This window comes from Sminthopsis crassicaudata, chromosome X (assembly GCF_048593235.1).
Source record: "Sminthopsis crassicaudata isolate SCR6 chromosome X, ASM4859323v1, whole genome shotgun sequence".
Classification (NCBI taxonomy): Eukaryota; Metazoa; Chordata; class Mammalia; order Dasyuromorphia; family Dasyuridae; genus Sminthopsis; species Sminthopsis crassicaudata.
The window spans coordinates 46,563,604-46,851,961 of record NC_133623.1 but is presented as its reverse complement, the minus strand read 5'-3'; the positions used below and the strand labels follow the sequence as shown (position 1 = coordinate 46,851,961).

Below are 288,358 nucleotides of genomic sequence, written 5' to 3'. Positions count from 1 at the left end.
CTTGACAGTGGTGACCATATTTTATGGGACAGCCATCTATATGTATGTGAAACCCCAATCTAAAGAGTCTCAGGACCAGGACAAAGTTATCTCAATATTTTATGGAGCAGTTACCCCTATGTTGAATCCTCTCATCTATACTTTAAGGAATAAGGATGTGAAAGGTGCCCTCAGGAAATTAATTGGAGGGAAAGAAAAATCCTGAGAACTCTCTAAATTTCCCTAATAAAGTCATAATGAGAAATGGAATGGTCACTTAATTGAGGCATGAGATCATTCATTTATTCAACAAGTAGTTGTTAAGCTGGTATAATAGATTATAGTATATATATATATATATATATATATATATATATATATATATATATATATATATATATATATATATATATATATATATAATGTGTACTATATATATATATGTACATATACATATACATATACATAATACATATACATATACATATACATATATGAATACTAATTCAGACCCCTACTAGGTGTAGAATTCCAGGAAGTCACTCTCATAGCCTCATATGGTCGGATTAGATTCAGTGACCACTAAGTTCTTTCCAACCTTTAATCCAAGATCCTATGATCCAATTTGTACCAAACTCTGGGATGGCTGCAGACAAAATGACAAAAAAATGAAACTACCCCTGCTTTAAAAGAATTTATGTTCCACTGGTGAAGGAGAATTTATATAGAGAAAAGTAAATGTAAAATATATGTACAAAGACACTTCAGGAGACATTGAGAGCTGTAGGGATCAGGAAAGGCCTCATGTGGGATGTGGCACTTGAGCTAAGCTTTGAAGGCGAGTGCTATAGGCATAAGGGACAGCCTGTGCAAAGGCATGGAGATGAAACATTTAAGGAATGGCAAGTATTCCTCGCTGTTGGTGGAACTGTGAACTGATACAACTGTTCTGGAGAGCAATCAGGAATTATCTCCCAAGATCTGTAAACTGACTCAGCAATACCATTAGGAGTAGGTCTGTTTTCCAAGGTGATCATGGGAAAAGAAAATCTATCTGTTCTATAATATTTATAGCAGCTCTCTCGGTGGTAGCAAGGAAGTAGAAATTGCAGGGATGCTTATCAATTAGGAAATGGCTACACAAGTTGTGGTATATGATTTTGATGGTGTACTATTGTCCTATAAGAAATAATGAGGGGAGGTACTTTCAGAAAATCCTGGGAAGTTTTATATGAACTGATGCAAAGTGAGCAGAACTAGGAGCTACCTTGATCACCACAATTCTAAAAGACTCATGATGCAAAACGTTATCCATCTCCAGAGGGAGAACAGATGGACATTTAAGTTCAGACTGAAGCATTAATTTCCATTTCTTTTTCTTCCCTACCCCCACCCCAGCCCCACAACATAATGAATTTGGAAGTATACTTTACATGACATCACAGGTTTTGCATTTCTGACTCTTTCTCCCCACCACCACCACTTCCGCCATCTCCAATTAGGCATCAAATGCTAGATTATACTCCTCACATTATCTATTTTGCTTCCACTATTACCGCTTTAATTTACCCTACAACCTATCGTCATCCTCATCATAGACACTTTTGTACTTTATATAATGTTATCTCATTTGAACTTTGGGTAACAGGTTCTTATAGGAACTGACATCTCCATATTACAGAGGAGTCAAGTGATTTAGGGCCTAGGATTACCCAGCTAGCAAGTGATGAAGATAGGATGCAAATCCAGGTCAACACAACTATCTCCTTCCTTTCCAGTTCCGTGGGAATAGCCTCCTAACTAGTCTCCCAATCACTGATCTCTTTTCTCACTAAGTCAGACAAAATTATAGATAAAGAGACTGAATCCCAGAGAGAGAGATGGCTTGACCAGGGTATGGGGTGATATAGCAGAGATGGAATTTTAAAAATAAGATTATTTTTAAAACCTTCTTTTGTTTTTGTTTTTAATAGTATTTTCCCCAAATACACATAAACATAGTTTTCAACATATATTTTTGTAAAACTGTGTTCTAAATTTTTCTCCCTCCCTGCTTCCCTTACCTCACTTCTCCCCAAGACAGCAAGCAATCTGAAAAAATTAGGTTTAATATGTGCAATTCTTTTAAACCTATTTCCATATTTGACAAACTTATTGATACTTTTTGTTTTTATATTATTTTCATTTCTGTGTATTTTCTTCCTACCTTGACTATCCAGAAAGTCATGGTTTGCAATAAAAACATCTCTTAAATGCAAAAAAAAAAAAAGCAGTTTGACAAAATTAATCAGCATGTCAGCTAAGTCTGACAATGTGTATAATAATAATAATAATAATAATAATAATAATAATAACTAATAATTACATAGCACCTACTAGGTGCCAGACTCTATGCTAAGTAACTCACAAATAATATCTTATTTTATCCTCACAACAACCTTGTAAGTTAGGTGCTAATATTATCCCCATTTTACAGATGAGAAAACTCAGGCAGAGTTTTTAAAAGTGATTTGCTCAAGGTCACGTGAGTAGTAAATATCCAAGACTAGATTGACCAGTTTTCAGGCTGCTGGGTAATTCAGTGGCTAGAGCTCTGGGCTTGGAGTCAGGAAGACCTATTCAAATCCAGCCTCAGATACTTCATAGCTGTTTGACCCTGGGCAAGACACTTAACCTCTGCCTGACAAAATGGATCAGCTAGGGAAGGAAATAGCAATCATTGCCAAAAAAAAACCCCAAATGGGGTCACAGAGAGTTGGACAAACTGAACAACAAAATTCTGATGTTAAGTCTAGTCCATTCTCTCATTTTACACATGAAGAAACTGAGGCACAGAGAAATGCTGTGGTAAAGCTCCTTTTGATGCCCCTTGCCAAAGGTTCAGACATTTGTATATCTATAAGACTCCCACAGTTTTCCAACATTTTCCTGGCTCTTTTCTGGGATTGCTCAGTTTGTTTTCCCCCCTGGGCAAATAGCTAAAAACCTCCCATGTGCTTCCCTTTAAATGCTTTGTAATTGAGAGCTGAGGATAAAGGATTTTATCAGAAATAATCCAAGCATGATCTGAGAAATCTTGTGACAGTAGCTTACAACATAACCCGCGAGTTTTCTAGGCCTAAATGAAAGAGAGTAGTGTATGTACATGCCATGAGAGACTATCCCTTGGATCTGGAGAATGCTAATTTATCACTTCAGCTCCTTGGAATCAATTTGCATTTAGAACAGAAGAAAATTAACAAAAGGAATAATGTCAGAATCAATTAAAATGGAAGAAGGGAGTATGTTATTCAAATGGGAAGTCATTTGTGTTTATGTGTCTTCGGGGGGAGAGCTTGTACTGTATGACAGAATAATCATGGCCATTAATTCATCAGCAAACATTTATTAAACACTGTCTACAATGCTAGACGGAGGGTAAAGGCAAAGTTCAGATTGGGTACCCTCTCAATTCTTCTGTAGGAAGGACAGTGTCCAATAGGAGATAAAACATCCACACAGATAGTTAAGAATGCCCAGCACTCCATGATAATAATCTTAGAGGACAAAAGAAAGGGTCAGAGGGGCAAAGAATGAGTACGGAGTGGGTAAGCACCAGAAGACATCCTAGAATACTTCATTTACTATAGATAGTGAATAGTGGAAGGAACCCTACTGCATAAGATGTCCAGGTCAGGAAGGACCTTAGACACCATCTAGTCTAGCCCTCTCATTGTATAAAGGAGGAAACTGAGATTTATTTTATCCTCACAACAACCTGGAAGTTGGGGGCTAGTCTTATCCCCATCTTAGAGATGAGGAAACTGAGGTAAATAGAGATTTTTTTAATAATTTAAGGTGTAAATTGGCTAAAGCCATGCAATTTGAGCAAATCAGTCAATAAATGAGCATTTATTAAATACCTACTATGTGCCAGGTACTGTGTTAAGCCCTGGGTATATAAGCATAAAAAATGAAATAATATCTGCTTAAAATGAGTTCACCGTCTAGTGGAGGAATCAAAGAGTACATATAAATATCTATGTAGCATAAATATATGAAGGATAAATGCAAATTAATACAAAGTAGTTAAATGTGAACTAGGTTGGGGATAATGAAAGATTTCATGCAGAACATGGTGCCTGAGTTACATCTTTATGGAAGAGAGAGGACCTGAGATGAAGGTAAGAAGAGAAGGTATCCTGGGCATAGGGCACCACCAATGGAAAGGCATGAAGATGGGAGATAAATGTTCCTGTGGGAAGAACAGAGAGTAGGCCAATTTGACTTAATTAAGAAGTACAAGGAGGATAGTAATATCCAATGAAGCTAAAAAGCTAAGTTGGGACCAGGACAGGGTGTGCCAGTAAATGTTTAACAATCAATTCTCTGGGCAGGGAAATTTTGTGCACAGGATTGATGATTGACAGGGGTGTGAAACTGTGTTCCCTTTTGCTCTATAAAATTAACACTCCATAGAGTCTGAAAGAGAGAGAGCACATCTCCCCAGACAAGTTAAACATAGTTGTTCAATTGGAAATCTTGGTCAAAAGCACTCCATTGATCTTTTGGGGTGCCACTTCTTCAGGAAATTCCAGATTCTCAAAAAAGATCTTGGTCTGATAAGCAGCTCAAACTGCCCCCAACCCTCCCGCCAAGATCTCCTCATAAAGTAGGTTTCTGCTCACTCATTCTTTGCAAAATGTCCAAAGTAGCATGCTTTGCCTCTTTGGCATAGCTGCCAGGATTCCTGCCCACTGAGAAAACATTCTCTTCTCAGTGCCAGCCTCCATTTCCCTAATCGGACTCTGCCACTAGGAAGTCAGTCTCCTAGCAAAGCTGACTTCTCATCCAACAATAAGCTTCCATTTTTGCTGTTTAATATTTCAGATTCATGAATTCTTTCATGAAGGACCTGCACCTCTGATCAAAAGGGGATTTCCACAACTCTCTGACTGCCACTAGAACCCTATCTGCATACATTTTTAAAATTTAATCTGCATTTCAGTGATTCAAGTCCATTCCAATATACTTGGGATGCCATCCATATCCAGAGAGAGAGAACTATGGAGACTTTGTTTTCTGTTTTCTCCCTTTTGGTCTGGTTTTTTTTCTTGCACACATGACACATGTGGAAATATGCTTAAAAGGATTACACATACTTAGCCTATATTAGAGTGCTCGCTGTCTTGAAGAGGGAGGTAAGGGAGGGAGGGAGAAAAATTTGGAGCACAAAGACTTACAGAAATGAATGTTGGAAACTGTCTTTGCATGTGTTTGAAAAAATAAAATACTATTAAAAAGAGAAAATAATTAATCTACATCAATATTTCCTCAACAAAACAATAAATCAAGCCCTGATTTATAGCATTTGTCAATTTCTAGGTTGTAAATGCTCAAGCTAAAAATTTAACAATAGGCTTTTCCAAGCTGGTGAGAGCTGGCTCCAGCACACCCTGAGGCCAAATTGTATAGGGCTTTAAAAGCTAAAGGAAAAAAAAAATGTATATCATAAAGTTGAATGCCTGGCAGCTGAGAATAGAGAGCTTTTCATCTTACTCCTGAGAAGGAATTGATTTTTTTTTTTAGAATTTTTTTTCCACAGTATATATGCATGAGTAATTTTTTATAATATTATCCCTTGTATTCATTTTTCCAAATTATCCCCCCCTCCCTCCATTCCCTCCCCCAGATAACAGGCAATCCCATACATTTTACATGTGTTACAATAAAACCTAGATACAATATATGTTTGTAAATACCATGTTCTTGTTGCACATTAAGTATTAGATTCCGAAGGTATAAGTAACCTGGGTAGATAGACAGTAGTGCTAACAATTTACATTCACTTCCCAGTGTTCCTTGAGAAGGAATTGATTTAAAGGGAAGAGCAAAGTCCCAGATATTGGCGGCAATCCCTTAGCTGGAGGGACCCTATGAGCTTCAAAGGGTATGAAGACTGTACTTTTTCCTCAGCATCCTAGTAGTGTCTCCAGAAAGTCTGATGTTAGTATCTGCATCAGAAGCCAAGGACAGAGTGGTCACAATAAGGAAATGCAGAGCCTAGCAGAAAAATTATACCCTACCTAAGGGAGACATCTTGAGATCTCCAGAAAAACAATTTCGAAGAGTTGTGAATTACCCCTTTGCCACATATGCTCTCTAAGCATAACCCTATTTTCCTCTGAATTTTGTATATAGTGAAGGAAGAGTATGTCATAGACTTTGGGGAAGAATATTTATACCAACTATACTACCTTAGTAAATAGCCCTTTCTGAAAGCTAATTAAGTCTAGTTGACTCAATAATACCAATTAAAAAGTTGTAGAGGGAAGCACATCAGTGGCAGCTTATGAGCTATAGTATCAGAAAACTACCTTCAACCCCTTGAGGCTATTAATTCTAGAGCCCTAGATAGATCTACTAGGTCTACTCTAGAGCTGCAATCCATCAGTATGAGTGGGAGTTAGGATAATAGCTCCAAAGTACACATCGGAACACAGGTCAAGTGAAGTCCATAACCATTGATACATATCAGGCATTGTATTAAATGCAGAAAGAATAATAGTCCTTACCTTCAAGGAGCTTATATTCTAATGAAAGAAGATAGCACATCAAAGGAAGATGAATTGGAGGCAGGGAAAGGATAGGAAGAAAGTATATGGCAGAATGGTAAAGATGGTCCAGAGACTTGTGAATGGAGCCTTGAGAGAAATGGAAACATGGCTGGGGAAGATGTAAAGACACACTCAGAAGTACTACATCTGGAGCCTCCAAGAAAAATAAGAATTTGTTTCAGGCCATGGAAGAGCTCAAAAGAAATTTTGAAAATGGAGAGAGAAAGGAGAAATTGGGAAGAGAATGGAGAGTGGTTACAAAAGGAAATATAAAAAGCTAATGAGGAGAAAGAATGCCTTAAAAAGCAAAATTGGCCAAATGGAAAAGAAGGCACAAAAGCCTACTGAGGAAAAGAATTCCTTGAAAATTAGGACTGAGTAAATAGAAGTTAATGACTTTACAAGAAATCAAGAAACAATAAAACAAAACTAAAAGAATGAAAAAAATTTTTTTTAAAAATTGGAAATATCTCATTGGAAAAACAATTGACCTGGAAAATAGATTCAGGGGAATTAATTTTTAAATTGTTGGTCTTCCTGAAAATCATGATTAAAAACACCCTATATACATATCATTCTTCAAAAATTTGTCAAGGAAAACTGTAGGATTACAACCAATAATTACCTACTTGGCAAAGATTCAGGGGAGAAGGTAGATTTTCATTGAAATACAGGATTTTCAAGCATTCATGATGAAAAGACCAGAACTGAATAGAAAATTTGATTTTCAAATACAGAACTCAGGACAAGTATAAAGAAGTAATCAGGAATGGGATATCATAAGGGACTTAACAAGGTTTATCTGTTTATATTTCTGCATGAGAGAATGGTATCTGTAACTCATAAGAAATATCTCTTTATGGCAATTAGAAGGAATATATATATATATACACAGAGGGCACAGAGTTGAATATGAAGGGATAATATCTAAAAATAAAATTAATAGGTGAGGGAGGAATGTACTGGGAGAATGGGAAAGGGAGAGGTGGAATGGCAAAAATTATCAGCCATAAAAGAGGCAAGAAAAAGGTTTTACAGTAGTGGTTGGGGGGTGTGAGTGAATCTTACTCTCATCAGAATTGACTCAAAGAGGAAATAACATACACACTTAATATGGATATAGAAATCTATCTTACCCTGCAAGAAAGTAAGAGGAGAAAGGGATATGGGAAGGAGGGAAGGTGAGGTGATAGAAGAGAGGGCATATGGGGGAAGGGGTATTTGTTCAGAAGCAAAACTCATTTGAAAAGTTAACAGTAATAATTGGGGAAAGAATTTTGAAGCAATTTTCTCTGATGAAGGCCTCATTTCTCAAATATACAGGGAACTGAGTTAAATTTATATAAAAAATAAGAGCCAATCTCCAAATGATAACTGATTAAAAAGTATGAACTATGCCCAAAAGGGCTATGAAATCATGCCTATTCTTCGACCCAACAATATCACTACTAGGCATGAATTCCAAAAGAGATTGTAAAAAAAATTTTAAAGGGAAAAAAACCTATATGTACAAAAATATTAATAACAGCTCTCTTCTCAGGGCAAAGAATTAGAAATTGAGAGGCTGCCCATCAATTGGGGAATGGCTAAATAATTTGTGGTATGTGATCATGATGAAATATTATTGTTCTATGGGAAATGATGAGTAGGATGCTGTCAGAAAAACCTAGAAAGTCTTCCATGAGCTCAAGCAAAATGAAATACACTGGATACAGAGTAATAGCAATGTTGTGAATGACTTTGGTAAAAATAAAAAACTTCCTTTTGAAGAGGATCAGGGTAAAAGGGAAAAGAGAATAGAATAAACAGGGAGGGAGAAATATAATTAGCAATGGTGATTGGGGGAAAAATTTTGAAGGAAGTAATAGCAATGTTGTGGGATGATCAGCTGTGAATGACTTTGCTATTTTCATTAACACAGTGATCCAAAACTACCCTGAAGGACTCAGAAAATGAGTTTTTCCAACTGCAGGCCCAGTACTCTATCCACTTCAGTGCCACCTAGCTGCTCTCTGTGTCTTCTTATAAAAGTTTCAGGCAGTCAGCTTTAGGAGCGATTGCTATATTTATGACTGGAGTTGATAGGGAGAGGGAGGACTTCTTGCCCCTTAAATCCTGTTAACTTAAAAATAGGCACTTAATAAATGCTGGTTGACCCTAAGGATAAATATGCCTCCTTATATTCAGTGGCAGGAATGTAAAGGAAAAGAGGCTAAGCCAAGAAGAGATGGGTTACTCCTTGGATGAAGGTCTTCCCTTCAAAGAATCACAGAGTGTCCAATCAAAAAGGGATCTTTTGCTCCCACCTCCTTATCCCCAAAGATAATAGCACACCACATATATGCAAACACAGGAATACATCCATGATGTGAGCACCAAGCATAGTGTCCAAAATGAGGGCAGAGAACAGCTGTATCTAGGGGAGGGATGAGGAGCAAGAAGGGAAGTGGTTGTGATTTGACCTGAACCAGGATAGAATATGAGAATTTGGTTTGCAATGAAAAATAGACTGATGATGGAGGACTGGAACTTAAGGGAGAGACTAGAACTGAATACATAGGTCTGGGAGTCATATACACAGAGATGATAGTTGAACCCTTGGGACCTATTGAGGTCCCCAAGTGAGAAGGTATGGGAAGAAGAGAAGAGAGGCCGGGGGCTCAAGTGAATATACCCACTGTTAGGACAAGAGTAACGAGTCAGCAAAATTGCACCAATTAGGTATGGCCGGGCAGCAAGTGAGAGAAGCAAGAGAGAACAGTTACAAGAACTCAGGGAAGTGGCTGCTTTGTTCCAATTTCAATGGTTGAAATCCCATACAAGATAGGCCAAAGACAAACAGCCTATGCATTTTCCTTTGAAATGGCAAACATCAAAGATGTGTAAATCATGTGTGACCAAGAACTCAACCTTCTGTCCCAAGTATGGGTCACTTTGCTTTTTCTTCCACTTCCCTTCACAACACACTATGATCTAAGTCCCTCAAATTATTATTTGATCACTTATCCTTTGACCTACCTCTATGACCCCATGCTCTCAACCCACAAATACACGCAGAGACCAGTAGCAAAAACTAGGGATACCACCTATACTTGAGTATAACTAACACTTAGGCAAGCTCAAGATCTATCTCTTATTGTTTCACATTTCTGAGCCTCAGTTTGCTCATCTGTAAAATGGGAATAATAAGCTATCTCACTGACTCATCATGAGAAAAAACTTTATAAACCATAAGTTACTATAGAAACTCTAAGTATAACTAACTGACTAAATAAATAACTATAAGGTAACTATAAGGTAACTATAAAATTATTTTTTTTCTGAGAGTGTTATATAGTGGAAAATATTCTGGGCAGGGCATCAGTAACTGCTGTGACACTTATTAGCTATGTGAGCCTAATCAGGTTATTGAGACCCTTTGAGCCACGGGTTAGAATTTTAGAGCTGGAAGGGACCAAAGTGGTCACTTAAACATAGAATACTGGGATCGCATAGCTAAAAGGGCCCTGGAGGTCATCTGGTCCAATCCATATCCAACCCTGATTTCCTTGTGCAGCATCTCCAATAAATGACCATTAAGTCTTCAGTTCTTCAATAAAGGGCAGCCTATTTCACTCTGGATTAGGTAGGAAGTTTTTCCCTAAACTCAAGCTTGAATTGACCTCTTCTACCCATTTCTCCTAGTTCTGTTCTTTGAGCTCAAATAAAGCAAGATAATCCCTTTTCTACAAGACAATCTTCATGGAGATGGTTACTATTCCTCTCCTAAGAAATCTTCTCTCCAGATTAAACATACACCATTCCTTCAACCTACCTTCATATGGCCTGATCTCAAGGCCCATCAACCATTTTGTCTCTACTTATCTTCTTCTTATCTTCTACTTATCAAAGTCCTTCCTTATATAACAGGACACACAAAGAGTTATCCTGCCTGCTTCCAACTATGTGTGTAGGCTCCATGCTTACGTGCTTGGGGGCAGGAAAAGACAGTGACTTAATGGATCTTTAAAGAAGAATGTCCCTTTCTCTCCATCAGCTGAATATCCTCTGGCCTCTCACTGGAAGAGTGAGGCTGGAGTTGGTGCCTTATCCCAATTCCAGAAGCATGTCTATTACTTCCATGTGGCACCTAAAACAGTGGCACTTAACGAAAGCAAGCCTGAGTTTGGGCTTCTGACTTCCTCTTCATTTCTGTGTTCCTTCTCTGAACATAGGTGACCAAATGTCAATCTGGAGAGCAGGTATACTTGCACTTGGAGGAAATTTCATGAGTTTGAGTGGACTGGAGATCTCAAGTACATGGGCTGGAGCTGACTGGTGACAGTTTTTGCATCAGGGATGAGACCATAGATGGAGAGAGAGAGCCTTGATTATCAAAGGACATGAAATTGGATGGAATTGTTTGGACAGTGCAGAACCAAGGTGAGATGTTAAAATGTGTATTTAGTAGTACTGTAAATTGCATCATGTATTGATTTTTCAAGTAACATTCTCCAAAGAGAGAGTAACAATATTTATGTTTTGTTTACATGCTTGTGGGCTTTGTATATGGTCAGCCTTCCTTTTGTGTGTGGAAAAGAAATCGCGATCCCCTATTTGACTCATATTGTAGATTGGGTATTTTTCTATTCCCTGATATGGTGAGACCTTATAACTAAACCAGCCTTAAGATTTAAGTAAATCTTCCCTAGAAGAGGAGAGAAAAGAGTGGGGAGGAGATATAACAAGGCAAAGAGTTGAAGAAAAGAAATCCAACCCTTCATTTAGGTAGCTTTTTTTCCAGGCTCCCCCGACTCAGTATGGACCATAATTATATGTCTAGAGTATATGGACTCTTTGGTTGAGAGATTGAGGGGGGGGTGAGAAAGAAGAAAGAGAGAGAGAAAGAAGGAAGGAAAGGAAAGGAAAGGAAAGAAGGAAAGGAAGGAAGAAGGAAAGAAGAAAGAAAGGAGGAGAGAAAGAAAGGAAGGAAGGAAGAAAGAAAGGAAGGAAGAGAGAGAGAAAGGAAGGAAGGAAGGAAGGGAGAAAGAGAGAGAGAAATAAATAGAGAACAGCCTCAACCTCCTGGGCCCAGACAGCAATTCTAACTGTTCAGCTTAAATGACCAAAATTGAACACAGTACTTCAGATCTGATCTGCTTTATGTCACAAAAGAGATTGCGGTGTGATAGAGGTATAAGAAACATATACATATAACCTGTAAAATGATGTTGTACTTTATAGTTATGTGTGGATTCTTAACCCTCTACTAGACTATAAACTCCTGGAGGTCAGAGAAAATAGCTCATCTAAAGTTTGCATCCCTCCCAATATCAAAATGGTATTCTGTACACAGTAGGGACTTAATAAAGATTTGTTGGTTGAATGAATGGATAAAAATATCACACTATGGACATCCAATAGATGTCTGTTATATTGCACTATAAAGCATTGCTTCAACAGTGTCTCATACACACACACACACACACACACACACACACACACACACACACACACACACACACTAAGATCTATAAGCATCTCATCCCTTAATGTAGGCTGTTGCTCCCCTAAGTACAAGAGCCTATTTACCAAGTAGAGCTGGTTCCATTCCACTCCCTCCATTTGGGAGTGGGTGCCCCAACAAAGTCACATCGATTCTCTTTCTATCTGCCTTTCTACCTTCCATCCTTGGCAGTTGGATCCTTATGCAAAATACCCAGAATCTGCTTGTTGAAAGGGAATTAGAACAATAAGATGAATAATGGACCTTTCATGTTGGGGACAGTCTTTAACATAAGGGTTATTTATAGGTACTTCAAAAACAAACAATATCTCTGACAGATACAACTATAAAGATAACTTTGTTCAAGCTTAGCAATATCCCATCAGGTATGGATATTGAATGATGTGTTGAATGGAAAAATATATTCTCACCAAGTATGTTCATGAGCATCATGGAAAGTTACTTTCCCTCTCTGAGCCTTTATCTCCTCATCTGTAAAATTAGTGGTTGAATTACATGGCTTCTCAGGTCCTTTCCAGCTCTAGATCTTGGATGGCCCAATGGTTCAGTTCTCCAATTGTTCCTATTCATAGATGAAATCATGCTGACTGGGTCAAATTACAGGACACTATAAAGTCAGTGCTCTAGTCTCCAGCTTCTTAAAATGTGGATTTTGATCTCATGGGGGTCTTATAACTGAATGTGGGGGTCACAGAATTGTGATTTATTATCACTAAATTATTTGTATGCCTATTTTATACACCTATATACCCAGGGTCATGTAAAAATTTGTTGGGTGAAAATGAGTGGGAAAAGTTTAAGAAGCCCTGACCAATTATTTAAAATCAGAAGAAACTGAGGCCCAAGGATCTCAGAATGAGTTGTCCAAGGTCACACAGTAGTAAACCCCAGAGATAGGACTTGAAGCTATGTCCTCTGTCTCCAGAGGCACCACTTTTTCCGCTGTGGTGGAAAATGTCTCCAATTGCCTCAATGAAATCCTAGGCAATGCTAAAGGGATGGGCCTAACTATTTGCAATTGGAGAGTCCAGCATGACCGGGAAAGCTGATGGAAATGGAAGCTGTCCTGATCTTCATTATAAGAATTGGCTCTGGAAGGCTAAAACTCAAAATGAGTTGAGGCTCCCAGAAAACCCTAAGGCAAAAAACCCCAAGAGGGTTTTATCTCTATCTTTCTTTGCTCCTTTATTTTTTTAAGTTAGGCTTCCTACAAGAAATGTAAGAAAAGGACGACTTCAGAACTTGGGTAATTGTTCATCCTGACAAACAACCTGTGAAGTCCATCACTCACTACAACAGCTTCCTAGTTGTTCTCCTTGCCTTCAGTCTCTTCATTTTTCATCTGCTAAAATGGCATTCCAAAAGCCAGAACACGGCCCTCCTCAAGAAGCTCTAATGGCTCCCTATTAAGATAAAGGACACACTCCTCTATCTGGGTTTTAAGCTTTCTCAACAGGACTCCAGAGAATCTTTCCAAACTTATTACACATCACTCCCACCCTCAATCCTTATGCATCATACAAACAAGATATTTGTAAAGCACTTGGCTCAGTGTCTTAATGAATTCTTGCTCCCTCTCTCCACTACAAGAAAAAAAATGAACTGCTCTTCACTCCCTGCCTCATCAACTTTGTATATAGGCCCTCTCCCTAACCTGGAATGTTCTCTCTCTACCACATTCTACCTCTTGGAAGCCCTCCTACTCCTCCAGGCTCAGCCCATGGACCGCCTCCTTCAAAAGGCCTTTTGTGAGCCTCTTAGTTATGAGTGCTCCCCTTGTTCCTGAAACGACTTCAAATATAACCTGAATTTATTTATTTATCTGTGAACATGTTATGCCTCCCTTCCCACCCCCTAAGAAGAATTGCATAAAGTAGGCATTGAATAAATAAGAGTTGGTTGATCTTGGGCAACAGAGAAAGTCTTACTATCCCCATTTTATAGATTAGGCAATTGAACTACCAACAATGATATGCTAAGGTCACATAAGCAAACCTGGAACCCAGAACTTCTGGCTTAATGTTGAGTGCTGTTTTAAGCTATTTCATTGCTGTTTTCTAATTAGGGGTGCTCCAGAAATAGAATTTCCCAAAGTAGATTTAAGGGAACTTTAACCTCTCCTACTTTCAGCTGAGTAAACAAATGAATAATTCTCTTATTTATCTCTTTCATGAATCCATATCTTCCAAAGGGAATAAAAAATAACCCAACCGGCCAACATCTTGGGCGAGAACGAGACTGAGCAAGAAATCTGGTCTGGACTCAGGAAATAAGGGAGAGGGCCTCTTAATGGAACAGCCAGGAATCTCTCTGGTTTCATACTAAGACAATATTATTTTAAATATTTCATCTCAAGGCAGAGAGAAGGAATAACAACTTTTATCTTAGTTACATGGGGTATTTGCAAAAAGGACAAAGAAGCATGAAAAGGCAGGGCATTTGGGGATTCCTAAAGCTAGCTTCCCAAAATGTGACTGAGGTGAGCAGTGTGTAAAGCATTTTAAAATGAACTTTTTAAGACAATTTCAGTTCAGAGACCCTAGACAATGCAAGCATATGCCATATGGTAGGATCCTTTTCTTATGAATTATTCTTGCTCACTAGAAGATAAACTTAATTATTTGAACACTGCTGAATGAGTATAAATGCTATCAGTACCCTCTAAATTTTGACAACCTGGAACATAGCCCTAATCATTCTGCCCTAGTTACAGCTTCCCAAGGAGGACTGAAAAATTCAAAATCAATGCAATCCAAGATAAATTAGCCAGAGCATAAACCCAACGTTCAATCCTTGAGGGCAGGGTCTGCCTTTTGACTTTATTTGTATCCCCAGAGCTTGGCAGACCTGGTACATCAGAGGCTCTTCATTTTTATCAATTGAGGCCAGATCAGAGGTGACACGGCAATCAGGGTGCTGGATTGGGAGTCGGAAAGACTTGAGTTCATAGACACTTACTAGCTATGTCATTCTGGGCAGATCATTTAATTATGCTTGCTTCAATCACCTTATCTATAAAGATGAGATTGTGGAGAGATGTCTCTAAGATCCTTTCCTCCTCTCAATTTAATCTTCTATAATCTTATGATTGGGAGAGTTTCTTCAGGTAGAAAATGAAGGATCAGAGTAGATGATTGCTCAGGTCCTTTTAGGACCAAATCCCTTTATCCCATTTCCTGTGGTTTCATCCCACCCCATCCCGGGTCTGAGGTAGAGAAGGGATCATGCTTTCCCCATTAGGGGGCGTCTGTCACTGCTTAATTCCTGGGGCAGAATGAAAGGAGGAGTGGGGCCTGGAAATACTTCAGAAGCAGCTCCTCCCAGCATCCTGAAAAACACTTGCCACAAATGATTCACAGGCCTGTCTCGTTTTTTCCCTTTTTGCTGGAAAGAAGTAGGCACCGTGTGGCTTGAATCAAATTTAAACTAAAGAGACCTGCCCATGCCAAATTCCAGTCTGCGGGTAGCTCCTAAGCACAGGAGCATGTGAGGCTGAGCTGGCTTTCCTGGCCATGCCCAGGGAGAGAGAGCAGCGGGCACAGGGAGCACAGCCTTTTCCCCACCTCCAGGTAAAAAGTCTCTGGCCAAAGCCGAGATCCATCATCCCGGGCCCCCAGACCCATATTTGGAATGGATGGAGGTGATCAAACAGGTTCCCTGATCACACCACCACCACCACACACACATGTGACCATAGTTTCCCTATCCCAGGTTGCTTCCCTCTCCAAACTCTTTTTCTTGGTGACTCTTGGTGCCACAACTTACAAACTTGTACTGGTTTCCTACCTAATAAAGTGTAGACTCCTGACTTGGGCATTCAGAGTCTGGATGCCCCACCGTCTGGCTCCAGCTCACTTTTCCAGCCTTATCTCAAAGCTACTCCCCTTCATGGACTGTATGTTCCAGCCAAATTGGGCCCAGTTCCCCCCCCCGCCATTCTTGTTCTGCCCCACTCTCTAGGCCTTTGCTCACCCTGTCCCCCGTTCCTGAAATGGACACTACCCTATCTCTTTTAATTAAAGCATCAAGGTCCAGCTCAGAAGGTAGTTCTCCTTCTTGTACCCCCTCCCTTCTCCTCCAGCTGAAAATTCTCTTCTCTCTCCTGGGATAGCTCAGAGCAGTTGGCTTGGCCCTATCCTTTGTCCTAAAGTATCTGCTCTCTTACATAACTTTTTTCTAAACTTGACCTTCCCCTTCTCAAACTGTAAGCCCCTTAAGAGCCTTGGATCTCTTGTTGTTTCCCCAAGACCAAAAACAGGGGCCTCCACTCGGGCATAAGTGATAAATTTTAGCGTTGTTGAATTCACAGGTACAGTTAAGCCCAACTCAGGCACAGGCTCCACAGGCCGGTTTTCTGATTGCCGCCGCCTCCAGCCGTCAGCAATGTCTCTCTCCCAAGATGATCCTGTATCGACTTGGTATGAATTGATCTGTGTACATGGTACATTCTCCACCCCCCCTCCACTGTCAACTTCTTAAGGGCAGACACCCTTTGGATTCTGGGCTTTGCATCCCTAGCATCCAGCACTTAATAGACATTTAATAAGGAGAGCATCACTTGCTCCACTATATTCAGGTGGCCCCATCCATCTTCCTACCATTTGCTCTGATGCTGCTCACATAGCCTCCTCCCATCTCTTCTCCCCAGCAGACATTCTAGCTCTGTAACCTCATCAGATCAATACCATCATTGCTTCTGGAAAGGGCATGTCAATCAAGGCCACTATGACTTCATTTATCATGTCTGTGACTTTCCAGACTAAAACCTCCTCCTCTCACACACTCTGTATTTATCCTGTATATACCTAGTTATTTACACGCCGTTCCCCTATTAAAATATAAACTCCTTAAGGAGTTTACACACTCGCTTGTTGGCCAATTGACCAGAATAGAAGCTTCTTGAGGGCAGGAACCATTGCACTTTTTGGCACTTTTTGGCACACAATAGACATTTAATAAATGCTTTCCCCCCATTCATTTGATAAATGCTTGTGGAATTGAATGAAAAAGAATCTGAGGGCTGATTTGTCTCTGGAAATGAACGTAAGGTTTGAATTGTCTCCAAGTCATCACTCAATCTCATGGCCCCTTTGATGAGCAAGAGAACCTGTATCTTGGGTATCACAGATGAGCTGAAGAAAAGGGGTCCCTTTGGGAAACAAGAGTCAGAAAAGAAGTGGATGTAGCAAGCAAATGCTACATTCTTTATCTGTTCTTCTCATGAACATGAAGATAAAATTCTGAGGGTCTAAGCAAACCAAAATTATCTACTTCTCCACAGATCCGTCTTAGAGGTTATGGGTAAGAAGGACACTTTTTGGTGAGTTACACTGTTCTAGGACAAGATCCAATCTGAGAGAAATCCGATCACCAGAACATAAGAGTTTGACCTGACAGGAACCTTACAGGCCAATAAGCCCAACACATCATTTTATAGATGAAAAAATCTAAGGTTCAGGCAAGACTTCCTCAGAGTCGTAAAGGTAAAAGTGTCAGGGCTGGAATACAAAGCCAGACCCTCTCCCTTTGAATTGAGCATCTTTCAGAGAGGTAAACTGAGGCTTCCAAAGTTTGAGTGTCTTGTCCAATAATATACAAATTGTAGCTGACAGAACCATCCTTAAACCCAAGCCATCTGACTCCAAATTCAATCATTTCTACTGTTCCTTGGCAATCTGAGTTAGCAATGACTTCTTTTTGTGTGTGAAGTTTTGGGGTTAAGTGACTCACCCAAGATCACACAGTTAGTGAACATTATGTTTGAAACTGGTCCTCCTGACTCCAGGGCCCTTGTTTTATTCACTGTGCCATCTAGCACTTAGAAGTCATTGCTTCTAAGGTCTCTTCCAGCATTGCAGGAGTCTGGACATTGTTCAGAGAACCCTGGGTCAGGAACACTGGGAGGCTGCTGTGGGCAGTAAGAAGAGACTCCATCATTGTGAAAGGCACAAGAGCTGGGAGAAGAAGTTGAAATGGTGAGCTAAGGCAAGAGACAGAGATGAAGGAAGGGAGCTTTCCTATTCTCCCGGCTTCCACAGAATTCAGGGACAGGAGAAAAAACTACCAGAACTATTCAGATGGCTTCTTAGAGGCTGGCTTTGAACCTGAAACCACGATTTGATATGTAGGGTTATAGTTGCAAGAAAAGATAGCATCCTCTAGTGGAATGGGGGGGATGGAGGGGAACATGAAGGAAGGAGTGTGGGAGCTGGTGGGCCAGGCTCGGGCTGAAACAAGCCTTGCTGCTGTTCGGAGGACTTAAAGGAGGCTTTTACAAAGGCAGGTCTGGTAGGAATGGGTCTTTATTAGGCATGTTTTTTCACTTCCACAAAAGTTTGTGGTGACACATCCTAGTGCGACCTGGGGCAAGCCAGAATGCCACCAAAGTCAGGAATAGTCATCCTGAGGGACATAGTTCTAGCAATGGAAGGAAACTCAAAGTTCATCTGATCACTTCCTATATCAGCCTGTTTCCAGACATTTGAAATGAAGGGGTTGGACCCTCTCTGAAGTACTTTCCAGATCTGAAATCCCATATATTCCATTTAAAAAATTATAGAATAAAATTAAGTTCCATTTCTCCCTGGCTGGATGTAATATCCCTCAAAATTAATTATTACATCTCCTGGCACCCAAGGAAAGAAAATTAGTTTTTGAACACCATTCCTTAAATCTCCTTTTCAGAACTCTGATAATTTCCCACTACTAAAATCCTTCAACTCATATGACAGCAATCTTTGATAATTCCATCACGGCTGAGCTGCAGGAAATAGCCTAGAACTGGAAGACAAATTCAGAGGGTATGTCATCAAACCCCAGCTTAAGCAGGAATCTTTGCTGTCACATCACAAGTATAAGCAACAACATGCCTTTTTTTTTAACATGATCTGGAGGTCACAGTGGACATCAAGCTTAGCAAGCATCAGCTACCTTATTGTGATCTTATACTGTTCAGGACCAGTGAGCTAATAGTTCTTTCTTAGTAGCTAATAGCCCTACAGTTCTCTGCCCTGTCTGCAGGGTTGTTATTTGCTTCTGGGTATCACATTTTCGTAAGGAGGAGGCTAAGCTTTCAGGGATACAGAGGACAATAACCAGAGTGGTGAAAATCTCAAGCTTATGCTCCATGAGAATTGCTTGGAAGAACTGGGAAGCTTTATCCTAGAGAATAAAAGGCTTATGGGAGACATACTAGCTGTCTTCAAATATCTGAAGAGCTGGCATTTAAAAGATGGATTTGATTTGTTCTGCTTGGTCCCAAGGGAAAAGAAATAGAAGAGATAGAGAAAAGCTACAAAAACATAGATTTAGACTTGAAATTAAAAAAGAAATACCTTCCTAACAAGTAGAGCTGTGCCAAAGGGGAAAAGAACAAGCATTTATTAAGCATCTACTCTGTTCTGGGCAGTGTGTTAAGCCTTTACAAATATTATCTCATTTGGTCATAGCAACAACCCTTTGAGGTCGGTGCTGATATTATATTTTAGTTGAGGACACTGAGACAATCGGGGGTTAAGTGACTTGCCCAGGATAACACAATTAGTTGTCTCAGATCAGATTTGAATTCTGATCTTCAAGACTCCAGGCAATCACTTGTGTTACTTGTGACAACTGTTGTTATTGTTATTGTTATGTCCGATTCTTTGTGATCCCATTTGGGGGTTTCATAGCAATAATACAGGAATGGTTTGCCATTTCCTTCTCCACCTCATTTTATAGATGAGGAAGCTGAGCGACAGTGGGGTCCTTGGCCATGACCACTTGCTCTGGGTTAAGCAGACTGGTCTCTGATATCCCTTCCAATGCTGAGATTACACGATTTCATGATCTATAAAGTAGCCTGAACATAAAAACTCTAGTGAAAGACTGAAAAAAATGAACTGAACATGAGATTATAATGATCAATCTTGACCTCAGAGAAGTGACCTGAGAGTACAATCCTCTCCCTTTCAGAGAGGTAGGGGACTACAAATGGGCAACACTGAATATAATGGCAGATTTTTGTTTTTGATAAGCAGATTTTGTTTAACTGGGGTGGGCTTCTCTCCAATTTCCCCCCTTTTTTAGCCTTTTCTAGAAGAGATGACTCTCTAGAAGGCATTGGGGATGAGAGAGAAGGATTCTTTGGGAAAAGAAAAACCAAAGGAGCTAAATAAAAATTCATTTACAAAAAGAATAAAAACCAGGAGCTGACTCCCTACCTCCTGCTTAGAACAGCTCAATTCTACCACTCAAAAAGCCCATTTTTGAAGCTTGAGAGATGCAGAGAAAGAAAGAAAAACTCTTTAACAGTTACTTGGGAAGGTTTTAGCTAATCCGAACTTTCAGTGGGTGGGGTCCCCCTAAAAGGTCACATGGCTTTAAATCACCCACAAGGAACTGAGCAGCTTTGAACAAATCTCTCCCTGCCAAGTGGGAACTGGGAAAGTTAGTTTTCTAAACAAAAAGCTAATGTCCTCCACTCCTCCCTCCATGTACACACACACACACTCACTCTCACTCTCACTTGCACCTACCCTACTACCACCCCACCCTTAGAAGGGGAGGAGGAAGGGATAGGGGAAAATGTAGCATTTAAAATAAATCAACAAGCATTTATTAAGCACCCACCATCTGCTTAGCATTGGGCATACAAAGACAAAGGGGAAACAGTCCTTCTCTCATTCTTTTGGAGGGAAGAAAAAGTGTATACAAATAGGAGGAAAGCCTGTGATTTTCTCACTAACAGGGACTCCCAGGAGAGGAAGCTCCCTCTACCATGGAAGTCAGGATTCATTTGGATGATCCACTAGATACCTTTCTCTTATCTCAAATCTACTTTTCCTACAGCTATCAGATTGATATTCTAAGAAGCATGAGTTCCAGTCTTTGCATAAGCTTCTTCCATGGCTGGAGTATGGGCCTTTCTCACCTATGCCCCATGGAATCACTAGCTTCCTTCATTTCTCAGATCCAGTGCTGTGACCTCTCCATCTCTTATTATTTGTATTCTGCCCCAGCTACCAAATTACTTTGCTTATACTATCATCCTTTATGTCTAAATCATGTCTTGGTATATAGGATGTGAGATGCAGGTCTATGCCTAGTTTCTACCATAGCTTCTCTGTAACTTTTAGTTATAGGATCCTGGAGCACTGAGAGGTTAAGTGAGTAGCCCAGAGTGACCTGTCCATGAGGTGTAGAATTTGAACTCAGGTCTTTCTTAGTCTGAGGTTGGCTTTTTAGTCACAACACCATACCGCTTTTCACTATTTGTCCTTCATTGTTCAGTCATTTTTTTAAATCATTTTTGATTCTCTGTGATCTTATTTAGGGTTTTCTTGGCAAAGATAGTGAAGTGGTTTTGCCATTTACTTCTCCAGCTTATTTTATAGATAAGGCAAGCAGAGTGAAAAGAATTTGGCAATCTAAATCAGTCTATTTATTCAGTGCCATACTAATCAAACTGCCAAAAAATTATTTTGTAGAGCCAGAAAAAATAATAACAAAATTCATCTGGAGAAAGAAAAGGTCAAGAATATCAAGGACAAAGGAAGGTTGCTTAGCAGTACAAGACCTAAAACTGTATTCTAAAAGCAGCAATCAACAAAACCATTTGGTACTGGGTAAGAAATAAAATGGTGCATCAGTGGAATAGGTTAGGTACACAAGACACAATAATCAATGACTATAGTAATCTACTGTTCGATAAACCCAAAGACTCAAGCTTCTGTGATAAGAATAGAACTTTCTTGGGGATACTTTTATAACCTAGCCTCCTCCTACTTTTTCAGACCTATTTCACCTTACTCTTACCCTACCATTCAGTAACACTAATTGTTTCACAAACAAGACACTGTCTCTCAGCTCCTGACCTTCTCTCAGGCTATCTTCCATGCCTGGTATACTCTCCTTTCTTCCCAATGATTATTGACCTCCCAACTAAAATCCCACCTCCTCCTGGAAGCTTTTCCCAGCTCCTTTTAATTCTAGTATCTTCCTTCTGTTAATTTCCCCCTATTTATCCTGTCTATAGCTTGTTTTGTATATATTTGTTTGCTTGTTGTCCACCCCCTCTCCTCCACAGTAGATTGGGAGCTCTTGAGGGCAGGGACTGTCTTTTATCTCTTTTTGTATCCTCAGTGCTTAGCACAGTGCCTGATCCATAATAAGTGTTTAATAAATGTTTATGAACTGAGTTACATAGTAGTAATCATCTGGGCAGCTAGGTGGTCCAGTTTATAGAATGCTGAGCCTGGAGTCAGAAAGATTCATCTCTTTGAGTTCAAATCTGGCCTCAGACACTTGCTAGCTGTGTGATCCCAGCCAAGTCCCTTACCCCTGTTTGCTTCAGTTTCCTCATCTGTAAAATGAGCTGGAGAAGGAAACGGCAAGCCACGCTATTATCTTTGCCAATAAAACCCTAACTGGGGTAACAAAGAATAGGATCCAACAATTATCATCCTAACTTTGCCTCTAACTCAGAGGCACTTTGGATCTCTCTTCCCTTGCCTAGCAAACATGAATGGGAGACTAGGATCAAATGCAGTGATATATGTGAAAGAGCTCTGAAAACACTAAAATTCTATCTAAAACTGAGGTTCCAGATCTAGAAATGGGAAAAAAGGGCCTTTAAGTGGTGAGACCTAGTGAGCCTGGCTCTGCCACTAACTCACCACAAGTCCTTGGGCAAATTATAGGATTGGAGATTTGGAGCTGGGAGGGATCTCTAACATCTTCAAGTCCAGTCATCTCAGTGAGACCCAGGGAGGTTATGTGCCAAAGGTCCCACAGCTAGTAAGTCAGAGGCAAGATCTGAATCCAGGTCCCTTAACTCCAGAGTAAGTGTTCCAATTCCCACCCCTAAAACCCTAGACTTTGCCAAGTGAGCTTTACCTCATCTTCACTGAAGCAGTCTACCATGCTACTTTCCAGCCATCTCTAAACCATCTCCACTCCTTTACTCCAGCATCCCTACTTTTCCAATTTGTAGCTCCTTAGTATGACTTGTCTTCCCCTATTAGAATGCCCTTGAGGGCAGGAACTGGCACTTTTCTATTTGTACCCCCAACCCTTAGCATATTGCTTGGCACATAATCAGTGCTTAAAATGCTTGTTCTTTCATTCCGTCATTTGTTCTAAACAGACACAGGCAGCTAAAGCAGGGGCTGTGGAGTGCTTAAAGCTTGGTCAGACATGGAAAGTTGCAAAGTTGTACACTGGGTCATGGGCCATCACCGCTTACCCTGACTTTCATCTTGCCACTTACCTTCCATGACTCAGAAAGAAAGAGCAAGGCTGATGGCTTTGTGCAACTTGCCCCACTTAAAATCCAATTCCCATCTGAGTCAAGACCAGGGGTTCTCAAACTACGGCCCGGCCCAGATGCAGCCCGCTGAAGATGTTTATGCAGCGCACCAGGTTATGGCAAACGGGCTGAGGGGCAGAGGGGTGTGAGTTTTTGTTTTTACTCTAGTCTGGCCCTCTGACGGTCTGAGGGACAGTGAACTGGCCCCCTATTTAAAAAGTTTGAGGACCACTGGTCAAGACATTACCCATGATGTCACTGACCCTCTTTGAAAACAAACGACATCCACCATAATGTATCACTTTTCTTTTGAATGTCATTTTCCCCATTTATAAATAATAATAATTCTTATTTATATAATACTTTGTAGGAGCAGCATGGTATAGTGGATAGTATTGGGCTTGGAGTCAGAAAGAATTGAATTCAAATCCATTTTCTTACTTTTTTAATAATTGTTTTAATTTTAAACTTAAATACAAAAGGATAAAGTAAAAAAAAATTGCCATGTACTCAGCAGACAATGAGAGGATTCAGTATAAAACAATAAATTTCCATTACAAGAAAATCTATATAATATATACTACACACTGTTTTCAAAGCTGCCTAGCTTCTCTTTGCTTCCTTGTTGTTTTCTTTTGTTCTCTGCTGTACACTTTTTACTTTATTTTTTCCCATCCTACTCCTCAACCTAAAGAAAGCTACAATTAATTATGGATATGTAGATGTAGATATCTATATATGAATATATATGTAGATAGCTATAAACACACACACACATATAATAATACTATACTTATTTTCTCCCATCATCTGTTTCTCTGAAGGTAAATAGAATTTTTCTTCATTAAGTGTAAGTCTTTCCATGTTTTTCTATAGCAACCAGCTCATCATTTCCTATACCACAACAATATTCCAACCCAATCACATCCTATGTGATAGACTACCTATGAAAGTTTTTTCCCCTACTTTTATACATTCCTCCTATTCTTGGCTTTATAAGTTTTATTTATACAAGGAAATTTAAATTTAAAATATGAAATAATATTTTTCTACTTCAACAATGCTCTCATCTTTTAATATAGTTTAAGGTCTGATGCTGCTGTATCTACTTTTTATATCTTTTTTCTTGTGTTTCTTTGAAGTTCCTGACCTTTTGTTCTTCCAAATGAGCTTTGTTAATCTTTCTAACTCAGTAAAATAATTTTTAGCAATTTAATTGGAATGGCAAGGAATAAATAGATTAGTTAGGCAAAATTGTCATCTTAAAAATTATATTGGCTGTACCTACGCATGAACAAGAAATATTACTTCATTTAGATCTGAGTTTTTTTGGTATAAAAATTGCTTGATATTTGTGTTTGTATAATTCCTGTATCTGTTTTGGCAGGTGTGTACACTCAGGCATTTTATACTGCTTAGGTATTTTAAATGGTCTAAAATAATATTGAATAATATTGCTGAAACATGGTATAGTTTCTCTATTTTTCACTTTTGATTAAATATATTTTAACTCTAACATCATTATTACTATTGATGCTTTTTTAATGTACTAAATTTTACTCCTGACCTTTATTTTATCTTTGTGTGTATATTTTATTTTTATAATGTTTCCTTAAATCAATATATTGTTGAATTCAAATTTCAAAATTCAAATGCTATCCATTTCCATTTTATAGGTAAATTTCTGCTATTCATATTCTAAACTACAATTACTTGTGTATTTTCCTCCTTCCTATTTTCCTCACAATTACCTTATTTACCCTATCCCTCCTCACTCCTTTGCTGCTTTATTTCTATCCACTACCTTGCCCTCTGATTCCTTAACCTACCTACCTCTTTAAGACTCCCTCCTACTCGATCCCTCCTATCCTTTTGCCCTTTTATTTCTTTCTGAATTTAGAAGACAAGACCTTTATAATACACACACACACACACACACACACACACACACACACACACACCTCTGTAACCCATTCCTGATGAGAATAAAGTCCATCACTATTCTTCCTCCCCATTACCAGCTCTATCTATATCAATTTCTCCTTACACAGTTCTATTTTTTCAGAATCATTCCATCATACTCGGCTCAGTCTATGCCTTTTTTTCAAACTACCCAAATAATGATGACAATTATAACAGTACTCTAATATTTTCACATAGATGAAGTAAACGGCTTGATCTTATTAAATCCCTTATAATTGATCTTTAATATTCACTTTATTTCTCCTGGCTCTTATATGTTAAATTTTCCCTTAAGTTCTGGGGTTTTGTCACAAAAACCTGAAAGTCCTTGAGTTCATTAAATATCCTTTTTTCCATCAAGATTTATATTTAATTTTGCTGGGTAGGTTAACTCTTGGTCATAATCCCAACTCTTTTGCCCTACAGAATATAGTATTCTAAGACTTAAAATCTTTCATGTAGTAGATGCTAGGTCTTATGTAATCCTTATTATAGCCATGATATTTAAATTGTTTTTTTTTCTTATTGCTTACAATATTTTCTCCTTAATCTGGAAGCTTTGAAAGTTGGCTTTGATATTCCTGTAAATTTTCTTCCTGGGATCTTTTTCAGGTAGTGATTAGTAGATTTTTTTCTATTTCTACTTTGCCTTATTGTTCTAGAACTTCAGGGAAATTTTCCTTGATAATTTCTTGTAATATTGTATCTAGATTTTTTAAATTGTAATTTTCAGATAGTCTGACTCACTATCCTGAATAAAATAAGTATTAATTATCTTCAATTTTCTTTCAATGTTTTTGGATGAGATATTTCATTTTCTCTTCTATTTTTTTCATTCTTCCAATTTTGTTTTACAATTTCTTGGTGTCTTAGAGCATCATTAGCTTCCCCTTACCTAATTCTAGTTCTCAAAGAATTATTTTCTTCCTTAAGTTTTTGATTCTCTGTTTCCAGTTGGATGACTTTCTTTTCATAATTTTCTTGATTTTCTTGGATTGCTCTTTTTTTCTAATTTTTCCTCAATCTCTCTTATTTGAATTTTAAAGTCCTTTTTAAGTTCTTGCAAGAATTCTTTTTTTGTGTGCTTGGGACCATTTGACATTTATTTTTTCATTAAAAAAGGAGCATCTCTTTTAACTTTTAATCTTAATTATCTTCCTCTGAGTATGAGTCCAATCTTCTCTTGTCCCCATAGTAGCTATCTATGGTTGGGTTTTTTCCCTTTGCTTATTAATTTTTTGTTTTATTTTGTTTTAGCAGTTATTAATATAATTAAGTTGTAATCCTGATATATGGGGAATGATGCTCCAAGCCTCAGGTCCTTCTTACTATTATTTTCTGAGAGTTATCTCATGATCCAGTCTTGTACTCTCTTCTCCACTACTAAGCTAGGACCCCCAGTCACACTGCCTGCAAATGATTTTGCTCCCTATGACCCCTCTGGGAGGAGGCTTCAAACTACAGCTGCTATCCTCTCTTCCCTGGAACTGAAACCAGGGACTCTGCTCTCCTTCAAGTGCCCACAGACAACAGTGTCCCCTTGCTACTATATTCACCAAGTATGTGCTAGCTTCTTCTCTCTTCAGCCACAGCCCAAGACACATCTGGTTAGCACATCCTTCAGAGCATCCCTCAACAGTGGAAAGTTCTTCAATCTTCTCCTACTTAGTGGTCAGAACCCCACACTGTCTGCCAGATAAAAGTTTCTAAGGCTAACACTGCCTCTCAACCCAGCTCCCCCCTTGGCTTGTTTGTTGATTCTGCAGAATTGGCCTGGAGTTGTTTGCTCTTCACTCAGGCCTAACCTCTGCCCTAGAGGTCACGTTTTTCCTGGGGTCTTCTCAAATTGTTTTAGGAGGACAGCTACTTTACCCTGAATTTATTTTTTGCTGCTCTAAGGCAAGGTCTTTTTATTGTAGAGGAAATTTGGAGAGCTGAAAGTTTTCTGACCTACTTTGCCATCTTCCCAGAATTCTCTTCAGTCTCTTACTCTCACTAGTTTGTGAGACTTTGGGCAAGTGTCACTTAACTTCCCTAGGCCTCAGTTTCCTCCTCTAAAAAATAACTGGGTTGGACTAGATGGTTTCCAGCTAGAGCTAGGATCCTATGACTTGGAGGATAGAAGTGTTGTCTGTGATTTTTCTCAATTATTTTGCTTTCAACTCTTCCTGAGATATCTTATAAATGATCCTGTAATGCTTTAAGATTGTGTTATATCCAGCATGGTTTTGCTCAGCACGTATTTGATCTTGTCCAGCCACTCATCCTGACTTTGTCTTCTTAAGTGCCATTTCTACTTTTTCATGTAGCAATACATCAGGAACTGAGATATTCGTGTTCAAATGTGCTGGTTTCACAGTGAATGATAAAAATAAATTGAAATAGAAATGCTGACAAATCTTTCCCATTTGATTTTTATTTGCTGCCCCCTTGCCAATTTCATATATGAATGCTCTTGGGGGGATGTGACTCAGCTGAATCTCAGACCAACCTTTCTGCATGTTTACCACTATTACTTTTTATTCTTTTGTTATAATCTGATATCTTCCTCAGCAACTTGTTTTTTGCTTTTTTTTTTTAAATAAATGTGTTTGTATTCTAATCTGGTATTGCTGTATCTCACACCTTGGCAAGGAGAGCAAGTATTTACTTCCCAAGGCCCTAAACTTTTCTGGAAATGATGATAATCAAGATCAATATCTTTGCCTTTTTCCATTTCCCATTTTTCAGTATTGACAGCTCATTTGAATAGGTCAGGGTAAAGATGCCACAATTGTTCATAGTATCTTCTCATCTTTATTCCTTCTTCTAACTTGATTTTGATTTTAACCTTTGCTTAAACTAGTTGATGGCCTGACTACAAATAGACAGCTGAGGTGACATTCATATAAATAGCCAATTGTTTTTTCTGTCTGTTAAGATAAAGTGAGTTTCATTCTTTATGATGATGTTCCTGGACCAGCACCATCTAACTCTCTTCTGAAAGAATCATGAAATAGAGATAAAGGGCTTTGGAATCATCTTTAAACCTTTGACTTCTTTCATATCTTAAAAGAATCATATTTTCCAACATCTTTTTTGCCAAATTCCACTTGCCTGCTATTGCATTTGAGGCACACAAGGTCACATAGCTAATAGGTATCGGAGGTGACATTTGAACTTAGATCTCAACTCACTCTAATTTCATTAATAATTCTACTATACTACAGCTATCAGTCTCCTAGTTCTAGAGTTGCATGGGATATCAGAAGCTAGCTAGCTGAAACTTTTCATTTTATAGAAGAGGAAACTGAGGCCTCAGGAAATAAAGTGACTTGCCCAGAGTCACACATTGGATTCTAGATGTAGATCTGGAAGAGCCCTCAGAGGCTCTGTACTACAATCCATTTTACAAATGAGGCAACTGAAACCCAAGAAGGTTCAAAGACTTGACCATATAGATAGAAAGTGACATATACAAAATTTGAATCCAGAAAACAATGAAGGCTTAGATGAGGTGCTATCTAAAAGCTCTTTCCAACTCTAATGTCCTAAGACTGTATTACCTGGGAAATAATGATGACAATGATAGACTAGGATTTATTAAGCACCTTCTATATGCTAAGCATTTGCAGTTACCTCATTTGATCACCACAACACTTGGAGGTAGGTATTATTATTATTATTATCCCTATTTAACAGATCAGAAAACTGAGGCAAACCATGACTTGTGCAAGGTCACACAGCTAGTGTGCATCTGAAACTGGATTTGAACTCAGGTATTCCTGACTCAAAGCATAGAACTTTATCCTCTAGAAACAATGTCTCTAGCTCTTTTGAGGTTCTGTAGCATGCAGAGACAAAATTATATTGGATCCAGCCTTTGCCCCATGGTGTACAGAAACACAAGTCCAGGGGTACATGCCGCAATACGATGATCCATATTGCTTTTTGCTTCTTTTAAATAAGTGATTTTTTTTGAAGGGGAGTGTAGGGCTGCTGCCAAATAATCTCTGGATTCTCTTAAGGGAAAGGAGATCCCCCTCATTTGATTTATTGCCATCCTTGCTTAGATACTCCGATGGATCTGTGATCTCACCATCTGAGTATTCACACCACTAGGATGCACTGATTCCTCCATTAGATCCCATTTCATGCAGTTCTTGTCTGTTTCTCTCTGCCAATCTTCCATAGAATATGGAGTTTGGGTTCCAGAAGACTTCATGGGTTTCTTTTCATTTTGCAAGGTTCCCAACATTCATATGTTATCGCATTCTTACTCACATATGGCCTTGGTGATGAAAGAAGCCCCACAAGGAAGTAGAAAGAACACCACAGGCTGAAATTCCAGCTCTGTCACTTGCTACCTCTGTAATAGTATGAAATCTTTTGTCCTTTCTGAGTCTCGGTTTCTTCACCTAGTTTAAATCTATGTTTTTGAACCACTTTGTAGCTTCACGTCATCATCTGTAACATGCACAGAATGAGCCTCTCCAGTGGTCTACAAGGGCAATTCTTCTAAGATTATGGTATTTATGGAGTGGTTCATTGGAAAAAAATACTACACTTGAAGTCAAAGGATCAGAGTTTGAATTCACATTCTGCAACTTATTGCCTGTATCACCTTAGCCAAATCATTTAACTCCTCTGAGTCTTTGTTTCCTCCTTGGTAAAATGAGGGAGTTAGAGTGGATGGCCTCTGAGGTCCCATCCAGCTCTTTCGGTATAATCTTGGCATTCTTGGGCCTCAGTTTCTTTCCTGAGGAAAATGACAGGGGTTGGACTTGTTGGTCCCTGCCAGCTCTAGCTTTAGATCCTATGTCTCAATTCAGTACAGCAAGAGTTTATTAAATGTCTACAGAAACAAAACTGAAAATGGTTCCTAGCCTTGAGAAGCTTATTATCTACTGAATAATTAGAGCTGGCATTTAGACAGCACTTGATGTTTGAAGGACTTTGCATACATTGTTTCACGTTCTCCTCCCAATAACTATGTGGAGTAGTATTATCCTCATTTTATAGATCATAGGATCGCAAAAGTAGAACTAGAAGGGACTTCATAACTAGAGGCCCTCTAGTTCAACCTCCTCATTTTCTTTTCTTTTTTAATAGCTTTTTATTTACCAGATATATGCATGGGTAATTTTTCAGCATTGACAATTACAAAACCTTTTTTCCAACTTTTCTCCTCCTCCCCACCCTCCTCCTCCAAATGGTAAATTGACCAATACATGTTAAATATGTTAAAGTATAAGTTAAATACAATATATGTATACATGTTCAGTTATTTTGCTGTACAAAAAGAATCGGACAACCTCCTCATTTTCTAGAGGGGGAAACTGAGGTTCAGCGAAGGAAAGTGATTTGCCCAAAGTCACACAGTGAGTAACTATCTGAGGTGAGATTTAAACCCCCATTGTCTGACTCTGGAGTTGTACTTTTCTCACTGTATCACATTGAGGCTTAGAAGGGTCAAGTGGCCTGCCCAAGATCAAACAATCAGTGTCAGAGGTTAGATTCAAATCTAATTCTTTCTGATTTTCCAGGTCTTTTAATGTATGGAGCAGATATGGTTGCTCACTCTGCCTGGATGAACAGGAAGTCACCAACTAAAAAAAAAAATGATAAGATCTTACTATCAGCACTACTGCTATGCCCTCCAGATGCCCTGACATTGACAACAAACCCGCCATGGACCCTAACCTCCCTGGGGATCTAGCCATCTTTTCCATATCCAAACTCTTGGGATTTCCAGGCCTTTCATCCCCTGACCTGTCCTATATCTGTTTGTCCCCATGCCTCCTCCCAATTAGAATGTGAGCTCCTTGATTTCAGAGACTATCTCACTTTTCTACTTGTATCCTCAACATCCAGCACTGTGCTTGGCACTTCATCAATGCTTTTGCATTCATTCATTACCTCTACCATCCATTCATTCTTCCCTTCTTTCGGCTTCATTGTGCTGTCTTTTGGGGTTCCCCAAATTGCAGCCACAATGGCATCCCTGGGAAAACATTCGTGTTAAAAAGATGGGCTTCTGCAGCAAGGAGCAGAATGAGATCATTGGAAATATTGCCTGATTTCCCAAAAGCAATCCAGCCTGGCCTCCTGTTACTCAATTCGGGGTCCAGTTCTTTGTCTACAGTGGCTGTCCAAGATATATGCACTGATGGAATAGCCTGATGAGTTGTCCTTCTACCTGCATGTCAGAATCTGGATAGCATCCCTTTTTTATCCACTTCATTTTTCCAACATGCTCGCTTAGACTGATTTACTGCCGCAGAGCTACAAATATCCACTCTGTTATTCCAAAAATTCATCAGGTGACCTGGACGGCTCATATGAGCCTTCAATTGAAAACAAATGTACATACGATTCCATAATAAAATAACAGCTCACAGCGCTCTGGAGTAGGGGGATCTTAATCTTTTTTGTCATCAACCACTTTGGCAGCCTGATGAAGTCTATGTTCTCCTTCCCAGAATTATGCTTTTTTAAATACATGAAAGAAAATACATAAGATTACATAGGAAACCCATTTTATAATATATATTATATTATATGTATTAATAATTAACTTATATACTATATGTAATTTAAAGAGAGACAGAGGGAGAAATAGAGACACAGAGAGAGATAGAGGCAGAGGCAGAGACAGAGAAACAGACAGAGAGAGAGAGAGACAGAGGCAATTAGGTGGTACAGTGGTAGAGTACCCAGTCTGAAATCAGGGATGCAAACTTGAGTTTGAATCTTACCTCAAACCAAGTCACTTAATTCTTTGCCTCAGTTTCCTCATCTGTAAAAAGAGCTAAAGAAAAAATGGCAAGCCATTCTAGTATCTCTGCTAAGAAAACCTCAAATGGAATCATGCACATTTGAAATGTGTCATACACATTTGAAAGTCAGACACAATCGAAAAACAACTCCACAACAAGTGATACATCTGTGTGTGTGTGTATGTGTGTGCCCACGCATGTAGGTGTATTTATAATAAGTTGACAAATTGCTTGCTTCACAGAAACCCTGTGAGGTTGTGAGCACAAGTCTTATTTCACTCATTCTGTAGAAAGATAAACTGAGGCTCAGAAAAGTGACATTCTTAGTCATATAGCACACTGTCTTTTGTACTATGCCAGGCATCCAGAAAGTATGTGTGTGTGTATGTGTGTGTGTGTGTGTGTGCATGTTGGCGTGATATGCATGTGTGTGGTTTTCTGTAGGTAGAATACAACTCTAGTCTCCCCTTGTTGCTACACTTCACTCAGTAACTGAGAATGAGAGGTGCAGGTGGGATTTCCTTAAAGGAAGGACCAGGGTTAGAACCCCTCAACTCGGTAGTTTTGTGTGATCCTGGGTAACGTGATCTACAAAATTTGGTGGTTTCCAGTTATTTGTAAATTTCCTCATAGGACTGTTGTGAAGATCTAAAAGACTTTACCAAACCTAAAGCACTGAATACAAGCCAATAACTATCGCTGATCATGTCGTCCAAATAAGGCCAGACACCCCCCAGTTCTCCCATTAGGTGGTCTCAGAGATGGTTGTTGCCATTTGCCTGCAGACTTTTTTTAAACTGTTAGGCTCTTGAGTCATCCCAAAAAGTAGAAGTCTTTTTCCTTTCTTTACTTTAAAATTATTGTTATATTCTCTTTTTGTATCACTTTCATTTCCAAATATATTCCTCCTCCCTACCCTGCCCTGAGAGTCAATTCCCTTGGAACAAAGAATAAAAAAGAAAGAAAAATATACACATATCATGGTAGTCCTCAAGCATATTGTTTCAAATCAAGTCAAAAGGCATTTATTAAATGCCTACTATATGCCAAGCTAAGTGCTAGGACAACAAAGAAAGATAATAAATAGCTCTTACTCTCATAGTCTAATGGAGGGAGACAACATATCACATTTATTGATCATCTCCAAATTTTCCCTGTATAGAGGGTGTCCCAAAAGTCTTGGTTCAGTTTTAAGCTTTGATGGCTTTTAAGCCTTAAATGTTGATAGCTTAAAACCACAGTAAGACTTTCGAGACACCCAGTATATCTTGCTTGCACATGCCCAACAGAGGGAAAGCAGTAGCATTGAAAGGGATCAGGAAAGGCCTTTTCCTGAAGGTGGGATCTCCCTTCCTTGAAGTAATCCATGCCCCAACATGACATCAAATATTTTCTGAAAAGGCCAAATTATATACAATTTTTTTTTCTTCATGGGGCAACATGGAGCACCACTTGATATCTTTAGTTTGCAATGTTTCCACATGACAATTTCAGGCAGGAGAATTCAGTTTGACCATTTTTAGTCGCCAGGGCAAGCAGTGGAAAATGTGCCAGGAAGGAAGGAAGGAAGGAAGGAAGGAAGGAAGGAAGGAAGGAAGGAAGGAAGGAAGGAAGGAAGGAAGGAAGGAAGGAAGGAAGGAAGGAAGGGAGGGAGGGAGGGAGGGAGGGAGGGAGGGAGGGAGGGAGGGAGGGAGGGAGGAAGGAAGGAAGGAAGGAAGGAAGGAAGGAAGGAGAGAGAGGAAGGGAGGAAGGCAGGATGAGGAAGGAAAGAAGGAAGGAAGAAAGAAGGAAGGAAGGAAGGGAAGGAGGGAGGAAGAATGGAAAAAAAGGAAAGAGAAAAAGAAAAGAAAGAATCAGGTGGGAGCAATAGAGAGACCATGGGAGACCACAAAATCTTTACTAAAGGAGAAAGAAGGATAGTACCAGTCTGAGGGTCAGCTCAGCCAAGATGCAAACCAGCAGGGAGAGAACATAGACTTATTTTAGCTAACGATTCTTGCTCAGTAGTGCTAAACACAACTAATTCTAGGCTGCTGAAGACGTATTTAATGCTGTCATGTACCCTAAGGTTCAGGGTCCTGAAAGCAGTTCTCAAGTCATACTACTTAAGTATCTTAAATCTCCATTGTGAGTACTTGAATTCCCTTTCCCATTAAAGAAACTGAGGTTTATTCAGGATGAATAAGTTGCCCAAAGTCACACAGTTAGTCGAAAAGAGAACTGGATCCTGAAATCAGATCTTCTGCCTTCCACTTTGGTATTTCCATTGGTAAAACTTACACAGTTCATCACTACAGTTTCGAACAAATAATGGCCCACCCTCCCTCACCCCAAGTATAACTTTTTGTCAGTTATACCAACCAATAAAGCAGAGGATGACTTCAGGGTTTCTAAGGGATGATAGGGTTTCCAAACCAAATGTGGAACCTTAACGCTTCCATTTACACTGAGCCTTTCTTATTTCTCTTGTTAATGTTGAGATTCCTTTGAATAATCTGAGATGTGTGAAATAAGGTTAGTCACAGGATTTCCTGCCCCCGGAGCTCACAAACAAACTTTCCTCACTTCCTCTAATTCGGCTTGACTGATCTCGTTGCTTTTCAAGGCTCCACCCTGCTACCACTAGGCAAGAGGGCCACAGAAAGAGTGTGTGTGTGTGTGTGTGTGTGTGTGTGTGTGCCCGCACAGACATTGAATTGAATTGAACTGAAAGGATCAACTTTCTTCCCACTGAAAGACTCAAACAGGCAGTGTGGTGTAATAGAAAGAGCACTGGATTTAGAACCAGAGGATCTGGGTTCAGGTCCAGACTCAGACATTATTTCCTTTGCTCTTATGGGCCTCAGTTCCCTCATCTATAAAATGAGGGAGTTGGTATAGATGGGCTTTAAGGTCCTTTCCAACTTCCGTTTGGGGAGTCTAGAATTCCTCCAACCCCTGCTTTCTCCTCCCTATATTCCATGGTATTTATGTCCATCAGGGAAAATAATAAATGGAGGAAAGTCTTAGCTCAGTGACCTCTCACCTGCCACCCCTCTACACAAGCCTCCTCTGTCATGTTCCCTTCCTCTAACATATTTATTACACAGTGCACTGCTCTGAGCTCCTCACTGTGGTGAGTCCCCACCTGATTCTATCCTCCTTGGCACCCCACATACTGAGTCTGGACTTAGAATCCATGTGTTTAGAATTACCATGTGCTGACTGTGTGCTATTACTAGGTACTTCAGCTCTCAGTTTACTCATTTGTAAAATGGGAATACTGGCAGAATCTACTTCCCATTAGGAGAGAAAGGCTTTAGGGACTATAATGCGCTGGAGAAATGTAAATTATCATCAGTCTGCACCTTCATCACTACATAGCTCCTAACAGGCGTTCTTGCCCCCAGTCCCAGCCTACCACAAACACACAAACTTCACCGCCTTGCCAGACTCATCTTATTTCACACTAATCTTATTTCAAACTAACCTTATTTCACACATCTTCCAGTCATGTCACTGCCAAGAAACAGAAATTCTTTTGTCTCATACCCCTACTTTCTAGCATGTTACTCTTTACTCCTCTCTACATCCTCTCCCCTCTAAGCTGTTTTCTGTCCCCAGTCACTTGCATTTTCCCATCTCCATGCCTTTGCTCATCTTAACTTAAGAACCATCATCCCATCTCTCTCTCTCCTCTTTCTCCTCCTCCTCCTCTTTTTTCCCTCCCTCCTCCTCTTTCCCTCCCTCCTCCTTCTTATTCTTTTTCATATTCTTCTTGTCTTCCTCTCTTTCCCTCTCCTCCTCCTCTCTTTCTCTCCTTTTTCTGTCTCTTGGTCTCCCTCTTTTTCTCTTTCTCTCCTCCTTTTTTCCCTCCCTCTCTCCCTCTTCCTTCTTACATTCCTCTACTTTCCCCTCTCCTTCCCTTCTTCTCTTTCTCCACATTCTCCTCCCCTTCAACCATATCTCACACACAACCAGAATCAAGGACAAAAAAGCAAATCTTGAGAACATTTCTCCAATTATTAATTCCATGCAGTTCTAGAAAGCAAGCCACCTGAAGAGATAACGGGCTCGTAGCATTGCCTGATCTTCAGTCTTAACATTTAAACACTGGGAATTAGACTCATTAAGTCACATTCCACTCTCCCACCATCCTCCGAGGGGCTTGCAGACGCCAGTTTCTGTCAAATGTCACTCAATCAACGAGTCCCAGATAGCCAGCCTTAGTTGTTGTTTACATTCATTATCCCCCCATTAGCAGCAGCACCACAGTGTGAGTTCCTGTCTCTGGTTCATTCAGATGGTCTTCATCCTTGGGTTCAGTATGGGTCTTCTGCCCTTTATCTCTTGACATGAGCCATAATTCTTCTTCATTATTGTCTTTTCCCTCTTTCCTCCTCCGTTCTCCAGCGCAGCCTAATTCCCAAGTAACTCATCATACAGCTTTAGAATGTAATCTCGAGAGACAGCAACATTTTGCAGTGGCCAGGATGCAGCCTCCAAAGGCCTGGCTCTTGTGTTGGATTCTGGACAGTGTTGCTGTCTCCCTTCAGTCATGAAAAATAATAATGATATTTCTATAGTGTTTTAAAGCTTGCAAAACTACTTGCCACTCATTATCTTATTTGAGGCTGACAAAAACCATATGAGGATCATCAAGTTAGATCCAGAGTGGACCCAAGAGATCTTTTTAAGCCACCAAAATCTCTACACACACACACACACACACACACACACACACACACACAAGCACACATGTACACATGCACATGCCTTTTACAGATGAAGAAACCAAGGAAGCTTTTTCTCCCAAGGTCACATAGAGAGTAAACAGCAGAGCTGAAATTTGGACTCAGGTCCTTTGATATCAGACCCAGCCCCCTTTCCGTGCTATCTCAGATGTTGTTATTGGCATTTCACAAGTGCAGAAATGGTTTCAGAGAGATTAAATAATCTACCCACAATCACTAGTGGATACTCAAGGTAGGATTTATACCCAGGTCTATCTGATGCCAAGTGCAGCACTGTGTATAGCCTCATCTCCTGTTGAGTAAATAGGGAGAGAACAGAATGGCCAAACTTCCCATAAGCCACCTTCAATAATATCAGACTTTGTGTCTTTGGATCCATAGCACAATCCTCGTATACCCCAGCCCTCATCCAGTTTATCCCAGAAGCCCCCATAATAATCCCACACCTGAAATACCCAGAGAATGTAGTTTCAAATCCTACCTCTGTTCCTTCCCACATATTCCCTTGAGCAGATCCCTTCCCTTGCCTGGGTCTCTGTTTCTTCCTCTGTAAAATGAGGAAGCTGGACCAGGGGGCCTCTGAGGCCTCTATCAGTTTGAGATCTAGGACCCTAAACCCCCTACCCCTTGTGTCTGTTCAACATCTTTTAAGTCTCACTCCATTACTACCTTCTCAAAGAAGCTTTTCTTGTTTCTGTATTTGGTAAGACCTCACATGAAGCCTTCATTTCCCTTCAGTTGCTTACTTATCTTGAACTTTGCATAAGATAGTTGTTCTTCAACAGGTCAGATCTACGGACAAGACTTCAGTCATAGTTTGGCAGCAGAAAGGGACTTCTGAGGCTGTCTAATCCATTTTAACAGAGGAAGAAACCCAGATCCTGGGAAGGGAAGGGACTTGCCCAAGATCACATAGTGGAGCCATGCTCTAGAGCTGGAAGGGACCTCAGGAGCCCTCTAGTCTAAGCCCTTCATTTACAGAAGAGGAAACTGAGGTCCAGGGAAGTAAAAGTCCCTTTCTGAAGACTATTATGGACAATAGCAGAGGAGATTTTTGAAACCAAGTGCTCTGACTGCCGAATCAGTGCTCTAGCCACTGGATAAAGTTTTATTTACACTCCAGATGTTCCCCAGTGCCTAGGAACACGTTCTTCATACAGCAGAAACTCATTGGAGATTTGCTGAATTCAATCCAAAATCATTCTTCCATGTCCATTCTCAATCTTGGGTCAAGAGAGCATCTTTGGTTGCCTCTTCTGGACTTCAGAGAAGTCACGTTCCAACATGATTGGGTATCACTGCAAGTGGAGCACTGGATATCAACAAGGCAATACTTCACTTTTGGGCTCTCAAAGCATCAGAGGCTCCCCATTGCCTCTAAGCTCCAATCTGACTCCAAGTAGTTTCCAGGTGAATTTCAATCGACTGTCCCTTCACATATTTTCTTTTCCAGGCAAACCAGCATATTTTCTCTAACCCCTGAACAACATTCTACCTCCCATCTCAGTTCCATCCCTAGAATGCACTACCTCTTCATGTTGGCCCCTTGAAACTCCTATTTCCCTCATGGTGCAGTTCAAATGATATCTCCTACCAGAGGCTTTTCCTAATCCCCCCATTAGAGCCGACTTCCACAAATCCCATTGTTGCTATTTAAAATATATTATGTTGTTATTTTCCTGAGTTTGTGGCATCCCTTGCTCTCCCTCCTCACCCCTTAAGGGTGATGATTATATAACTTTTATCTTTGTTATCTCGAGTGCCTAGCGCAGTGCTTGGCACATAGTAGGTGCTCAGTTGAATTGAGATAGGCAACAACAATAATAACTGATCTGTTTTATAGTCCGTTGAAAATTCACAAAGTGGTGGATAGAGCATCAGCCCTGAAGTCAGGAGCACCTGAGTTCAAATCTGGCTTCAGACACAACACTTCCTCGCTGTGTGACCCTGAGCAAGTCATTTAGCCCCAATTGCCTCAGCACAAAGAAAATTCACAAAGTGCTTTCCCTTAACAATCTTGTTTGATAGATTCATTTCCCCCATTTAACAGAGAAGAAAACTGAGGTCCCATCTAAGTGCCTTACTTAGAGTAAGGATGAAGCAGTATTTATTTATTTTTTAATTTATTAGTTTTTGACATTTACTTTTCTAAAATTTTGATTTCCACTTTTTTCTCCCTCTCTCCTTCCCTTCCTCGCAATCATATTGAACATATTTCCATATTAGTCATGTTGTGAAAGAAGAATCAGAGCAAAAAGAGAAAAAATACCAGAAAGGGGGGAAAAAAGTGAAAATCACATGCTTTGATCTGCATTCAGACTCCATAGTTTTGTATTTTGTTTTTCTGGATGTAGACAGCATTTTCCATCATGAATTTTTTGAAATTGGAAGAATCAGTATTTAAACCAGTCTTCTGTCTCCCGATCTATCAAGTTTTCCATCTCTGGCCTTTCCTGCCCTAGGAATTCTGGTGTCTCTCTGTTTTCTTCTGATCACCTTTGACACAGGCCCTGCTATGTCATTAAACCATTCTATAGAATCTCATCCTTTCTGGCTTTTTCTGGTCTCAGGCTGTTATGCAGGTTTACTCCTTGCCCTTTGGATTCACCCATCTGGGCTGCTCCCCTCTTAGAGGATCATGGGATTTAGAGCTGGAAGGGCCCTTATTCCAAGGCAACTTTGTCTCATTCCTTTGTTTCACAGATGAGAACAGTTCTCCAGAAGGAAAAAAGAACTTAGCCAGGACCATTTAGCTAATACATTAGAGCTGGGAGACAGATTCCGATTTTTCTGCCTAGACAGGATACCCATGAAACATGAGGACTATCCATTGGTCATCCTTCTCTCTTGTCATTTGACTGACTCACCTCCTTTTCCAACCATAAATCTCTTTGATGATGTGTCCTACACTACTTCTGGTAGACAGTTCTTCATCCCCCGTGGCTTGTGTAAACTCACTCTTAATTTTCACTATACTCTAAAAATACTTAACTTCTAAACTTTGTCTGTGAAACCCTAAAGACAGACACTGAGGATATCCCTGAGCTCTCCAACTATAGCTCCCCAATTTCCTCCAAAAAAAAAAATGCAATCCCAAAGAATGCCGCATCTCAGCCAGAACAGAACCCAGTTTACCTTTCAATAGGAAGAAGGCAGACATTTCATTCCCAGAGTCCTCTCCTTGAATCAGCCTCCCAAGGGATGGCATTTCTCCCCTGAATAATGCAAAGCAGCTTCACCTTTAAGAAGATGTAGCTTTAGTACATCTGTTTTATGAGCATTCTGACAACTGCCAGATGGCATAGCCTCCACTGCTACTAGATCTTCATAAGTAATCATCTTTTTTTTTTTCTAAAGCACCAATCAACAAATACTGTAATGAACAGAGCACTGGAGACTAACATTTGAATCCCTGTTCTGCTATTAACTCACTGGGTGACCTTGGACAGTTCACATTCCATTTCTGAGGTGGATTTCCTCACTTGGAAAATAAGGGGGTTGAGCTAGACAATCTCTAAGGGCCTCCCTAGCTAGATCATTCTTGGATTCTATGTGAGTAATAGAAAGAACAAGGAAAGTAAAAGCTTTGGGTTTTTCTCCTACTTCTGTGGATAAGTGACCTGAAGCAAGGTACTTCCCACCCTCAGGCCTCAGTTTCCCCCTCTATAAAATAAGAGGGGTCAAAAAGGTGAGCTCTGAGTATCCTTTCAGCACTGACATTCTAAGATAAAGTCGCCTTCCTAATTCCACATTCCCATCTTCTAGTATTAAAAAGGCAGTTATATGGAGGAGTTTTTGGCCCCCAAGGAGAGAACCAAGACCAATGTGGCCAGAGTAGGGTGTAAGAGGTTGCAAAGAGACAAATTTAACTTCCTAATAATCAGAGAGACCTCATGGGAGAATTGGTGGCTTCCAAAGGTAGCAGAACCACCCACACTTCAAACACTTAGTTGAGATGACTAAGTTGACAAATATTTTTGGTGAGGGTTCTTTTTCATGTATTGGTTGGACCAGTTAGCTGCTGAGGTCCCTTCTAACCCCAAATCTGTGATTCTGTGATTTTTTTTCCTTTGGAATTAAATCCCACCTATACTAGCAGAAGCAAAAAGAACTAAATGGTTCTATGCTCTCCCTGTCTTTTCTTAGCAAGCTGTTAAAAGCATATGTCTAGAGCAGGAAGGGACCCCAGAGGTCAACCAGCTAAACATCCTTGTGTTTATAGATGAGGAAACAGACTCAGAAAAGTCAAGTGATCTCCCCAAGATAATAGAGGAAAACTGGCAAAGCCTGAATTTGAACTCAGGTCCTCAGCTTCAAATCTACCACTCTTTCTACACCACATCACACTTCCACTAATAATACTTGTAAAGTGGTGGCCCCCATCCAAAGGAGGACCATCCCCAGAGCAGGCCCTGCTTATTGTATATTCATACAGCAGACCACCTGTATGAAGCTAGGGAGCCTGCTTCCAAAGGAGTGTGATGTCATGTAACAGAAAGGCCCTGCTTTCTGATCCGGAAGATGTACAGCACAGAATATTCTATAGCTTGTTCCTATCTGCTAACTATGTGAGGAAGAGACAGACTTGAATGGCTGCAAAGGCAGAACTTGGGATATTTAAAACAAAATTGGATCTTCATCTTTCTTGCTTTGTTGAGGGGACAAGGACTGCTGTAAGCCTTCAGTGGGGAGACTTGGACTCCCCAATGGAGAGCTCTTGAGTACGTGGCTCTGCTGTCGCTCTTTCCTCTGTTGTGTATCTTATTGCTGCTTTTAGGTAAAGGCATATTAGAGACTGCTATGACCCTGTGAACTTCAAAAAGTTGGAATGGTGGCCTATCAGAGGTCTGGAAGGCTAGAGTGCATGGCAGATTTTGAGTCTAGTCCAGATGGTTAGGAGCAAAGTCTCAAGTGACTTGTTTGATTCGATATATCAAAAGCCAAGAGGTAGAATGATTTATCCATTAGCTGTGCTGATTTTGGGAGGGAATTTGGTGGAGCAAATGGCTCTATAGAAACTGCTTTGAGTTTGAGCCCATTCTCCCTGGAAACTGCAGTGCTAAAGGAGATCGTGGCCCCAGGTACTAGAGGAGAAATATTTATACTTTTGTTCTTGCTATATCTTCTCAGTAAATATCCCTTTGCAAAAGTTAATAGATGTTAATTGCTTAAATAAGACTAGGATTATTATGGGGCAATACGTTAACATAAAGAATATACTAGAGTTGGGGGCTTTAACTAGTAGCATTAGAGAAAGAGACCTCCAAATCTGAGGAGAACAAATTATACAATAACAATAACACTAAAGACAAATCACTTTGAAAAACAAGAGTTCTTAACAATGCAATGAAGAAGCAGGATTCCAGAGGACCCATAATGAAACATTCTATCTACTTTCTAATAGAAGAGGGAAGGATTTTGGGGTATATTTTTTAGTATGTATTATTTTTTGTACATGGCCAGTACTGGAATTTGTTTTCTTTGACTACACATGCCCTTGTTTTCCCTTGAGTTTTCCTTTTCTTTTTTTTTTCAAGAGAAGGAAGAAGGTAGGAGGGAGAAAAGATGAATTTTTTACCCATCAAATTAATTTTTTTAATGGAATAAGAGCTTTAATGTGGAAAAAAAGAGTTTTGAAGAAGAAAGAGTAAATCTGATCTATCTATGTCAGGAAGTTAGAGAACAGAAAAATGTCACAGGAAGAAAGAAGGGAAGGAGGACCACTATACATATGAGATTAAAAATTAAATGTGAAACTCTTCTTGATGAAGAGGAAGCAGCTGCATATCCTCCAAGGAAAGATAAAGTACACACAGGTGCTGTCAGGTGAGAGATCATCCAGTAAGGATCAGGAAGAAGAGTAATGATGATTGGTGGCTTCCTGCTCAGGGATACTGAGGCAGCTGTTTGTTGACCTGAAAATAACAAAAGAGAGGTCTGCTATTTTCCTGGAAGTATCCAAGAACTCCTAACTGGAAACCTCTTAAGACTTGTAAAAACGAATAACTACTCCCCCCCCCACACACACACACACACGGTGATTAACGAGAATAGAGATGATGTTGCCAGAAGGCTCCTGGACAGCATTTCCAAAGATTACAAAATTTGGTTTTTCCAAAGGCAAAAGTCTGCAAACTATGTAAACTGGAGTTTCTGGGAAAAAATCTAAAATGGGCTATTAAAGAAATACTTAGTAAGCACCTGGAAAAAAGTGGTGATCATCAGAAAGGGACAACATGACTTCATGCTTCATGAAGGATAGGTTATACCAGTGTAAGTGGGGTGGACAACATGGTCAACTCTAATAAGGACCATGATTCTCTAAGCCCTGATATCTTCATCACATAAGAACATCTCTTTGTGTTACAGAGGTGGAAAATAGATGGAAAAAATTCCTAGATACCTCTATCCAATAAATAACAATAATAATTAATAATAGATAGCATTTATATAACACTTTAACACAGCTCTACTAAAACACAGAGTGCTTGCAGTCTGCATTGGGTGCTAAGGATGTCAATGATCAGGTAACAGAACCTATAAGGATTGAAATAAGTAAATAAATAATAATAAGAATAGCTTCCATTTATAGATTGCCCTACGGTTCATAAAATGCTTTACATACTATACATCATTTGTACATAGTCCTGTGTACCTCATAACAGTCCTGTGAGGTAGATGCTATTATTCTCATTTTTACAGATAAGGGAACGGAAGATGAGAGAGATTGTGACTTTCTCAGAGTTACACAGGTACTAAGTGTTGAGGCCATGTTTCAAGGGACCTCAGCGGCCATCCAGCTGAAAGTCTTCATTTTAAAGCGTCTGTGCCCAGGAATGGGAAGAGATGTATTCTGGGTAACATGTAGGATCCTATATACATACCTGGAAGAGATCTCAAAGTCCAGTTAGTACTCCTACTTTATAATTGAGAAAGTCTAGTACTCTATCCCAGGAAATGTATTGAGATTGGTTGAAATAATTAAATATACCACTAAACCAACTTATATCAGAGACAGAGTTTCTAGCAAGAATACTCTAGCAACTGTTTTGGAAATTGAGCTTTGGGAAATCTTTGGGGTGACAAATTCCATGAAGTAAATACGAAGATATATGCAAAGTTAAATCCAAGAGATAGCAAGCATAAATAAATCGGAGAATCAGGAAAGTCTCTGGGTAAGAGGAGATAACTGAGCTGGGATTTTAAAAAAAAAGTATAGGAATTCTAGGAGGATAAGATGAGGAGGGAGTCCATTCCTGACTTAGGGGACAATCTGTGCAAAAGTATAGAGGAAGAAGGTGGGATGCTGGTTAGGCCAGTTTGGCTGAAATGGGGAATTATGAAAGAGAACAATAAGGAATAATATTGAAGAAGTATATGAGAACTATATTGTGTATGACTTAAAATGTAACATTCAGATCTATCTTCTATGAATTTCTTGGTTTCTCAACTTCTACTCATCCTACATTAGTTACTTCTCTTGCTAATACACACACACACACACACACACACACACACATATATATATATACATACATACATATGTATTGTGAGATATATACATATATACTTTATATAGAGTTTTCTCTCTTTCCATTCCATTTTTCTTTAAAGCTTTTTTGATTACATTTGCAAGACTTCAAGAAAATACATTCTTGCCAACCTTTGCTAGGTAAACTCCATCCTTGGCCAGGAACCTGTCATTCCTATATTTTAAGCTGCAGTCCATAAATCCAAAGCTCATTCTCAGATATTATCTTCTAAACCAGATGTTCATTTTCCAAATCTGCTTTTCTCCTCTGAATCCCCTTGCCTTTGATGGGCAACAGTGATGAAAATACCACCTGTGCCCCTAAGGTATTCAGGTTCTTGCCCAAGACTTCATAATCTTTAGCAAAACTTTCTAGGTTCCTTCCAATAGTATCATTTATGCCCAGACTGAATTATGAAAAGTGGATACTTGTGAATTCACATTTTTGTGAATCTAGAGTGATTTTCTGTTGTCTAAAATAAATGGCCAAGGAAGACAGCAGATCTATTTTTGTTAAGAGATCAACAAACAACTGCCTCAGTACCTCCCAGCAACAATTTTCTATTCACTTCTTTCTTTCTTTTTTAAACAAAAAGACATCTGAGAGAAAGGATAAAGGAATACATACACACATGTACCTCAAGAGGTGAAGGGCAAAACATTACTAATTACCAATTCAGAATTCGATTTTGGTATTATTTAATATGGAAGTATTAATTAACAGTTTGGATAAAATAGATCATGGGTTTGTTATGTTTGCCTTACAGAGGCTAAGGATATTTTTATTGTTTGGAATCTGCCTACTTAGCAGGTGCAAATCAATCTGAAATCACTGCGCCATAATCATTACTCTATTAAAGAGTAAATAGAGAGCCTTCACCTGTGTGACTGAAAAGAAGCAAACATATCAGATACAAGAGGTCTCCATACGCCAATGCATGCGCATTCACAAGCTAATACCTGAGACTCCAGTTTCCTGATTTCTAGCATAGCATGCGGATGAGCGATTCATGCAGTCCATGGTTGAGTTCTAGGTAAATCCCCTTGCTTACCTGTTCTGGCCACCCTAGCTCATCTGGGTAACCTGATCTTGTTACTTACCCTCTCTGAGCCTTGGTTCCATCATTGGACCTCATTACTTCAATGGTAAAGATGGCAACTTCTCCATTCCTTTTGATCCCCTGAGTTTTTTAATCTATGTTTTCCTTCAACATCCTCCATAGAAAATCAATGTGTTGGAAGACTTCCTTAAGTTTTTTTTTCATTTTGTAGATAAAAGAATAGCACCTGAGTTCACAATTGTTCTCACTATATGATTGGACCCTCTTTTTTTCCATCTTTGATCTTGATGATGTCTCTTATACCAGGCTTCTTAAACTTTTTCCACTCAGACTCCTTTTCCAGAGAAATGTTTACATGACCCTGGGTATATAAGTATATAAAATAGGTGTATATATCAACATTTACTGATAGTAAGTCATGATTTTGTAAGTCCTACATTCAGCTATGAGACCCTATATATGGTTATGAACTACACTTTAAATATCTGGGTTTTAAGTATCTCCATCTTATACCATTTCTCTTGGTGATAGTAAAATTCAATATCCTGTTCAATCCCATAGTGAGGCTTTCTACTTCTGTCTCTGTCTTTGGAAGCATTTCTGTATCCCTCCTTCAGGACAGAGCCTTATAACATATACGTAGTAAAATGGAGGATTTAACAATCAGTAAATCGGTCAGCAAGCATTTCATAAGTGCCTTCTGCACTGTAGGCACTGCTGGAATTACAAAGAAAGTCAAAAAGCACTCCCTGCTCTCAAAGAGCTCACGATCTAATGGGAGAGATAACGTGCTAATAACTATGTATAAACTTGATATAGACAGGATAGATTGTAGCTAATCTCAAGGGGAAGGCAGCAGTGGAGAATCTAGAAAAGGCTTCCTAAAGAAATGAAATTAGAGCTGTCTTGAGGGAAACCAAGGGAAATCAAGAAGTGGATCATTCACCTGCAAGGGACAGTCAATGAAAAAGCATGGAGTTGGGAGGAGTGGCTTGTGTGAGGAACACCTAGAAGGCCAGAATCACTGGATCACAGTCTATGGTCAGGAATAAGGAGGAAGACCAGAAACGAAGAAAAGGCTTTAAATGCCAAATAGAGGATTTTACATTTGATCCTGGATGTAATTATAGGTAGCCACGTAAGTCGGTAGAGTAGTGAGATGACATGGTCAAATCTGCATTTCAGGGAAATTATTTTGGTAACAGTAAAGGATAGCCTAGAGTAGAGAGAGACTTTAGGAAAAGTGACCAATCAGCTGGCTATGGCAATAATTACCAGGATTGTGTGTATGTGAGGAAAGAGAAGGGAATATATACAATGGATATTGAGAAGGTAAAGATGGCAAAACTTGATGGCAGATTGAATATGTAGGTGAGAGGAATGAAGAATAAACTGAGCTTTCATCTGGGACACTGAAAAGATGGTAGTACCCTCAACAGTAACAGAAAAGTTCAGAAAATGGAAGCATTTGGAAGGAAAGATGAGTTGTGTTTTGTGTGTTGTTTGAGATGTCTACAGAACATCCAGTTTACAATGCCCAAGAGGCATGAAAGCCTGGGACTCGGGGAGAGGCTAAGGCTGAATATGTAGAGCTGGTAATCATTGGCATAGAGAACTAACTCATAGAGTTCTAACATAACAGGGGGATGTGATGGATACAAATAACTACAATGAATAATTTATTGACAAAAGTTTAATGAGCATCTGCATGGTGCAAGTGTGCCGGTGCCTCTGGGTTAGACACGGGGGGGATTCAAAGACAAACGTGAATCCCTCCCTGCCCACAAACAGCTTACGTTCTAGCATGATCCATGACAAATGCTGAAGAGAAGGGTCCTGAAATGCTATGAGAGTCCTGAGGTAGGAAATTACTAACAGGATTGGGAAGAGGTAACAGGCAGAACAAGCTTCCTACTAGAGCTAGCACTGAAATGGGGTCTTAAAAGATAGGTAGAAACATCACAGTCAGGAGCCCAGGGTGAAAAACTTAAAAGAAAAAAGGATGGCTCATCTTTCTGTAGGGTTTTAGAGTTTTTAAAGCACATTCCTCCCCACGAGCCGCTGGAATAGATAGCTAACATATTAGTGTCCCTAGTTTACAGATAAGAAAACTAAAGTTCATAAAGGATCAATGATTCACCCATTGTTCCCCAGCCATCAGAAGGTGGGTTTGGGCCTTGAACCCTCCTCTCCTGACTTTGAGGCTAGCATTCTTTCCACTCTTTCATGCTGCTGCTCCATAAATACCATTTTTTATTTGTTGAAACACATGTCCAGTCACTGGTCAGGAGGGTGGGTGTAACGGAAAGGAACCTGGCTGCCACTCCAACTCCTCAGCGGACAAGCATTGATTAAATGCCTGCTGGATGAGGAGCTGGGAAAGTACATAGGCAAGTTGGGATAGAGAGGTTAAAAAAAAGATCTATGGGCAGAGCTCTGCTGGAAGTTGAGGGGGCTAGATATAGCACCACAGCTGGGAGGGAGGAGAAGAGGAGAGGGCCTCTGTGTAAACAGGGCATGTGGACAGTGAGGGAGAGTTGGCATTTGGACCCATTTGAACCCTCTGGATCAGGTGATCTTGCTTTAAACTCAGTGGCCACTCACTAGCCTCACGATCTTGTCCAAGTTGCCCGTCTTCTCTCTCTGGGCCTCAGTTTTCCCTGTAGAAAAAGAGCAGGAGTTGACATGAGAATGCTGCGGGTCCTTTGCAGCTGGGTCTGCCTATGTTCTGGGGTAACTTCTACCTCCAGTGATCCTAATGGCAGCAACGTGTCTCCCCTGCTCTTTTTCCTCTGCGTGGTGTGCCCACATTACATACAGTGCTTTTACTAGCACAGAGAGCCACAGGCCCAGGGAGGATGTTGGTAAGCTTTATGGAAAATTAGCAGTGTGTCACACCATAGACAAATCTTAGCCCACAGACAACACTGAAGGAGCCTATTCCTGTGCTCACTAGGGCTTGGTGCGACAAAGAAGCCATTATTTAGGTCCACATAGGATTAGTCCAGCTTCAGTTTGAGGGCAGGAATTCTCTTCTGAGTCAATTTCCTGTTATTCCCTTGTATGAAAATGTACTTTATACAAGTATTACTGTCTTTAAAACACTCTTAGATGAAGTCACACACACGTCCACTAAAGGTGGACTGAGAGACAGGCTCTGAAGGCAGCCCAAAGCCTAATTCAAGTCCTTTCCCCCACCCCACCCCCATCAAAACTTTACCTGTGCCCCACCTGGCTGGGCTCATTGGCTTGTTTTCAATTAGGAAATGATCTGAGAAAAGCCTGCTGGAAAGATGACATACTGAGAGGTTGCAAGGGAGCCAAACTCCCTAAGGTTCCCCTCCGAAGAATCAATCAGAAACTCGCCAAAGCAACTAAGCTACCAGGAATCCCCCCTCAAAGAAAACAAGGCTTACAGTGTCTATGAGGGAGCCCAGAGAACATGGCGAGAGCCATTGCTACACCACTGCCTGTACCCCAGCCATCAGCTTCCCTTCCCCTTCAACGGAACCTTGGACTCCACCCGGAGAAGCCAGGCTCTGAAAACTTTGTCCCAAATCAGGCCTCCACATCGTGTCTCAGCCATTTCCATACCATGCTGCCTTATGTAACCTCTTCCCAAAGGTTTTCTAAAATGTAAACTCTTAGAAGGCAGGCACTATTTTGATTGGTTCTATCTGTATCTCCGGCTCTTAGCACAGTCCCCCACACCCCCACAATAGCAAATGCTTAGTAAAGCTTAGTAAATGTGCTCTCTCTCTCTCTCCCCCCCCCTGTGGGTATGTCTGTCTGTCCCTCCTGTTTGTCTCTTTTTCTCTCTCCTTGTCTCTGTCTGACCTTCTGCTTCTCTCCTCTCTCTTTCTTTGTCATATTTTTTATTTGTTTTGTCTTATTGTTTATCCCTCTCTCCTTCTTCTCTTCTTGCTACTTTTCTGTCTCTTTCCTTCTGGCTCTCTTGTCTCTCTGTGTGTCTCATCTCTGTCTCTCTCCTGTCCCTCTTATCTCTCTTCATCTGTCTCTATCCCTTCTCTCTCTTTCTCTCATCTTTCTCTGTTTCTCTCTCTTTCTCATTCTCTGTCTCTCTATTCCTCTCTCCTTTTTCTTCTCTCTACCTTTATTTCTCTCTCCTCTTTTTTCTTTCTTTCTCTTCCTCTATCTTTCTCTCATCTCTCTATCTCTCTGTATGTCTCTCCTGTCTGTTTTTCTCTCTTATTCTGTCTCTGTCTGACTCTCTTTTCTGTCTGTCCATCATTTTGCTTCTCTTCTTCCCTCCATCCCTCCTTTTCTCCTTCCTTCCTTCTCTCTGTCTCTGTCTCTCTGTGCCTTCTCTTTCCCTCCCTCCCTCCTTTTTCTCTCTTCTTCCTTTCCTTCTCTCTTTCTCCCTCCCTTCCTCCTTCTTTCTATCTGTCTCTGTCTGCCTCTGTCTCTCTCACATGTCTCTCTGTCTCTCTCTCCCCCCCCTTCTTTTTCTCTTTCCTCACTACCTTCATTTCATTGGCGTAGGTCCTGCCCCAACAGATACTGAAGCCAACCCCTCTAGAACTTGAGATGTGGTCTTTTGGACTAGTGGCTGCCAACAAAATCAGCTCCCTGTGGTCAGTCTAATGCCAAGCCTCTCCAAACTGAGCTGGGCTGGGCCTCAGGCAACAGACACACACAGTCCATCCCCAGGCCCACCCTCAAAATCTTTCCAGCTTTTGGGGCCCTGCCAGAGCTTAGGTTCTACTGGCAGAGCCTTGAAGAGCTTTGTTTTTTGAGCTCTGACAGGGGGGAAATATTATGGATTAAAAAGAAACAGAGCCCAAAATTGCATAAGCAAAGGAGCTAATCTAGTACTGGAGAAGCAAAATAGTACAATGGAATGAAGGAGGGCAAGATTTGAAGTCAGACCTGAGTTCAGATCCTAATTTTCCTATTTCCTACCTTTGTGATCTTGGGCACTTAAACCTCTGAGATTCTGTTTCTTCCCTTGGAAATGAATGACTGAATAAAGCATTTCTTGAGTGCTGATGATGTGCAAAAACACTGGGGATACAAATAGAAACATCAGTCAGTACTTACTCTCAGGGAGCTTACATTTTAATGGAGGAAATACCACCTAGAGAAATGGTTCAGCTTCAAGTCAGATGGAAAGGTCCCATGGTCCTTAAGTTAGGTTGCCGCAGCAAAATGGATGATAAGACTTCTTCAGTATCATTGACAAGTCTGAGGTTGAAACATTGGGCAGAGCCAAGGTTTTGGTGGCAAGATCTTTCCCTCCTGGACCTTTAGGAAGTGAGGGTGAATATGCAGGAGCAGTGGCCAGGCTGTATCTTCACAGACAATGCTTCTCAGGATGGTGGCTAAGGGCAGTAGGCTGGGAGCTCCACCATTCCCAAGACTCTTGGTTACCAGATCCTTGGCCATCTTTATCAGGGTCAAGGTGGTGATGGTGGTTCAACTTGCCTGGAATGGACTGCCTCTGTCTCCCCTCAAGATAACTGGCTGTATCAGCAAGGCTGTATGTGGCAATTGGAGGGGATGTTTGGTCTCTTCTCCATAGGATCCATCTCCCCACCATGAGGGGATGGGAATTGAGAGCCTCTCAGTTGCATCCATCTGTAGATCTCTGATTCTGAGTGACTTTGGACAAGCCACTTTTCCATAAGCCTCTAAAATGAGGCGGCTTAGACTCAGGAGCCTCTAATGTCTCTTCCAGCTCTAGCTCAAGGATCCTCTAATTCCTGCTGAAGTGTTAATAGCTGATTGTCCATGTTAAGTCTTATCCCCATCAAGAAGAATTTTCTAATGGAGACTCATAGAAGCACAAGATCAGAGATTTCCATTTTATAAATTTAAAAAATTGAGACCCAGAAGGAGCAAGTAACAAGTTGCGGGGCAGGAAGTGTGCTTTCCTCAAATCCACAGCTCTTTCTGACGCCACATTTGTTCGCCATGCCCCACTTTCGCCTTCATCCAGCCTTTAAAACTAGTCTTCCAGGACCCTTTCTGTACTTTCCCACTAGAGAGCTCTTAATACTAGAATTCAAAAAAGAACGAATGGCCAGTGGTAGAGTTAGGATGGCTTTGTGGAATATAAAAATATGACTTGATTTTAAGAAATGAAGCTAATATGGATACAATCTGTAAGCTTTTTATAGTTTATAATTATTGCTATAGCAGCTAGGTAGCTTACTAGATATTGTGCTGGCCTTGGAGTCAAGAAGACCTGAGTTTAAAGCCTACTTCAGACACTTAGTAGCTGTGTGACCCTAAGCAAATCACTTAAGCTCTCCCAGCCTCAGTTTCCTTATTAGTCAAATGCAATTAATAATAGCACCCACAGAACAGGATTATTGTTAAAGTCAAATGAGATAACAAGCACATGACAAACCTTAAAAAGTAGATAGAACACCTGATTTGAAGTCCGAAAGATCTCAAAGCCTGTCTTAAATGTTTAATGACTGTGTGACCCTGGGAAGTCCTTGTCTGTCAAAATGAGGAGACTGATAGCATCTATCTCACAGGACTGTTGCAAGGATCCAATGAAATGAAGTATGTGAAGAACTTTGCAAACCTTAAGTGAAGAATTGTTCAGTCATTCATTTCAAATCCTATCTATGAAAAGTTCAGGAAGTTCTGCTTTAAATAGGGTTCCACAGATAAAGTATAACAAAAGAACTTCCCCATCTTCCATAAAAAGAAAACTTACCATAGTGTCAGCTGCTGCTATATGAAGCCAAACTATCTTTTTTATTTTTAGATTTATATTTAATATTTTCCCCAGTTACATCTAAGATGATTTTTACAGTACATTTGTTTTTAAAACTTGAGTTCCAGATTCTCTTCCTTCCTTCCCATCCCACCACCACTTTAAGGAGGCATATGTAAAACATTTCCATAAAAGTTGTGAACGAAAATATAGATCCTTCCCCCCCCCCAAAAAAAAACCTCAAGAAAAATAGTTTTAAAAGTATGCTTTTGTTTATATTCAGAGACAGTCAGTTCTTTTTCTCAGTTCATCACAAGTCCTTCAAAGTAGTCTTAGATTATAGTGTTGCTGAGAATAGCAGTCATTCACAACTGATGATCCCAGTACATTGCTATTACTTTGTACACTTTACATTTCACTTTGCTTGAGTTCATGATGGACTTTCCAGGTTTTTCTGACAGCATCTTGCTCATCATTTCCCATAAAGAAATCATTTTCCATTGCAAACACATACCACAATTTATTGAGCCCTTCCTCAACTGATGGGCATCCCCTCAGTTTCCAATTCTTTGTTTAAGAGAGCTGTTAAAATTATTTTTGTACACATAGGCCCTTTTCCTTTTTTATAGGATTTGTGCCTAGTAGTGGTATTATTAGGTCAAAGGATATGCATGATTTTATAGTCTTTTGATATTTTGATTAGTTCTTATCTTTTCATATGATATATTTTGATAAATCATATCTTTTGATCAATTGGGGAATGGTTCTTTTTTTATAAATTTGATTTAGTTCCCTATACATTTGAGAAATGAGGTCTTCGTCAGAGAAACTTAAAGCCAAACTATCTGGAGAAACCCTCAAGTATTATATTTGTATGCCCTATTTCTGTATATATCATCATGACATAAGAAATGTCATGAAGAATCAAACCTGGGATCCCTCTAACCCCAGAGTTTTGCTCTTACAGAGTCACTTAGGGGCATGGGAGAGTAGACTTATTCTCTTAGGATCATAAATTTATAGCTGGAAGGGATTGCAGAGATAATTCTAGGGTTCTCCACCATCACTACCTTTTTTTACAGGACAGGGAACCTAGTAGTCACAGAGGTAAAGTAGTAAAGGACCATAGGCTCTCTTAGCTTGAGGGAACTCAGAGGCCCTCTAGTCCAGTATCTAATTTTTACAAAGGAGGAAATTGAGACCCAAAGAGGGGAAAAGACTTGTCCAAAGCCACACTATATCAGAGCACTAGATCTGGAAGGGGTTAAACTACTTGGCTAAAGTCACACAAGAAATAAATAGCAAAACAAGGGTTGAACACTCTTGAGTCCCTTTCCTCACAAATGAGGACTCTCCCCCTTGTACTACATCCACCTGAGAGTTAGGATTATCTATGCACAGTTGCACTCCGAAGATTTGGTGCCAGAAGGCCTGAATGCTAATTCCAGTTCTGCCACATACAAGCTATGTAACTTTGGCCAGATCACTGGGATTCTCTGGGTCTTAGTTTCTTCTTCTGTAAGATGGAGTTGAAAATACTTGCCTCACCTATCTTACAGGGTCATTGTGAGTCAAGTGCTTGGTGAACCCCAAAGCACTAGAGTGTTATTGTTTCTGACTTTATCTCTGTCTTTGTATCAATTCGGTTTTTGGCTTACACAAGTTCTTGGAAGGGGCCTAAGTTTACTGTTTGCCTTTTTGTTTGTCCCACCACTAAGAAACATAAGGGTCTCTAGTTCTCCCTGACTAGAGCTTAGTGGATACAAGTTAATGTTTGCTTTCAGGTCATAACCAGCATAGGGTCAACAGGCCTTAGCCCCAGAGTGCCTCTTGGGGAATATAGAGGTGCTGCTTCTTCCCTAAGATAGCTCTTTGCTTCCCAGTAATTCCATTCCCTTCCCTCCCTCACTGGCCCAATGCAGTTCAATCAGCCTCTGGCTGCCATGCCTTCTTACATAAGCCACAATGAGTTGAGGGCGAGAGTGCCCCTTCTTGTGGTGTGGCTTCACTTCCTGTTGGCCCATCCTGACTTATTGCTCTATTACCTGCTATTCTTCTGTACCCCTATTCCCTTCCCCAATATGCTTAACTGGCAGCTGAGTACCCCAGTACTCCTCAGTGAGGGTTTGTTTTGGTTTTTTGCCCAAGGTTAAAAAAAAACCACAAAATTCCTCATTTCAATTCTATTTCAGAGTATAGACTTTAATCATGAATTCTATCGGGCTTCAATTTTCCAAATGAAGAGATCCAACCTTCTTTTAATAATAATAATAACTGACATTTCTATATCACTTTAAGAATAACAGCTAGCACTTACATTGGGCCTTAAGGTTTACAAAACACTTCACATATTATTATACCTTGTTACCCTTACAACAGCCCTGTGAGGTAGGTGTTATTATCCTCCCATTCTACAGATGGGGAAGATGAAGTACACGGAGGTGAACTGAAAAAACTTCACAAATAGCTATTAAGTGTCTAATGCAGGATTCAGTCAGATCTTCTGAACTCCCAATCCTGCACTCTATCGTCTGTACCAGCTAGCTGCCTTTCCGGTTGGCAAAGTGTTTCCCAATCCTCAGTGAGGTGGGTACCACAGAGAGTCACAGGATCCTAGATCTAAAGCTGGAAGGAACCTCCAAGGTCAACGAATCCCACTCTCTTCATTTACAGCAGAGGAAACTCAGACTGAGAGTTTACCCCAAATCACACAGACAGGATTTGAAATCAGCACCTTCTTAATTCCAAGTCTACTGCTCTGTCCACTACATAATGCTACCCCATTGCACATATGAGGACACTGGACTTTTGTGAAAGTGAAGCTACTGGCCCAAGGTCACATAGTTGATAAGGAAGGATCAGAGATGGGATTGGTGTCCTAACTATACTATCAAACATATGGAATCATCTCTAATGATAGTCAGAAATCTCTAAGCTGGGGCATCAGGAAATAAGGAATTACTTAAAGAAGAGAGATTTAGGAGAACCACAAAGCAGTGACCCCTGCTGCTGCTGGCAGCAGTATTCTGGATGTAGTATTTATTACCATTCTTTTTTTTTTCTTTTTGCTGAGGCAATTGGGGTTAAGTGACTTGCCCAGGGTCACACAGTTAGGAAGTGGTAAGTGTCTGAGGTCAGATTTGAACTCAGGTCCTCCTGACTTCAGGGCTAGTGCTCTATCTACTGCACCACCTAGCTACCCCTAGTCACTACCATTCTTAAAGAACTCTGGATCTGAGCTGCAAATGATTAGCTTCAACTAAGGCTGGTGGAAAGTCAGATCTTTAGATTGTCTAGAGCTTGTTTTGCTGTGAAAATATCAGGGGGAGAAGGAGTTAATTCTGTGAGAAAATATAATAGCCATTCTTTTATCGATAAAAACACCCGCTTTTATAAACAATAAGAAACTTCGTGATGAAAGAGAGAAACATATTAAATGTCAGCACTGATCAGTTAATGCACTGACTGAGTCATTAAGGTGAATCACTTATTAGTCATCGTGTTGAGAGCTCCAAGGCCTTGAAGCATTATCTATCTTATTCAGCCCCCTCAATTTTCAAGGGGGGAGAGAAAAATGGAGACCCAGAGAGAGGAATGGGCTTGTCAAATACCACACACACACACACACACACACACACACACACACACACACACACACACATACATTTAGTAGAGAAAACACAAATCTAACCATGGTCTCCAGCCTACAAATTCAACACCTTTCCAAGCTGTTGGACTACCTTTCAAACGACTTTTTCCAATACCATGTTAAGTGATCAGTTAAAAATGTATCATCACTATTGTTGCCTTTTAAATGGAATAAAAATTCAGATAAGAGGAACATCAGGATAAAGTTGTGGTAACCATTTTTAAAAATTCATATTTAACAAATCAAACCTACCATAGGAATATGCCCATAAAGTTTGTTTATGGGCCATGATATTCAAAGACAAGCCATATCAGATTGGAATAATGAGATGCTGGGACCCACTGTTCCAAGCACTTGATAGAATATTTAGGACACCAGTCTTGTCTCTGATCCTTCCTTATCAGCTATGTGACCTTGGGCCAGTAACTTCATTTTGCAAAGGTACAGTGTACAATGCACATTGCAATGCGATGCACATGATGGAAAATTGGGGTAGGAGATCAGCAGTGAGTCCTATTCCTTTATCTATCTGTTTCAAAGTAAGACACAAGTGAGTTGTTTTCTTGAGGAGTCACAGCTAACTCTGGAGTATCTCTTGCCACCACATTCCCTCTACTGTAAGGGAGAAGGCTGCGTGGCAGAAGGTCCACGTGTTGGCCACCAGGCTAAAATTAGCAAATGCTTTCAGCTTGACATTTTAAACCCGAAAGAGTTTTGCATGTGGCATCTGCTGCCTCTTCAGATTCGGGTTGGCGGGTTTGGCCCAAGGGGGGTTGATATGTCCTTCCTTTTAGGCAAGGTGCCCACAATTCAAGTAATCGCCAGAGTTGGTGAGTGGTAGTACCTGAGGTATGGTGTGTGTGTGAGGGGTTGCTGTGTAGACCAACCAGCTAGGATATCAACTAGTAGATAACAGAGAGACTTAATATGTGAGCCAGGCAAGTAAATTTTCAATTAAAACTACATGAATATAGCAATATAGTTACCGATAGACTAATTTTAGCTTTAGTAAGTTGTCATTTACAGAACAATGCACCAGTAGCCAACACTAGACCTGGGTCCTAGCCTAGCTTTGCCACTAATTACCTTGAACAAGACAGAGGAATAGATAGACAAATAGAAAATGGACAGATGGACAGAAACAGATATATTTATTAAGTGCTTTTACCATGTGCTAGGCACTGTACTAAGCAATGGGAATACAAGAAACCAAGACAGTCTCTACCCTCAAGGATCCTACATGCTAATATTCCAATGGAAGAGGAAGAAAGCACTATAAAAGCAAGCGGGGAAAATAGGGAGGGAAGAGAAGAGAAAGAAGGCCTCCAGAAAGGAGATGTGAAAGTTGAGAGAGCAATTTGAACAGAGTGAAATAAGCCTGCCTGGGACCCCTCATAAAACCCCAGACTGGCCCAAGGATTTACCAATCCGGAGATGAGGGCCTTAGGGCTGGTGAAGTCTGGTAATTGAGTTGAACCAGGAGTGACTCTCTCTAGGACTCAGTTTCCTCATTAGTTAAGTGAATAGACTGAACTAAGTTTCCATTCTGCTCTGATTCTACTACCATATGTATGAGTTTTTCAAAGATGACTGCACAGAAAGATGTCAGAAACTATATAGCCCTAAGTACAAGTTCTTTAAATAGGAACCTAGGTGGCTCTGCCTAGAGCAGCAAGCCAGGAGTCAGGAAGCCCTAGTTCAAATCCAGCCTCAGGCACTTCTTAGCTGGGTGACCTAGGGCAAGTCATTTCACCTTGTTTGCCTTAGTTTTCTCATCTGTAAGATAAGCTGGGGAAGGAAACTGCAACCACTCCAGTATCATGATCAAGAAAAGGTGTCAAAAAGAGTCAGTCATGACTGAAAACAACTGAACCACAACAAGCTTTTCCTATAAATTTCACTTGCTACCTATCCGTGCTTAACCTAACACTTAGTCTCCTTTCTGTGCTTAAAGGAGAACTTTTACCATGTCTCGGTTGTGCTGTGTGGCGGGCACTGAAAAGCCTTTCATAGTATTTACAGCTATGAGTGATTTAAAGTAATAACTGTTTGCCTTAGATTACAGGTCCAGATTTCTTTTCACTTAGTATTTCCCATTTTTCCCCACACAAAGGGGGTGGCCTTCAGCTCTATCATCCAAACCGCATGCAAGGGACAGAACAACTCTGTAGGACGGTGAGGCAAAAGGAAACTTTTTAAAGTAACGCGAAGACTCATAACCCACTGACAAACCAAGGCTTAGATCATTGATAATGTGGGTTCCAGATCCTTGGCACAGAAAATTCTCCATCGCTGGGGATCTTCAGGCAGGGGCTGGGTGGCCATCTGTTTGGGATATTGGAGAAAAGATTTACTCTTTGAGTAGCAGTTGGACCACATGATCTCTGAAATCCTTAATTTAACTACAGTACCTCATATGCCCAGAATGAAGATTATTTGGCTTCTCTTTTGCCATTAAGTTTTCATTTTGAATCTCAGTTGGCATACACTAGGCCCATTTTGCTCTGTAAGGAGTCAGATGAGCACTTGTTGGATCACCGTAGAGGAGATTCACATTTGGAGTAGGAGTTAGACCAGAAGAACTCTATCCTTCTTTCCAACTCCAAAATTTAAAAATTTTAGGAAAGTAGCATAATTGATCAATGGAGTAAGAGCCTATCCTCTATCCTTCCCTGAGGGATCCTGTAGCAAGTGTCTCAAAGCAAGGCTAACCCAAGTTTCAAAGCAGGCATTGCTCTGCTGATCCCCATATTGAGAAGCAAATTATGTCCTCTGGAGGGGAGAGCAAGGTAGCCAGAGAAGACCTCTTCAGGTCAGAACAGTGGAGTGGTGGGCCATCTGCTTACCTGCACAGAGTTCCAGGCGGATCTATTTCTGTTTTCTTTGCTAGTCTCTCACAGAGACTAGGCTAACATGCAGGCTCCCAGAGGTCTCCAAGCATAGCACACCCTAAAGGGATTGTGTGGGCTGTCACAAGACCATCGAGGGCCATGTCCTTGACACTACCTCCTGAGCCTTTGCTTTCCCTGGAACATTCCTTTCCTCCTGGTTCTAGGGATCCTGACTCCTTCCATACTCTGTATGGAAATGAAATCCCTTATTCATGCTCACCCTTGTTTATCTTAGTTCTGTAGCCCCAAACAAACACTACTTATGAATCACCAAATGTATGCGGAGAAAAACACAACTGAATATATTCAAATGTAATGTTATGCAAGTTCACCTTAAATATTTTATTTTGCCAGAAAGTATTTTTTAATAACTCCCGATTTTAAAGCCCAGATACAGTTTCTTCGGCTGCTATTCAAATAAATGAACTTTCCACTCGATATTGCATTACTTTTTTTTTTTTTTCACATTTTAGAGTCTGGTAAAGAATAAGAATGTTATACCATTTTTTTTTCTTTTCAATTGTGTGTTTCATGAGCTAAATTTTATCCTCCAGGACATGGAGAATATCCAATTCTCTAAATGCACATAACAGAAGTCTGTAGATTTTCAGACGCAAAGGTCACATTAAATTAAAAATTTAAGAACTGGTATATTTCAGTTTCTCAGAAGAAGAATGAACCTTTATACTTCTTATTGCTATTTCGATGATGCTTTAAGGTTCATAAAGTATGAATTTCTCTACAACAGCCTAATGAAGCAAATAGAACAAACATTATTATGCCCATTTTATAGATGAATAAACTCATATTTAGAGAAGCAAAGTCCTTTCCCCAAGCCACAGCAAATGAGCACCCTCCTTACAAACATCGACCCCTCCAACCAGGTGCAAACAAAGCTTGGTACCCAGAGAGAATGGGCCAGTGGGAAAGAGACTCGAGCAAGAGACTTCCTTGGGATATAAGTTCCTATGAAAGGGAAGGGGAGAAAACTACCACATGGAGGGGGAAAGACAGAGATAGCAGAATCCACTCAAGCTGCAGTTGAGAAGACCACATATGAGGGAGCTGTGCAGGATCAGGTCAGAGTTTGGAAGAAAGTCCCTTGTGAGGGGTAGAAAGGAAGACACAAGGATTGGAGCCGGTCTTCATCTTCCTAGCCATTAGGACACAATGTTCAGATCTTTCAGATAGGTTTGGGTGCAATCAAGCTGGAGAAGAAGTGGTCCATTCCCCATCTAGTATAGCTCATACCTCCAGGACCCTCAAACCTGTGGAAGAAGAAGGGGGTAAACAAGAGGAAGAGAGGAGCACCAGATGGGAGAGGGATGCCAGTAGTAGCATCCTTCCATCCTAGGATATTAGAATATGTTTACAATGATTTGGTTGGCTCTTGGCCTATAGGAGAGGGGCATAATGGCAACAAGCCCATCGAGGGATGATGGTTTGCACCATGTAGAACAGAGAAAAAAAACTAGGATGTAGCCCACAGGGGTAGAAAGCACTCTTATTTCACACTGAACATCCTGAAATAAGCCGCAAGTGGTCATTCCACCCTAGTTACAGCAGAGGGTATCGATATAATTTTACAAACGAGGCAGAACGAGTGGCCCAGGGTCTCATGTTAACAAGTACGAGGCCAATCTTTTCAACAATTAAGTGATTCAAGGCAATTCCAATAGACTTGTGTTGGAAAGAGCCCTGGCATCCAAAGAAAGGACTATGAATACTGAATGTAGATCAAAGCATAGTGTTTTCAACTTTGTTGTTGCTCTTCTTTTACTTGTTTTTTTCTTTCTTTCTTGTGTTTTCCCCCTTTGATCTGATTTTTCTTGCTCAGTGTGACACATATGGAAATATGTTTAGAAGAATTGCACATGTTTAACTTATATTGGCTTGCTTGCTGTCTAGGGGAGACCGGACTGGAGGAAGGATGAGAAAATTTTGGAACACGAGGTTTTGCAAAGGTGAATTTTGAAAACTATCTTTGCATGTATTTGGAAAAATAAAAAGCTATTTAAAAGAGGATCAGGCAAAATTTAGGTTCATATTCCCAAATCATAAATCTTTAGTTTGTTTTTCTTCCACTCAGAATTCCTTCTGGGAAATCTCAATATACAGTTCATGTATAAATCACCATGGACTTGGGCAAAAGGATTGCCAGTGCCTGGGCAAACCATCCAAGGTAACACTGTATACTAGGTATAGGACAGCCTTTAGTTTAGCTCATAGAAAATGCAAAAAGTATATTAAGGACTCCCAACCAATTGATAAAATTCTCTTCTCTCTCCAGTGAGAACCACTTTCCCCTCAGGGTCCCAAACAGCAGTGGTATCAGACTCAAATAGAAAGGGGGTAAGGGGACGAATGAAACCCTATAAAAGGATTCCTACTGGCTAGATGTTGACTTAGAAAACCACAAATTAATGTTATCTATGTTACATTTTAAAATGTATTTTGTTAACAATACTTTCGTTTGGTTTGGGCCTGCACTTGGAAGTGTTGTAGTTTGCCTGTGTCCTGTGTATTCCATATAAATAGTACCCCAGACTCATAGTGTCACCCTATGACTTGGATTCCCCTAAGAAGGGAAACAAACTCAAGGCTGTTAAAACAAAAGCAGCAACCCTCAAAAGTCCAGTGAGTTCCACCTTCATCCCCCAAACACCTCTTGGCATGTGAGCTTTATGGAACTACTTTGGCAGCTTGAATTTTCCCTGGAAAGCAAACCACCTTGGGATTGTGAAAGAGACCACCCCTTCCCACCAGATCTTCATTGTCCTTCTAGCCCACTAGCAGAGGGCAGATCTCTTGCTTCCCCCCCCCCCATTAACATTCGGCACCTTGCCACATGTGCAATCTTCTCCCCAAAAGAAAGTTCCACTGTCTGGAACCTCCATTTTTTTCTTTATAAGGTTGTGTCCCCAAACTCTCCAGAGACTCATAATTCTCCAGGAAATCTGACTTCCTTTTTTTGGATCCTGGGGTTCAAGACCTCCCACCACTTAGGTATGTGAGTCTCCCCTTGCAGGGCTGTCTTCTCCATGGCAAGGACCAGCGATGCTCTTGGAGCTCTATGGTTCAGAGATTTGTTTATATATCTCATGGTTAGGGCAAGTGAGGGTGGGAGTGGGAGAAGTTCAAGAAAGTATTCACCCTGGCTAGGCTGCCTCTTTACAAAGACCTCAGGCACAATAAAATGTGTTACATGAGAGCACTGGGCAGTTAGGTGGCTCTGCAATGGATACAGAGCTGGGCCTGGAGCCGTGAACACTCATCTTTGGGAGTTCAAATTTGGCCTCAGGCATTTATTATGTGACCCTGGGCAGATCCCTTCATCCTGTTTGCCTCAGTTTCCTCATCTGTCAAATGAGCTGGAAAAGGCAATGGCAAACCTCTCCAGTATCTTTGCTAAGGAAATCTCAATGGGGTCATGAAGAGTTGGGTACAACTGAACAACAAAAAAAATGAAAGCATTAAAAGATATATATCTCTTTTTGAAAACTCAGGTTGTGTCTATTACCAGTTTCCAAAATTTTTGGAAAAAAAGAATTATTAGCCCACAATGACCATGGTAGTTAGGGGTGGATAACTTGGAGACCATCTAGACTAACTTCTTCATCTTATAAAGGCAACTGAATCCCAGAGAGAGACGGCCACCAGGCAAAGGTCACACAGATACTGACTTCAGATCCAGAGCTCTTTCTATTAAGCCCCACTACCTCTCAGCTCCTTCTGATTTGTCTTCAAGGCAGTTGAATGTTGACCTACACATCTGGTAAATTCAAAGGACGTATGAAATTTCATAGTATCATATGATCTAGGGCTGGAAGGGACATTAGCCACCACCTTGTCCAATCCCTTTCTTTTAGAGAGGAGGAAACTGAGGCTCTTCTGTGTGTTTGTGGGGGTGGGGGTGGGGAAAGCTTTCCCAAGATCACATCACATTGAGAATAAGTAGCAGACTCCAGGTTTCAAGCCCTACCTTCTGCCCCCATTCCTGGTGTCCTTTTCAGTGAACCAAAGGCATCTTTCAGGAAAGAATGGAGAAAGCAGAGAGAATAACACCAAATGATTGAAAAATTGGGGGAAATTGCAATAAATATGGTCATGCCCTTTAGCAGCTGACAAATGCCCCAACTTCGCCAATAATCTGGGCTTCAAATGTGAATAAGTAGCTCCTATTTTTCTTTCCACTGGAGACGACCCCATCTTGGCTTTATGAAAGCAGGCGAGCTTGTCATCTCCCACCTCATTTTCTTCTGAGTGTAGGAGGGGAAATATTATAATACAAACTGTTCTGGCTCATGATAATCTATTTTACAGTTGCATGCAAGAAAAAACGATCCCAGAAAACCTGGCAAAATCCCAGTCAAATCTCTCCACATCTGTTTCTGTCCCCTATTCCGACTCTCACTTTATGGTCCCTGTCTTGCATTCAAAAGCTGTGTGTGTGTGTGTGTGTGTGTGTGTGTGTGTGTGTGTGTGTGTGTGTGTGTGTAAAAAAACAGTTATAATAATGGGCAACCCAGTCTTGAAGTCACCAGTGGTCCAGCTTTGATTTCAAAGAAAATGAGGTACCTTTCTGACCAGAGCGAGGAGAAAGAAAGGATCTCTTCAAGAATCTGCCTTGGGCTCAAAGATAGGATCCGAAGCTATCTTGTGCATTTGGAAGCAAAAGACATGGGCTGAAATCTTGTCTCTGCCATTTATAGCCATGGGCAACTTTGGACAAGACCCATCTGTCTCTGTGCCTCATCTGTAACAGGAGGCGAGGCTGAATCTTCACATTCCCTTCTTTGAGATTTCTTATAGGAAGCTAGTGGTAAAATGGAGGGAGCCCTGGTCCTGGAGACCAAATCTAGCAGTAGACACTTTCCAGTTGTGTAATCTTGGGCAAGTGACTTTGCAAAATGGGGGTAATAATGGCACCAATCTCCCAGGGTTGTTGTAATCAAATGAAATAAACATTTGTAAAGCAGTAAGCCCAGTGCCTGGCACACAGTAGGCACTAAAGCTCATTCCCTCCGAGATAAGACAAATAACTCTTATTTTGTTTTGCTCCTTTCTGCAATGATACAATTAGGTTGACAGAACACAGGGAAGGACTAAGAAATTTCTCCTTAAACACATGCACATTTTACACACACACACACACACACACACCATTAAAACATGCTGTAATATTTTCTAGGGAAGGAAGACACAGGTGGAAGGCATGTCTTGTATAAGGTTGAGAAATGTGAAAAATGGGGCTAGAAGAAGGAAGCAATACAGACATATCCATAGACTTTGACTCCAGGCATGTGGTATGGGTTTTGTATTAAAGGGGTCCTAAAAACTTTATGCCATACATAAAATAATCCAAGTAAACCAAGGGAAGACCATACAGTGTAATAAAAGAAATTCTGAATCCAGGACCCATAAACTTAAAAAAATTTTTTTTGATAAATTCTATTTGTCAGTAGAATTGATTTCCTTTGTAATTCCATATATTTTATTTTATTTACTTTTTAAATGTGATTTTGAGGAGGGGTCCATAGGATTTGCCAGGTTTCCAAAAGGCTCTATGATGCAGAAAACCTCTTTGCACATTGGAAAGACTATTGGATGGAGGCAGGAGAGCTGGGGCTTAGCTCCTGGTTCAGATTGGTGACCCTTCTGAGTTAAGTCACTGAATCCCTCTAGACTTCAGTTTTCTTCTCCATTAAAACAATTGAGTTGATCTCTGAGGTCACTTTTAATTCTAAATTCTATAACCTGATAGGATGATGCCGACTGAGTAGAAAGAAAAATGTTATCTCAGGTTCAGATGCTAACGTTCAGGTGCTAGTTATTAAACTGGACTTTAGATACCTAAAGTGTGTGTGTGTGTGTGTGTGTGTGTGTGTGTGTATGTGTGTATGTGTGTGTGTGTGAGAGAGAGAGAGAGAGACATACAGACAAACAGATAGACAGACAGAAAGTGACAGAGAAAATAGAAAGAGACTTTTTACAGAAGCAACAGAGAAAAAAAGAGAAACAGACTTTTTGCAGAAAAGAGACAGAGAAAGAAGAGAGAGGAGAGAAACACAGAAAAATAGACAGGCAGAGAGGGTATAATAAATTAAGGGCTAGCCTGGATGCCAAGTAGACCTGAGATCAAATTCTGCCTCTGAAACTGTGGAAATAGCAGCAAATCATTTAACCTGTCAGTGCCTCTTGGACACTCTCTAAGACTGTAAATAAGTGATGAGTTGCTCTGCATCCATGGAAGGAGTTTCCATACTCGAAGTTATAATTAATAATAATAAAAATAAAAATAAAACAATTAACATTTAATATAGCACCCAGTATGTGCCAGGCACTATGCTAAGTGCTTTTCAAATATTATCTCACTTTATCCTCCCCAAAATATTGTTAAGTGGGTACTATCATTATCCCCATTTTACAGTTGAAGAAACTGAGGCAAACAGAAGTCAAGTGATCTGTCAGTTCCTATGCAGATGAAATCACTGATCAAACCAAATAAATACAAACCAAACCAGGCCAAAATAAATAAACACGAACATTAAAATACAAATTATTATCATATTTAAATATATTTGTGATCTTATAAAATCACAAGATCATAGATTTAAAGCTGGAAGGAACCTTATAGGCTATGGAGTCCAATATCTTCATTTTTCAGAGAAGGAAACTGAGGTACAGAAAAGTAATAAGATTTGTACAAGGTCATATGGGTAATAAGTATCATAGATAGGATTTGAATATAGATCTTTCTGGACTATGATGTCTCCTCTCATCAATGTAGGAGTTTTCCCCAGTGATGCAGATTGCAGCTCATTCGTGCCTGTCTATCCTTTGTAACTCCTTATGTTCTTCCATGAGTTTGTCTTAAGAGGTCCACCCAACATGCTTAAAGCCTTCCTTACTTTCTCCCAATATTTCAAGGGTACTAGGCTTAGCCCTAGTAAGACAAGGCTTAGGTCACCTGTGATTTGATTGGTATAGGGCAGTCCAAGATGAGGACACTATCAGTGTAAGTCAGTGCCTTCTCTGTTACTTCTAGTCTTAAGACTGGGACATACAGAAGCAATATAATGCTTGCTTATGGGTTGGATTGGATATATGCTCAAAAAATGAGTTGAGGTAGGGATGTGATTTTCCTTAAACTTTTGGTTTCTCTATTACTACTACTACTACTAGCTAAATTTATATGGCACCTACTATGTGCCAGGTTCTGTGCTAAATGCTTTATATATTTTATCCTCAGAACAATTCTAGGAGATAGGTGCTATTATCCCCATCTAACAGATGAGGAAATTGAGGCAAACAGCAGTGAAGTAACTTGAGCATAGTTACTTAGCTAGAAAGTATCTGAGGTCATAGTGATTCTAGACCTTCCAAACGCCAAGCCCAGTGATCTTTCCATTGAGCCACCTAACTGCTTTAATAACTCTTATTTGTTTCTGATTAACAGTATGGTCATGAGCTAATAAGGAAACCCAGGAAAGTGATATGGGATAGGATGGGATATATCATACAATATCATATATTATCATATTACACTCTATCCTATCGTATGTAATATGATATTATGATATAATAGTATGTGTGTGTGTTGTCACCTCATCCCCTGTCAGATGAGTACAACCAGAGGGAACTATGTGGCCTTTGAAAAAAATGGTGACAGAGACACAGCTAAAGGAAGTAATTTTGCTCAAGTGCTTCTCTTGGGGGTCCCGGCAATAACTTCCTTTCCCTTCCAGTGTGAGCTGATGATAGTTACTTCCCATTGAGCTGTAACTGCCTGCTTTTTTCCCATTTCTAACTGCTACAGAGAAAGTCTATAGTGTTTTGCAAACTTGCACAATCACATTTTCAAGTTTGCACAACACTATATACTTTCTTCTCTGAGATGCCGCTTAAGATTGTTTTATGTTTTATGTCTTTCCTTCTGAGTGAGAGGGTGCACAGTTATGTCCCCAAAGAGGCAGTCTTTGTAGCCACACAAATCAAGGAATATTTATTAAGCCTTTGCTATTTAGTAAGCACCTACTTACTATGTGGCAGAAGAGAGAAACAGTGTAGCGGGCCAGCCTTGGGATGAGGAAGCCCTGCCTCTGAGCCATGCTAATGGGATGAGCATTGGCCAAATCATGGGATTTACAGGAGCTGAGCTCTAGAAGTAAAAGGAACCTCATTTTCATTCCAAATCTCTTGCTTTACAGAGGAGGAAGCTGAAGCCCAGGGAAGGCAAATTAACCTTCCCAGAGTTCCACAGTTAAGAAGTAAGAGCTGGAATTCAAACCCAAGACCTCTGAGCCCAAATCCATTCTAACATGGAAGCCTTCTCAAGGATAAGTCTCTGAGCTTTCTTCCAACCCTGTTTACAATCCTGTAAACCTCCTTGGGCCTCAGTTTCCTCATGTATAAAACAGGGATGTTGGACTAGATGGCCTCTGAGCTTCCTTCCAACTCTGTCTACAATGCTATAATCCTTCTTGGGCCTCAATCTCCTCATTTATAAAGTGAGGGGATCAAACAGATGACTCTGAAATCCCTTCCAGCATTCTGAATCTCAATTTCGTTCTCTGTCACACCACCTCCCTCACAAGGTCATGATGAGAGCCTGAGAGAGACAGGAACAGCTGTTGCTATTGTTATAGAAACAGGAGCTTTTACACCTGTCACTGCTGCAAGTGAGTGAAACTGGACTGAGCCCAGTGAGCCCTCTGAACTCACCGGGAAGGCACTGAATACAGTCCAGGAGAGTGTTGAGGTAACACTTGAACAATGAGTCCGTTCATAAGCAAGGGAATGTTTGAGGCAGGAAACTACTTTCTCAGTGGCTGTGTTGGGAGCTTTGGTCCTTTCTGAAGCACCAGGAAATAAAAGATGACTTAGACCATTCCACACTGAGGAACCTCAGCTATGTGAATGAAGAAATTGTCCAAGAAGAGACCTGCGTTCATGTAGGCCCCTGAATTCAGAACCTGAGCTATATATAGACTGGTTCAGTAGGCCTGGAGATTTAGTGTTCCTTGACCTAGTGGTGTAATAGGGCTTTATCCCAGTAGCACTATCTGAAGACTTACTGGTTCAACATTTACTTGAGTATCTATTCTGTGTAAGGTTTCCAGATAAGGCCAGACACTAAGAGAAAGAAACATAGGTTCTAGGATTCTAGATCTACAACTGGGAAGGCCCTCAGAGTGCACCTAGTCCAAGTCTCCTGTTTAACAGAGGAGGAAACTGAGGCCCATAGAGAGGAAGTACTTTATGCAAGGGTACCCAGTAGACTTCGGAAGACCAACTAGAATCTAAGTTATCTGAGCCAGAGCACAGCGTGATGACTGCCTTAGGGAGCTAATGGCATAGCAAGTATACACAAGTAATTTTGGAGTGTGTGATCATTGCTATTCAGATGGAAAAAAAAAACACTTCCTTCTGGGCTTCGGTTTCAAATGAAGGGGTTGGAACAGGTAGTCGGTGAGGTCCTTGTAGTCCTCAATCTATGAGCCCGTAATAAGTCTTTTCTAACCAGTTACTTAGCATTCACCTTTGATCAAGGAGGCATTTGAGCTATGTTTCTGAAGATGAATAGGATTCCAATAAGCAAAGCAGGAAGGAAGGGCATCCAGGCAGAGGGAACAGTTTGTCAAAGGCAAGGACAGAAAAAGGGATATTCGAAGAATATCGAGCATCACTTTTGGCCAGCCCTAGGGTATGTGTAGAGGAACAGAGCGGAGGCTGGGAAAGGAGATTGGAACCAGCACCTCTGAATTCTAAACTGAGGGCTAGAGACTTATTTCCATAGATGATTCAGTCACTGAAAATTTCCAAGCAGGGGAATGACAGGACCAAGCCTGCCTATTATGAAGATTAATCTGACAATTGTGTGCAGAGTAGATTGGAGGTAAGAGAGGCTAGAGGCAAAAAACCATTTAGAAGGGTTTTTTTTAATTTTTCAATTAACAAAAATCGATCTTCTTTCCTTTCTCCCTCCCTTAGGGGGAAAAAAACCACCTTGTAGCAAACACGGTTTAATAGGCCAAGTGAAAGGTTGAATGAATGAAATTTATTTCATAAATGAAATCTAATGAAATGCTCTCATTAGAAAGCATGAACCAGAATAGGAAAATTTTAAATGGAAAAGTGAGTATTTTTAAATTTGCTTTTCTTACTCTGCTAATTTTTTTTTCCTCCCCAAGGGTGAACAACCAGGTCTGTACACCTTTTTGAATAACAGAGGGAAAATACTGTATGATGTTAGGATGATGGTTTCTATTTTGTTTTTAATCATCCTCCTACAAATTCATAGGATTACAGGCTTAGAGTTAGAAGAGACTTTAGAGGCCAGTCAGAATAACCTCTTCTTTTGACAAAGAGGTAAACTGAGCCACAGAGCATTTGAATGACTTGCTTAGAGTCACCTGGGTAGTAAGTGCCTGAGGCAGAATTTGCCTCTAGGTCCCTAGCATTTATATCACAGCTGCAGTTCTGGTCAATTCACATTTATGAAATGCCTAGCTACTTATATTTATTTGTCAGGTCCTGAGGATGCATGATGGAAAAACTCCCCATGTTTCTGCCACAGAAAGGTCAGGTCTGGACAGCCCTCTTATTCTCCCTCCCTACCATAACGGCACTGCAGTGTGCGGGCCAGACAGGGTGGGCTCCCTTTGCTTCTTCAGGTTTGGCTCCCCGATGCCTTTAGATGTTAGGTTGCTGGCTGTCCTTCATCAAGGTTTGGGGCAAAAGCTGTCTGCAGCCTTCCCACTCCCCAGATCTCTGAGTGTGCTAATGTTCTCTAACACATGAGTTATTCTACTTCTTCTTATTGGTTAGTAACAGATAGCTGAGAGCCCATTATCTTTTAAGTTTACTGTGTACTTTTCCCTAAATGCATTCCTTTCCGCTGGCCCACGCTAAAAGCTCTTCTGTCACTTTTTTCTTCCCCGCTACATTTTATTTATGAACCTGCATTGTTTCCCAAGCTACTTACATTTTATAGCTTTCAATAAATATTTATAAACCCGAGAAGACGTTAAAAATGTTTAACATTAAGACTGCTGCAAACCTAGAGAAATTGAAGCCCTGGGTTCTCTTTTGAACTACATTACGGTGATGTTTTTGCTGGACTTAAGACCACGTCTGCTAACTTGAGATTTACTGGCCATTCGGTCTGTGGGGCAGCTTGCCTTTTATTTAATTATGAAGTTCTAAAAGAGTCAGAAAGGCAGGGCATTGTGGATAGGCTATGAGAGCAGGAAGACCTGAGATCCTTGGAACATCCAAGACATGGACTTATGAGAAGTCACTTGGTCTCTCAATGGCCTGCTGATGACTGTTTAAGATTAGAAGTTATATTCTAGTTATAGAGGGATTTCTATACTGGGAAAGCCCTAGAATTTTGAAATTGTAGGAGAGGACCCAAATGTATTCAGAACTACCAGTCTGTTAATGTGTGTCTGGACTCAGCACTGTGTGAACTTCCATTAGGAATGCCAAGGAGTATACAGAACTCCTAAAGAAGAAAGGGCCCACAGAGGCCATCTAGTCCAACTCCCTCATTTCACAGAGTCCTGAAAGGGGGACGTAATTTGTCCAAGGTGACACAAGTACTCGATAGCAGGACTAGGATTTAAACCAAGATACTCTCATTCCAAGGCAGCTAAGTGGCCCTGCAACTGATAGAGTGTTGGGCCTGGAGTCAGGAACATTCATTGTTGAGTTCAAATCTGGCCTCAGACACTTAGTAGCTGTGTGATCCTGGGTCAGTCACTTCAAGGTTTTTGCCTCCAAACTTGTGCTTTTCCCCACTGTACTATATGCTACTTTCTTTACCTTTGCCTTACCATCCAGTTAGGCTGATTCTTATAAAATATAATAGATAGACTACTAGGCTTGGGCTTCAGAAATCTTGATTTAAAGTCTATCTCAGTCACTTACTTGAGAAAATAACCTAACTCTTCTAAGCCTGTTTCTTCATCTGTTATTCTGTGCGATATAAATAGAGGTCTCTGGACTTTCACACTATTAAATATTTCCCCTCTAAAATATCAAAGGATGCAACAAAAACATACTTGATGATTTTTGCCGATTAAATTCTTCTAGTTTGTTCCCAAATTTCCTTGACAACTCCTCCCCCCTTTTCTCTTTGGGTTATCTGATGTCCTCAGATCTCTTGGGTCAGTATTTATGGACTTCTGTGGCTACATAAGTTAGTAAATACTATTGTAGGTAATGGGAAGCTATTATAAATTCTGAGGAGTGTGGTCATTTAGAAAGCATGCGTTTTACGATGATTAATCTCAGATCGAAGATGAATTATAGATTGTAGAGACTACAGTCAGGGAGAACAGCTCGGTGACAATTCAGACTAATCTAAGTTTGATGTGACTAGGAGTGGCTGAAGTAAAAACCTTTGCATGGAAAGGATGGTCTGTCCAAGTGAAGTAGGTATGAAGTCTAGCATCACAAGGTCAACTGAACACAGAGTAAGGAAAATCATCTCTTTTATTGAATACATATAGAAACCAAGGGGAGTTAGATTTGCTCTCAAAGGACCTTGGTTAGAATCCTAGATCTGACTCTACCTATGTGACCTCAACTTGGGCAGGGGAAGGAGAGGTGATGGATGACTTTATGTTTGCAGATGATTGTGCATTCAGTGCAGCCTCTGAGGCTGAGATGCAACAAAGTATGGATCGATTCTCTGCTGCTTATGCTAATTTTAGCCTAGCAATTAATACCAAGAAAATAAAGGTTCTCCACCAGCCAGCCCCCCACCAACCATACACGGAACCATTGATTATAGCAAATGGAGAATTTTTGAATGCTGGGGATAAGGTCACTTACTTTGGCAGTATCATTTCCAGGGATGTCCACATAGATGATATGGTTAACGCATTCATTGTCAGAACCTGCTCGGTGTTCGGGAGGCTCCAAAGGAAAGTGTGAGAACGAAGAGTTACTCCACTGAACACCAAACTGAAGGTCTGCAGAGCCGTCTACTGACCTCATTCTTGTGAGTCTGTGAAACCTGGACAGTGGCTTTGGTTCAACGTGCCAGGAAACTGAATCGCTTCCACTTGAATTGTCTTAGGAAGATTCTGAAGATCACCTGGCAGGCTAAGGTACCAGACACTGAGGTCTTCTCTGGAGCTGAACTGCCAAGCATTTAAATTCTACTGCAAAGAGCACAACCCTAATGGGCTGGCCAAGTTCGAATGCCAAAAGTATGTTTGCCTAAAAGATTATTTGATAGAGAACTCACACAAGACAGATACTCACATGGAGGTCAGAAGAAGCAATCCAAAGACACTCTCAAGGTCTGTCTGCAGAACTCTGGAACCAATTAGGAAACATGGGAGCCCCTGGCACAGGATGGAGCTTCCACATCAAAGAAGGCATTGTGTTCTATGAGCAAAACAGAATAGCAGAGGCCCAAGTAAAATGTGAGAGATGTGCACATTTGGAGACGTTCCCATTTCAAAAGTTCATATTGACTATCTTTGTCTGATGAGGTCCGGTCCGGTCTGGTGTGGTCAGCCACAATCAGACACACTGTATCTTGATCCCAACAATGTCATGTGGGTCCTCTTTGAGAATGGACAGCAAGCAACCACCTTGGACGAGTGACCTGACATCTCTGGCCCAGAATTTCCTCCTCTGTCCAATAAGTGAGTTCGATGATTTGACTCATAAAGAAGATCTCTTTCAGCAATAATCCTGTGATGAGATGATCTGTTAGGAACTTTGGTTTCAAAAATCTGAACACCCTCTTCCTCCCGGTAATCCCTCCATATCTTAGGAGACAGCCTTTATCAATCGCTGTGGCCAAAAACATCCCTGACTACAGTCAATGTTTTGTTTGATGAGCACTTTGCTCTGCTGGGCCTTTGTACTTCAACTACAGCTCCTTTATTGGATTTGGCTTGTTAGTACCTTGTTCTGCTGGAATAGTTTTTGAGAGCACAGGGTCACCGGGGAAATAAAATTTTATCCAATTGATCTTTAAAAAAAAAAAAAAAAGTACTTGTTTTCCTTGAGTATGGAATCGATGTAGTAAGAGTGAGACCTGAAAAAAAGGAGCTGTGCTTACGTGTGTGTTGCCTATGCGTGTGTACTCCTAATAATCTCACCGATAGATGGTGAGGTCCTCTAGACATTACTGTTTGTTGGGGAAATTGTGCTGATTGCCTCAAAATTGCCCAGCATCAGAGGCCCTTTTTCAATGAGCCGTATAGTCATTCAAAAAAAGCTCAGCCTAACAGTTTGGAGAATATAAACCAAATGGATGAAAAAATGCTTCTTTTCCAGATAACATGCAGTTGGATGGCCTGAACATTAAGTCGGTCCATTAGCACATATATCCAATACCCCTTATTGGGACTGCTGACCGACAGTGACTGGAGCCCAAGAGGAAAAGAGTGGGTTGAATTGCATTTGGGAAATTGTATGGTGCTTTTAAAGACTCTAAGGGGCTATTTGGTTAAAAAACTATTTTTTAAAGACCCATTTAGCATATACTAGAACAGATTGTGGTCCAGAGGAGAGAAGTGTCATGAGGGATATTACTGAGTCAATGGGATGATCAGAAAAGGTGTGAGTGATTTGGAGGGAGGCTTCCCCGGTATAGTCAGAGGGGCACAGAGAAAAGCAAGAAAGAGTCCACACCTTTTGCAGATGGGGTGAAATCCCTGTGCTGAACCTATGTATGGGGAGGTCGTAGAATAAGTAACCTGAGATGGGCAGGGGGGGCTCATTTGTGATCAGCACCTTTTGAGAGGACACCCCCACGTGTTGGTGTATTGAAGGAGTGACTTTGGACAAGTCACTTGTTCTCTGAATGGAAAATGAAGGGAAGCTGAGCTAGCCGAGGCCCCTTTCCCATGGGACGCATTGTGATCCTAGCACCCATTCTCAGGGCATTTCCCCCTGAAGTCCGGGCAAGGGGCAAAAGAAGGTCACAGGGGGAGAGTTTCTCCATCCCCGTGGGGCTTTCCCTACTGGCCTGGAAAGTAGGGGAAGTTGAGTTTGCCGAGGCCGAGGTTCAGGTGTGCCCTCGGAGCCGGCGCCCGCTCCAGCTACTGCCCCTAGAGGTGACCCGGCAGTCCCTCGAGGCTCCTGGCCAGAGTGCCTCCGTCCCCAGCTCCATTGCCTGGGAGCGGTACGGGAGCCCGAAGAGCTGAAAGGCTTCGCGTCCGGTCCTGTGTGGGGCCCGGCCCGTTCCGTTTCCGGCCCCGTTCCCCGGAGGGCCTGGGCCAGGGGCAGGGCTCGTCGCTGGCCCGCCCTTCGCCCGCCCCTCGGGCCGGCCAGCCCCCGCTGGCGCCGCCTCCCAAGCTGCCCAAAAACGGCGAGGCGCCGGCGGACCGCATCACTGGAGTCCGCGCTGCCGCACCGCGCCGCCACACGCAGTGCCGCGCGGCCCAAGGCGAGCTCTGCCGAGGGAGGCAGCGCAGCGCAGCCGGACGGCGGCGGCGGCGGCGGCGGGCGGCAGTTCTAGCAGCTGCGGCAGCAACAGCGGCGGCGGCGGCGGCGGCGGCGGCGGCGGCGGCGGCGGCGGCTGCGCAGGGGAGCTCTCCCGCTCCCCCTGCTCGCGCGCCGTCCCCGGGGCACGCGGACTCGGCGGCTGAGGAGGCTGAGGCGCCCGCAGCCGCGCAGCGCCCCCTCACCTGCGCAGCCCCTCCCCTCTTCTCCGTCCCGGGCCACTCACCGGCGACACGCCGCGCTCATCCGCCCCCCCAGGCCGCGGTGCCGGCGCCGGCGCCGCAGCCGCCAGGGCAGGCCCGCGAGGGGAAGCCGGCCCGAGAAGAACGCGCCGCCGCAGCCGCCGCCGCCCCCGCCATGGCGCACTCGCCGGTGGCCGTTCAAGTGCCCGGGATGCAGGTGAGGAGGGCCCCAGGCCGCCAGGGGCGGCCCGATGCGGCCCAGGGGGCCCAGGGGCGGGGGGGAGGGGGCTTTCTCGGAGGCCTCCCCTCAGGGAGCTGGGCTCGGGGGTGGGAGGACTCCCCGGACGAGGGGGCGTCCGACGGCAGGGGATGGGATGCGATGGAATGGGGCCCTCGGTCCCCGAGCACCTGCGCCCGCTGGGGGGAGAAGGCAAGGTTGGGGGCTGCGGGCAGGAGGACTGCGGCAGCCCCTCGGTGGGGGGCTCGGGCCCCCATGGGCCTTTCCCCCAGGGAGTCAGGGCGGGCCGGGCCGGCCCTGGGGTGGTGGAGGAGACGCTCAACTAAATGGGCTCTTCCTGTGGGTAGAATGAGGTGGCTCTCCCCTCTCTTTTTCCTTTCATTTTGGAGCTACTGCTCCAGCTGGGAAGCCCTCATCGCTCTCTCCAACTGGAAAGCCCCAGCTCCTGCCCGATGGAGGGGAGCCCTTCTCCGCCCCCCTACCCCCCGGCCCGGCCCAGCTTCCTAAGGGACGGAACTTTGTGCCCTGGGTGGGACGGGACGCGTGTGCAGGACAAATGTGTATTTCTACCGAATCATTCATCTTGCGCCTTCCCCTCCCTTCCTCCCCTTGACAGGAAAAAAAAAAAAAAAACAACCCACAAACACCTTCGCTTTCTTATAAAAGCAAAGTTGTTAAGCCTTAGGAAGGCAGTCGAGGAAGACTTTTGGGACGTTGCATTTCTGACTACTTAGTAAATGCCATCCAAGTCTGAACTAGTTTTTCTAAATGAGCATAAACCTCTTCCCTAAACGCTCCCTTTCTCCCCCCTCCCCCCCCCCCCATTGCTTGCAAAAGTCTTCTGTGAATAGCTGAGAGGCCAAGAAGACGAAAGTCTCCATCCCTCCTCTTATAACAATAAGAAAACTTTTGAAAGTTTGGAAAAAATGTGTTGGAGTAGTAGGCACCCCCCCATTTCCAGTAGCATTCCTGACCATGAGTTTGCAGCCACCTGTAAAGTTTCCTTTAAAGTTTTATTGAGGTTTGAATGTCGTTTAGTTTAGTACTTAATCCTCCAGGAACCTGCATAAAAGAGACTTTTTAAGTCCTTCAGAAGGAAAAGTCATTTCTATTCTCTCTCACAACTATATCTATCCATCTATCTATCTATCTATAATATAAACTCAGGTTTTACCAGGGTCTCCTTATAACTAGGCCTTTTTGATAGATTCAGGGAGAGTTTAATGCCTAATCTCAAATTTTTACTTCTTATTTTTTTAGAAAATAAAAATGGGAAATAGAATAGATTAAGCTCCCCAAACTATAATAGGTAGGTAGCTTCTAAATTGCTCGGTCAGTTCTTTTGTAAAACATGATTTCTGCTTTAGTCTATGGAAACCTTGTAACAATTCCTTTTTTTATGTCTGTGATTGTTGTTACTGTTTGTAAAGTTTGGGAGTCTCAGAAGTTCAAGTAAGTGTTGAGGTACTCTGGTGAAGTGGTTTCCAAATCGCTTTAAACTTGTCTTACAAATTAGTTAGCCACTCATCTTCAGTGTTTGTCCTGTTAGCTGCTTTTCTAGTACGTAAGTGATTTATATTAATAATCCTTTTTTTCCTCAATTACAAGCTGTGCCCCTTCCTTTCTTCCCACCGAGATTGTAGTCGTAGGACTCTTGAATTGATTTTCACCCTCAAATTGGTATTAGGAACACAAAAAGAATCACTTATCTGCCTTCTTCTTTAATGAAATTTTAACTTCTCCAGTCTTTCTACTACCACTCCCAACATAGTTCTTAAGCTCTTGCTTTCCACACTCAAGTTTGTACACTGCCCTAAAAATAAATATCTGACCACATGAGCATAACATAAGTCCAGACTACTTTGAATATTCATTGTGTGATGTTGTAGATGCAATACTCACATAGCAGGAAGACCATTACTTTGTAAAAAAAAAAAAAAAAAAAAAAAAAAAAAAAAAAAAAAAAAAAAAGCCTTAGGAAGATGTAACCAAAACAGTGGGAAGAAAGTTTCAGATACAGAGTGCTAAAGAAACTTTAAAGTTAATCGTATGTTTTAGAACCTACATTAAAAAAAAAAAAGGAGCGAGATAATTTTTCTTATAATTTTCTCCTTTAAAAGTATTTTCTAAAGCAATTTAAGGAAGTTAGGACCAAGAATCTTTTTTAGAAAGTCATCAGCGTCCCAAAAGTCTTATTCCCTTGACCCCAAACTGGACATTGAAATAGAATTACCTGTTCTATCTATTAAGTCAATTCGGCATTCCTGACTTTCAGACAAAGGAATTTGTGTCACTTGTTTAAAACCGGGGGAAAAAAAGTTTGAAGAAGACACAGGAATCATTCCGATTCTGATACTTTAGGTAGCAAACCTCCTGAAACTTCTTTTTCCAGTATCATTCAAAATACAGACACAGTACTTTATTTTTGGTACAGTCCTTTTAAATTGTAATTTTTTTGTTAGCTACAAGTGGAAATATTTTTTCCTATGTTAAGAATCTCAAAGTATAGTGTTGCTTTTATTATCAAAACAATGTCTTTCTACTGCAGTATTGTTCCTATAACCTGTGTGTGCTAGTCTATACATAGAGATACTTTGTGTACCACAACTTTTCTCTTGTTCTTGAGGCAACATGACCTAGTGGTTATGGTTCCAGGAATTAAGAAGACCTTGATTTGAAGGCTGCCTTGAGATATTTGCTGTGTGACTCTGGGCAAGTCTTGGAGTTTGTTTTCTGTTCTGTTAAATGGGGGGGGGGGGCAGTAATTAGGTAATTATGGTACAAGGTTAAAGTGGGGAATGTATACAAATCTTTCAAACTCTCAAGCTCTATATAATTTGGTGCTGGTAAAAGGAGCCAAAACCATGGTCCCTGCCCTCAAGGAGCACACATTCAAATGGAAAAGGCAACAGGAAAAATATTTGAGCACATACCAAATACACACACACACACGTATGTAAATGGAAAGTCATATCAGAGGGAAGGCACTGACAACTGGTGGCACTGAGAACGGTCTCCTCCTGCTGCAGGAGGCTTGGCGCTCAGGCAGAGGTGATGGAGGAGAGCATTTCTGCCATGAGATACAGCCAGTGCATACAGGAGAAGAAGTAGGCCAGTGTAGCATGTGTGCAGGGGAGTAGTAGAAAAAGATTAGAACAGTAGGAAGGTGCCAGGTTTTGAAGAGCCTTAAATGGCACACTGAGAATTGAATAATTGATCCTGGAAGTGATAGGGAGCCACTGAAGTTTATTGAGTAGAGAGGCGGCACAGCTCCACTGGAGGAGAATCATTATAACAAGCAAACAAGAAGATAGGCAACGAGTTGGCTTCTGTGGGCCAAGTGAGGCATCAAGGATGACAGATTATTATTACCCTCATTTTACAAATGAGGAAACTGAGGCTGATAGGTCAAGTGCCCTGTCTAGGGTCATGTAGGTAGTGTTTAAGACACGATTGGCATTTGGGTTTTCCTGCCTCCAAGTCCAGTGTTCTACCCACTGAGCCACTGGCTTGCCTTTGGTGGGGAGAGCTGTTTTGAAGGATCAAGTTGGAAATTAGATTGCAGAGGGTTTAGAAGAGTAGAAGAAAAGAGAGACCCAGACAGCTTTTCTGCTGTTTATTCTCCTGCCTGTCTTACTGAGGCTCTTCCTAAGTCTCTCTGCAAAGCTCTGTCCTTGGACACTGATCTCTCTGTGTTCTTCCTGAATGATCTCATTCCCACCAGAACTTAAGTTTTTGTGCTGATGATTGTCAAATGTGTGTTATATGTGTATTCCTATATAAAATATATGTAAATCATATGTAAATATACATACCTACACACGTATATACATACAAAAATATGTATTTCTATATACTTATTTATATACATATACACATATATAACCTATACATATATTTTACATACATGTATTTCTCCATATCTATTTGTATACATATATACCCGCATATATAATATATACATATATTTCTGTTTACATACATATATACACATATTTCTATATACCTATTTATATATATTTATATATATATATGTATATATATGTTTCTATATACACACATATGTATTTCTATATGTATATAAATTTGATAACTAGTCCTTATCTCCATCTCTGTATTTGCGGCTGCCTGTTCTCTCTATAGGATGACCTCCAGTTTGGCATTTCCCAAATTAAGCTCCTAATCTTCCCAAATTACTTAATTCTGTTAGTGGCCCATTCTCTACAGCTGAAGACCTCCAAGTTAACTCTGATACATCCCTTTCCATATTGCTACCTTTGTGGGCCCCCTTCAGATGTCACCTTTTCCAGGAAGCCTTCCCTGATCCCCTCAGTTGAAAGTAATCTCTCCTTCCACTCACATTGATACTACCTTCATTAAATGTCATGGCTTCTATTCTGGAATATTTCAGTCCCATCCTAACTGTCCTCTCTGCCTCTAGTCTCTCCCTTCTCTTCATGCAGATACTCCCAGGTCTGATATTCCCTTGCTTAGAAATCTTCCGTGGGGCTCCATGCTTGTGTGTGTGTGTGTGGGGGGAATGCTGATTTCTTAGGCTGGCAGTTAAAGGCCAGTCCAGTTGGCTCCAGCTCCCTTTCCAGCCTTATTTCATACCACAGCCCCTCCAAACTAGAATACTAACTGTACCCTGATGTTTTCTTCTCTCCTATCTCTGTGCATTCCTGCAGGCAGGAGCCTCGGCCTCATCTTCCTGGAACACAGTAAGCACTTTTGATAAGTGATTTTTTGATTCATTCATTTCATTCATTCACATTTCTGTTTGTTGAAATCCTTCTAACCCCTGAAAGTTCAGCACTCCCTCCACAAAGCCTTCCCTGCATGCATTTGAAAGTGGTGGCTCTTCTCTCTAATTCTCTTGTTGTACTTTGTCCTTGTCCCATGCATCATTGTTATTTGTAAATATAAACTCCGTCTCATTCTCCCCATTGTGTTATACAGACCAGGAGTGAAGAGACTGATTTTTCATTTTTGTCTCTGTAGGCCTAGTGGGGTGCTTTGCATATAGTAGGGGCTTTAATAAGTAGATATAGATTTACTTTAGCCTGGTCTTTTTTCCCCCCTTAGCAGCTTTATTCATTTTAACGGGGATAAGTATGTAAATCTTGTTTTGAATATGGTCACTACCGTGATTGGCGGAGATTTTGACCAGTAGCGCAAGGCTAGCTGCTTCACAAGCTGAGAAGACTAGTAGGATTAAAGGGGTCATGGATATTGCCAATATGTGGAAGTGGGTAATTAAGAGAGTTATAAGGATAAAAAGGGACAACATTATACCCTCTAGGCATAAGACAGTAGACATTAGGTGGGACCGATAAATTAGGATTCCTATAAGGGCTAATAGGAAAGCTGTTTTGAAAAACAGTTCTTTGCTAGAATGTAAAGTTGTAATATGGGATTCATTTCGAGCATTAACTTTTATTCCTTACTATTCGATAGAATATCTTCAAGGATAAGACGAGAAGCCTTTGTACTCTTGGCTGTTAGAGGTGGTTCGGTTCTAAAATGGTTATTTTGGGGTGTAGAATCAAATCTTACTTAAGGATAATATTAGCTAGCATTTATATAGCATTTAGCCTATGTTAAGTCATTTGACTCTCACAACAAGCCTGGGAGATAGTTGCTATTATTATCACTATTTGACAGTTGTGGAGACTGAAGCAAACAGGAGTGAAGTGACATGTCCGGGGCACCAAGCTAAAAAAAAATGTCTGACAAAAAATTTGAACTCGGAGCCAGCCCTCTATCCACTGTGCTACCTAGTATCCTACTTCCCATTCTTATAATGCTTAAAATTTACAAAGTGCTGTGAAATTTCATTTTACTTGATTTCCACAACAACCTTGTGAGGTAGCAACTGTCTAGCACCCAGGTTCCCCAACCCTGTATTATCCTTGATTCCTTCCTCATTCTCACTCAGCTCACATACTTGGTCTGTTGTGAAGTCTTGATTGTTTCTGTCTTTATGACCTCCACACACAGTGCCCACTGTAGTTTAGGGTTTTCATGTCCTCTCACCTGGAGTAATGGTGATCCTTCCTGCCTCAAGTGTCTCCCTCTCCAGTCCTTCCTCCACTTGAAGTATCACTCTGCCCAAGCTGCTACCTCTCTGCTTAGTAAACTCCAGAGGATCTCTGTCACTTCCAGAATCAAATATTCCATTCTATTTGACACTTAGAGCCCTTTCAAACCTGGTTCTCCTTCCTACCTGTCCAGGCCCCTCCACACCAACTCAGCTTAGCTATATCTGCTAGCACAGTGTCTGGCATGAAGTAAGTGCTTAATGAATGCTAATTTCCCCATCCATCTTCTATGTCCCTGGATATCGATGTGTGGCTTCAGCCATTAGAATGTGAGCTTCTTGAGGGCAGCACCATTGTTTTGCTGCTTTGGTATCCTCAGTGCTTGCTACAGTGCATGCTACATGGTAAGCTCTTAATAAATGCTTGTTGATGTATCCTGTCTCACCCACTAGAGTCCTCAGACAGAAACTGTCTTGCTTTTTTATTTTCTATATGTTCAGCATATACCTCAATTATCTGCAGTTTCATTGGTGTTGCTCTGTATTGCAGCCTTTATTGCCAACCTTTTTTTTTTTTTTTTTTTTTGGTCTCCCTTTTGGAAGTCTGGTGAACCCTATGGACCCTTTTGCCAACTAATAGTGTTACCTATATTCATTCATAGTTGAAAGAAATGCAAAATTCCCATTGGAATGGAGGGTTTTAACCAAGGTCCATGAACTTGTCTTTAAAAATATTTTGATAAGTGTATTTCAGCAGTAGTTTCCTATATGGTCCTATGTATTTTGTTTCATGCATTTAGAAGGGTCAATTAACTAGGCTTTGCTAGATAGACCACTACAGGGTTCCACATTACAAAAATGGATATTAGGGGGATAATATTATAATATATATATATATATATATAATAAAAAAAAATGGATATTAGGGACAGCTAGATGGCATGGTTGGCCCTGAAATGAGGAGGATCTGAGTTCAAATCTAACCTTAGACATTTAATACTTTCTAACTCTTAACCCCAATTGCCTCAGGAAGAAAAAGGATATTAGTAAGCAGTAACCCAAGTTAGAGGTTAATGAACATAAAAATGTAATTTCCCCCTATCCGTGTTCATGGACCCTTCTAAAATGAATGAGAAGGTCTTCTAGAATTTGTGGTTGGAAAATCGGGCACCTTAGAGCCAACCTGGCGATGATCCTCTCAGGATTTAGCTAGCTTAGTTGTTTGACAAATACTAAATATTTCTTAGGTAGCTTGAATTTAGCTGGACTTTTCCAAAATCAGATGTTAATCCTATTTTTGTAGTTTGTTTTTCTGAGTCCTTTTCCTTTAGATCAGATTTGCAATTCCTGAATTCTTGCTTCATAGTAGGAGTGATATAAAAGTGCCCAATAAAAAGAGATGTCTTATGGATATTATCCACTTATATGTGCTCAAAAACATCTCAGAAAGATAGCCTAGAAATAAGCCAGTTGTCCATATACTGAAACTGATATCTCTGACTTCCTTTGACCTTTCTTCTTTCTCCAGTAAGGTGAGAGATTAACCCTAGATAACGCTGGAAAATAACCTAACTTTTTTGGGCTTCCATACCCAGTACTCTAAGCACTCTATAAATGCAAGTTGTTGGTTGGCTTTCTTTTCACTATTACTTCATTTCCTGTGATTTTTTTTCAGAGTTTCTTTTTGCTCACTTCCCCCTTCTACCCCTTCTACCCCTTCTTCCCTTCCCTGTTATCAAAACTTACCACTTAGAGGGTTCATTTTTTTACTTGGTTTTTAAATTAGAATGGGAGTGATAAACGACTTAACCTTTAATGAGGGGTGATCAAAGTTAAAATAGCTGTCCCTTTCAGGTTTTTGCATTTTTTAAAAGTTAGTCTTACTGGCTGGTGGATTTTTTTTTTATTTTTATATTTCAAATTGGTAGTTCTGATGGCCATGGACTTTGTTTCCCTATACCCCCAAGAAGTCACATGGTGAATCCTGCATCTTTCTGTATATTTAATTTGCCTTTCCCTTCATCTGTACCCTACTGGGGTAGAGACAGAGGTTTCTTCCCCAAGTTGCCTTTGGGCCCCAGCACATTAGTTACTTTGCCTACCTGTAGTATTCTCTCCTTTTGGTAGAGAGAGCTAAGGGGTTTGAAGAAAAGGGGGTTAAGAAACTTCAATGTATTGTAGATCAGTAAGTAGAATGATTAATGTTCATAAAGGAATCAGAATAATAGTAAATATGGTTTAGATCATGATAACAAAATTAGAATGAAGGTATGATCTGTCACTAGAAACTTGCAGTTGAAAAATGAAGAATGTACATGAGAGATGTGCATAAAGGATAATGGCTTAGTATTCTTATTTTTTAAAAACTCAGGCTATAATTATAAAATCCCATAGAAGTAAAGGAATTGTTTCAGTGTGTGTTTCTACTGATGAGGGGCACAAATTGTTGCCTCTGTTCACTCTCCTTATTACTGAGTTAGTGTGACTGGTTTTGTTTTCCCTTTCCCCTAAAGACAAGGGAAACATAGTCAAATCTAATCAATTTAAAATGCCTAGAACTAGAAAAACAGACTTCAAATCAACTGGAGTTGGATTATTCAATATGTTTATTAATGAACAATATCTAGCTGAGGCATCAGTTGCTTTGAATAACAAACAACCTCCAAGTATCAACTTAAATCAGGCTTTACTGTATTTGAAATTCATACTTTATTAGATTTGTTAGGAGATTTCTAGCCTGAGATGTAATATATTGCTCTACCATGTTTTCATGCCTGATATCAGTCTTAGGAGTGAATATTTGGCAGTTGGGAGAAAAATACTTCAAAGATATCTAGATTCATCCAGAAATATTTAAAGACATTTTAAAGTATAAATGGCTAGTGCCATTTTATTTTCTCTTAAAAAATTGGCATTGGGCTGTATCACATTACTCCAAGAGATATATTATCTTTAGCCAGGATTTTACTTAGTAACTGTTTAATAGAAATGAGTGTTGTGGGAGAAGTAGGCAATATCTAGAATCAAGTTGGTGAACAAGTTGTTAATGCAAGCAAAAGAAAAAAAGGCCAAAGGTCAATCATTTAAACCATAGATTGGCAGTTTAGTGGTGAAGTGGAGAGAACATCAGCCTGGAGTTAGGAAGACCTCTGTTTCCTCATTTGTAAAATGGGAATAATCACTACCTTCCCAGGGTTGTTGTGAAGCTTACGTGAGGTAATAATTGTGCATACACACAGTAAGTGCTATATAAGTGTTAAATATTATTATTATTCTTTATAAGGACCTAATTTTTCTATAACTCTTTACCTCATCATTTCTGCCTGCTGGAACTAGGAAGGTCTCAAGACTATGGAATCATTTCCTATTACCTGCCTTTCCTTTAAGTGGAGGCAAGAAGTACACTAATCAACAGATCATACATTCATATTTTGATTTGGGGGTAGAAAGTTTTAACTTTTTCTCCTAGTTAGGAGAGTAGCATTAAAAAGCTTTGCTGCCTTATAAAAGGAAACATTTAAAATCTATACTTATATTCCCCTGGCCTCTTGGTACTAAGTATCTTCAATGTATAGGGAAGAATGATTAGCAAACCCCATGAAATTGGACCTGTGTGTATGTATATTTTATATATATATATATATATATATATATACATATATATATATATATACATATATATATGCATGTAAAATTGTTGTTCATTAATGTACATGAAATATAAGGGATTACTTAAGACATTGGTTTCAGAATAATCATCCTAAATATCTATATGATAGATACATTTATAGTAACTAATTTTTCATGCCTTTTTAATACTTAGTATTAAATTACTGGACTTTTACTCAAATCACTTCCATATAGGGTGTTGTATATCAAAATTAATTATTTGTTGAATTTGAATTGGTTATTATATAAATTGTATTTGACAAGTCTGATTCTTTGCTCAATTTTGCCTGTGGAAGCTTTTATATTTTATAGTTGCTCTGAAGATAGTACTTCTGATAATTATAAGTTAGTTTAAAAGTTAGCAAAATGAAAAGCTGCTGTACAGCATAGTTTTGGTATATGACTTTTGAGTTACAGAAATACCTTCTCATTCTTTTGGTGTAGGCATTTCAGAATACAGATTCTAGGGTGGTGGGGAACGTAGAGGAAAATGGAGCCTTGGATTCTGCTTTTAGAGACAAAAGAAGCCTTGTACCTGAAGGATTTCTGTTCATAACTGCTTATCCCCTCCATGAAAAACTGTAACTGCAGCTGAAAGAGAACCTTTCCTCACCCTTTCTATCCCAAGCTACACAAAGGGCAAAGAAAATGACAAAGTGGGATTTTGACTAGTTATTCAGTGAATTAATATGAAGGTTTTAGTAAACGTGTTAGTTAAAAAAACAAACAAACAAACAAAAATCACCATGATTCTTGGTAATAAAATGAAACTATCTAATCCATACCTCACTTTTCTGTGACTCATCTCTGCAAAAGTTTGGGCACAATGATCTTTTGATGCTATTAAGGAAGCCTTGCTTAAGGAAGGAAGAGCTAGTTTTTTAAAGTCAGAGGATTAGCAAGTTTCTTAATTTATTGTGCTAACATGCTTTTTTTTTTTTTTGGTAAATTAAACATTGTAAAAGGTTTATAAAGAGTGTTTTTTGGTTGGAGGAAAGTTAGTGAGAGATGGGAAAAGAGGTGACATCATAGGGGTGGTGACTTCAGCTGCTTTTCTACTTAAGATGTGTTGTTTTGGCTGAGTCTGTCCTAGGCCAATAAATTGTTTCTAGACCTTTAAGACTGTTTCGTGTGGCCTTCTTTCTCTATAGTCAAAGTGGATTAGCACTCATTAGCCAGTGAAAATTTCAGAATGTTATTGAATTCTGTTAGGCCAATATGGGTAGTTAGTTAGGGAAGGAGGGCAGATAGAAGGTTGAGGAGAAGGACCCTAATTCACTCCCAAGTGTCATGAATTAATATTAATATCACTGTTATTTCCCCAATATGGGCCTTGCTTGACCTTAGAGGTTTCCCTCAGGGAATGACTAACACAGCACTTGAGCTCATTTCAAGGTCGAGTTAATATCTCATATAGTTCCTTGAAGAAATTTGCCTAATGACTTTTTAACACTATTTGGTTAATGCTGTGGAGGTGAAGGGATGGTGGTAATTTAATTACTTAAAAAAAAGAAAAAGAAAAACCTAAGCAATTCTAAATGTTAAAAATGATTTTCTGCTGTTGCCTTTTAATAAGCAATTATAACTAAATGTATTGTTTTTGGTGGACTATATATGTGTATATACGTCCACATACACACATATATTTTTATACACACATATACACTTAGTTTTAAATCGATGCATTGCATGAATTGGTTGCAAGTAACCTGTAGGGATTTTGCTCGATTCCCATCTTTTTAATCTGTGCAGCAGAACTGGAAGGTAGTACTAATTATAATATGTGTTCTTACCTGAGATTATAGTTTATGCAGTAGAAAAGAATAACATCTTTATAAAATGTGAACAAGTTAGCCTTCAGAATGATTTAACTTTTTGTTGCATCATAGACCTTTTCAAAATAATTTAATGTTTATGCCACAGTGTAATATGCTTAGTATAAAGCAAAGAAAAAAAAAGAACAAAACAGAAAACCAAGCCACCACTCCTCAACAAATACATGCATATGTAATGAGAAATATAATTCTAGTAAATTTGGGTGAACTTATAAAACATTGTCATTCCCCCCCCAAAACACTTGACAGCCACCCCCACTTCATTTCCAAGTTAATTTGAATTGCATCTGCTTTAGCTGCTTGCTCCCACATGGAGAGTAGAAATTGTTAATTTCGAGTATAATTGATTTGCTGCTGAGAGGTGGCTAAGTTAAAACATCTGGCACATAGTGTACAAAAAGAGGCCTCTTGAAAATTTGGATTTATGTCTTCTATAGTAAATAGAATGTGGTCTTTCTTGGGATGAAGGTGGGCCTTGTTGAGTTGTTTTTCCACTAGCTTGGCAATGGGGTTTCATTGGGTTTATTCTCCCATTTCCTTCTCTGGCCATCGGTACCTGGGGAAGGGAGGAGGGTCAGGGGTATACAATGTGACTATAGAACAGTTTTTCTCTATGCTCAACTGACTCATGATCAGTTCTCAGATGGATTATACTTTGGCCTCAACACAATACTTAACCAAGTGAGCCAAAACCTCTGGGCTAAAAGAAGTAAATGTTATTAATCTGTTTCACCATTCTTATTGAAGTTAAGTTTTCTGTAGTTTGCTACCACTGATAAGTAATTTTTTAACTTTTCCTTTTTTAAAAAATTTAGGATCTAGGAGATTTTTCTAGCTGTTCAAATAAGAAAGTAAAGCAGGAGGGAAGATCATAACAGCATTACATTTTTTAATCAGCATTTTAGAGTAAAGAGTATTTCTATTAGGGAAGGAAAGTGAATAGGCAGGCAGTGTTGTGTCAAATGTAATCACATTTGCCTCTTCATTGTAACAAATGAGTGTCTTCACTCCACAATTAGCATCTTGGGCACTTTGTCAGCAGTAAGAATAATAGTATTAATCAAGGCTTTAAAATTATTAGATTACAGCATATGGAATAATTAGGTTCTAGATAATTTAGGCTCCTTGGTGATTTAAGAGGGTCATAAAGATACAGGAACAACCTTCTTCCTCTCCCCCTGCAAAAAATAAATAAATAAAAAGGGGAGGGAAAAAAAAACTGCCACAATGTAGTACTTGGAGTTTGTCGACTATATCTTTCTTTGCCTGTCATCATTTAGTTAAGAAACCCTGTCCATTTTTTTGCTCCTACAAAATGTCTCACTTGCCTCACTTCTGCCATCTGCTCCTAGTTCTACAGCCTCATCATCTCACATCTGCCTTCCAATAAGTAAGTTTCCTTGGCTAGTACAGTTCATCCTGTACCTTGTCAAATTAATCTTCTTTTAAATATTGATTTCATCTTATCAGTCTCCTCAAAAGTCTTCACTGACTCCCTGTTTCCTACAGTTTCAAAACCTAATTCTTCTGTCTTATTTTCAGTGCTGAAAAGTCAAAGGAGTTGAGAGAAAGCAGTGAGGGTTTAGGATGGATTCAGAAAGGCTTCCTGGAGAAAGTGGAACTTTGATTAGCTTTCAAGGAAGAGTGATTGGAGAAGGTGATAGAGGTGAGAGCAGTTAAATTACCAGACTTGATGGGGCTAAGGAGACCTTTTCAGAGCATAACATAGATGATTCTTTGGGCATATTATTGTTAGGTAGGAAGTTTCTTCTTAGGCGTTGATTCTAGAGCTGGTAGGGACCGAAAACTGATAGGGTATGGATCAGCTCAGGTTCACGATCTCATTATCTTGTAGTGTAGCAAACTGCCCAAAGCATTTTAATTACTCTGTGAATGAATGACAGCTTAGTTTCAGTGCCAGTAATCTACAGTGGTAATGAATGCACTTTATAGTTTGCTTCTGCCCTAAGCTGAATGGGCTTCTTTGGGTTTATAGCCCTTTTCACCAGTCAGGTATGCTAACAGCCAGAAATCATTCCTTTTTTGTTTTTTAAAGTGAACATTTCATAAAATCTTTTTCCAAGTGTACAGTCTAACATTTTGGGGAAGAAATGCTTCCCCACTCCCCCGGTTTCTTTCATTATGGTCCACATCAGTGTTTTGTTCACATGTGGAACTCTCAGTACAGAAATTTCTTTCACTGATGCTGACTGATAAAGAGACTAGGCCTATGGTCTCACCACCAGTTTGTGTTTGAATCAAGTTTTGAAGTCGGGTCTTCTTTCTGATTCCTAGTCTGACTTTTCATCTACTGTGTCTTCTTGATTCTGGATTTTATTAAGACTATTTGTATATGTTATTAAAATAAAGTTTTCTCTGCAAATAGCTCAGTACCTGCACATTATTGAATATTCAAGTATAAATACTGTTAAAATTAAGTTCTGTGTTTAATTACCTTGTATAAATTATCATCTGTAGAGTACCTTTGCTTTTTCAGTATGAATTGAGGGGGAAATAGAGAGGTACTTATGAATGCTTCTATTTTATAGGCATCTTCCTTCACACAGAATTCCTGATGTTGCAGATTTTCTGAGTGACATGGAAATACTTTTCTTAGGATTATGATGGTATTTGCTTTTTTTAATAAAAAGTTTTGACTCTTAGTTAAAAGTGATTATTTATACCTGACTTAGTAGCAATCCTTATTTTTGATTGAATACCTGATTTGTCATTTGGGGTGTTTTAGTGAAGTGAGCAGGTTTTAGCTCCAAGCCTTAGGGTTGGACAAAGTGAATCTCCTGGCCAAATCTGAGTAGGGGGAGGTTGTCCTACTAAATTCTGGTGGGATTCAGAGTATTAAGAGTGAATGGAATTGAAATATATGGAAATATTGGTGTGGAGGGAAGAGGTATAGTAGCAGGTACACAGATGCAGCCTTGTAACTCCCCTGGAAAGTGGAAATAAAAGAACATTTTAGGTCTGTTGCTTAGCATGAAATATGATATTCATGGAGCATGGAGAGAAAATGAGAAAAGGACCAGAACACTCAGAGAAGAAAAAAATTTGTTATTATGGTATGGATGTAGAGTGATAGCTAAAATTCAGGGTTCTGCTTCCTAATTAATACAGTATGCTTGATCACGTTAGGCCTGGACTTCTTGTGGTTGGTTATGCATTTAAATCTCAATTGTCCCTTTGATTAATCTTACTTTTGATTTCTTTGTGACCTTAGACCTCCTGATTTTTTTAAGTTTTATAAAGATTGGGAAGTTTACAGTTGCATTTAGTTGGGTCTTCACTGAGTGTGTGTTTAGAGAGGGGAGCAAAGCTTTAAAAGATAAACTTGATATTGTGAAGTTAGAAACTGATTGAATTCTCAATATGGCAGTCTTAGTTTGTGTTTTGTCTTAAAGACTGTTATTAACATCAAGTGAATGTTCAGTAACACCAAACCTCACTGATATTTATTTTGATAAATTACTAGAGCAGTTGTATGTAAGACAGACACCCAAAGAAAAAACAGACAGCCCCCTTTTTTTGAGAAATAGGTATAGTCATCCAAATTTAAAAGCAAAAATGGATCAACATTGTCAGAATTAGTGTGCAGATTTTGAAAATTCCTTCTGTCTAATTTTCAAGGAAAAAACTAAGAAGCGCCTACATACTTTGACCCCATTTTTTTTTCAATTTTGACATTGTAAGTTAGTCTAAAAAAAATGCTTGTCCTGTGATATTCAGGTTGACAAATACAAAGGTCCCAATTATGCATTGAAAATGAATGTTATATATTTTTACCATGTTTAATATATATTGGACTACTTGGCATGTAGGGGAAGGGGGGGAGAAATTGGAACACGAGGTTTTGCAAGGGCTAATGTTGAAGAATTGTCCATGCATATGTTTTGAAAAATAAAAAAAACTTTAGTAAAGTAAACAAAGAAAAGAAAATGAATGTTAATAGAAGTTTTTACATGTTTTGTTTATGTAACTTTAGAAATGAAGTTTTTTTTAAAGGGAAATTATTCTGTTACTCTCCTCCTTCCTTTCCCTCTTCCCCTGCCCTAAAGACTAAAAGCTATCTCCCATTCCATAGCACATTGTGTTTAAATCTTGATATCTGAGGCCTGAGACAGTATAGATAAGATGTGGTAATGTGGCTGGTAATTTTTTCTGTCAGAATTCTAGTATTATTAAGTCCTTTCGCCCTGTATAATAATAAAAGATCTTGGATTCAAATCATATTTCAGATACTAACTGGCCTCTAAGATCCCTTTCAGCTTTGACTTGTGATTCCATTAAGATGATCATCATCACTAAGAGATGAGATTTGGGGTGAGGGCAGAAGGTCCTGAACATTTTATTTGCTGTGTTGCATTTTGGAGAACATGTGTTGTATTTAGGTGACTCTCCTGGTTGTATTTTGTAGCCTTAAACAGCTTCAGTGCAGTGTACCCACCCACATCCTCACTTCTTCCTCTGAGGATAGAGATTGCTTACTATATATTTGTGGTTCATGTTCTTAGTATCTAAGTAGCATCTAATGGTCATGTGACCAGTTTCATCCTCACTTTTGATTCATGCAGTAGTAGGATGGTGGCAATGGGAGGTAGCTTGGTTCAGGGCAAAGACTTCCATTCGGAGTCAGAGGAGCTGTTCACATCCAGGTGACCTTGGGAGCATTCAACATGTCTGATTCTCATCCTGCAATATGAAAGGTTAGACTACATGCCAGATAACTCCCAGCCTTTCTGTCTCTGATCTCTCTTGGTGATAGAGAGAAAGGAAGGTGGACAAAATTGAAACTTGCTTTGGTTTCCATATTTCTCAGTCTTTGCTTCCTAGCTGCTTTCTTTATGAGCCCAGTTAGCTGCCTTGACCTGACCAGCTCCTGACCGTTTGTGAGAAACCTCATCTTGGGTTTCCTCCAGAAAAGTCACAAACATAGAGCCACATAAACTAGGCAGTGCTTTGGCATCTCTCATTTATTTCAAGTCGTGGGCCTGTTTTTGAGAGGAAGGTGATTCATTTTTTTTCTCACATTAAGGATTTTAGGGAACTTAAGATCAAATAATGAATCACTTCCTTTCATTCGAGAATTCTGTCCCATGTTGACTTATCTAACTGCAAAATAAGCTCGGTTTCCTACTTTTAATTTAGGGAGTTGGTTTTAAGGGGGATTTGGCTTTTTTTAAATGCTTACTATTGCAGCCTTCTGGAAAGGAGGGGAAAATAATGGGTCCGTATTCCAAATATGAAGAGAGGTGGCTTGAGGTATCACAGTGGCTGTAGAGGCAGGCATAGAGGGATCGGAGTCCCATCTCTTAACACTTACCAGCTGAATGACTCCAGGCAAGTCACTTCACCTTTTGATTTCCTAGGCATTTTGTCTAAGACTGTAGCACTTAAGAGAAGGTCCCTGCCTGCATTCATTGGTGGAATGAGTTTCCTCATAGGGGAGGTCCCTACCCTAGGTCTGAAGAGCCCCCAAACTGGGGCAGGTTGAAAGGAACAGCCACAGAGAGCTCCCTATTCTATGCCGGTATTTAGAACTGCACAGAAATCAAAATGTGCAGAACTTTCAGTTTTATAAGTATTATAAAATAATAACTTTAATAAATGTGCTAGGCACTGGGTGTGGTTGGGGGGATAGAAGATATATCATGTAGATTAGACCTGCTTTCTGCTCCCCTGAAGCTTAACCTATAGTGGGAAGGGAGAGGCATATGATGTACACAGATAACTGGAAGAGAGGCACAAAACAAAGTGCTGTGAGCCCATTATTGAATGGAAGGGCAGTCTAGGAAGCCCTTCATGGAGGAGGTGGCATTTTCAGTGGCCTTTAAATGTTGGGTAGGAATTTGACAAGCAGAGAATGGGGGGAAGGGAAGGCATTCTAGGTATAGAGAACAGAGTGACCAAAGGCCAGAGGCAGGAGTGCACAGGCTATGTTGAGGGGACGACAAAAAAGTAATTCGGTTTGCTTTGAGCGTAGACTATTAGAGAGAGAAAATAGTAGGAGATAAGGCCCATTGGTACCAGATGGGATGCCTTGAATGGCAGGCAAAGGAATTTGAGTGTTATCTGGGATTCGGGGGGGGGGGGACAGCTACTCAATATTTCTTAAAAGAAAACTGATATGACAGGATCTCTGAAAAAGAACAAGAATGGTTTGTCCAGTAGGGTGGGAAGGGCGGGTATGGCGACAGGGGAAAGGATGGAGGCGGTAGTCCAGGTGGGCATTGCTAGGGGGCGTCAATGGCAAGAGAGGGACTGAGAACTGATGCGCTCTTTCCATTGTGGCTCACTTCCCAAGATAACTCCAAGATTTCTGACATGAGAGACTGACAGAAAAGTAATGAAGGTCTCAGGAGAAGCAGGTTTGGGAGAAGAGATGAAACGAGTTCAGTTCTGGACTTGACTGGTGAAGTTCCTACACATGCTCACCTGTGGCCAGTCAGGCTCAGCATTGCCAGAGAAGTGAAAGATTCCATGGCCTTTGTGTTTGCCTAGACTGTGTGCAGACTTGACCTGTTCTTTTGACTTGTTGGTTAGAAGCCTGCCCAAGGGGAAGGACAAAATACAGAAAATGGGCCCTAAGCATCTAGAGGGAAGGGATTTTTGTTTTCCTCACAATCCCCAACACCTAACAGTGGCTAGCATATAATAATAAAAAATAGCTAGTGTAAGACACTGGGCCAAATCAGTTTGCAAGGGTTATCCCATTTGACCTTACAACAACTCTAGGAGGTAGGTACTATTATTATTACTATTCCCATTTTACATTTGGAAAAACTGAGGCAAGCAGAGGTTGTGACTTCCCCAGAGTCAACACAGCCAATGAGGCTGAATTCCAACCAGGTCTTCCTGTTCCCAGGCGTCAATCATTTTCTCTCTTTCATCATAACTCTCTGGTAGCACCCCCTATCATTCATTGTTGAGTTGAAAAGATTTCCCGTGTAAACATCTGATCCACAAATGGCTTGTACATCTAAACAAATGATTGTATTTGACTTCTTTGCTCCTCTACCTGCTTATCCTCACACTCTAGCTGCCTACTGAATTGAAAGCAATGAAACTTGTTCCTGCTTAGAACTTTCTGAAAAATTACCTGAGAGAATATTGTCAATTATCCCTTTTTTCTTCAAATATGGAGTTCTTTGAAGTCTGAAAATCAGAATGAGAAGATTATTAAGACCAGTATATATTTTTGTCCTAGTTGAACAATTTCAATGCAAAACTATCCTGTACTTAAATAATTGCTACGATAAATGTGGAAATATGTTTAAAAGAATTGCCTGTGCTTAACCTACATTGGATTACTTACAGGCTAGGGGAAGGGAAGAGGTGGGAAGGAAGGGAGAAAAATTGGGAACACGAGTTTTTGCAAAGGTGAATAGTGAAAACTATCTTTGCGAGTATTTTGAAGGTAAAGGCCTATTATTATAAATAAGATAATTTCTAAAGAAAATATTTAATATTTGAGGAACATATTTAAAAATAGGAATGACAAAGTAATTGGGTATAAAAGCAGGCTTTGAGGGGTCTTGACCTCTGAATTCATCACTCGGAGGAGTCCAGATGTTACTTAACAGATTAGCTGAAACTGAATACTGTGAAACCGTGTGTCACAGGCAGGATTTGAACACTCACTGCCTCTAAGGCTTGGAAAGTTCTCTTTATTTTCAATAATATTGCCGAAAGTGAAACTACTGTCTCGTGTACACAGAAAATATAGTCTTAAGTTCCATGACTTTCATGTTTTGCCTCTGAGAACAGGCAAACATCCCACTGGGGGCGGCAGGTCTTTGAACCTGCTTTCTAAGTGGGTGTGGCAAAAGAAAGAGGCCCCCTTATGAGCTGATAAATGTTATTATCTAAAAGGAAGTGTGTGACTATTCAAAAAGTAACATGTAGTCTTAATGTACTTATAACTCGGTATACACACAGTTGAAGAATTCTGGTTTTACTTAGAATTTGGAAAATAGCATTTAAGAGAGAAAAATGAAGGTAAATGCAAATATTCCATAAAAGCAAGCACTCTGGGCTCTTACCCCTTCAGTGACTCCAGCCACCATCTATGGCCTTGTTTTTACAGAAAATGTCTTCTGAGTTCCAAAAGAGCTTTGCGAATAATACTTGTTCCCTAAAGTGGGCCCTGCCTATATTTCTAAACACTAACCCACTTGTGTTAGCTTAGGAGAATCATTTTCTCTCTTTCATCATAACTCTCTGGTAGCACCCCCTATCATTCATTGTTGAGTTGAAAAGATTTCGCGTGTAAACATCTGATCCACAAATGGCTTGTACATCTAAACAAATGATTGTATTTGACTTCTTTGCTCCTCTACCTGCTTATCCTCACAATCCTAATCCTCCACAACTGCTTGTCTTGGGAAGTAAAATCAAATATAATTTTTATTTGAGTGAATTAGGTTTTTTTAAAATTAATTTTATAATTATAGCATTTTTTGACAGTACATATGCATAGGTAATTATTTACAACATTATCCCTTGTACTCCTTTCTTTTCCTAATTTTTCCTCTCCTTCCCTCCACCCCCTCCCCTAGATGGCAGGCATTCCCATACGTATTAAATATGTTATAGTATATCCTAGGTACAATAAAATCAAATATAATAAAGACAAAAGTAATCAACCTTTTACATCCTCATCATTACTGTTATCATTAGAATTGTACATTAAGGTTTGCCAAGAATCTTCTCAGAAGTCCTCTTTAGAATCTCAAAAAATAAGTCTATTTCACTGTCTCTTTTTCTAAAGTTTTTGTGACATATAATTTGTTTAAAACATACCTCATTCTTTTTTTGGTCAACTTCAAAGATTAATAGCCATAATTTTTTAAAGTCTTCTATTCAAATTAATTTTGTTTTGTCAAGTTGATCAGTTCAACAGTGCTGTTTTGCACACAAGTCCCCTTGGTTCTTTCTCTAGGATCTGGGGTATAGTTGTCTAGGTCTGTATTTTGTATGCCCCACAGATTGAATTGTGGCACCTAATTACTCTTGTAGCTGCCCATTTCCTGCTATTCTGTCACTCCTTTTTCCTTCTTCTAGTTTTTTTATGTTATCCTCTCTCCCAAACCTGGCTTCAATCTTAGGTATTACCATAAACAAATAAATAAGTATTTTCTTTTTTATGAAAAATTTTTCTTTAAGTGATATTATAAGCAAATCAGAAGAACATTGGATAGTTTACTTCTCAGATCTGTGGAGAAGGAAGGAATTTGTGTCAAAAGGAGAAGTGGAACTCATAATTGAACACTAGATAAATTTGATTATATTAAGTTAAAAAGTTTATATACAAACAAAACTAATGCAGACAAGATCAGAAGGGAAGCAGTAAATTGGGAAATCATTTTTACATTTAAGGGTTCTGATAAAGGCCTCATTTCTAAAATAGAGAATTGACTCAAATTTATAGGAATTCAAGCCATTCTCCAATTGGTAAATGGTCAAAGGATATGAACAGACAGTTTTCAGATGAAGAAATTAAAACTATTTCTAATCACATGAGAAGGTGCTCTAAATCATTGTTGATCAGAGAAATGCAAATTAATACAACTCTTAGATACCACTATACACCTCTCAGATTGACTACGATGACAGGAAAAGACAGGGACAAATGTTGGAGGGGATGTGGGAAAACTGGGGCACTGATACATTGTTGGTGAAACTGAACGGATCCAGACATTCTGGAGAACAATTTGAAACTATGTTCAAAAAGTTATCAAACTGTGCATACCCTTTCACCCAGCAGTGTTTGTTTTGGGACTATATCCCTAAGAGATCTTAAAGGAAGGAAAGGGACCCACATGTGCAAAAATGTTTGTGGCAGCCCTTTCATAGTGGCAAGAAACTGGAAACTGAGTAGATGCTCCTCAGTTGGAGAATGGCCAAATAAGTTATGGTATGTGAATATTGTGGAATTGTTCCATAAGAAACAACCAGCAGGATGATTTTTATTTATTTATTTATTTTAATTTATTATTATAGCTTTTTATTTACAAAACATATGCATGGGTAATTTTTCAACAGTGACCTTTGCAAAACTTTCTGTTACAACTTTTCCCCTTCTCCCCATCCCCTCGTCTAGATGTCAGGCAATCCACTATATGTTAAATATGTTAAAGTATATGTTAAATCCAATATATGTATACATATTTATACAGTTATCTTGCTGCACAAGAAAAATTGAACCTAGAAAGAAGTAAAAAAAAAAAACCTGAGAAGGAAAACAAAAATGCAAGCAAAAAATAACAGAGAGTGGAAATGCTATGTTGTGGTCCACACTCATTTCCCAGAGTTCTCTGTCTATGTGTAGCTGATTCTCTTCTTTACTGAACAATGGAAACTGGTTTGAAACATCTCATTGTTGAAGAAAGCCACGTCCATTAGAGTCGATCATCGTATAATCTTCTTGTTTCCGTGTATGATGATCTCCTGGTTCTGTTGATTTCACTTAGCATCAGTTCATGTCAGTCTCTCCAATCCTCTCTGAAATCATGAAAATCCCACCATGATGATTTTAGAGAGGCCTGGAGATCATTGTACACGGCAGCATCAATATTATATGATGATAAATTCTAATGAATGTGACTCTTTCCAACAAGGAGATGATTGATGCCAGTTCCAATTATCTTGTGATAAAGAGAGCCATCTACACCTAGAGAGGACTGTGGGAACTGAATGACAACATAACATTCTCACTCTTTTTGTTTGTTCACTTGCATTTTGATTTGTTACTCATTTACTTTCTTTTTTTTTTAATCTGATTTTTCTTGTGCAGCAAGAGAATTGTGTAAATATGTTTCTACATGTTGGGTTTAACATGTATTTTAACATCTTTAACATATACTGGATTGCCTGCCATCTAGGGGAGGGGATGGGGGGGAGGAGAAAATCTGAAACACAAGGCTATGCAAGGGTGAATGTTGTCAAATTATCTGTGCATATGTTTTGAAAATAAAAAGTTTTATAAAAATTTTTCTTTAGCTTTTCATTTTCAAAATATATGCATAGATAATTTTCAACATTCACCCTTGCAAAAACTTTGTATTCCACATTTTTCAAGTATCTTCTTTTATAAAGATTAGATGTGATACCCTGGGTGTAAGACTAGAGAGACACATGGGGGTAAGGAACCTGTTGTTATCGTAGGGTCATAGGCAGAGAACCAGAGGTTCTTAATGTTTCTGTGTTTCTTGGGCACCTTTGACAAACTTATGTATGGATTCCTTATCAGAATTATGTTTTTAAATTCATAAAGTCTGTGTGATTACAAAGGAAACAGCTCTAGCTCTTTCTCTCTTCTCTTCTCTTGTCTTCTCTTGTCTTCTCTTTTCTCCTCTCTTTCTCTCCCCACATACACATACATATATATGCACATACATATGTAAAGATGTTATTTGCTACCCTATCCAAGTTTGTGCCCTCACCATGAAATCTACCCACAGATCCTCAGTTGGAAATGCCTGATAGAGCTATGAGGAATATTAGTATAGAATCCTCATTAGTTATGGCTGTTGATTTTTTTAAAACCTTGGTTTAATATCAAAATTATTTAGAGGAATAATTCTAATTTTTCTTTCCCAAATCCTGTCTTTCATCTTTAATGTCCAAGTTGTTTGTGTCCTAATGTTTAACTTAGAATTATAGCTCTGCTTGCCTATAGTAAGTGATGCTGCCAGGTAGTAGGCTCATTATTTTATAACCGCTTCTGGCTCTTATAAGCTATATTTGGCCTTTATTATTATTTGTCCAAAGAGAAACCAGTGAAACTCTATCCTTTGGACTTCCTGCCTGCAGTTCCTTCCTGAACAAGTGCTTCTTGAGGATTAGGGTAGTGAAAGCTACTGTCCCCACATTACATCTATAACAAATTGCTTGGAGTTTTAAGGATCAGAATAAGAGACTAAATAGGTAAGAAGGAAGAAACCCCATCTCAGGTTGGACTTGGGTTTCAGCCTTACTGTGGTCCACATTTAAACACGGACTAGCAGAAGGGTATTAATTTATCTCTGTGGTTCTTCTACTTCTGTGCCATTACTCAGGGCTTAGGGTTGCTTCATGGGACTCTAACCTCTAAGCTGTACAAAAGACATCGTTCTCCCATACCACAGATAGAGAGAGGCATGTGGGCCCAGATAAAGCCCCTATCCTCCATGAGACTTAGCTGCTCACAATCCCCTTCTCTGGCAGAAACATCTAAAGGAGAGTGACTCAGTTCAATTCCTTTTTATCTAGTCCTTCTGGCTAATCTTATTAGGTTTCACTCAAACCACAGTTCTAAATCCTTCCACTAATATTTTTTTCCATCCCAAAAGCTCAGCCTCTTTATATTAACAGGCTTTTGGGGAGAAAGGCAGCATGGTTCATATGAGAGGAAATCTTTGGGGAGATAAATAAGTATTGGGTTAAAAGAAACCAGTAAGTATAATATTTTAGTTCTGAAAAAATCCTATTGCCATGTTATAATAATGTCCAAGGGTATCTTTTAAAAATGAATTGTCATGGGATTTTTAAGTGCTATTGTCATGTTTAAGTAATGCTCTTTAAACCCAGAGAGCTAAGGGGAGGCCTCTGTGGTGAAGTGGTGGACTACAGGTACAGAGTGAGGCATATACTATCAGTTTGTTTTATTTTGCTTAACTTGGCCTTTTTGGTAACAAAGGGTAAGGTGAGGGAGGTGGATGCTGTTGAGTAATAATAGCATTTTTATTTTAAAAAAAAGAAACACTTTTTCAAAAAGAAGCAGCAGCAGCAAAGGAATATAAAAGGATAAATAGGCATTTCTAATGTAAACAGAGGTATTTTTAAAAAATCAGTACTAACCTCCAGTTTTATTGAATCTTTTAATATATAGGGTGGAGAAGGAAACATACCTTATAATCTCTAAAATTTGTATAGAATCATTGAATAAACATTTATTGAGTGCTTAAATAACACAAAATTCTTCTGAATATTTAAAAAAATCATGAAGTTACAGAATATTAAGATGTTGTGAAGATTACTGATAAAATGTCATATTAATTTGGGACAGATAAAAGAAAATGGAATATCATCTCATGCAAAAAACACTGGAGCTGGAGTCAAGACTTGGATTTGAATCCCAGTTTTGCTACTTCCTCACCAGTATGAACTGGAACAAATTATGTGACATGCAGGCTTTGGTTTCTCTATTTGTAAAGGTGAGAACTTTGCCAGGCAATCTCTATAGTTGCATCTGCCTCCATAATCTTACAAGAATTCAAAATTGAAAGGGATTGCAGTGGCCACTTAATCCAACCTGGACTCTAAAAGGAACTGTCACTAAAAGATGTCCCAGAAATGAGGGGGAGTCTGCTGTGTTCCAGGGCAGCCCTTGGTCTTGGGAAGCCTTTTCTGGTAACCAGCCCAAATTTGCCTTTTTCAACTTTATCCACTGTTACATTGATTTTACCTTCTGGGGACAGAGAGAACAAACCGAATCTCTTCCATGTGTTGGCTTTTAATATCTTTGAAGGAAATTATCCTCTCATCCCCCTTCTAGTCAGTCTTTTCTAGGCTAAGTATTCCATCTTCTTACTATATTGTTCCCCATATGACAAGGACTTGGGCACCATCCTACTTGCCCTCCTACATACAGCAGTTCTTCCAGAACTGTGGTGCTCAGAATCAAACATGATAGACTAGGGCAAAGTACCAGGAAATGTCAAATCAAGTCACCAATTATTTTGTCACCAGGTGCCAGGTGCTCTGTTAAATGTTGGGGATTCAAAGAAAGGCAGAAACATGGCCCATACTCTCAAAGAGCTTGAATTCTGAGGGGGGGTAACAATATGAAAATAATTATGTACATATGAGATACAATTATATATAGAAGGTAGTCTTTACAAGGCAAGATATAGGGGACAGGGAAAAAAATAGCCTTCTGCAGTAGGTGGTAGGTTTTGAGCTGAACCCAAAGAAACCAGGAAGTATAGGTAAGGAGAGAGAACATTCCAGACATTGGGGGGGGGGGGTTACAACCAATTCAGAGGCCCGAACTCAGCAATCTGGAACTAGGTTTGTAGGGTGATTGACTGGGAATAGGGAGTAAAATGTAAGAAAAGAAAGATAGGAAGGGGTCAGATTGTTAAGAGTTTTAAAAGTCAGAGAGAATTTGAGATTTTATCTTAGAAGTAATAGAGAGTCACTGGAGTTTTTTAGAGGGAGAAAGGAAAGGGTTGAAATGGTTGCACTTAAAAAGTCCCTTTGGCAGCTGAGTGAATTGGGGAGAGGATTGAGGCAGGGAGTCTAATTAGACCAGATGAGAGGTAATGAGGACCCATAAAAAAGAAGGGAGGATAGAAATGACATTATTTGACAATATATGTAAGGTGAATGTGAAAGAGAATGGAGAGTGACCCTGAGGTTGTGAGCATAACTAGGAGGATGATGGGGCCCTGGAAGAATGGTTAAGGTCGGGGGGGGGGGGGAAGGTGATGCTTTCTATTTTAAATATGTGGAGTTTGAGATTCCTGGAGAATACCCAACTCTCAAGATGTTGGAGATGTGGGACAGTAGCTCAGGACAGAGATTAGAGCTGGATATTAAAAGATCTTTGAATCACTTGTACAGAAATGATTCTTATGGACTGATGAGCTCACCAAGGAACATAGCTGGGAGCTCCTCAACCCTAGGTTATGTGACCTGATATAGTTACAAAGTTTTTTTTTATATTTTGCATTGAATTGTTTCCAATGTGTTTTATTTTATGCATTTGAAAACATTCTTCTGAGAAGTTCAAGGGCTTCACTAGACTTTCATAAGGGTCGATGACACAACAAAGTTTAAGAACTTGGTATAGAGGAACAAGGGAAGAGAACTGGGCCCCAGCTTCTATCTAAGAATAGAGTGGTCACACATACAAGTGAATAACAAGGAGACTTGTCACATAAACCTAGAGAAGAATATCCTGGAGAAGAGGTGATTGACAGTTGCAGAAAATACAGATAAATCAAGGTGGATGAGGATTGAGAATCTGGCCATCATTATTGACTATTGAGGAAGCAGTTTCAGTTGGATACCTCCTTTTCCCCAGAAGCTATAACTTGCCTTAATGTAGCCCAAATCACTTTGTTTCAGGTTTTTTGTTTTTGTTTTTTGTTTTGGAAGGGGGAGGGAGATAGGGTACAGTGTTGACTCAAGGAGCTTCTAGTCTTGTAAACTCCCCACCCCCCAGTTCTTCCATTGTTGACTTGCTACCTAACCACACTTTTTCACCATCTTGTATTTGTAAAGTTGATTTTTTTTCCATCTCAAAGGCAAGACTTTCTATTCAATTTCATCTTAATTTGATTCAGTCCAGTGTGCTGGCCTGTCAAGATCTTTTTGGATCCTGATTATCTTATAGGGTGTTAGCTCTCCCTTTCAGCTTTCTGTCATCTGGAAATTTGATAAGCATCTCATCTATGCCTCTATGCATGACATTGTTAAGAGATCTTAAGCCTGGGGAAATTATCTCTAATAATAATCTATTCAAAAAAGAGCTTGTCAAACTTAAATGATGGATTCATAGTGTCACATCAGATAGAATATTGGGCTGAATGGCTGATGGATGTGACATAGTATGCCAGTTTTGTTCTTGATGGTAGAATAGGGATCAATCCAAAGCTCAACTTTTGCATGGTCCAAACAAGCAATTGATGGTTTTCCTTGCAGAACAACTGTCAGAGGGACCATCATAGAAGCAATTCATGTATAACATTATTTTATAGAATTTAAACCTATTTTGTAGGTCACTACTGATTTTCTGTTAGGAAATCTATGTTAATGGCCTCTCCATCAGTGCAGAAGGCAACCTTTGCATCCTGTGAGGTTCTCGTGCATGTTTCCCCAGAGATCGTCTACTTAAGTATGATGTTCCTCAGAAGAGGCCTGTGTGTTCTCCCCATCTCAAAACTTAGACTCTATCCTTGCTTTATCTTGCCCAGATCCAGGCTTTTAGCTCATTTACAGGCCACCTCCACATCATGCAACTGAGAGCATATACATCCCTCTCCTTTTTTAGAACCCCTTTATGTATTGTTTTATGCCATCAGAGTGTAATCCCTTTGAGGGGTTGGCTTGATTCTTTTTATTTACATTCCTGTTGTTTATTATAGTGTTTGGCACTAGTAGTAAGCATGTAATAAAGCCATCACAGTATCATGGGTTTACACTCAAGGAAGTTTGTTGAAAATAGGAAAAAAAAAAAACTACTAATCTGTACAAAAGTATACACAATAGCATTAGTTGAAGAAATAAAAGTTAGAAACAAACTAACTTTGGGAACTGCTGAGTGAAATGATATGTGGATGTAATACAATGTTATTGTGTCTTCAGGAATGATAATTAAAGAATTCAGAAAAGCATTTGCATGAAGTGACACATAATGAAGAGACAGGTAAAAGGGTAAATACAAAATGATTACAGTAACGTAAATTAACATAACCCCAAATGGAGGATCAAATTTAAAGTGACATGGACTACTAGTTGCTGCTATCACAATTTAGTGTTGCTTACTTGTTTTCCTGGGAATGTGCTTCGTGGGGGCCAGTGATGTGCTAGTTGGAATAGGTCTACTGTATCAAAACACTATTTTTAAAAAGGCTTTTGTGCTGGGAAGTGTCTTTGGATCAGTAAAAGTACTGTTAAGTCGAGAGTACGTTTTCCCAAATGCAGTCTGGACCACTCTCCTATTTAATTCTGGGCCAAACTCATTCATCTTCAATGTTTGTTCCAGTGACCATATAACCTCACATCATAGTCTGGAAAACAAGCATTTTCTATCCATTTAGCTTTTCCTATGTGTTCTTTTTAAGTGGGGTACAATGAAAAGAGTTCTGGTTTGGCATTAGAAAGAGACCCTGATTTTGAATCCCAAGCTTGCTATGTACTGCTTGCGGGACCTTGAGCAGGCCACTTAGCATCTTGGGGCCTCAATTTCAGCTTTAAAATGAGTGAATTGACCGGGATGACTTCAGGTCTTTCCAGCACTAAACCTATAAGTGTATGAGTACTTGTGGCTCTTATTGAAGTCATGAATATTAATGGGGTTTGATGCACTTAGTACAGTATGAGCTATGGGAACATCTCACCATCTGCATTGTGACCTTACACAGAACATATTCCATGACAGTGACAAACGCCTGTGGATAACCTATCTTCTGTTCTCTGTTTGGCTTGGCAATAAGAATTAGAGTCATTAAACAGTTATCTGTACAATTCCAGTTATCATCCAATTTTATATGATGTTAACATAGGCATAAATCCCAAGTTTTTGGAGGAAAACCTTTGTGGTTCTATTCAAGTAGTGTTTTTTTTTTTTTTTTTTTTTTTTTTAAATCAGCAAGCTCAACAGGATCTTCTGTTCTCTACATTTTTGGTCAACTGGGTGATGGGAAAGACAAGGCACATTACAGAGAATTGCTTGCAGAAGCATGCCTGATTGTTCTTTTTATCAGGGGTAAAGATATTATGAGCATGAAAAAGTAGCCTACTATCTTTTCAGTATTGTTGAGTTAGTTATTGATGTTCTCTTGGTCACGTTTTATGGGGTTAATATTGTCTGTGGGATTTTCCCCAACATTGCCCCCTCCCCGCTCTGAGATACTTTGTAAAATGATCCTGCAGTGCTTTCAGGATTGTCACTTTCAGCATTAATTTTTTTTAGAATACAGTTGATGTGGACCAGCCATTCTTCCTGCTTTCATCTTCCTAAGTATCATTTCAGCTTTCTCATATCAGAGTCTGGAATGTTAGGGTACAAATCTGTGATTACACTTACTGATGATGAAAATAGGCCAACAGATTTGTTCCATTTTCTATTTGGTAGCCTCCTGCCAGTTGTATATATAAGGACCCTTGGGATGAATTCATTCAATTGGGTCTCCTGCCAAATTTCTTTGGATTTTTTTTCTATTGTTTTTCACTATTTTATAAAGTGACATTGCTAGTGGTGTTCTACCTTCCTTTGTATTTTATAAATTATTAAAATTCTAAATTTGTTACCCTTGTCTGTCATCTGTCTCTGCTTATCAGATAGTATTTGTTGGTAACTTGGTTTCAGGGATCTTTGAACTCGGGTTTTACATTGGTTAGAATTTTACAGGAAATGGTGCTAATCAAAGCAATACCTTTGCCTTTTTTTCATTTCCTATTTTTCAGTATTGACAGCTGGTTTGAATAGGTTAGATTGAAGCTGCTAAAATTGTTCACCGTGTCTTCTCATCTTTACATTTCTGACTTGATGATGTTTGACCTTTGCTCTAAACTAAGCAATGATCTGACTGCTTGCATACAGACAGCTGATTCTGATATGGTTTTCATATCAGTGACCAATTTCCTGTATGTTTATATAAATTCGATTTTATGTTCTTTTTAGTGTTGTTCAGCACTCACAATGTCCGGTGCCTTTCGGCACTCTTCTGGGTGAAAATATTTGGCGATAAAGGCTTTGAGGCTTCTTTTTGTTTGCAAACTTCCATTTTTACCATCTGCTTTCTAAAAGGGAATGGGTCAAAGAGAAGAAAAAACACAAAAGGCCAAGATGAAGGGAAATATTACTTCTAAGAATCATTACTAAATTGCTAGATCTTTGTCAATCAGCAGATGGGAATCAGAAAGAGGTTTGTGTACTTCTTAGATGTGTATGGCACCTTTTATAAAACTGACCATGTCATGGAGGCAATAAAGGCCCCCTAGAATGCAGAAAAGTAGAAATACCAAACACTCTTTGCTGATTAAAAAAACCAAAAATTATATTCAATAGAAGACTTGAAGAAAAAAAATTGTACACTACACTTCTAAATAAGTATTAGATCAAAGAACAGATCATGGAAACTACAACATTTCATCAAAGAAAATGCTGACAATGAGAGAACATAGCAAAACTTTTGGGATACAGCTAAAGCAGTCTTTAGGGGAAATTTTTAATCTCTAAACACTTTCATCAGCAAAAGAGAGAATAACTCAATAAATGAGACATGCAGTTAAACTAGAAAAACAACAAATCAAACTCCTTCCAGCTAATGCCAAAGTAGAAATTCTGAAACTCAAAGAAGAGATGAACAAAATTAAAGGCAAAAAAAGAATAGTATGAGTTAATTTTATTGAAAGGTTTGTTAAAATTTGAACAGATTCCACTCAATACTCCCCTCTTCTGCTCATTTAGTAAGTCTTTCAAAAGAAGGAAATAAGGTAAGTCTGGCATGACTTGTTCTCGATGAAACTATACTGATTCTTTGTTAATAACTGCTTTGCTTTCTAGATGCTTGCCAATCATCTTTTTAATGATCTGTTCCTGAATTTTCTCAGGAACTGAAGTCAAGGTCTATATTTTTAGACTCTTCTCATCACTTTAGAAAATAGCTTTAGCTTCTCTCTTCCCTCTGTATTCTCAATCAGCAGGGAAGCACAGGGATTGACAGAAATGGACATTCCCTTTTCTATTATAGTCAGGGACTCTACTGCCTGCGCTTCCCTTTCTTTAATACCCAACTCTGTCCTTGACTGTAAATAAAGTGCAGCAATTTTTCTTTCTCTCATTTCCTCTCATTGATCTTAAGGCTTTGGGGGAAATGGAAAAATTAGTATCTCCTCCTGAAAAGCTCAGAGACTTCTGCTTTGGTGGACAAGTTTCTGAGCCATGCATATTCCCATTGCCTTTCAAAATTAAAAACAGTGTAAAATATAACAAAAGTCCTTGAACTCTTGCAAAACAACTCTGTCTTATAGCAGTAGAAGCACTGCATACTATCGGTAGTATGCTAAAGGCAAATTTAGAGGTGGTTTCTGTTTGGATTACATTATAATTTATAATGATATGACCTCTTCACAAATATAAAGGTTGAATCTCAATTGCTTAGTTTCATTTCAAATTGAAGAGCAGAGCATCTTACCCTTGGGTAACAAACTTGCTAACAAACTGTTAATGCATCTGCTAATTTCTGATTGTGTTGGTACATGTGCTAGCATATGTTTAGGTGGGGTAGTTGAGAGGTCAAAAGTTAAATACATTTTGCTAGTTATATGTAAGTCAGTTGTAGCTGAGTTTAGCCTGCTACTGATCTTGCTTAGATAAGATAGAATGATTGATATTGGGGTAGAAAGCAGGACTTTTTAAAAATAGCATTACTTGTTGAAATAAAATATGATTGCTGTGCACTCTCCACTGGTATATGGAAGTAGCTTACATGTGTGGCATGTTTCCTTGTAATGGTGTCTGCTATAGTGACTGGTAGATTCTATTCTGAGACTATTACCAGGTGTTGACTTCATTACAATTTGCTTCCCTCCCCCACCTCGAATTCCTTTTTTTGGTGGATTTTATTAGCCTGACACATGTTGCACAATGTCACATCACACTTATACAGGAATTTGTGCAGCATTAAAAGTGTGTCTTTGCTGATGTGAAAGTTTTGTCTCTGTTCAGGCAAACTGCCAAAAATTAAGAGGAGCTCATCTTCCGCTGGTGGCAGCAGTCTCAGAACCAATGAAATATTCCTGTCAGTTTTAAGCTAATTATCTACCATTCTGGAAAACAAAAGTGAGTGAGGGTATACCATGTCCTTCCTGATGGCAGTTAGCTTGACCAAAGAAATGCCTGAAATGCTCATTTTAAGGGAAGAAATGCCTGAAATGCTCATTTTAATGGCCACTGTCCCATTTGCTTACTTGTTCTCATCCTTACTGCTTGCTTTTTAAACTGCTACGACAAAATACAGATTCACTAGTGATATAAAACAAACCTTTAGTTCCATTCCTCAAAAGAAAAAGGGAAATCTGAATACTTTTTCTCAAAAGAATTATTACTTGTCCAAGTTAAAGTTTTTGTGAATAAAATTTATTGATCTTGATCTCTTAAGTTTAGCTCAGCTCTCTGAATATTTGCATAGGACAAATTAAGGCAACTCTGAGGTATCCACTACAAACCTCTCAGATTGGCTTACAGGAAAAGATAATGAAGATTGTCGGAGAGGGTGTGGGCAAACTGGGACAGTAATACATTGTTGGTGAAGTTGTGAAGTGTTCCAACCATTCTGAAGAACAATATGGAACTATACCCAAAGGGCTATCAAACTGTGATAGCCTTTAAACAAGCAGTGTCTCTACTGAGGTCCCAAAGAGATCATAAAAAATGGAAAGGGACTCACATGTTCAAAAATGTTTGTGGCAGCCCTTTCTGTAGTGGCAAGGAACTGGAATCTGAGTGGATGCCCGTCAGTGGGAGAATGGCTGAATAAGTTGTGGTACACGAATGTTATGAATTATTGTTCTATAAGAAACAGCAGGATGATTTCGGAGAGGCCTGGAGAGACTTATATAACGGATGCTGAGTGAAGTAAGAGAAGCAAGAGAACATTGTACACAACAGCAAGGTTATACAGTGATCAATACTGATGGACATGGCTCTTTTTAATAATGAGGTGATTCAGGCCCGTTCCAATAGACTTGTGAGGGAGAGAGCCATCTGCATCTAGAGAGAGAGAGGGGACTGTAGGAATTGAGTGAGGGAACATTACATTTTCACTCTTTTTGTTGTTGTTTCTTTGCATTTTATTTCTCATTTTCCCCCTTTTTATTTGATTTTTCTTGTGCAGCAAGATAATTCTCGAAATATGTCTAGAAGAATTGCACATGTTTAACATAAGAAAATCTGCATAGGAAAACCATTATTACTTGGCTTAAGTAACTAACTTGGATTCATTTAGAAAACAATTTTGTTGTTTTTCTGACCTTGACACAAACCAAGAAACATTAAAACCTCCATATACAGAGAATAGAAAGACATATATGTGCTTGTGCTTTTTAATCAGCTCAGATCATTTGCTTAAAAAGTTAATTTGAATTAATATGTAGGACATGTTTGAAGGATGTGCTAAGCATTCATTAGTAACCTATGGAGAAGCCTGTGGCAATCAAGAAACATTTAATAAGCACCTGCTATGTGCCAAATAGTATGCTATGCTAGAGATGCAAAGAAAAAAAGGAAGGGGAAATGATATGTATATTTATACAAATATAGAAAATAAACACACGTTAATTTGGGGGAAGATGACAGTTGGGGCTCAGGAAACCTATGTGGAAGGTAGTATTTGAGAGCTGAGTCTTGAAGGAACAAATGGATTCTTTGAGGTGAAGATGAGAAGGGAATCTCTTCCAGGAATGGAGGTAAGATGAAGTATTATATGTGAAGAATGGTAGGAAAGCCATTTTAGTTAAACTGAGTGGACTTGTGTATGATGAGGCCGGACAGGCAAGTTGAAGCCAATTTTCTTTAGAAGTCAAACATGTTATAGTTGACCGTAGTAGGCAGACAGTGTCATTTATTGAGTAAGAGAGTGATAGTGCTTAGGAAAATCACTTTGGTAGCTGTGGAGAGGGTAGATTGTGGACAGCCTGTTGAAACCAGTTAGAAGTCTTTTGCAGTAGTCCAGGTGAGAGTTGAGACGGCCTTGACTTAAGGTGGTGGGGGCTACGAGAGTAGAGAGAATGGGGATAGATACGAGAGGTTATGGTGATAACATAGCCCCATTTGGCAGTGGCCCAGCTGTGTGGAGCGAGGAAGAATGAGAAGTTGAGGCTAACACTGCTGAGGCTTGCAAACTTGGGTGACTGAAAGGATGGTGGTGCCATCTATGGTAATGGGGAGGTTTTTTGTGTTTTGTTTTTGGCTTGCTAAATGGAAGATGTGAAGAGAGAATTGCTTTGGAAATACTAATTTTGAGCTGTCTGCGGCACATCCATTAGGAAATGTTCAGTTGTTTTTCTTATGCAGCATGATATTTGTGGAAATATGTATAGAGGAATTGCACTTGTTTAACATATCACTTTTGGACTGGGGGAGGGGGTGGGGGGATTTGTAAAAAAAAAATTAGGGTTTTGTAGGGGTGACTGTTGAAAAGTGCACATGTATATATTTTGAGAATAAAAAGCTATAATTAAAAAAAGAAATGTTCAGTTGGCAGTTAGCAATGCAGAGTGGGAGCTCCAGAATGAAACGAAGTCTACATCTTGACATCTGGGAATTATTTATTAAGAGGTGATACCTGAACCCATGAGAGCTGAGGGGCTTGCTGAGAGAAGATAGAGAAAGGAGAGAAGATCTCAAGTTGGCATGAATTAGCAAAGGAGACTGATGATTTGTCATAAATAGGAGGCGATCTAGGAGGGATTCACAGAAGACCGGTGGTCAGCAGTGTCAGAATGCTAAGAGGTCAAAAAAGTGAAATTGAGTAAAGACCCTCCAGGTTGGCAATTCAGAGAAGTTTTCCTTATTTTGGAGAGAGCAGTTTCAATTGAATGATGAGTTTAGGAACCAGATTGCAAAGGACTGAGAAGTAAGTCAGAGGAGAGGAAATGGAGGCAACTTAGTGCTTCTTCTAGTAGTTTCGATGTGAAAGAGAAGAGATGTTACCATCCAACAGCTTGAAGGGATATTTAGTGAAGGTATTTTAAGGATCCTCAGGAGACTTGCCCATGATTGTAGGCAGCAGGAAAGGCACCATTAGAGTTTTGAGATGAAGAGAATATGAAACAGGAGCTTATGGTAAATAGCTTCTTGTGTTTATTAAAAAGTCTGAGGGGAGGACCTGATATTGGGGGATAAAGCAGGTGGTCTGGGGGAGAGCCTTTGGGAAGAACAAAATATAAAGTCAATTGGGGAAGATTACAGAGATTATCTTGTTGCAGTGAAGGCCGAGTTGAGATCATAAATTTGTCATGAATCCAGTCATCTTGGTTGTATGACTTTGTCTGGTTCCTTTAAGCCCACAAGTCAGAGGAGAGGAGATGGTGTGGTGGGAGTAATTCAGGTTTCAAGAAGTAATAGGATGAAAGATTAAACGATAGAGGACGAGGGGTTAAATTGACTAATGGTAGCTTAGCAAATGAGAAGGGAGGAAAGGGAAATAGAACATTACTAGTAAAAAAAAAAAAAGTAATGAGAGGCGGAGGGGTCAAAGATACTCTGATAAGGACAAAGAAAAAGGTTTAGGAAGGAGGAAGCATCTGGAGAGAGAATGATAGGTTGTATTCAAGTAGAGGAATGTTCAAAGTTTTTCATCACAGAAGGGGAATATTTCTGGGTGATGTGGACATCTAGGGTATGATCATCACTCTGTGTAGCTGAGATATTGTCGCTAGATTGATGAAGTGGAAGTTTAGCATGCAGGGGAAGCCCTCCAAAGTGAAGGGAAGCTTGTTAGTGGTTGAAATGAAAACTTCAATGTGAATAACAAATGGAGTAGTGAGAGTTAGAGGTAGGCATGGGCAGGATGGAGTTGAGGATAGATAGAGAGAATTGGAGGGGGTAATGAAGTATCATTGGGAGGTGTTTGGAAAGTCACAGTGGAGGCAGTCTGCTTCCCATAGTGGGGAAGCAGTAGATGAGAACAGCCCTGCTGAAGATGGCTGGTGAGTCACTTAGAATGCCGATGGAATCTCGGCTGGGGGCGCTGCCCCTAGCCGGAGCAGTATGTTTAGGCCACACGCTGGCCGTGGTTAGATAGAGTTTGTCCAATGCCAAGGGCCAGGAAACCAGTCAAAGGTCAAAAAACTGGATATCCAGAAAAATAGACAAACTGAATGCAGTCAGTACTCTCTACAACTGTTTTCTATGTATTTTCCTCAATTTTTGAACCATCTTCTAAAATCCCACTTGGGTCCCCAACTGCGATATGCAGCAGATCTGGCTAATATTTGAAAGCAATCTCAAGTAGATACTACCTGTGACAGCCTACTGAGGGGGAAAGTTCAGGCTGGGGATAATGAGTATGTGATGCCTGAGGTCCAGCCTGGCTGTTGGAGAAAGCCCTAATCAGAAGGTTGGTCAAAGGGTGATTTTTTTTTTTTTTAACTGCAGCAGGTCATGAAGACTCTGCTAAATGGGAAGCACTTTGTATCTGTGGAGGATTGGATCCACGTTGACAAAATCATGGATACTTAAAAGAGTGAAGGAATTTATCTCCTCTCTTCCCTTTCTTAACTCATTTTTTTTTCTTTTTCCTTAGAATCAGAGAACTGATCCCGAAGAGTTGTTCACCAAATTGGAGCGCATTGGGAAAGGCTCCTTTGGAGAAGTTTTTAAAGGAATTGATAACCGGACCCAGCAAGTGGTTGCTATAAAAATCATAGACCTTGAGGAAGCAGAAGATGAAATAGAAGACATTCAGCAAGAAATAACTGTTTTAAGTCAATGTGACAGTTCGTATGTAACAAAATACTATGGATCCTATTTAAAGGTAATGTTTTTATGTAAGTCATAAGGTATTTTCATTATAGTTCTTTTTCTAAAAGGCTATGCTTTAAATCAAAGTTTGGCAGCTGTGGGCTCCATCAAGTACAGTTAGTGATGCCAAACAGCCTGCTCTTGGATTTAACAGCTGTATCCTGACTCCAGCTTGGGGCTCAGTTTCTGCATCTAAACTTTGGATTCACATGGGACTGAAAATGAAACTGACCCTTGGGCAAATGCAGCTCCAGGAAAGGGCTAGATCTTTATGTTTACATGGATCACTCAGGTTACAAAGATATCGTATACAAATTTGATGGAATAAGGCAGGACCCAGGAACCGCCCGAAACAGCAAAATTTTCTGGTTTTGTTGGTTCCTGGATAGTACTGACCATCAGGAAGTTTGGGTTGGTCTCTTGAAAAGAAAAGCCACAAAATCCCATGGTTTTCTGAGCTTTCTGTAACAGTCTTGCCAACACTTATGGGACTGCTTTGAAGGAATGACAGCTTTACTTTGTCATTGTTACCTCTTTGCCACCCAGGGAATTTGGTGGGGAGAGAAGTTTTGTTTCTCCTCTCCAAGATCATAAGATTCTTGGAGGAAAGGATCATTACTATTTATCTTGGTATCTCCCTGTAGCGCAAAGGAGCTAATTAATGATTTTAACATCTAGGTAGGAGAGGTTTGTTTCACTCCATTGTGCAGCGGACTGACTGACATGACTTTTATGGAGGGCTTTTGTGTTTGGGCTGAGATGAACTGCAAAAAGAGATATAGGGGTCAAAGCTTACACTCTTATGACTTTGGGAAGATGTTTTTATCATCTCTCAGTGAATGTTGAGAGTCTCCTTAAAGATGATCTGGTGGGTACTGGGAAAGCTACAGAGCAGAGGCAGCTTCAGGCCCTGCTATAATGGAGATGCCAGGTTAATAGGGTAACAAGAAGAAAGCACACAAATAATTTTGATACAATATGGAATGTGATGGATACCATAGGAACTCAAAGTTTGAAAGGGGATTTCCTCAAAATAGTACCTTATCCACCTTTAAAAACTATCCTTCTGGGCTTTTGTTTTTGTCCTAATTAGTGTAAGACTATTCAGGCACACAAAATTCCTTTAAAAGATTGGTTTGCAGGCAGAATGGACACTCTTTTGCCCTCCAGTTTATTAATTATAAAAGCAAGGTTCAAAAAGCATGAGGGGCTTGCCCCAATTCTGAGTTAGAACTTGAAGGCAAATTGTTCTTCTTCCTTCTGTACTGTGTAGAGAATTTGGGTATCCTATCACTAGTAGTCATTTTTCAAAGAAGCCATTTGAAATTCATTACTTCTTATAAAGTCCACTTTATCTCAATAATAGATTACATAACAGTAGAAGAGAATAGTGGTACAGTATAAACTTTCTTTAAAAGAATTGAATTTCAGCATTTATTTCAAAATGGAAGTCATGACTGTGTTACTAGTTTGTATGTACATCTTACCATTTTACCATAATTCACTGAAGCATTTCTTTGTATCCAAATAGATTAAATGAAGCAGTTGCTATTTTTAGAGAGCTTCATGGCTCTCTCTTATCTTAGGAGGTTTGCTTGTAGGCTGCTTTATACTTGTTTTCTGTATTCTGCATTAAATTCTGCTATTTCTAGACCTTTAGTCCCACTTGGGAACAAATAGCAGCAAACCTCTGCTATATTTCTGGATCTGACTGAAAATATTAAACAAAACCTATTTCAGACAGGGCATCCTATATTACACTGACAGATTGTCGGTGTTTGTGTTGAAAAAGCTTCTATTCCTATTGGTTTTTATTTTTGTAGTCTTCTGGAAAAGGAGCTCTTAGTTATTTCTTTTTACCTTGGATATCTGATTGATATTTTCTGAATTAAAGAAATCTGGTTTTGAAAGAGTTCCTACAAATTTTATACTCCAAGTGCTCCAAGTCCCTCTAGCAATTCAAAATGGCTTCCTCCACTATATTTTTAAAGAGCTACATTAAATAATCGTCACGTCAAAGAGCACTTCTAAAGCGTTTATTTGCTTCATCGTGCCATTACAGGAATATCCAGATGACAAGAGTGATTAATTTTAATCCTAAATCCATTTATATTGTATCATGCATATTGCTATTCACGATCATGATAACACCTCAGTTATTCCCCCAGTACCCTATGTGGATAGGTAATATGAACAGTACTTCCCCCAGTTTGTAAATGACAAAATTTACTTAAAATAAACGTCCCAGAACTTAGGTCTCCTGTCTGGAGGTCCGATATTCTTTCTCCTATGCCTTGCATACTCTTTTTATAGCAAACTTTTTGCTTTCATATTCTGTCAGTTTAAGTGATTGGCTTTCTTACCTTATCAATTTCTGTCCAATGTATATCTGCTAAGGATATCTTGGTTGTAGTTTGGGTATATATTTTTATTTTGTGTTATCTGCTCAACATTAGTCTAGAGTAGTAGGGTCAGTCAGTGTCACTTAAGACTGGGAGCTGTGTTATTAATAGATATACTACACATGGCCTGTACTGCTCTTTCTGGCAATATCCGAGGCTCTTACACATGGAATCCTGATTATTTCCCAAGTAATACATGTATTTTTTAAAGTCATCGTTAGATGAAGCTTGTTTGAATAACCAATATTTCATCATAAATAGGAAAGGAGAGTGTGTGTGTGTATATAAGTATATGTTCTTAGAAAGTTGTAGTGACTTCTTTGGACATGTAAAAAAAAATAGTAGGTATTTATTTTGACCGAGATCACTGTGTAACTCCATCTTAAAAAACGAAAGCAGAAACCACATAAACACTTTGGTATAACTACAATGTTTTTCTTAAATTTGAGTCCATTGTCAATTTTCTTGACTGACAAAGTTAGCCTTTATGAAGAGTGCTGAAGTTAGTCAACTCTTCTCATGTGATCTCATCACACTGGAGGTATCTTTCATCATCTTAAAGTATTTTTCTAGTTCAATGTAAATCTCAGTGAGGTTCACTCAGGCATTAAATGTAATTTGAGTCATGCCTCTACTTGTTGTTAAAATCGCCTCTAGCTTTCTATTTATGTTAAGGAAATATTTTTCACTCTACCTCCTAAAGAATGTCCTTTTTCAATTTCCCTTAGAAAAAGACTGAAAAAGTTCCAGAATTTTTTTTGTTTTTTTTTAGAAAGAAATAACATAGATTTGTACAGCTATGAAGTGGGGTGTGAGTAGGGATAAATTTAGGCAATTTTTTTATACTTCTTTGAGAACCTTTAAGAAGTGTTCTAAAAAGTGGAGATTTTCAAAATGTTGTTTTTAAATGCATAAAATAAAATGAAGAACAGGATTACAAAGGAAGCACAATTATCTTGAAACACAGCAAAATATAAAAAAAGAAAGTTTACAGACTCTAGATTAAGAGCTCCCGTATGTGTATGTAGATAGACGGATAGATGGATTAATTATGGTATGCTGGAAAGAGAAATGGCTTTGTAGTCATAGGACCTGAATTTGATTCTCAACTCACTTGCTTACTCCTCAGACGTTGGCCAAGTCCTTTATTATATACCCAAAGCCTCTGTATATCCCTGAGTAAGAGAGCATTTAGTTCCATTCCAGTTCTTAAAGCATTTGAATGGCCTTTGATTTTCTTATTAGACCCTGAGGATGTCGACCTATCTGAAGTACAAATACCTGATCTTAAAACTATCTTTTTTCCCTTCTCATAAGTCTTTTTATGTTAGAGAGCTGGGGATGGAGGAATTTTGCCCTTTGTCTGTATAAGGCCAAAAAATATCCATGATTATATGGAGAGCTAGACAGGTGCTGTGTGTGTGTATGAAAGAAAAGATAGAAGTTTAGAAATTAAATTAGGTATAATGAAGAACTAGCTAGCATCATCAACTTTTTCAAGTCCTTGAAAGTGTACAGAAGCTGCCTTCAGAACAATTTCAAAAGTGTCCATCTACCTCCATTATATTTTAATGAAAACAGTTGTATTAAAGTTTCAGCATTTTTAAAATACCTACTTTTATTCCAGTGAATGTTCTGTGTTGTTAGCTCACTAATATTTTAATACTTTTTGTTCTAAGAAGGCATGATATTTTTGATTTGTGAATAGAGTATTGTTTCTCAGTTTATTCTAAAAAATAAGTTCAGAGTGTTATCTGCTGTTCAGTTTCTTATGGATAGATACCTGATCCTTCTCTGTTGTTCAGGTTGGTATGAATTTTTAAAAAGAAATTGGGGCAAGAAGTGTATTTATGTTAGTAGACCTCATGGATGCAGTGTACAAATCTGCAAATGACATGTTCTTTACAGGGCACGAAGCTGTGGATTATAATGGAATATTTGGGTGGAGGATCAGCACTGGACCTTGTAAGTATAGAGCAAGTATTTTTTCGAAAGAGTGAATTAATTTGTTGTAAAAAAAAAAAAAAAAAAAAAGGACATGGAAGGTAAGGAAACGCGACGTCGGGAAGAAAAACTGCAAAGAGTAAGTATTTTGAATGAAGAAAATATTTTTATTGAAGAATATCAAAAGGGGTTTTTTTTTTGAGGAGTGTTGAGAGAGAGAGAGAGAAGAGAGAGAGAGAGAGAGAGAGAGAGAGAGAGAGAGAGAGAGAGATAGAGAGAGAGAGAGAGAGAGAGAGAGAGAGAGAGAGAGAGAGAGAGAGAAGAGAGAGAGAGAGAGAGAGAGAGAGAGAGAGAGAGAGAGAGAGAGAGAGAGAGAGAGAGAGAGAGAGAGAGAAGAGAGAGAGAGAGAGAGAGAGAGAGGAGAAGAGAGAGAAGGAGAGTGAGAGAGAGAGAGAGAGAAGAGAGAGAGAGAGAGATGAGAGAGAGAGAGAGAGAGAGAGAGAGAGAGAGAGAGAGAGAGAGAGAGAAGAGAGAGAGAGAGAGAGAGAGAGAGCTCGAGAGAGAGAGTAGATGAGAGAGAGGAGCGAGAGAGAGAGAGAGAGAGAGAGAGAGGAGAGAGAGCGCTTGAGCTTTGTCTTCGTCTTCTCTCTTCAATATGCTTCTTCTTTCTTTTCTTCACCTTCACGCTTTTTAATCTCTTTTCACAAACCCCCTTCAACTCCCTTTACTCTTAATCTACTTCTCCATTGCTATATCCTTCTCATTCTTGAGTAATCTTGAATTCTGACCCTCTCTTCCTGTGATCCCCTCGATTTCTCTCTTTCACTATATATCTTCTCCTTACCCATCACAATCATTACCCAAATTCAATCTGCACAGTTGCTTCTTCCCCACAATCTCTTTCCCCTCCATACTAACTGAATACCTTGGATACCCTCCCTCTATTCATCTCTGAATGTGAAAGATTCTTTTTTTTCCCTCATCACACACAGGAGGCCTTTGCAAGTATGCTACCTATGTAGTGCAAGGAACATTGGACTTCAGTGTACTCTGCAGACCCTGTTGAAGTTACTGAATCCTCTTATATTCTCCATCCTTCAAATACGAGTACTTTACATTCCTCTTCCTAAGCATCCAAAATGAGAGTGATATAACTATGGCTACAACTAAATACAACTTGGGGGGGGGGGACATTGGGAGAGGAGCTAAGGTTGCTATGATTGCACAGCTGAAAAGCATTCAAGGATAACACAAAGGGGAAAAAGGGGCATACAAAGAATAGAGCCTCATAGTGCTTCCTCAGCCTCCAACTCCAAAGGAGGATACTAACCAGATAGTTCCTGGGGGCACAATTCACACTACTGAAGTTTCTACTTCCTATGAGAGGTAAAGTAGTTTCAACCCTGATAAAATTCTAGAGTACAAAGAAAGGAAATGATATAGAGTGAGGAGCTGAAAGAATGAATCTGCTATGAAGAGCAAACACCCCAGGTAAAAATCTAAGCTCTAATACGCACTACTTGTGTCAACTACTGTAGTAAGTGTGTAGGCCCAAGTTTCTTTTTCTGTAAAATGCAGGTGTTCCTCCAGAGTCTAAGCAGTAAGATCTGGAGGGACCAGACATATGCTTTAAAATGAGACCAAACTCTGGGATCAAGGTGCACTCATTTCCTCATAACTTGGCTCAATGGTGGTGTATCCCAGGATTTTCCCCTTCTCTCACCATTTGTACCCTCACTAGCAGCAGAGCCCGGGGTGAAGGATAAGGTCGTTACTCATCAAAAAAAGATTCACTTGTGTTCAATGGGGAGGAAATGTCTGTCAATAACCCACAGATTGAAACAGAGGTGTGGTGTTTTTTTTTTTTTTTTTTTTGTGTGTGTGTGTGTGTGTGACTTACCCAGAGCTGAGTTTCCATGAGCACCACAGTTAACTTATGTTTTATACCTTGTTCTCAAATTGATTCTAGTCTTTCAAATTAGAGGTCTTCCAGGACCATCCTTTTTCAAACGCTGCATAGATACTGATTTCAGCTAGCTCTGTGTAAATTTCCCAAAGTGATCAATAATAAGACATTATATGAACTGGCTTCCTCCAATTCCCCTGAAGCACATGCTCAGAGGCCCCTTAATGTCCTTTCTCTCATAAGCCTGGCCTTGAATGTGGACATTTCAGTGCTATCAGTGATTACAATGGGACTTTTTCCCCTTCCCACCCGGTGAACTGCATAATAAAATAGAAACTCTTCTCCCTAGGATTTCATAGTTTTGAAAATTAAATTTTGGAAATTCTGAAGTCTATTAGTGTGAAGCATGTTCAAGTGATTCAAGTTTAACATAAAAGTGCTCTTCATTGACTATAAAGGTGGCATTCATTTCAAATGAAGTACACAAGGTGCCAGAGAACCATGAATCCCTTCATGCAGCCAGGGGCTTTTTTTTTTTAAACCACCTCTGCCCTCCCCACAGCAAACAGAGCTCCACCTCAGCCCTGTCTTGACATTCCCACCCTTTCCTGTAATAAGATTGTACACTTCACTGTTTGTACTTTTATGGGGTACCAGACTTTTAAAATAACTTCACTGAAAAAAAGATTTGCAGATCTTCCATTACAAATTCTGCTTGAAACTCAAATGATTGCTTTCCTTGTGTTAGTTAAGCCAATTGCTTAAGGGAAGTACAAGGGATGGGGAGAGAGGGAAGGACATGTTATATCTTCATGGAAGATCTGAACTCTGCATGATTTCATACAACTTTCTACTTTGTGCTGTAAGATTGTGTACCAGTCAGAATTTTTGAATTTGGGAAGACTAACAGGGCCTATGATTTTAGCCTGAAAGGGAAGTCAAGGTCATTTATCTGATCTGACCTTTTCCCTATAAAGGAAAGAAGAAACCCAGATCCTCTGTCTCCAAATCCGTTACCGTTTCCACATAGTGTTAAAACAAGTTAAATGTTAACATTTAATGTCAGTCTCAGGAGCCCATAGAACTCGCATCATTTGAGATTGTTTTGCTGTAGGATTTGAAAGCATTCTTCCCATATAATACTGTTGCAGCAGCATGTAAATAGCTAATCTTTACCCTCCCCCCACATGAAAAAGTTTCCTTCATTATTGAAGCATACTTACTTCAAACTCTTGTGGAACAGCTGGTCTGGTAAGTCCTCTCATATTTTCAAGGTTAAATTTTTTATTTTAAGACCTATTCTGGCTTACTTGTCCTATTGAAATTCCTTTTTAAAAAAAGTTTCAGGCATGTTTCTTAAACACTGTGTTTTTAACATTGTGAAACAGCTTTTGTGTCATTTCCTTCATTTCAAAGATAACTCAATGATTAATTTAAGCTTTTTTCTTCCCCAAACCTTTGTGTATTGTGTGTGTACGTGTTGTTTTTTGCCCCCTAAGCTTCGAGCTGGCCCATTTGATGAGTTCCAGATAGCTACCATGCTCAAGGAAATTTTGAAAGGTCTAGACTACCTGCATTCCGAAAAGAAAATTCACAGGGATATAAAAGGTGGGCAAAACTTCAGTACAAACTTGCTAAGAATGGATGTCTTCTGAGGAAGGTAATTCATTTTGGACTTTGACATTTTCCAGCTGCCAACGTCTTGTTGTCAGAGCAAGGAGACGTTAAGCTTGCAGACTTTGGAGTGGCTGGCCAGTTGACAGATACACAGATTAAAAGGAACACCTTTGTGGGAACCCCATTCTGGATGGCCCCTGAAGTTATTCAGCAATCTGCTTATGACTCCAAAGTAAGACATTCCCCGTTTCCATTGTGATTTTAGCTATAAGTGGATAGATGCAAATCTCGGTGACCCTGGCTCCCAGAACCACTGTGGCACTTAGTTGGTCCGGATGCTAGTATGTGAAGAAGGCAGGTTGAGGTGGTACCTTACTGAGCTGAGGCCCTAGCTCCCCTACTTGCCCTGCTTCCCAAGTTGGAATTCATCTTGCAGATATTAAATGTTCATCTGGAGGGCCTTATCACGTTACTGCTGGGGCAGCCTGCCTGCCTCAAATCCCTCCCATTCCAAGCCATCCAGCTGTCAAAGTGATCTGAAGCAGAGGCCTCATCATGTCATACTCCCTATTTTACCTCCAGGATCAAATATGAAATTCTCTGGCATTCAAAGCGCTACGTAATCTGCTCCCCCCCTTCCCACCACCACCCTTCTGGTTTTCTTAAACATTATCCCTTCCTCCTCAAGTTCCTTGAACAAGACATTCCATCTCCCTATTCTGGACATTTTCATTTTCACATTCCATTCTTAGAACATTCTCCTTATCTTTTCTTCCCAGTCCCAGCTGACTCCACCCCACCCCCACCCCCCCTTCTAGAAAACCTTTCCCAATCTCTCATTTCTAGTGCGAGAACTTATATTTTTGTTTTTATAAAACCCTTGGGTCTAGCAGAGTACCTTGAGTGTGTTAGTAGGTGGTGAGTAAAGTGTTTATGGACATGAAAGTACATCTCCTGAATAGGATTCTTACCTGGTAGCTCTCACTTCTGTGTCAGGATCAGATGTTTACCATGAGTCTCCTCCATTCCAGGGAATCAGTTAGTCTTCCTCCATGATTACTGGCTTTCCACGCCACACCCCCCACCCCCATATAAAATCACTCACCTACTTAGAGCTCCAGTGGTAGTTGAGTACTTTTCCTGACTTGGTAAGTTTTCCCAGAATTCTAAATGGGCTAAGAAAGCCATTCATCTTGTAAGTGGTAGAGAAACCAATCCAACAAATCTCTACACTTGCTAGAGGAGAATCACATTGCTGGAGTCCTTCCTAAAATGCAGTCACCAATGAGAAGAGGGCCCCAAACTATAAATGTGACTTTCTAGTTACCACCTCAGCCTGTCTGTTCTACAGAGTTTTTAAAGAAGAAAGGTATCCATGTAAGAATGTTGCCTTTTAAGCATTGGCTGTATTTTTTTTTTCTTTTCTCACTTGAGGCTGACATATGGTCCTTAGGAATAACTGCTATCGAATTAGCCAAAGGAGAGCCACCCAACTCTGACATGCATCCCATGAGAGTTCTTTTCCTGATTCCAAAAAATAATCCGCCAACTCTATTGGGAGATTTTACTAAGCCCTTTAAAGAGTTCACGGATGCGTGTTTGAACAAGGATCCATCATTTGTGAGTATCTATTGATTGCTGAAGTTCAAAATGGTAAAGGATGTATGTATGCATGTACCAAATGTCGCCTCCTCCACGAATAATGAGATACACAAGAAACCGTCCAATGTTCCCCTACTTGCCTCTCTGTCTCATGGTTCTTAGCTTGCTTCCTTTCTCTTTCAGGAGAGAGGAAGCTTGGAAAATAAGGCGTAGCTTATCATATAAATAAAATAAAATAAAATGAGTTTAGTCTGCTTGGTTAGTTTGTCATCTTAAAGGAAGGCTAATGCCAGGGGCAGCTAGGTGGTGCAGTGGATAGAGCACCAGCCTTGAATTCAGGAGGACCCAAGTTCAAATCTGGTCTCAGACACTTCCTACCTGTGTGACCCTGGGCAAGTCACTTAACCCCAGCCTCAGGGAAAAAAAAAAAAAAAAAAAAAAAAAAAGGCTAATGCCATTTTCCATATAGGGAGAAGGTAGCTTACCACGTGGACACTGTCAATTGGGATTTGAACCTAGAATCCCCTACCTCCAGAGCCAGCCAATGATCTTTCCACTGCACCATGCGTAGTGGTTGCCAGTGAGCTGGAGGATGTATTTCTTTTCCCCCTGGCATCAAAAAGTAAAAAGTAACAGTTTGCAGATACAACTTGAAATTTAAACATGTTACTTATTCATATTGATACAACGCTCACTACTTCTGTGAACAACAATTAAGCCCATAGAACTTGCAGTATCTGAACTCCTAAATCTCTTTTAAATGAGATTTTGTTTTCAATTCCTGAGCCCAGCCTAACCCTAACCCTTTGCAGGTGAGCTAGTAAAGTCATCTTTGTGTGTACAAGTTGACGTTTCAAATTGATACTAAATTAATAAGCTTCTGTTCAAACGTACCATTAGCTTCTATGCTGCAAAATTGTTAGTCATCCCCACAACATAAGCTTTCTAGCTTAACTATTCACAACATGATCAATAATTCAAAGATATACATATTCATGCATCGTTTATTTTTGACTTAGCGTCCGACAGCTAAAGAACTGCTAAAGCACAAATTCATTATTAAAAATGCCAAGAAGACATCATACCTGACAGAACTGATCGATCGGTTCAAGAGGTGGAAAGCCGAAGGCCATAGCGATGACGAATCAGATTCCGACGCCTCTGACTCGTAAGTGTTTGCTCAGTTACTAACCTGGGACTGGAGGGTCACTCTGAAAGTCTTCTGAAATCAGCAGCGACACTGACTGTTGGGCCATCTGTTTATTTACCTGAATATCTGCTTCTGGTCTCCAGGATTGATTGTGAAAAGGAAATAGTCTTAAGGCCATCTCAAAATCAGCCCCTAAAAAGTTACCTGAATGGAGCCCCATTTAAGTCTGTACTTTAATCTCAGCCATTTTTACCTCCTGTAGCAATTGCTACAGTTTGTTCCTACGGAGTTTGCATAATTGACATTGTGTCAGGATTTTATTTTTTTTTTAAACATTTTCTGTATATAGCTATATGTATCCATACATACATATATAAAAACCATCTCACCTGAGCAGGTAAGATAGATTCAGTATTTTCATAAAATTTCTAAATTAGTTTTAGAACAGTCTGTGTTTAGCTATACCAAAATAATCATTTTTCTTTGACAAGATGGGCATAAAAGCCATTGAAATTCTTTATCTAAATCTCTGATTCCTACACCCATGATGTTGTTCTCAACTTTTTTTTAAGGATTCCAAAGGTAGTACCATAGAGTATATCTAACAACTGGTCAGTTTGAATCTCACTAACTAAAACAAGTCAATGCAGGCAAGGGAACACTTAAGTTTGGTAAAAGGAGACCTCTCTGGGGGCTAACTGGTTATCTTCTCTCATTAGCATCGTTTACTGACAGTTACTGGATAAAGCATTCTTGTTGACAAAGAAAAAGCAAAAGGTCATTTTTTTTTTCCTGTCTCAGGGAATGCAGCAGCAAGGAAAATAATTCTCATCCCGAATGGACTTTCACTACTGTTCGGAAGAAACCTGATGCAAAGAAACTCCAGAACGGAACGGTACGTAGATGGTCTTTTCCTACCCCTAGGAGTCAGTCTTGCTGAGCACCTCTTTGAATAGCTTGTGGCTACAGCAGGAGCTGAGCTTAGGGAGGTGGCAATAAAACCCCTGCGCTTGGAGAAAAGGCAAGATTCCCTTTGTAACAAATCATTCTCGTCTGTTTTGTTTGATCTTTATGTTAAAGGAACAAGATCTTGCCAAAACACTGAGCTGCTTGTCTACAATAATCACACCCGTATTTGCTGAAGTAAGTACTGTTTCATTCTCTATGGTGTGCTCTTTGCAAGATTCTTTTGAACCTGACAGTATCATTGGTCTCTGCTGTTTAGTTGAAAGAGCAAGACACAAGTAATGCAAGCAGAACAAAAGCGATCGAAGAGCTTGAAAAGAGTATGGCAGTGGCGGAAACTGCCTGTCCTGGAATTACGGATAAGATGGTGAAGAAATTAATTGAGAAGTTTCAAAAGTAAGTTTCCTGGGTAAGCTCTTTCTTGTCTACAAATAACAACTTTACCTTCAAGTCACTCTTGAAAAACTCTTGTCTTCTTCCTCCAGTTTGATTCCTTGGCTCTAGCAGACTAATTGGTCACAAACACAGTCACAATTTCCTTCCCAACCAAGAAATGATTTTTAGCTAGCATTTTACAAACAGTTGTTGACCATCTCCACAACTAAAATTCTAACCAGAAGGAACACTTTAAATCCAGGAGGTATGAATCAAAATGGAGACTGCTGCCTCCCCTAGAAGTGGAGTGTGATCCTGGGTACCCTGTGTGTTATTGGCAAATAACCGTAGCTTTAACATTGATTTCTACAACCCATCAGATTAAAAAAATTTTAGCAGCTTGTAGAATCAATTAATTGGTAACACAGACTCCAATTTTTGTTTTTAATTGTTTTTTGTTTTAAATTCATAGGTTTTCCGTTAATGACTCATCCTAAGAAACTTCCCATTATTGACTTCAGTTACATCCAGCTCCATTGAAATCCACCCAGACAACTTCAAGCTTGGCAGTGCTTACTTATTAGCTCATGAGCTCCCATGTGCCTTTTGGATCTTTGCAGCATAGTGATGGTGAAGGATTTGGAAGCACCTACTCAACTATTTTGTGAGGGCGTATATGGTTTTATATTTTCAGGAGATGATTTTGTAAAGAGGTTTTAATATCATAGTATCATCTATGTTTATTCTGGTAAATGTCGAGCTCTAGTTTTGCTTTTAGGCATCATAATTATTTTTAATAGGATGCGCAAGTTAATAGTAGGATTTTGCTCTTTGGTTAACCGCACACTGCTGAAACATACAGGTCTGTCATAGCAACTATGAGTGAAACTTATCAGTCATCCCCAAGAAGTTTCCCAAACCAGCTCCTCCTCTCCTCCCCACCCCCCAGAGACAAACAATCTAACCGTCTCGGCAGGGAGACGGTTCTAGGCAGCGCTCACCTGCGTAGCACCAGGAAAGGCAAAGCATGAAAAGGTGCACTTGTCCTCGCGTACCCCATTCTGTTTCTGGACCAGGACAAACGACTCACCGATTCCCCACTCCCCCTCATTTGAGAGCAATAATGTAGTAAGGTAGTTTGCAGCTGCTCCATGTAGCCACATCAACAAACATCATCTTTCGTAGAACAGGCTTTTTCGAGTCATGTTTTAAGTCTTATCGTCCATCACAGCTAGAAACTTAAGAGCAATACCGCTTAGCCAGGGAAGGTTTTTACCATACCGTTGGAAACGCAGGCTTGTCCATCTCCCTACAATGTTCCCAAAGCTTAGGTTCAGGGGGAGCTTCCTCCCCAGCAGCGACAGCGGGTAGATGAGCAGAAGTCCCACCAGCATTATTTGTGTGTGTGTGTGTGTATGGGGGTTAATAAGGTGGCTCGTGAAATGTTTGTTTTCTCAATCTGTCCATGACCATCATTTGTTCATAATTTCAGAAAGGGTATTTTGAATATATATTTCCTGTTAGTATGCAAATAACTGAGTTAGAGGTATTCTTTCCCCCAAGTAGTCTCCAGTGGAGTAGAGTACTTTTTCCCCTCCCAAAAAATAGGTAAGGTGATACAATTGCTTTTTCTTTTTTTTGTATTTATGGTACTTACGGATCCAGTATGTATATTATGCTGAATTTCAGTACTTGTGGGATTGTTGGTGTACATTTATTTTTTATAAAGGTTCTGTGTTTCTTGTATCATTTGGATCTGCACAATCTTGTTTTTGCACAAGTCTTGTTAAGAACCTGCATATCCTATCTGCCAAATAGAAGAAGAAGGAAGGTGTGAAGGTCTGGGGAGTCAAAGTGGCCACTGGCTTCTTTTTTTTGATCCGAGACACCCGAGAGTGGGAAAGTGCAGTGTTCTTCTGTATACCAAGGATAAGTTCTTTTCAATGGTGCCTACAGTGTATAAAACAATATTTTTCATTCCTTGTTTTTGTGTTCAAGAAATGATTCTGTTAAGATTTTCACCTGCTGTGTAACTGAAACTCAATTACTTACAATTTCTATCTATAAGTCTGGAGGTCATTTTTGAAAACAAGAGTGTTCTGGATTAAAATATTTTTGTATAAGCAAACAAGTCATATAAACACAGTTATCTGAAGCTTTACAAAGTTCAACTAGTAACGTGCGTTATCAGTGTAGTTAATGAAGTCTTACTATTTAAAGTGTATGTTCCTTCACCCTGTTGGGGAGGTTACAAAAATAAATATTTTAATTCCGTAAACTTCCGTGACTTGTACTGTTCGTGTTTGTGGCGGGGAACGATTACCTGTCTCTCCTCCAGAGTCTCTGGCTGCCAAACTGCAACCAGACACTTAACAGTGGAGCACATAGTGGAGCTTCTTGGAATGGGCTTTACGTGGAGAGATCCAGATGACAGTAGAGGAGTTACAAGGTGAGAGAGAGGTGATAAACGCACAGTAAGCTTACTGAAAGGGAAACTGAGAAAGACACTTCACTGGAGGAACAAAGAGTCTCGAGCAGAAACCTCTTTTTAAGACAAGGGGAGAATCTCTCAAAAAGAGAGTCATCCTGCTGCTTCTGCTGCTAATGGGCAGCAACCCAAATCAACACCTACCTCTTGAGGAAGCCATGTTCACCAGTGTCAGATACTAACCCTAAGGTAGAATGATGGGGCCAACAACATGACAGAACTCAACCTCCATTTAAAATGATACTCTAGGCACCTTCCCTCCCCCCCCCCCAAAAAAAAAAAAAAAAAAAAAAAAAGTATTATCAAGTTGAAGCTAGGGATGGCAGAACACATGAATCTCTCCCCTACCTTTAAAATCCCTTTCTTTCTCCCCCAGCGGCAACAGAGAGAAGGAGGGGAGGGGCAGGAGCAATAGCTCCACTGGGGACCCAGGTTGCTTTGCAAGGAGGAAGAAGGTTGAAAATAATTTGCCAGAAAGAACAGTATTTGTAAGACAGAGTGTACGTGTACCACTTACGCTAAAAAATAATTGCGTGCTTTCAGCGCAGTCCTGCTCGAGTCAGTGGCAGGTGTAGCAAAAGAAGCCTCCTCTTCTGCTTCATCCAGTTGGAGACTACCTGAAGACAGACGGATTCTGGCCATGGGGGATCTCACCGTCTTGTCATACAAAGCGTAGTAGTCTGGGTGAAGCATCTCCGGTTCCGAGTCGCTGGATTCGCTACCTAAATATTGTTCGGCCGCGCTCTGACTCCTCAAGACCTCTGGGAACTCCTGCCGGGCAAACATGTAGGTGAAGAAATCGGCTTTTCGACTTAGAGCAGGGCAGGGCCCTAGAGGCTGGAACTCAGACCCAAAAGGAAAACGGATGGTTTTCATGTCAGAATGGCTATGAGACCGTTTAGGGATTTGCTCTTGAGCCCTGTACTCAAAGGCATTTTCTTCCAGAGTCCCGTCATCATCTTCCATACCCACAGTGGGGGTGTCCCCACTGCTAGTCCTGGCTAGGGCTTCTTCCACTTCCTGAAAATCACGCTGAAAGGTCTCCCTTCTGGCAACCCGGGGGCTTCTTTTGGCCGCCTTTCCTAAAGCGGCCATGGCCGGAGAGCGCCTGGGCACCTGGGGTGGCTGGTCCACATAAAAAAAGACTTGGGGAGGGGCAATGTCAACCTGCTGGCTAACACTGGGAACGTAAGGCAGATCCGTGTAGGTCAGCTGCTGCCTTGGGGGGGCCACCCCTCTCATGCTCCCAAAGGACGTGCTCATGTTTCCTTCGGCGAACTTGGAGCTGATCTGGAAGGAGTTGAGGGGACTCTTCTGCCTGTAGAAGTCATCGGGCTCAGGGTCAGCGTGAAAGTCAGGCTGGGGGTAAATGAAAGGAAATGTGGAGCTGTTCTGGGACTGGTGCACAAGTGTCGGGTGGGCTTCCGGTCTGGAGCGCTCAAACTCGGCTGCAAACGTCACCTCCACCGTGGAGTTCCTCCTCCTGCTGTCCAGCGTGGGTTCTGACGCGTGCACTCCATTCGCGTTGCGGTAACACCCGCTGCCATAGACTAGGTGCATATCTTCAACCTTGGGGGGAGGTGAGGAGGGAAGGACAGGAAAAGCTTGAGAAGTCAGCTTAAAAACTGCAAAGCTTGCAGGGGAATCGAGGGGAGGGGGGATTACAAAAAGCCTCCTGGCAACCCAGAACCATTTGTGCAGAAAAGATAAAAAGCACGTGACAAGCCAGCCCAGGAAGGGGGACCACGAGTGGCCAGCCGTGGTCTCTCGGCCTTCTGTCCCACGGGCCGGGGAGGCAGGAGCCCAGCTCTGTGCCAATTGAACTCCGTGACATGGAGTCCTCCTCATTCTCTTTCTGGCCTTAGTTCTTTCCTCTGTCTTTTGAGCAAAGGGGAAGACACCAAATTCGATTAGAGTATCTCCAAGGTCTCTTTCATCACTCAAAGTCTTCTGGGTGTGCACAAGTGCCTTTGATTTACATGAAGGGAGAGGAGTTTATGGACCACATAATGAATGAGTACAGGCTGTTGAATCTTGGGGGTGGAAGGGAAGGAGGATAATAAATGTCACTAAATTCAACTTGACACAAATCCCCGTGCATCAAGGGAACGGCAAATGTCTTTTTGGAAATTGAGTTTTGGAGCTATAAAACAAAAAATGCCTCTAGACCCTTTATTCCTGGTAGACCTTAAAAGTCTGCAAGAAAAAATCGGCCCCCCTTGAACTCAAGAGATACTCATTTTTAGAGGAGTCACCCCAACCTTGGCCACCTGGGTACCCAGATGGTCCCTTCCTAAATGCTCCTCCAGCCCAAAAGAGCCAAGTGTGCCATTAAAGGTGTCTGTGTTTGCACCAGTGAAAAGCCTTGCGAGAAGTGGGTGGAACACTAAAAGGGCCAAAATGCTCAATGGATATAAACTTTACCTGCTTGGCCACGTCCGAAAGGAGGTCCGGGGACGACCTGCACTGCCGCTCGTGGTATCGAGGTGGGTAATGTTTCCTGAAATCCCAAAACAGGACAGTCACGGGGGCTCGTGAGCATAGCAGCACCGAGAAACCTAAGTGCGGCTCCGACCCCCTCCACCTACCTCTCGAAGGGTAAGCTCTTCAGCCGGCCTTTTTTCCCATACTCCAAAAGTTGCCTTTGGGTCCTGCCACTAAGAAAACAAAGACATCAGTTTTAAGTAAAATTGCATTTAGCTTCGCTATTATCTTAGTTATACACAGTCAACATAAGCATTAGGGCCTGCACTCACTGTTACATTGAAGGAAAGATACCTACATATATGAGAAAATAGAAATCAGAGAGAAAGCTGGTTATCTGGAGGGAGGCTGGGAAACCTGCAGCACACTGGGCTTGGAGGGAGCCGAGGCCAGAGTACAGAGGCAGGAATGAAGACAGGAGCCAGAAGAGCTCCCAAGAAAACAGCAAAGCAGGAGAGCTAGAAGGACTTAAGACTAAGAAGACTAAGTTGCAGAAAGAAGACTAACTCGCACTGGCACAGTGAAATTACAGGTCAAATCCCTGGCTCTAATTAAAAGCCTGGCATCGTTAAGAAAGCATTTAATTATGCTATTGGTTGGAAGCATGTAAACCACACTTAGTAGCTGCTGCTTTCTCCAAATCCAGCTAACAATTTCTATACTTTTCCAAGTATCAGTAACTGACAATTTCATGTCCCAACCACTCTGAAAGCAATACGAGAGGACTGGCCCTAGGTGGACCAACGGAAAACTCATCCAGTACGTACGTAACCAACCCCAACTTAGTCAAACAGGATTTTTTTTTTTTTTTTAAACTTCTAGAACAAAATCTCCGGGTTTCCCCCCGCGTTACACCTTACACCATGCCTTACACCTGGCATGCCAAGGATCTCTGCCCACTGGAATCTTATTCTGGTGCCCTTTTATCTCTGCCTTTACCTTTTACTAACTAGGCTTTAACTTTACTTCCAAACTTCATAATAAACCTTTTTTTTTTTTTTTTTTTTTTTTTTATCAATCTAGGTTTTCAGGCCTGTAAATTCCTTTACAGGGGACTCTGCGCCATCACTAGATCCTTGCGCCAAACCAAAAGGGGTTCCTCCTTTCCTAACTCTTTCCAAAATAAGCTTTTAAAACACATCATTACCTATAGCGAAAACTTGAGCCTTTACTGCAGAAGAATGTTTTGGGCCTGGATTTGGGTTCTTCAGAGAGTCTAAAAAAGGCATGGTACTCAACACACATCTTCCAGAAGGCTTTGCATGCGTCCCTGTTGGCCATGGTAAACTCCAGCGTGTCCTTGTACAACACCTGCATGAGTCACAAAAGATACCGCCTCAGAATCCGGGAGCATTGCCCCTTGATTTCTTCCCCTACAAGGGGAGGAAGTCCAACTAGATAGCTCCCTTTCTAGGGAGGCAATGCGAGCAACCCCCACACTTTCCATTCCATACACACACACACACACAGATATCCCATCATAGTCATACTTCAGGGATGGCACTGAATTGAGTATTCTTCAAACCAATAAGAAATGAATATGATTCAAAGCCCAGGTAACCTCAGATGGAAGGCTGTACCTTAGTGGACATTACTGTCTAGTTTGTACCCAAAGCTTGTGACGATATCAAAATTCTGACGTACCTTCCTCTTCTCCTTGGACTATGGGTACAGAATGGAGAATGTAGTGGAAGATGAAACCATTAAGCAAAACAGACAGCACCCACAGGGCTGGGTTCCTGGGGAGGTGGGGCTCCCAGGGATGTAAAAATGACAAACTCATTTTTCAAGCTAATCAGAAATCCCCCCCCACGCCCGGGTTACATGTAGTCCTGGCTGCCTCAGAAGGTGTCTCTGAGCTTCCTACCGCACGACTTGCTGGCGTTTCCTTAGCTGAACACAATGGCACGTGGACACCTGCTTTGGAATTTGCCCACGGGAAAATAGCCACTAGAGCTTTGCTTCTGACCATGACAACTTGCCTTCACCTTCCAAGTGAAGGAAGAAGGGGTGGGGATGGACGTAGAAGCGAGGGGCCTGCCAACATTCCCAGTCAGTGCCCATTCCAAACACGCGCGCCAGGTGTTTGCAAAAGCAGCCCCAGCTCCACAAATGAACAGGAAACCAAATGACCACAGTCGGAACACACTTACCGAAATATTGGCATGGAGTTTGATAAGAAAATGCTTTCTCTTAAAACTCAGCTTCCGGATTTTAGCCCAGTTGAAAGTATTGATCTTGGTGTTCCCCTACAATGAAATACATTGAAGTCGTAGATACGTGTCAACACATTCCCCCACAGCCAGATTATTATTATCATGACAGGCTCCTCGTTGGCCTGATCTTTCCCACTCCTATCCTATTTTTCATTGATTCCCACGTATACTTATGGACATGCTCGTCTGACCTCATTAGGATCTAAGTTCTTTTAGAGTGGGGGCCATTTCATTCCTTATACTTTTCCCCCAGTACAGGAGGCTTTTAATCAATACTGAGTGACTAGCTTATCCTCCATACATCTGACAAAATAAATAACTTTCCTAAGACAGTTCTGACTTCAGTCACCTTCTCAAAAACTTTTAGGACTCACTATTGCCTTTAGGATAAGATGCTCTTGACTTTCCGGTTAACTCCCAGCAGCAGCCCTGAATCTGTTCTCTGCCCCAGGGCTTTCTCCAGCTTTCTAGAAGTCATTTCTAGATTCTCCTTAAATAGCCAGACCTAGACTTCTGGCCTCTTTCCAGGTCTTACCTTTGTCTGTTCCTTCCCACTCACTGTGAGGCAGGCCTCTTGGGTCCTAGAGGACATTACATCCCCACCGGCAAGGTTGAGGGAGGACCTTGAATCCCACAACTTCTTTGCAGCCAGTGAATGACTGGATTCATCCCTCAATCATTAACATATTAGTTCACACTAGCCCCATTCCTGCGATTCTGAACCATTGACTGGCATATTCCAATTTCCTTATCCCACAATTGCTGCTTTTTTATTTGTATCTCCTCAACTGTACACCTCCCAAATATTCCACTCAGATTTACCCTGTCACTGGGCTCTCTAGACTATCTGCAAAATTAACGAATTTGTTCTCTACCTTCTCCTGGCTCCCTTTCTGTTGATGTGACATCCCTGGCCACGCTTTCTAGGACTAGTCGGACTTCCACACCCCTGCTCTACTAGTCTTTTAAAATTGTTCTTATGAATTCTCTTGGGACAGTTAGCCATGTGAGGTTACTCATTTGACATTACTGTTTGGGTTAGGAAAGGGTCTTTTTTTTGTTTTGGTTTGGTTTTGTTTTTTGCTTCAATATCCTCTTCTGCAGACGAACCCTGCTGGCCTTCTCTATTCTCATAGTAACTTTTTGTGGTTGGGTTTTCTCTCCTTTGGCTACTCATTTCCCCCAAAAAAATTTATAGTTACTCTTGTTTTAGGGCATGGATGTAAGGTGGAACGTCCAGAAGACAACTGAGGTGCTAAAGGGCCTTGAGTCCATGACATAGGAGGTTCAACTAGAGGTTGTGTTTATCTTGGAGAAGGGAAGACTCGGGTGAACCATGGTAACCGTATTCAGATATTTAAAGTTCCATCAGGTGAAGGAGGGACAAGAGAGAGAAATTGCAGCCCTTGTTAGAAGGAGCTAAGAGGCAGGTTTAGACTAACAAAAAAATTTAAAATGGGATGGGCAGCTACATGCAAAGTGCTGAGGAAAAAATGACAAGAGTTTCTGCCAGCAAAGTGCTTATATATTACTGAGGTGAGAGAGACCCGTTGGGGGATAAGTATAGTGTAGTGGAGCAAGTAACAGAGAAACTAGAATTGGGCAAGGGGAAATTAGTGAAGTTATAAGACACCAAAAAAAATAATAAAATAAAATAGAAAGAATGAAAAAAACAGAAAGAGAACGTGAGAATACTTGCACCACCTGAAAGCTACAACCAAAGATGCTTAACAATAAAAGAAATAATTAAAGAAAATTGTCCTGAAGTGTTCAAACAAGAGGGAAAAGTAGAAATGAGAAAAAAAAAAAAAATCCACCAATCACGACTTGAAAAAGATCCTATGAGGAAAACTTACAGGACCATCATAGCCAATTCCAAAACCCACAAGTCAAGGAAGAAAGTATTACAAGTGACAAGAAAAAAAACAATTCAAATATGGCAGAGCCACAATTAGAATCACACAAGGCCTAGCAGTGGCTACATTAAAAGCCTACAGGTTTTGGAACATCATATGTGAAAGAGCAAAATATATGAAGTTGTAGCTGAAAATATCATACATCCTGAAAAAAAAAAAAAAAAATGGACATTCAATGAATTGCCAGATTTCTAGGATTTTGTCACAAAAAGACCAAACTTAATAGAAAATCTGACATAGAAGATCCAAGAGAATTACAAGGTAAACATCAAAGACCAAATGCAAGAAACTCAATAAGGACAACTTGTTTGTTTCATACACGGAAATAAATGTAAATCATATGTCTAACACTGTCATTAGTAATCGGGTAATTCAAAAACTGGATTGGGGTAAAACTGAATATAATATAATGTGATTCTTTTTTTTTTTTTTCCCTCCTGAGGCTGGGGTTAAGTCACTTGCCCAAGGTCACACAGCTAGGAAGTGTTAAGTGTCTGAGACCAGATTTGAACTCGGGTCCTCCTGAATTCAAGGATGGTGATCTATCCACTGCGCTACCTAGCTGCCCCTATAATGTGATTCTAAAAAAAAAAACAAAAAAAAAGTAAAACTCTGCAAGAAAAGGTCAAAAGAATAATTATCTTATACTAATGAGGTATAAGAGTAAAAACTGACAAAAGAATTAGATGATGATTGAGGGCTGTTACTTCTAGAATTCTCTCACAGAGAATAGATTAAAGAGGGCATTGGGTTTGTATGTATTTTGTGTGTGTGTGTGTATGTGTATGTATATAAAGAAGAGTATAAAAGTCCTCTAAATTCAGAAAAAATATAAGAAGGTAAGAGCATAGGGAGGGCAGGAGGTTATATAAGGAAGGGATTTTTTAAAGGGAAGCCCGCTCACATTATATCTAGGTTAAAGAGAGAATTATATGTTTAGAAGAAACAAAATTTTTTTGAATTTATAAAGAAATACAAGGGTGAGGGAATAAGAAGAGGGTTATAGTAGAGTGGGAATGGGATAAAGAGTGAAGGAAAAGTTGGGAAAGGATAAGGGAGGGCAGGTTAAGTAATAGGAAGACAAGGTAGTAGGCAAAAGTAAAGCAGAGCAATCAAGAGGGATAGGGAAGAAAAGATAAACACAAACTTAATAATAAAGATCTGGGGTTAAATTATTTGCTTAAAAAAAACCAAGGTTCATTGATCTGAAAGTTAAAGCTAAAATAGACTTAATCAAAAGAGAAAACTAGGGATACTACATCATGTCAGCCATATTAATCAATATTGTTTTAGACTATTTAACTAGGCAGAGGCGGAACAAAGATGATGGAGTAAAAGCGGGGACTCACTGGAGCTCTCCCCCAGACCCTTCCAAATACCTTTAAATAAGGACTCCCAATAAATTCTGGAGTATCAGAACCCACAAAAAGACAGAGAGGAACAATGCTCCAGCTGAAGACAACTTAGGTCATCAGGAAAAGTCTGTTACACTGGGGTGGGCGTGCAGCACAGTCCAGCAAAAACCACATCTGACAGCCTCGGCCCCAGCAAACCACTCAACTCAGTTAATGTGGCAGCAGTGGCAACTTCTGGAAGTTTCAGCCCACAGACAGTAAGGTCAACAGCTGGTCGGAAGGAGATTACAGGTCCCTAGAAGGATCTCTGAAAACTACTGCACAAAAACACAAAACGTAAGATAGTACACACCCCCGGTCTGGAAGCAGAACCCTATTTTAACAAATAATTAAAAGCTGAATAATAGGCTGGGGAAATAAGCAAACAACAGAAAAAATTCTGACCATAGTGGCAACGAAGAGCAAATCACACCCTCGGAAGATAACAAAGGCAAAGCTCCTACGTCCAAAGCTTCCAAGAAAAATAAGAATTGGTCTCAGGCTATGGAACAGCTCAAAAGAGATTTTGAAAATCAAGTAGTAGAGATAGAGGAAAAACTGAAAAGAGAAATTAGAGGGATGCAAAAGGAAATACAAATGGAAGCTAATGACTTTATGAGAAATCAAGACACAATAAAACAAAAAGGAAAAAAATAGAAAACAATGTGAAATATCTCATTAAAAAACAACTGGCCTGGAAAATAGATCCAGGAGAGAAAATGTTAAAATTATCGGACTATCTGAAAGTTAGGATCGAAAAAAAAAAAAAGTCTACACATCATCTTGTCATCTTTCAAGAAATTATCTAGAAAAACTGTCCTGATATTCTAGAACCAGAGGGGAAAAATAGAAATGGAAAGAATCCATTGACTACCTCCTGAAAGAGTCCAAGACTAAAAAAAACTCCAAGGAATATTTATAGTCAAATGCTGGAACTTTCCAGTCAAGGAGAAAATACTGCAAACATCCAAGAAAAAACAACTCAAATATTTTGGAGTCACAGTGAGGATAACACAAGATTTAGCAGCTTCTATATTTAAAAAAAAAAAAAAAAAAAAAAAATTTGGAGGGTTAGAATATGATATTCTGAAAAGCAAAGGAATTGGGATAACCAAGAATCACTTACACAGCAAAACAGAGCACAATCCTTCAGGGGGGAAAAGGGGGACATTCAATGAGATAGAAGACTTTTAAGCATTCGTGATGAAAAGACCAGAGCTGAACAGAACATCTGATAGTCAAATACAGGACTCAGGAAAAGCCTAAGGAGATAATCAGGAAAGGGGAACCGTGAGGGACTAAGGTGAATCTACTATGTACATTCCTACATGGGAGGATGATACTTGTAACTCATAAGAACTTTCTCATTATTAGGGCAATTAGAAGGAGTTAATATGTAGTATATAGACAGAGGGCCCAGGGGTGAGTTGAATACGAAGGGACAACATCTAAAAAAATAAAATTAAGGGGTGAGAGAGGAATGTACTTAGGAGACAGGGAAAGGGAGAGGTGAAATGGTGTAAATCATCTGCCATAAAAGAGGCAAGAAAAAGCTTTTATAAAGAAAAGAGGAAGAGGGGAGAGGGAGGGAGTGAACCTTACTCTCATCAGAATTGGCTCAAAGAGAAAATAACATACACACTCGATATGGGTATAGAAATCTCTTTTACTCTGTAAGAAAGTAGGAAGGAAAGGGGATACAAGAAGGAGGGAGGATGATAGAACAGAGGGCATATTGGGGGAGGGGTGTTTGTTCAGAAGTGAAAGGAGAGAACAAAATAAACGGGGGGTGGACAGGGGGTTAGCGATAGTAATAGTGAAAAGAATTTTGAAGCACGTTTCTCTGATAAAGGTCTCATTTCCCAAATGTCCACAGAACAGAGTCAAATTTATTTAAAACTAAACAAAACTAAACAAACCATTTCCCAGGCGATGAGTGATCAAAAGCTATGAACCAGTTGAGCTCTAGGAAAAAAATATACTAACACACTACTGATTGGAGAAACACAAACTGAGCCAATTCTGAGGAACTTACTACCTCCTACCCATTAGCTTGGCCAACGAGCCAGACAAATATAAGAGGGAATGTGGGGAAAACGAAACATTAATGCACTGTTGAATTGTGAACTGATTCGACCATTCTGTAGAGCTATGGAACTACGCTCACAGGGTTACAAAATCATGCAAACCCTTTGACCTAACAATATTACTGCTAGGCATGTATCCCAAAAAATATTTTTAAAAAATGAAAAGGATCTATATGAATAAAAATCTTTATAGCAGCTCTTTTCTCAGGCAAGGAATTGGAAAGTGGGGGGATGCCCATCAAATGGGGGGGTGGCTGAATAAACTGTGGGATGTGATTATGATGGAATATTACTGTTCTGTGAGAAATGACGAGCAGGATGATTTCAGAAAAACCCGGGAAGTCCTCCATGAGCTCACGTAAAGTGAAATGGACTATGTGCAGAATAAAAGCAATGTTGTGGGATGATCAGCCGTGGATGACTTTGCTATTCTCAGCAATACAAAGATCCAAGACTACCCTGAAGGACTTATGATAAATGTATCCATCCCCAGAGAAAGCCGACTGTGTCCGAGTACAGACTGAAGTGTACTTTTTAAAAACTTTATTATTTTTGAGGGGTTTTTTTTTTGGGGGGGGGGGCGGGGGAGAATCTGTTTTCTTTAGCAATATGGCTTTCACAAAAATGTTTTGCATAATTTCACATGTGCATTCTCAATGGGGCAGCTGGGGAAAAAGGAAGGGAGAGAATCTGAAGCTCCATGTTTTAAAAACAAATGCAAAAAAAGTGTTTTACATGTAACTAGGATAAATAAAATTCTAAATCATAAAATAACTAGACAGTATAAAGATGGAATATCGCTGTGCTGTAAGAAATGGTGAGCTGAAAGAAATGGAAAGACTTGGATTTATGAAGGAGGACGTTATCTACCTTCAGAGAAACACAAACGAACATGGTACAGTCTTAACTATGTGTGTATGAATATATATGTGTACTTTTAGATTATCTATGCACGTGTGTGTATATATGTACCTATGTGTATGCATATAAATATATCTTCACTTAATTGTAACCTTCTTGAGGAAAATGGGGAGGAAAGAAAGGGGGAAAAAGGTAAAAAGTGCACAGCAGAGAACAAAAGAAAACCTAACAAGAAAGCAAAGCCAAGAAGGACAGCTCTGAACACAATGTGGAGTATTTATCATATAGGATTTCTTAAAGTGGAAATTTACTGCCTTATATTTTGGATCTGCTCCTATGTTGTTTGTACACAGCTATGTTTTTTCCTTCCTTTTTCTATTTGGTATTCAAGTTTTAAAGAAAGAAAAGGGATAAAGTTAAAAAGATGTATGATTCAATGTAAAAAAAAAAAAAAAGAAAGAAAAGGGGAAAAATAGAGTGCCTAGAATTGACACTGGGTTCAAATCCCAGTGCTGCTACAAACAAGCTGGGAATCTGTTCTAGGTCATCTGTAAGGGAAGGGGACTGGATTAGCAGATCATCTCGAATATCTGTTCTAGCTACGAAACCCTGTGATCTTCTAAAACCAGTGTCAAAAGTTTCCAGCTCTAGAACCTATGTGGGAATTGGGTATGAGGGAGAGATACCAGTTTCCTCAGAGCAGAAGGAAACACCCTTACCCGCAATACCAGCACTCCCATGTGGGCAACAGCCAAATGAATCTGAGTTCCTTCACCATCACTGGCAGGGTGAGGTCTGATGCCATACATTTCAAGCTTCCTGGCTATGTCCAGGAGTTGGATGTCCGATTCTGCGGGGCTCTTACCGCTGTAAGGAAAAGAGACGGATGAACCTTCCAACTCTGCTAGAGGGACTGCTCCCCCATTCCTTCGCTCCCCCACAGCTGGCCCTCAATTACAAGAGAGAGGCCAAGTCCTGCTTCTGCCATTTATCAAAGAATCCTGATCAAGTTATGACAAGGTCATAACATAAGGAGGTCCTAAATTAGGATTTTTTTCCCTGATGTGGATTATCTTGCTCTCTCTGGTCCTCAGTTTTCAATTTTATAAATTGGGCTTAACAATACCTGCCCTATCAACCTCATGGAACTGTGAGGGAGGTGCTTAATCCTGCCTTACACACTTAGATTTAAGACTGAATGTCACTTGGCTCTAGGATTAAGTTTTTTTCTTCTGTAAAATGAGGGCGTTAGACCCAATGAAATCTTAAATCATTGCCCCTCCCTGAACTGCAGCTCATCATCTCTAAAATGGAGATCAGAAGGTCACAGATTTAGGGTTACGAGTGGCTTTATAAAGTCAGTAGGGTGAAACTCAAACAAACAGGGAACACTAAACCATACATGAGAGGCTACCCAATGACTTACTTTTTTCCACTTAATAGAATCTTTCCCTCCCTCAATTGCAGTTAAAGATGGTTTTCAACATTTATTTTTCTAAGACTGTGGTCCAAATTTTTTTCTTCTTTCCTCCTATGCCACCCCCCCCCACCCCTAGGCAGCAAGCAATCCGATATAGCTTATAGATGTACAATCATTTTAAACATATTTCAGTATTTTTCATGTTGTGAAAAAAAAATCAAAATGAGGGAAAAACAAGAAAGTGAAAATATTATGCTTTGATCTTCATCCAGAACTTAGTTTTCAAATGTCATATTATATGTTTTCTTGTATTTTTTTTTTTTGTTAAATATTTCCCAATTGTATTTGAATCTGATTTGAGCCACCCTTGGGAGTGCCGTGGGCCAGAGTAGGCTTTGTGTATGACGCTTCTTACTCTAGTCTAACCTCTCAACTGGGGTCCACAGAGATGAAGCAGCTTGCCCCATGTCACAGGGCAACCGAGCAAGCTGGGCTATAACAATGATTTTCTCACTGCCTACCTTACAGGCTTGCAGGCCAGTAAAGTAATATCTGTAAAGCGCTTTGGAACTGCTAAAGTGTAACAGCCACTTCTACTGAGCTTTTATCGGGCCCTGAGCTGTTCCTTTGCAGTTTATTTTCCAAGACTGTTTTGGACTGAACCATTAGTTCGGGGGCTGCTGAAGCAGGCACTAATTAACGTACTTACATGTGTCTTTGATGAAAGTGCAGGATCTTGCTGTCTAAGCCAGCCTGGTTAGGTAAGTAGCGGTTTTGTTCCAGATGCTTCCTGTCTGTTTCTTCATGAAAGTCACCCAGCTCCGCTGGTGGGGGCAAGAGACAGGGAGAAAAAGTAAGAGAGAGAGAGAGAGAGAAAGCCACGTCCCGGTTGATGACTTAGGCCATTTCCTCTCCTAAGAAGAGCCCCCTGGGAGGCTGCCTTAGAGTCAATCTCCTGCTAACCAAGGGCAAAGGCAGTGACTGGCATCCCAGACAGCCTAGACATCCTTGCTGTGGATCAATTCTGACACCAAGGGAGTCTGGGCTCTGAAAGCCCAAGTCCTATTAACACAAACCAGACTTTGAAATGTCAGTGGTTCAGTCAAACCTTGTTATTTGAGGATTATTGGCTCTGTCAGATGTTTCATGCTTTTTCTCTGCCTCCTCCCACCTCAGTTCTCCTCTTGACCTCCACCCCTTTCCTATAAGATGACAGGTCAGCCAAAAAAGCACAGGCCATCCTAGCCTTCGTCCACAGCTAGGAAAGGGATCTCTGGCCTCCGCCCTGGTCAGATCACACCTGAAGGACTGTGTTTACTTCTGGACCCACATTTTTCTTATGGGGGAAAGGACAGATTAAAAAAAAAAATTTAAATGTATTTTATATTTAGCTTTTTTCACATAATATCATTCTATTTTTCCCCCTCTCTATCACCACCACTATCACTCACCCCATGAAAAATAAAAAATACATATATTAACAACTCTTGTAATCTCATTCTGCTTCCCGAGTCCATCATCTCTCTGTCAAGACCATGTTTCATCATGGGTCTATTGAAATCATGCTTGGTCACTGCATCAGAATTCTTAAATCTGTCAAAATGGTTTGTCTTTATAATGCTATTAACCGTATAAATTATTCTCCTGGTTCTGCTCACTTCACACTTCATCCATTTATGTGTTTACCCAGGTTTCTCTAAAACCAACTCCCTTTATCATTTTTTTCTAGCACAATAGTATTCTCTCACATGCACATATAATGTGTTCAGCATTCCCCATTTGATAAGCATAACCTCAGTTTCCAATTCTTTGCCACAACAAAAAAAGAGCTGCTATAAATATTTTTTCTATGTATCAATGGATAAATACAGTTTTCTTAAGTACCTACTATGTGCCTGGCTCTTTGATTTCTTTGGAGCACAGGCCCAGGAGCAGGTATCCAAGTCAAAGGGCTTGCAGGACTTAGGAAATCTGTGCATAATTCCGAATTGTCCTCCAGAGTGAATGGACCATTCTCAGCTCCACAATCCCTCCAGCTTCTTTAAGTTTCCTTTTTTGTCATTTTTGGCAATCTGATAGGTAGAGCCTCAGTCACTTTAATCCGTTTTTCTCTAATTATTTGTCATGTGGAATCTTTTTTTTACATATAGCTAATTGATATTCTGGGCTTCTTCCTTTGAATACCACCTGGTCATATCCTTGGACTATATATCGATTGGGGAATGTGGGCCCCACATCTTTGAAAGGACACTGATGTGAAGTACCCAGAAAACCCGGGACACTGAACATCTTCTAGATTTTGTCACATGAGGCTTCACTGAAGGAACTGGACATGAGTTAACCTGGAGAAAAGAAGACTTGGAGAACAAGATGGGGGTCTCTAAATATTTGAAGTGCTGTAACATGGAAGAGGAATTACACTTGTCCTGCTTAGCCCCTGAAGCCAGATCTATGAGCATTGGGTACGAATTAACAGATAAATGAACTTAAGAGGGGTAAAAAGAAGAGATGCTTGTTAACAGTCAGTCAACAACCAATTGTTAAGAATATTTGGAGACTGAGGACTTTGTTTTGAAGTCATTTCTATGTCTTAATCTCTTTGGGCTTCAGTTTCCTTCTATGTAAAAGATCCCTCAAGCTCTATGTCTATGATCCCAAAGTCTCAAAGAACCCCTCTATATCCTCCCCAGACTAATCATATCCCCAGTTTCTAATTCCTTGAACTGTATGATTGTCATGTGGCAAGAACTTGAAACCATCACTCTCCTGTAAGCTTTCCTTTGGATGCTCTCCACTTTATCGATGTCCTCCCTAAACAATGTCCTACACAGAACTGGGCACGACGTTCCAGATGTGGCCCAATTGGAGCAAAGAGCAGGGGGACCCACCGTCTGCCTCATTAAGAAGGTGAGACTTCGAAGAGTACCTCAAGGGCCAATTCCAATGTGAACAAAAGTTCCTTCCACAACATCCCTGAGAAATGGGCATCCAGCCTCTGCACCTGAAGGCTTCTAGAGAGGGAGACTTTTCCTGGTCATTAAGGCCAAATGGATCTCTCTATGTAACTAGACACTATATATCTCTTAAGTGGGCTAAGAATCGATGACATTTTTGATTGCCATGTCATCTCCTTCCTCATCCACCAATCCTCAGATTGCTAAGATACCCCCCAGCCCTACCCCTGCCAACAGATCCCTGGACAAATAATCACATGTCCCTAAGCTCCTGTGGAGGGGTAAAGGCAGGTGCCCCCCATAACAGCACAGATTCTATATATATAGCAAGCAACCTTTGTCCATGTGATATTCTTATCTGATCCTCTGTTCAGACCAACAAAGCAGCCGAGTATGAATTATCCTTCTGAGAGAGAAAACAGAACAAAGGCTTCTATACTAATGGGAGGGCAGAGAAGTATAGATTTAGAGCTGGGACACAGAGGTCATTTGAGCTAATCCTTTATATTACAGCTAAAGAAACAGAGGCCCCATGCAGACAAGTGATTTGCCAGGATTTGAACTCAAGCCCTCTAACTAGGGGTGTGTGGGTGTGTGTGTGTGTATGTATTTTTCCACTGCATCACAACTTTTGTTTCTGGAAGTCTAAGATTTTAAGTTCTTCCTTCCCATTTCTGAGTCTTAGTTTCCCCATCTGGGAAAAGAGGGTGGTGGGGAGTCCCACTGAATTGAACAAATATTTATTAAGTGCCTACCACGTAAGAGGAGGTGAAGACACAAAGATCCAAACTGGCACAGTCCCTGCCTTCAGGTAGCTTAGAATCTAAATGGGAGGGGTGGGGGTGGAGGTGGGGGGTGGTGTCTAACATGAACACAGTAATGGGTAATAAGTATAATACAGTCAGAGATATACTGGTAAATGTTTAAGCACTTTAAAAAAAAAGTTTGCAAAACACTTTCCATCTGTTATCTCAGTTGCTCTTCTCAACAACTTAGAGACAAGGAAGCAAAAGCTGAGAAGACAGTGATGTGTTCAGAGTGACACAGCTAAAGAGGCAGGATTCAAACTCAGACCTTCCTGACTCTAAGATTGACTCTGTTTACTCAGAGAGGGGACACATCAGTACCTGAGAAGTTACTGAGAAGTAACACGGTCTATATATAAGGTTGGCACTGGCACCGAGAAAATCACCCGTTGCTCTACAACATCCCAGCTCCAGGACTTCGGCTACGTCATTAAAAGTCTTGGTACCTTGGAAAACTCCATCAGATTCTAAGTTACAGAGAGGTTGGTGATGGTTTCCCCACTGGGAGTTTCTGAGGAACACTGATGAAAAAACAGGGTGGGGTCAAATAGCACCCACTTTCCCAGAGTCACCATACAGCTTAAGGAAGCTAGACAACATTAGATAGCAATTATACAACTACATAGCCAACTAGGATGACGAGGATTTGCTTTTCTCTCAAGAAATGAGATTTTTGAGCATTTCTTGCAAACTGCTATAAGGAACCGAGTTGAATTTTGAGAAGAAAAATTGGAAAATGATTGAATGCTTCATCACGCCAGCCTCTAGAGGGGACGAGTGTGTGCTAAGGTGCCATCCCTGTCAGGTCGGGATTATCTGGGCTAACACAGCTAAGCAGGGGATAACTCAAACCAAAAGACAGGGGCCAAAAGCTTTGGGCAGCTCAGCCTGTCTGCGGTCAATTTATCTCCTCTCATCCAATTCAGTTTGGCTTAAGCAAGTAAGACGAAGGACTTTAGGTGGCTTTGTTTCTCAGGATGAGTCAGATCTGACAAACAGGCCCTGAACACTGCTGTCTCCTAGAGATGGGGTCTTGGCAAGCAAGTCTCTTACTTCTGTGGGACTCAGTTTCCTCATTTGTAAAATGAGGTGACTGGATGAGATGATCTCTAAAAGTCCCTCCTAAAACTCTGGCCATAATTCTATTAAACAGTTACGAGATTGAAAACCGAGGCGGTGCAGGGGGAAAGCTCTGGCTCCGCAGTCAGAACCCTCTTCTCATGCTTACTGCCTATGAGACCTTGGACAAGCCCCTTATGCTCACAGGGCCTGTGAAATGAGGGGCAGGACTAGATGGCCTCAGAGATCCCTGCCAGCTCCCGATTTATGGTTCCTGCACTTCAACAAGCAATAATTTCATGAGTTTGCTTAGTCCCTCCATCAATACAAATCAAAATCTCTATGACTCAGGCATGGGCACCTAAGTGGCACTGTGAATAAAGCTCTGGAATGGGAGGCAGGAAGACTGGAGTTCAAATCCTACCCTAGATGTAAGTGTGACATCCTGGTAAACTACTTAACCTCCCTGAGCAAAATAGGTATGAGAGCACTTATGCCCCCTCTCTCCCCCGGAGTTAGTGAGACTCAAAACAGACAATCCTTGGTGCTTGGTAAGCCTTATGGTGCTACATCAGTTAGACAGTTTTGGAGACTTGCTTTGTCTGGGATACTGTGCTACTCTCTGAACTTTACCGGGCTGGATCTTAAACAAATCCCCTCTGGTCAATTGTAGGCCCACATGCAAAGCCTTTGAAGGTCAGTGAGACCCATTAGAGAAGCTTCCACTTGGCTGGCCTACACTTTGAGAACCCAAGTTCACCTCCGTGATGAAGGACAGTCAGAGAGGGTAGAGCTTAGATTAATAGAGAGAGATGCTTCCCAGAGTAAGACATACTACCTAGACTCAAGTAAGGAGCTTCCCATCATTACATGTCATCCCTCTGGAAGATGGATAGGGCTTTCTCCAGGATACTGCCAAGGACAGTTATGGTCAGGAAATAGGGAGCCCCTGAGCTCTCTTCCAGCTCAGAGTGGCCGAGATCCCCTGGATGTGGTTGATGTTCCGTTCCCTAAGATGCCCTCTGAATCCTCCTGCACGTTATAGGGGGCTGGCCACACTCCCACTGTTCGTGCTTACCTTGTAAGATGTGAGACACCAGTAGCGCAGTACAGTTATCACTGCAGGGAAGTCTTCCTTGGGCCAGATCCTTCTTGATCTGAAGGGCAAATAGATACCTGCATGACAGAAAGCAGGCCTCAGTACAGTTAGCAGGCAAGTCCCCCAGAGAAAGTGACAACAAGAACACCACTTTGTCCCTTCCCAGAGATTCAAGCTGATTTGACAGCAAGCAATATCATGACCCTGGGCCTAGGAGGCCAGAGATCTAGCTCCATCACTATGTGTGACAGTGGACAAATGACTTGCCCTCTCTGGGCCTCAGCTGCCCCACGTGGGACAGGGTGGGTTAGTCCCTTACAGTGTTGAAGAGGACAGTAGGCAGGGTCACAGTCTGCGTGATTCTATGTTCTAGGGTCTTCTGTTAATAATACACATTTCTAGCTGTCTAGAGATTTGCTCAGCACAATCCTTGCCAACAGCCCTCAGAGTGAGGTAGCCCCGGTTTTGGTTTTATTTTATTTTTTTTAGCCCCATTTGACACATGAATAGACTCAGGCTCAGAGACAATAGGTTTGGTCCAAATTCACTCGGTCAGTAAGTGAAAGAGCTGGGCTTCACACCTGAACCTTCTGACTACAAGTACAGTCACCTTCCTGGGCTGCCCCACTGGCATATACAGCAAGACCTGGCTTCCGAGGTAGAAAGGACCAGGTCTCAAGGCCAGCCTCCAGCCCAGGAACTGACCAAATCAAAACACCATCAGTGCCCTCAGGAAACTCTCTAAGTAAGGTTGCTTTTACCCAGGGTTCCTAGAACATTTTTTTTTTTTTTAAATAGTTAGGAAATTGAATTTCATTGTAACCGATTCCTTTTATGATTCCATGTTTTAGGCACTTAAAGTCATTATCCTGAGAAGGGGTTCACAAATCTCAACAGACTTCCTAAGGGAAACATGATGCAAAAGGGACAAAAAATTCCTGTCTAGACCTAGGAGTCGTGGGGCAATTGCTGATATGTATTGATGGCTCGCTATACTGATGAAATGACAAGCCACAATCATCAAGTTACTAGAAAAAAGCTCTACTCCTATCACTTCTTGCCTGTAAGCACGGCCATATTCCCTGCAAAAAAAGCGGGCTGTGTCAAAGAACGATCTGGAAATAAGGTCTGTGGGCCATGCCCTCGCAGGCTCACATCAGCAGATAGATGACCTTTGACCCACACATTTTAGCCCATGCTGTTATAAGGATTCTAGAGCAAAGGTTTCTAAGCTGGGATCGTGAACTTGATTTTAAAAATATTCTCACAACTGTATTTCAACGGAAGTGGTTTCCGTTGGTTTCTAGGCTCGCCATGTTGGTGGCAACCACACCTCCTCACTATCTCCATCTCCCACATCCAAGCTGCAGTTGCCAAGGCCTGCCCACTTCACCACTGCAATATCTCTTGGAACACACCCCTTCTTCTCCTCTGACCCTGGCACCACTCTAGTATGGGCCCTCATCGCCTTACACCGTGCTGGTAGGGCTGTGTGCCTCCAGAGTCTCCTCACTCCATTCCATCCTCCATTCAGCCACCAAAATGATATTCCTAAAGATCATGGCTCCACTTTACTCAGAGAACTGCAGACAGTGTTATGTACATTCACAAACATTACTCTGAGGATGGTCCACGTTCTTCACCAGCCCACCCAAGGAGATAACCCAAGGGGAACCAAGAAAAGGTTAAGAATCTCTTATCTAGGAAGTCCTTCTTTCATTGTCCACAATTGAGATTTGGGTCTGTTGATCTCTCGTGAGGTTTGTTTGGTCTAGTTTGGCATAGTGTCAAAAGCGTGAGACTTGGTATCAGCAGACCAAGATCTGAATACGTTTCCCACACGCATACACTTATTGACTGTGTGACCTTTGCCAAGACCTTTCCCTTCACTGGTCCTCGGTTTCTTGCTCTGAAGAATGGGGTAGACTGGACTAAATTATTTCCAAGATCCCTTTAGGCTCTAACATCTGTGACTCATGGTACATGTTGGGATTCATAAAACTAAATCTTGGCTATCAGCACACATGCACATTTTCCTGGGGCTGTAGTTTTGTGCCCAGCAGTTGAGCCAGGGGAGAAAAGAAGGAAAAGATTGTAGGAAAAATGGTTTTCAAACAACTTTTCCAGAGAACAAGTAACAACTTTTGAGGCGAGAGTATATTTCCACTGGCATTCTGAATGGGGGGAACTGAAGCAGCATACCAGATTCTCACAGCACTAAACTTTAGATCAGACACCATGGCTTCTGGTCTCCCCTCCGTGTCTTACTACTGATCTTTGAAAGAGTCATTTCCTCTCTCTGGACCTCAGTTTCTTCATTTGTAAAATGGGCATAATGATAATTTGAACACCTGACCCCTAAGGCTGTTATGAGGAAAGTGCTCTATAACTGGTTATTAATAAAGATAATAACCTTAAAACATCCTGAAACATAGGCCATGATCATTGGGAGCTAAAACTTGATTAGACATTACTAGAGAAAATATTTTCCAGAAAATGGAAAATGTATGAGACAAATCTAGCTCACTGGCAGCTATTTGTCATCAATTATTTTCTCTCCCACCTGTTGATTTCCCTACATATCTACGGCTTTCAAAGTCCACAAAAATCAGCTTGAATCAGAGAGAAAATGGGATTTTGTACAAAAAAAAAAAGGTCACCATCTATAGGGTTGCATAGACAAGATTAAGGTTTGCATGCCACCCAACCAGGTCACTTAAGGTGAGGCAATTGGAAACATTCTCCCCCGTGTACCAAAGATGGCATATGCCTGCTGATCCCTGCTGCTGGTAGGCACCCGGTGCTCATGTCACTGTGTGGTCACTGATACTCTACTCCATCATCCCCTGGCAACCAAAATGAATGGGCTCCCAACTTAACATCCCACTCCTGAATAACTGACCTCTGCGGCAGATGTCGGGTATAAAGGTCACGAGTGTGGCAGTAGCAGTAATTTAAGGGGAGAGACGAGAGACAGGGACCAGGACATTCTTCCCTTCCTTTCTTCCCTCCCCACTAGTGACTAACTCCAAGTCTTCCATTCATGCAATGACATCAGCACACATAAGCAAGTACATATAATAAATACCTTGTCAGCTCATCTCTCAGGTGTCCAGGATCCACTGGGAAAAATTTCACCATAAATTTGAAAAGAATCTCCTTAGGGTCTTAAAACACAACACCTTCATAAGTTTAATTTAAATGCCAATCAAGAACACTTAGATAGCTTTACACAATTATTGTCCATTCTCCCCCACCAAGCCCCTCCCCAATTCAGGCAGTTTTCTCCTTTTTAGATTTCACTGAGGTCAAATTCTGATCAAGACGGGAGCTCCGAGAGGGCAGGCACATGACTGAACTGTACGCACTCCAAACTTAACAGTCGAATTAACGCAATGTTACATTTCCCCAAGAGCTGGACACAGTGCTTAATAAGTGTTGGATGACCGGATTAAGGTTAAGAAATCAGAATCGGAGCATCCAAGAACTAGAAGGGAATTCTGAGTCCAACTGGTAGCTGAGCAAGAATCTCCTATGGTAACATCCCCGACAACTAATTGTCTAGCCTCTGCTAGATAAGGTGAATCCACTCCTTCCAGCTCTGATTAGAGGCTATTTCCTTACATCAATCTCTCTTTCTTCAACATCCTCACATCATTCCTGACTCCCCTCTCTGGAGCCAAAGGCCTTCAAATACTGCAAAAGGTCATGTAACCATATCCCCTGTAAATCTTATCTTTTCTTTAGACTAAACAATACTAATTCCTTCCACTGAGCATCCTATGCCACAGGATCGTAAGGCTTTTCATCAACTTGATTCTCAACACTCTAGCTTGGCTACATCTTTGCTGAAATGTGGTGCTCGGGATTCAACATCTCCAGGTGGAGCCAGGCCACAACAGAAGTACAGCAGAATGCTCATTTCCTTCATCCCGGAAATGTTGAGATAGCATCAGCCCCTTTTTTGGCTTCCATTCAACACTGCAGACTCAGTCAGCTTGTGGTCCACTGCAATCCCCAGATCTTTTGTTCATATAAGCTCTTACATAACTATGCCCCCACCTTCTGGACTGTATTCTATTCAAGTTGACTGTTGGAATAAATGTTGAATTTGACTTCTATCCTTGAGAATTTCATTTCTTCAGTTTGGCTCATAATTGGAGCCCGAAATCTTTTGTGGGCCACTAGTTAGTGCTGTGGATAGAGCACCAGGCCTGAAGTCAGGCAGACCTGAATGAGTTTCTTACCCTCTGTTTGCCTCAGTTCCTCAACTGTAAAATGGAGGTAATTACAGCACCTATCTCCCAGAGCTGTTGTGAGGGTCAAATGAGATAAGAATTTGATAAGTAAAGCACTCAGGACAATGCCTAGCACACAGTAAGTGCTAAGCAAATGTTAGCTGTAATCATTAGCCATTATCTGTACCCTGTTGGCAAACTTCTTGACTATCCTTCCTAGGAGGGTGATCCCTCAAAGGCAGGCAGGTATGTTATCTAAGCTTTCATCCAAGTGATTAACCAAAGTAGGGAATAAAGGTATCAAGCACAAATGCCCAGAGATGGCTCCAAATCGGCACCAAACTTTAACGATCGCTCACTCTCTGGGGCCATCCGCTCAACCAATTCCAAATCTACGTCCCTGGACTCTCATCTAGCCCACATCTCCCCATCTTTAGCACTGACACAGCAGGAGAGACTGTCCAATGTTTTGCTGAAATCAAAGTGAACTATGTCTATAAGGTTCACCTAATTTTACCTCCCATATCAGTAACTGTCAAGAGACGAAATGAAGACAGGCCAATGGCAGTCGTCATTCTGGACTCCACGTTACAATTGGGGCGCTCCTTCCTTTTTTTAAATATTCTTTGTGCTAAGCTGAATTTCCTCTTTTCTTAAGCACTGTGTCTTTGCCCCAAAGAGGACACGGCACGGTTTAACTTGGGGATGACGGTGGGGAGGGATAGAAAGACTCACGTTCATAGAAATACTAGTGCATTGAGGTTTGCTACCCAATTCATTAAAAGGATTCATGTGCCTACCCTCTCCCTTGGCCCATTCCCCAACACCCCATTCCTTAAGCTAAAGGATAAAACCCAAGTATGGATAACACAAGATTAAGGCTATCACCACAATTTAGGAATCTGTAAGAATTTTTTGTTGCCACAAACAACCAGCACCTCAAAAGTGACATGGGGCAGTTACTTCCACAGCTAGCTCATGGTCCCAGAAAACACAGTAGTAGGCCAATCTGCTCTTGATTTGGGGAACGTAAATCTTAAAAGGTTTCCTAAAGTCTTACCATTTGTGAGGGAGATTGTTTCAAGGGGGAAGGGGAGACAGAGAAGAATTCCTCCTACGGGAGCGGGACTGGACATTCCCTGAGGTTGGTGACGTCTCTGAGATGCCCCAATTCCATGAAAAGCACAAGTGCGCACTTTGCTCAGAGAGCCAACAATTGCCGGGTCAATTCTGTGGGTCTCACAGTACTTATGGCAGATGAAATAAGATGGTCTACCTCCAGAGTTCACTGGCATTCAGAAATAAGAACCAGCTCGCTGCCTGGAGGACCCAAGAAGTGTGTGGAGAAGAGAGGGGACCATCTCTCCGGCAAAGGTCTGATTTCCAAATCTAACAGGAAGACAGGACGGCTTTGACCTGGCCTCAGGGTCCATTCATCCACTGTCTACAATCCAAACCTCTTCCAGCAAAGGGCAAATGGATTTTCAGTAAGAAAGCTGGGTCCCATTCAGGTTGAAAGATCTGCCAACTGGCAGAGCATTTGAACATAGCTCTTAGGTTTCTCATACACTCAGCCCAGTCCAGGACAAATAGCACAGGTTTCCATAAAATCCACCTGATGCCTCAGAGACTTCAATAAGAGCACTCACTTTCACATCAGGGACTTGGGCAACTAGATCTGGTCACTGAGATGGTTTAAAGTCATGGGCTCACAGGATTTAGAGCTTGATCACCTAATCTAGTGCCTTCAATCTTGAAAAAGAGGACACTGAGCTCCAGGAGGGAGGCAGGCACAGTAGTAGAGACTGTTTGCCACCACTTATCCCCTCCTGCTTTCATCCATTTTCAACTCTGTCTCCTCTAGGAGTCCTCCCTAATCCTGAAACTAATCTCACTCTCATTCTCTTCCTCTCACCTCAGATTCCAGGATCTTACCTGCTGCTTTCTGGGAAACCTCAGGCCCTGCCTCCCTCTCTTCTTCTGCTCAGCCCCCTGACCTAGACACCAGGCAGACCTGAAGAGGCCTGAGAGATCACCTCTTTATAAAAAAGAAAAAGTGAGGACCAGAAAGCTCAAACCAACTTGCCCACAGTCACAGAGCAACTACATAGCAGGATTGGGATGCAAACCCACTTCTTCTGTTGTTGCTGTTTTTCCCCATGTCCCACCTGCAAAGGAGTTGTCTAATGGTGTGACACTTACTTTTAACTTGTTTTGTTATAGGCTTTAGAAGTTCCAACCAAACCTGTAAGGGCAGGAATTAAAAAGGTGGTTAGAGCATAGTTCAGGTACATATCACACACACACACACACACACACACACACACACACACACACACACACACCACACGCACACACAAAATAATTAGCCTATCATTAGCTTGGCACTTTGGATTTAAAAGCAAGTTTGAGATTGGTCAGTGTCCAAAAGGTGACACAAAGTTCCCAACCTTGCCTGCCTCTTTTGTCCTTTCCCTGATGATAAACATTGTTAAGAAAAGCCTCCTGATTATAGGTCCGAGCTCTCAGAATTACTCCCTTGCCTCCGTATCGATTACAAAGAGGTGGCAGAGACTCATTTCCTGAGTTGCCACAGATGAATAATGAAAGCAATTTGGTTTCCAATTAAAACCTATGACCTATAAATGGCAGCATTTAATGAATGAACATAAGCCTCCAGGGTAAAGTGGCCAGATGGCAAAGGTGCCCATCAGTGACCCCAACTAGGAAAACTTGGCAGAGTCAAGCCTGGGGCTGGGGGTATGAAGGAAGACCATCCTCTCTTTCCCTTAGGAATCACTGGGAAGGTTCAGACCGGGAAGGGAAATGGGGATTGTGAGGGTATAGCTACTGGTCAAGCTTAGCTTACCAGGGAGACTTGGCAAATTCCCTCTCTCCCACAGACAGAAAACAACTAAGTTTTAGCACATAAATAATACTGTCTCTGAGCAAGAGGAAAGAAGAAAGGAATCCTGCTAATAGCTACTTTTTTTTTTGGTGAGACAATTGGGTTTAAGTGACTCACCCAGGGTTACACCGCTAGAAGTGTTTTTTTAAGTATCTGAGACTGGATTTGAACTTAGGTTCTCTCCAGGGGAGGTGGTCTGCGCACTACAGCGCCGTCTAGCTGCTCCTCACAGTAGGTACTTAACGGTTATTTGTTGAATGGACCTGAATCCACTTTCTACTTGCTGAGGGTAGATAGTTTCAGGGACAGCAAGGAGTAGAAATTGACATCCCATGTTGGTGTGACCACTTCTCCCCATTGTTCCCGGGCCTTAGCCGACTCAAATCTCAAGCCCAGATTGGGCTCTGCCCCCAGGAACATTGGCACCAAACCAACTTACATTGTTTCCTGACTGACTCCGGAATTCTAATCCAAAATATTCTTTCTCCGCCAAGTTAAGGTGACAGCAGCTCAGGTTGAACAATGCTTTCCCAGAGGACTTTTGCTAAAGCAGGAAAAAGAGATGGGACGACAGTTATAGTCTCCTGAGGGTTTGGCACAGCTTGATTTGGCCATGGCCACACAGAATAAACAATATGAAGACCCATTCTTGGGGTTGCTGTTGAGGGATTTTTCAAGAGATGGACATGCTCCATGCCATCTAATAATTACCAGCTTTGTATTCCTGGACAAAACATTGAACTTTACTGAACTGCAGATTCCTCACCTGTAAAATTAGGTGACTAAAAACACCGAACTTTCAAGAGTGTTGGAAAACTCAAAAGGTCTAATGCACATAAATGCTTTCCAAACTTTGGAGCGCTTTCTTCCCATCATTATTCCAGGTGGCTCCCAAGAGCAAAAGTTCCATGAAGACCAGAACTGTTTGTGTATCCCCTGTACCTAGCATGGGGCTTTGCACACAGTAGGTGCTTAATGAATACCTGCCAGAGTTATTTTAATTATATTATGGTGACTGCTGTATACAAGCAAAGGTCACCCATTTTTTTCCAGCAAAGCCCTTGCCAGACCCAAGTCCAAAATTGACAGGGAACTTTAAGGCTATATTCTTTCAGCTGAGTTTGGCTAAGCCTGAAGCTTGGCAGCAAACGCTGCTAAAGTCCAGGGGCGCTTGGTGGGGAGCATGATGGGAAAATTGGCTGCATGTTGATAGACTGAAAGCCTCTAGTTAGGCAGAGGCTCAGGGTTGTGGCCCTAGAAGCTTGTGATGCTTAAGGGTTGCTTTCATACCATAAATAACACAGGGCTTGTCAGGGGTGCAGTTGGAATCATGATGGTGGCTTCCATTTCTCTAGAGCTATAATTAGAGCTCAAAACAATCCTGGAAAGGAGAAAGCACAGGCAAGAGTCTTATTCTAGAGGGAAAGCAGAGGCTCGGAGAGTTTCAATGGATTGTCCAAGGTCAAAGCCGGGTCACCTGCCTCCCCCGTGTAAGATTTTTGTCATTCTTCCAAACTGATGCGGACAGTAACTCCTAAATGCTCTCCCCCTCCCCATTCTCAACCTTCCCAGTCTTTCTTCTTGCCTCTTATTTTTCATTTCTCATATAGATTTTTGTGGAAGCAAGGGAACATGTTCCAGGGTGGAGATACCAGGAACTACATCACCCAGAAGGCTGTGCTTCCCCCTACAAAGTCAGTAGCTGTCAGTGGGCTCCATATAAAAGGAAAAAGAGAAACCATTCTCTCTCCCTCTCCCTTCATTGAGATTGATTGCAGCAGTAGACGCTGGAGATACAACAAGGAAAGTTGATAGTATAAGGGTTGTTTCTGGCAGAACAAAAAACAGCTGCTGGAGAGATGGGGGAAGGGGAGAAGACAGAGAAACGGTCAGAAACAAGGCGAGACCTGGGAGAGAGAATCAATTTGACATAGGAAATTCCAACGTCCAAGAGGACAATGTCTACCAACCATTGCACCAAGAATGAGAGAAGTTCTCAAATGGGTCTTGAAAATACTTTCAAGCACCCAAACACTTAATGCTAAGTTTATATGAACTCTGTCCATCTTCCAAGAGACTAGAAAGTATGGGGATTGTTTGGGAATATTAGAACTCATAATTTGCTTTGGGCGCTGGCAGCTTTTTTTAGATACCTACCAATATATAGAAAAAAAAACCCTAAAATAAACCCCAAAAATCCTAGTAATGGTTCCCTTCACTGCTACAAAAGTTAGCCTTAGCTGGACCTAATACTCCAAAATAGTCTTACACAAATTCCTAAGTTCCTTGACAAGTCTGCCAGAACCTAGGGCAAACCCCACCTCACCTCCCACCTTAGCGCTACTTCTTTGGTTCAGAATGCTTCTAGAGTAATCAATCAATCCAATCTACAGCTCTAGAGCCCCCATCTAATGGCCACACCGCTGCTACTCATATTTCAAGCATATAAACAAAACAAAAAATACATTTACCCAGGAGAAATGATAGTTTGCCTGTATGGCATCCATATCCAGGAGGCTGCCAAGAAGATTTCCAGCTACAAATGTAATCCCTTTGCCTTCCCTTCATCCCTTCCCTTCAGCACCAGGCCACCCAGAACCCATGTAGGGCAAGCCAGGTGGTGGAAGAGCACCATTTTGCTTTTTCCTCCTTGCCCTATCCTTGGGCTGCCCAGACCTCATCTATAGGCTGCTTGATTTACTCATGCCATCCGGGTAATTTGGAAGTGCCAAACTCTGTTCCTTCCAGGGAGATAGAGAGCCATGTTTAATGACCTACCCTGCCCTCTAAATTTGAAGGTCCTTCAACTTTTACCCATCCTGCTTCGAGAGCTTCCAGACCTCAGCGTTATCATCCAACATGTGTTACAATCCCAACCTTCCTTGGGCCTTGATATCTACCCAGGAACTACTCCCTGAAGACTTCTGGAACTTTCCATCTACCCTACTGCTCACCTTTGTTACGTCTCATCTTCCCCATTAAAGTGTGAGCTCCTTGAGAGCAAGGATTATCTCACTTTTTCTACCTGTATCCCTACTATTTAGCACACAGTAAGCACTGATATGCTCTCTTTCATTCATTCATTTACCCCAACTACAGTAAAAGCATTTGCCAAGCTAGATAGCAACAGTAGCAGCACAAATAAGTAAAATCAGTGTCTGTACATCCCCTCACAAAGCACTTTTGATCTGTAGTCAATCAAAAATCATTTATCAATTACCTGCTAAAAGGATACAGCATAGTACAGTTCAAAGAACTCAAGACAGTTGTCTCTCTCTAGTTCAAAACCTGGCTCTGCATTTACTATCTGTATGACCTTGGGCAAGGCATTTAACATCTGGACTCCCCCTTTCCTCATCTGTTAAGTGAAAGAGTGGGATTACATGGTTTCCATGTCCCTTCTAGCTCCAGATCTACGATCTGAAAAGTCAGGTCCTGGCTGGGAAGACACAGGCAAAAATGAATAGTCTCTGCTCTCGAGGTTTATATTTTATGAGGGGAAATGCACATGCACACACACACACACACACCAATCCATGCAAAGTAAATACCAAATAATTCCAGGAGGCTAAGGGAAAGGTACCATGATGGTAACACACCAAGGGAGCTGGGAACTCTAAGAAATAGAGCTGAAAGAGAGCATTCTAGGCATGAGGGCCTGTATATTCTGTCCCCACCTCCCAACTGTCTATTTCTATTGAGGATACCACCAGGCTCCCAGTTTTACAGCCCGCCATCCTGGATTCCTTCTTACCCATCTTCAATCGGTTCTAAGAAGCTGTCATTGTTTCGTCCACAGCATCGCCAACCTCCTATTCTCTTCACTCCCCGGCTATCCTTCCTACTTGTTCTCAATGACTGTAGTAGCCTCTTTCGTCTCCAATCCATCCTCTATGCAGGTGCTGTCACAATCTTCCTGAAAGCACAAGCCAGGCCACATCCTTCTACCTCTAGAACAAGCTCCCTGGCCAGCCACGATCCAGCTCCAGCCTACTTAATTCCACTTGACTTTGCATCACTCACTTGCACAGAATTCAGACAATTTGTGGGAAACTTTCTTAAATGTGACCTATCCTCACCCATCTCCATGCATTTTTTGCTGTGGTTTATTTGTTTGTTTTTTGTTTGGGGGGCTTTTCTGGCAAGGCAACTGGGGTTGGGTGACGACTCCAAATCTATAATTTCCCAAGGAAGAAATGTTGCCTTCTAAGGTGTGGAAACATAATAGCTGTTACTTCTCAGTCTAGGCAAACTTTTACTTACTTTCCCCATGCTGCTGGCTCACAAGGCCTTCTCAGGAAGGCCCAGGTCTCACTAAATCTCAGACCTCCTGCCTAGGAAAGCCGCGTGGATATTGTATAAAATTGGGAAGAACAACCCATCCTTATGTTTGAGGGGGGGGGGGGGGGGGTGCAATTACCATGCCTGTATCCGAAAGACCTGAAAAGTGACAGTGTAATAATAGCTTTCTCAAGACAGTGCTCCCAAGTCTTCTGGAAATTGCTAGCTACTTGGGGTAATTAAAACAATTAGAATTGTTTGTTTCTATGAATGCTCTAGCACCAAAACCATGTGAGCTTGATGTGCAGCCACAGCCTGCAACTGGGAGCTAGAATTCTTCTCTGAAGAAGCAAAACATATTTGTATCAATGCATAAATATAAAGGCATCCAACCATTCTCTTCCATGACATGGAAAGCCAGAGCAGAAAATAATGAGATTCCTTCACTTTGCAGAGAGGAAAAAGTCTTGACCACCATACTGAAGTATGAAAAAGTATACTTTTTCCCAAGATAATATATATCCCAAGATAACTGAAACAAAGAGCTAATATTGGGACAGGGTAGAGAGCCAGAGAAAAACAAATGCTGCCCAAGTTCCTTCTTTGGAGTCACCCTATTTTCTTTACATTCTTCCCCACGTCTTCTAACTTTATAATTTGTGGATAAATGGATGGCTAATCTTCTCCTTAAATCTGGACTCTTGTTGCCTAGCTTCTCCACCTCAGCTCCGATTCTTTATTTCAAATCTAATAGGTGAATAAATGACAGGTAGATATATGATCAATAGACAGATGATCAACGTAGCATCTATTAAGTGCTTAGTGTGTTCCAAAGCAATATAAAAACACAAGTAGGCAAGGCAGTCCCTGCATTTTCAGCAGTTGTATTCTATCCCTTTATCTCCCATTGCTTATCCCACTAGTTTGGCTGTTCCTCCTCCTCCCGTACCCTTCCCTCCTTCCACTACCCTCCTTGCCAGGAATGTGAACAGCTGGTCATCCCCAGCCGGCCTCACAAGGCAGCGAAATGTCAGCAGCTAGAAGCTGCTCAATTCTGAGGGGCCGCTGAAAACTCTCAGAGGGAATCATCAAGATATAACACTTCTGAAAAGTTCAGCTGCACAGGGAACCAAGAAAGCAAATCTATTAAGGTTAGCATGGAAAATTTGTATTGAAAGAACAGAAAACCCATTTTTAAAGAAATCCTTAGGAACGTATAACAAACTATAATGAGATTGGGACAGTAGAGAGAAGGGCTTCAGTACCCTTTGGAATTACACGTATTTTAGGATCTAAGTATAGGATTAAATGAACCACAGCACTTCATACTCCTTGGGAAAAGAACAGCTCACATGACCAACCATCAATGCCATTCTAGCCATCAGGAACCACAATCCCTCTCCCCACCCCCATCTGGAAAGTAGTGCCGGCCCTGGGCAGGAATTATTTTCAAAGTCCCTGTTGTGCAAAGCCTTTGGCTCGGTATCAAACTTCATTTTGGTTGCCTGTTATTCAGTCCTGTCCTCCATCCTGGTGTCTCTCATCCATCGCCCAGCTCTTCCACTTGGGCCTCTGATCCTTGATTTGCTGGGGCCTTCAGCAATTTTCCTACCAGACTTCTCCGCTGGTACTTGATCTTTTAAATTCTTTGTTCCTCTTTGAAATTGATTATCTGGCTATTATTTTAGCTCTTGGTCCCCTTCCCCTTTTCCCTGGGATCTCAATTTACATTACAGTGGAAGGCCTGCCACAAAGCTGGGGACAGGACTTCTTAACACCTCATCTGTTCTCTGGGCACTGGCACTATGTAGCAACAGATAGCAGAGGCCAGTACATAATCCACAACTAAATCCAACTTAGCTCATAATATACTAAACTTAGGAGGCCTTTAGAGGCTCACCCAGTCCAATTCCATTTAATAAGCAGGGAAACTAAGAGCCAGGGAGATTAAGTGACTTGCTCTAGATCACATATATACTAAGTAGGAGGATTTCAATCAAGACCTCCAAACTCCCAACCTTGTGTTCTTTCCATTTCACTGACTGCATCTTCAGTTCCGAGAAACCAAATATTCACGTGGCTAATCCCCCGACTAGACCAGAATTTTCATCTCAACTTTGTATCTTTCCCAGTACTTAGCACAGGGCTCTGCATATAGAAGGGGCTTAACGGTTTGTCAACTGAATGAGCAAAACAATGAATGTCTGAGCTGGAAAGGACTCCTGAGGTCAGCCCATCCAGTCGGCCTTGTACTTCAGCAACTATTTTAGAGAGACTGAAACTTCAAAAAACACCCCCATTGGGTCCAGCACAGTATCCAGATACCCAATCCTCCCTGATCTTCTTCTGGGAATCATTTGAAGTCTGCAGTTCAGAAATTTCCTTAATTCTTTCTTGAACCTGTTTATATTTTCAACATATGCTTAGAACTGGAGATAATGATTCCAGGTGTTTATTATATATATAGTGGGGAAATACAGGAAGTTCTCCTAATTGCCTGAGACCATGCCCTTTTGGGAATGAACTGGATAAGTCTTCCAGGATTTGGAAAATAAATCTTCATCATTTCCCTTTCGTCTCAAAACCCTTTGGCTCCTTTCTCCCAGTCTCTCCCATCCTCCTGGAATCTGCCAAAGAGGCAATGCTCCAATGTCTCCATGTAGACAGGGGATCCATCCCCAGCTGTCTTCTCTAGCAGACTGTATCATCCTCCTTTTCACTACCTACTGGTTCTCTCCCTAATGCCTTCAGTACCCATGTGGATAATGTATAAAACTCCAGTTGATCTTCCAATGCTTGGGAGGGGGGGAAAAAAAAAAAATCAACTTTACTAGCTTCTACCTTCCTGTCACCAATCACAAATGACCTTTTCATTAGCTCTTGCCGGTTCTTATCCTTTTCAACATGGCTGCTCCATTTGGCACTGGTGACGCCCTTCTCTTCCTGGCTCCACTCTGGGTCTTTAGGAGACTAATCTCTCCTGGTTCTGTTCTTTATCTGCTTGACTCCTCTCTTTCCATCTCTTTTGCTGCCTCATCATCCACGTCATGCCTCGCAACTCTAACTGTTCCTCAAAGTTCTTTCCTGGTTCCCCTTACTTTGCCTACCCCACCAATAAGTTCTCATCTGGCTCATCAGTTCATCTCCATGAAAACAACATCAGTCTCTCTCCTGAGCACCAATTGCTTATTGGGCATTTTTAAATTGGATGCCCCAGAGACATCTTAGACTCAACATGTCTAAAATTGGACTCACTATCTTTCCCCCCTCAAGCCCTCCTTCTTCCCAACTTCCCCAGTTCTGTCAAAAACAACACCATCCGTCTCAGGTTGATGATCTCATTTTATCCTCTATTCCTCACTCCTTTTTGCCCCACATACCCAGTCAGGTGCCAAATCTTGTTCTCCTTTCTCACTATCTCGGGCATCCACTTTGGTCTACTCACACAGCTTTGCTCCTTTAGTTCAGATCCTCATCACTTCTCACCTGCAATAACGTCCACTAGTTTTCCTGCCTCGTCACTCATCAGTGACTAGCTAGCTAGTCTATCCTACACATTGCTGCCACTGAGTTTCCTCATGAGATCGTGTCATTCCCCTACTCAAACTTCAATGACTCCCTAGTATCCCCAAAATAAAATATCAACTCTGATTTAGTTTTTGTAAGTTCTTTACAACTTGGCTCCAACCTCTATTTCCTTCCTCAGTGGACACTGAGGACACTCTCCATCCCATACTCTGAGAGCTTGTAAAACTGGCCTCTTGTTATATATGCATGCGTGTGTATGTGAAACACATACACTCTCTATACTCCATCTCTCACAGACCATTCTCCAGATCTGTACTATTTTCCTTTCCTCACCTCTGCCTTCTAAGACTGATTTCTTCTTTCAAGAAGAAGCTCAATCACCACTTTCAAGGCTCTTTCTCCTCTTTCAATCGCCATTATCCTGTCCTGAACTACTAAGTATTCAATGACAGAGCTTGTCATTTTATTTGTATCTATTCTGTCTCTGCTCAGATATGGATTTGTCTTCTCCATTAGAATATAAAAGCTCCTTACAAGTAGGAATTGTTTCATTTGTACCCCTAATAGCTGACACAGGAGGTGCTTCATAAATGCTTGCTACTTACCTATTAGTTTTATCTACATAAGAACTAGAATCTATATAGCACTTTAAGGCTTACAAGGCATTTCTCATATATTATCTTATTACATTACAGATGAGGAAACTGAAGCAAGCAAAGACTCAGTGATTTGATCAGGATAACACAGCTAGCCATTCTCTGAGGCGAGATTTTAACTCGGTTCTTTCTGACTCCTGGATTCCGTGGTAGCCTGTGCTAGCCACCCACATATTCCACATAGGACTGTCCTCAATTCACAGGGCTATTTTGGTCATCTCGATACCAGGTCCCTTAATTATCAAGGTAGAGAACAAATATGAGTGGATTAGGAGTCAGGAATCAGTTACTGTGCAACTTTGGAAATGCCCTTTTCCCTCTCTGAAGCTACTTGAGTTTCCTCATCTGTAAAGATCAGTGTCTCTAGCATTTTAGAATTTCCCATCACTTCATTTTACAGACGACTCCAAGAAGGAAAGGGATGTGTAGAGACCACACAATTACCAGGTAGCAGAGTGGGCTCTAGACCTCAAATTTCCCGATTGCCAGGGCTGGGCAACTGCCTCCTCTCTACCCAAGCTGTTACCAGAGAGAAGTGAACAGGGTCTTATGACCATCCTCTTGCACCTGGCTTCAGCTGGCCTCGCCTCATCCTGCTGCATGGTAGAGTGCTTCCAAGGTCCCTCTTCTCCTGAAACATTCAGGGCAGGCAGGGGCTGGGTTCTGAGTTACCTAGGAACATCCTTCACCAAGCAAATTCACCCCCCCCCCTTCTTAGGGCTCTGATTATACCACACTCTCCGCCTCTTCAAAACACTTCAATATACATGGACTAAGAGGGAAGGAGAGGCCCATTTTAATCTGCAAAGGCAGGCAAAATTTATGGGGAAAAGGGCAGAAGGATGCACAAATCATTAGCAACTTGTACTAAAAAGCTGGCCCCTAAGGGCCCCTGACTTATCTTCTAGCTAGCTATTTACACCCTTCCAATGCCAGTTTTGCCAATACCTTTCTTCTTGAAGTGCTGAGGTTTAATTATTTGTGGGGGCTTGCATTAGCTGACTCCTTGCTATTTATGCCACAAAGTTTGCTCTTCCCTCGATGCTCAGCTGGGTACTTGCTGGTACCGAGCACCCACATTGTGATTACTGCTTTGAGCCCACAGCCTGACTGATGCATCTTAGTCAGGAGAGGGGCTGATAGAGATATTTCTTTGTCACTCCCCTACTCAATCAACTCCAGGGGCTTCCTGGTGTGTGCAAGATAAAAGATCAACTCTTCTGTTGAGCTTTTAAAGCCCTCTTAAAACCTGTCCCAACCTACCTTTCCAGGCTCATTAGACACTGTTCCTCCTCCCACACACTAATCCTCCCAAACAGGTCTTCTGTCTGTTCCTCACTCATGCCGCTCTATCTCCCATCCCTGTACCTTTGCCTGCAATGGACCCCTGCCTCATCCCTTCCCCTTCTTCAAGATGCAGCTGGGGTATCAATGTCTATAAGAAACCTTTCCTGGTCCTCCCAGCTGTCAGGAGGCCTGCCTCTCAAATAACCTTATATTTAACTACTTTGTGATTCTCTCTGTATGTTCTTGTTCATTTTGTATTTTGCTGCATGTATTTATCTTCCCTGTTAGAATCCAAGCTCATTTTTAACTTTAATCCTCAGCCTTTAACCCAGTGCCTGGCACACAGTAAGTGCTTAATAAATACATGTTGACTGTTCCGACTACAGGAGGGTTCTGGACAATTTAGGAAACCTGGACATACACACACACACACACACACACACACACACACACACACACACACACACACATATATCATTTTGCAAGGCTAGAAACTGATATCGTTCCAGGCTGCTGAGACCACCAAGTTCATCTTCGATAACTCAAAGACCCAGGACTTGCTCCCCGGAGTCCATCCCTCTGTTCACAGATCACCACCCATCTTCACCTCAGCAGCCAGCTTTGGCAGCTGCTGCAGTCCATGCTGACCACTCCATCCAGAAGGAGAGAACGCAGAGGAAGAGCATCACAAACCTCAAACCACAACTGAGACATCAATTCTGATTACTACAGTGACTGATGCTTTATAAAGCACTTTCCTCACAGGTACCCAGAAAAGTAGGGAGGGAAAAGTATCCCCACTTCTATAGACAAGGAAATTCAAGCTCTAGGAAAGAACGGGACATTTTCGGGGTCCTAATCAGCGTTAAAGCCTAGATCTCTTGCTTCCCGAGACCAATGTCTTGTTCATTGAACTATATTGCCTTTCCGAGAACCCCAGTGTGGCTGTGCTGGCCTTGGCATGCCCCTTGGAGTACTCTGGATAAGATGTGTAGGGGAAAAAGTCTTTGCTTAAATGCTTCCAGTCCCAAGGGAGTCCACTACCCAAGCCCATAAGGGTAAGGAGATCTAAGGGTTCGAATCCCACTGCAAATACTACGGTAGTTGTACAAGTCTGGGTAAGTCACAACCTTTCTTTTTCCCCCATCTATAAAGTGGGTCGTCATAGGGAGCCAATAATGAGCAACTTGCATTCAAACCTCTGAGTGCTATAAAAATACACTTTCATCATTACTTCATTAGAGGGTTCTTTCCATGGCTGGGCATCTTAAAAAGATGCTTCCTTTCATGGTCCCTCCCCTCCTGACTTCTCCCCCTCCCCCCCCCACCCCAACCTAGGGCTACACCCAGCCCTGCAATGAGAATCCTGCTACGATTACTACTTACAGCCTGGCTTCCCACAATGCCAGCAGGCTCAGCTGTGCTGACACCCCAATTGCTGGGTATCAAGACTCTCCCATTATACCCCAAAATAACAGCAGGCCTCACCATTTGCAAGAGGATAGCTGACTCGAAGCCAAGAGCTGGAGCAAATCAAAAGCAACAGAACCGGTGACTTTTCCCACAAGTGCCCATACTAGGTCTTCCCCATTAACCAGCTCCCAATGTCTTCTGTACAACAGGCTTCCTTGTCACTTCACATCAAAAGACTGGCTTTGAGCTGCCTGAAATGTCTATTCAAAACTTAGCCTAGAGCAGGTCTTTCTGAAAGTGGAGGTCTCCGATTCAGGGCCTGAAAGGCGAGACCATGTCACAGCCAGTAAATGGATAAAATACTTAAAAAGCTGTTCTCCCTCTCAGCCCCCTTACTTCATACTTAAAAGACTGCTTCCCCCCACACACACTTTCCATACTTAAAAGGCTACTTCCCTCTCAGCTTCCCCCCACCCAAAAGTTCCTTTTCTTTTTAATGACGTTCCCAGAAAGAATAGGAAATGGCTAGGCCCTATGATGGGAGTCATTTGCTGTGAAAACGTTCAGGTCTGTGGCTTTCCAGACGTCTTTCCACATAAAAACGATGAAGAGACTGAGAAATGGCAGGCCTGGAACTGCAGGCATCATACCGAAAACACATGATGCACATAAAAAGAAAAACCCATTTTAAAAGGGGGTCACCCACATAGCTGACCTGCAAGATGGGCCTCTATTAGTTGTGAGTTAATGCTTTCAAAATAAAATATACCTTTTGTATGATCCTAGGAAATCTTTGACTTAAAAAAAAAAAAATTATCTTTCTGATAATTATTATTTCAATTATCAACCATTAACTTCCAAGAAATCACAAGCCAGGCTACGATAAAAACAAACAAAAAAAATACAGCTTAACATAATGTTCCCTTCCTGACGATATTGGGAAATGACACCCAAAAAGATACAAATTGTCTCAAAGGACTGATGGTCTCCAATCGTCCAAAACTGCGTCAATAAATTAAGCTCAGTTCAACTTGAATCTTCCTCCTTGGTTTTTTCCTCTTTCCTAAAGCTCCCTGTATTTATTCCACTCTTCCCTCTTCTGATTACCTTTCTTCAGGGAGAGGGGAATAAATTCAATCTCTCCTTTTTCATGACCAGCGTCATCCTCTCCCCAATGCTTAGACAAAGGACACGGAATGACATCAATGAGAATAATCCCATCACTTACCGCTTGGATGCCCAGTCCAAACAGGTAACTCTGTGAAAGTATAGATTCCTCAAGCTGAAAGGGATCTTGGAGGCCAGCTTAGCCCAATCTATGCCAAAACAAGACTTCCCTCTAGGGCAGCCCTATCCAAGTGATCATCCAGTCTTTGCTTAGAGATTTCTTTTCAGTAATGGCCAACTCACTACCTCACCACAGCAGGCTCTCCATTCCATCATGGAACAGCTCCTACTCACCAATGTTAAGCATGCCTCAGAAACTATTCTTTGTTCAAGGAAGCAAAGTACTTGCTCTGGAGGAGTTTTGTGGAAAAATGCCCCAAACCCAATTTTAAATTAAATAAAACCTCCCTTTTCCCCAAAAGTACCATCTTTGAATGTTTTTTCCTGGGGACAACAATCACCTCTTAAGTTGGCTAATGAAGGTTAAGTGGTCAAATGGCCATAAGGTCACGCCTGAAACAAGGAGGACAATAAGGGGACTGCCACTTACATCCACCATGAAAATCTTCTGGGAATCATCCAGGAACTGGACTCGTAAGTGCAGCATTCTCGAAGAGGCAGGGGACTGCCAGCAGCCTGGGTGCTGTAGGTACCAAGTGAAAGGGGCTTCTCACTATGCAGCCTGTCTCCACTTAGGCTTCCCCCTTGCAGCTGGATGGAGCTTGATAAAGAAACCGCCCCTGGCACAGGGCACAATCCAGTTGGGCTGAAGTGATGTATGCCAAAGGAGGCCGTGCCAGAAATAACCCCGCTCGCTAGAGCAGCCCCCTAGACTTAGATGGCAGACAAAGAGGAAGCATTTCTTGCTAGGATACTGAGTGCATCCTTAAAGCAATCTCAGCGTGAAAATGAGCGTTTTAAAAGAATTTTTAAGCCACGGGGCATCTCCTTGATTTCAGAATTCTACACTGGAAGAACTGGGCAGATAGGCTTTTCTTCTTTATAGTGTCCGATGGGAAAGCAGATGGTAGTGACTAAAACTACAGGCTGACTTTGGGCAAGTCCCCTCCTTGTGTGAGGCCTCAGTTTCCCCATCTAAAAAAATAAGGTAGTTGGCCCTTGACTCAGAAAGACTGCTGCTAGGCATATGTATGTGGCTAAAATAGTGCTAACACTTAATGATTTCTCATTCATTAATACATCCCCAAACAAGTCAAAGACAGAAAGGCTCCACAAATACACACATTCACATATCTACATTAAGATATGGACGCATACTAGGGCAGCTAGGTAGCACAGTAGATAGGACACCAGCACTGTAGTCAGGAGGACTTGAGTTCAAATCTGGTCTCAGACACTTAATACTTGCTTAGCTGTGAGACCCTGGGCAAGTCACTTAATCCCAATTGCCTCAGCAAAAACAAACAAAAAAAGATATGTAAACACACACACACACACAAATATATATAAAAGCATACAGACAAGTGTTCATAGTAGTGCTTTTTGCAAAACAAAAAAACAAACTACAAAAACCCTAGGTTTCTATCAACTGGAGACTGGCTGAACCAATACTGGTATATGAATGCAATAGAATATTGTGTCAGAAGAACTGTGGAAGATGGAAAGATTAGAAGCAGAACCAGGAATAAAATGTATATAACTACAATAATGTAACCAAAAATACTAGAATCAAGCCGGATACTGTATCATGCACACAATACCATTCTATATGTGCACACTGTATCATTCTATACGTGCACACTATTATCATTCTGTACATATATATGAGGAAACATCTATCCTGCCTTAATTGGAGATGTAAAATACCATGACTGAAATGTGCCATGTTCAGTAAGATGCAGCTGCTATGTCCTTTGATTTTGCTTAATTCTTCTGTGTTATAAAGGAAGGTTGGGGTAAGAAACGATTGACGTAAAAATAAAAGAATCACACTAAGTGGTCTCCAAGGTTCCTCTTAGCTTGTATGTCTGAGGATTACAAAACCCCTATTAAAAAGGACATCATGTCACATGGCAGAATGTCAGTGTGAGTGATAAAAGAGCCCCAGACATAGCCAGCAAAACCTGGGTTCAAATTCCACCTTTGACACTTACTGGTTGGGTAATCACAAATACTTTTTCGGTCTTTGGATTAAAGGCTGAAAAAACCATGGTACAGAAATATGTGATTGAGGAGAAAGATGCCAATTATGAGGAATTCAGGGCTATATGGGAAGATTTGAGCGAACTGATACAGGTTGAAATAAGCAGAACAAAGACAGGGACATAATAATGCCTTCACATTTGTCAAAGTGCTTTATAGATATGACCTGGTACATTTCTGAAATGGACCAATGAGTGCTGAGGAATAAAAGTCTTTGATTTCTCAGGACACAACAGAATGAAGAGTTGTGTCTTAAAAGTAGTGTCTTGGGAACATGACAAATATGAAAATATGTTTAAAAGGACTTCACACATGTTTAACCTATATTGGATTACTTGCTGTCTAGGAAAGGGGGGAAATCATGGAACAAGAGTTACTGCAAGGGTGAATGGTGAAAACTATCTTTACGTGTATTTGGAAAAATAAAAATACTATGGAAAACTTTTTAAACAGTCGTCTTGGGCAGCTTAGTTGGCATGGCCTGAAGTCAGGAGGATACAAGTTCAAATCTGTCCTCAGACACTAAACACTGTTTTTCCATGGGCAAGTCACTTAACCCCAACTACTGCCTCACCAAAAACAAAAAAAATTAGTGTATTTTCGTTTAGCTCTGGGAGACACAATCCAGGATAGAAGTTTGGGGAAAAGATGCTAATGAGCAACATAAGCAAGAAGGAGAAACAAGGGAGTGACTGCTAGTCACAATGTGGCAGATAGTGTGTGTGGGTGGGTGGGGGGTAGAGGGAGGGAGGAACCTACACCATGTATAGAGCATCTGAGGATGAGACATGATAGGCAATGGATGCTTGAGCTTGCCAAAGATGATGGAGAAGATACCTCTCTAACCCTGTCTCAGCATCTTTCTCCTCTTCTCAGGAAGTGATTTCTTATTCTAAAGCCCACCTACAGCTTAGCTTAGGCTCTCTGAAGCTATACCTTTAATTTGTTTAAATGCCAATTTGACAAAGGTTGATAGACCATGAGTATTATGTTTGTTTCTGCAAAAAGAGACCAAAAAAAATATATGCAACTACAATAATATAAACACTAAAACACTAAACCAAAACTCAATGCTGTAATTCTAGTGACTAATCTTACTCCTAAAAAATAAGTGAGGGAATGCACTATATTCATTTTGTGGTAGCAGTAGGGGACTATGGGTATAAAGTACTGCACATACTGTCGTATGTAACTGCTATGTCAGTTAGCTTTCCTTGTTTTGCTTTGTTACAAAGGAAGGCAGAGTATAGACCAAAGTACAACAATAGGACTCCATTTTGAATAGGGGCTCAGGAGCTATAAGAGAATCTTGTTATATCCAATTAACCTCTGAAAAGGAGAGAAAGAATAAGTCATATGGATCCAGTCCTTTTAGCCCCCCATCCTAAAAAAGTGGTCTTTAAAAGTAGCCTCCATCCTGTGACCTTTCTCCTCTGTTCCCTTCTATGCATGGTCATTAAGATTCTCCTGCACAAATAGAGTAGTCATGACCAATGGGAGGGAGGAAAGAATGGCTTGAAAAGTCAACAGTGTTCACATTCTATGGGGAGAGTGGGGTGCACATGGGGGTCAGGAGAAGAGAAGGTAACACACATACGTGATTCAAGGGCAAGCTCCCACAAGAGATAGGAGATAAAATGCATAAGAGACCGGCTTTGGCCAAAAGGGTCACCTATTCATCAGTCTAGAGAAAAAGAGGAGAGAACTGAGAAGTATGATATTGAAGGAATCTGAAGTATAAACTTGAGAAGATGAAGTCACAATGGAGGGCTTCCATTTTTTTCCAGTAGGAGAATGAATCTTCTGCTAAGGTAGAGGAGAGGGAGGGGAAATATAAAGGTAGCTTAAATGCAGAAGAGAGGATTTGAAACAGAAGCTATGAGATAATCTGGAAAGAGCAAAAAGATCAACTTCCAGTGAGACTGGAAAACAAATCTGTAATGGATCCAATCACCTTGCGACTACAAGACTGAATAGCACAGGACCAAGAATAGAGAGCATATCGTGGGAGAAATAAAAGGTTGGGGTTTAGAAACTGACAAGTCAAGAAAAGCTTTCTATACTTCTTTCCTTTCTTTTCTCACCTCCTCCTCCCCCTTTACAATCCCTTGCATTGTTTTGTCTCCACCACTTTGACTAAAACTATTCCTTCCAAGGTCACTAAGACTCTTTTACTGCTAAATGTTTCTTTTTTAGACTTCTCTGTAGTATTTGACACTTGTCCAAGCCTTCCTCCTCATGTTACTGTGACAAAGGGAAGATACTAATCTGACAAGATATTGTAAAGCTGAACAACTCCGTTAAAGAGTCTGAAGGGGAAGAAAGACCAGAGTAAAAGGGAATAGCCTGGTAAAGTAGGAAGGGGTGAAGTGATGCAAAGCTATATTAAAAAGGGAAAATAAGTCCCACAAGGATAACAGTTAAGAGATGGACATGAGAAGATTATGGCCCAAGAGAGGAATTTCAGAGTTTTGGTTTAAGGATATGGTACACTTACTTGTGAGTGACGACAAGATCAATGAGATGGAATGAAAGCATAGATGTGGGAAATAAAGGCGATTGATAATAAATCAAGAAGCAAGGGCATTTAAAGAGATAAACAGCATGTAAGCAGAAGTTCCCCAAAGTAAGGACAGAGGGTGGTCCACAACTTAGATATCAAACTTAAGAAAGAAGATAACTAGGGTCAATAGATTACAGCAATTGAGCTCTAAATCAGATGATCTGTCTGCACAGAGTAAGGAACAAAATCATGCCTACTGCTTTCTCTGGCCTAGCCTGAGGCACTGAAGGAGGCAGTGGCCATAGACACAGTGTCTTCTAGAGGAAGCCAGGATTTTGTGCCTGAAAGAACTTGGACAAAGTGTGAGGGAAAATGTCTAATATGAAGTCATTTGTTACCCTTAAAATACAATGGAAGGCTAGGACAAAGATAGAAAGAATCTGACTAGAATACAGTCTATAAGTTAAGGAACAGTATCCTAGGAACAATGACAGCTGAGAGGGAATAGGCCAGATGGCAAAAGACCTAAGGCTGGATGATATTTATGGTCAAGTGAGGTTTAGTTGATTTATTCACCCTCAAATTCTGCCTCAAGGTCAGCTCCAATGTGGAACTGATTGGGGGGGGGGGGGAGAGAGGTGAGAAGGGATGGGGTGTGTGAAGTGATATCAGGTCTCTGGCTTGGGCAGGACTTGGTGACAAGAAGCCTGTATTTGGGCCTTGATCTTGGTCCTGCTCCAGGACTGGTGGCAAGGATACGGAAGGCTGGATGGGAATAAAAAACAGAGGACAGCAATATAAACCTTCTAAAACTTACAACGCACTGGATATATATATATATATATATATATATGCACTGTGTCTCATTTGACCTTTAAGACAACTGTGAGGTAGGTATGATTCTTCCCATTTCAAAGATGAAGAAACCGAGATTGAGAATTAAAATAACTTGCCAGTGTCACACATCATTCAAAGCAGCATTTGAATCCAAGCTATCTGGTCTCCAAGAACAGCATCCAAACGTCATGGCTGGCTACTAACAGTTAAAATCAAAACTTAGGTCTAATGTCTGAAGTCCAAATCAAGCTCTATTTCTCAAGGAACTAGGACTAAACAAGCATATTTTGCTTTCTCTATGAGGGGAGTAGGTAGTTTAGAACTCAAATTTTTAAAATGAATATAAATAAATTGTTTTTACATATAATTGGAAAAATAAATTTGAATAAGCCTATCTCCCCTCTGCTTTAATCCCTACTTCAAATGCTGATTTCTGAATAAGACATTCATAAAAAAGTCCACATTTTTCTCATTCAAGTGACCAGTGACTAGAATGTTCTGATCAGTTATGGCCACAAGTTTAGGAATAATACAAGCCACAGGATACTCAGGAAAATTAACTAGAATGGTGAAAAAATTGGACACTGTAGTCTTTACACTACACACACAAAGACACGTTACATATATTTTATGTAATATAAACAGTATTTATGTGAATTATGACAGTTTCCCTTCAAGGGAGCCATTCTTGTGTCTTGTTTGATATGGAGAATTCTAAGGTATAAAAACCCCAGTTTATTTAGGGTCAGATCTCCAAAGGTTTGGTAGAGTTCCTACTGACCTGCTAGACATTCTTCTGACCTCCTGCCCTAGTGAATGCAAAAGTGGCATGGGGAGTATTTTTATTTAAGTGTATCCTTTTTATTAGAGTTACTTTTATTGTATTTTATCCATCCTCAAGGCTGATTCACTGAACTGGCCCCATCACTCTTTGGCCCACAATAATATTTAGTAGGATTAAATGGTAATGATTTTGTGGTTTTCATGGTGGAAGTGGGGAAAGGGCCATGCTGGCAAAAATATAGTCTTAGATGGACACATGACTGGTATTTTACATCTACAGCACTATTAGGCCTACATGGGAAGCCTTAATAGAATAAGGTGGCTCCCACTGATCCCGTAAATATTAGCTCAAATTGCTCAAGTTTGACAGGGAGAGTAAAAATATTTTGAAATCTAACATGCCCTGACTCTTACTAATACTCTTAGAAAAGCTGGATCAACAAAATAAAAGAAATGAAAACAAAATGTCTGCATATTCAGTAATAAGAGATAGATACACTTTTGGTTTGTAAGCCTCATGCCTTGAAGGCAGAAAGGCAGTAAATGGCATTGGCAACAACTCAGGTGAAAGCACAATGTTTATGTAGGGGAAGGAATGGGATTGATAGGTTACTGGTGAGAATTAAGACTTCTGACTCACAGAGGTCCCTCTAGAAAATATGTTACATCTTGCTGATGGTAGGTCTATTATTGGGGATGAAAACCAAAGCCTGAGTGTGGTTGAGAATTTGAAACTGTGGTACACAGTGAGAAAGTCAAGCTTATCCTATTACACCACCCTGGAGTGGGATTTCCTCTACAAAGGAATCGGGCAGTAGGTGGCTTTCACCCATGCAAGAAACCTGGGAATCTAGAGAAGTTTAAACAGCAACTTAAACCATTGGAACAATGGTTGTTGAGGGTGTGAGCTAATGGAAGCAATGTGTAATCCCAGCTGCAATGTCATCAGTTTGTCAGACTTCACACATCCCCTTTGGGAAAGTCAGTTAAATCAATTAGAGGCCCCAGATAGTTATCCTTTGTCCCTTTTTAGTGGCTAAGATGAGTTTTGTATACTTGGCCCAATAAAAATGAATTCCATCTTTAGGTAGTTTCCTAGTGGGGTCAGCAAGGTAAAATTTCTAAAGTGACGGGTCTGGTAAACTTATAACACCTCACCCCACCTCCTCTACCTCTGACAAGCCTGTCAGAGGCAACTAGATTTCACATTCTGGGTGGAGCCGACATAAATAGAACACGCTTTAGCTATGAGTCTCACTACCACACCTACATACAGATCAGGACAGAGCAATTCATGAAAAGCAAATAAGAGACCAGGATGGCCCCAGAGGCTTTCTAGGAAAATATGGTCTCTCATACATAGGTGCTCAAGGGATGATGGGTATCATCTTTTTAGATGAACAGTTTCAAGAAAGATCACCAGTCTATTTCAGTAAAATATCACGCTATCTGATATCATGATGCTTTTATTTAGCCTAAACTTAGGACATTCCTCAAAGTCCCCACCCAACCTGATCATTACAAAATTACTCAAGTCTTTTTATGGCAGACTTAAGGACTCAGACCAAGGATTCTTAACTTCCTTTGTGTCATGGACTATTCTTGGCAGGATGGTAAGAACTATGGAGATTTTCTCAGACTGTTTTTAAATGCCTAAAATATACAGGATTTCAAGGAAAATCAATCATGTAGAAATACAAAGATTGAAATATAAAAAATGAAAATAAAAAACAAAAAAAAAACCAAAAAACAAGTTCACAGACCTCCACACTAAGAGTTCCTATTCTAAAGAAAGAGTCAAGTTTCCCCTGAAGCTCAAACTATTCCAACTGCAAGACCAATGGTGATGATCACTGCCCAAGTGACAATAACTTGGAAGGAGACAGGGAGTCAAGAGAGAAACCATCAAATACATAAGAGGCTATTAGATACACTGGCAATAAAGTATTATACTGAAGACTCTTGATGAGTCCATTAGGGAACCCTAGTTTCTACTGAGAATTTTGGAAACAGGGTTACTGAAGGGAGCAGTATCACTGCTCAAGAAAAGATGGGTTAAAAAAAAGTCTAGGAAACAGCTGAGGTGGCTAATAATAATAGCTAGAACTTACATAGTACTTTAGATTTGCAAAGCCACCTAACATATATTATGTCATTTGATTCTAACATCTTTTTAGGTTGATGCTTTTAGGCCCCTTTTACAAATAATTAAAGAACTTAAGTGACTTGCTCAGGTTTCACACAACTAACAGAAAGGATTTGAAGTCATGTCTCCCTGACTCCAAAGCCTGACTATCTGCTGTACCATCAAGCTGCTTTCCTGTAATCAATGTAAATATACTGTGGGAATGGATACGATGAAGGGGAAGAGAAGGGAATAATTATTTACATGACACCTACTTATGTGCCAGAAACTGCTAAGCATCATCACACTCGATTCTGATGGGTAGATACTGTTATTATCCCCATTTTACAGATGAGGAAACCGAAGCAGACAGCAAAGTGACCTAGAATAAGAAGGGAAATGATTAAGGAAAAAAATTTTATCAAATTTTTCTGAAAAAGGCTTGGCATCCAAGATAAACAATTAACATATATAAGACCAATAACCATTTCCCAAAACTTAAGGGATAATCACATAGTTCTCAAAAGAGCTGCAAACTATCAACAACAAGACAAATCACCAGTAACATGAGATATACAAACCAATATAACCCTGAAGCTACATTTCATACCCTACAAACTGGAAAAGAAGATAAAAAATGTCAATCAACACTGGAAGGGTTGCGGGAAGATAGGGACACAGGTACATTATTAGTGGAACTGTGAATAGAAAAAAAGCATTTTAAAAAATGGTTTAAAAGTATGCAATAAAATTACTGAAATGTCCAGACCCTTTACCCAGACAAAAACAAGTAGTGCTTATAATAACTCTCCCAAAGGAAAATAAGGACTTATATGTCTTTATTCACAAGAAAGTTCTCTCACACTCCAGCACTACTTTTTTATGATAGCAAAGAACTGGAAACAAAAGGAGATGCCCACTGATGGGAGAATGGCTAAACAAACTGTGGTATGTGAATGCAATGACATTATTACTGTGTTTTAAGAAATGATGACTGTCACTTCACCAAATGAAAAATGGTCAAAGTATATATGAATTGACAGTTTTCAAACAAAGAAATCAAAGCTCTCTACAGTCATAAAAAAATGCTTTAAATCAGTATTAGAAAAATGCAAATTAAAAAAAAAAAAAAAAACTTGAGGTACTACTTCACAAGTATCAGATTGGCTAACACGACAGAAAAAGAAAATGATGAATGTTGAAGAGGATATGGGAAAACTGAGGCACCAACATACTCTTGGCAGAATAATTCAACCATTCTGGAGAGCAAATTGGAATATTACAAGCAGTCAGGAAAAAACAATTCAAATACCAAGGAGCCACAATAAGGATCACTCAGGATCTAGCTGCTTCCACATTAAAGGATCGAAGGGCCTGGAATCTGATATTCTGAAAGACAAAAGAATTTGGAATGCACCCAAGAATTAACTACCCAGCTAAGCTGAACATTTTCTTCCAGGGAAGAAGATGGACATTCAATGAAACAGGTGAATTCCATTTATTCCTAATGAAAAAACCAGAGCTGAACAAAAAAAAAAACTGGCCTCCAAATATACGACTCAAGAGAAGCATAAAAGATAAAAAGAACTCTTGAGAACTGTATTTCTGTTATGGGCATACATAAAGAGCACATGTATAATTTGATTTTACTGTTATAATACAAAAAAAGTAGAAATGGAAAGGGGATAGTATCAGAAAAAGGGAAAAGGGGAGATAAAAAGAAGGAAAATACATCCCATGAAGAGGCAACGGAAACCTATCATATCTGAGGGAATTTAGGGAGGGGGAGGAGCATTGTGTGAAACTTACTCTCATCAGATTTGGCTCAAAGAGACAATATTAGACATAGTTGGTTTACAGAGAAACTTCTCTCACCTCATTAAAAAGTGGGAGAGAAAATGGGAAAAGGAAAAGATAAGGGAAACATATAAGAAAGGGGAAGGGACTCAAAGGTGGTAGGAGGGATTCTAAGGAGGGAGAGCTGTGTGAGGCAAGCGGTACCCATAAGTTTAATACTGGGGAAGAAGGGGAAGGGGGGAAAGAAAAAGAAAAGCATAATCTGGGGATAATAAGATGGCAGGAAATACAGAATTAGTAGTTTTAACCATAAATGTGAATGGGATTAACTCTCCCATAAAGCAGAGGCCTATAGCAGACTGGATCAAAAGCCAGAACCCTACATTATGTTGTTTACAGGAAACACATTTAAAGCAGGGTGATACATACAGAGGACAGTAAAAGGCTAGAGCAGAATCTACTATGCTTCAGGTGAAGTAAAAAAAAGCAGGGGTAGCCATCTTTTTCTCAGATCAAACAAAAGCAAAAATTGATCTAATTAAAAGACATAAGAAAGGAAACTAAATCTTGCTAAAAGGTAGCATAGACAATGAAGCAATATCAATACTAAACATATGCACCAAGTGGTACAGCATCTAACTTTCTTAAGTTAAGAGAGTTGCAAGAAAAAATAGATAGCAAAACTATAACAGTGGGAGATGGCAACCTTGCAATCTCAGAATTAGACAAATCAAACCACAAAACAAATAAGAAAGAAGTTAAAGAGGTAAATAGTATATTAGGTATGATAGATCTTTGGAGAAAACTGAATGGAGACAGAAAGGAGTATACTTTCTTCTCAGCAGTTCCTGGAACCTATACAAAAATCAACCATATATTAGGACATAAAGACCTCAAAATTAAATGCAGAAAAGCAGAAATAGTAAATGCATTCTTTTCAGATCATGATGCAATAAAAACTACATTCAACAAAAAGCTGGTGGTAAATAGCCCAAAAAATAATTGGAAACTAAATGATCTCATCTCAAAGAATGATTGGGTGAAACAGCAAATTATAGACACAATTAATAATTTCACTCAAGAAAATGACAACAATGAGACATCATACCAAAATTTGTAGGATGCAGCTAAAGCGGTAATATGGAGAAATTTTATATCTTTAGAGACTTACTTGAAAAAAATAGAGAAAGAGAAGATCAATGAATTGGGCTTGCAACTTAAAAAACTAGAAAAAGAGCAAATTTTTAAAAACCCAATCAAATGCTAAACCTGAAATTCTAAAATTAAAAGGAGAAATTGATAAAATTGAAAGTAAAAAACTATTGAATAAATACAACTAAGAGTTGGTTTTATGAAAAAACCAACAAAATAGATAGACCTTTGGTAAATCTGATTAGAAAAAGGAAAGAGGAAAATCAAATTGTTTATCTTAAAAATGAAAAGGGAGAACTTTCCACCAATGAATAGGAAATTAGAGCAGTAATTAGGAGATGCTTTGCCCAATTTTATGCCAATAAATTTGAAAACCTAAGTGAAATGGATGACTACCTTCAAAAATATAGGCTTCCCAGATTAACAGAGGAGGAAGTCAATTGCTTTAAAAGTCCCATTTCAGAAAAAGAAATAGAACAAGCTATTAATCAACTCCCCAAGAGTTGAAAAATCCCCGGGACCAGATGGATTTACATGTGAATTCTACCAAACATTTAAAAAACAATTAACTCCAATGTTATATAAACTATTTGAAAAAATAGGGAATGAAGGACTCCTACCAAATTCCTTTTATGGCACAGACATATTAGGTACTGATACCTAAACCAGGTAGATTGAAAACAGAGAAAGAAAATTATAGGCCAATCTCCCAAATGAATATTGATGCTGAAATCTTAAATATTGGCAAAAAGATAACAGAAAATCATTCCCAGGATAGTACACCTGAGCAAGTAGGATTTGTACCAGGAATGCAGGGCTGGTTTAATAGTAGGAAAACTATTAGTATAATTGACCATATTAATAATCAAATTAATAAAAACCATATGATCATCTCAATAGATGCAGAAAAAGCATTTGATAGAATCCAATGCCCACTCCTATTAAAAACACTTGAGTATAGGAATAAATGGACTTTTCCTTAAAATAGTCAGTAGCATCTATTTAAAACCATTAATAAGCATCATATGTAATGGTGATAAATTATAATTATTCCCAATAAGATCAGGAGTTAAACAAGATTGCCCACTATCACCATTACTATTCAATATTGTATTAGAAATGCTAGATCCATCAATAAGAATTAAGTAAGAGATTAAAGGAATTAGAGTAGGTAATAAGGAAACCAAATTATCACTCTTTGCAGATGATATGATGGTATACTTAGAGAACTCCAGAGATTCTACTAAAAAGCTATTAAAAGTAATCCACAACTTGAGCCAAGTTGCAGGATACAAAACAAACCCACATAAATTATCAGCATTCTTATATATCACTAACAAAATCCTACAGAGATACAAAGAGAAATTCCATTTAAAGTAACTGCTGATAGTATAAAATATTTGGGAATTTATCTGCCAAGAGAAAGTCAGGAACTATGAGCAAAACTACAAAACATTTTCCACACAAATAAAGTCAGATCTAACTAATTGGAAAAATATTAAGTGCTCTTGGATAGGTTGAGCAAATATAAAGATGAAAACACTACCTAAACTAACCTATTTATTTAGTGCTATACCAATCAGACTCCCAAAAACCTATTTTAATGACCTAGAAAAAATAACAAAATTCATCTGGAAGAACAAAAGGAAAAGACTTTCAAGGGAACTAATGAAAGAAAAATCAAATGAAAGTGGCCTAGCTGTACCTGATCTAAAACTATATTATAAAGCAGCAGTCACCAAAACCATTTGGTATTGGCTAAGAAATAGATTAGTTGGTCAGTGGAATAGGTTAGGTTTACAGGATAAAATAGTCAATAACTTTAATAATCTAGTGTTTGACAAACGCAAAGACCCCAGCTTTTAGGATAAGAATCCACTGTTTGACAAAAACTGCTGGAAAAATTGGAAATTAGTATGGCAGAAACTAGGCATTGACCCACTCTTTAACACTCTTAACAAGATAAGGTCAAAATGGGTTCATGATCTAGGCATAAAGAATGAGATTATAAATAAATTATAAGAACCTAGCATAGTTTACCTCTCAGACTTGTGGAGAAAAAAGGAATTTATGACCAAAGAAGAAGTAGAGACCACTATTGATCACAAAATAGAAAATTTTGATTATATTGAATTAAAAAGCTTTTGTACAAACAAAACTAATGCAGACAAGATTAGAAGGGAGACAAACTGGGAAAACATTTTTACAGTCAAAGATTCTGATAAAGGCCTCATTTCCAAAATATATAGAGAATTGACTCTATAAGAAATCAAACGATTCTCCAATTGATAAATGGTCAAATGATATGAACAATTTTCAGATGAAGAAATCGAAACTATTTCTTGCCATATGAAAAGCTGCTCCAAGTCATTATTAATCAGAGAAATGCAAATTAAGACAATTCTGAGATACCAATACATACCTGCCAAATTGGCTAGAATGACAGAAAAAGATAATGCTGAATGTTGGAGGGGATGTGGGAAAACTGGGACATTGATACATGTTGATGGAATTGTGAATACATCCAGCCATTCTGGAGTTATTTGGAACTATGCTCAAAAAGTTGTCAAACTGTGATCCAGAAGTGTTACTACTGGGCTTATATACCAAAGAGATAGATCTCAAAGGAGGGAAAGGGACCCACATGTGCAAAAATGTTTCTGGCAGCCCTTTTTGTAGTGGCTAGAAACTGGAAATTGAATGGATGTCCATCAATTGGAGAATGGCTGAATAAATTGTGGCATATGAATGTTATGGATTATTATTATTCTATAAGAAATGACAGGCAGGAGGATTTCAGAAAGACCTAGAGAGACTTACATGAACTGATGCTGAGTGAAGCGCGTAGGACCAGGAGATTATATACTTCAACAACAATACTCTGATGATCAGTTCTGATGAACATGACTCTCTTCAACAATGAGATGAACCAAGTAAGTTCCATTTGTTCAATAATGAATAGAACCAGCTACACCCAGTGAAAGAACTCTGGGAAATGAGTGTGAACCACCTTTCCATTCCCTCTGTTTTTGTCAGCTTGCATTTTTGATTTCCTTCTCAGGTTAATTTTACCTTATTTCAAAGTTCGATTCTTCTTGTGCAGCAAAATAACTGTATAGATATGTAAACATATATTGTATTTAACATATACTTTAACATATTTAACATGTATTGGTCTACCTGCCGTCTGAGGGAGACAATGGGGGAAAGGAGGTGAAAAGTTGGAACAGAAGGTTTTGCAACTGTCAATGCTGAAAAATTACCCATGTATATATCTTGTAAATAAAAAGCCATAATAAAAAAATTAAAAAACAAAACCCATGAAATATTAAATAAATAAATAAACTGGTTAAATATTCAACAACAAAAAAGGCAAACCATTTAGCCTTTCCCACCACACCATGGTTGTGATGAATACAGAGAAGCACAAAAAGATCTATACAACAAAATGATGGAAAGTAAGCAGACTATGAAAAAAATATATACAACTACAATGTAAATGGAAAGAACTATATATAGGAAAATCAAAAGTGCATATTACATAATTATAAAGATGCTAACACAGCTCAAAAAAAAGATAAAAGAGGACATTCCCACCCACCCCTTAATGAAAGTGGGAGGTCAACAAGTGTTGCACATTATACATTTTGGGCCAATATTAATATCAATGACAGAATGGAGACTGAGCAGGCAGACAAAAAAAAAAGAAAAAAAAAGTTTATTAAGCACTTGTAATGTGTCTGGATGGCGTCCATCATCATTTTGGTCCTGGTAGTTATGTCATGTTGTGGTGAGCACAGGAGGATATGATCTCCTAAACTAAGGATGAGTCAATCTAATTCTATTCAATGATTCTCCTAGCATCAGAGCATCCACCTTTGAAAGACTGATATGATTCCATGAGGTTCTTGGTTGGGAAAATGGAAGTTTCTCCTTAGTGTAATTGATATTCAGGATATGGCACTACAGTGCCAGTTAAGTCTACTCCATGGCAGGCACTAACCAAGGTTTTGAAAAACATAACCTTCCTCCTTTCCTTATGGGCCCTCTTCCCTGCTCCCCCACCGCTTTACCACAAGATTAGATCTGCTGTCACCCAGAGGTTTTCTATTGCCAGAAACCTCCTCAAAAAACTGGTAGAGTTATTGAACACTGGAATAGCCTCGTAATAACAGCTCTGTAAACAGAACCTGGATTATTAGGGTTGACCGTTCTTCCTATTAGTCTGAGGAATTAGCATTACCAAAATCATAATGGGGTCACAAAGAGTCAGACACAACAGAAGCAATTCAACAACACCAAATGGAGGGGGGGAAGGGTTCCACACTCTAACAGTTTTTATTTTGTTTTGTTTTAAATTCAGCCTCTAGGAAAACTTACCTGAGAAGACTTTTAGACAAAATGCCCTTCATTGTTCCATCACCTACAAAGATGCCCAAGTCTCCAGGATTTGTCTCCTGACAAAATTCTATAAACCAGGGATTTGGGTTTAGGCCTCCCTTCTGTTTCCCAGTGTGGTTAGAACTCCTTTGTAGCAGAGGCTTGCAGAATCATAAGGAAGAACTGCAGGAAAGTGAAATTGTTTCCACATCTTTATGGGGACTATGAAGTTAGCTGGAAGAAAGGGAATCCTTTAGCCTATTCTATGGCCACCCTGAGTGTTAAGATGAATGTTCACCAAATCCCTGAAAGAAGCAAGCCTCAAGAGAGTTCTCTAAAGAAGCAAAGATTTAGCATCATCTTCTGATGAGATCTTCAGGGAAAAGAAAGTTTTGCTGGTGGAACAGAGAACAATAAGGGGGTAATAGCACAGTATGAATCCCAATATGAACTCAGATTCAAGACAGGTTGCACACAAGAGGCTTAGAACCTCTTAGCTACCATACCACACATGACCCTGACCAGTGAAAAAAGACAGGATGATCAGAAATGTTGGCCTTGATGCTATTGCCTTGCTATTCCTGGTGCTGGTGCTTCTCCTGTTTGTTTGTTGTTTTTGCTGAGGCAACTGAAGTTAAATGACTTGCCCAGGGTCACACAGCTAGGAAGTGTTAAGTGTCTGAGACCAGATTTGAACTCAGGTTGTCCTGACTTCAGGGCTGGTGCTTTATCCACTGAGCCACCTAGCTGCCCCAGCCTGTTTTTTTTTTTGTTTTTTTTTTTTAAACCAGGATGCCTAGTCTGAATTACTCCTGATATTAATCCACTGCACAGATTTTCACTTCTAAGAAAGATCTTTTGATGTGATGTTTTTTACCTTTTAAGCAGCTGCATTAAGCTGCTGCTCCAGCGTTGCTTATATTAGGCTTCTTTCCAAGGTCAGAAGGCATTTTAAGATCATTTAAGAAGTGGAAGGTCTCCTGGAAAATTTTTGAGACTTTAAAAGCAAGAGATGGGAATTGAAATGCATCTTGGATAAAACCCTGCCATGTGAAACATGCCCCGTAAGATAATTCCTATAATGATTCCAGAAAGGCAATGGCTTCCACAGTGCTTAGGGGTAACTAGGCCTCCTACCATAGCTCACACTTTCCTTCCTCCATCATCTGGTCTGTTTTCCAGTCAGTAGATTCTATTATCAATTAGAAACTGCATTTGCTAAAATGGCGTAACAAAGACAATAATTACAAAACATTTCACCCCCAATCCTGGGTCATCCTCTCCCACAAAGAGGCAGAGAGGAGTCAGGGGGTTGAAGGAGATTCGACACTAACTTAAAGCACAAAGATACTGGGGCATACGTATAAGGAATAAGCTAACAAGAAAACAACTCTGGGCCAGTCAGGCCTTGATATGCCTTCTCAGACTCCTCACAAAGATTCGCTGCAGGGGTGAAGCACCCACCAGAGTCAGTGATGGAAGAGCAGAACACTGCACCTATGCATAGAACAGAGTACATGTCAGAGAAGCACCCAGCAGCACTACAGAAGAAAAACTTTACCAGCGTACATTATCTACACTGAACATTCACAGTATTATTCAAAAGTAATTGTAGATGGTATAGTGAAATACCTAAGACATACTGCAGCAACATCCAAGGATCCATTGGAAGATGGACTAGAGTAGGGAACAAATTGCAGGTAAACATCCCAGCAGGCTACTGGAACAGTCCAGACATGAGTTGATGTGGTTCCACAACAGGGCAGGAAAAGTCACAGGAGAAACAGGGGCATAGATGATATTGCCAAAGAAGAACTGAGGTCTTAGCAAAGAGGATATGTTGGTCAGTGGTGAGGGGGTAGGAATGAGGAAGACATGAAAGATAGTCAGGTGTCAAGGAAGATACAAACTACAGGCCTGGATGACTTGAAGATGATGATGTTCTCAACAGGAACAGGGAAATCAGGAAGAGGGCAAGATTTGTGGAGAACAATGAGTTCTGTTTCAGACATAGTTTAAGATGTCAATGAAACATCCAGTTCAAGATATCCAAGAGACAGTTGGAGATATGAGAATGGAGCTTAGCAGAGAGGTTAAGGATAGGTAAAGTAATCTGAGAATATGAGTACAGAGAGAGCCAAGAGAGAGGACAGAGCTTTGGAAGATACCCAAAGTTAGAACATTTCACATGGATAAAAATCCAGCAAGGTTAACGGAGGTGGAGGAGTGGTCAGACAGTTAAGAAGAGAAACAGGAGAGAGCAAGGGCATGGAAGCCTTAAGAAGAGACAATGAGCTATAAATGAGAAGAACTGGACATAAAGGAAGCCATCATAAAGTGAAAGGAACAGAGGAATTATCTTTCAGACCTATGGAAAGGGGAAGAGTTCATGACCAAATGAAGGTTACAAAGGATCCCAGAAGGTAAGCTGGACGGTTTTGATTTTATAAAATTAAAACATTTTTAAATGGCTATAAAGAACCCTTGAAGTACAAAAGGCTAACAAAAGAATGGCCTTGGATAGCAAACTGCAGCAGGGAGATTTAGGGGAATTTCCTACAATATCTGAATAGATTACTGAGAAAGTTGATTCTCACACTAGTCACAGGCAAAGAAAAGCTCCATCAAAGATATAATACAAGAGATGGAGTTACAGAAAATTGTGAGGGAGATAAATGTTAAATAAGCCTGATTAAGACTTTCTTCTAAGTGAAGATTTTAAGAGTAATTCTCACTTCAGCTAAGTGAGGGAAGATGACAAACATTTAACCCTAAGAATAAAAAAAAAAAAGCTAAAGAAAACAGAAAGAAAGGCACTAAGGTCAGAGACAGACCTGGTGGGGAAGAAAGAGAAGAAAGCTTGCAAGAACAAACTCATGTTTTGCTAACTCTAGGGGTCTCTGCTCCAGCACCTGTCAAATCAAAGCCGGCACCAAGACGGCTGTCTGTCTTCAGAGCTTGTTAGGAAGCCATTACAAACACTCATCATCCTTTTAGGTGGAATGCCAGAGGCTCAAATGGAGTCTTACCAATCTCAGCAGAAAGCAGCAGCAACAAATTCCTTAGAGGGGGAAAGGGAGTTCAGTGAAGTCTCCCAAGTCAGTCTCTAATTTGACCCTTCCAGATCTGCACAAATAAAATCTCTGCACTCAAGCCCTAATAGTATTAGGGAACAATGGGAAACAGAACTGATTAAAAGAATTATAATTTTGCAAAGAATGATATTTGAAAAGGGTGCTAATAATCTACTGACATTCTTTTTAATTTCAAGAAAAAAAATTTAAATTATTCTTTGGAAAATTCTCTTGAAAATTTAAGCACAGTACTAATCTATTCAAGACTTGAGAGATAAATAATTATCCTCTAATTCCCTTGCTTCCTAAAGACCACATATTCTGTTTTATTTTAGTATAACATGCCAGTTATAATGTCAGTTTAGCAAGTCCTAAATATATGATACACCGAAGTTATAATTGTTAGTTGACAAACACTAAGCATCTACTCCATGCTGGACATTGTGCTAAGTGCTCAGGACACAAAAGAAAGCACAAAGGACTCACAATCTAATGGGGGAAGCCAAAAAACAATAATCTACAAATTCACAAAATTTTGGCTGGGACTTGAACAAAGCCAGAAGGTGGCAATGAGAAGGGAGGGCATTCCAGACATGGGGGAATACCAGGGAAAATGTCTGCAGACATTCCAAGAGCTGGAATGTCTTTTTTAAAGAACAGCAAGGAGACCAGGTCACTGGATTGAAGAGAAAATAGGTTATAAGATAGAGAAAGCCTAGAAAGTGGGGAGGGGAGACAGGAAGAGATGGTGTCAGATTATAAAGAACTTTAAATACCAAACAGAAGATTTTTTAAAAATCTGATTCTGGAGATAATTCCATGAATTTTACTTTTTTAATTAGGCTAAATTGTAGATTTTATAGTAAAGGTGGTTCATATTTTAATTAGCAAGATATTTTCCTAATATAGAATTTTAATTGCTTTTTAATTTTAAGCAGTTGTTAAACTGTGACTTATAGCTCATACATAAGAAATTGTGTGTATAACAATTTTTTTTTTACATTTTCTGAAGTTTCAGTATTGTCCGCCCTCCTCTTTTAAAGAAAAGATTAATAGCTATAAACATTTTGTTAGGAGACAAAAAAAAAAAAATAAAATAAAAGGAAATTATGAGAAACTTTTGCCTAACTAAAAGCCAATTTTTATTGACAACTTAAGTGAAATGGATAGTTATAAAAATATAAAATGTCCAAATTAATAGTACAAGAAAAAAAAAATTAAATGATCTCAGAAAAACAAATTGAATGAGATATAACTGAACTCCCAAAGGAAAAAAAAATTCCCAATCCAGATGTTATGAATTTACAAATGACTGCTATACAACAGTTGAAAAAAATAACTAATTGTAATATTATATAAGATACAGATATAGACTTGATAGCTAAACCCAAGGAAAAGCAGAACAGAGAAAACTATAAGCCCATATGCTCAAAAAATATTAATGCAAAAATGTTAAACAAATAATAGCAAAAAGGCTACAGCAACATATCAAAAACATTATGTACTATTACCAGGTGGGATTTATGCCAACAAGTTATGACTAGATCAGTAGCAGGAAAACTAGCAACATAATAAATCATAACAAGAACAATAAGAATTACATAAACATATCAATAGATACAGAAAAGCTTTTGACAAAATACAGCATCTAGTTCTGATCAAAACACTCCAAAACATACAAATAAGAACCTTTCTTTAAACTATTATCTATATAAAACCAAAAGCCAGTATCATATTTAATGAAGATAAAATAGAAGCCTTTTGATAAGATCAGGGATGTCTATTATCACCATTTACTATTTGATGTAGTGTTAAAAAATTTAGGTATAGTAAGAAAACAAAAAGAAATTGAAAGAATAAGCACAGGCAAAAGGGGAATAAAACTATTGCTTTGTGCAGATGAGACAGTGGATTATTTAGAGAGCCCTAGAAAATGAACTTAAAAAAAAAAAAAAAAAAAAAAAAAAAAGAAATAATTAGTACCTACAGCAAGGCTGTAGGATATAAACTAAATCCACATTAATCGTCAACATTTTTTTTAAATTACCAACAAAAAACCCCAGCAGCAAGAGATAGAAAGAGAAATCTCATTCAAAATAAGGTAAAGGAAAAGAGGAAGCATTTAGGAAAGTGTCTACTATGTGTCAGGCATTGTGCCAACACTTTATTCCATTTTATAGATGAGGATTCTGAGGCAAACATTAAGTGACTTGCTCATGGTCACATGACTAGGACATGTCTGACACTGGATTTGAACTCATTTTCCCAATTCAGGGCACATCACTATCCACAGTCTTATTAGACCTGCTTAATTTAAGAAGTACCAGATGTCTAAAAAAACTAGAGTCTCCTACAAAGATGCATATACAGAAACTATGTGACTACAACTATGATACATTCTTTCTAGACATAAATAACTGAAGAAATCTGTATTGTATGGGTGCGCTGAGCCATCATGAGTTCTGATTAGGATATATTGGTTCTGGGATACCTATGAGACATGGATGTAGAAATGGAGCTCTGTAGAGAAACTGGCCTTACAGAAAGCGACCTGCAATTGATTTCCTCTAAACATGGTACTTGGGGAGTAGCATGGGACAACAGAAAAGGCACTGACTTAGGATTCAAAAGACTCGGCTTCAAACTGCACCTCTGACATTTGTTACCTGCATGTACTCAAGTCACCTACTTGAACCTGTGGAGATCTCAGTTTCTTTATCTGTACATTGAAGAAGATGGCCCAGGTACCCTTTCAGGTCTCCGGGATCCTCTATGTGACTTTAGATGCTCCAGTCCCTCCTTGAAGCCTTTCTACCTCTTGTTTAATGAAGGGGAAGTTGGGGTGAAGATCACCTCTAACAATAAGGTCCCTTATCATGTCCATCATCAAATTTATTGACTATTTAATCATCTCCCCAGTAACTCCCCCCACCCAGGAGTAACTCCTTAATCAGCTACATTCAGATAAATTTTAACCTATTTTCTTACAAGCTTTAAAATTATAAAGAGCACCATTTACTGATTTTTTTTTTAAGATATTGATCCTAAAGAACATTAAGGTTTTATTTTCTAAATTCCAGACTAATTAAATCCAATGAAATAAAAATTTAGTAATAGCCTGAAATGTGCTAAGCCCTCTTATGGGAAGGCAAAGATGAAATATCATAGAGCCCACGCACTGGGAGCAGAGGTACAATGTCTACACAGATAACTGTAAGAAAAGGTAGGGAATGATTAGGGTAAAGGAAAAAGATACTGTCCAAGTGTTCTGGGAAAAACTGAGCAGAAAAATAACAGTTTTAGCTGGGAGGAATCAGGGAAGATTACATTGGCAAGCTTTGAAGGACTAAAAGGAATCTGAAAAGCAGAGATGAAAAAGGTCCACATGCTGGAAGAGAAGATACCTGAAGCTGTAGAAGCTAAACTGATCACCAAGAGAATGAATGTGGAGAGAGAAAATTAGAGGGCCCAGGGCAGAACAGGCCCAAGATCAAGCTGTCTTTTCCTAACTTACATGACTTTCTGAAAATTATTACTTTCACTGTCTTCATCGCTTTTGTTTTTGCCTTCTGAACCAGCCACCTGGGTATCAGAGCACTGGGGGGGAGGTAGGGGCAAAAGAGCAGAATAATAGGAAGAAGTATACCCAGGTGCTGCCCCGAGATCTATAAAATGCATCAGATTGAAGACTGATAGGGAAATGCAAGAAGAAGTTAGAATGAGGAAATAGAGGGATCCTTGGATCACTGAGGCCAGACTCTGTCCAGGAGGGGATATGAAGCACTCCAACTCCAAAGCAGCTGGGCACTAGGCTCAGGGATTCATCCAAACCCACACTGTTGCACAGTGAGAAGGTCATGGAAATGTGTCAAGTGATATCTTTGTCTCCTACTCCCTAGTCACAGAGCCAAGGTCAGAAATCCAGGGCAGATTGAAAAAGAGGACTTGCCTGATGGAGTGGTGTTCTAGGATAAGGAACAGTCACAGGCCCTAATAAAAGTTCAAAAGCTCATAGGAGTGGGGTAGCTTGGACCCCAGAAAAGGAATGGAGTCTGAGCTACAGTCTGGGCTGAAGCCTACAGAGGAATAATGAGGGCAGGAATCCCAGACCAAGAGGAAACCTCGAGTTCCATTGCTCTGAACTAGAATCATGAATGGGGTCATAACTGTAGGGGAGTTCAGAAGCAGTCTACTAGTGTTCAGACTGAACAGAGAACAAGAACTTCTGGAGCTCAGACCAGAATGGCAGCAATTGGACTCTGTGCTGGATCAGACCCCTCTGGGTGCAGCGAAAGCTTGAAGATCTCCAGTTGTCCCCGAGATCCTAGGATATCAAAGCATTCAATAGTCAAAGAAAGTACCAACAGGACCAACCCAGATTTTCCTTCCAGAAGTACACAGGACGTAGTCTAAAAGTCCAAAGTCAGGAAAAAGGATGGGAAGAATAAACAAAGAATCCCACTACACAGGGCTTTTATGGTTACAGGGATGCTCTAGAGCCAAACTCAGAAGATGACGACTCCAAAACATCTAGAAGCAAAGCACCAAATAAAAACACAGCTTGGACACAAATTTAATTAGACTTCCTAGAATAGACAAAAGAAGAGCTTTAAAAATGCCTTTATAAATGAAATGAGAACATTTAATTTGAGAACTGGAAAAAGCATCAACAGCTTGGAACAAAAAATACAAAGCCTTGCCCAAGCAAAAATAGAAGCCAATGATGCCATGAGGCAACAGAAAATATTAAAACAAAGTAAAAAAACTGAAAAAGTAGAAGTTTAAAGGCACCTTAAAGCAAAAACAACCAACCCAGAAAATGAATGGAAGGGGGAAAAAAAAATTTTAAATCATTGGATTACCTTAACACTACGACCAGACAAAAGCCTACACATAGTATTTCAAAAAACCTTAAAACTGCTTAGATCTCTTAGAACGAGAGCAAAGTAGAAATAGGAAAAAAAATTTCTGAAAGGAGCCCCTTAATGCAAACCCGTAGGAATATCATGACTAGGTCATAGCTATGATATCATGAGCTTCCAAGTCTAAGAAAAAATATTGCAAAGCAGGAAGAATTCAAGTACCAACAAGCCACCGAGTCACATTGTACCACTAGACAGAAGCAGGCAAACGTAGAAGCTTGGAGCCAGGAATAACTTAGCCAGGAAAAGAGGAATATCTTACAGAGGAAAAAAGCAACTCTTACTAAAACAGAGAACTTCTCAAGCATTCCTAGTGAAAAAGTCACATTTGTGCAGAACTCTGAAATTGAAACAAAGAAGTTAAGAAGAATATAAAAAGGGAAATATGAATGAAAAATCAGACTCTAAACAAGGATGCACTGCATACATTCAAATCCTGGCATCTCTGAAACCTATCCTCATCAGGAGGCAGAGAAAGTCCAATTACAAAGAAACATCAGTACTTTGCTATGCCTTTTTTAAAATTAATTTTTAATTTATGCCATGAGAGAAACATTTCTATAACAGTATAGTAAAAAAAGAAAATGAGTATAAAGCTTCAAATTTATCATGAACAACTTACAATTCCTTTTAAATATATTTTTTTAAAGAGAGAGGCAAGGGAGCCTATATGACTTTTTCACTTAATGTATTTTTCTTTTGGATATGGCAAATATAATAAGTTGTTTTATTTATATATTTTTAAAGTGTTTTTCCCCCCAATTCTCAATTGGGGAAAGGGGGGGAGGAATAATTGAGACGAGGATTTATTGAGTATAAAAAGAACCTGTGGCAGCTAGGTGGCACAGTGGATAGAGCACCAACCCTAAAGTCAGGAGGACCTGGGTTCAAATCTGGCATCAGACAATTAACACTTCCTAGCTGTGTGACCCTGGGCAAGTCACATAACACCCCAATTGCCTCAGCCAAAAAAACAAAAACAAAAACAAAACAAAAAAAACAAACAAAAAACAAAACAAAACAAAAAAAACTAACTCTGGTGCTAAAGCACCTCTCACCTTCGTGATATTGGACAACACCCTTAAACTTGTCTGGTTTTCCATTTTCCTCATCTAGGAAATAAAGGTTGGACTAGATGGCTTCCAAAATCCCCATACCTCAACATATATCCATATTGAATTCAATATCAACTCTGGCTATTGGATATGGAAAAGCCTTTATTCTGCTGAATTCAGGCAAATTTCTAAGGTATAAAATAAACAGGAATCCATGGGCAAAAACTGAACTATGATGTCATTAAGAAAGACATCAATACGTATTTATAAGTGCCAACATGCCAGTAGCCCCTGTTCTAAAGCCTTCACAATCCAACAGGAGCAGAGAACACTCAAACCACTCTGTACAAACTAGATCCATACAAGATGATTTGAAGGAAATGACAAGTCGTAAGGGGGAATTGGGAAAGGTTTTTTGCAGAAAGTTCTCTCTTAACTGGGACTTGAAGGAAGTTAGGGAAGTGGAAGGTGTGGAGGGAAATGGGGAAAAGAGTTGCAGGCCTGGGAGGAAAAAAAAAATCAGAAAAAGTACCTGGAGTTAAGAAATTTAAAGTCTTATTAGAGAAAAAGCAAGGAAATCAGTGTCATTAGAATGCAGAAAGAATAAAGTATAAGAAGACTAAGAACAGGGATCCATAGGGTTCACCCAGCACTTTCTCCAGCCTTCCATGGGCTACACTACAGTCCCCTCCCACCTGAAATCTAAAGAAGTGATGGACAGGCCCTCAACCCCCACTCATCAGCAGAGCAGACAAGCAGCTCTTATTAGCATAAGGAAATATAAAGAGGCTATTTACTGTCATGAAAAGCCAATCACATATCTTTCTGAAGTCATGAAGCTGATACAATCTGAGCAGGTTCAATCAGCAAAGAATTGGAGAGCTATATGACACTTATCTAGCAGAAAAAGGCAAAGCAGAAAGAGATGTGGAAAGCTGAGCAGGATCCCATCACCTGCTGACATTGCAAAAACCCCCTTCAGAAGATGGGACCAATGGCCAGAGCATGCCTGTGTCTCAGAAGTTTGGTTCTGCCCTTGGCAGAAATGCCAGGGTTCTTTGACAAGGATTCAGATGCTCTACCTCTTCTCATTTAGAAGAAAGAGCCAACAGACCATTTCCTAGTAGCAAAGCCCCAAAAGACAGCAAAACAATAATAGCAAGCAATCAAGATTGCTGATCTGAAACAGGTACTTTCTTAGGGTTGATGCTGAAAGGTAGAAAATTTAAGCAAGTCAAAGCTGAAAAGACCATACTTTCAAAAGCTACCCTAGAAAAGCAATTTACTGACTACAACCTCCTCAATCTGACTGGGTTTTGCAGCAAATAAGAGAAAGCCAAGGACTTTCTCATTCCCAAGCTTCCTTCCTTAGCCTTGCCATCCCCAGAACTACTTCCTCTAGAGCAGGGGTTCTCAAACTGTGGTCTGCTGAGGACATTTATGCGGCCCGCTGGGTTATGGCAAATGGGCTGAGGGGTGGAGACAGAGTGTGAGGTTTTGTTTTTACTATAGTCTGGCCCTCCAACAGTCTGAGGGACAGTGAACTGACCCCCTATTTAAAAAGCTTGAGGAGTATTGCTCTAGAGCTTCCCAAGGATATTCTGAAAACACTTATAAATAGTATAAATAGTTAAATGAAAGGTCACAAGGGTTAAAAAGTGATAAAGGAGAGAAAATCATACAATTAATACAGGAAAGGGGAAAACCAGGAAGCTAGGGATGGTCTTGGTGGAACATCATCTGAGGGATAATGCTGGAGGCAAAGTGATGGTATAGAGAGCAACCACTAAAATAAAGCTTAATCACTAATTGACTAGAGCTGAGGCCACTGGAGGTAGCAAATGCTAACCACCTGGAGCATCAGTTTCTCATGATTCAAACCAAATGGTAACCTAAATTAACAGTTTCAAGCAGCAGCTACTCTACTTTTCCTAACTTAGAGATTATTTAATTAATTTGTCATATCATGAAGAATTGTGCCAAATCTAATTAATACAGAAACCCAAGGATGGACATGCATGATGTAATGACTATGTGCATTTTGTTAGGCATAATTTAGCAATCCAAATAAGGCATACCAGTTACAAGCTTTCCAAGATGAGCCTATATGTGCAAAACCTTGCCATACCTCTAACAAGATGATAATCTCAGGACTATCAGAAGAAACGTCTAAATTTCTACTTTAAAAAGGAACCAGATTACTAGTTCTGGTTTTTTATTTAATATTTAATCAAGATACATATAAAGTTTTGAGTGTTTGCAGGAATAAAATGTCGTCCATCATTTAAAAACAAACAAGGAATTATCCCTTTAATTTTAATGGTGGATGCATGGAAGTAATGCAAGTATTTGATCAAAAAAATTAATAAAACTACATTATGATAAAGAAGCCAAAGGATTGTGTAGTTGCTGTTGGAAGTAAATGGAAGCCAGTGGAATCTACTGGAGAAGGAAATGATAGTCAGACCTATACTCAAAAAGATCACTTTGACAGTGGGACAGAGAATGGACTGGTATGGGGAATCACCTTGCAGACTATTGAAATTGTCCAAATATGAGCTAATAAGGCCATGAACCAGGGTAGTGACAGTGTTAGGAAAAAGAGCATATAAGAGAAATGTCAAAGATAGCAAACGAGACCTAGTGACAGATTAGATATGGGTGTGAGGAGACTTTAAGGGTGACACGCAGATTGCAAGTCTTGGTGATGGGAAGATGGTGGCACACTCAACAATAACAGGCAAATTATTATAGAAAAAGATGTTGAGAGTTGTCTTGAATACAAGTTTGACAAGGACATGTAATGGAACATCCAGTTTGAAATGTACAACAGGTAGTTAAAGAAATAAGACTGGAGGGGAGTTGTGTTTATCTAGTCCTAACCTCTCACTTGACATCTGAAAATTGCCAGCATGGAGATAACAACTGAACCCACAGGAATTGAAGAAAACAACTGAAACTGTATAAAGACAGAAGAGAGCCCGGGACAAAAACATGAGGCATACCCACAGTTAACCACTGAAGCCTGAATGAAGACAGAGCAAAGAAAACTGAAGAAAATCCAGAAGAGAGAAGTGTCACAGAGAGAAAAAGATTATCACTGAGAAATAGGTGATGGATGAAGACCATTAGTTATCGCTATTAAAAGGGTAAAGGAGGGTGAGAGAAGAAATAATTCATCCCCATTTTACAGAAGAGAAACTGAGACAGAGGTTAAGTGACATGCTCAGTTAACGTGTCTCACTGAGGCCAGATTTATTTTCAGGTCTTCTTGACTCCAAGCCCAGGGCTGTATCCACTTTGTCAGCTGGTTACCAATCTATTAAGACATCATTGGTAACTTTAAAGTGAGGAGGAGTTTCAGCTGAATGAGAATGGAAACCACACTGCAGCCAAGGAGAGAGGAAAATAAAGTGGAGACAGTAACTAAAGATTGTCTTCTCAATAAGTTTAACCACAAAAAAGAAACAAAATGACCACTGGGGATAGGTCCACCAAGTAAAAGTTTTCTGATGGTGGCTGAGATATGGGCATGTTTGTAGGTAGCAAAAGGAGTAGGCAGGGAGAGTCTGAAAAATATCAAGGAAATGGACATGATAGAGGGGGCAGCCTGCTTCAGAAGACAGGATAGAATGGGATCACTTAGGAATGTAGAAGTTTGCCTTGGCAAGGAAGAAGACATCTTCATTTGAGACTGAGGTCAGGGAGTAGATAGAAGCCAAAGGCATCTGATTGATATAAAAAGAGAAGGTGGAAGGGTTGGGAAGGAACAAACGGATTGAATTTTTTCAGTGCAATATAAGGGAAGGTTCACAGGTGAGAGGGTTGAGAAAATGAGCTATCATTCTCCCTAGAAAGTAAAGACATTGTAGCAGGTTCCTTCTCTCACTGGGTCTGAATTTTTCAAGTAACTCACAGAAAAAGGAAGGCAAAGCAAGGCAATTAAGAATTACTGGCTCTTACAACGTACCTGACACTATGTTAAGTGCTTAGAAATACAAAAATAAACCAAGAAAAACTCTCTGCCCTCAAGGTGCTTATGTTCTAATAAAGAGAAGACAACACAAAAAAAGAGTTGAAAAGAACAAAGGGGAAGCTTAGTGAGGCAGTCCTGAAGAATCTTGAGGCCCAGCCAGGAGAGAAGCAGGGTTGGCAAGGTTCAGGTTTACACAAAAGTAAACCAGTAAGGTGACTATCTGAGATAACTTTTCCAAATCGATTTTTTGAATGTCCTGCCTACTGTGTACTTTTAAATAACCATGTTCCTTCTCTTTTAGTCCCCACATCTAATCAGGTGCCAAGGCTTACTGTACCTCCACAACATCTCTCCCGCCAGTGTGCTAAGTGACTCCCAAAAACCCCACCCTAGTTCAACAGAAGGACTGCAACAGTCTCCTCAATATACCATGCAGTACCTCTGGAAAAATCACACCCCTAAAATAAAAGTCTAAGCATGTCTTTCCCCTTCTTAAGTCTTTGGTGACTCTCTCCAGCCTGATAGATGTAAAAAGCTGAGCAAACTACCAGAATGTTCTTTCTTCCCTGCTCGTTAATCCCTTCTCTTCCTCAAAAACTCACAATGTAACCTTCCCAGGAGTTTTCTTGAATTCTCCTGTGCTTCCCTCCCTCACTCTCTCTCCCTCTCCCCAGGCCTCCGCCTTTGTTTTATTTTTATCTGTATAAATGACCTACCCCTTCAGCCCCGAAGAATACAACTTCCTTGAGGTGTCTCTCTCATCTTCCTTTCCCCAGCACCAAGCACAGCATCTGGGGGCCTACACACGCGGAAAGTGTGGTTCATTTTCATGGTATTGCACACACCTGTGGCACTACAAGAAAAAATACACACACACGTATTGAAAGTGGTTTTAGTTCTAGTACCCACCATATTTACCAGAACACTTTTAAGGACTTGAAACAGGTGAATTGGGACAAAAAAACTCGCAGAACCTGAGGAACCTCCTGTTAAGCAGCACGCTCAGGCGCGCCGAGTAGTACCAAACAGGAGGTCGGCGCGGAGCGCCGACGTCATTGACCGGGCGACGGCGCAGGCATGACGTCAGCAGCGCGCCGGGGGCGACGCCACTGAGGAAGAGGGAAAGGAAAGAGGAGCCCGCGTTTTGCCTTTTTCTTTTTGCGTGCCGGGGGTGCCGGACTACCAAACTTTCCGAAAACCCCCAATCTAGAGATTCGGAGGACCTCCGAAATAGCGCGGTTCGGAAAGCAAAGTTCCATCCGCGAGCCCGGGGCCGTGCGGAAGCGCAGCCTTTGGGCCTATCTCAGACCCCTAAAGTTCCATCTGGAAGTTTATTTAGCCGTGACCTTCCTTGGGGGCCGTGGGCTACAGCGCTCTAACAGCAGGGCCTAGGTTCAATGTGAGGGCGATGGAATCATGGCTTTTTTTTTTTTTTTGGCTGAGACAATTGGGGTTAAGTAACTTGCCACATTTGAACTCAGGTCCTCCTGCCTTCTCAGGGCTGGGGCTCTATCCTCTGTGCCACACAGTGCTCCCAAAGCCAAGGCATTTAACCTTTTCAGTGCTCTGGCTGGCTTGTAAACCGAGGGGTGACAACCTTTTTTGTGAAGCCTATGGTCCCCTTCCTCAGAATCACGTTTAATGGGTTACACAGAATGAAACACGCAGGATTAGAGTCAATCAGATTGGTAAATAATTGTCTAATTTTTTTTTTAAGTTCATTTGATGTTTAACCTATATTGGGGAGGAGGGAGGGAAAATTTTTGGAACACAAGGTTTTATAAGGGTGAATGTTGAAAATTATCTGTGCATATTTTGAAAATAAAAAGCTTGAATTAAAAAAAAAAATTCATATAAGTCAAATTTATAAAAAATAAGAGCCATGCCCTAATGATAATAGACCAAAAAGTATGAACTGAGCCCAAAGGTCTATAAATTCATGCATATCGTTTGACCTAGTAACACCATTACTAGGCATTAATACCAAGAGATTAAAAAAAAAAAAAATGAAAATGACTTGAGAATGTACAAAAAGTATCCATAGCAGATCTCTTCCCAGGGCAAAAAAATTGGAAACTTAGTTTCCAGTTGGTGAATGGCTCAATAAAGTATGGTATGTGATTTTTATCAACTTAGACGTGCCACTGCACTTACCTGAGGCTGTTTCCTTATTTATATAATGTGGTTGTTGGGGCACATGATCTCTAGGATTCTTTCCCTAACATTCCATCATTCTAAGAAATAGAATTGAACATCAATTTTGGGCTTCAAACTATCAAGCTGAAAACTGAATAAGAAAGGATTATATTTTAGATCCAGTTCTTGAGTTTCTCTGAAATGGCAGAATATTATTTCATAGGAGACTTTCAACAGATATCATATGCTTTACAAATAGAACAAAGAAGAAAAAGGATCAGGACTTAAAGTGAAAGAATACAGATTCACATTTATAAAAAAAAAAAAAAAAAAAATCCTCAAATGGAGATAGCCATTTGTGTCAGTTTTCTCTTCTCTAGTCTAATGTAGTAAGTCTTCATTAATATTTAGATGATATAGAATACTTTATTGACTCCTAAAATAAAACAACCCAGTACTTTCAGAAATGAATAAAAGCTAATCCATGATTTTGAATGACTCAAAAAAAAAAAAAAAAAAAAAAAAAAAAAAAAAAAAAAGAAGGCAAATTCACTTATATCAGAGAATCCTCCCCCTACCTCTAATCCGATTAGGAAGATTCTGACCTGCTTTGGCAGTTTTCCCACACCACTGAAGTTCCAGATCCAGTCTCTGGGTTTTCTCTCCAGTAGTGCTGCAAACCACAGTTAGATATTTATTGATCATCTCATTGTAAATAAAATTTTTATGTTTCCATTAGTGGAGGGAAAACCCCAAAATAATCCCAAGGAAAAAAGTGAAGGATGATTGGACAAAGGATCCTGAAGAATTAGGGTAAGGAAAGGGAAGGAAGCAGCTGTAGGTTCCTTTAGGCTAAAGATTCTTATAAAAAGTCAGCAAGCCAGAATAGTTGTTTATATTCATCTTCAAAACATGTTTTCCTTTGAATGTTTACTTTTACAGAAAGGTGAAAGAAACAGAAAAGCGAAGTGAAGACAGTCATATTCTGAAAAGTAAGGCAACTGAGACTAAGGATTCTTAACCTAAGATTATAGATCATTGGTTCTATGGATTTGGGGGGTGAGGGTAATGGAAAAGGGGAGTTAAATGACTCACCAAAGGTCACACAGGTAGCATATGTCAAGTGCCTGAGGCCAGACCTGAACCACAGTTCTCTTTTCTCTACAGCTACCACCTAGCTGCCCTGTGGACAAATTTAAGCAAAAAAATTCCTTTTAGAAAAATTAAATACAAAAAGTTCATTTAAAAAGCCAATGTAGAAAATTTGAACACATTAAATTTCTAAAAAGCTATGGCTCAGTAGTAGTGCATGTGTAAGGGGAAAATTCTTTTCCTTAGCCAACTTTCATTTTATCATCAGCACAAAAATAAAAAAGGCCTGCTATATCTACATAGTTAATTTATGAAATAGATCTACCTTCAATCTGTTCTGCACAGTACATCATTTGTTGACAGTCAAGTCATTTAAAATTAAATCTGTCCAATGTGTATATACATACATATATATATATATATATATTGTATTTAACTTATACTTTAACAAACTTAACATGTATTGCTCAATCTGCCATCTAGGGGAAGAAGTGGGGGGAAGGAGGGGAAAAGTTAGAACAAAAGGTCTTGCAATTGTCAATGCTGAAAAATTACCCATGCTTATATCTTGTAAATAAAAAGTTATAAAAAAAAAAATAAAAAAAAAAAAAAAATTAAATGTCCAGTGAAGAAAGCAAAGTTGAAAAGCCCTTACTGGCATAGGACCTCCAAAAAGGTCTTAACAAAAACATAAAACCAATACCTTCCTAAACCCCAAATTTAGAGCCATTCTTTCTCTTCCAATGTTACTAGAAGAATGAGAAAGTCAGAGCCGAGGAATCTGAACTCACAATAAAATAACCATTGTTGATTTTTCTTTAGGGAGTTGACCTCTCCATCCCACCCATTCTGGGCCAACAGTGCTGCTGCTCCTCTGCCACCATCTTGGATTTCACCTTGCTCTGTGCCTGCTTCACAATAAAGTTAGCTGCGGCTTGCACCTCACCTTCTCTTTTCTTGTTCATGATAGTATTGCGTTTTCATAACACCCCCTGACACTCTATCTGCAGATCTCAAGGAAATCGTCCAATACATTTGATTTCCTTTGGAATCTTATGTATTTTATCATATGCATTTAAATAAAATGTGAAAAGGGGCCTACACACTTCACCAGACTACCAACAGTAAATTAAGAACCCTGAATTTAGAGTGGTTCAGCTGAGCTCTCTCCTGGTCCATCTTCTCCCTCCCGTGGCATTCTTATCAGTTCCTAAGGTTTTAGTTTCCATATCTATAGAAATATGCCTTCTAAATCTGTACATCCAGCCTTAGTCTCACCATGGGATCCCAGATGCAAAGACAGTCCAAAAACCAAAAAATCAAGTCCTGCTCTCTAGGAACTCAGAATTCGAATTCAGGAAACAATATGAGAATAAGACAGCAAAGTAATTAACAAAGGAAGGGCTCTAGCATTAAGGGAAACTGGGAAAGCTTCCCTTTGAAAGTGGGGTTTTAGCTAGGACTTGAAGGAAACTGGGGAAGCCAGGAGATGGGAATAGGGAAGGAAAGTGTTCTGTGTTCTAGGCATGGGGGACAGCCAGGGTGAGTGCCAGGAATCAGGAAATGGGAATATCTTGTGCAAGGAACAAGAAGGAATCCAATGTCACTGGATATTAGAGTGAGGTTTAAGAATACTGGAAAGATAGAAGGCTAGGTTTTGGAGGGCTTTGGAAGCCCTTCAATGTCTATGGAGGGGACAGGAAGTCACCGGAGTTTACTGAATAGAGAGTTGATGTGGTCAGATCAACACTTTAGGAAGATAACTTTTACAGAAAGGTGGAGGAAGGACCAGAGTGAGGAGAGACTTAAGTCAGGGAGACCAAGTAGCCAGCTAGGGCAAGAGTCCAGCTGAGAAGTGGCAAAAGCCTCGATACCAGGGAAGTGGAGGTATAACAGGGAAGAGATGTCAAAGTACTGGCTATGGAGAATGAGAGAAAGGGAGGAGCTGAGGAGGACACCTAGGTTGCCGGTGGGATGGCAGTAGCCTCAACAGTACAGTAAAGCTTGGAAGAGCGGAGGGTTTGGAGGGGAAAGAGATGAGTGGGATTTTGGACATGTTGAGTTTAAGAAATTGAGAGGACACATCGTAAACGATGTCCGACAGCTGGAGATCTGAGACTAGGTGTTAGGAGAGAGGTTGAGGGTGATGGATAATAACCAAGGCTGCAGAGAGATCAGGAAAGTTGAGGGCTGAGGAAAGACCCTTGGATTTGGCAGGAGGTCATGACAATAGGTCTGCTATTTGAGGCATATCAGCACTGAGAAAACTGGATCCATGGAAACTGATGCAAGGGCAGGGTTCCAAAGCAGAGATTCTCCTCTCTAGGCTCATGGCTTCTTCTACTGTCACCATTCCTAGACTCATGTCCTTCGAGTCAAACATTCATTCCATAGGAATTTAGGAAGGATCTTCTAGGTGCTGGTGAGACGAAGAAAACAGACACACTGTCTTCAAAATGCTTACGTGCTACTGAGAGAAAAGAACATTTTACAAATTAGCAAACAGAAAACAGAATTTTGAGGGAGAGAACACGAGTAGCTATGGGGATGAGGAAAGGCCTACTGTGGAAGGAGCACTTAAGCTGAGCTTTGGAGCAAGCTGTGAATTTCATGGGGGCAAAATAGACTAGATAAAGGGAGACCAAATAGGAGACTATGCTGACAGTGGAGAGAAAGGTGAGTAAGAAACCCATTCTAAAATGAAAAACAAACTCTTTGGTTCAGGATTGAAGAGCCTGAATAATCTGGTGTCAGGCTCAGTTTCTCTTCCAAGCACTCTCCCACTCGTCTTCCCACCTAGGGGAAGTGGCTTAGGCTCATCCCCCAGCCTGGAATGACATCTCTCCTAACCTCTGTTTCTTATAATTATTAGGTTCTGAAGAACTCAGAGCATTTTCTACTCCAAAACTTTACTAATTCTCCATTTGTTGATACTGTCTCCCTCAAAAGGTTCTGTGTTCCAGAGAGAGGACTATAGGAACTGAGTGTGGACCACAACATAGCATTCTCACTCCTTCTGTTATTGTTTGCTTGCATTTTTTGTTTTCCTTCTCAGGTTTTTTTTTTTTTCTTTCTAGATTGGATTTTTCTTGCACAACAAGATAACTGTATAAATATGTCTATGTATATTGGATTTAACTTATACTTTAACATGTTTAATATATATTGGACTACCTTCCAGCTAGGGGAGGGGATGGGGGAAAGGAGGGAAAAAGTTGGAACAGAAGGTTTTGCAAGGGTCAATGCTGAAAAATTACCCATGTATATGTTTTGTATATAAAAAGCTATTATAGTAATAAAAAAGAAGAAAAAAAGAATGGTTCTGTGTTCATGAGTATGGATTTTATACGTCATTGAATGTAGGTTCCTTAGGAGCAGAAACTGAGTTCTCTGTATTCTCACAAATTAGGCCCCTAAAAAAAAAATCTTACCTAGAATTACATCCAATTAAGGGTTAAAGGGTGCACAGGTTTGCTTTTTTTTTTTTTTTTTTCCTCCCTAGCTACAATATTCTAGTTCTCCAGAAGACGGCGCTCGTGAACTTTCAAAGCTGGAGGAGTGGATGATAAAGAAAAGACGACAAAATGGGTGCAATCTGAAATGAACCCACAGGAGGGAGACACTGAGACCCCTTCACTTTGCACGCGGCCCGAAAGAGGGTGGAACAGAAGGAGAAGGGGGTGGAACAGAAGGAGAAGGGGGAGGAACAGAAGGAGAAGGGGGAGGATTAGAGAGATTGCGTCAGAGAAGGGAGGGGGAGCGAAGTTTTTTCTTTTTTTTCCCCCTGTTGCTAGGAGACCGTGTTGCTAAGAGACAGAGTCGAGCTTCTCCCGCCCCTCTCCAGAGTCGTTTTTTAAAATCGTCATCGTTTTCCTCTGGTCGCTTTGCCGCCTTATTTAAATCAGAGTTTTTTAAAAAGAGAATGAGTTTATTTAAGTTTGTGGACTATTCTTACCTTGCTTTTTATTTGAATTAGAGCTTCATTTTAGAAATTTTCAAAATATCCGTATGTTAAACTCTGCAAATAAAGTTTTTAAAAAATAGAAACTTAATTATTATATGGAAACAAATGTATTAAAATAAGGACACATGTTTTCAACAGCCAATTCTTCACACTGCTACATGACAACAAAAATATAAAATAAGGACACATGCTTTCCAGGCGATCCTTCATACTGCTACATAGTAACAAAAATACAAAATAAGGGCACATGCTTTCCAGCCAATCCCTCACACTGCTACATAATAACAAATATGTAAAATAAGGGAACCTGTTTTTCTTCACACAGCTAAATAATAACAAATATATAAAATAAGGGAATATATTTTCTAATCAATCCTTTACACATCAAAATATATAAAGAAATAATATAGTAATGTAAATATGATATATAATGTAATTATATAAATATAATAATAAATAACATAAACAAATATATAAAATAAGGGAATATATTTTCCAGCCAATCCTTCACACATCTAAATATACAAATAAATAATATAGTAATATAAATATAAGTATTATATATAATATAAATATAGTATATATCATATATCACATATATAATATGAATATAATAAATAATAATTTAAATACATTTAAAAATAGGGAATATATTTTCCAACCAATCCTTCACACAGTTAAATAATAACAAATATAAAAAATAAGGGAACATGTTTTCCAATCAGTCCTTCACACATCTAAATATACAAATAATATAGTAACATAAATATAAGTATTACATATAATATAAATATATTATATATCATATTACATAAATATAACAATAATATAAATAAATCTATAAAATAAGAGAATATATTTTCCAACCAATCCTTCACACAGCTAAATAATAACAAATATATAAAATAAGGGAACATATTTTCCAATCAATCCTACACACAGTTAAATAACAATATAAAAAATAAGAGAACATGTTTTCCAGTCAGTCCTTCACACATCTACATATACAAATAATATAATAATATAAATATAAGTATTATATATAATATAAATATATTATTTATCATATATAAATACAATGATAAATAATAATATAAATATAATAACATAATATATATTATATATATATAAATAATAAATCAATAATATCAATAAAATAAATATTTTCCAACCAATCCTTCACACAGCTAAATAACAACAAATATAAAAAATAAGGGCATATATCTTCCAGCCAATCCTCACACAGCTAAATAATAATAAATATAGAAAATAAGGGAATATATATTTCCAATCAATCCTCCACAAGCTAATAATATATAAAATTAAGTGAATAAATAAGTATATAACATGTAAATAAAATAAAAATATTAAACAGAATATTCTTCATAACCATATCACTCCCCTGCTGAAAAATACCCATATTCTATAGATGAATACCCAAATCCATATGCCTGGCATTTGTTGCCCCCCCAACAATCTGGCTCCAGACTAATTTTCAAGTTTGTGGTACATTACTTATCTCAGCAAAATATGTGGAGGCAGTTATTTGCTGTTACCTAAACTCTAGATTGTTTCCCACATTTGTGCATTCCCACAAGCCTTTATTCCAAGGCTCTAATGTTCCTCACCTCACCCCGATTCCCTCCACAAATAGGTAATCCGGGGCTCACCACATGCCAGAGGCTGTTCTGGGCTCCACATATGCAAAGGCCAACAGGAAACTCTCCCATTATCATGCTTACACCCCACTAGGAAGAAAGATTAGAAACAGAGAAAATATATAAAATACTTACAGATACATTAAAATATAGGAACATAGGTAAATAGATACAAAATAATCAGTAAATACAAAATAATTTGGGGTTAGGAAGGAATGAGGAAAGGCCTTATTTATATATAGCTTTCAGTGGTGGTTTCATGGAGCTGAGAGGGAAACTCTGGTTCCCAAAGGTAAACGTGAGAAAATAGTGCACCTCCAGCATGTGAGAAAGCTTGTGCAAAGGTGTGGTGGTAGCAGACGAGGGGCTCACGGGTCGGGAAGCAGATGGGCCTGAAAAACCATGTAGTCCCTATAGAGAAAAGGCACCAGGACGATTCAGAAGTAAACAGCACCCGCGAGGAGGCGCAGCATGGCGTACAGGGGCCTTCCACCACAAAGCAAATGGCGAAAGTGTTTTTCTGCGAAGGGCGGGAGGGGGGGAGGGAAGCGGGCCACCCAGACCAGATTTTCTTAAGCTTTGTCCACTCGAGATCCCTTTTTGCCCGAGAAATTTTCACATGACCCCGTTATGTAGGTATATAAAATCGGTATACGATTCATTTAGCGATAATAAATCCGAATTTTGCGACCCTCCCCTCCCCCCCTGCCCCCCCCCCCCCCCCCGCCCGCTCAGTTCCGAGAACCCACATGGGAAAGCAAGCCACAGTTTAAGAAGCCATGTTCTAGGTAATTTGGACGGCAGAACCCGAGATTGTTGGGCCGGAGGGTGGGTGCAGAAGGGGTACAGGTAAACAGAGGCGGCCCCTAGGAGGGGAAGGAAGCAGGGCGAGGCCCGGGAACGAGCTAGCCTGGCAGGCCTTTACCTTCGCTGCTCCCCGAGAGGCCTCCAGGCCGCCTTCTCGGGAGCTGCTGCGGTTCTAGAAGCCGACAAGGGGGAGGCATGGCGAGGTGGAGGCCACGCGACGGTCTGGGGGGGCAGCGGACAAGGACAGTTCGAAGCAATGGCTCCCGAACTGCGTAGTTGGAGCCTAACGGACCTCGCCCTGCCGACCGAGCCAAGCTGGCGCTCGCCGTACGTACTGTACGTGCCTGCTTGTCTGAGGCGGATGGAGCGCTGGGGAAAGAGGGTGAAGTGCCAGCGCCTGCGCACCAGGAGGTCTCAGAGAGCCTGCCGTAAGCGTGTTCCTCCGCGAGTGCCTTAACTAAAGTGGTCCCAAGCCTCGTTACCTATAGGAACCCTGTCTCTTCGATAGCTAGTGCGGCTCGCCCACCCTCAAACTTTTGAAGCCGGCCCGCAAGGTGACTGGGCGGGAGTGGGGTGGGAGCGGAAGGTGCGGGAAGGTGTGGGGTTGTGCAGAAGCTAAGGACTTTCTTCCCTCTGGCCTGCCCTCAGGGCCCGGCCTCTGCAGGGGTCCAATAACTTTCACACCACATTCTCTCCTAAATCCGGGATGTTCCGGGCTAGCAAAATGGCCCCTTTACCTTACTTTCCCTTAGGCTTTCCATTAGGAAAAACTTCTGTGAAATCCACAGGTAATGTTTATTGGTAATACTTCTAGAACGTGCTTTTTGTCCCCCCCCCCCCCCGGAAATATTTAATTCAACGTAGTTGTTTCCTATACTTAAGGGGGGGGGGGTGTGTAGGAAAGGTCTCTTTTCCAGAGAATTACTATGTCCAAAAAAAGCTACACAACAGGAACGTGACCACATCAAATTAAAGCCAAAGTGTAGAAAATCAATTAAAAGTGGGGGAAAGTGTTGGGACCTTGAAGGAAGAGATCCAAACCCATGTTGCGGTTTCTAAAATGGTAGGTGTTACTTCTGGGCCGGGTGTAGAAGGAATAAGGCACGGGAACAGAGAGAAAGAAGGATAAGGTGAGGTGGAGGAATTTTAAAGTTCAAAAATTTGCCTATATGTAACATAAATATGTATCCATATATTGCATTTAACATATATTTTAACTTATTTAACATGTATTGGACTACCTGCCATCAAAGGGAGGGGGTGGAGGGGAGGAGGGGAAAATTTAAAATAAAGTTTTGCAAGGGTCAATGTTGAAAAATTACCCATTCATGTGTTTTGTAAATAAAAAAACTTTAATAAAATAAAATTTTAAAAATTGCCCATTCTCGTGCCACTTTGGATTTAACAGGTGGAGCTGGAATCCAGATAGAAAAATCCAGTAGGTGGTAGGTGATTTGCAAAGAGCCTGGGGCTGGATATGCAAATTAGGAAGTTAGCTGCTTAGGGATGGTTTTAGAACTTGGCAGGGATGTTAAAATAACCAGAGTAGTTCAAGTCTGTGGCAGGAATTAGAAGGGACTTCCCAAAAGAATTAGCAATCCTGTCAGTTCTATCTGGATTGGACTTTTTTGTTTGTTTGTTCTTAAGGGAAGACCCCAAAGGAAGGCCACAGGACACGGAGTGGGAGAGATAACAAGGAAGGGTATTGAGGATACCCATGATGCTTTCCTCCTTTACTCTAGGCCCAATACTGACACCTCCACGCTGGAGCAATTCTTCAATCCTCACCAGAGCTGAAAATGACACCTCAAAAGCAGGGCAGGGAAAGTTTACATTTAACAATGTTATCAGGGTATCTCTGATACAATGATCTTCAGGAAACAGATACAATGATCTTCAGGAAACCACAGGGGGAAAAAAAGTTGTTAGTCTAATGAGACTGTTTAGGACTTGCACCTCCTTTTTTACCCTCACTTTACCTTCTCTACCCACCAGTCTCTCCATCTCTCATTGTATTTCTCAGATTATTCTCCTCACTTTATACCCTTTTTAACCCTTGCTTACCCCGGCCTTTTAGAAATCTTAAAGGATGAGCCTTGATAGGACCTGATGCCCCTCATCTTTCCCGATTCCTCCCTCAAACAACTGTGTTAATGGATCTGAAAACATATGTTCCCCAATAGAATGTGAACTCCTTGAGAACAGGGATTATATTGTTTTTGTCTTTATATCCCCAATACCTTGGTATATAGTTGAAACTTAATAAAATGCTTTTTCCTTTGTTTTTTGTTTTTGTTTGTTTGTTTGTTTATGGATACAGTAAGAAAAATAGCAGGTCTGGCTTGGTGGAGAATATACTAGACTTGAATTAAGTCAGGAAGACCTGATTTTGAATACTGCCTCAATTTCCCCCTTAATTGTGATAATCTTTCTCAGCCTCAATTTCCCCATCTATAAAAGGAGAATGACGATAATACCTAAGTTACAGAGTTGTAGTGAAGCTCAAACCAATTAAAGTATACATACATGTATATTCATACATGCTTTAACCCCTTAAACATTATTATTTTAATTTACACCTTCCACCTGCAATCTCCAAAACGGTCACAAGAGGGAGACAGAAACCAGAAAATGAGCATATGAGCAGATTTTAAAAATTGGCTGTGTTGCGGTCGCCGGCCTAACTCACAGGCGGCGCTGCGGGTACTTGTTTGTTGCACTCGCGCCTGCGCAGAAAGGGTATACTCAAGGGGAGGGGGGGACACAAGTTTTGTATTTGGTTTTTTTTTTTCCCCTTTTTTGTCTGCACAGGGGGCCTGGGAGAAAATGACACTTCCTGGAAGTTCCCTCCACCCCAGTTGTCTATTGATTTTTAAACTTTAGGGTGAAACAGCATTTTGGGGTGGTAAAGGCCCCGACTCAGGAGTTTCAGCAACAATTTGTTGCAAATTGTTTTTGTTCCTAAGAGTAAGAGGGGAAAAAAAATCCCACTGATCACTGGAGGATTAGTGAATGAATGGAGAGAAGATGCCAGAGGGACAGTTGGGGGGTCAGAAAGAAAAGGAGACTTTAGGAATTCACATTAACTTTAATGGAAGGCAAAAAAATCAATTCAGGAACATATGATTTTATTGAAGATGAAAAAGCTTTGCTTTTCTGGAGCTTCAAGTGGGAGGCAGCTTCTGCTCAGTCTTGGGGGGAAGCATCTGCTCTTCTTTGTTCATCCTTGGCCCACACCATCCCCCCTCCCCACCTCCAGGCCCCTAGATTCACATATGATGGATCTGATTTCAACTCGATTTGGCGCCTGCTCAGACCCCAGAGAGACCTCCAGCCACCCCCAAGTTCATGTCTAGATTTCCTCCAGAGAGTAACAAGGTCCTTGGACTCGGTGTACGATGGGCATCTGGTACAAGTCATCCTTTATTTGACCCTTCACCTCCCAACAGGCCATAGCAAAGATGCCCATTCTCACAGGGGCCCATCAAACACTAAAACAATCCTGCAGAGTCCCCATCATTGAAAATGCAGCCTGAGATGGGGCAGGCATTTCCTGTTTCTTTATTTGAAAAAACAAAACAAACTCAAATGATAGCAGGACTAATTTGGGCCTGTATGAGTGCAAAGCCTTCTAGGACTCTCCCCACCAATCTAATCCATTCCCAGACTAGTTGCAAGGTGCTTTTTCCAAAGTGAAAGTGGGAATAGGTCATCCATGAAGTCCCACCAGTTATTACATGTAAAACCTAGTTTGGCCTGCTTGTACTTCCTCAAACAGGATCCTGGAGAGGACACAACCCCTCATGGTCCTCATGATCTCCATCAGATTGTGGAAATGCTGTTCTTCGTGCAAGAAGAAACGGCTTGGCTGCAGATACTCTGCTCCCCCCTTCTCCTTTTCCCCTCTCCCCCCAAACACAACTCAGTTTCTCAGGATTCTTTCAAAACCTCTATGTGGATCTTCTCCAGGCCTTCCCTATTTCCCTTCCCCTCCACTTACTCTATAAAGAGCTTATACCTACCTAGTTACTTATACACCATCTCTCCAGTTAGAATGTTGCTTCTTGCCGGCACAGGCGGTTTCTGCTTAGCACAGGGCCTGACACACAGAAAGGACTATAGACCTGGACTTTATAATCTTTTAGCAGCAATACCCAAAGGAAAAAGAAAAAAACATCGTCTGTTTTAATCATCTTTTAGCAACAAGATCTAAAAGAGCTAACAACATAATATTACTCCAGTATATTAAAGCCAGGCTGAAGCAGATCATATTTAGAGCGGTGATGAATGCTAGAAACACAGAGGGGAGTTGGTACCATTTCAAAGGGGGAAAGAAAATCGTCAAGATTGAAGACAGAAATGTTCTAGAGGTCCAGACAATTTAGGCCAAGTTCCAATTAGGCTTTTCTTAGTTGTCCACATTTTCTTTCTCATTTCATCATCTCCCAAGGGCTCTTGCATCTAGCTTGGCAAATGTCTCCTCAGTCTCTCAGAGACCAGAGAACTTGGCTCTGGAAGGAACCTCTGAAGGGCCATCTAAACCACCCCTTCATTTCACAGATGGGCAAGCTGAGGCCCAGAGACATTAAATGCCATGCCAGGAGTCCAACAGAGCCAGGATTCCAATTCTAAGTCTTCTGATTCCAAATTCCCCTCAGTCTTCCCTGCACCATACTTTTCTACCCCCTCCATTTTTTTTAAACATTAATTTTGAGACCAGGAAGACTACTAAAATAGTGTATGTGTTCTTGTTTTAGACATGAGGTAAGTGGACTCTACTGGGGGATGGGGGGGACATGTCTGTCCACCTATCCCTCCTCAGACAGTTTACAAATATTCATCTTTGGTCATATGTCCCATTGAAAGAGAAATGGTAGCAACTTATGCTAATCTCTCCCCATGCTATCATCCTGTATATACTCTGTAGGTACCAAATATCTGGTCCTTTTTTGCAACCAGCAACATTTTTTAAAGGAAGAAGGTCAAAGTATACTCTGAAAATAATAAATTGGAGGCAGCTAAGTAGCAAAGTGGATAGAGCACCAGCCCTGAAGTCTGGAGGACCTGAGTTCAAATCTGGTCTCAGACAGCATTTCCTGGCTGTGTGACCCTGGGCAAGTCACTTAACCCCAATTGCCTCAGGAAAAAAAATTAAAAAGAAAATAATAAATTGGTTCACAAGCCAAGGGCAGCTAGGATACAGGTATTTTTTAAACTTCAAATGGTTTTTAAATTAAAAAAGGAAAGATGAAGCTTAGAACTGGATTGATTGGCCACTTTTGTCTCTTCCCAGTTAAGGACATGGCCAACATCTGCTTAGATCTGCACTCACTCAGAGTGCCGGAGTAGAGCAAGTCCTTGCTCTTCTTGCACTGATTCTTTTGTGAGAACAGGGCTTGCTGCCATTTTATTCAGTAAGGTCTTTGGGTTTGACGATGTCCGCCCTATAGACCCTGTTGTCATCAGAATGAAAAGTGGGAAACAGAAGTAATTTTTCTGGATGACATGACATAAAGGAATTTGGTGTGGGCACTTCCAACAGCAAGTGGTTATGATCAGAAAGAAAGAACTTAATGTATTTAACATTCTCTTATACGATTCAATGAACAGTTACTAAGCTTTAGGTGTAAGATGGTACTGCATATGGTACTCAGATTTCAAATGGCAGTCCTCTTCCCTTGAGGCAGCAAGGTATAACATGGAAGAGGACTGGGCCTGAAGGCAGGAAGATTAGCTTTTCCATCCTAACCTAGATTAGGCTAGCTCAAAATCCAGCCCCAGATACTAACCAGTAATCCCAAATCCATCCTACATCCTCTCAGGGCTTGTTTTTTCATTCACAAAAAAAAAAAAAAAAAAAAACCGGGATAATAATTTTTTACATCTATCTCAAAAGACTGCGGGGTGGAGCGTATTAATTAAAGCATTCTGAAAACCATCTAATATAATGTCAACTATTAATGAGGTGAGAGAGAGAGGCCCAAGTCATAATAGAGAGTAAGGGCAAAAGGAATCACAGACAAACGTTCAAAGGATATTTGAGAAAGGGGAAAACAATTTCAAGGCGGGGAAAGAGAAACGGGGAAGTTTTATCCCCTACCTAAGAGTGTTTGTCCATGGTAGGCCCTTCCCCATGCCTGACTGGCACTCACTCCTCACCACTGCCGAGTCTTAGGAACTTCCTTCAAGACTCAGTTTGAGGGATTACTTTACTGATCCCACAGGCGAGGCTAAGCTAGTGCTCTCTCCTTCCTCAAATGAATTCTGTGTATCCTCCAGTGGAAGGCAAAAGGTTATGCTCAGTGCTCCACTTAATATCAGCCTGTGGGTCTTGATTAAGCACAACAGGCCCGTATTTTTCCACTGTATCTATTTGTGGCTAGGATATGGAAAATACAGAGCCTGGCTTCTGGTGCCTTCAGAGCTGCACTATCCCAAGATGCCTTGAGAGTGTGTCAGAGACCATGGAATGGGAGAAGAGGGCAGTCAATTGAGCTGCAACACCAACAGAGGCCTCAGAGGCGCTGTTGTCAAGCCTCCATGTTACACACAAGTCTGGGCCAGAGCAGGCAGAGCTGGAAATGAAAATGGAGGCCAGGCCTGCCACGTCACTGTGGCTGCAGAAAGGGAGGGGAGGGGGAAAGGGAGAGAGGTCTTTGTTTCTTTGCTGCTGGGGGAGGGAGGGAAGAGGGAAAGGAGGAAAGAAAACCAGACAGAAACAAAGGAGCCCCCTCTTCCCCCTCAGCTACTCCTCCCCTCAGTTGTCAATTTGCTGATTTTAGGACTGAAGTGGAATCTTAAAAAAAAAAAACAAAAAAAAAAACATTTATAATGGAGCTGTTTGGATTATTCCCTGTTTGAGGGCCGTTTTATTCTTGATTTCGATTTGTATTCAGTGCTTAAATTGGAAACTTTGAAACCACTGGCACTTTTCCAATGGAGTTTTTGTACAGTGAGCAAGGACTTTTGTGATTTCTTCTATCTTACCTTTTTTTGTTTTCCTGAAAAACCTCAATTTCTCTCAGCCCACTGCAAATAAAGTGTTTAGTGTGTTTGTAGCAGGGAAAAAAAGCCCATTGTGTCTAAGAGAGGAAAAGAGAATGAGTGGAAAGAGCCAGATGGACACTTGCAGGGAGGACAGAAAGCAGTGCCTTTAGTATTGAAATGAATTCATTTACATAACCACTGAGTAGGTATCTATTGAGATTCCTGGTGAATTTACTCCTAGAACATTTTTTTTAAACAACAGAAATGGGTGAAGATAGTCACTTTCTGGAGGTTAAGAAGTAAAAGAGGTAGATTTAATCCAGTTCTGTGCTGGGCCCTCTTCTTCTTCCAGACATCAGTCATTATCTATACAAAAACCTCTAAGTCTTCAAATTCAGCCCTAAAATCCTTCCCAGAAGGAAGGCTTTGCTCTCCAGCTGGCAACCCCATGGGCATCTCCATTTCAACAGTTCTACAAACCTTCCGCCCTTAAGCCTCCCCCTCCCACCAAACTTCCATACTTCCTTTGGGGGACCATCAAGCTTCCAGTAACTCAGCCACACCCGCAACAATCTTTTTGAAGACCCCCCAAGCACCCAAAGAAGAGCTGCTGCCTCAGCTCCAACTCCTGGCCAGAGCAGCTACCCCTCCCAACTCAGCTCTACCTCCTAGAACCCAAGCCCTCCTTGCTTTTTCAAATCCCTTCAACTACCAGGGAATGATTTCCTCCCTCCCAAACTACCTTGCATTTTATTAATTTTCTTTATGGATTTTCTACTATTTCTATTATTTTCTTTATGTATTTCTATACTTTCTTGCAGTCTCCCCTGTTAGTTCCTTAAGGGTAGCAATTGTGTCACTGTACCTTGAGCTCAGTGCCTGGCACATGGTATGTGTTTAATAAATGTTGACTGACTGATTTGTAATCCTAGAGCCTTACACAATATCACGCCCATCCTAGGTGCTCAATTAATGCTTTGCTAATAATTAATTAATGCTAAATGCTAAGAGATGGACTGAATGGATGGAAAAACTACGGTACTCAAATACAATAAAATATGAGGAGTAAGAAATGATTAATGTGAGTGAGGAACATAGGATTTGTATGAAGTAATCCAGTAAAATAAGTAGGCCTCAAACAATCAGCCATGTAAATCAACAGATCAGTTATAAAAAAGGGGGGAGACTCTGAGAAATGGGGGGCAACCCCCCAAAAACCTAGCCAATGAAGACCAAGGAAAAAAGAATGAAACAGACCTTTTCCCTTGTGGTCAAGAGGTAAGCAACTACAAGGAATGAATATTGTCTACAATTGTCAGCTGCTATCTCTGCTGCTGTGGCTTAATTGCTTTCCTTTGTCATAGAAGAGTATGGATGCTGAAATGACAATACACATCCATCAAGTGTTGGAGGGCTTTAAAAATATTTTTAAGGGAAAAATAATTGGTTTTAATCGATTTTTAGCAGCAGTATTCCAAAATGCCTAAAGATGGCAATGTTGTCACATCACGGGAAGGCCAGGTCCCCAGCAGGCAGGCTCAAGCCCTCCCACAAGGCTGCAGGGGTGACTCATGCTGCAACCAGTGTTTTAGTTGCTCTTAAGGGGGGTTAGGGGGGAGAGAAACTAATCAAGATGAAGACAAATAATTTTCAGATCCAGAAAATAATTTAAACTAAGATGACTTCTGTCTTGGCCCTCTTCTATCTCTCTCCCCATATGCTCTCTCTCTTAATGATTTAATTGGTTCCCATAGATTCAAGTATCATCTCTATGCAGATGAGTCACAAATCTATTATCATCAGTCCTCATCCCTCACCTCCATTCCCACATTACCGGGAACCTATTTTTCTGGCCATCTCTACCAAGATGTCAAAGGCATCTCAAATTCCAAAAATCAGAACTCATCTTCTAGCCTAAACCTGCTTCTCCCCCTCATGCCTCCCCACCACCAAACTGCCCTTCACACACTCTACCTTTCAGCCAAATCCACCTAGAGAGCTAGTCTTGAAGTGGACCCCATCATTTCTGACACCAGCTTCTCCATCCCCACAATTCCTTTCCCTTCACATCCAGATCTCGGAATTCCTTTCTTCTTTTCAGGCTCAGTTCCTATTTCTCCCCTGATCTAGTAGCCCCCTCCATTCACCTGGTTGTTAATTTACTCTCCCTCCTTCCTGATTACTTTCTGAGCACAGAGCTGAGCACTTCCTCCCCAAGCAGTTCAACCCAGCAGGTCTCCTAGAGAGATACCAGATACACAGTATCAAAGGTTGAAGGGGCTATTCCCAGTAAGTATGCAGAGCAGGTGAATTATACAGTGCATGATGGCTAAATAACTGCTATGTTCTAAATGCAACCACAACCCTGAGGGTAGAGACTGAAGCCAATGTTTCCAGTATCTTCCTTCTTTCCCTGTTCTCCATCATTGTCTTCCTTGTAATAGAATTATCTGTATATGCTATCCCCTCCTATAGGCACCTGCAGTAAAAATGTTGGCCAGAGAAGAGCATGAAGCCTGTCATTTTAAAAAAAATCTTCTGCCTCCAGCCTTACCATACTGCCTGACACTAATTTAGGCACTTAATAATTGTCTGTCTAATGAAATTCATGGCAAGGATTTGGAGAAAACAGGCTGGGTTTGGGGCTAAAGCAACACTATTCTAAAAGATCACTAGGTGGCAATGTGTTTCCACAGCATTAAAACAAAGAAAAAGGCCAAACCTAGTTTGTTTTGAACCCTCAGTGTGCCAAGCAAGCTGAGCCCAGCTGTCCCTGGAACTAACTCTTCCAGCCACTCCCAGAGCCCAGGGGAAGGGGGGACTTTTCTGTTATGTCCTGGACTCCTTTGGAAATCAGGCCAACTGATGGATACCTTTCCAGAAAAAAGGTTTTAAATGTAAAAAAGAAACTGCTGAGCATTGCAAAGTAAACCTTATTATGCTGAATGCTGAAATAGTGATCAAGACACTCACTCCATCCCAAGTGCACAGATCCCAAGTTAGGAACTCCTGACCTTGCCTGGAATGGGGACCCTGCTCTTATTTCAGCTCAGGTGCTACAACTACCCCACACTTCTGAGACTCTGTCTCCTGTAAAATTATAATTTTGCATCTTACTTAGATCACTGAGTCACAGATCTAGGGCTGGAAGGGACCTGCCAGGCCTCCTAATCCAACCTCCTCATTTTTCAGAGGCCCAAGGATGAAAAGGGACCTAAGGCAAAAATAGAAAGGGGGAAAACTGGGATTCAAATTCAGTAGAAAACTAAATCCTAGAAGGCCTTTTCCATAAATCCTATGTAGAAGTCCTCTCTAAGGAGAAGACCTCCCTTTTCATTCCAAATCCCCAAATTCTGAAACCTCTTATAGAGGACACATGAACGATAGACACAGAGCTTGATAAAGTATATGAGGGGAGGTTGAGATCATGATAGAGTATACAGGGGAGGGTGAGAGAGTCAAATTATGGAAGGATCAAGAGATCAAAGATCCATCCAAACATGAGTGCTGGACTGCAAGGCAAAAGTCCTGAAGTTGAATCATGGCTCTGCCAATGTGACCGTGAGTAAGCCATTCCAGTTCTCTTGATCTCAGTTTCCCCATCTGAAAAATGATGGGGTTGGAATAGAGCAAGGCTTCTTAAACTACTTCCACTTGAGACCCTTTTGGCCCAAGAAATTTGTATGTGACTCCAGGTATGTAGGTACATAAAATAGGTATGCAAATCAAACATTTACTGATAATGAACCATAATTTCACAACTCCCACATTCAGTTATCAGGCCCCATATGTGGTCATGAATCACAGTCTAAGAAGCTGGGGTCCAGGTGAATTCTGTAGTCCCTTCTAGTTCCAGAACAATGATTCTACAATCTGAAGTAAGGTAGGCCATAATTTGACTTGAACAAAAGCATTAGCCATGGCAAGTAGTGGGGGGGGATTAGTCAACAAGCAATTATTAAGAACTCACTGTGTCCCTGGCACTGCAGCATCCTGCCTTCAGAGAATTAAAAGTAGAATAGCCATGATGTAAATAATTATATGCATACGAGATTTATACAGGGTAAAAAATAGCTAATCTCAGAGGGAAGATATTAGCACTGAGGGGGACTGGGAAAGGGGGGATTTTACCAATGACTTTAAAGAAATCAAAAGCCTGAGAAGAGAAACAAGCAATCTAGAAATGGGAGGAACGCCAACAAAAGTTTAGAGTATGTAGAGGAGAATGTCATGCAAGATTGGAAAGGTGGGAAGGGCTTTAAATTAAAATAGGAGATTTTTATATTCAATCCTAAAGGTTAGCAAGGAGTCCCTAATACCACGGTCAGACCTACTCTTGAGGAATCCAACTGGAGGATGGACTGGGCAGAGGTCAGAGGCAGGTATATCCATCAGCAGGTTCTCAACATTATCCGGGCCTAAGGTGATGAGGGCCTGCACTAGTGGAGGGCTATGCCCAAGGAGAGAAATCAGGGGCATAAGAGAGATTTCAAAGGCAGAATAGACTTGACAAAAGATCAGAAATTGGGGAGTGAGTGAGAGTAAGGATTATAGCTCCTAGGTTGTGACCTGGGATGATGGTATTACCCTCAACAGTAGCATGAAAGTTCAGAAAAGGAAAGGGTTTGGAGGACAAGATAATAAGCTCAATTTGGCATGCTGAATTTAAGCTGTCTGGAAGATAAGTATTTTGAAATGACAGACTAGAGGTCAGGAGAAAGGTTAGGACTGGCTAAGTAGATCCGAGTTAAGTCTGGGGATACAAATGCAAGCAAAAAGACAGACAATCTCTGCCCTCAAAGAGGTTATATTGTAATAAAGATAACACATAAAAAGGAAGCTGGAAAAGAGCAGGGGGAGAATTTGGGGTGGGAGAACTGCAACAGAGGCCAGAATGTCAGAAGCAGGGTCTGCAGAGGAAAGAAAAATGGCAGATCTGAGCTTTTCTTCAACTATAGCTTCCAGAAGGAACTCATAAATGGAAGGGTCAGTGGAAATTAGGGAACTCCCAGGAAGAAGGATGAGATGGTAGGGAAGTTTGGAGGGTCAGAAGCAGAGTTGGGAGAGGCAGGATGGGTGATTGGCCTGAGCCTTTCCCCTAAAGAAAGCTTCCAGAAAGAACTAATTCACCCATAGGAGAAGGGAATCGAAAGGACACAGAAAGGTTCCTTGGTGGGAAGATCTAAGGGAAGTGAGGATGAGAAAGTAGATGAGCCATGGTGGTGAAATCCAGAAGTTAAAAATTCAGGTAGAAGAATGATTTTCCAAGTAACTCACAGAATAAACAAGGCAAGGCAAGGAGAATTACTGGCTCTCAACATGTACGTGACATTGTGCTAAGTACTTAGAAATACAAACAGGTCCAGGACCTTCCTCAAAATGGAGGTTCCAGGAGGAGCTCACAGAGATGATAACTGAATCCAAGGAAGCGGATGAGAAAATTGTATGGGGGAAGACAAGAAAAGGGTCCAAGGCAGACCCTTGTGAATGTGACCTGGATGGAGATCTAGCACAGGGTTCAAGAAAGACCAATCAGACAACAGAACTAGGAGAGACCATTGTCATGAAAACCCAGAGATAGAAGACTGTCGAAGAAGAAGAGGTGTTCACAGTGTCAGAGGCTGGTGAGAAGTCAAGAAAATTGAGGGAAAACCAGTAGGTCTGGGAAATAAAGATCACTGGTAACTTTGTGGGGAGTTTTGGTCAAAAAATTAGAGTAAAAGCTAGACTGCAGAGTTAAGAGAATGAGAGGAAGTAACGTGGAGATCTCAACTGCAGACAGCTTTCTCAGGGAGTTAAACTACAAAAGGGAGGAAAGATATAAGATGATATCTAGCAGGGATGGATGGATCAAATGAGGGTTTTTTGAGGATACAGGATACATGGGCATGTTTGTAGAGGCAACAGAGAAACAGCCAGGATACAGGGAGTGACTGAAGTCTAGTGCAAATGTGGAGATAACAGAGGGGGCAATATGCTGGAAAAGATGAGGTGAAATGTGGTAAAGTTAGGGCAATCAATCCACAGGCATTTTATCAAGTGCCTACTGAATGCTTAAGAAAAGACAAACTTAAACAGTCCCTGCCCTCAATTAGCTCACTTCTAAAGAGGGAGGCAAATTGTACACATCTATAAGTAGATATAAAGAAAATACAAAGTAGCCTTGGGAGGTAGTAGGCAGTACCGGAGCTGAGTCTTGAAGCACAATAAGGATTCCAAGGGAAGGAGGGAAGAAATGAGAGACAAAGGCACAGAAGTTGGAGATGATACAGCAACTGTGGGGAACACCTAGAAGGCCAATTTGCCCATGAAGAACAGTGATATGTAACATACCTAGAAAAGCATGGGGAACTAGGTAATGAAAAGCTGTCTATGTCAAACAGCAGCATTTACATTTGATCAGGAAGTGACAGGGAGGCATGAGTTTATTAAATTGGAGGGGAGGAACCCAGCCATATCTATGCTTTAGAAAGATGATTTTGGCAGTTGGAAGGGGGACAGATCAGAACTGAGAAAGGTTTGAAGGAAGGTTATTTTAATAAGAAGTGACAAGGGACCTTAACTGGAATAGTGGCCATTGGGAGAAGAGACAAGGGGACGGACACGAGAGATCTTATATATACCCTCTCTCCACTTGTCTCAATGACAGCAATTCTGATGTTTTATGCATGATCTGGCTGCATAATCTTCCAGAGCTACCAGCTTTAAGTCAACTTCCTGGAGTGGGTCCAATTTCCTAACCCCAAATAGATCCCTCCCTTGCCCCTCAATTTACTGTGGAGACCAAGAAGACTTAGAGGAAGGCCTAGCCTCGTATTAATGTCGCCATCACTGATCATCTAAATCATAGCAAGACTATAGTGACGGCAGCCATCATTCAAGATTATGACAGAGGATGGTAGGTCAAGTTTAAGAACTATGACCCTACATCAAGAACTCGATCCCAAGTCGATGATGGTTCAACGGCCATAGACAAGGGAGCACATGGTCCTAAGTAAACACACTGGTGGACACCCCATGATCGTGCCTGTGAATAGTCAACTACTATCCTAGATAATGAGATGGGAGAACTAGAAATCCAGGGGATATTCACGAAACTTGGCCACGACCAAAAGATTTTCTGACATAGTTGCTCCTGATCTTTATTGCTTCTGTTGCCAGAGGCAAGTGTGAATGCTATATTGAGACTACTGGATATTATGGAGACACTTTTTTGGGGAGGCAAAAGAAATTTTTTTTTCAGGCAGTTTCCTAGTCACCAATATTTTGTTGTGTTTTGTTTAGTAAATGTAAATTCTCCATTTCAACATTCAAACAGACATTACAATTTACATTCTGGCTTCCATATGTATGGTCCTTCCTACAGGAAGCACTTCTATACAAAAACCTTGGCAGGGCTTCTCCCAAAGAACTGAGTGACTTTTAAGGTGTTCAATTAAATTGTATAAAGGAAGGGCCTTAGGGCTTGCACCATTCAGAGGCCATACTGTCTCTTTTTTCATTCATTTCTTTCCTCTCTAGAAGAGTCATAATTATAATATCTAGCCACAAGAAAAGAGAGGTCAAAATCTAGGCCAAGTTTTGTAGCCCCAGTGCAGCTGTAATGCCCCAAGGAATGAGAAAGACTTTCAGGAGTGACTTCTGGGATTTCAAGCCAGCAGAAGGGCTCATTGGCAGTCACATGACATCTGGGCATGAACTTGGTGGGATTAACACTATGAAAGAACTGGATAAAGTTATGAGTCTACCTTCCCCAGAGAAGAGCTGGTATGGGGAAAGGGGAAGAGAAAGGAGTGTGTGTGTGTGTGTGTGTGTGTGTGTGTGTGTGTGTGTGTACGTGTATTATAATGGATCAGTGGAACGGGTTAGGTTCACAAGACACTATAGTCAATGACTATAATAATCTAGTGTTTGATAAACCCAAAGGACTCCCAGATTATAGGATAAGAACTCACTATTTGACAAAAAAATCCCTATGAAAACTAGAAAAACAGTATGGCAGAAACTAGACACCGAGTAACATCTAACACCCTATATCAAGATAAGGTTGAAATGGGTTCATGATTTAGACCGAAAGGGTCTAAAAACTATACTATATATACTAAATACTATAACCAAATAAGGAGAACAAGGGATAATTTACTTCTCAGATCTGTGGAGAAGGAATTTATGGCCAAAGAACTAGAGAACATTATAAAATGCAAAATGGGATCATTTTGATTACATTAAATTAAAAAGATTTTGCACAAACAAAACCAATGCAGGCAAGATTAAAAGGGAAGCAGAAAGCTGGGGGAAAAATGTACATTTTGTGTTTCTGATAAAGACCTTATTTCCGAATACAAACCATTCCCCAGTTGATAAATGGTCAAAAGATATGAACGGACAATTTTCAGACAATGAAATTAAAGTCATTTCTAGTCATATAGAAAATGGTCTAAATCACTATTGATTAGAGAAATACAAATTAAGACAAACTCTAAGGTAACGCTTCACACCACTCAGATTGGCTAAGAAGACAGGAAAAGATAATGACAAAAGTTGGAGGGGATGTAGGAAAACTGGGACACTAGTACATTACTGGAGGAGTTGTGAAATGTACCAATTATTCTGGAGAGCAATTTGGAACTATGTCCAAAGGACTATAAAACTGATCATGCCCTTTGATCCAGCAGTGTTTCTACTGGGTCTGTTTCCCAAAGAGATCATCAAAAAGGGGAAAAGATCCACATGTGCAAAAATGTTTGTGGCAGCCCTTTTTGTAATAGCAAGAAACTGGAAACTGAGTAGCTGCCCCTCAGTTGGGGAATAGCTGAATAAGTCATAGTATATAAATGGTATGGAATATTATTATTCTATAAGAAATAATGAGCAGTCTGATTTCAGAAAGGCCTGGAGAGACTTACATGAACTGATACTTAGTGAAGTGACTAGAACCAAGAGAACACTGTACATAGCAACAAGATTACATAACAAACAATTCTGATGGATGTGACTCCTTTCAACAATGAGGTGATTCAGACCAGTTCCAATAGATTTGTGATGGAAAGAGCCATCTGCACTCAGAGAGAGGACTATGGGAACTGAGTGTGGATCAAAGCAGAGTATTTTCACTTTTGTTGTTGTTCTTTCCTTGCTTCCCTCCTCCCTTTTTTTCAAATTTGTCTCTTATTTCATCTGATTTTTCTTGTGCAGCATAATACATGTGGAAATATGTTTAGAAGAATTGCATAAATTTAACCTATATTGGATTGCCTGCTGTCTAGGGGAGGAAGAAAAAAATTCGAACACAAGGTTTTGCAAAGGTGAATGTTGAAAATCGCATTTGCATGCATTTGAAAAAATAAAAAGCTATTAAAAACTCTTTTAAAAAACCCAGAGAACACAAAGAAGATCCAACTCACTTCCAGTTGATCAATGATGGACAGAAATAACTACACCCAGAGAAGGAACACTGGGAAGTGAATGTAAATTGTTAGCACTACTGTCTATCTACCCAGGTTACTTATACCTTTGGAAACTAATACTTAATGTGCAACAAGAAAATTGGATTTACACACATATATTGTATCTAGGTTATATTGTAACACATGTAAAATGTATGGGATTACCTGTCATCGGGGAGAGGGAGTGGAGGGAGGGGATAATTTGGAAAAATGAATTTTAAAAAATAAATAAATAAATAAATGATAAAAAACCCAGAGAACAGAAGGACGGCCAAACAGATAAGCAGGATGGCATTGAAAACTACCGATGGAATATATTATAAACAAAAGTAAAAAGCAATCTATATATAATAGGGATATATAGTTTCATATACAATCTTTTTTCTTTTCCATTATTTATGTCACATACATATATGTGCATGCATATATATGTACACATATGTACATGGAAATGTATTCTTATTTTGTATTTGTTCTGTTTGAAATAAAAATAAGATTAAAAGGCCTCAGAAACCAGTAAATTGGAAGCACTTGAGTGGACCCAAGACAGAGGTTGAGGGCACTATAGAAGTTTCCAGGAATGAGCGCCAACATGGGGAGGGAGGGGGAATTGGACTTTGGAATCCTGCTAAGAATTGTATTTTATTTTGTCTTCAGCTTTTAAAAAGGGATGTTTACTTTTGAAGATTTAGTAAGGGCAAAGGGACAAACATGTCTCCACCAATTCAGGGACATGTTTCTCCATGCCATCTCCTCTCTGGGGAAAGTAGACTCATAATGGATAGCCCCTGATGAGATCACGCTCAGCTCCTAAGGGACAGAAGGCCAAGTTCAGTCTTTTCCCTCCATGAAATTGTGAGTTCCTCAAGGGCAGAACCTATCTTTTCCCAAGTTTTGTAACCCTATCACTTAGCACACAGTAGGCCACTTAATCCAGCTGCCCTTGCCATGATGGTAGTAGCCAGGCCCCTGAGAGCTTCCAAGAGCTCACAGTGGAGAAGACAAAGTGGTCCCTCCAGTACTAAGGTAGAGACAGGGACACAAAAAGCAGCTCAGGGCAGAGTCACATTTGAAAGGTGAGAAGGTTAAAGTTAGATTTTGAAGCCATTCTCTGCAGGTATACACCTGGGATAGGAAGATTAGCACATTCATGTGATCTTTGGCCAGCTGGAGGCAAGCTTCCAGCAGGCCCAGAGGGGAGTGGGTAGAACAAAACAGGCTACTCCCTTGCCAGAGGAGGGCCAGGCCACTGAAGGCCAAAGATCGAGCCAGATTTGGGGAATAAAAGGCCTCAGGCTCTGTCAGCACATGGCTTGATGTCTCCCAAACCTAGATGGAACAAAACTGGCCCTGGAGGGCAGAAGGTGAGGACAGAGGCTGTTTGGAAACTTTGAGACTAAGCTGCCCAGTCAATTCCCAAGGAACACTCATTCCTATTCCCACTCAGCCCTAAGTGAAGCCCTTCCTGCTGCCTCTGTCTCTATATCTGATTGTGGCCCAATGGAAAATGGGATCCTCGAGAGAGAAAAACTGGAAAGTAAGGAGATGAATGTTGAATTCTTGGGCCACACCAAGAACGTTTGCTCTGGGATCACATGCCCAGTGATGATTCCCCAGAGCGTGGCTTGAGCTGAGGTGCATTCATCCAGGGGCTGAAGAGGGAGGCCATTCAACAGGGCGTGGGGAACATATTAGGTGGGACTGAAGATGACAATAACATAAAGCAGAGCTGAGCTGAGCCCGGCCCTTCCATCCCTCATCAGTATCTTGCTGGTCTGAGTAGAAAAGCTTAAGATGAAGAAATAAAAGGTAGCTCTTAAGCCCTGCCATCCCTAATAGGGTGGGCTGGGCCGGAGGGACCCATAGGACAATATGCAGTGGGTGTGAATGGGAGAGCAGGACTGGGAGCAACCTGCCATTGTTCAGATTAAGACTGGGTTCTGAAAAAAAAATGACAGAAGTTTACAGAAATAGGGCTTGTGAATCAACAAGTGTTAACAGTGACGTCTGGAAATTATGAATCACTCAGGACAACTGAGGGAACTATAGTCCATAGAGCCCAGTTCTCTGTCATTCAAGGAGGAGTACTTTACTACTGTCTGTTATTCAATGAACTTCATTGATGGGAAAATCTGTCTGAATAAATTACAGCACATTTTGTTCTTGCCTCTTTAATAAATATATATTATTGTTTTACCAAAAAACAAAAAACAAAAAAAACTAGGTCCTGCCATTTGTACATTTGTACCTATAGATCTGAGTGGGGGGGGGGATGTTAAGAGAGACAGACAGGAAGAAGAAAAAGGGGAGGGGAGAAAGAGGAAAGAAATTATAGAATAGAGTGTGGAAGGAAGAAAAGGAAAGCAAGAGGAAAGACAGGAGGAGAGAAAGGAGAAGAGAGGAGATGAGGAGCAAAGAGGAAACGGCAAAATGGAAGACAGAAGGAGAGAGGGCAGAGTGAGGTGGAAGAAGGGAAAGAGAGAAGAGATGGGGAAGGAGATGCGGGAAAGAGGCAGGGAGAAAAACACAGGGGAGGGGAAACAGGGAGAAAGTGAGGGGAGATAGTATGGGGAAATTTGAGGAGAGAAGGGAAAAAGGAAGGAAAAAGGAAAAAGAGGGGAGACAGGAGGGGAGAAAGGAGAAGGGGAGGAAGAGCAGGGAAGGGAGAAAGGAAGGGAAGGATAGAAATGAAGGGAGAGGGAGACAGGGTAAGAGATAGATAAAAGTGAAAGGGAAGAAGAGAAGGGGATCTATGGGGAGAGACAGAGAGGGAAAGGTGAAAGTGAAGAAGAGAGGGGGAGGAAGGGAAGGAGAAAGGGCTGGAAACAAGTGTAAAACCTAAGATTTGTCAAGCAAGGGAGGCCTGGCAGCTTTGAGAGAGCTGGGCCTCCATTTTCATCCTAAAAGCAGGGGAGGGGCCAGGGTTTAAGGATCATTAAGATCCTCCCCAAATTTAAAATCCCAGGGTTCATCATGTTTGAGGGAAAGTATCTCAAACCCAGAATTAGCCAACAGGGCCCTGGGCTCCAAGAAAAGAAAAGGCCTGTGTTTAAAAGTGCCAGAGGGGCCTGCCAGAGGGGCCTGCCCGAGGCTGAGCAGGAGTGGCAGGTGGAACTTTTTTTTTCCCCAAGGGCCTCTGGGTAACCATCCCCGCCCCCCCCCCCCCCCCCCCCCCAGCAACCTGTCCACTCCAGTAGCCTTTTGGAACCATGCCCTCCCAGGCCTACCCCTAAAGAAGGAGAGTTTGCCTGGGACTAATTTAGAGGCAAAGGGAAAGTGAGAGGAAACTTGCATGATTAAGTAAGATTCTAAATGCTAATTACCTTGGTAGCTAACAATTTGACAAGTACAAGGGCAGAAAGGTTTCCAAGATTCTGCTAAGACTCCACCCCATTCTGAAGACTGAGAAGAACTGAATTTTGCCCAATATACAAATCAAATAGACACTGTGATACACAACATTATCAGCTAATCAAAATCCCTCCAGCCATTTCCAGAGCCTTTATGGAGAAGGTGATCTATTACCTGCAATTCTGGATAAACCACACCTTTCAAAAGGGGCAAAAAGACAACTGAATGTTCTAAGATGTGGTTTTCTCTTGGCCAAAACAAACAAAAACCCCTACCCCCAAGATCAGAAGTTTTTGTAGAGTGGGAAGAGAGTATTACAGTGATGGAAATTTGGGGAGCTGGAGGATCGGTTGGGAGACCAAAATAAGCCCATGAGGAAATAGTTGCCAACTCTGGCTCCCTACCCCACCCACAGTAGGAGCTTTATACTCCTTCAGAATCTCCAACCAGCTGGTGGAGACTCTCAGCCACTGGGGCTCCAACTACAAGCCTAAACTCTCCTCAGCCTTCCAAAGCCTTGAGGAAACAAGCACTATCTCAGATTCTACCCAGGCCAATGCCTTCATTTTACAAAGGAGCAAACTGAGGCTCAGATTGTGGGCCCAAAAAGGCAGGAGGAGACCGAGCTGGGATTTTAGGCCAAACTTTAATTAGAAAGTACAAAATGAGCAATTCCTGACCCATCTCAGCTCTAGACCTGGAAACAGCCTTCAAAGATCTTTACAAGAAAGCTAGGGGGTCTGCTCTAGACTAGGAAATTCTGCTTAATTCCAAGTAAACCCTTGGGTGTTCAATCGGTGCCCACCAACACAAGTGAGCCTATATTGTAAACCTCTACACTAGCTCTAAAAGGACAGCACTCTGGGGGGACTAGACCAAGCTAGAGGAGTTTCTCCCAATCTGACATCACCACAAGCAGCAGATAATCTACAGGGCCTTTATCCCCATCATGTGACTCAAGCCTCAAGGGAAAGACATTTCAGCGTGATCTATGTACAATGTGACTTCTGTATAACATTTTATGGAAAAAAAGGTCACTCCAATAAACATGAAATCATTGCAGTTTTACTGTCCTGAGGATGATTTTTAATATCTGGGAGTCCAACTTTTTCTTATGGGAATGTATCTTCTAGTTTCCAAACTCAGTCAAAGGGAAAGTGAATCAATCACCTGAAATTGGCATGGGAGCCAACTTTTCAGGAAATCCCAGTTATATTAGCCTGGAATATTGGGTGTGTCACTTATGTCACCCAGGGTTCCAGAAATACTTTCTTGTGGAGGCTTCACAAGATAAATATCTGAAGGAAACAAGTCTCTTTACCCCCTGGGTGGACTCCTGGAGTCCCTTTCTGGGTCGGTCTTGTGTAGGGGTCCTGAAAATGGCATTGTCCTCTTAGGGCGGGTGACAGTTCCCAAATCACAGAGAACACCACACTCTCTAATGTACTAAAAATCACAGATTACACAACAGCAGAGAGGCAGGAGACTGCCTCTGGCATACAAGGGATGGTATAAAAGGTATTAGCTGGAAAACGTATGATCAGAAAAAAGAGGTAGGCCGGCCATGTAGTGAGAGCCAGAAGAGAGGTCCGGTGTCAGTGTTACACCCATGCTCACACGGTAAAAGATCTTGAGGAAGGTCACACCTTGGATATATGGTTGAATGGAAGGTGTGGATGGCTCATGATTTTACTGATGGATGGATGAGCTGAAAAATCTACCCAAGCAACAAGAAAATGGTATTTACACACATATATTGTATCTAGGTTATATTGTAACACATGTAAAATGTATGGGATTGCCTGTCATCTAGGGGAGGGAGTAGAGGGAGGGAGGGGATAATTTGGAAAAAAGAATTAAAAAAATTTTTTAAAAATTAAAAAAAAAAATCTACCCAAGCAGGCAAGTACCAGAAGAGAAATCAGAGCATCTCAGGGTGGAGAAGAGAATTCTGAAGTCATTTCAGCCCATCATACCTGAAGGCAAATCCCTTCTCCAAGATAGCCAACAAATGACCATCCAAACTTCCCCTGAAATCCTGCAGGGAGGTCTTCCTTAGCCACTCCCCTCCAAGGCTTCCCTTGGGTCCCCTTTGTGACAGTTCTCATAGCTAGAAAGCTTTTCTTGACCTCAAGCCTAAATCAGCCTCTCTGCTACTTATTTCTACTTAATAATGCTTCTAGTTTTGCCCTCCAGGGATGAGGCAACAAGCCTCATCCTTCAGAAGACATTTCTATAGGGCACCACCCAGTTTCCCATATTCTGAGCTATAGTCTTCTTGTCTCCTCTTCCTTCTCCTCCCATGTCAGAGCCCAGCAGTTCCAAAGTCCTACTGATTTGACCGCTCTAACATCTCTTCCCACAGTCACCACCAATATCCCGGAACAAGCACTTCTAAGACAGTCCCTTGCCCTCAAGTTCACAATCAAATTGAGGAGACAAGACTAACACCAATAAAACAGGATAATCATACACATTCCGAGTGCTCCATACAGTTAAGTGCCAAAGAAGAGTCTCTCAACAAGGTAGATGATTATCACCTTCACTCTGCATCTCTGCCGTGTAGTTTTCTCCTCCCACCCAGTGGCCCCAAAAGGTACAGCAGAATAGACATTTTTCTTTACGCAAACTACCAACACCTGTGTTCAGAAGATCTTCATAAAACCATTAGCACAAAGTTGAAAACATTTGTCAATCCCGTACACATAAATGGAAGTATGGGTCAGCATCATGCAATTATGGGGACAGACATGGAGACACAATAATAGAACCCTACACATAATGGAAGCTAACTTGCAAAGTAGGGAGTACAGGTCTCACCGGTGCTTCCCCGTGGGCGTGGGAACTCCCTCTACTGGGCAGATCCTAACTTGTCAGATCCTAAGCCATCTAGAACTTGCTGTTTTAAGAAAGCAACCTGAGATGCAGGGAAGTTAAGCAACCACAAATCCCCCAAAGGTCCCAAACTTCCTAACTCCAAATCAGCACCATACCCACTACCCATTCTAGTCCAGCATATTTTTTTTAGATGAGGAAATCTGAGGGCTCAAGAGGTAAAGATACTTGCCTACAGTCACATGGCCAGTAAATAATGGAGTTGTGACTCTATGGTTTTAGATCTACGTAACCTGACAGGACTCTCTCTAAGGAAGTCTCAAATTCTGAGGGTGGAAATTGACTTTGATCGTACCTGGGTGGAAGGGGAGAGGAGGAAGGAATAACTAACAAGTCTGATGTGATGCCCACCTTTCTGACAACAGACACATTTCCAAATGGAAGTGCTGATAATACTCCAACAATGGAGGGATATTAATGAATGAAGGTAGGTGGATTCTTCATGCCATGATTTCAAGGGCCTATGGGGGAATATCAGGGCCATTTCTGGTTAAATGGGCCCTTCTTTCTTAGCGCATTAAAGCCTTAGTGAATTTAATCCTGGGGTCAGGACCTGACTATTCCTACTCAGAACACTTGTCTAAAAAAGTATCATTTAATGGGAGTCATTATTACCATGGAAGAAGACTTGCCAGGTAGGAAATCTGCTATCACGCTCTCTTTTTGTTTCTTCACTTTGCAAGTATGCCAGGAGTTAACTTTGTCATTCACCATCATGATTCTGATTGCGTTATGCTTTGAGAAAGAGTTGGCATTTGCAATAGAGAAAAAAGCACTAATCCTTAGAGTTATTCTTAAAATAAGTTTCTGATCAACTTCGATAGTAGGAGAGGCTTTAAGGCAGGCTTCGAGTTGTGCCTTGGCCTTGTGGCCTAGATGAGCAATTGCTGCTTTCAGGGTTGTTTTCTTCCAGGATTTCAATGAGGCCGCTTTCAAACAAATGCCTGCTTTCTATTAGTTCTTTGCTGGATTGTTTATCCTGTATCCAGCATCTACAGTTCCTAAGATAAATCCTCTTATTGCAAATCTTCACAAGACCTCCTAACTCTTTAAAGTGTCCAAGGCCAGCTATAACAGATCCTAAAGAACCAAAGTATCAAGTCTCATGCTCTGGGAACATTTTGGCCATCTCAGAGCCTAAGAAGCTTAAAAGGCAGGTTCCCCAGGCTTGGTCTGAGTTGCCATTGTGATGGGTCCCACTACATTATGGGTCATCAAGGAAAAAGGATAGAAGGAAATACAGTAGATAAAAAGCACTGGTTCTAACCTGGGTTCAAATCTCCCCTCTGATACAAAGAGACCTTGAACAAGTCACTTTCCCTCCTTTGGGCCCCATTTTCCTTATCTGTAAAATGAGCAGGGTTGGATTGGATGGAATCTGAGCTACCTTATAGCTTTAGCTCTATGACACTATGGTGATTAACAATGAAAGGACAGGAAAGAGGATGTGAGGGTGAGTGGACCGCAATACCTCTCACTCCATTCTTCACCAATGTTGATCTGGCTGGAATCCCCTTCTCTCTCTGCTCCATGTGCATCCTTCTCCAAGATGGGTAGGATGACCTCCCCTGATAGAGTACTCTTCTTCATCAGCAGAAGAGAGTACCCCGCAACCAGGAGCACCCAAACTGCGAAGCCTGAGGTTGAAAAGTGGAAAAGAATAAAAACTTCAATCCCCTGGGACTCTGCTTAATATGGGATGGCTGGGTAGGCAATGAAAGGCTAATAGATAACAATCAAACCAAAAACAAGATATCATTCTTATGTTAAAGGCCCATGTACAGAAAAAGGGGGAAAAAAACCCCATATCATTTGTAAATTAACCAGTCCCTACACAGGGAAAGAATTTTTTTTTTCTAGGCCAGAATCAAAGAGATCAAATGAATAAAAACTTTTACTAGCTTCAAAAAAAAGAACAAGACTATTAAATTGTTTTAACACACTGTTCCTCACCTTAAAATTAACTGTCTTGAATCCCATTTTCCAGCAAATACGCATAGATCCCACCTGCCAAATTTGTAAATCGACCGGTTGCTGCATAAGGGCCATATCCCCGACATTACTATTCTTCACTAGTCTATAATTTCTAAGTAAAAACAACAATTGAAATGCCAAGGCCCATTCTGGCATGTTAGCACGTCTCTCATTTCCACATGTGTCCATGTATAGTCAAAAACTGAGGACTAGAATGAAGGCCGAGGGTAAACAAAGGCAGAAAAGTTGTTCATTAGACAGCAACATGTCAATAGGTTAATTACTCCAATGGCTCTTGAGAAATATACTGCAAGAAATAATTCCCCAAATAAGACAAGGAACCGACCTCAAGTGATACAGATGTCTATTTTATTAAAAAAGTTACAAACAGGTGGACTGTAAGGTTGTTTTTTGTTTGTTTTTGTTTTTGTTTTTTACAAAATGACGAGAATGAAGTCTATTGGAAAAAGTTTATTTTACAAATCTTTATAGGTCATTGTTCAAAGTTTGCACTTGGTATTCCAGATTTCACTGTTCACTGATAAAGCTACAGTACATGAGATACACAATGCTAGGTTCTGTTGGTTTCAGAGCCCCCTGCAATGATCTGAACATCTGGCAAAGACAATACCTATATTGCATTTAATAGCAGTTTCTTAATCTAATAAGCAACTTTACATGCAATCTATTGAGGAAGCCTAAAATAACTTTTGGTCCCTTTTATTTTTTTAAAACTGTGCTGGAGAAACCATTTTTACTTCCTATTTCCCCTATTCCTGTCATCCTAAGGTAATTCAAGTCAAATTTGCTGCTGAGGTCAATGATAATGAATACTGTGTATGTATGTATGTGTGTGCACGTATACACACACATACACACACACACACACCCCTGTATAAAATGTTGCTTTTTTGAGAGAGAAAGAGAGAGAGGAGGAAGAGAGGGATAAAGAACAAATGGAAGGACAGGAGAGAATGGGTAAGACGGGGAAGGGAAGAGACAGGGAGGAAGGAGAGGAGGAGAAAAAGGCAGAGGAAGGAAATAGGGAGGGGGAGGGAGGAAGAAGGACAGGAGGAAAGGTGGGGAGGAAAGGAAAAAAAGGGGTAAGGAAAGAGGGAAGGGGGAGGGAGGGAAGGGGGGAGAGAAAGAGAGAGAGAGAGAGAGAGAGAGAGAGAGAGAGAGAGAGAGAGAGAGAGAGAGAGAGAGAAGGAGGAAGGGGAGGAGGGAAGGAGGAAGGGGGGAGAGGAAAATTACCCAGAGGAAAGAACCCACAATTTTCAGAAAACTAAAATCTTCATGAATTATTTGAATCTCCTATTGTTTAGTAGAGCTAATAAAGATTGACCACCACCACCTAACCTACTTTGAATACAGTGTTTGGTTTTAAGTGTGGTATTAAAGTGCAAACCGAAATGATCAGGTTTCAAGCAGTTTATAAATAGGGAAAAGTATTCCAATCATCCCTAGCCCTGCGTTCTCACCATAAAATTATATATCTAAGATGAGAAAATTTAACTTTAGAGAATTTCATGGGAACTAAAGTCCACCCACCATGGAGAATCAAACAGTTCAATCAGAATTTTTGTTCCAGAAAAATTGGTCACAAAGACCACTGATAGCAATGTAGTAGGCCCTGGTGATACCTGCTGATGTACTTGAATATCGCACACAATGAAATGCTAAATTGCCCCACCTCCCCAAACCATCACTGCATATACTAGAGCTTTCTTGGCCAAAGGTCTTTAGCTATTACAAGTCAAAAGAGTCCTTTTGGTTTTCTTTTCATTAGAAGCATGTTCAAATGACTAAAGCTGGGCCCCTAAGATCTACAACTTTGGTGCAGTAGGTGAGCTGCAGTTCATCACTTCTGTAAAACATACGCGCACACGCCCACACACACAGGCACACACAAAACTAAATCTGAAGATAAAGCAAAAATATTGGAAAACTTACAAAACTTTAAACCACTGCTAGAAAAAGCTCGCTTGTACACATGTTAAAACGGAAGAAAAAGCATCATTTATTCTTTACACATTTTTTTTTCTGTTTTAATACCTGTGTTACTGTTAAAATGTTCAAGTATTCAGACAAAATATGTTGATCAGGTAAACAACAGGGAAGTCAATGGCTGTTCAGAGCGCATTTGCAATTCAGAGCACTGGAAAAAAATGGGTGCTTTCCCCCCTTACCTTACACTGATTTTTGTCTCTGTTGCTAACCTGTTTACTGGGAAATAACCAAAAAAAGCAATTGTGACAGTGCAAGAAGATGGTAACAAATATTGCTTTAAAACATCGTTCAGAAAGACAAATATTAACTATAAAATGTAAAATCATTTTATTTGCATTCACTTTACATGTGCAGAAACTGACTAGATGTAAATGACTAACCTGCCAGGCAAAGCTGAGCTATTTGAGCGCAGGTATATGAAATTCATTTACCTAGAATACAATATCCCTTTTCAAAGGCATTGTTAAAAGTAGGTCATAACTAAATTTAGAACTTCACAGAAAGGAAAATGCTTCAGCTGCAAGTCACTGTTGCAAATGACATGAACAAAATCATGAAAACCCCATTCAACTAAACAGTACGGTCAAATTTCAAATTGCAATTTCCACTTTCTGAACATTACAATACCCTATCACAGGCTGCATCAGATGAGAAAAGGGATATTACATCCATACAGGTAAGATGGGATCTTTAGTTTCTCACAACACTGTCACACGTAAACATAAAGTCTCAAAATATCGACCAACCATTTCAGGAAACAAATATTTTCGCAAATAGATTGAAGCACTGGAGCGAGGTAATATACAGAAGTAACCACTTGTTTAAGGCTCAATTTATTCTCCATTAAAACTTTTAAAAGGCATTGAGTAGGTAATACTGAGTTTAAGTATTTAATAAATACAAGTTCAGAAATTGATTAAAGAAATCAATTAAAATATTAAAAATGAACCCTTGCATATTAACCATTAATAAGAACTTAGAAAGCTACAAAAGGACTGATTGATAAAGAATCTATTTTAACTTATGGTAAACGTGCTAAGCATTCTTGGTTAAGGTCTATGGATCTTGAAGGCTGTGGACCTTATGCACTTAATTAGGTGTATGGCAACATGCTGTTATCGAGACAGGTTTACCAAGGCTCAGTTCTGCAACCCAGGCTGTCAAGTTGTCCAAAGCAGCATCTGTGCAAATTCCCTCTGAGTTTTATCTGCAATAAAGACAAAAAGGTTCATGCAAATATAGGAAATATGGGAATATACATGTTTTCAGCATCAAGACTCTTTCCCTGGACATTTTTTCCCCTTTTCAAAATAATGCACACAGCAGTGATGGTTTTAGGCCCATATGCCCAAATGGAAGAGAAACAGAAGCAAGATTTGAAGATAACCCCTTTCTTTTTTTTTTGCCAGTTTTTTTTTTCACTTTTTAAAAAATTAATTTTATAATTATGGTTTTTTGACATTACATATGCATGGGTAATTTTTTTTAACAGCATTATCCCTTGTACTCACTTCTGTTCCGAATTTTTCCCTCCCTCCCTTTACCCCCTCCCCTAGATGACAAGTAGTCCCATACATGTTACATGTGTTACAGTATATTCGAAATACAATATATGTGTATAAAACCGAGTTTCTTGTTGCACGGTACGAATTGGATTCAGAAGGTAAAAGTAACCTGGGTAGAAAGACAATAGTGCAAACAGTTTACACTCATTTCCCAGTGTTCCTTCTCTGGGTGTAGCTGATTCTGTCCATCATTGATCAACTGGAACTGAATTAGATCTTCTCTAAGTTGAAGATATCCACTTCCATCAGAATACAAAAGATAACCCCTTTCTATGTTCATTACTCAAAAAGGTGACAAAGTCATTTTAAAAAGAAGTATGAACAAGATGATGGCATTCGAAAGCAATTCTGCCCTTGGTGCTATAAACATAACAGTATGCATTTCACATTGTAGATTTTGAAAAGTCCCTCCAGGTTAGTCCTGCTAACATCTGATTCCAATGGACAGATATCACTCCTACTTTGCATTTTATTGAGTGCCTTCATGTTTTAGAGGATGGAAATTATTTGCACTACGTGCGTGCTTAAAGTTTTTGTTTTGTTTTAAAGACCTGATGCTTTCAAAAGCAAATGTTTTAGAGAATTTGCAAGCTAAGAAAATATATTTTCAGTTCTAGAACATATAATTCCATTCAACAAGAAAAGTACCATATGCCCATTGCACAACCAGAGCCCATCCAGGGTCCATTTGCAAAAAAAAGGCTTTACTCACTGCCTTGCCAGAATCCTAACATTTAAATAGCACAAAAATGGGAGGGTCAGACAGCAAGACTAATAGATAATCACCAACTGGTAGGAAGGAATACTTGAAGACAAAGAGTGAAAGTATTCTGAGCCCAGAGAGGAAAAGTGACTGACCTATGGTGGCACAGTTGATAGGAGAATGATGCTAGAATCAAAGGGTGGAAAATGAGAGAACTGGATTAGATGGTCTCCAAACTCCCTCTCAGCTTGAAGTTCTAGGATGAAATGTACTTCCGCAAGGGGAACTAGTTGGTGTAGTGGATAGAGCACCAGCCCCTGAAGTCAGGGGAACCTGAGTTCAAATTTGGTCTCATACACTTAACACTTCCTAGCTGTGTGACCCTTGTCACTTACCCCCAAGTGTCTCAGCAAAAAAAAAGTACTTCCACAGAATGAACTAAATAATACCCAATAATAAAGAATCATGCCCTATGTTGCATGCCTTAAACATTAAAGGGTGCCTTCTCCAGGACAGATGATCTCAACTGCATTTTCCACAACAGTACAATGTATCCTAATGTCTTTTTTTAATTTACTATTGGAAAAGAATTTGACATTTTAAACCCAATTACTAAAAGTGTCTTTGTATAAAGCTTTCACAAAAAAGGCAAAAATATAAAGTTTTCTAATATACTAGGGGGGAAAGGCTTAGGTTCTGTCATAAAAACACTGCTATTGCTAACTGCAAAGTTTTTAATAAAAAACAGTCCAAAACCTGAAATGTCAGGTAAAAAAAAAATTTCAGAGGAAAAAGTGTCATAATAAATTAGGTGATCTGAAGTCAAGCAGCCTGAAAGTAGTACTTTGTGTTAAGAAGATACACCCCGTTATCAATAGGCTTACAAAGCATGACACTGATCCTAATCCCCTCTCGACCAGTAGGTATATGGAAGCAAATCACTTCTCTAGATTTCAATTTGCCCATCTGTAAAAGATCACTATGCCAATTAGATTAGATGAGAAGTCCTTATACTTTTTTAAAAAAACTGAATTACTCTATATAATAATATAACACACATAAAAGGTTAAGAACCCTTGGATGAGATGATCTCTTAGTCCTTTCCCAAACCCCAAATTCCATAATTTTATTTTAGTTTTATTTGCAATATGGATAAAAACACTCATAATATAAAATATTGCTTCACTTCTGCAAATTCAAAGATGACTTTACTGAATATTCACAGAATCATGGAACTTGAGAGGTAGAAGGGGCTGCTATAGCCACCTCATCAGCGACTGTCAATGCCAAACAGTCTGCAGAAGAACACGTACATTAATAAGTATTGAATGAGGGTGGGGGAAAGAGGAATATAACTGGAAAATAAGAAAAAATATCAGGACTATGGCAAGGATTACTATTGAATGAACGCCATTTTCCATGATTCATTAATGCCAGCTCAGGGCAAGATGATTCTAAAAATGGCCAATAACAAATCTGTGAGGTGCAGTTTTATGTCCATCAAGGTCATATTTACTGAATACCAATAGGTAACAATGTGCTGCTTACAAAGCCAAGATCATAGTCTGCTGCTAGAAGGTTTACTTTTGAACACAGTTGTGACTTTATTAAATGGATACACTCTAAAAGTTGTGTCTAAGACGAATTTCAAAAGAGCAAATTTACTTTTTCACTAACACCAATCATAAAACTTGGAGATCTGTTCCCATGGGGAATGTTCCCAATGGCTCGAGCCGGACAACTTTTGGTGATAAGGGGGATAAAATGGCGGCTAGACTTTTGGTAAGCAGAGAATTATAGCTCCCACTTGGTGCTTCATTTTCCCAGACAGCAAGTATTCCTCTCTCACCCCATCCCCTAAGTCAGTCAACAAGCATTTATTGCTTCGGATGCTAAGCACTGGGAATACAAAGGCAAAACCAAAACCAAATCCCAAACTGAATTTTCTTCTCCACTCTGGGATCCCCCAGGCTCCGAGCTCACAGCTGCTGGAATTTCCTTCCCTCTGCCTTCTGCCTGGGTATTTATAACATCACTGGATATCACACTTTTCCAGCTGCTCCCCCATTGCACAAAGCATAAATGAAAATCCCCTTCATTTTAGGACTTTGGGCATATGTAACATTTCAAGGAGTCACCATTTCGGCCAGGAGGTGCTGCCTCCTCCACCCTTACAGTTAGAAACCCCCCATCCACGTTTTCAGTCAACAGTTTAATGAGTGGCCAAGGCAAATCAAATAAATAAAGAAATTACCTGGCAGATTTAGCTGGCCTGGTCCTCTACGGACAGACAGTCTGACGCCAGGCTGGTCGTTTAAGCTTTTCCAGCCTAGCAGGACCTGCCAGGGCTTCCCCACCACTAGCAGCACAGTCCTAAAGAACTCAGGGTGTCATACCATGGAATGGAACCATTGGAGGACTTCCATAGTAGAAAAGGAAAGCTTTTAGGAAAAAGGATTTTTCTCCCTACTTTCTAGGTCTAAATGTATAGAAGTTCATATGCTGATTTTGCTCATAATAAAGGCTATCTGGGAGCTACTCTACAAGTACCAGACTACAGGAAGCATATCTGAGTCATTTCAATAACCACTAGACCTGTTAAGAGTCCCAGATGATAAAATTATATTCTTTCCTCCCCATATGAATCTGCATTCTTATACCAGTCAATCGAATTATAGAACAAGTCTAATAAGGATCATTCCTTTGATAAAATAACATCTTCCCACTGGCCAAGAAGATTATCATCACATGACAGGAAGTATGATAAAAGCAGAGGAGATAGGGCAAGGGGCCTGGGGCTAGGGAGACCAGTGCACATCCAGAGACTCTTATGACCCAGGGCAACTCAATTCATCTCTCTAGCCCTCAGTTTCATCATTTGTATAAGAAGGTGGAACTCAATGGCCTCTTAAGGTTTCCTTCAGCTCTAAAATTAATGGTCCTGTGTATGACCCTGGTCAAGGTTTCCTTCTCTGTAAAATGAGTAAAACTAAATGGCCTCAAAGATCCACTTCAGCTCTAAACTTGTGATTTCATATGTGCCCTTGGACAAATTAGTCTCTCAGGGCCTCAGTTTCCTCTTCTGTATAACAAGAAAGTTGAGTATAATGTCCTTTCTGACTCAAAATCTATCAAGCTCTGATTACTGACACATTTTTACCATTAAGCAGATGTACAAATAGTCAAGTCACCTTTCTGTCTTCTCCTAAAATTGTACCCTAGTGGGTACACTGGCTCTGAAAGCGGTGCTACTGAAGCACAAGCTTTGTCAAGCCCTACTGTATAGCGCAATGATGAAGCATTCGTGTTTTTAGAAGAACCATATGGCTAAATGTGCAGCAGCTCCCTCTACCTCCCAACTATTCTGCACATACCTCATATCGGCCTAATTATTTGTATATTATCTCTCTCCTAAGAATATGGGCACTTTGAGGTCAGGGGTCATGTTTTTGCTTTTCTTTGTCTCCTTAGTATTTAGCATAGTGCCTTGGCACACAGTAGGGGCCTAATAAATGCTTGTTGACTAAACAGCTCCTCCCTATCAGCCTGGCTACCAGATGGGGATCTTTGGGAGGGGATGTTTTGGGGAGGTTGTGTTGTTGATGGTTTTTAACCACAGAAATTCATAAACATTGATGAAGGCATGGTTTGGGAAAGTGTCCATTCTGATGAAACTATAGATCTTACAGTAAATCTCATACCACTTTTCTCTCATTTACTTTGTAAAATAAACTACTACCTATACTTGGAAATTATACAATTATATAACTATTTAATGCTAAATGCTAATGCTAAATGCTAAAAATATAGAGTATTTGTAAAATTATATGAAAATCCAGGGAGCAATCATTCTGTACTCAAGCAGACAACCCTCAATCAATGATTACTTGGGACATACAAGAGAAACCTTGAAGGTCCCCACTCAAAAGTCACCTGTCAGAAGACTTCAAAAATTAAAGTTAAAAAAGAAAGAAAGAAAAAGTTCAGCAATCATCATGAAAGATATTTTTGGTCCCTGGGGCCCAAGAGGATTGGTGGGGGTGTGAGAGGAGCCTCGGGTTTGACCAAGTTTGGATCTCTGCCGAAGCCTCAGGAGATGGTTTTCTAGAGCTGCTGGAACTGAAAAATTATGCCCCCACAGCCAACCTCATGATGAGACTACTCTCCAAATTTAGCTAGGCGGGTCCTCAGATGACGGACATGGAGTCTGCTGCTAGGCTGTCCACATAACCAACCACAAATATCACTTTGGAATTTCCCAAATCATCATGTCTCCCCAAAGCTAAGCACTTCTTACAATTCAATTGGAGCCTACTACGTGCAAGCCGCTGGAATGGGGAATTATTTTATATTTCATGTATTCTCTAAACCCAAATCCAAAACAGCAGCTACATTTTCTCCTCTAAGACAAACAGCTAGAATACAAGCTGCTTAATTACCCACATCACTAAAGATAATAAATATACCAATGACTTTTTTTAAACTGACTTATTTACTACTCTACACATCCCAAATATTCTCATCACACCATATCATCCCACCAAGAATCTGCAGACTAGAAAATCTTCTAGTTAAATCTGGAAGCAGAGATAAATCTTCATGTCAGCCCTAAACAGTACTGGTATTATGACTCCTTCAACATACAGAAGTATGTTGTATTCACACAACCTACTTGGCAAGTCGGTAATGAATTTTAATTCTTTACAGTAATAAATCCCGGAGTAAAAGTTTACACAAAGCAAGAAAGACCAACAGAGTCTCTTGTGTCAAATTTGAATTTCACAGAATAAGAAAGGTAAATGTTATTGCTGCACACTGTGACAGCAAAATTTCCATTACACTAACATTCTCATTCATTTTCAAAGTATCCCAGAAGTCTTGGCCACATAGGTGTATATACTAAGTCTTAAAGAAACTCTCAGTTTCCATTCAGTCCACATCTGGAATTATGGTGCAGAGACACCGCTTGCTGTGTCCAAGACACAGCATAAGTCATCCTTGTCCTCAACTCTCTAGTTTCCACCATGACACCAAACACACCTTTATTTCACATGCCTCTACCCCAAAGCTTAAATATTTAGTTTTGCTAACAAAAACCTTACTACAGAGGTAAGAGGATAGTGTGTGAAGGATATATTGGCTACAGCCAGAACCCCTGGGCTCTAAGCCCAGGTCTGTCACTAACCAGCTGTCTGCATCACAGTAAGGGGGCAAAAATGCCAACCCCAGAGTCAAAGGCCCTGCCTTCAAACCCTATCTCTGTTGCTCACTACTTGCATGACCTTTAGTAAGTTATTTCACTTTCCTGAGCTTATTTCTCTACTTTTAAAATGGGGGAAGAGTTGGACTACATGACCTCAGAGGTCCTCAGACCTTAGTCAACTCATGTAACTATTCCAGGCCTCCTCATCTGTAGATAAAAGGACTGGATCAGACTCTTTAAAAGTGCCTTCCAGTCTGAAAATTTGGGAATTCTGTGGGAACATTAATTTAGATTGACTAAAAGACTGAATTTATTTACAGAGCTTCAACTTAGAAATCTCACATCACATCCTTAATCAACAGCCCTAGTCACAACACAAAGATTAGATCAATTGTGTAGTTGATCCTCGAGTCTGCCTCTATTCATTCAATTCTAAATGATCAGTTCTGAATTGGATCTTTCTAAACCTGGAATAAGCAAAGGATGTTGTTGCAGTGGACTTTGGATTCTAGGAGAATACATTTTCCCCAAGGACAGACAAGATTTTCCTAGATTTTGGAATCCTATTGAGAAGTAATTCCATCAGGAAAACTTTTCCTGTAATAGAGTTCAAGAACACTTCCTCAGAGGCACCACTCCAACTGTAGGAGGCAGTTTTTGTTTATCCTACTGCTAGCCCTAAACTCGAGAGCTAACTGAGTAAAACAGAAGAGTTCAAGTACATTTCATTCTATAACAAGGCCTAAACTTAAAGTGCAAAGGAAACAATGAAATAGTAGCACAGTGGAAAGAGTTTTGGATTGGGTATCGGAAGACCTGGGTTCAAATTCAGGCCCTATTACTTACTAATTGTGAGAATTTGGGCAAATTACTTAATCTCTCTAGGACTGGGTTCCTACAAGTGTAAAAAGAAAGAGGTTGGGCTAGATAACTTTGAAGGTCCCTACTGTCTATAAAATTGGGATTATAAATAGGGAACAGACTAGGCAAGAGACAAAGTATCAGAATAGATGTGTATAGCTGGGAGCCTAACCACTAAAATAAAAGTGCTGGATTCAATAAGCACTTGTTAAGTATCCAAAATAGGGAGGGGATGAGGGAGGAAAAAGGAAGGAGGGGAAGAGTCACAAAACACTTCCATTCTTTCCCCTCTAAGTCAGGTTCTACTATAAACCTTCTAAGTAATTGTCATTTAAACTTCCTCCACTTCAGCCACAGGCCTCTTAACTTTTGTTCACAATAACTAAAGAGACCTCAGGTATATGTTCTTAATGAGCAACTCCACTCCCCCCCCCCCCCATTTAAGTTTCAAGACTATATGTAAATTAAAGGCTGGGGAGTGAGAACAAGATATTTAACCAAAAGAGATCTTCTGTCAACAGATTCCCAACTTGGCTCAGTAACAGCTGATGTAACTAATAATAAACTTGGCTATTAAAATGTCAGCATTGCCAGTACAAAATGCAACTTATGTCTGACTAATTCCCCCCCCTCGACCCCCACAACACACATTTAAGAAATCTCCAGAATAACACGTCTAATTAAAAGCTGGAAAAAAAAATAGAAACAATTCTGTGTCTAGGTTTTATTAGCTACTGAAAATAACTTGAGAATGCCAGTAAGTTCCATTATATTTAGAAATAGTATGCTAGATTAACTAGGATGAAAAAAATAGAGAATTACTCTATAGACCACTGCACCATTCAACAGGCTTTGTTATTGTCATTGCTGATATTTGGTTGCCCTACATGGTCTTGAATGAAGGGTTTGTTCCCCCCTAGGAAAAAAATAGAATGGCAAGTAAGAGCGGTAGCATAAAAATACCATCAGCTTGACTCCTGGTGTTTGGGATTCTTATCAATATATCTCAGTTGAAAAAGGTCTTTTCTACCTCCCCCTCAAAAAAATTTTTTTTACATTACTTTGTTTAATGCTAGTCTAGGAAAATGAATCTTTTAAAATCCAGTACATGTTCAATAATCCTAGAAGCCAAAAAAAAAAAAAAATCCAAGACAAGTAAACCAAAAAAACAATGAAACAGATTAAAGTAAACAGCAAAAATGACTTGTGTGTGAGAAGTAGAGAAAGGTGGGGAGGACGTGTGTAGTCTTACCTTGGAAAAGGTAGTTGGGGACAGATATGTGGCAAGAATGAGAAACAGTTATCTAGTATGGTACTTGCTACCAGATCTTGAAAGAATGAGAAGGGTTTCTAGTATAGTGAGTAGATACATGAATTTTGAGGAAACCACGGACACAATTGTGGACACCAGATTAGAGGAACTGCAATCTTTATTAGTGAGTGTGTGTATATGGGAAATAATGTCCATATGGACCAAGTCAGGGACTCTTCAAATTAAGAAGATTAGAAGTTATTCATTTATAAGGGCAAATGATGATTTTTTTTCCCCAAGGCTTCATTTACTGCATTTTTTCCCCATCGAGGAATGACTGCGGAATACCTGAATCGGCCATTCTTCTGGCATAGATTGGGGTGGAGGGAAGCAACGAGGGATAAGGAAGCAAACTCATGACTTTCACTATAGTCTTATCAACCCATCTCAAGCTCACATAATTATAACCAAACATGTATCCTCCTCAACAAACAATAGTATGTCAGCACAGCCAACTGTCAATTATCCACACTGATGGAAGACATAATGTGGTTAAACAAAAGCTTAGACAATCCAAATATATTTAAAAACCAAGATTTGTTGGTACTGAGAGGCTGTGACACTGTCCTAGGTTTCTAGAAGAATGGTTACAGGGTCTATGGCAAGAGCCATAAATCTTAAGTCCATGGATTCCCAAGGGGGTCCTTCCATGAGTTTTCAGAGGGGTCCGTGAAATTGGATGGGGGAAAAAAAAATCACACCTTGATTTTCAATAACCTTAAGTGAAATTGAGCACATCCTTCAATTTGTGAATGTAGGCTACAAAACATTAATTGGAGAAGAGGGCTCTAGGTTTCACCGGACCACTAAAGAGTGCCCAAGACACAAAAATGATTAAGAACCCCGGCTCTATGGGACGTGAGGCTGCCTGAAGCTGGCAGCGAGACAGGATATGCAGGCACTGCTGCATTTGGCTCTAATTCTACATATATGCTCAGAAAAGCAAACACCGTCCTGCCCAATAAGTCTGCCAGCCCAGGAAAGTGGTGGGAGAGTCAACAGTTCTAGGAGCCACATATATAATTCCCCAAAGCAGACAAAAAGCTGTTGAGTGTCTTATAAAAACATTCTCTTGGGCAAAAACACATAAAGCCAATTAAAAAGGCAGTAAGAAATAAAAAGGGCGAGTTATCAGAAGTAGTTCTTAGAGCATTAATGAAATTTCCTTCTCAACTAGGAAGGGAACTTATCAATTATAAGGAGATGATACCAAGTTTTGCAGACTTCTCTCCATCGGGGTTATCTAGCTAAACTCCACAGTCCTTCCCCAAAACCTGCTGGAGGCTTTCTATCACTTATTTCTGCCTAACAGAGTTTGACCTTTCTTCTTGGGCAATAGATTTCACACTTCCAGGTCTCATAACTGATGCTACATGTGTCAAATACACCAGTTACATAGTAGGCAAAGTAGAAACAAATATATCTATTCCACGGCCCTAGGCCCTAGATGACTTGAGCTTCCTTTACCACACACATCAATTAAATGTATCCAAGAGGCTGGAAAATAAACAAGGCACAAAGTGCTTTGGTTTTCGAAATCCTTGTGCTCAAGGGCTCTCCCTAAAAGCTCATCTAACTCAGAATTTCATTTCTAGACATGCTTCTTTGAAGCACTAAGCACACACACATTGTTACTAATCAAACAAGCAATTTTGGGCAATGATCACATTTACTGAGATTTACATAGATTTCTAAGTCTTTTTTAAGCAGTCTTACACACTCTCCATGCCCAACTGGTTCACCATTTAAAGAATAACAATGAATGTTTATCCCCACAAAAGGTAACAAATAGTTAATGACTACAATAGAAAGAAAGAACAATGGCTGTAAAATGAGAGGACCCAGGTTCCTATGCTACCTGTGTGACTGACCATGGGCAAAACTGCCTCCCCTCCCCAGGCTTCCATTTCTCCCTCTGTAGAATGAGGGAACAGGATGAGATGGATTCCAAGGTTCTTTCCAGCTCTAAAGCTACAATCTTACGACTCCCATATGGGACAAAGCATTAGACAAGTTAATAAGACCCAAGTTCTAGGTCAAGACATGCCATTGATGAGCTGAGTGGTCTTTGCCAAATGAGCCCCTGGTGCCTTAGGTTTTATGTGTAACCACATTATGGTCTGAAGAACTCTTAGATCACATGAATATCTCTAGAAATAAAAATAAGCTCTCAAGCAACTTTTTAATAGGAATGATCACCTTGGAAATTATCCACCTCCTAAACTTATCCAAGACAATAAAAACTCTTCTGGTAAATTTCACACCTTTCCCTAGCCAGTGCACTTTTAAAAAGCTAAGGCAGACTGGGAAAATGTCCGTACGGATGGATAAATCATTTTGGTATTCTTTTACAAAGCTGATAAATGCACAGATGGTGTGATGGAGAGGCTAGGTTGGGTGTAAGTGGCCCTGGATCTAAAGCTTCGTCTGCCTGAGTGACTTCACTGGACATGCCATTTTCCCTGTTTCCAGCTCTAAATCAGTGATCTTATGATAAAAAGAAACCAAAGAGAAACCTGGATATTTAAGACATTCGCTACAGCTAGACCAGGGTCAGTGAAGACCATAATATGAAGGTAGAAATGTACTCACCTATGACCACAGAGTTCCTGATATGGAAGCTGACTTATGGAGGAGGCAAGGATATAGCGACCCCCCGCCTCTACACAGACTATTGTGCTACCCTTTTGAGTTTGATACAGACACAACATGAACCAACAAGGTCTTGGCCCCAGATTAAGAAATGAATAAAATATAAATGGGTTTTCCTGACTTATCTCGTGAAGAACTTGACCTTAATAGCACCATTATCGGTCTTCCTTTTTAAAGATGAAACAACTTGGCTGCTACTGCATAGAGGCTTGGCTATGGCTGCAAGGCTGATGGTAGCCTGACAGGGAGAGCACGTGGGAAGTTTGTCCTCTGATTACAACCACAGCCACGATCTGAAACATGTTGCAATCTGTAATGTGGCTCTGGAGACTCGGGGTCGGTGTCAAATCATTGCTCCAAAGGGATCAATAACAGAGCTCCTCTTAGCTCTGGGCCAACCAGCACCCCAGTTCTCCATCATTTACATGTTAATGTCCAAGTGAGAACATTTGCCTAGCAGCTACCCTCAGCCTAGCCTGGTGCCAATTTGGTGGCTGGGACCTACAGAGTCCAGAGAAAACATTCAAGATGATTGAGACAGAAAAGAAAGATCCACAAAGGCCTTGGCTGGATGCTGTTATCTAGTAAATTCATTTTTGAGAGCTTGCTTTCAAAAAGGACTCTGAGGTGTTTACTTTGTAACTCCAAAGGCTTTCTAAATTATTTACTTTGCTGTTTACTAAGCCCTGAACTAAGACATCTTCAGTGCCTGGGAAAGTTCCGGCTGCTGCCAAATAATTGTTTGGCTAGACTACAAGTGGATACATATACTCATTTAAACTGTAACATGTATATTTCTATTTGAAGATGAGATGCTTGGTGGTACCCAATCATCATTATTATTATAAAAGATTAGATTGTTTATTCTTCAAGTAGGAGATACAGATGAATTTGATTACATAAGTACCCTATTAAATCATAAACACTTATACTATAATTGAAATCCATTTATTTCTCATCTTTCTCCAGAGCGTGGGATATTAAAACCTGAAAAATATATCCATCTCTTCTGGAATTATGTTTACAAAAAATAAAAGGTTGGCTTGTGCAGTTTGGATAAGTCAAGGATAAAAAAATGATTATATATCAATTCACGCAGCATATTTTACCAATCGTTTTTTTACCAATAACCCCGTGTTATTGTGAAATGGCTGGTCTTAGGTACTACCCTGAGGGGTGCAGAAAGTAGGGGCAAGTGGAAACACATATTTTTAAAAATCGAGTTCCTTGAAAAAATAAAAGATGTTACAAGGTGGGGCAGTGGATAAGGTCAAAGACTTCATTAACATGCAGAATTCACAGATGAGACAACACCCTCTCTCTCAAAGCAGGTCAGCCCCTTCTCTGCCACCTGGATATTCAATTGAACTCTCCAGTTGGCGTGACTAGATGTGGTCAAGGAAAACCATACTTACGTGGGTCAATGGAGTAAGTTTTAACTAACCTGCTCTGTATGGCCATGAATGAGGTTAGCTTCTTCACTGGATGATGCAAGTTGTACAACACTGATCTTGTTTCTCAGGCAGAGATGCATAGTTCATTTGCCTGACGATTTCTGCAAAGAGTTCGTCCACCATTGTTTTACTTTTGGCTGATGTCTCCATGAACGGGCAGCCCCACTCCTGAGCCAAAGCTCTGCCTTCTGCAGTCAAAACCTCCCTTTCTGATTCCAGATCCACTTTATTCCCCACTAGGATGAGTGGGACTTTTTCATATCTCTTCACCCTGACAATCTGGTCCCTCATGGGCTTGATATCCTATTTAAATAATCAAAGTCGTTAGTCGCCTTGCCACAGAAAGCAGCGTAGCTTCACAAAATTTTGTACGGTTGAACCCCATGTGATTATGAAATGGCTGGTTTGAGATACTACTGAGTGTCACTCACCAACGAAGTTATGAAGTCAAGTACAAAACCAACGCCATAAGAAAGAGCTTAAAAACATTTTGTTCTAAATAGGAACAATCGGGAGCAACGCCTCAATTTCAGGGCTTTATAACCGCTCTTTCCCAGACTACACTGATTAAAAACAAGTTCTCCAGACATTTCATTTATGTGCACAGGGAGAAGCTGCCTATCTCCCCTCAATCTGTCTGCTGCCATCATTCCTTGCAACACCTGTTATCCCAGTTCAGGCTTGTAGGCCCCATACGCTCCACTCCTAAACATTTAGTCAGAGTGCCTGGGAGAAAATGTTTAAAGTAGAAACAAGAACGCTTTTACTTTGGGCTTCTAGATATACCAGACCCAAATTAACACACCTAAATATGCTCCATTTAAAAAAGCCTACTGCATGCATTCCTTTATCCCAGGAAAAGCAAACATCTTAAAATATCTTAAAAAGGCCCCCAAAGCCATCCTTTTGGGGAGGGGAGGAGTGTGGTTAAAGCAAGCCTTAATCTGAACATTCCAAAGGCCCTGACTGTCCATAATTCAAAAAGTTGTAACTTAAAAAAAAATTTTTGTCTTGACTAGGAATTGAGCTAAAAATGTTGTGAATATCAAAAAAAAAAAATAAAAAATCAATCAAGATTTTAAAAGTGTGAGCAGGAAAATGTGTAATATAATTTTTATAACACCATAGACTGAATTAATTTTCTCCCGTGGTAAGCCTTTTTCACCCATGCCAATGAGAACGCTCACTATGGGAAAAATATGGATTTGTCCTTTGCACAGTAAATGCAATAAATCTTAAAATGATGGGGCAATTCTCCACTTTTTTTATTCAAACATTTATTAAGCGCCTGCTTTGTACAAGGTATGGTCTCCTGCCTCTAGAAGCTTATCAATGCAAATAGTTATGATGGAAATAACAACAACAACAAAAAAACAATTGCCAACCTCAAGAAACTCGGCTAATAATTGTATTTTGAAGGTTTCTCCTCCCCCTTTCCCCCCAAAAAGTAACATTTAAATGGCATCTTTAGTATCCTTTGAAAATATTGCATCTCAAACTGGAGTTCTGAGTACAATTAAATATGATTCAATTACTTATTGAAATAAGTATCAGCCAATCACCAATAATTAATTTTTCTGAGATAAAAAGTGAATCACCTTTTTTATGAAGCTGCTACCATTAGGAAAGTTCAACCAGACATTACAGTACTAATAAAAAAAAAAAGAAATAAGCAGATTCCTCTGGGATAAAGCACTTAATGTCCCTTGAATAAACAGCATTAACTCAATACTTTAAATGCAGAAAAAACCAATTCCATCTCCTATGTCAGTGCAAGTCAATAACACTATTCTGCGTTTTCAAATGATAGTTACATTTATGTAGAGCTTCTAAAATAATATTACGCCCCAGTCAGTTCTTCCAGTAGGGACGTGAAGAAAAATGGCCTACACCTAGCCCGGCATCTCAATTAAAATCAAGGTAAGAAAATCTCTATCATGTTCAGTCCAAATCTCTTTAATTCCCACCGCTTAAGTCCATTTGTTATTTGCTCATCCTTTTGACTGATTATTCATTTTCTGTGTTCTGCTATTTCACTTTCATTCCCACCTTCCCCACCCCCATGAGTTTTACTACACTACAGACTCATGTAATTTCTGGGTAAGAGTTCAAGCAAGAAAAAGGCCTGGAGCCTGGGTAGGGGCTACACTAATCCAAGGGTTAGACCCCTTCTTGATCAGGGATTTGAGACATTCCCAGAGAATGGCAAATTCAAAGGTTTACTTGCCCAATTAGTAATGAGTTCCAAGATGATTTTCTTCTGTGTATCATTACCTTCCTAAAAATGACTTATTAAATCTCAGGTTGGTCAAGCTCCCAAATAGCTACTTAATAAACGTGTTAAAATGATCAGGGATTTCAGAAAGCAATTTCCCTCCAATCTTGACTGCCATATCATACCCCAACTAGCCTACTTCTTATTCCCATCTGCTTTTCCGGAAACTCTACAAAACTTGTCTGGGCAACTTTTTTTCCTTTTATAGTATACAAAAAGACAATATAGGGAGCAGCTCTCTAGACAAGCAAGGATCTCCAGAGTCGACCTTTCAAAAATAAAAGGCGGGTATCAAAATGGAGTTCCAATCAACAGAGTCTACTTAAATCCAAGTCCAGAGCACCTCGGGCTAGCGGAAACAATGCTAACTTTGGAGTTAAGAGATTCCACTCCAGACACTTACTGGCTGTATGATCCTGGCCAAGTCACCTCACCTCTAAAGATCTTCAGTTTCCTTCTGTAAAATCAAGATAAACCAACACCTGCTCTACCCACCTCCCCAAGAAAGTCCTGGGGAAAGCCCTGAGAAAACCTCTGAGCCCTAAGGAAATGTGGGCCATTGTTGTCATCATTATTACCTGGAAAGACTGCTGGTTAACCAGGCTATAAACTAGGATGAAACCTTGGCCGTTTTTGATGTAGAGATCTCTCATGGAAGCAAACTGCTCAGTCCCTGCGGTGTCCAGGATTTCCAGTACAGAGGGAGAAGAGTCCACTTCGATCTCCTTGCGGTAAAAATCCTCAATGGTGGGGTCATATTTCTCAATGAAGGTGCCCGTGACAAACTGCACAGTCAGGGCAGACTTACCCACCCCTCCGCTCCCTAACACCACCACCTTGTATTCCCTCATCAGTCTTGCCTTCACCAGCTCCCTCTCAGCAGCATAAAAAGGGGCTCCAGCAGCTATGGAGGCCGTGGGGGCGGTGGGCGGAAATCTGCCAACTCAAGTTGGGTTTTGAGAGGCAGAGGGCCTAGCCTAGCAGGGGGAAGATGAGGAAGTTCAAGACAGGCGGCGGCAGCCCAGCAGGGGGAAAGAGAGCGAGAGGCAGGGCAGGAGCAGGCAGACAGAACGAGGAGGAGGAGGAGGAGGAAGAGGAGGAGGAGGAGGAGGAGGGGTGGGAGTGGGTGGAGGAGGAGGAGGAGAAGGGGTGGGGGTGGGTGCGGCTGGCTGCCTGCCGGGAGGGGGGGGTGCGGGAAATGCCCTTCCTAGGAGCGGCGGTTGGACGGGACGGGACGGGACGCACGGGAGAGGGTGGGTGGGTACTGGGGGGAGGGGAAGGGGGAGGAGAAGAAGGAAGGAGGAGGAGAAAGGGGGGGAGGGGGAGGAGCCCAGTGGTCCCCACTCCAGAAATCAAGGGCTGTGGGTGGGGGCGGGGAACCGGAGAGGCAGCAGGGGGGCTCACTCAGCTGCTGCTGGGGGGGGCATGGTCACGGTCACTGCTGCCGCCTCCACACAAAGGGGCCCGAGCCCGGGTCGGCTTCCTGCCGCCGCCGCGGGATTGCCGCCGGCCGGGCGCCCAGCCTTCCTTTCCCGCCGCCCCCTCCGAGGCTGGCAAGGCTGCTGGCTCGCTGGCTGGCTCCTCCCGTCCGGCCCCGGCCTGCGAGGGGGGAAGAGGACCCGGGTTAGGCCGCCTCCCCCCCCCCTCCCCGAGGCCCTGCCCGCGCCCGCCCCCGCTCCCACCAGGGCCTGCCGAGAGGGGTATGGGGAAGGGGGAGAGAAAAGGGCCGCAGTCACTTACCCCGGGGTACGCACTCCTCGTCCGCCCCGTCAGAGCCGCCTCCGCCTGGGTCCTGCCGGGTCCGATGTGGTCTGGCGGCCGTCTGCCCGGTCGCTGGCGGAGGGGCAGGGTGAGAAAGAGTGAGAGAGGAAGGCAGGGAAGGAGGGAGGGAAGGGGCGGGCAGGGGGAGGGGATGGGGGAGGGGGCCGGCCGGCAGCTGCAGAGACGGCCCCGGCCCCGGCCCGGCGGCTCGAACGGTCAATCGGTCGGGCGGAGCCCACCTCCCTCAGCTCCGTCTCGGCTCCGCCGGCCCTGCCCTAGCCTGGCCAGTCCTCCCCCACGCCCGGAAGGGTTTCCCTGACACACGGACTGAGGGGTCCCAGTTCCCCTGATGCTACGGGATCACTTCCGGGAGGGGAAGTTCCGCCTCCTTCGGCGGGGCGGATCGACGGGAAGTCAGGACGACGCCCTGTTGGGCGTGGTCTGTCTGACTTTGGGGTCACGGTCATGGTCCCGGCGAGGCGAGGCTGTAGACCCTGGGCTGTGTCTCCCGGGCTCTAGCCATCCAGCGCCTTTAAATGGCTATTGTTCTGCGAGGACTTAGGCGGCCCTCCCCCGAGACAGTTAATGGAAAGAGAACCGTTAGCTGGAGCCTCCCCCAAGGGCTGCCCTTCTCACCTCTCACCTGGACAGCCTCCCCACTGCTCTCCCCAGCCCCAAATCTCGGGGTCAGACATAGCCGCAAAGAGCCTTAGAAAGAAGCCACCTGGCACAGACAAGCCAACTAGAATCCATGACCATGGGTCATGCCCAGGGTCACAAGGCAAGTAAGCCACAGAGGTGGCTCGGAGCCACGTGATAGGCCCATCGGCCAGAGCTGGACAGAACCTCTCCAGGTCCTGTGTCTTCTGCAGAAACTGTACTCTCTCCCTGCCAGGTCTTTGAATGTCTTTCCTCCACCGTTTCAAATCAGCACCATCTGTTAAGGGACAGTTCAGGTGCCATGTCCCACACTAGGCCTGCTCTGTTCCCCCTCATGTATAGAGATAATAGAGTTTCTTCTCTTTTCTCTCTCATTTTGTGTGGATAAAAAGAATGAGAGCGGAATGATTTAACACAGGGGTGCCCAAACTTTTTTCGGCACCATTCTCTTTGTCTCTCAGTGAATCTCCCATGGAAATAAATTCTAGCGTCTATCCCGCACGTAAGAAATGAGACTAAATTTCAATAGAATAATATGCTTATTTACCAAATATTTCGGGAACCACTTTGACAAGCTTCTCTTCTGCCCTAGAAGTATAAGTATTCCAAGTAAGGAACCCCCGACTTGGTGGATAAAGAGCCTGACTGCAAGTCAAATGTTGACAAAAGTCAAATGTCTTGACTATTAAGTAGAAAAGTACAGTACGATGCGGTACTTGGAAATATTTGTTGAATAAAAATGAAGCTGAGAAAAGGCAGGGATAATGAGAAAAGGAAAGAATAAAGAGAGAAAGAGAGAAAGAGAGAGAGAGAGAGAGAGAGAGAGAGAGAGAGAGAGAGAGAGAGAGAGAGAGAAGAGAGAAAGAGAGAAAGAAAGAAAGAAAGAAAGAAAGAAAGAAAGAAAGAAAGAAAGAAAGAAAGAAAGAAAGAAAGAAAGAAAGAACAGAAAGAAAGAAAGAAAGAAGGAAAGAAGGAAAGAAGAAAGAAAGAAAGAAAGAAAGAAAGAAAGAAAGAAAGAAAGAAAGAAAGAAAGAAACAAAGAAGGAAGGAAAGAAAGAAAGAAAGAAAGAAAGAAAGAAAGAAAGAAAGAAAGAAAGAAAGAAAGAAAGAAAGAAAAGAATGGAAAGAAAGAAGGAAAGAGAAAGAAAGAAAGAAAGAAAGAAAGAAAGAAAGAAAGAAAGAAAGAAAGAAAGAAAGAAAGAAAGAAAGAAAGAAAAGAATGGAGAATGGAAAGAAAGAAAGAAAGAAAGAAAGAAAGAAAGAAAGAAAGGAAGGAAGGAAGGAAGGAAGGAAGGAAGGAAGAAAGAAAGAAAGAAAGAAAGAAAGAAAGAAAGAAAGGAAGGAAGGAAGGAAGGAAGGAAGGAAGGAAGGAAGGAAGGAAGGAAGGAAGGAAGGAAGGAAGGAAGGAAGGAAGGAAGGAAGGAAGGAAGGAAGGAAGGAAGGAAGAAAGAAAGAAAGAAAGAAAGAAAGAAAGAAAGAAAGAAAGAAAGAAAGAAAGAAAGAAAGAAAGAAAGAAAGAAAGAAAGAAAGATCCGACCTTCAAATTGCTTTTCCTTGCAGTGCACAAATTGGGAGCTGGAAGAGACCAAAGAGGCCATCTTGTACAACTTCCTATATTCTCATAGAAGCACGTGAGGCCCATGGAAGGGGAGGACTCAGGTTCTCTCCCTCCAAAGTCAGTGGGGTTTTTGGACCATACAAAATGTCTGTCATCCAGTTGCTCTCTCTAACTTTCCAAGGATCTATCCAATGGTTCAATCTGAGCTTCATTGTTCTTACTGCTCTGATTCTGCATGGCTACAATGGAAAAAGATAATAAAAGGAGCCCTAACAAGAAAGCTCTCCAGTCCCTGCCTACACATGTGATCTCACACAAACCACAACCTAGGTGAGAGTCTGTTTCCTCCTCTGTAAAGTGAAGATCTCTCCATCTACTTCAGCCAATCTGGACTCCCCACTGATCTCCAAATGAGCCTTGCCCTTTCCAGCCTCCCTGCCTTAGCTCAGGAGCTTCCATTCAGGGAGACCAGTCATACATAGCCCCTCCCTTCTCAACTTTTTCTTATCCAATTTCTACCTAATCCATGAAGCTTCCTCATTTGTCCCAGTATATTCATTAAGCCTTGCCTCTGAACTCCTGCCATGTGGTTTTTTTATACTTTCTATATTTTGTTCTGGTGCTTTATGTTCCATCTCATTTGTGAGACTTCAAGGTGAGGGACAGTGATGCTATCATATTTATCCATCTTAACCAATGCTTATATAGTGAATACTCAGTAAATATTTGGTGAAAGAATGAGTGAATACCTATGTCCCTGGTTGTAAGTATCAAATGAGATAATGTGAAATCACTTTGTAGACTTTAAAGAAAGATCACGTGACAGGGATTAGCATGTTTTTATTTTTAAAAAATAGCAGATTAAAGCAAGCCAGGCTAACAAATACTATCATTAGATGTCCCATTGGCATTGATAAATGACTCTGTGTGTGTGTGTGTGTTGGGAGGGGTGGATGAATATAAACTGGAGAGCTTATTCCTTTTTCTAATTAGAAGGCACTTGAAGTACAATGACCCTCCCTTATCTATATATCAATCCTTAAGCATTTATTGAATTTTTGCTAGGTCATGTACTGTGCTAGGCTCAGGAAATGCAGGCAAAGAATGAAACAATACCTACTTAAATATTTTAAAGAAGTGAAATCTAGCGTTCTCCTCATAACTATGCTTTAGGTGCAATAGACATTAAAATTCCCTGCAACTGAACTTAATGTGTGAGAGTTGTGTTTTCCTATATCTGCCCTGCCCAACTTCTTTTTACCTATTCTTTTTACTCCTAGGCTAGAGAACAAGTATTTATTATAACCCTGCTCAGTTCCTCAACCTAGTCACCTCTTCCTCCTTCACCCCAAATCAACCATAAAACAAAGTTCTCCAAACCCTTGATCTCGCCATTGCCCACAAATGTGTAACCTCCATGTTCAAGAATTCCCAAATCCTTTTATCTGCAATAATTTATTGGCCTTCCATTTGTCCCTCTGTCTTCCCTTACCAAACCCTGTTCTTTACCCACAACCCCTCAGTTTTCCCCTAAGCCATGACAGCTGTACTGATCACTCTTTCCGCATTCCCCATCTTGACCCCTTTGGTGACTCAGTTGAACTCCAATGTACTCTTAAGTCCTAAGCCCCCCCTTTTTTTTTATCATGTCACTGATTGACATATGGGCTTATAGAAGATCATGGCAAAATCTGGTTGCTTGGAGAGTTTTATCAGTATACATCAGTGAGGGATACGTACATCAGTATCGCACACCAGTTCCACAACGGCATGCTTGCACTCGTTCTTGATAATGGACAATGCTCTCATGCTTTGCTAGTCACCACAGGAGTGAAATAGGGCTGTATATGAAGCATGCTTTTTAGCATGTTTTCAGAGATGTTGTTAGACACCTTTAGTGAAGACAAAAATGGCATCAAGGTCTGCAACCACACTAGATGTTAAATTATTTAACCTGAAAAGACTAATGTGGAAGGAAAGTTGGTGTGCTGCGACTTTTTGTTCATAGATTATTGTGCATTCAAAGCAGCCTCTGAAGCTGAATGCAACAAAGTGTGGATCAGTTTTCTGCTACTTGTGCTAATTTTGGCCTAAAAATTAATACCAAGAGATGCTTTCCACCAGCCAGCACCGTACCAACCATATGTGGAATCATCCGTTACAGCAAACACAGAAATCTTGAATGCTGTGGATAATTTCACTTAACTTATACTTTCCAGGGATGGATACATAGATTATGATGTTGATGCCTTCAATAACAGAGCTTAGGTTAGTGTTTAGGAGGCTCCAATGGGATGGTGGGAAAGAAGAGGTATTAGTCTACCAAACTGAAAGTCTACAGAGCTATTGAGGTGACCTCATTGTTGTATGTTTGTGAAACCTGGATAATGTACCAGCGCCATGCCAGAAAATAGAATAGCTTCCATTTGAATTGTCTTAGGAAGATTCAGAAGATCACCTGACTAAATAGGGCATTGGACACAGAGGTCCTTTCTCTGGAACTGTCCAACTCTACTGCAGAGAACGCAACTCTGATGTTGTTGTTTGAATGCCAAACATATGTCTGCCTAAAAATTATTTTACAGAGAACTCACACAAGGGCAAGGAGATCAGAAGAAATGATACAAGGGCACAAACAAGGTCTCTCCAAAGAACTTGGGAGACATTGGGAGACCTGGGAGACACTGGCACAAAACCACCTATCATGATGTGCCTGCATCCAAGAAGGCTCTGTGGCCAGTCTGGAGAGCAAAAGGCTATAAAACCATGCATAACCTTTGACCCAGCAGTGCCATTAATGGGTCTATATCTGAAAGAGATCATAAAAGAGGGAAAAGGACCCACATGCACAAAGATGTTTATAGCAGCTCTTTTTTGTAGTAGCAAGGAATTGGAAATTGAATGGATGCCCATCAGAGAATGGCTGTATAAGTTGGGTATGTGAATGTTATGGAATACTATTGTTCTATAAGAAATGATGAGCAGGCTGATTCAGAAAAGCCTGCAAAGACTTACATGAACTGTTGCTGAGTGAACCGAGCAGAGTCAGGAAAACATTCTACATAGCAACAGCAAGACTGTATGGTGATCAACTCTGATAGACTTAGTTCTTCTCAGCAATTCAGTGATCCAAACCAAGTCCAATAAACTTTGGATGGAAAATTCTAATTGCCTCCAGAGAGAGTACTATGGAGACTGAATGTGGATCAAAGCATAATATTTTCCGTCGTCGTCGTCGTCGTCCTCCTCCTCCTCCTCCTCCTCCTCCGCCGTCTTCCTCTTCTTCCTCTTCCTTCTTCCTTCTTTTTGTTCTGATTTTTCTTTCTCAACATGACTCATGGAAATGTTAAAAATGAATGTGGGGGGCAGCTAGGTGGCGCAGTGGATAGAGCACCAGCCTTGAATTCAGGAGGACCGGAGTTCAAATCTGGTCTCAGACACTTAACACTTCCTAGCTACGTGACCCTAGGCAAATCACTTAACCCCAGCCTCTAAAAAAAAAAAAGAATGTGTAGGAGCAGGTAGATGGCTCTATCGTGGATAGAGCACCAGCCCTGGAGTCAGGAGGACCCGAGTTCAAATACAGACACAATAGTTATTAGCTGTGTGACCCTGGACAAGTCACTTAACCCCAATTGTCTCTCACACACACCAAAAAAAAGGAAAAAAAAATGAATGTGTAGCCTACTCAGATTGCTTGCTAGTGTGGAGTAGGGGGCATAAGGGAGAGAGTGAGAAAAAAAATTAGAATTCAAAATCTTACAAAAATGAATGTTGAAAACCATCTTTACATGTAATTGGAAAAATAATATATTATTAAAATAAAAGTTAAAAAGGCGCCATGCTCTATGAGCAAAGCAGAATTGAAATAGTTCAAAAGAAACGTGAGAAGCACAAATTTAGAGTCATCTCCATTCCAAATGTTCAGATGGACTATTTGTGTTTTATTTGTGGTAGAACATTTTGAGCTAGGATTGGTCTAATCAGCCACAATTAGACACAATGTGCCTTGACGCCAACATAGTGATGTCATTTTGGTCCCCTTGGAAAACGCTGGATAAATATTACTGATTATGCTCTGCTAAACCTCAGCTTTGGATCACTCCTACCATCTGCCACCTTCAATTCTTCACACTTGTTGCTGAACAAAGATGGAGAAAATCACACCACCATTCTCACTGGATATATTACAAATTTATGTTGTACAACCTTGAATGGGCCCTCATTTGGGGCCCATATTAGGAGACCCTACTATGCCTTCCTAATCAGCTCATTATCACACTTTCCATAGCGGCTCTTCGAAATTTTTCATCTCTCCTCAAGCCTTCTATGACTCCTGTCCTCTGAGCTTCTCAGCTGAGAACCTTGGCTATTATTTTGCAAAATAAATTGTAACCATTGGCTAGAACTCCTTCTTATCCTCTCTTTCTCATCTCATATCATTCAGATGCTTTCTTCTATTATTTCATCCTTCATTCATATGAAGAGGTGGTCTTGCTCCTTACCAAGAGGAACTATTATACTTGCCCAAGCAATACTATTCCATCCTGTCTCCTCCAACAGATTGCTTCCTCTAACATCCCTTCTTTGTCAATTATTTTTTAAACTTTGAATAGTATTTTATTTTTCCAAGTACATGTAAAGGTAATTTTCAACATTCATATTTGTAAGACATTGCATTTCAATTTTTTCTCTTTCCCTCCCCTACCTCCTGCCTCCCCAAGACAGCAAATAATCTGATATGTGTAAAATATGTACAATTTTAAAAACATATTTCCATATTTGTCATTTTGTGCAAGAAAAGTCAGATCAAAAGGGAAAAAACATGAGAAAAAAAACAGATAAACAAAAAAGGTGAAAATACTGTACTTTGATCTATATTCGATCTGTATCAGCCATTCCCCACCTAATGGGCATCCACTCAATTTCCAATTCCTTGCCACTACATAAAGGGCTTCTATAAACATGTTTGCACATGTGGGTCCTTTTCCCTCTTATATGATCTCTTTAGGATACATACAAAATTATCGATTTTGCATTTCATAACGTTCTCTAGTTTTTCTTTGGCCATAAATTCTTCCCTTCTCCACAGATCTGCCAATTATTTTCAATCTTTCCCTGTTTACTGGCTCCTTTCCCTACTGCCTACAAACATGTTCATGTCTTCATCATCTTCAAAAAAACCCTTCATTTAATCCTTCCAGCCCTGCTAAACTCTCATCTGATATCTCTTCTGCCCTTTGTGGGTAAACTTCTCCAAAAAGCCATCTACAATAAGTGCTTTCACTTTCTTCCCCTCTCACTCTCTCATAATTTGGCTTCTGATCTTATCTTTCCACTGAAATCGTTCTTTCCAAAGTTAGTAATGTTCTTTTAGTTGCCAAATGTAATGAATGGCATTTTCTTAAACCTCATTCTCTTTGATGTCTTGGTTGATTACTTTCTTGTCTTTGATATTCTCTTCTCTTTAGACTTACAGGAGAACACTCTTGCTTGATTCTCCGGTTTATCTGACCACTCCTTTTCAGTCTCCTTTGCCAGATCCTCTTTCAGATCATTCTCTCTAACCAAAAGTGTCCTTCAGGGCTATCTTGGGCTCTCTTCTCTTCACCCTCTAAACCACTTCACTTGGTGACTTCATCAGCTTCCATGTATTTAAATATCATCTCTATGCTGACAATTCTTAAATCTTCCTGCCCTAATCTTTCTGTTCTTGTTCAGTTTTTTTTTTTTTCAATCCTATCCAACTTTTCATGACTGTATTTGGGGTTTTCTTGGAAAACATACTGGAGTGGTTTGCCATTTTCTTCTCTAGCACATTTTGCAAATGAGGAAACTGGGGCAAATGGTGAAATGACTTGGCTAGGGTCACTCAGTTTGAGGTCAAATTTAACTCTTCCTGACTCCAGGCCTAGAACTTTATTCACAGTACTATCCTGCAGTATCTAGCTACTCTAGCTAACCCCCCTGCTCATCTCCAATTTCTCGTCTTCAAGTTGCCTCTGGTTGGCATTCAATGTCCTTCAGAACCTAGCCCCTTCCTACCTTTCCAGTCTTTTTTTTTTTTTTTTTTTTTTTTTTTTTTTTTTTTTTGAGGCTGGGGTTAAGTGACTTGCCCAGGGTCACACAGCTAGGAAATGTTAAGTGTCTGAGATCAGATTTGAACTCAGGGCCTCCTGAATTCAAGGCTGGTGTTCTATCCACTGCGCCACCTAGCTGCCCTTACCTTTCCAGTCTTACACCTTATTCTCTGACATGTATTCTTGGAAACCGGTGAAACCGATCTCTTTATTGCACATGTTTAATCTATATCTGATTACTTGCTTTAGCGGAAGGGAAAGAGAAGGAGGGAGGGAGAAAAATTTGGAATACAAAGTTTTGCAAAAGTGAATGTTGAAAACTATCTTTGTATGTATCTGGGGGAAAAACTATTAAAAAAAAATTTTTTTTAAAGAAATTGGTCTCTTTGCTGTTCCACAAACCAGATGCTCCATCTTTCTGCTCCTGACCATTTGTCCCCTGTCCCCTATGCCTAGCATGATCTCCCTCCTTACCTTCACCTCCTGCCTTTCCTGGCATCCTCTCAACTAAAATTTAATCTTCTACAGGAAGCCTTTCCTCAACTCTCTTCATTCTAGTGCCTTCCTACACATTTATTTCCTATTAATCATGTATATAACTCCTTTGTACATATTTGCTTGTTCTGTTAGTTAGTCTGAGCTCCTTAAGAGCAGGAATTATCTTTTGCCTCTTTTTGTATGCATTTAGCACATAGTGGATGCTTAATAAATATTTAGTGACTGACTGCGTGATAAAGTATGATACCAGAGTGAGATTTCCCTTAGTTTCTAAAGATGAGTTTAGTGAACATTTTTTTTTTTTTTTTTTGCTGAGGCAATTGGGGTTAAGTGATTTGCCTAGGGTCACCCAGATAGGAAGTGTTAAGTGTCTGAGGTCACATTTGAACTCAGGCCCTCCTAATTTCCTGTGCTCTATCCACTGCGCCACCTAGTGAACATTTAGCCTTTAGGCTTACAGATTGGTTTTTGTGTGTAGCGTTGTTTGGAGGTTTTCCCACAGCCTGCGCTTATCAACCTGGCTGGCTTTCCTCTCTGAAGTTTGTTTAATGGCTATCATTAAAACTCACAGGATCAAGTCCTTATTGATAAACACACAATTCCTATTTTTAGAGATAACTGTTAATTTATGAATTTTTAACTGTACCAGTTGTCTCTGTTACCCCTGTGTCACTAAAGGGCCAGGCCATCTTTATGGGGTATCATAATCCTGTCACTCAAGCCCCCACTAAGAAGCCTGGACAAAGAATCTACTCTAATTACTCGGGAGCCTGGATGTTCAGGTTGTATTCAAAAGGTGCTTAAGTAATAAAATGAAACTATTAGGCATACAAACCAATATAGTGCAAAGGGCCTCCTTCAGGAGATCTTTCCTGGTGCTCCCAGTTGTTAAAGCTTACATACACATGTCGTTGTATGTGTGTGTACATATTATTTATTTGCATGTATATGTAATTATATATGTATGTGTATATAGGTGGGAGTTTATACACACATATACACGTATGTATGCACACACACACATGCACACACACACATATATTCTAGTGCTCTGGTTGACACTCTAAGAACTAAATTGTAGAGAAGGTGCCAATTCCATTGATAAAAAGAATGATCTTCCCCAGGTGTCCCTAGAGAGGCATCTGGGTATACAATGGCTAGAACAGTGGGCCTAGAATCAGGAAGACATGAATTCCAGCCTCAGACACATACTAGTTATGTGACTCTGGGCAGCTCAGTTAATCTCTCCTTGTCTCAGTCTCTCCACTGTAAAATAAGGATGCTAGCTTCTGCCTCTGAGGAGTGTTGTAAGGATCAAATGAGATGATATCTGTAATGGGCTTAGCATAGTGCCAGATACATAGTAAGTGCTTAACAAGTGCTTATATCATTCCTTTCTTCCTCCCTCTCTCCCTCCCTCCCTCCCTTCCTTTTTTCCTTCCTTCCTCCCTCCCTCCCTCCTTCCTTCCCTCCATTCCTTCCTTCTTTCCTTCCTCCCTCCCTCCTTCCCTTCCTTCCTTCCTCTCTTTCTTTCTTCCTTCTCTTCCTCCCTATAATGGTAAAATAACAGATCCAAGCCCTACCTCTATCCTCGTCCAATATCTCACATTTACTTCTCTGTGAACATGTAGCAGTCAGGGTTGTCTCAGTTTTGTATTTGTGCTCCCAACATAAAGCACAGTGCCCGACATATAAGACACCTTAGAAAAGCTGATTGCTTGTAGAAATCCCATAATTTTGAGCATTCCCATTTTCTAAATTCTTGGAGTGGAGATGAGGGTAATTTAATCTATACGTTTAAAATGAAATGAGAGGCACAACGAAATATAGGCAAATTAGCCTGCAGCCTCCAAGGATACTAGAGTCAGGCCAAAACCCTACATAGCCTGCAAGGTTCTGTGTCTGGAGACAGCAAGAACAGAGGGCTGTATCAAAAAAAGCCCTAGAGAGCTAGGAAATCCACAGCAGAAACCTTGGAAGTCATAGACAGCCAGAGAGAAGTGTGAACCAGGCAGAATTCAGAGGGGGCACCTTAGGCCTTTGGCTTGGAGACCTAGCATTCTGACCTTAGGTACTGCACAAGGCCTACGGAGCCAGAACACTGAACCTCAAAGATGGAGTCAGGGCTCACATTGGAGGTAAAAATCAGCTTGGAAATATAAGCCTATGCTCCTCTATACCCAAAAGATCAGCAAGGAGCAGAGATTGAACCTAGCGAAAACCTCAGTTCAGGAACCAAGGCTAGAGAAATGAGTAAACTGAAGAAGACACCGATCACTATAAAGAATTATTATAGAATGGACAAACAGCTCTCAATAACAGTCATAAAAATGAATGCTCCAATGACTAACAATAAGATAAATGTAAAACAAAACAATCATGAAATTGTTTCTAGCAAATTGGGAAGGATGACAAAAGTTGAGAGTCAATGTAGGAAGAGCTATGGGACGATAGGCATACTAGTACATGGTTGATGGAGCTGTGAATCATTATAACCATCTTGAAAAATATTTTTCAAATAAAATAACTAAAACTTCCACACCCTTTAACCCAGAGAGTCTCCCACTAAGCATAAATACTCCAAGGAAGTCATTAAAAGACAGTCTCAATATATGCCAAAATAATGACAGAAGCATTTGTTTTTGTGGTAGCAAAAACAAGAATAAAGTAGGTAGGATGCATGAATATAGCCGAACTTACTGTACTGTTCAAAATAACGCATATGAAAAATACAGAGAAACATGGAGAGAGTTACATGAACTCAAGCAGAATGAAGTAAGAAGAACCAAGAAAACAGTCCATTTACTGACCACAGCAATGTTACTGGAAAAACCAATCACAAAATAGAAAGTAAATGTTACAAAATACAAGAAACACTCCAAAAAGGAGATATGAAAAGACACTTCCATCCTACTTTATGGCTCAAGTGAGAGGTCCATAGGTATGGAAGGACCCAAGTTCAAATCTGGCCTCAGACACTTAGTACTTCCTAGTTGTGTGACCCTGGGCAAGTCACTTAACCCCAACTGCCTCAGAAAAAAAAAAAAAAGAATAGTTATTTGTTATATTGAATAGCTCTCCAGGAGAGGATAAGGGAGGCATATTGGGAATAGTTCTGGTGAAATAAAATATGAGAATGATCAATAAAAATGTATTTTTAAAAATTCACAGGCTCAAAGAAGAAATATAATACAAATAAGAAATATAATAAAATTCACAGGCTCAAAAAAGAAATATAATCCCTGTCTACCACACCCCCCCATTCCTTTGCAGAGATGGGAAATCCATGAATGCAGACTACTGCATATATTTTTAGATTTTCCCCGAAAAAATTAATATTCCCTGCTTTTCCTCCCTTTTCCCTTTGAACCTTCAATATCCTTTGATTGATGAGTTCTTCCCTTAATTTCCATCTGAGGACCTGCTCAGAGTAATCATGTTCTGGCTCTGCTCCAGGCTATGGACTCCCCATCTCTCAGCAGCTATCTGACCCTGGAGATGCCTCCCCAATGGCCAACCTTATCTCCAAGTGATATTGCCAACCTCCTGACAAAGAAGTGATGGACTCAAGGTCAGGAAGAAACGCATTCTTTGGTAGAGTCACCATGTGTTTAATATGACTATTTACTTGTTCTATCTCAGAATGGAGAGTCCAAAAGAGCAGCGATAATGCAAAAAGAAAAAGAAACATTTTTAAATGCACAAAAGAAATTTTACAAGGAAAAACAGGAAAGTAAAACAGTTTAAAAACAAACTCTGAAATGTATTATATGGGTTTTTTTAAGATGGTGTAAAATGGAGATAGACTATTTCATAAAGAACTTTTTTGGAGTTCTGGTACATATATGTTTTGGTATTAATTTTAGAATAAAAAGTAAAATTAAAAGAGAGAGACACAGTGTTCAGGAGCTCACTTTAGCATTTGTCTCCCCAGAAATTAGCAGAGCGCCCCACCCTGTATGGAGAAACCATAAGGTAGAGAAAATTCAAAGAAAGATAACCACAATGGGGAAGGGTCTCAAGTTTTTACCATATGAGGCTAGATGGAAGGAAGTGAGGAAGTTGAGCCCAGCAGAGAAAGGACCTAGGAGGGAGAGGGTAGTGTCCTTTTGGTATTTGAAAAGGCTCTCATGTGCAAGAGAAAGTAGACACATTCTGCTAGTCCCCAGAGAGTAGAATTTAGCCTTAAATATAAGAAAAGTGGCTGAGGCTTCCTGAAAAAAAATATGAACAGACAAAACCAATATCTGATCTAGCCCTGATATCTTTCCAATGCACTTGAAAGATTTTGGTGGTGCCTTTGGCAAGAGCAGGCAGGGTGAGAAGGAGGGAAGAGAGGGGAGGCTGGAGACTGACATGGTTTCAGTCGATAATAACACTGTAGCAGTGTATAACAAATGATTCTTTTGAAATCACTTTCACAGCCTAGCTTCTGGACACCCCACTATCCCTACCACCCCAAGGCAAAGGAACATTGATTTCTTGCCATCAAGGGCTGTACTGAGACTCAGAGTGCTGCCTTTATCAGGGGATGTCTGTTCCATCTTCTGCTATCTAGTCTGGACTCACTGTTTGCTGATTAGCCTACTCCTAATTCATATTATTTTCCACAAGCTAATGATACTGAACCCCTTTGCTATTGGGGAAAAAAACAAAACAAAACAAAACAAAACAAAACAAAACAACCTTTCCTCCTCGACCCAGCTGTCTGCATCTTCACTCCCATACACTTCAACCATAACACCCCCAACCCTATTTCCCACTCCAGATCTGACTACCTCCTCCACTGTGTCCTCTGGAAATCCTGCTCCATAATTAGCGAACTTCCTTTCATTTTAAACCTCTTCCTCTCTATCTCCTTCCACCTCCTGGCTCTCCCCAGATTGGATTCCCTCCAGATGCCTCTTTGTCCCTGACCATCCTTTTCAGTACTGATTGTTCGTTTACTCATATCCCTTAACTCAGTGGTCTCAGTGGGATAGTCAGAATATTCCTTGCTCTCCTATTGCCATTTCAAGACTCTCCTCCTCTCCTCCATCATCACTCACTTAGCAACTTCTCCTCCTTTGAGGTTCACACTATGCAAATTTATCACCCACTCCAGATCCATTGCTGTTACCTACAAATTGCCAGGACTTTATTTCCATCTCAATGACTTCACTGCCTAACTCAGAGACTTTTTCATACCCCAAATTCTGTGTTCTTACTAGGAGGCTTAAATATGCTTGCTGATGCTCTCTCAAATACACTAATTTTCAGTTCCTCAATCTACGCAACTCCTATGACCTACTCTACTGTATTTCAATTGCACACGGGAACTTCCATGTTCAAAAATGTCCAAAAAACACTTTATCTGATCTACCTTTTGTTAGATCATTCCTATTGGCTTACCTATTTTCAGCCTATTTTTTTTTTTTTTTGCTTTTTAAAAATTCTTTAATAGCCTTTTATGGGGCAGCTAGGTGGCGCAGTGGGTAGAGTACCAGCCCTGAAGTCAGGAGGACCTGAGTTCAAATATGATCTCAGACACTTAACACTTTCTAGCTGGGTGACTCTAGGCAAGTCACTTAACCTCAATTGCCTCAGCAAAATAATAACAATAATAGCTTTTTATTTTTTATATGCATGCAAAATCTTGTGTTCCAAATTTTTCTCCTTCCCTTTCTCCTCCCTCCCTCCCCTAGACAGCAAGTAATATAGGTTAAACATGTGCAATTCTTCTAAACATATTTCCACATTTATCATGTTCAGCCTATTTTTTTGTTCTCATTCTGACCTCTAATCTCTCTTCTTCCTCAGTATTTTTCAAGGATGTTACCTCTGCTATGGCTATACCCTCTTATCAGTCTCTACCCATGGTTATCCCATTCACTTCCATATTATACTATTGAATCATTTGTACTTTTGTCTTATTGTTGATTCAATTTTGTTCCACCCCCAAATCGGGATTATTCCCACCATTGGCCTCCTTGAGTCCTATTCACATAGTACTCAAAGGAATTCAAAGAAATCACAAAATCTTGCTGTGTTCTCTACCAATTTATCCTGTAATTTCAACAAGGTTCTCACTGCAGCAAGGCAAAACGTATACTCCCCGCCCCCCATCAATAGATTCTCTCTACTACTCAGCACTAAGCTTATTTCAAATCTTTTCTTCTTTGCTCCAGACTTCTACAATTTCCTCCCTCTTTGTTGGAAAAAATTCCTACTTCACTCAAAAAAAAAATATAGACTGTTCATTGAATTCTCCCTCTTCTTTCCTTGGAATTGACTTGAATCCCCTCACTGTTGAAAAGAGCCACGTCCATCACAGTTGATCATTACACAATCTTGTTGTTACTGTGTACAATGTCTTGATTCTGCTCACGTGTCCCTCTGACATCACTCCCACTATCTTCTCCTTGACTCTATTCTCTGATGAAGAGGTAGCCCTGCTTCTTGCCAAGGCCAATATTCTCCAGCAAATTGTCTCCTTCCTATACTCTCCACTCTTACACTCTCCTCTTCTGTCTCTTTATGTCTATTGACTCCTTCCCTACTACATTCAAACATTTCTGGGTTTCCCTATCATTTAAAAAATCTTATTAGATCCAACCATTCCATCTGGCTATAAGCATCCTCTCTCTCTCTCTTCCTCTTCTAAAGTAAGCTTCTTGAAAAAACTAGATTCAGTACCTCCACTTCTTCTAAATCCTCTGAAGTCTGTTTCTGCAATTGATGTCTAGAATTACTAATTCCCTTACGAACATCTCAATCGAATATCCTATTAGCATCTCAAACTTGACATTCCAAAGCAGATATCAATATCTTTCCCTAGAAGCCTTCTGCTCTTCTGAACTCTTGTCAAAGGAACCACCATTCTCCTAGTTACCTTGGAGAAGGAAATGGAAAAATCTGTTCCCTTTTGCAACTTGAAAAGTCCTCTTCCACCCAAGGAGGGGAGGGAAAGAGATTTAGGGCAAGCTCAAAACTAATGCCTCTACTTCTCCCTCGTTTAAGTTCCCCTTCAAAGGTTGTCACTGGGACACTGCAATTGTTCCTACTGTGGAATAATAGACAGCTCAAACTAATTGAACAAGATGCCTGGGCAGTATCTCCTATTTTCCCATCTGCCTGACTACTTTTTTTTTTTTTTTGTCTCCTTGGATGCATTTTCATCCAAATCATTCCCACTAAGTATACTCTTTCTCCCTCAATGAGCTTATCAGTTCCCAAGAATTCATGGATCATCTCTATTCAAATGATTCCCAGATCTACATATCTGATCCAAGTCTCTCTCTTGAGCTCCAGGCTTACATTACAACCTTTCTATTGGACATTTTGATTTCTTGTCTCATAGATGTCTTGAACTCAACATGTCCAACACAGAAATTATCTTTTCCTTAAATCTATCCCTCCTGATAAGTAGGCTGATTTCAGAAAAGCCTTCATAGACTTACGTGAACTGATGCTGACCAAGAGAACATTGTACACAGTAACAATCAGATTATGTGATGGTCAACTGAGATGGACATGGCTCTTTTCAACAATGAGGTGATTCAAGGCAATTCCAATAGACTTGGGACGGGAAATGCCATCCGCATCCAGAGAAAGAATGTGATCAAAATCTGGATAAAAGCATAGTACCTTTTTGATGTTATTATTGTTTGCCTGTTTTTTTAATTCTTGGGGTTTTTCCCTTTTGGTCTTATTTTTCTTGCACAGCATAATGAATATGGAAATCTGCTTAGAAGATTGCACATGTTTAATCTATATCACATTGCTTGCTGTCTTGGAGAAGGGGGAAGGATGGGGAGGAAGGGAGGAAAATTTGGAACACAGTTTTGCAAAGGTGAATGTTGAAAACTATCTTTGCATGTATTTGGAAAAATAAAATACTATTTTTTAAAAAATTATCCTTCTTTCAAACTCTTCTATCACTGTGGAGAATATGGCTATTCTTCAGTCATTCCAGTTCACAGCCTTATCTTCAACTTACCATTTACCCTACATATCTACAGAGATGCTATTTTTTTTAATACATAGCATCTCTCAAATCTCTTTACATACTTACACAGTCACTAGTTTAGCCAGTCAACAAACACCTATTAGATTTAATCAGGCACTGAGATAAGCACTGGAGATGCAAAAAAAAAAAAAAAAAAAAAAAAAAAAAAGCCCCACAAAAACACACAGTCCCCTGCTCTGAAGGATCTAACATTATGGGGGGAAAGTAGAGGGAAATAATATGTAAATAACTATACATATATTCACAGCAGGTGGAAGATAATCTTAGAAGGTTGAAAGAGATTAGTGGGATGGAGATGTTAAACCTGCCTGAAGACAATGCCTTTGAACTGAGTCTTGACAGAAGACAGAGAAGCTATGAGGCTGAGGTGAGGGGGCAGAGTTCAGGCATGGAAACAGCCTCTTCAAAAGCATAGTCAGGAGATAGAAGAGCATTAATTATCATATTAAGGAAGACTATTCAATTCATTTAAATACCTATTATGTGCCAGGTACTGTGCTAAGTACTGGGGATATAAAGAATTATATATATCTATATAATTTATATTTCTCTTGTTTTTTTTAAAAGAGATGGCTAATCAAGTATCACAGCAAGAAAGTTTTTCTGCATCTACTGATAAAATCATACAGCTTTTAAAAATCATTTTTGTTATTAATGTGGTCTATTATGTTGATAGTTTTCCTAATATTGAACTAACTCTACATTTTTGGTAAAAATCCATCCTGGTCATATTGTATAATTTGTGATGTGTTGCTGTAGTCTCTTTGCTAATATTTAAAATGTATTGACATTAGACTATTCTTAGGGACTATTCTATAGGATTAGAGATACTATTCTGTAATTTTCCCCCTCTATTGTGACTCTCCCTAGTTTAAGTATCAAGATTATAGTTGTATTATAAAAGGAATCTGATAGGACTCATTTTCCTTTTTTTCCCCAAATAGTTCATGTAATAATTGAATTAATCTTTCTTTGAAGGTTTGATAGAATTCACTTGTAAATTCATCTGGTCCCAGGGTTTTTCCTTTGGGAGCTCATTTATGGCTTGTTCATTTTCTTTTTCTTAGATTGGGTTATTTATCTCAGAATTTTATATTTTTAAATATTCATCCATTTTATTTAGGTTGTCAGCTTAATTAGCATATAATTGGACAAAATGTTTCTATTTCCTTTGTGTCTTCTTCATTTGTTATGAATTTTCCTTTTTTTCATTTTTGACACTGTAATTTGATTTTCTCTTTCATCTCTGGAATCAAATTAGCTAATGGTTTACATGGTTAATTTTTTTTTGTTTTCAAAAAAAAATTAGTTTTTAATGATCTGGGGCTTCACACTCCTCCACTCCCCACATTTATAATTTTATTTATCACTTTGATTTTCAAAATTTCTATTTTGGTATTTAATCGAGGTTTTAAAAATGTATTGGTTTTCAAGGGTTTTTTTTGTTTGTTTGTTTCTTTGTTTGATGCCTTTTCATTGATCTGTCTTTTCTCTCTCTTGCTGATGAAAGAGTTTAGAGATATAAAATTTCCCCTGAGGATCGCTTTGGCTGCATGCATCCCAAAGATTTTGGCATGCCGTCTCATTGTTTTCATTATCTTTAATGAAATTATTTATTATTTCTCTGATTTGCTTTTTGACTCACCAATTCTTCAGAATTAAGGTATTTAGTCTCCAATTAATTTTTAATTCTTTTTTAGAGAACCCTTTGTTGAATATATTTCACAGCATTATGGTCAGCAAATAATGTGCTTAGTATTTCTGCTTTTCCCTTCTTGTAAGGTTTTTATGTTCTAATACATTATCAATTTATGTAATGATGCCATGCAGAGGTAAGAGACTTGTATATTCCTTTGTATTTCTATTTTAAAAATAACAAAGGTCTAGAATATCCAATATTTCTAAAATGCTATTCAAGTCCTCTATTTCTTTCTTTCTTTCTTTCTTTTGTTGTTAAATTTGTGTAAATCTGAAAGGGATACACTGAGGTCCCTGACTATGATACTTTTACTATTAAATTCTCCCTGTAATCCATTTACTTTTTCCTGTATTTAAACAGTATGTTACTAGAAACATCTTTGTTAAATATTTATATTGAAATATTGTCTATGGCAAAGCTTCTTAAACTATGGATGGTGACCCCATATGGGGTCTTGTAACTGAATGTGGGGGTTATGAAATTATGATTTGTTATAGTAAATGTTTGATTTGTATACCTATTTTATATACCAATATACCTAGGGTCGTATACAAAATTCTTGGACAAAATGGGGTTATGAATGAAAAAATTTAAGAAGCTCTGGTCTATGGTACCTTTCAGAATAATGTAGTTTTCCCACTTATCTCTTTAATCAAGTCTGGTTTGCTATTGCTATTATCTGAGATCATATTTCTATTGTTCTTTTAAAAATTCACTTTAAACATAATACATTTTGTTCCAGCCCCTTATTTTAACTCTTTGTGATTCTTTAGGGATAGCTAGGTAGTGAAATGAATTGAACGCCAGGCTTAGAGTCAGGAAGACCCAATTAAGGTATAGCATCAGACACTTCCTAGATGCAAGTCACTTAACCTGCAATTTACCTCATTTTTCTCATCTGTAAAATGGGTATAATAATAGCACCTACCTCTAGGATTATTTTGAGGATTAAATAAGATAGTGATTGTAAAGCTCTTAGCACAGTGCCAGGTAAGTCCTATATAAATGTAAACTATTATTATGATGTGTGTTTTTATATACAATATACGGTTAGGTTCTATTTTTGAATTCATTGCGCTATCTTTCAGTGGCATCCAGAGTCATTATTATTGAGTCTTTCTCTTCATTCTATTCTCTTCTGTTTTTCTTCCTTTTGTTTCCCTTGTCTCCTCTTTCTTTGGTGCAGTATGACTCTACTCTCCTACCCCGCTTCCATTTCCTTCATCCAGAGATTAATCTTGAGTTCTTACCTTTTCCTTCCAATTTTTTAAACACCAACTCAAGATCTACCCTCCAAAGTTAGAATTGTATTCTCAAGCAGATTTTATGCTTTGCAAATGCTCTAGCTGACAGAAACACAGGAAAGACAAATAAAACACATCTGCCAAGGAAAGCACAAATAATAAAATCAGTTACTTCCAGAAAAATGGGAAAAAAACAGAAAGAGAAAGACAACTATGGGTTTAAAAACAATAACCACAACGAAATAACAAGAAGGACAATTAAAATATTTCTTTCTAAATATATACAGGAAGATCAAAATGAAAGCAGAACTTAAATAGAAATGATGGTAGAGGAACAAAATTGAAAGACTATGAACCAAACCTCACAACACCAACAACCTGCAAAATGAGAAGATACATAAAAGACAGGGGAGGAAGAAGATAGAGGGGAAAGTAGGATATACTCTAATCATGTCAATTATAAACAATGAAGGTGAAAAACTGCCATTTCTCAAGAAGAATACAGAATAAGTGGATGGGAAAGGGAGAAATGAAATTTGGGGAAAGAAAGGGAGAAATCTTGATTAAATTGTGGGAGAGGGTGACACTGTGGAAGACTCTCAAGGGGAAAGAAAGATATTCTGAATGGGATATGGCCATAGAATGGGCATCAAGTTGATGTTTGGAGAGACTATTACCTTAGAGATTTAGGCCTACATGAATAACATCTCATCTCAGGAAAAGAGATATAGGGATATCAGAGATTCTGGGGGAAAGCAATAACTAGAAAGGTAAGGCATGATATGGACTCAGAGAGGAAACTTCATGTCCAATGAGAAAGAAAATCATCGTGGGGTTGGAGAGGCAGAGGATAGAAATGGATCACACAATCAGGGACCCAGGCAAACTTTTAACATGGGGAAAATACTTCTACTCTATCTCTTGTAAGAATTGATACTTCAGAGTGAAGTACAATAGGAAAAGGAAAGAGGGGACAAAATCCACAAGGCAATCTCATAGAAACTGTTTAGGAAAAAAAATACAAAATAGGTACTTTGCAGGCTTTCATTTCATGAGGAACAAAAAGAATAAAGATAATAAATAAGTCTAGAGACCATGAATCATAGAATAAAAGCTTAGAATAAACAAAAAGGGAAGAGAATAAGATAATGATGTCCTTTTTAGAAAAAAGGCTCAGAAAAAGAGAAAAAAAATCCCTAACAAATAAAGGAAGGTGAGGGGGAGAAGGCAGATTTTCCTTAACTATTAAGGAGGAGAAAAAAGGAGCAGAAGAATTAGATAATTAGTTAAAAGGAAGAAAGAAAACAATGAATAAGTTAGGAAAAACTCTGAAAGACATCAATATGGGGACAGATGGCTGAGAGGGATGCTTACTGAATGTACTAAAAACAACATAAACTCAACAAATGCAAAATTGACCTCTCTCTTTCTCTCCAAACTCTCCCTCTTCCTAACCTCCCTATTAGTATTGAGAGAAGCATTATCTTCCCAGTCATCCAGGCTCTCAGCGTAGATGTCATCATCCTTGACTCTTCCCACTCTTTCACTGCACCCCTCTACTTGCATCCAATCTGTTGTCAAAGTCTATGCAATAGCTCTGCAGGACGCCCCTTCTCTCCTCTGACAGAGGTCTAGGGCCTAATCACCTCCCACTGGCACTATAGAACTAGCCCATAGGTTTGGTCTTCTAGTTTCAAGTCTCTCTCCAGGACAGACTCCACTTAGCTGTCATGATGATCTTCCTAAAATGCAAGTCTGACTATGTCACACCTTCATTTGATAAACTCCAGTGGCTCTCCGTTATCCAATCTAAACGCAAATTTGGGTTCAATATCAAATTCTTGGTTTAGTTTTTAAAGCCCTTCATTACCTGTCCCCTTTCTACCTTTCCAGTCTTACACTTCATTCCCCTCTACCTTCTCTGCAATTCAATGATGCTAGGCTCCTTCTTGTTTCTTGCACATGACACTCCATGAATTTTCCTTGGCTACCCCCCCCAATCACTTTCTTTTGCCCTTCCTGCTTCCTTAAATCACAGCTAAAATCCCATCTTCTTCAAGAAGCCATTCCCAATTCTCCTTACTCTTAGCTCCTTCTCTTGGAGATTATCTCTAACTGATCCTGTATACTGTTTCTTTGCATGTAATTATTTCCACATAGTCTCCTCCACAAAACTGTGAGTTTCTTGAGAACCAGGGCTATCGTTTGCCCTTCTTTGTATCAGCAGCACATGTACAGTATCTGGTACATAATAAGAGCTTGTTCAACACTAGTTGACCCTTTCTGAGGGGAAAGCAGCTGCTGGAAAATAGTTGCCTTAAGTTATTCTAAGCAAAAATAACAGGAAAAGGAATAAAACCCCTTAATTCAGGAAAGAAAACCCAATATTCAAAAGAATGGAGGAAAATATAAGCCCAATTCTCATAACTTTAAATGTAAATAGATTAACTCAACAAAATGAGTGTGACAAGTCATAAAAGAAGAAATCCCGACAATCTGCTGCTTACAAGATAACACATCTAAAAATCAAAGACATACACAGAATAAAAATGAGGGGCTGGAGCAACATTTCTCATGCATCATGTAAATTTATAAAAAGCAACAGTTGCAATCATGCTATCAAAGCAAAAACAAAAATTTGCAACATAGAGATAAATAAGAGAGCTATATTATGATGAGAGGAAACAACTAATGAATACGAACAGCATACCTTTCAACTCTCAATTCTTTAGCAAAAATTCAGAAATTTGCCATCTCATCTCTGTCTTTTGACCCCAAACTCTATTCTTGATCCTTCCCATCACCTGCAATTCTTCCCTCCCATTCTGTCCTTTCCCAAGCCATGACTCATAGGGTCTCCCCATCTTTTTTTTTTCTGAGGCAATTGGGGTTAAGTGACTTGCCCAGCATCACACAGCTTGGAAGTGTTAAGTGTATGAGGCAAGATCTGAACTCAGGTCCTCCTGACTGGTGCTCTATCCACTGAGCCACCTAGCTGCCCCTGTTTATTCAGTTTTCTTTGATAGCTCTTCATCCAGGTCATTCCTACTAATTGTGGGTATGCCCAAGTCTCTGTCCTGGGCCACCTTCTTTTTTTCCTCTATACTGCTTCACTTGGTGATCTCACCAGCTCTCATGGATTCAATTATGATTCAAAAATCTATTTACCCAGTCCTAACTAACCTCTCTCCTGATTTGCAGATGTACATCTTAAACTTCCTATTAGACATCTTGAACTGGATTTCTTGTAGAAATCTCAAATGAAACATTCTCAAAATTAAACTTGTTATTTTCTGCCCCCCCCCAATCTCTCTTCTCTTAACTTTCCTATAACTATAGAGGGTGCCACTATCTTCTCAGTTCTCCAGGCTTACAATATAGATATCATCTGTTATTCCTCTTTCTCTCTCACCCTCCATATTTAATCACTTGCTAAGTCCTGTCCATTCTACATCACTCATATATGCCTCCTTCTTTCCTGCGACAATGCTACCATCCTGGTGCAGGCCCTCATCTCCTTATACCTGGGTATAGTTGCTTCTTGCTTCCTCTGCCTCAAATCTCTCCCTATTCCAGTTAATCCCCTACCCTGCTATCAAAGTGATTTTCCTAAATCAATAGATCTGACCATGTCAACACTGCCCCTATTCAATATACCCTCGTGGCTGCTGAAAATCTCTAGGATGAGCATAAAATTCTTTCTATTTATATAACTTGGCCCCTTCCAACCTTTCTGGTTTTCTTAAATTTTCCTCATCCTCAGGTGATCTTTAATCTTTAAAACTAGTGTCCTTGCTGTCCTAACTTAGGGCATTTTCACTGGCTGTGAACTCTTTCCTTCCTCATCTCCGACTCCTGCCTTCCTTACCTTCCTTCAAATCTTGTCTAAAACACCCCTTTCATAAGAAGCTTGTTCTGGTCCACCTTAATAATAGCGCCTTCCCTTAGCTGATTATCTCCCATTTAATCTGTATATAGGAAATGTCAAATTTCAAACCTACAAGTTGTCGAAATCTCAATGTGGCCCAAACTAGATTAAAAATATAATTGGGAAGAATTTAACAAGATAAATAAAAATATAAAGGGGAGATACACCAAAAGCTTTCCTAATAAGAACAGGAGTGGGCAAAGATGCCCACTATCCCCTATATTATTTGACATAGTTTCATAAATGCTTGTGTAACCCTTGTCCCAAAGCCCATTGGTATGGGATTTTCTCCTTATTTTTGAAGATGAAGGCCCAGCTGAAAGGCAAGCATATCAGTCCCTTTGAGGACTCTTCAAGTAGTAATCCCTCTTTGGGTCTTTTTAGGGACGATCCTCCCCAACTATCCCCCCCAATATTGGTAAAGATTCAAGTCTTCTTCAAGCATCAAATCAAATCAAAAATGACCTATGACACCCCCACTTCAGGTTGCTGAAGGAAGAAGCTGACAGGAGAGAAGCTGAAAATCTATTATGTCTGTATTCCCAGCTTACTTCTTTAGAGTCTTCAGGGAGTTTCCCTTTAGGGTGATCCTAGAACCCCTGTTCTTTGAGGAGAGCAGAGTAGTGGCCTCTGGCCCCAACCTTCTGCTTCCTCTCCTAGTAGGAATAAAAGTCTTCCTTGGAAAAGCATTAGGGAGAGAAGAGGTTAGAACTATATCTATCTGTCCCCTTAAATATTTTGTCTAGGGGATTTAATTTGGCTACATCTAACTTCTGATCATTTTGTAATTTTGGTGGGGAGGGGGAACCCCAAGCTATATATCTAATATTTGTCCCTTCTCTCACAGAATACCAAGTCCATAATGAACACAAATAGTAAACAGTAAAGAAACACATTTATTCAAATCACATCTAGACAGAAATCAAAGAAGGTACACATAGAAAAATATTTACCAGATAGCAGAGAGTGAAGGATCTCTCCCATTGAGAGAGAGGTAGTCCCCAATGGAGGACTCAATAAAGAGCTGAAGCTTTTGCCTCTCACTAACTCCACCCTATCACTCACATAGGGGAGGATTTTTATCTCCACCAAGAAAGGAAGAATTTCATGCCAAAGGGGTTTGGGTCAGAGGTTAAACTAGTAATGACAACAAGACAAGGGAAAGACATGAACTGTGTAAGTCAGAAAAAGAGGAAAAAGAATTATTCTTATTTGAATATATCATGATAATTTACTTAGAAAATCCTAAGGAATCAGCAAAGATACTAATTGAGAAAATTAATAGTTTCAGGAAAGTTGTAGGCTACAAAATAAATCTAAAAAGAAATATTATTTCTATGCAATAATAATAAAATCCAAGAGGCAATAGTAAAAAAGGAAAAATATATAAATTATTTGGCAATTAATTGATCTAAACATACAAAATATTTGTAGACATTCAATTTCAAATAGCTCCCTAAAACAAAGAACTTAAATAGCCATAGGAATATTCAGTGCTCATGGCTAAGCCAAGGCAATATAATAAAAATGTCAATGCTATCAATGTTAGTTTTCTTTTCCTAGCTCAGGATGTTTATTAGACATCAGCCAAGACATAAGAGACTAAGACAAGCTGCCAACTCTCTCCCAAGTCATTGCCATGAATCAAGGTTTAGGATGTTGAGGAGATCAGAAGTCTTAAAAATGCCAAAATAACAGCTAAAGAGAAAAACACTATCGTCTTCCCAACTCTGCAGCTTTATGGGTGCATTTTCCAGGGTATCGGGTGGAGAGCTGAGTGATAAAAAGTATGTATATGGCAGAGGGGGGTTCCCCCTCAGTCACAGACCAAGGAGGGTAGAAGACTGAATGTAGTGGGAAAGTGGAGACTCGGAGATGAAGGGAGATATAAAAGAGCAGCACCATGTAATATTCAGGATAACTATTGCTTCCATTACTAGTCCAATCTGAGAAGACATTTAGTTTCTTAGGAAAGCAGAAACTCAGACCTCTCAATCCTTTTTCTCAGATGATATAATAAAGGATAAGTGTACTTGAGAGAAAGGAAGCATGACTGGCAAAGACCAAAGAGACTCTATTTTCACCAGGATATGCCAGATATGTTCTCCAGTTCCTGAGAGATCAGATACCCCAGGATGAGTATTCAAAACCAAGGATCTCCCCTACCCCATGTCTAGAGCTAATACAGCACCTAGACCCCAGAGGAAGAAAGTAATGAGGTACCTAGACTCTGGGAGTCAGAGAAAGGAGTGTCAATGTAGGTATATACACATAACATTATGGGTAGATGAGGGAAGGGGATAAAAAAATATGGTCCATGATGTGTACTCCCCTACAAGTCAAGCAGATAGAGATAAGCACTTTCACTAGAGTAAGACAACAAAGTCAGGGACATGGAATAGGTAAAAGGCTCAAAGAGAGGAATCTGAATAATAGGCCCCATTCCCCAAAACAAAAGCCTCAATGACTACAGAGACTTATGCCAATGTATAGTAGTAAGGAAATTGAGTGAAGAGAGGGGATTAGGACAGTAATTGTGGGAATTGAGTGAACCACACTGACTCCATCTTGTGCTACAATTCAGCATCTAGCTCAGTTCCCTTTCTATTCAATTATGGGTCTAGTCCAACTTCTGTCTTGTGAGAGAACTTTATTCAAGGAAATTGGGGAAAAAAACCTTATTATATTGTTAAAAACCTAGCCCTGAATGGCTGGGAAGCTGGACACTGTTGCTTAGAGACAATTAACTAAGGATCTAGGTTATGTTGACCAGAAACTCAGATCTAAAGATTGATGCAAAGTGTTTTTTCCACACTTATTCATCTCAATTGACATAGATTGCTTCCATATTCCTTTTATTGTTTACAGACACTTGGAGGAAGTGGAACATCTCCTTTTCTGATTTCAGAGAATTGTACCTATTCACTCTTCCCCTCAACTTGGAAAGTCCATAATATTTCCTCCATTTAGAAATCAGATTGTCTAATGTCCTATCCCAGTGGTTTTCTTAATTGGCCTTGTCTCCCCCTTTATTCGGGATCCAGGCCTAACCTGAGGTGGTCTGGTCCCAGTTTGTTGGGCAATTTTCATACATTGCTTAATAAATCAATATGCTTGGAAGATCAAGCCCTTTATTTCCTCAGTCATTTCATCTTTCACCCACCACAAGTGGTCTTGGTGAGGGAGCTAGGCAAGAGCAGAAGGAAAAAGGAACGTGTAATAGCCAGTTAGCTCCTCCACAGGATCCCCACCCTTTCCACTCTCCAATGGCTCTGTTGACTTCATGGGGTAAATTATGGCTGGTAATGGGAAAGGAAGGAAAGGGAAGAATGGAGAATTTTACCTGATCAGGCACTGTGGCTAGCAGAACTCAACAGATTCATGGAAACAGGGTCAAAAAGTCAATAGAAAATACAATCCACATCCAAAGAGAAAATCATGGCAACTGACTATAGATCAAAGCATACTATTTTCACCTTTTGGGGGGTTTGTTTGTTTTTTTCTCATGGTTTTCCCTTTGTTCTGATTTTTCTTTCATTGTGTGAATAATATAGAAATATATTTAAAATGAATATACATGTATAATCTATATCAGATTTTCTGTTGTCTTGAGAAGTGGGGAGATAAGAAAGTGGGGGAGAAAAAAAACTTGGAACTCAAAATCTTACAAAAATGAATGTTGAAAAACTATCTTTACATATCATTGGAAAAATAAAATTCTATTGAAATTTTTAGAAAAAGAAAATACTCTGGGGGGAAAATGGCTTTCTAAAACAGTCATACCAATTTCACAGCTCTACCAGCAATATACCAATGTTTCTATCTTCCCACAATCCCTCCAACATTGATCATTACTATCTTTTTTCATCTTTTCCAATTTGCAGTAGATAAAGTGAAAAGTTAGAGTTGTCTTGTTTTTATTTCTCTTATTATTAGTGATTTGGAGCATTCATATGTTTGCTAATTTTTTGCAATTCTTTTGAGAACTGTTTATTCATAGTCTTATCTATTGAAAACCACTTATCTATTGAAAAATAGTTTATGGTCCTAGATGTCAATTGTTGATGTATCTTGGATACCAAACCCCTGAATAAATTTGATACAAAGATTTTTTTTCTCATTTGACCACTTCTCTTTTTATTGTAGGTACATTAATGTTTTCTGTGCAGAAGCTTTTCAGTTTCATATAATCATAGCTATCAATTTTGTCTTTGTAATTGCCTCTCTTTTGTTTGGTTAATAATATATCGTCTACACACAGATGTGAAAGGTATAAGAGGGAAGGATTCTGAGAATAGGTCAGTAAATTGCAAGCTCTCCAGATCTCCCCAACAAAGAGAACAAATTTGTGCCTCAGAGCGAACAAAGACTAGTGAAAAATCAAGAAGACTTGGGGCAGAATAGGGGTCCTCCTACAATCTGAAAAAACCTGAAGAAAGACCCCCAAGCTAGAGATTAACCTTTGTGAAGTGCAAATATCTCCCGGCTAACTCCATACAAACACCAAGTGGAAAACCCTGGAACTAGTTGGGTAAGACTGGAGCATCCTGGGGAACCACAAAAACTTTCACCTCCTGGGGGTCTGGGTCCTCAAGACTGAGGGAATCTCAACTTATTAGGAATGCCAGGCCCAGCTGCGCTGCTGAGACTTGGTCGTGGGTGGGAATGAAGCAGCACACCAGTAGTGCAGAGGCAATGGGGCAGGGATGCTGCTGGCTGTGAGCATTTATGGGAGGGGGGTGCTATTGGTTTGGGGTTCCAGGTCACAGGACCTGGTCACAGGGGACAGCTGAAATGAAGGCAGAAGCACCATTCCCCCACCCTACAATTAGAAGAGCTTACACTAATGCCTCTTATTTATGTTTTGTTTTTGTTTTTGTTTTTTTTGAGGCTGGGGTTAAGTGACTTGCCCAGGGTCACACAGCTAGGAAGTGTTAAGTGTCTGAGACCACATTTGAACTCGGGTCCTCCTGAATTCAGGGCTGGTGCTCTATCCACTGCGCCACCTAGCTGTCCCTAATACCTCTTATTTTTTAAAAAAATTAACCAACGAAGAAGAAAGTACCCAACCATAGAAACTTACTATGGGAATAGTGAAGACTGGGGTTCATCTTCAGAGGAGGATATTGAAGTAAAAAAAGCTTCTCCTTCAAACTTGTTCCCTGCTTAGAGAATTTATAGAACTCAGAAAAAAAATTTAAAAATCAAATGAGAGACACTAAGAAAAAGCACAAAACCAAATAAAATAAAAATCATTCAAGAAAAACAAGATTATTTTAAAAAAAAAGTTAACCAACTAGAAAAGGAGATAGAGTCTCAAAGATGAAAATAACTCTTTGAAAATTAAAATTGGACAAGGGAAGCCAGTAAAGTTATAGGAGACCAATTAATCACAAAACAATATAAAGGATGAAAAAAATAGAACATAATGTGAAACATCTTATAAGAAAAACAGCAGATCTGGAGAACAAATCAAGAAGAGAAAATATAAGAATAATTGGACTACCGCAGAGTTGTGACCAAAACAAAAAAGAACCTTGACACAATAATGCAAGAAATAATCCAAGAAAATTGTCCTGGAGTAATAGAATATGAGAGGATAGTAGAAATAGGAAAAAAAGCCATTGATCACCACCTCAAGGAGATTCTTTGTGAAAAACACATAAGAATATCATCAAATTTTTAAAACTCCAGATGGAAGAGAAATTTTTTTTTTTGCAAAGAAACAAGAAAAAAACAAAAACATACAATTCAAATACCCTGGAACTATAATTAGAATTATACAGGATTTAGAAGCAGCCACAATGAAAAGGCCACAGGTCCTGGAATCATATTGACCAACAATTAAAAGAACAAAGCCTGTGGCTAAAAATACTATATTCAATAAAATTATCCATAATACTGAATGAGAAAAAATGGACATTCAACGAACTTGTAGATTTTCAGGACTTTCCATCAACCAAACCAGAACTCGATAGAAAATTTAACATTTAAGAGCCAATATCAAAGATCAATTTCAAGGAACTTATCATGGACAAATTGTTTTTACATGGGAAATGTATACCATATATTTAAGATTGATATCACCAATAGGGTAGCTGAAAAGAAAGATTGGGGTATAAATAGTAATCGTTATACAAATGAGGTGCAGAGGAAAAATAGACATAGAAGCATTAGAGAGGGGAAGAGGGCTCATTGTTCTGAAACCCTACTCATGTCAGGAATGGATTAAACAGGCAACACTAATATCTATATATATATGTGTGCTTTTTAAAACTGGTAATTCATTGTTATATATTTTGAATCCTCCATGATATTCTGCTAGGCACATGATAATATTCTCTTGTTTTTTATTCCTTTTCTGTTTTTCTTTTTTTTAAGTAAAATTAAAAAAAAAAAAAAGAATATCGCCTATCCATAGATGTGAGAGATATAAGATCTGTTTCTCTTCTAAGTTCTTTATAACATGGTCATATATCCATTTGGAATGTATTGTGGGATATCGTATTAGGTACTGATCTAAGCCTAATTTCTGCCAAACTGCCTTCTAATTTTCCCAGCAATTTTTCTCAAAGAGGGAATTCTTTTGAGTTCCATTATTTCGGATTTTCGCTTCTCTCTCCCATCAATCTGCCTTTCTAACTAAAACCAGATGATTTTGATAATTATACATGTTGTTTTTATCATTATCCCTTGTCATTTTTTTTTTGTTATTCTAAATCTTATTTTTTCTAAATGAATTTTTAAATTATTTTATCATGTTCTATAATGTTTCCCTTTGATAACTTCATTGGTATAGCATTAAATCTATAAATTAGTTTTGCTCATTTTTGTTATATTTACCTGGCTAAGCCATGAGCCCTGAATATTCCTCCAGGTATTTAAATTGTATTTTATCTCTTTGAGGTACACTTTGCAATTGAATCTATTTAAGTCTTTTGTGCATTTTGGCAGACTGAGTCCCAAGAATTCTATGCATTCTGTTGTAATTTGGAATGAGATTTCCCTTTCTATCATTGCCTCTTGGATTCTGTTATTATTATATAGAAAGCCTATTGCTTTTTGTAAGTTTATTTTATAGTCTTTAACTTTTCTGAAGCTATTGTCTTGACTGGCATCTTTGCCAATTCCCTAGGATTTTCCCCCCCCAAAAAATCAAATTATCAGAAAATGGGGATAGTTTTTATCTCCTCTTTGCCTGGCTTTACATTTCCTTTGTTTGTCCTAATACAATTACTATTATTTCCAAAACCATATCAAATAATAATGGAGAAAATTGGCATCCTTGGTTTAGTTCTATATTAATTGAAAAAGGTTCTAATGTGTCTCTATTACCCTTAATGATTGTTTGTGGATACTTTTTATGATATTAAAAAAGGTCCTTCTATGCCAATACTTTATAGGATTTTAGCATAAATGATTGTACTTTTAAAAGGTTTTTTCACATCTATTGAGACAATCATGTGGTTTTAGGCATTTTTGTTTTTACTATTATAATTTGGACTCATCTTTATGAGGTAGATTTATGCCTGGACTCTTAGTAATTCTGCACTTAGAAGGGTAGTTATAAAATGGTTTGTGTTTATGCCCTGTTATAGAACAAAACTCTTTAACAATGAATCTGGGGTTGAACTTCCAGCTACGGACTGGGTAAGGAAAGCTCCCAGCTACAGAGTGAGAAAGGTCCCTCTCTTCTGTGCAGCCCCCATTGCATCCCCATGCTGCCAGTCCAAGGAACATCTAACAACATATGGGCAGGGTAGATTACAAGAATGGATCAGGGTGGATCACCATGCCTGGAGTAGGATAGGGCCTATCCTCCATGGGCTTATTTCTCTTGTTCATGGGTGAGTAGGCATTTGAAATGAAATACACTCAGTCATACACACTTCCCAGCTTGTCCATTCAGACAAGGTCTCATGGATCTTACAGAAGAGAGATGGCCAGGATCAGTTACTACTACAATTTCCTGTCACAGCTTTGAAAAGCTCAGCACCGCCTCCCTCCTCCTGTCCTACACAAACACACACACACACACACACACACACACACACACACACACACACACACACACCACACACCCTTTGAGAGTTGATTTCACATTAGGTTTTTTCTCTTCCCAAACTGGGAAGAACTACAAATCCCAAAGGATTTTGTGGTTGGCCAGCCCTTTGCTAGAGGTTGTTACAATATGATTCTGTTGATTGTTTTCCTAACATTGACTCATCCTTGCTTTCTTGGTATTAATCCAACACAATCATAATGGATGATTTTTTGGGATAAATCATTGTAGTAATATACAATTTTATTTTTCTTAAATATATATTAATTTATGATATTGGTGTATAGCTCTCCTGTGCTAGATATTCTTTCCTGATTTAAATCTTTGGACTGCATTTGTCTCAAAAGGAAGCTGATGACTTGCTTTCTCTCTCAAGTTTTGAGAATAATTTGCTTAGTATGGATACTAATTGTTCTTTAAAACTTTGATATGGGGCAATAGATATGCCATAGATGTGCCATAGATAGGGCACCAGACCTGGAGTCAAGAGGATCTGAGTTCAAATCCAACTGGGCAAGTCACTAACCTTGATTGCCTCCTCCCACCCCTCAAAAAAGTTTGATAGAATTCTTCTGTGAATCGTATTAGGACAAGGAGAATTTTCCCCCTTTGTTGTTGTTCAGTTGTTTTAAGTCATATTCAATTCCATGGCTCCTTTTGGGGTTTTATTGGCAGAGATTCTGCAGTGGTTTGCCATTTCCTTCTCTAGCTCATTGTACAGATGAAGAAACTGAGGCAAACAGGGTTCAGTGATTTGCCCAGGGTCATACAGCTAGTGAGAATCTGAGGTTGGATTTGGATTCAGGGAACATGAGTTTCCTGACTCCAACCCCAGCATTCTATCCATGGTAGTGACACTTAGCTGCCATGATCAGGTTCTATAAAAGAGTATATTTATTACTTCTGCCTTTTTATATTTGTTTACAGTACCTCTATAACATAAGGCATGATGATTTTTTCGTAAAAGTTCCATGTAGTGTTGATATTTATAAAGATGCACATGTATTATGTATATAGACATATATATCCACGCACACACATACATACATATATACATATGTGTGTGTGTTATATCCTCTGTAGAAGATGCCCTAAGTCTTTTTGCTGTGATTTCTCCAGCAATTTGTTCAATCTATGTTGTCCCTTTTGTTTATCTTTCTATTAGCTTTATCCAAAACTGAGAGAGGGACATTGAAATCTGTGATCATTGCTATGTTACTGTCTATGTCTTTTTGTTAATATTTCATTAGATGCTAAGACATTTGGAGCCCATAAGTTTAATACTGATATTGGTTTGTTATCTATGGATTCTTTTAGGATAATGCAATTTCCTTGTTTATTTCTTCTTGTGTTTTAAATGTTTGTTTTTGATTGATCTGATGCCATGACTGCAACTCTTACTATTTTGGATTCACTTGATGCTTAGTAAGTTTTTTCCCAGCCCTTTATTTTTATTATGTGTATTTTTAAATGTATTTTTTCTAAACAACAGACTGTGGAGTTTTGTTTTCTTATCCAATCTGTCACTTTTTTATTTTATTGAACTGTTTAATCCATTCACATTTAAAGTTACGGTTTTTATTTTCCTCCATTTGTTTTTAATACTATTTTTTTCTGAATTACAATTTTTGCTCCTCTTCATAAAGGCAGTGCTTATTCACTTCAGTTATTTTGGCTCAATATATTTTAAAGAAACTCTACTCCCACCAGCTCTCTTCCTTTCTACCTCAAAATGTTCCTCCCATTTGTTATTCTTTTCCCTAGTTTGGGGGGGTTTTGCTTATTAGATCCCCCCCCTTTTTTGCTTTTCTCTAGTTATTTAATTATTTTCCATTAAGTAGTCAAATAGAATGCCCCTTCCTTTCCTTCTCTTCAATTTGTTTGGTTCATTCATTTTTAAAAATTTTATTTTCTATATCTTGTTTTTTCTTTTAAAAAAAGATTTATTTTTTTCATTTTAAAAATGACTTATCTTTCTCTTCTGTCTATTCTGGAATTTTGGGCTTTGATTCATGACTTACAATTATTTAGTTCTTGTTTAGTCTCTGTCTTTTTCATGGAATTAAAGCTTATCAGGCATTTTGGGGGCTCCTTTTTTGTAAATAGTTTCTATGTAATTGTTGTGAATTTTGTCCCTGACCCCTTTTTTCTTTTTTGCCTCATTCTTAGAAATACCATTTCCTGCTAACGATAGAGATGATAAGGTCCCATGGTAGAATTTTTTTCCTATGACCCTGATTGTGCAATTCATAATTTATTTTTGCCTCCCCTTGATCTTGATGGAAGATGGGAAGTCCAATATCCTATGAACTTTTTAAAGCTTAAATGTCCTCCTCCAACATGACAGTGAGGAGAAATATAGGTTAAGGTCAAAGATGACACCTCTACTTATCTCCCATGTGGTTCCTCCTTAGGAGTTTAGCCTCAGACGGTAATATGGCTTCCATCTATGAAATAACTGTGCTTCCTAAATAACTTGATATTTTATAGGGAGTTAAGGGCATGACCAAGTATGCTCAAGGTAACTGAACATCACTCCAGTTAAAAGAACATTTTTCCCTCAGACTAAAGCCCATGATTGATTGTTTGATTAAAATGTTAGTCTATGTTTGAGACTGATTGATTGTTTTCACCTGGTTACAGAACTAGGGCATCTTATCACTTTATGAGGGACACACTAATTTCATTGATTCAATCAACACCTCACCCTTACATATGAACTGTTTGGCATTTTAAGCCCTTCACGACATGACTCCTTTCTATATTTCTAACCTCACTTTCTTCCCCAGTTCATTTATTCTACTATTCAAAGACTTAGGCCAGCTTGCTGTTTCTAGCTCAGAGCACTTCTTGTCTCAACTCTCTGCCTTTTCAGTGGCTGTCTCTCCTACTAAAAATGCTTTCCCTCCTCTCACTTCTGCCATTTAGTATCCCTGCTTTTCTTCAAGATTCAGTTTACAATCATCTACAACTTCTCTGAAGAACTTATGATGAAAATTCTATCCATACCTAGAGAGGAACAGATTACAACTGACTACAGATTGAAGCGTTGTCTGTTTATATGTCTTCCTCTGTCTGTCTCTCTCTTTTCAACTTAATTTTTCTTGAGAATTTTAATTTTCATTAGGAGGGGAGATCTGTTTTCTTTTATAATTTGACTTTTATGGAAATGTTTTTTCATAACTTCACATGTGGTTTCTTAATTATGGGTGGGGATAAGGGAGAGAACCTAGAACTCAAAAAATTTAAAAACAAATGTAATTTTTTGTTCTGAATATAACTAAGGAAAACATTAAGTAAATAAAATAAATCACAAAAAAGATTCAGTTTAAATCCCGCTTTCTGCAGAAGGCCTTTCTCAGTCCCTTCCTATTCCTCCCCTCACAAACACACTGCTAATGCTTTTCCTCTGAGATTACTTCCATTATATTGCATATATATTGTGGGTATAGTATTTTGCATGTTGCTCATTAGAATGTGAGCTCCTTCAGCTAGTCATTGCTATTGCAGCTTGGCTTGACTCACCATGCAACTGAAACTTCCCAAATTAGCAATTGATCTCTTAATTACCAAAACTAATAGCCTTTCCTTAAATGCTCATCCTTCTAGACTTGCAGTCTTCGATATTGTCAATCACTCTCTTCTACATAGTCTCTTTTCTTTAGGTTTTCATGACTCTGTTCTCTTCTACTTTTCCTCCTACCTGGCTGACCCATCTTCTCAGTCTCCTTGGCTGTCTCTTCTTCATCCAGGTCAGATTCAAGTAATTTCCCATTCAGCTGCGCTCCTAAATTTCATGATTTCTTCAAACTCATTAATCTGCAAAATAAAATCAAGTCTATAATCCATACCTCTTCAGGTAATTACCCACACTTCCTCTAAGTATCTCTCTCCCCCCTCTCTTTTTGGCTTCTTTTTAGGTGCTATCTTTCCCATTAGACTGTGAGCTCTTTGAGGGCAGGGATTAATTCTTGCCTTTCTTTTTATCCCCAGGACTTAGCATAGTGTCTGAAACATAATTTTCAAAGAGGACCAAGTGGAACAATGATACCATAGAGTGATGTCTTCAACATTCATTTTTTGCAAGGTGATTGGGGTTAAGTGACTTGCTCAGGGTCATCATTTGGACTTAGTCATATCTTCAGGGCCAGTGCTCTATCCACTGTGCCCTCTAGCTGCCCCCAACACAGAGAGATGTCTTGGCTCACATGTGAATGAGTTTTAGGTGAGGCAGAGTTGCTCAGTCATCAGCCTCACTCTTTCAGAGTCATCAAAGTCCAATGGCAAGTCAAAAGTAATGATGACTATGTCCTGGGATGCAGTGGATGATGCTGGCGTCTTCTACATCTAATCAAGTTCCAAGTATCCCATACCTGTTTCAGAATCCTTTATGGGCTGCTGGAATAAATTGGATTCATCCACCCATTCTGTCAGAAGTCTTCATATGCTCAGGGTAGACACCTGCCTAACTCACCAATGGGTCTGAGACTTGGCAGTAACCTTCAACCCAGGTTTAGCCCATCCTTACTAGGGTATGGCCACTGCACATGCTGCAGCTCCTTGGAGCCACAGGTAGGTCACAAATGGACACTAAAGATGGATGAGCAGTTCTAAAAGAGCTCATACCAGAAGTGCTAGTCCTCTCTGAATACCTCATACACCCCGTATGCCAAACTATAAAAGCAATGGCCAGCTGAAGGAGCTTACATTCTTTTTTTTTTAATTAAAGCTTTTTATTTTCAAAATATATACATGGATAATTTTTGATATTCACCCCTACAAAATCCTGTGTTCTAATTTTTTCCCTTCCTTCTCCCCACCCCTTCTCCAGTCGGCAAATGATTTAATATATGTTGAACACGTGAAATTCCTCTATACATATTTCCATAAAAATCATGCTGTTCCAGAAAAATCAGATCAAAAAAGAAAAAAAGGAGAAAGAAAACAAAAGTCAAGCAAACAACAACAAAGAGTGAAAATACTATGTTGTGATCTACACTCAGTCCCCCCAGTCCTCTCTCTTGGTGTAGAAAGCTTTCTTCATCACAAGACCATTGGAACTGGCCGAATCGCCTCATTGTTGACAAGAGCCATGTCTATCAGAATTGATCATTGCATGATCTTGTTATTGTTATTATACAATGTACAATGATCTCCTGGTTCTGTTCACTTCACTCAGCATCAGTTCCTGTAAGTCTCTCCAGGCCTCTCTGAAATCATCCTGCTGGTCATTTCTTACAGAACAATAATATTCCATAACATTCGTATACCATAACTTATTCAGCCATTTTCCAACTGATAAACATCCACTCAGTTTCCAGTTTCTTGCCACTACAAAAAGGGCTGCCACAAACATGGTTGCATATGTGGGTCCTTTCCCCTCCTTTATGATCTCTTTAGGATACAAGGCCAGTAGAAACACTGATGGATCAAAGGATATGCACAGTTTGATAGCCCTTTGGGCATGGTTCCAAATTGAGGAGCTCATATTCTAATGGGTAGCATGCAAAATAGTATGGAAGAATAAGACATAAAGAATGCACCAATTACCTCCTGAAGATAAAAGGTGATTGTAAAGGTGAAAGGAAAAACTCCAGGAATGTCATAGCCAAAATCCAGAACTCTCAATTTCAAAGAAATAATACTGCAGATATGCAGAAAATATCAGGAAACAACAATCAGTATCATTCAACACTGGGCAGTTCCTAGTCTAGAAGAACAGAAATCTTTTCCCTTCCTTAGGCAAGCTGATGTTCCCCACTCCCTCTTACTAGGACTTACCATATAGATGCCCCTTAGTATAGAGACTTGACAATCTAAGAACAGCCCACTGCGGCTCGCTTGGAATGCCCCAGATGATGATATCTACCAGCCTCAGCCTTCCAGGGAGGAGATATGCACCATCATGCCTGGCAAATATGCTATTCCAAAAAGGAAAATATATAGATTTACAATGAAGAATAACTTACCCTGTAAATATCTGCTAAGTATAATCCTAGAGGAGGAAAAACAGATCTTTAATAAAATAAAGGACTTGGAAGTATTTCTGATGAAGACACTACAATTGAATAGAAACTTTGACATGCAAAAAAGTCCAAGGAGATACAGCAATTATTATTATTATATAAGAAATGAGGAGCAGGCTGATTCTAGAAAAGTCTGGAATGACTTACACAAACTGACACTGAGTGAAGTGGGCAGAACCAGGAGAACATTGTACACAATAACTAGATGATGTAATGATCAACTGTGATAGACTTGGCTCTACTCATCAATGCAGTGATTCAAGCCAGTTTCAATAGACTTAGTATGAAAAAGGCCATCTGCATCTAGAGAAAAAACTAAGGGGACAATGTGGATCAAAGAATAGTATTTTCACTTTTTGTTTGTTTTTTTTATCCTTTCTCGTGCATTTTTCCATTTTGGAATGATTTTTCTTGTACAACATGATAAATATAGAAATGTTTAAAAGAATTGCACATATTTAACCTGTATCAGATTGCTTGCTGTCTTGGGGAGGGAGGAGGTAAGGAAGAGAGAGAAAAATTCGGAATGCAAAATCTTACGAAAATGAATTTTGAAAACTATCTTTACATGTATTAAAAAAAATACTATTGAAAATGGAAAAAAAAGGCAGCTTAAACTCTAAAGCTTCTTACTTAAGGCAATTAGGAATATATGGCCAATCTGTCTTTCCAGCTTATCAGATATTACTTCCTTCCACCATTTCTCCATCAGCAGTAAAATGTTGTTAGATTTCTTGTTGAAACTGAAAATAAATACAAGCACCAAATAGCCAGTGATATTTATGTCATATATGCAGTTCATATTCTTTCTAGAAGGAAAATATCCTAAAAGTTTGTTTATGGAAAAGAAAATTAGTGAGAAGGGAGTTGAAACATTGAAACAGAATGCTATCCAGCAAGATATTATAGCCTGAAAAGTAACCTTTCTCCACTAGAGCAAAATGCTTGTCAAAACAACTAGAATTTGGTGTCAGTGAACAGGTTTGCTGAGGTTAAAATCTCAGGACTGCTACTTCTTGCCTCACTTTGGTGAAGTTGCTTCATTGGTTTGGGACTCACTGCCCTCCTTTATAAAATAAACAGGACTAATTGAGTTTCTAGGCCTCTTCCAACTAAATCTCTAGTCCAGACAGACATGTCAAACATATGGCAACACGTGGTTCACAACGCAGCCTGAACCAGATTAAAATACAATTAAGAAATATTTAACAGAATAAGTAAAAATACAATAAAATATAGATAATATTTTTAAAAGAAAAGAAAGACATTTGTTTTTACATGATTGTAAGGGGCTGCATTATGATGTAGTGCCAACATTTTAATAGGGGAAGAACAAATAGATGTACCTTTAATAGCTTACCTTCTTTAATGGGTATCAAGGGAATAAATAAGAAAATAAGAGATCCTGGGGGTAGATTGGTTCTTTTGTGAGTTTGAAAAGGGAAGAGAAGGAAGGACAAAAGAAAGAATAAGCTAATATAGAAAAGCAGCTGCAGGAGGAAATTAGTTGGTTTGTTAAAAAAATAATTTGTTTATATGACATAAAAAATATAAATGGTAGAAAAGGGATGAGTTTCGCTCTTATCTGAACTGGACAAAGGAAGGTTGAACACACGCAATCTACTGTAGCAATATATCAAATTCAAAAGGCAAAGAAGCAGGGATGGATATTGTGGATGGAGTGAATAAGCAGAAAGGTTACACTGGGGAGGAGACACTGGGGAGCTTCTTGTTCCTGAAAGGAATGGGGGAGAGGTGAAAGGAAGGAAGAAAGAAAGCAATGAAGGAAAGAAGGAGAAAAGAAAAGAACCCTGAATCTTAGGAAGTGCTCATCAATCAGAGAATGTTGTTACATTATACTAATTAGTTCATTTAAGTCTAGGGGGAAAATAATGGTTCCTAACTTTAGTAAAATCATTTTAAGCAAAGGGTTTGAGTTCAATCACTATCACTCTTAACCTCCAGTTAGAAAAACTATTAACATTTAGGTAGAGGTTTGGACTCTTTGGGTGTACATTTATATCTATTTCTAGATAATTTTTGGTCTTTTTGTAGTTGCGGCAAAAATCAGTTTCTTGGAAATGCTTGGTTAATAAACCAGAATATTATATTGTAATTTCTGTAGAGAGATGGGTATTGAGAGAGAAAATTGGCTAAGGAACTGACTTCTTCCTTGGTGATCCCTGAGCCCAAGATGCCTATAAGTCTCCATGACTCCTTTATAATTTTCCTTCTTTGCCACAGCTCAGTCCAACCTTTGTTCTTGAGAACTGTATTGGAATTTCATGCTTGTTCCATCCTCATTGCTTCTAAACCCTCAGAATATTTCTAAATACTTTCGTTAGTAACAAATCAGGAATAGATCAATTTTTAAAAACCCCTTGAAAATCAACAAGTTTAAAAATCCCAAGTAAATATCAAAATAGAATTTCTTAAAACAAGGGATTAACAAAACTAAAAATGAAAAAAATCCTACTGAATTAATAAATAAAATTAGGAGATAAAAAGAACCTAATAAAATATAACTTTAGCTAATAAGATTTTTTAAAAAAGGAAACCTAACTACCAGTATCAAAGATGAAAAAAGGAAAATCACAAAAAATGAAAAAGGGAAATTATTAGAAAAAGTTTTGTCTCCTGTATGGCAATAAAACTGACAAATGAAATGGATGAATATTTACAAATACATAAAAAACTTCAAATTAACAAGAGGAGAAATGGAGAATCAACTAACAATTTCAAAAAAGGAAATTCAATAGGCCATAAAGCTCCCACAAGGAAAAATCACTACTAGATGTAGTTGCAAGTGAATTCTATCAAACATTCAAGGAATGATATATTCTTATACAGGCTTGCAAAAATAGAAAAAGGGATGCTAATAAATTCTTTCTCTGATACAAATATGGTCTTGATGCCTAAACCAAAGAGAGTCGAAAGAAAACTACATATCAATACCCCTAATGAACATTGGATACACAAACATTTAAGAAAATGTTAGCAGAAGAGCTATAGCAATACATCAAAAAGATGATAAATTATGGCCGGCCAGTTTATACCAGGAATGCAGGGTTAATTCAATATTAAGAAAATTGGTAACAGACAATATTAATAATAAGGATAAAATAAAATAAAATAAAAATTCTGTATATGTTGCTATAAAATCATATGATTATAACAACATATACAGAATTTTTATTTTATCTTTATAAAATACAATACTTGTTACCCTTTAAAAAACTAATTAGGAATATTTAATATGTATGGGAATGCCTGCCATCTAGGGGAGGGGGTAGAGGGAAGGAGGGGAAAATTCGGAACAGAAGGGAGTACAAGGGATAATGTTGTAAAAAATTACCTATGCATATGTGCTGTCAAAAATGTTACAATTATAAAATTAATTTAAAAAAAACTAGTTAGGAATATAAATACAGATGTAAACGGACCTTTTCATAATATATTATCTACTTAAACCCAAAAGGTAGTATATAGTAGGGATAAACTGAGGCCTTTCTAGTAATATCTGAGGTAAAGCAAGGATGTCTATGATCAACCCTACTATTTGACATAGTACAAGTAATGTTAGCTATAGCAGTGAGACAAGAAAAAGAAATCAAGTGAATAAACACCAGCAAAGAGAAAACAAAACTATTGCTTTTGCAGATAATATGAATGGTTTGTTTAAAGATCTTCAGAGAGTCAACTAAAAATAATGGAAATAATACAATAAAACTTCATCAGATTTGCAGGATATAAAGTAAATCCGCATAAATCATAAGCATCTCTGTATACTACTAATAAATCCTAGCAGAAAATGAGAAATTCCATTTATAATAACTACAATATATAAAATAACTGGGAGTCTACCTATGAAAATACACACAGAAGCTGTATGAATATAACTATAAGACATTCTTTATAGAAGTAGACCTTAATAAATAAAGAAATATTAATTACTCATAGGTAGTCTGAGCCAATATAATAAAAATAACAAAACTAGCAAAAGTAATTTCTTTACTCAATACTGTTCTAATCAATTGACCAAAATATTATTTTGGAATTAGAAACAATAATAATGAAATTCATCAGGAAGAACAAAAGGTAAAGAATCTCAAGTGGAATGATTTTTTAAAAAGTAAGAACAAGGCCTAGCAGTATCAGATTGCA

At 40.1% G+C, this 288,358-nt stretch overlaps 4 protein-coding genes and 2 long non-coding RNA genes across 33 annotated transcripts in view; 4 read left to right on the top strand and 2 right to left on the bottom strand.

Annotated features, from left to right (window-relative positions):
- The window catches only part of LOC141549016 (olfactory receptor 13H1-like), a 945-nt gene extending 740 nt beyond the window's left edge, over window positions 1-205 (top strand). Inside the window, exon 1 of the mRNA XM_074278375.1 lies at window positions 1-205. This exon is cut by the window's left edge and continues 740 nt beyond it. Coding sequence (XP_074134476.1) covers window positions 1-205 — 205 coding nt within the window.
- Window positions 206-74,189: 73,984 nt separating this feature from the next.
- Window positions 74,190-127,842, top strand: STK26 (serine/threonine kinase 26). 2 transcript variants are annotated; one of them, XM_074277723.1, is made up of 12 exons: window positions 74,190-74,520; window positions 79,230-79,262; window positions 111,117-111,347; window positions 115,645-115,701; window positions 119,086-119,194; window positions 119,278-119,435; window positions 120,638-120,823; window positions 121,825-121,973; window positions 122,757-122,850; window positions 123,036-123,098; window positions 123,181-123,317; window positions 123,769-127,842. In XM_074277723.1, exons 1-12 carry the CDS (start codon window positions 74,479-74,481, stop codon window positions 123,791-123,793), a joined length of 1,284 nt encoding a protein of 427 aa, XP_074133824.1. In that variant the 5' UTR covers window positions 74,190-74,478; the 3' UTR covers window positions 123,794-127,842. The 2 variants fall into 2 exon arrangements, with proteins under 2 accessions (XP_074133824.1, XP_074133825.1); XM_074277724.1 differs by lacking the exon at window positions 79,230-79,262 and having other exon boundaries at window positions 74,191-74,520.
- On the bottom strand, window positions 124,923-202,334 carry FRMD7 (FERM domain containing 7). 27 transcript variants are annotated; one of them, XM_074277701.1, is made up of 21 exons: window positions 202,101-202,334; window positions 201,146-201,265; window positions 199,509-199,571; window positions 195,557-195,644; window positions 195,067-195,134; window positions 193,042-193,178; window positions 177,739-179,481; window positions 172,245-172,351; window positions 164,109-164,201; window positions 152,517-152,607; window positions 151,666-151,770; window positions 150,521-150,563; window positions 147,169-147,247; window positions 144,060-144,157; window positions 138,872-138,986; window positions 137,462-137,609; window positions 130,422-130,517; window positions 129,416-129,579; window positions 128,373-128,441; window positions 128,209-128,284; window positions 124,923-127,353 (listed from the first exon to the last, which is right to left on the bottom strand). In XM_074277701.1, exons 9-21 carry the CDS (start codon window positions 164,135-164,137, stop codon window positions 126,298-126,300), a joined length of 2,169 nt encoding a protein of 722 aa, XP_074133802.1. In that variant the 5' UTR covers window positions 164,138-164,201; window positions 172,245-172,351; window positions 177,739-179,481; window positions 193,042-193,178; window positions 195,067-195,134; window positions 195,557-195,644; window positions 199,509-199,571; window positions 201,146-201,265; window positions 202,101-202,334; the 3' UTR covers window positions 124,923-126,297. The 27 variants fall into 27 exon arrangements, with proteins under 27 accessions (XP_074133802.1, XP_074133801.1, XP_074133800.1 ...); XM_074277700.1 differs by having other exon boundaries at window positions 201,188-201,265; XM_074277699.1 differs by lacking the exons at window positions 199,509-199,571; window positions 201,146-201,265; window positions 202,101-202,334 and adding an exon at window positions 196,345-196,455.
- LOC141548668 (uncharacterized) lies at window positions 193,891-196,466 on the top strand. The gene is made up of 3 exons (XR_012484022.1): window positions 193,891-194,013; window positions 195,404-195,453; window positions 196,376-196,466. It is a non-coding gene; the product is annotated as an uncharacterized LOC141548668 (long non-coding RNA).
- Window positions 202,335-202,414: 80 nt separating the features above from the next.
- Window positions 202,415-204,264, top strand: LOC141548473 (uncharacterized). Its single transcript, XR_012483964.1, has 2 exons — window positions 202,415-202,536; window positions 203,725-204,264. It is a non-coding gene; the product is annotated as an uncharacterized LOC141548473 (long non-coding RNA).
- Window positions 204,265-226,982: 22,718 nt separating this feature from the next.
- Window positions 226,983-284,059, bottom strand: RAP2C (RAP2C, member of RAS oncogene family). The gene is made up of 6 exons (XM_074278483.1): window positions 283,950-284,059; window positions 281,872-281,987; window positions 246,411-246,503; window positions 245,249-246,269; window positions 242,386-242,698; window positions 226,983-229,852 (listed from the first exon to the last, which is right to left on the bottom strand). The coding sequence occupies exons 4-5, from the start codon at window positions 245,519-245,521 to the stop codon at window positions 242,420-242,422; spliced, it is 552 nt and encodes a 183-aa protein (XP_074134584.1). The 5' UTR covers window positions 245,522-246,269; window positions 246,411-246,503; window positions 281,872-281,987; window positions 283,950-284,059; the 3' UTR covers window positions 226,983-229,852; window positions 242,386-242,419.
- Window positions 284,060-288,358: the final 4,299 nt, after the last annotated feature.

Excerpts from the sequence above, each read along its gene's own strand:
- FRMD7 (XM_074277693.1), bottom strand. Across the intron at positions 129,580-130,421 it reads AACTCCATGCCAATATTTCG|GTGTTGTACAAGGACACGCT; the intron begins GTAAGTGTGTTC and ends TGACTCATGCAG. Across the intron at positions 127,354-128,208 it reads TTTCGGACGTGGCCAAGCAG|GTTGAAGATATGCACCTAGT; the intron begins GTAAAGTTTATA and ends CCTCCCCCCAAG.
- STK26 (XM_074277723.1), top strand. The coding sequence starts at position 74,479 with ATGGCGCACTCGCCGGTGGCCGTTCAAGTGCCCGGGATGCAG. Across the intron at positions 119,436-120,637 it reads AATCTGCTTATGACTCCAAA|GCTGACATATGGTCCTTAGG; the intron begins GTAAGACATTCC and ends TTCTCACTTGAG. Across the intron at positions 123,318-123,768 it reads TTAATTGAGAAGTTTCAAAA|GTTTTCCGTTAATGACTCAT; the intron begins GTAAGTTTCCTG and ends TTAAATTCATAG.
- RAP2C (XM_074278483.1), bottom strand. The coding sequence starts at position 245,521 with ATGAGGGAATACAAGGTGGTGGTGTTAGGGAGCGGAGGGGTGGGTAAG. Across the intron at positions 242,699-245,248 it reads TTAACCAGCAGTCTTTCCAG|GATATCAAGCCCATGAGGGA; the intron begins GTAATAATGATG and ends TTATTTAAATAG.